This window comes from Molossus molossus, unplaced genomic scaffold, assembly GCF_014108415.1.
Source record: "Molossus molossus isolate mMolMol1 unplaced genomic scaffold, mMolMol1.p scaffold_m16_p_6, whole genome shotgun sequence".
NCBI lineage: Eukaryota > Metazoa > Chordata > Mammalia > Chiroptera > Molossidae > Molossus > Molossus molossus.
The window spans coordinates 5,437,588-5,702,551 of record NW_023425399.1 but is presented as its reverse complement, the minus strand read 5'-3'; the positions used below and the strand labels follow the sequence as shown (position 1 = coordinate 5,702,551).

The 264,964-nt window shown below is 49.8% G+C and overlaps 1 protein-coding gene across 1 annotated transcript; it reads left to right on the top strand.

The window, feature by feature from the left end:
• The first annotated feature begins 65,920 nt into the window (after positions 1-65,920).
• On the top strand, positions 65,921-192,836 carry DOK5 (docking protein 5). The gene is made up of 8 exons (XM_036245092.1): positions 65,921-66,322; positions 127,705-127,812; positions 148,446-148,560; positions 148,644-148,763; positions 152,043-152,232; positions 164,229-164,364; positions 184,597-184,717; positions 192,646-192,836. Exons 1-8 carry the CDS (start codon positions 66,257-66,259, stop codon positions 192,708-192,710), a joined length of 921 nt encoding a protein of 306 aa, XP_036100985.1. The 5' UTR covers positions 65,921-66,256; the 3' UTR covers positions 192,711-192,836.
• Positions 192,837-264,964: the final 72,128 nt, after the last annotated feature.

Sequence of the window (264,964 nt, the reverse complement as noted above, 5' to 3'; positions counted from 1 at the left end):
ACCATTTCCCTTCCTGGACCCCACACCCGGCTGGGCTGCAGGACCGAACTGAGGAAAACGCCTCGGGCCAGGGTCCCGCTTTGGAACATTCTTAATGAGTCGTTTTCAAAAACTCAAATGGTGGGCTAGTGACTGATCCTAATGAACTGACATTCCCCTAAAAATAGGAAGCACTCATTGAATGTATGCAGAATTTTTTCATTAGATGGTAAGACAGCCTTGCAAGGTAGGCAGAGAAAATTAGTTCTGAGTAATGATAACTGTTGTTTACTAAGCATGGTGCTGGGTCAAGGGCTGCAATAGCGCAAAGGAAAGCAGAAGTCAGGGTCTCTTTTTATAGGAACAAAAATGGTGTTTACCATGAATACCTTAAAGTGAATTTACATCTGTTAAGGTCTTTGCGACGTTGGTCTTTATCCGTTTAAAAACTTCTATTTTCAATTCAGGTCATGCAACATACATATATAATATATTAGAGTGTCATGTGGTACATAATGAATGGTTATACATCTACTGAAACATGTGTTCAAAATGTTTAACTGAGAGAAATGTATGGATTTAAAAAAAATGGGTTTGGGCTAGGTGACCAGTGACTTTGTAATTAAATTTGCAGAAGAGTCAAGGTAAAAAATAAGAATTCCTGTAGGGCAGAGAAGGTAGGATTAAGTATTTCTCAAATGCCTTCTGGTCCCTCATACAGCATCTGCCCTTGAAGGATGCCCATCCCTTGACGACTTCCCATTTCCACAGCCTGGGCCAGCAGAGGGCGCCAGAGGGCCTGGCCCCGCCCGTCTGCGCTCTGCCATCAGTGCCTTTGCTCAGACAGGTCGCACCACCTGGACCGTGGACCTCACTCCTGTCCGCCTTACCACGGTCCTCAAGACCCCGCTCCAGTCTCACCTACGAAGGCCCCCTTGACCATTTCTGATGGAGGTGAGATTCTGCCTCCTCTGAAGTTCCACAGCAGTGGTTCACGGACTGGGGCAGGTCTGGAGGTCTCACGGTAACCTGGTCCCTCTTCCAAAATGTGGGTTCCAGAAACATTCTCATAGACACAGAGAACATTGTGTTGGTTGCCAGATGGGAGAGCGGTTGGGGGAATGGGTGAAAAGGGTGAAGGGATTAAGAAGTACAAATTCATTGCTAGACTGACAAACCTCAAAGGGAAAGGGGTTGGGGGTGGGAAGAAATAAACCAAAGAACTTATATGCATAACCGATGAACACAGACAATAGTGTGGGAAAAGGCGGGAGGGGGGCGGGAGTGGGGAGGAGGGGTCAATGGGGGAAAAATGAGGGACATCTGTGTAATACATCCTACATTCAACAATAAAGATTTTTTTTAAAAAATGTGGGTTCCCGGCTTGGAACTCCGTCCCTGGGAGCTCTCTATCTGGTTCCAGTGATAAGTCATGCCCAGAAATCAAAACCGGAGAGCTCTTTTGTTTTTTTGTTTCACATAATCTGATTTTTATTTTTATTTATTGTTGACAGTATTACAGATGTCCCCCAATTTTCTCCTCCTTCACCCCCTCCTCCCAGCCCCTGCCGCACCCCAGGCCTTCACCACACTGTTGTCTGTGTCCACTGGTTATGTATATCATAGCCTGATTTTTTTTTTTTTTTTTTTACTTTTGCGGAGAGCTCTTGTTGACTGGAGGTTTAGCCCACGCCCCGGTGTGGTACCCTTCCTTTTCAGAATGATCTCCCTGTTCTAGCTCGTAAATGACTCAGAGTGGGGGTTGTTACTGTTTTACCACAGCAGGTAATCAAGAAGTCATTTTTCACTCTAAGGATGGAAAGATGCATGGATCTGAATGTACTGACCTCTTTGGAACTGGTGTTGCGGGGACAGGTCCCTAGTGGGGATACGTGCCCCAAGCCAAGAGGGTTCTTGGCTTCACGCAGGAAAGAATTCAAGATGGGAGCCGGCCAGAGGTTCGGGTAGAAAAGCAGATTTTATGGGGCAGAAAGGACGAGAAGGGAAAGCCACTCCATGGCCAGAGCGGCAGACCCTCCTGGAGAGCAGGGAGAGAGACCCCACGCGGAGGCACAGGGCGAGCTTCTGTGTCCGTTGCTGGTGTGGGGAAGCAGAGGGGAAACGCTGGGATGACCTGTGACCTTTCCCAGGTGTGTTCTGTGGCCTTGGACGTCCCCTGCCTGGTAACGGTCACCGACAGGCGTGGTGAGAATCTACGCATCGACCTTTGCAGGGACTTCATTTGTCCGGAGGCTTCTCCCAGTCAGCTTGTCTCCCAGCAGCCGAGTGCTACTTCAGCGACTTGCCTTTGCGACTTTAGTCCGTCTACAGAGTCCTGGTGTGCCTCCTCTATCAGAATGACTCTAGGAGCCCAGGTAAAATCCTGATGGAATTAACGGAGTCCTAGGGAAAAAGTAGGTAACAGCCATAATGGAACTCATTTGCATGTCAATAAGTAGGTTTTCATTTTCACTCTTGAATTTTCATTTTAAAAAGGAAGGTTCTGAAATGCTTCTGCGTGCGTTTCTTCTAATCAAAGTAAATGATCTTTTAAAAACCTCGAACTATTTCTACGGATTTTCTCTGAAGTTATCTCTAGCCAAGTAGCGTTCAAAGGATTTTATTTTTAATGAGCTGGAGCTGTGAATTGAAAAACAAATATGCGGAAGCCTATTAATGGGCCAGTAAATGAGAATAAAAGGAAAGACATGTTCTCGTCCTAAAAGAGGGCTCTAATCTACATGTAAATGTGTGGAAGGAAAAAAATGTATGCGGGAATTCATTTTTAATGGCCAGCAGATCTGGAGAAGAGACAAGGGGACAAATAGGTGGCCTTTCGAACCCAGTGCTGGTTGGACCTGCAGAGAAATGGCCGGTGTGCGTAGGCCGAACTAGCTTCATAGTAATCTTGCCCCATGAGAAAATTATTAGTTCATCCAATTAACAGTCGTGTATGTAAATTGTTCATTAGTGCCACCATCAGCATGAAAGGAGATTTCTAGGAAATTGTCCATGGTTCTGTCTTCCACAGTGTGAGAGATGCTGTATTTTGGAGGGCTAGCAACTACTTCGGTGAAATATAATTACAGATGGCATAGAAAAATGTGGGCGTTGAATGATTTCTCGCAGCGAACAGTTATGTTTAGTTACTTTGACGTTAGGAGAAGGCGAGGCCTCTTGACTATTTGTAATTTTACTTATTTATTTTTTCCTTTATTAATTTTTTAGAGAGAGGAAGGGAGAAGGAGAGAGAGAGAGAAACATCGATGAGAGAGAACATCGATTGGCCGCCTCCTGCATGCCCCCCACTGGGGATCAGGCCCACACCCTGGCCATGTGTCCTGACCAGGAATCGAACCTGCGACCTCTTGGTGCCTGGGTCGATGCTCAACCACTGAGCCACACCGGCCCTGCACATTGATTTAATTCTCAGCAGGGCACATCATTGTCTGGTATTTTTCCTCATCCATTTAAGTGTTTGTCTATTTTGTTTGCCATGCACTGGAATGAGGCTCCGTGAGACGAGGAACCCTGTTTCTTTTGTTCACGAGGACAACCCCAGAGCCCACAGTGATGCCCACCACACAGTGGACGCTCATAAAGACACTGACTCATTCATTCCGCAAACCATCGTTCTGCATAGCCGTTCTGTGCCAGGTGCGAGGTGAGGAGCCAGGGGGCCCCCTGTCACCTGACAGCACAGAAGGTTCTGGTTAAAGAATGCTTTTCCAGCCCTGGCCGCTGTGGCTCAGCGGACCAGAGAGTCGCGTGTTCGATTCCGGTCCAGGGCACGTCCAGCCTCGGTTTCAGTTCAGTCCCGGCCCTGGTCGGGGTCGTACGGGAGGCAGCCGATCAATGTGTCTCTCTTGCATCGATGTTTCTCTCTCTCTCTCTCTCGCTCCCTCCTGCTCTATCTGAAGATAAATGAAAAAATATCCTTGGGTGAGGATTTTAAAAAAAGTATGTTTTTCCAGCATTTGGATGGAAAAACAGGTGAAATTTTGTTCTCGTTTGCATTTAGGAAGCCAAGCAGAAACAGGCTCTTGAGTGTTTCATGTTAGCAATGGATCTTTCCAAATTAATTTTTGAAAACTCTGATTGAAGGCAAGTAGAAAAAAATTTGGAGTCTTCACATGTGACCTTGAAAAACAGAGCTTTATAGACATAATAAAATTAGAATATCTAGTTGGTCAAGTTTCAAGAGAGAAATATAAATACTGAGTTAAGTCCATCTTGCCCTTTTTCTTAAAGATTAGTTGAAACTTGGCTACCTGTCTTAATTGGGTAGGACACATCGCCTTACAGTAGAGATTATCTACCTACTTTCAGCCTGTGAATGAGCATTTTATTTGCTGTTCAGAAAGGAAGACAGATCATTCTATAAGCAAGCCAAAAGAAGTCTGATTCTCCAGCTCCCAAATTAAGTCTCTGTTTATCAGTAATTCTCATAAAAATAAACAAGTTTTAATGTTTTCAGTGCACCGGAGGTAAATAAAACCAAAGCAGGTTACAAAATAAATCGAAGGAAGGATGCTTTTGTATTTCACGGTGATTAGCTACATGATTGGTTATTGCTTTGCCTTGTCCACGTTGGAAAATCAAATTTGAAAATCAGGTTGGGAATAATACAAAGCATTCGGTACACTGATTACCAATTACCTTCTTTGAACGCTGGAGTTATGCATAAAACAGTTTGAATTTCAACGTCGTGAGCAAAATTCCTGACGTGGAAAGTTTCGCTGAAAATTCCAACCTGAGAAAGAAATTCCTTAGTTGACGATTATCTTAAGACTTTGGGCTGTCGTGATGAGAAAGTGGCGTTACGAATTATTTGTTGAGCGATTGCTTCTCAAGGCCTTTGGTGTTTACAGAGCGTAAAAGGTGCATATGTTTGTGAAAGATGGTTCGTTGGAGATCAATTTGGGTACTCATGTATTCATAGCCTCTGTGTTTTGGAAATTCTAATTGCCAACACCAAATTAAAGTCATTGCTGTTCTAAAAAAATGTTCCTGCATTTTATTACTGCCGTGTTCTGCACGTTGGGTTATAAATATTTATAGACCGAAGTGGAATTATGTATCTTAGTGGCTCCAGAAGGTAGATGTATAGAAAAGAAGACTGTCTTCAGCAAAACAAACAAACAAGCAAACCAAAAACATTACCAAGAATTAGTTGTTGTTAAAAAAAAAATTTTTTTTTAAATTGATTTTAGAGAGAGAGAGGAAGGGAGAGGGAGAGGGAGATAGAAACACCGATGAGAGAGAACATCTACTGGCTGCCTCCTGCATGCCCCCCCACTGGGATTTGGCCCACAACCTGGGCATGTGCCCTGACTGGGAATTGAACCAGTGACCCCTTGGTGCAGGGGTCAACGCTCAACCATTGAGTCATACTGGCTGGGCCCCAGAATCAGTTTTTGCTCTCTGTCTGGCTTTGTAGCATTTTTCTATCACAGCTCCGTGAAAAGTGGGCAAAACAAAACTTTTCTTTTCAATCCTCATCCGAGGATTTTTCCCCCAGGTGTTTTTAGATAGAGTGGGGGTGGGAGGTGGAGGGTGGAGAGAAACATTGATGTGAGAGGGACACATCAATTGATTTCCTCCCACACAACCCCAACCAAGGCTGGGGACTGAACTGTAACCGAGGTACGTGCCCTTGACTGGAATGGAACCTGCGATTCTTGGGTCTGCGGGCTGATGCTCTAACCGCTGAGCCACACCGGCCAGAGCGACAAAACCCATTTTAAGAAGCAGTGACGTGAGAGTCTTGCTCGGTAACAAATTGTGCCGAGTGTTTTGGAGATCTGATGCCAAACCAGCTTTCAGGAACATCAAAAGGACTGTTATGCTTTCTCTGTAATTCCTCAGCCTAAGATTTCCACTCCTCTAATGATTACTCCTTTGGAAAGTTGCATGTTAATTAGATGACTTGTTTCCCTCCTTAAATTCAGTACCTCGGAAAACTGCCCAATGTCCACCATAGCTGGGGCCGAATCGCTCCACTGGGGGCCGACACGTCCGGGTGGTGTGTTTCTTGGGGCGAGGGGATGGCGCTTACCGCTCCACGGGCCCTTCCTCAGCTGTGGTCCTTGGGGAACATGTTTTGACATTTTCTGATACTACCCGGATAGAGCTACCTTTTTATTGGAAATTCTCTGAAAAGTTATGTTTCAGTCCCCGGAAATTGCTGCCTGACCCTAAATTGATGGGGTCAAAGGAAACAGCGTGTTGTGGCTCTGTCGGCCCACGTCATGGAGAAAGTCCTTTTGTGTCCAGAGCTTCAGGAGAGCACAGAGAGGTTGGCACCGAGTGCCTGCTCTGCTCCATGCTTGTTCACGGCTGGTGGCCAGCACTCCAGGGTCTCACCCCAGCCCTCTTCAGAGGTGAGACTGCGCAGTACCTACATTCGCAGCCTCGACTGCAGCTGACCGTGACCCTTGGAGGCTGCCCGGCCTGTCCAGCCTCGCTGGAAGTCACGCCGGGCGGGTTCCAGAACAGCTCTTCCTTTACCGATAAAACTAATGGCTCAGGCTGGCTGTTCCCCGCTTCTTGCTGGGAATATAGGTGCAATTGCTGGCGCCACAGCAGCTGTGTTTTGACACTGAGGGAAAAGCCTGGAGACCTTCTCATGTGGGGCCACTGAAATAACACTGGCGACTGTCTCCTTCCAGACTTGTCACCCGAGAACAATAAACTTCAAATTAGACTTTCTGTTGCTCCCAGCGGAATGTAACCCCATCTGACGTTTCCATGTGTTCCCTCCCTGAAATCTCACGCAAAGCAAGAATAGACCCATTCTGGAGGCCAGAAAGAGAAAACCCAGTTCGGTCAGTTAGCTGTCTTCTTAGCAAGCATCACATTCCATAGGGTGTACCTCACCATAGTTTTTTGTACTCCATCACCTTTTTTGGGTGATGTATCTGGAATATGCTCCTAAAATGTGTTAGTTGAATGAATAAAAGTAACACAATTAAGGAAGGAACCCAGTTCACTGTGATTCTATGCTTGTTACCTCATTTTGCCGACATGGATACCCACCTCCCTACCAGAGGCCCACTCCTGATTCCTTTTTTGCAAGAATAAGGGTTATCCCTTTGGGGGGGAAAAATACCTCGTAGGAAAAAATCTATGCTACAAAGGCTCTCTCAGAATTACAGAAGGCATCACCAAACACAAAGCTATTGTAATTAGCAAATTCCTCCTGGCATTGTGTAAACACCCAAAGGAAGACCAGCCAGAGATGTTTGGAAAATTTTCCTAGGGGAAGAGGTTGGGAGGAAGAGGGATCTCAGTCTGCTAATTAAAAGAATGAACTTGAGCTAAAGAGCCGTGTGGGACTGTTGTCGTAGTAACGCCGTCCAAGGAAGAAAGCATTTCCGGAGTTGCTGTTCAGAAAAACCTCTTGGTCGAGAAAATGTGGCTTGTGAGACAAGATGCCAAGTTTTCAAGCCTAAACTTGGAAGGTTCTGAAGCTTTTATGTCATGTCAGTCACGCTAATCTCCAGACACAAGGAAGATTGCTTATTATGTTATGCAAATAGCCAGCAGGGAGAAAAACAGAAGATAATTTCCAGGCATCGTGTGTTAATGTTATTAAATGTCACCGAAAAGAAAATAATTGGAAAGATTCACTCTCACTGTCACATCTTCTCTCATTTCTTTTGAGTAGCTAAGGAAACTTTAGATTTAACTAGATATGTCATTAACCATTACGTTAGAATGCATTAAATGTTACCGTTGTATTGCACATCTATGTATCAGTTAGCTACTGCTACGTAACAACTCCAGGCCCCCAAACACAGTGCCTCAATGGCATTTGTTATTGGTTATGAGTCTGTGGGTCAGCTGAGTGATTCAGGCAGGATTTGGCTGATTGTTCCCGAACTAATTGCTGTGTCAACTCCAGACCAAGTGGGTGTTTTTGCTAATTACATGGGCTCTGTCAGGCGTACAGGAGTTTGTTGGCCATACGTTGGTCTCGAATGGCCTTGGCCAGAACAAATGGACTTTCTTCTGTGTGATCTGTCATCTATGGCAGTTCTATCAGGACTCCCAGGGGGCACAGAGGTACACAGGGGTCTCGAGCCCTGTCTCAGAACTCACGTACCAAAGATGGCCAAGCTTAGCTCGGATTCCCGCGGTGAAGGAGAAGCTATCTCCTGTAAGGTGATGGCAAATGGTATGGGAACGAGGAGGGTTGAAGAATCGGGGACTTAAAAAAAAAATCACCCTACCTCATAAGATGCTATATTTCTTTCTCAGTTTGAAAATGATACATTGCTTTTCATCACAAACAATAATAAGCTGTTCCTGCACCGGAAACGGTGGTACCACATCAGAGGAAAAATATATCCTTGTTATAAAAAAATACCTTCCAGTTGGGGCAAGGTTTAAATGCATTCGCGTCAGTATGCAGCTGCAGAGTAGTACCTATGCCCACAGGGCTGCGTGGAACGCGAGCTGCGGCTCCACGTCCCTGGACCACCTGATACTCTTTGGGGGGAGGGGCTGATAGATACAACATCACACATATATATGAAAATACATCAGGCAAACCTAATGTATTGAAAACAGATATGCTAAAATAGGGCTATGTCAAGTGAGGTATATTTTAAATATTTACTGTCTGCAAATTAACTTACGTCACACAAATACAGTGCAATGTATTGTGCTCACTGCAGATATTTGTAGGCGAAAACTGAAAAGAGCAATTCATGGTGCAGTATGATCTGGTTGTAATTCAAGTTCCCTGATGTTTTAATCTTTTATTTTGTTTCTTTATTGATTTCAGAGAGAGAGGAAGGGAGAGGGAGAGAGAGAGAAACATCGATGAGACAGAACATTGGCTGGCCGCCTCCTGCATGCTCCCACCTGGGGATCAGGCCCACAACCTGGGCACGTGCCCTGACCAGGAATTGAACCAGCATCCTCTTAGTGTCATGAGTCAGTGCTCAACCACTGAGCCACACAGGCCTGGCCGAGTTCTCTGATTTTTTTCCTCCTGTTATATCTCGTTTTCCTCTTAATCTCACCCAGTAATTTATTCATTTCAGAAGTTCCATTTTGGCTTTCTTCTTATATCTCATTTGTTTCCACGTTATATTCATATTAAAAAAAATACTTGAGTATATTTATAATAGCATTTTTAATATCATGTCAGCAGATTCTATCTTTTCTGTCATTTCCGGTTCTGTCCACATGGATCCATTTTTCTCCTGATTATGCATCACCTGTGCCTGCGTCTTCGCCAGGTAATATTTGGTTGAAATCCAGATGCTGTGACTTTCTCATCGCTGAATATCTGGATTTGGTTGTCTTCTTTCATGGAGTGATAAGCTTGGGAATGGCAGGCAATTAAGGAAACTGAAGGTCAGCTTGGTATATTCAAGTCTTTTCTGAACCTTCAGTATTGTGGATAGAGGACAGGCTGAGTCACACCACGAAGCCCTGGTCCTTCTGGGGACTCTCCTCTATGTTCCAAGTAGTGAACCAAGACTGTCTACTCTGGTCAGTGGGGACTTGGATGGGCCCCAGTCTTACTTAGCTTTTAGCATTGTTCATCTTCCAGGTTTTCTTTGCTCAGCCTTGGAGGGGTTGGGTCTATACTTGCACGGCTTATTATTCAGAAGAGAGCCCCTTGCAGATAGGGACCTGGAGTTCTTTTGCTGCACAGTATTTTTGGCTCATAACTCCTAAAAGAAACACACACACACACACACACGCACACGCACACGCACAGCACTGTCTTTTCCGGAAGTCTTCCCTGTGGCTTCCAGCAGGCTCAGCCTCCGTGAATGCCAGTATCTATTTCCTCAGCTCCTGAGATCACCCTGCCCTTCTTTGCCTTCTCTGTTCTTGAACTCAGACTAGCGTGTGACTGTAGGCACAGCCTTGAGACATCAGTGGAATGTACTTTCCTTGTATTCTTTAGGAAAGAATACACAGCCTTCCCTGGCTATTGTCAGTGTCTGAAACAGTTTTCCCCGTATTATATCCAGTCGTATAGTTCACAGGTGGAGGGTAATTCCCGTGACAGCTCTCCCCTATGACCAGAGAGTGACATGCTGTTCTGAGCCCAAAGTCCCCATGAACTACCTGCACTGAGGATCTTCTGGGATGTTCCAGCCAGACTGCTCCTTAGCATCCCTTCCAGGCGCCTAGCCATCCAGTAGTAGGCAAAGGATGCTCCTTTGAATAGTGTATTAAACATAGTGAACAGCTAAAACATTATTACGAAGAAACCTGACTGAAATCCAGTGTCTATACAAACCATGAGATTCGATTGTCCTTTGGATCACGATGTTCCCTCTGTTCTTCTTGGCAGAGGACTGAGATGTGGTTCTTTTCCGTGAAATCCTGCATTAGAATCCCACAGTCCCTGTTTCTGCATTGCCGAGAAGCTGTGCAAACCACAGCGTTTTAGAAAGTCAGAGTTCACAGGGGTGGAAACAAACGTATAACAATTTTTTGTTTTGTTTTTATTGTCATTGTTTTTAATCATATTCAATAAGGAAACTGGTTTACCGTAACATTTTTTTTTTCCCTTATGGATTTTCTTGCATTTGGATCAGAAATGTAGTTAAGTTTGACCTTTCTTATTGTGTGTACACATCCCTACCAATTGCTTCTTTGCTTCTTTGTTGTCATGCCTGCTATGGGGGTTATGGCTCTGAGACATTTAATAATGGTGTGGCGATGATAGTTTTTTGGCTCATAACTCCTAAAAGAAACACACACACACACACACACACACACACACACACACACGGAAGGATGAGAAAACAGCACCTGCTTTTCTCAATTTTACATTTGGGTTAAGTCTTTCATATAAATCCTTATTAATAAAGTTCTTAAAGGAAGTAGTGTATTTCGATAACGTGTTTGATTTTTTTCTTTCTCAACTTACAGTGCATTTGAAAATAATGTTCATGACCCCAGCTCAGTTTTTATGAGCATTTTTAAATTCTTGGTCCATTGGAACAGAAGTACAAATCACTTACCACGTCAGTGCACTGATGAAATATTGCATCACCAAATTGCCCAGCAACAAAAAGATGTACCAGCAACAGCCCCATGCCCATTCATGGAACATCACACACACACACACACACACACACACACACAACACACACTCTCACAGCCTCTACACAGAAACAGAATCTGGTCCTGTTTCCCCATCCTGAAGAAGACATCTTGGTTGCTATGGACAAACAAAGCAAGTGACAGTTGTTGTGGGGGTGGCAATTTCAGATTAATGGCCTACTCGAGTGTGAAGACTAAAAGAAATGATAGCCAATTCGAAGTATTCATCATTTCTTGACAGCCTGCCCTAATGGCACCATTTTTATAGCTCCGTGGTAAATTCTGTTTTCCGACAGAAATCATTCAGTTATACATCATCTGTGTTTGTAACAGCTTTCCCTAGTTTCCAATGCAGAATCCGGAACCTAGCTCTGGAGATGGGAGGCGGAGGAGGGTGCATTTTCAAAAAATTGGAGCTTTGTGTCAGCTTTGATTTTGAGCTAAATGCAAACACACTGATGTTAATAACATGACCACGAGCATTGCGTTTAAGCCAGAGATAAAAAGCACGTGCAAAAGAAGTGATAAGCTCCCTTTCTTGATGATAAGTCATCCTCAGTGCCATGAAATAGAAATATAAATGGGATTGTTGCCCTGTAGCTTGTTTGATCTAGTGATATTTTTCTTGATAGCACACGTCTATTTTAAACACTGTAATAATGAGTTGAAATCATGAGGGCTCATTGTCCATTAGTGGAAATAGGTATTTGGAATTACACATGGTAACTCCAACCACACCAACCTTAATTAAAAATATAGTAGCCCTGGCTTGGCGGCTTAGTCGGTTGCAGCATCGTTGTGGGTTCGATTCTTGGTCCGGGCACATACCTAGGTTGCAGGTGCAGTCCCAGTCAGGGCATGTACAGGAGGCAACCAATCGATGTTCTTCTCTCACATCAATGTTTCTCTCACATCAATGTTTCTCTCTCTCCCTCCAAAAAATCAATGAAATCCTCAGGTGAGGATTAAAAAATGTTTTACAAAAATATGTGGTCAATATTTTTGGTGCCAAGCCTCTTTAGCAAGTCTCTGCGCTTCAGTCCCCTCTTTCAGCCTTGTCACCTTGTCCCCTACTCTCAGCACAAAGGGCAGTCTTGGTCAGATCCCTGCTTGGTCAGATTCTGCTGCAGTCTTGGTCAGATCCCGCAGCCCCTGCTCAGTGCCTTCCTGTTCCTCCCCGAGAGAGTGAGCGCCTGTGAGGGGGTTGGCTACTGCGACCCAGAGCCCAGTCTAGCTGGTTGCCTATTTATTTTTACAGTCAGTGACCTAAAAAAAAAAAAGTGCTTTTTTTTTTTTTTTTTTAATTTGTAAATGGCTGGGGAAAAAAAAATCAAAAAGAAGAATACTGTGTGCCATGTGAAAATCATATAAAATTCACATGCTCATGTTCATAAATGAAGATTTCCTTGATCATAGGCAGGCCCGTTGGTTGACACAGTTTCTGTGGCAACTTGTGTGGTACAGGAGCTGAGCTGAGTAGTTATGCAGGGGACGGAAGGGCCCACGGATGCAAACATGTACCGTCCAGTCCCCGGCAGACGAACGGGTGCAGCCGTGCCACTCGGCCGTCACCTGCCACTCTCCACGACAGCCACGCCGCTTCAGCACGTCCTCGCTGCTGTCCTTGGAACACGTGGCCTTTGCGTTATTCCTCCGTTGGCGTAAAATGTTTTCTGTATTTTTTCCTGCGGATGTCTTCATAGCCTTCCTTTCATTCACTTCGGGGCCTGGTTCAGATACTGCCTTCTGGCGAGAGCCTTCGGAACTGTGTGCTGTATGTATTCGGAGGTCTTTTCCTTACAGCTGACATTCAATGTCATTTTGTACTAGTTTCAGGCGTGCAGCATAGCGGTTAGACAGCCATACACTTTACAAAGTGACGTCCCCAGAGTCTCCAGTCCGCACCTGGCACCACACATAGTAATTGCACTAGTATTGCCGAATGCTGGACTTTGCATCCCTGTGACTGTTCTGTAACCACCAATCGGTACTTCTCGGTCCCTTCACCTTTATAACTCAGCTCCCCAACCCCCCTCCTCTCTGGCAACCACCCGCCTGCTCTCTGTATCGATGAGTCTGTTTCTGTTTGTTTGTTTTTTTATCCTCACCTGAGGACATTTTTGCATTTATCTTCAGACAGAGCGGGAGGGAGGGAGAGAGAGAAACATCGATGTGAGAGAGACACATCGAGTGGTTGCCACCCACATGACCCCAGCCAGGGCCGGGGACAAACTGCAACTGAGGTACGTGCCCCTAGTGGGAACCGAACCTGGGACTCTCTGGTCCGCAGGCTCTAACTGCTGAGCCAAACTGGCCAGGGCGAGTCTGTTTCTGTTTTGTTTGCTCATTTATATTGTTCTTTAGATTCCACATATAAGTGAGATCATATGGCGTTTGCCTTTCTCTGACTTATTTCACTTAGCGTAATACCCTCTAGGTCCACCAATGCTGTTGCAGTGGTGAGAATTCATTCTTTTTTATGGCTGAGTGGTATTCCATTGTATATATGTACCACAGCTTTTTTTTTTTTTTTTTTTTTTTTTTTTTTTATCCTCACCCGAGGATATTTTTCCATTTTTTGTACAGATACAGTGGGAGGGAGAGAGAGGAAGAGAGAGAGAGAGAAACATCGATGTGAAGGGACACATCGAGTGGCTGCCACCCTCACGACTCAACCAGGGCCGGGGACAAACTGCAACCGAATTACGTGCCCTTAGCGGGAACCGAACCCGGGTCTCTCCGGACCGCAGGCCGACACTCTAACCGCTAAGCCAAACTGGCCAGGGCTGTACCACAGCTTTTTTATCCACTCGTCTATTAATGGGCACTTGGGTTGCTTCCATATCTTGGCTATTGTAAATAATGCTGTCATGAACATAAGGGTACATATATTCTTTCCAATTTGTGTTTTGGGTTTTTTCAGATGTATACCCAGAAGTAGAATCACAAATTTAAAAAAATTACAAATGGAACTATCCGATTTAAAAACACAATGCTGCTGCCCGGCTGGTGTGGCTCAGTGGTTGAGCATTGACCCTGCACCAAGAGGTCTCGGGTTCGATCCCCGGTCAGGGCACATGCCCAGGTTGTGGGCCCGATCCCCAGTCGGGGGCCATGCAGGAAGCAGCCAATCGATGTTCTCTCTCATCGATGTTTCTATCTCTCCCTCCCTCCCCTTCCCCTCTCTCTCAAGTCAATAAAGAAAAACAAAATTAAAAAACAAAGCACAGTGCTCCTGCCCCACCCCTGTGCCTGGGCCTGAGGGGGGGGGGGGGCTGGAAGCCAGGCTCTGGGCTTGGAGTGGTTGATGGTGAAGCAGTGAGGCCAGCCCTCCCCTCCCTGTGCCCCTGGGGCCCTTACATGGTTTCCTGTGGCTCTGAGGACAGCGGTCAGTGTCTTAACAGGCCTCCGAGCCGTGCCTGCCCCCAGGCCCCCACTCTCCAGCTGCGCCTCCGGCTTACTGGGTCCTTCCTGTTAGCTCTTCGAGGGCTGCGCTCCCTCCTGCCCTGGGCCACGGCACACACACCGTCCCTGCCTGTACACTCCTCCCCTGCCCGACCGTCAGTTCCCACGGCACACACGTCCCTGCCTGTACACTCCTCCCCTGCCCGCGTCAGTTCCCACGGCACACACGTCCCTGCCTGTACACTCCTCCCCTGCCCGACCGTCAGTTCCCACGGCACACACAGTCCCTGCCTGTACACTTCCTCCCCTGCCCGCGTCAGTTCCGTTCCCCCGGCAACACAGTCCCTGCCTGTACACTCCTCCCCTGCCCGACCGTCAGTTCCCACGGCACACACGTCCCTGCCTGTACACTCCTCCCGCCCCCGCCAGTTCCCCCGGCACCCACGTCCCTGCCTGTACACTCCTCCCCTGCCCGCGTCAGTTCCCACGGCACACACGTCCCTGCCTGTACACTCCTCCCCTGCCCGACCGTCAGTTCCCACGGCACACACGTCCCTGCCTGTACACTCCTCCCCTGCCCCCGTCAGTTCCCACGGCACACACGTCCCTGCCTGTACACTCCTCCCCTGCCCCCGTCAGTTCCCACGGCACACACGTCCCTGCCTGTACACTCCTCCCCTGCCCGACCGTCAGTTCCCACGGCACACACGTCCCTGCCTGTAACTCCTCCCCTGCCCGACCGTCAGTTCCCACGGAGCATCACATCCGCCAGGCTCTTCCCTGAGGCCTCTGGGCTTCACTCCCGTCTGCGTCAGGTTCTACCTTCACACGGGGTCCTTCCCACAGGACAGTTTTCTCGCTTGGGTGCCAAACTGCCACCCAGCTGGTTATGGGATGATTGAGCCTGTTCTTCCTAAACAGCAAGCCGTTGCTGTCATCCCTGTCATTGATCATTATTTCCACTTTTCAGTCCTGGCCGAGGCCCAGCCTCATCCCCATGTCTCTGTCCCTGGTCTCTCGACCGTCAGCATGTCTACACACAGAGCTTTTTATGTTTTATTTTTAGTGCATTCTAGGCCACCCCAGGGATGTTCCTAGGGGAAGTTTCTGCTTTGTTTTTGGGGGAGACGTCTCCTCCCTCCGCAGAGGTGCGCGAATGTGTCCGATCACGGCCCCCACCGCACCCGTCCGTGATTAAGTGAGGAGCCTCCCAGACTTGCATCTTCAAATGATCTTTTTATTTCCTGGAGGGAAAAGGCATTTAATGAAACAGTCAAATAAAAGTCACTTGTCCTTCAAAGCTGAATTGTAAAGGGACTTGGACGGTGCGTCTCCAAGTTCAAGGAGATGAATCATGTATTTGGGGAGGGGTGGTGATTGGATTCACCTCCCAGATCGTACATAATACATTTAGCTGCTTACAGAACAAAATGTAGGTTGAATAGTAACTAACTCAGCCTTCACAGTGGGACGTGACACACTGTTGCAAGGTGAGCAGGTTTTCATCAAGGCTTTCTAAGGCTTGAGTAAGATAAGAGCTGTATGAGTCAGGATGAGCTGTGTTCTGCTACAGTAACAAGTACTTCCCACCCCCAAATCTCAGTCACTTAACACAGTATGGGTGTATGTGTCACTCATGTCACAAATGCCAGACAGGCAGCCTTCCTCCATCTGATCTTGTGGTCGCCAAGGTTTCTGAGACAGAGCGAGGGGACACCCCGGCTCTGAACCGCGCTGGCCGGGAAGCTGCTGCTTTGTCCCAGGCTCATGTCTGAGGTTTTAGCAGAATCTTGCATACTGTTGGGGTGGGGGGTGGGGAGGGGTGACGCAGGACAGAAGCAGGGAGACGAGCTAGGAAGCTAGAGCTACCACTAAGGCAGATTTCATGGTGATAGAAGCTTGATCTGCAACCAGTACCCCACATGTCTCCTTGGTTGGTTCACCTCATTTACCAGGGACATTGTTCTTGCTCCTGCCTGAGATAATACTCATCGCCCTTCTGTCTCGGCCTCATTTCCTGCCTCTTCCCCCAGCCCAGCTCCCAACGTGCAACTTGGACTGTGAATGTTTTCCTGAGAGCTTCCATGTACCCTTCCCAGAGCGGACCTTATTTATACCTGCAGAAAGGCCGAGGCGTAGCTGTCCTGTATTTAAGTCTAATGCCACAGGACACTCTCTGTGGTGAATTCACGTCGCACGTGTGCACAAGGAGAGGCATCCCATTGAACATGGAAGCTGTCGTGTCCAGAGCCCTGTGTTAACGTGTCATGAAGCCAGAGCTCGTATCATCTTTACGACAGCTCTAAATGACCCGGCTTTGACTCGGTCCTCCCATATGCCTCTGGGAATAAAGCTTGCAGTCCTACAACATTTCTGTGTCAGCCACGGGTGTCCTGCAGTGGCCTGCGGGGCACCGAGAAGGAGAGATGCTTCTCGTTCCTCTGTGTACGTTCTGCCCCCGAGCAGAGAGCACAACCTTGGAGGGAGGGCACGCCTCGCCTGGTGTCCCGCTTTGGTTTGTGGCGGGAGCTCACTAGCGGTTCAACCAGTGATCAAAGACCGCGTGGAGACACCAACCGCCGGTCAGTTCGCTCACGAGGGAGCCCTAGGCAGCTGAGAATAATATAAAGATGGCATTCGTCTACAAACACATTGGGGGGTCAACCAGGGCTTCTGAGTGCACCCTAAAATAAAAGGATGGGATAACCTTTGGTGAACGATCACGCAGCCACGGAAATTGGTGTTTTCAAAGAATAAGGACGTGATTCATCATGCAGGAAAGAACTCCCAAAACAGTACACTCCCCACTGGTTTTCCTTTCTTTAATTTTTTTTTAGAGAGAGAGGAAGGGAAAGGAAGAGAGAGATAGAAACATCGATGGGAGAGAAAATCGAGTGGCTGCCTCCTGCATACCCCGCACCGGGGATTTGGCCCACAACCTGGGCATGTGCCCTGACTGGGAATCAAACTGGCGACCCCTTGGTGCATGGGGTTGATGCTCAATCACTGAGCCAGACCGGCTGGGAAAAAAAAATGTTTTTTTAAAGAAAATATATGTGGATATGAAGAAAGAGATGAAAATTTTAACTGATTATTTCTGAATGACTAAATGGATGATTGGATGATTCTTGTTTTATGCATACTATGTTTTTTTCTGTATTTTTCAGAATTTCTAAAATTGTCAAAGATTCCTTTCATTATTTCCCATGCCTCTCCCATTTGGTCAAATGTCCGAAGCTTAATTTCAACCACACAAACGCCTCCTCAGCTTTTATAGGAGATACTTGTAAAATCCCCTTAAATTCATAAATAATATAACCTAAATTTATAGATAAGATAGATATAATGATGTAACTACAATAGAAGGGAAATAAAAACCAAGTAAATGATGACAGAAGACTGTGCATTTAAAAATGTAAATGTTTGAGCCTCACTACGTTAGCTGCAACAACCACTTCTCTTAATTTTATTTCTTTATCCTCACCCGAGGACATTTTTGCATTTATCTTCAAATACAGCAGGAGGGAGAGGGGGAGGAAGAGAGAGAGAGAGAGAGAGAGAGAGAGAGAGAGAGAGAGAGAGAGAGACATCGACGTGAGAGAGACACATTGAATGGTTGCCACCTACACGACCCCAACTGGGTTGTGGGCCAATGCTCTAACCACTGAGCAACCAGCCAGGGCAACAACGACGTCTCTTGACCTCCTACCATAGAGGGCAGCATTGTGAACTTCACAGCTTCCAGTACAGGCTGATGCAGAGGTGTGGACAGAAGCTCAAATACCGCGATCCACCTGGTTGGCGGGGACAGGACTTTGCAAAACCGGAAAAGCTGGTCAAGTTCCAGCGAAACAAAGCACAGGCTTCTCATGATGTACGCAAGGGTTTCCCATTTGTGCAAGTCGCGGAATAGTAAGAGTCCAGCATTGCGTTCCCAGTCAGTGCAGTTGAGGTTCCCGTTGCTGTTCACTGTGAACAGGTGTTTCACTCATGACGGGCATTGAAAGCTAGGCTGAAGCTGAGACGGTTCTTCCTTGGGCAGGACCATCGGATACCTTGCAAGACACCTGCGTCTTAAGCCGCCTCCCATCTTCACAAAATGCTTATAGGACCCCACACTAGGACACCCCAGAAATTCCCCGGGCCTGCCCACTGTTTCCTCCAGGGAAGCAGTTGTGCATGTCAGGACACCCTGTTGTAACCCAGTCCTGCATTTGTGGCTCCCTGTCCCCCGAGTCCAGCATGCCAGCCTATGCCCTGTACTTTTGAACATACTGACTCTTCTACCTGGCGTGTCCTGCCTTCTTAGCTTCCTGCAGAAATGTCATCACACTTCATCAAATCTGAGATGCCTTGACAGCTATTATTAATGGGCCACCAGGGAAGAAGAAGGGCTGCCCAGAAATCTACGGCATGCCAATGAATGTAAGATGCACCCCAATTTCTGAGACAGAACATGCAACAAAAATGTGTACTTAGAATCAGTGGAATCTGGTCTTTGCCCTTCAAAGTCAGGCCACCTTGGGGAGGCGGGTGACCTAAGTAAATCCGGATCCAGCCTCTCTCCGAGCCAGGGACCTCGCTCAATTACTGGCTTCACCACCTAGGGTGGAGGTGCCTCCGATTTCTTAACTCTTCAAATGAGGGTCAGGGTTAGGTTCCTGGAGACTTCAACAAAGTGGTTCATGTAAAGCAAAGAGCTGGCTGACTGGCACTATGGTAAGCCCTCGTGATTGTCGCTATTCGTCATTAATAACGGGCAGTTGTAATGTCACCTCCACTGTCCATTTGTCCCTGATTCTGTCAATCAGAAGTGTCCCTTCCTTTGTGTGACTGTCTCTTGAGAGTTTCACACCCACCATGCACCGGTCCCCGAGGCTCACTAGTCATTAAGAGGTTCAACAGGGGTCCCAGGAAGTCTTCTTCTTTGGAAAATAATATTGACGTTTGTGTGCACGTGTGTGCACGTGTGTGCATGTGTGTGCACCCACCACAGAACCCTGAGAGGAGAAACAACTGGCTAAATTTCTGGAAACCGTGGCCAGCATTCGCTCACTGTTGATGCTCAGCCAGGCTCTACGCAAGCGCGTCCCAGCCACGACCTCCCCTGACCTGTGCGGTTCCTACGAGGTAGGCGTGGCGTGTTCTCCGCCCACAGAGGAAGAAACTACAGCTCAGCAGACACAGTTGATGGGACATCTCTGGGCTGTCACCCCAGGGTCTCTGATCCCAGAGCCTCAAATCTGAACCGAAGACACAGTTTTGGTTCGTTAACGCCGTGTCAGAACCAAGTCTATGCCCTGGCCGGTTTGGCTTAGCGGTTGGAACGTCGGCCTGCGGTCCGGAGAGACCCGGGTTCGGTTCCCGCTAAGGGCACGTACCTCGGTTGCAGTTTGTCCCCGGCCCTGGTTGGTCGTGCGGGTGGCAGCCACTCGATGTGTCCCTTCACGTCGATGTTTCTCTCTCTCCCTCCCACTCTACCTGAACAAAAAATGGAAAAATGTCCTCGGGTGAGGATAAAAAAAAAAAAAAAAAGAACCAAGTCTATGACCAGCCATCTTGTCCTTCGAGCCCACGTGTCCTTTCTGTCCTTTCTGCCCTTTCCCTGGTTTATTTAATGACCTTTCACATTTCGGGATTGGATGCAGGGATACTTGATCACAGCTTCTTAGCAAGGGCAAAGCTGTGTTAGAAAGAAAGGAGTTTTAAATCTGTCATTTCAATCCCGAAGAGGGAGCCAGGTGAGGGGGGGGAGGGGTGCTGCGCGAAGCCTGGCTCTGCTGGGCTGGGTTTCTGGGAAGGAGGGGCTGGCGCTCTGACAGGGTAGGGCCCAGGGCTCCCGTGTCTCCTCCCGGTAAACACGCTCCCGGGGTCTGGTTCCTGTCCGGACGCGACAACAGCGCCGCTTTCTGTTTGATCCACGGCTTGAGGTCGGGACACCAAGCACGAGGTCTGAGGCGGTTCTTCGTGCGTTCTGTCCCCTCCTCCTTTGCTCTCCCAGTGACTCGTGGTCCTGAACGCAGAGCGAAGACGATGAACGTTTTAACCAACCGCTTAGTGAATCCACAGGCCGCTCTCCCTTCTCGTTTTCTTTGAAGAGGGCATTGTGCCTTTCCACGTCTTTCTCCCTCTGGCCCAAGGCAGCCAGGGCAGAATGTCTGGTAAGAATCCCCAGCATCTGGAATTCAAACTTGCAAATACGAGGAGTAAGAAATCTGTTCTCCTGCTCGTAGATGAAGTAAGGCTCCCTAGGGCTCCGAGTGACGTCCAGGGATTCGACCGGCCATTCCAGCGCTGCCGACTGTGGAACTTGCGGAAGCCTTGCCCCGCGTTCCTGAGATCTCACCGAGGGCACCGTCTGTGGTCTGAGACGGGCGGGGGGTGCTTTCCACTGTGTATTATTGCTCAGCTAAAGGTGCTTTTAAGCACATGGCCATGTGCTATGCAATAAATATTTGCTTGCCCAGAACTCAGCCAAACCAAAATTTGTAGTTGGTCCAACCACTGATGGTCATGACGATGACCCTATTGTCTTATAATAATCTCTTTCAGCCATCAAAGCAAGATTAAATTCTGTTGAGTGGATTTTTAGCAGTTTGTACTTCTACTGGAATTAGTTCATTAGTGTTAACTACTTCAGGCCAGGATAGCAAATGCTACCTTCGGGCTTACCCATCAGCCCTGCCCCTGCCCGGTGCCATGGCAACCACCCTGGAGTGACGAGGGAGCTCTTTCTCCCGGGCCACCTGGCCTTGCCCTCCAAGCCACGGCCGGAAGCTGGGCCACACTGATGCGAAAATATAGATTTGAGCAAGAAACTGTACCATAATCAGCAGCAGTAACTACCAAAGTATTTGTTATACTTATGGAACTTTATGTGTTATTTTTAATTTTTGTTTTTAAAAAATCCTCACCTGAGTAAAATTTTCCATTTATCTTCAGATAGCATGTGAGGGAAGGAAGGAAGGGAGAGAGATAGAGAGACACACACACACACATCAACTGGTTGCTTTCTGCATGACCCTGACCAGGGCCAGGGACCGAAACACAACCGAGATATGTGCCCTTGACCAGAATGGAACCCGAGACTCTTTGGTCCGTGGGCTGATGATCTAACTGCTGAGCCAAACTGGCCAGGGCTCGTGTTATTTTTTTAAGTGAACTATACATATTATAAAATGCACCAACCTTTTGTGTAAATGTCAATACATACATCCATGTAACCCACAGACCTCTCAAATTCTCCAGATATGAATGATTCCCACCCAAAAAAGTCCCCCTGTGTCCCTTACCCTGTCAGTTAGTGCTCTCCCACCCCTGTGCCAGGAGCATCGTGTCTGACTTCTATTGCAGAGATGAGTTCCGCCTGTTCTAGAACTTTATGTCAATGGAATCGCCCAATATGTACTTTGTGTATCTGGCTTTTTCTACTCAGCAAGAAAAAATTACTTTTCAATAAATACTTATGATTACATAGTTTATTTCTTTTTCATTGGTGATTAGTATTCTATTATGTGAATGGGTTTACCTGTTTTCCTACCAACATACATTTAGATTGTTTTCAGTTTAGAATTATAACTAAAATTGCAATGTGAACATTGATACAGGCCTTGATGTGAATATATGTTTCCATTTTTTCTTAGGTAAGTACAGAGCAGTAGAATTACTAGGTTATGTGGTAGATGTATTTAGCAATTATGTTTTGCTTACCCAATAATCCTGTGAAATAAGATCAGAAATGTTCATTTCTTGAAAAGTCGAAGACACAGAAAAATGACTTCGGCAAAACAACTTTGTGGATCAGAATTTATTAATTTATTTCCGTATGGCTTAACTTTTTAAAAAAACAACGTAGATCACTCCCAAAGTCCATAAACTTAGGCTTCAAATTAAAAAAAAAACAAACATTTTAAGGACACCCACATTTACAATGGACAAGGAAAAGAAGTAGAGTTTATAAGTATTAAAATGTGGAAGACACAATTGTAATTATGTCCTGATTCATTCTTCCTGAAATCCCAAGTGAAAAAGAAAATGAAACATACAGTAAATTCTAACGAGGGCCAGTGGAATAAATTCGCAAAGAAATCAGCAACTATTCCGTGTGCTCACAGTTGGCAGTTAAAAATACGATGCAACTTAAGATCCTAGTCACGGGAATAACTAAAAAAAGAAAAACAAAACACTCATAGCTGGAAGTAAATTTCTAAACAATGCAGGGCCAGATTGAGGGAAAAGCAGAACGTTTCAGAGGGACACACACGAAGCAGGAGAAAGGGAGGGGCTCGGCTAGTGAAGTCCTGCCAATCAAACTGGGGAAGACTCCTCGGGAAGGAGGCAACCTATCAACTCCTCCTCATTCAAACCTGAGCTCCCATTGGCTCCGCCTGTCGTGGCCCTTCAGTCAGCCACGTCCTAGGTCACGAGACCTCGCCCTGCCAGCCTGTGAGCAGGAAGGACGCGAGACGCATCTGAAGTGGGAGTATCAGAAGGGATGCACCCCTGAGACAGGTGGACGACTTTCTTAGCGGAGTCAGACTCTAGGGGTCAAGCGATTTTTCCGCGGACACACAGGAAGAAAGTCTGTTGGGTCGTTTCTAAGGTATGTTTTTCTGTTCACCAGGAGCGAGTACCAGCCCAGCACCCAGCACCTTCACTGGTGGTGGTTGCTGTGGCCGCAGGGTGTCACCCCCATGACTGTATCAGGTCATTGCGTGTTCCTCCTAATTACGCTGTTGGGTGAAGCTTCGCTAAGCAGGAGCGTCCGTCGTATTCCATCCGACACGTGTACCTCTTCTTCCTTCACCCAGTCCCCGTCTCCGCCAGCAGAAAAGATGAAATCCTGCCATTTGCGACCACGTGGATGCATCTTGAGAACATCGTGCTGAACAAAATAAGTCAGGCGGAGAAAGTCAAGAATCCATATGATTTCTTTCCCACGGAATCTAAAACCGAAAGCGGCAAGTGAACGGACGAGACAGAATCTCGTAGACACAACAGCATGGTGGTTATCGGAGGGAAGGGGTCGAATACACGGTGGCGGAAGGAGATGTGACTTTGGGTGGAGAGCACACAATGCACTATGCAGACGAGGTCCTGAGGACGATACACTTGTAGCCTACATGATTCAATAATCCATGTCACCCCAATAAATGGAGTACAGTTAACAGTAAGAGCAGCAGCGGGGACGCATCACGTACCACCGCAGTTGTCTGAGCGGCCTCGCTGGGCTGCAGCCTCGCTGTCCATCTTGCCTTGGAGCAGCAGCTTGTGATATTTTTAAACCTAAAACGAAATGTGAACCTGAGCTACGATGCAAACAAGAGACACCTGTGTCCCTCACAGATTTTTGCAGTCCGAGCGAGACAAGAGGCTTTCTTTGATTTAATCGCTCCTGATGTTATTTTTCACCAAGTTCTGTCTGCTGTAAACATCCGCTGACTCTCTGAGGACGAAGTGTACCCCACGGGCAGATGCGGGCAGGGGTCGGCACTTCCCTGGAAAGAGCCAGAGAGTCGATATTTTAGGCTCTGCCGGCCTCCTGGTCTTTATCTTCACCCTCAAATCTGCCATGGTATCAGAAAAGCAGCCTCCCACGGTGAGTAAGCAAATGAGCGTGGCCGTGTGCCAATAAAACTTTATTCATAGTCACTGAGATTTCAATTGCATGTCATTTACATGTGTCATGTTCTCTTTGAGCCCCCTCCCCACCATTCACAATGTAAAGCCAGGCTCAGCTCCTGAGCCCTGCTAGGTGGTAACCCAGATTCGGGCACAGGCCCATCGTTGGCCAATCCCAGGATTACGACCTCCGTTGACTGTTACTGCCCTTTTGCAAAATCTCTTTGGGGGCTGGGCACTGCATAGCATCGTGGTCAGGGGCCCGGCGCTGGTGTCAGACCAGCGTCACTGCTTTGCTGTGCTTCTTACTAGTTGTGTGACCATAGGTTAGTTATTTAAGCCACCTACCCTCAGTCTCCTCACCTGTGAAATGGGCGTGTGACCAGCAGTACCTGGTGGGACTGCTGGAAAGCGTCAGTAAGTGGCTGAGAAATGGACGCACTGGCCGTACGCTGCCCCTGAGCTTGGGCAGGCAGGAGGCACACTGGGGCTCTTAGGGACCTGGGCCCTGCTGTCCACCCAGGCACATGGTCCCTGGACTGAATCAGCTCCTCGTGCGTAGACTGTGGTTGTTGGAGCTCCGTCTGCGTCCTGTGTCCATTGCTGCAGTGGGTAGTAGAGGCCCGTGGCTTGAGGGGGTTGGGAGACAGAGGGTCCCCACTTATGTGCGTTCTGCCGTCTTGGGCTGAGGACTCGGGTCTCCGTAAAGGGTTGCAGGCTGCCCCGTCTGTGTAGCCACCTCTTGGTACTGCGGCCTCTTAGCTCGTGACTCGCATCCGGGAAGCCTGGCCTCTGGTCTTCGAGCTGTGACCCCGGTGCCCAGTGGCTCGCATGCCCTCCAGCAAACCGTCGTGTGCCGTGCAGGCCTCCAACTGCCACTGGGAGCCGAAGAGTCCCGAGTGGGGGGCCTTGAAGGAGCTGTCTCCAGGGTGGCTCGCCGAGGGATGTCCTCAGGGAGCAGGTGTGCAACCGGATTTCAAGCAGAGCAAACAAACTTCAGAAACTCAAGCCTCCCCTACAGAGTCGCTGGAATTCTCACCCCGGTCGCTCGCTTCGGGCCCCAGGGGCCCACTGGGCTCTGTCTGCCACCAGTGCCCACGAAGAGCCCGGCTGTGCTGTGGAGACAGCTCTCAGCTTGTTCCATGAGCCACGGAAGTGGGTGGCCGCTGGCGTCACACAGAAGGACGTTAGCAGCCGTTTAGTCTTCCCCCCCAGTTTCACGTCTTACCAGAGGTGTGCCACAGCGTCTCCCCACAGTGCATGGGGCTCGCGCTGTCCGTCGTGGGCACTGCCCACCCTGGTGTGCCTGCTTCATAATGGTACTGCAGTCCAACCCTCATAGACACCGGGGGGCAAGCTCCTCAGCTTGCCTTCCATGTGCTCCCCACGGCCACACCCACAGACACACCGACAGGCCCGCAGGACTCTGCCTGGGGACACGCTGCCCCACTCTGAACACGTCCGCACGTCCACAGGGCAGGCAGGAACGGGGGCGCCTCCCACTCCAGGCTCTGGGTCCAAATCATTGCCACCAAGGCTGCTGCAATGAACTTGTGACTTTCTCTTCTAGTTCGGAGCAGGCTGCTCATTCAGGGAATTGCCTGTTTGGTGAATTAATTTTTAGTGCGTTGACCTACAGCTGTCTCCTGTTCTCACCTGCGGCACAGGACACGTCCTTTGTCATTCCAGGCTCAGCTCCTCCTGGTGAAACGTTTCCCCCTGCTGCCAGCCTCAGAGTCTCTTTGCCACCCCCCAGAGTCACCCTGTGGAAGTGGGTTGGAGTCCCCTTTCCAGCTGCCACGCCCTTGTGCCAAGCACCTGCGTCCACTCCTTCTGGGCGTGCTCTGGGCTTGCAACGGAAGCGGCCGCAGTTCCAGGGAACACCCCGGCCCCAGGTGAATTTAAGGCTGGCTTCTCCTGCCTTGCTCAGTCCTTCCGAGACTTGTATGCGTGGTGTGACTGTAATGACGCTGACCAACATGTCCTCCTGGACAAGCACCCCGAGCCCAAAGGCACGCTCTACTTACTTCTGTTTGCAGATCTACTTACTCTCCTCCAGCCAGCAGGAAGCAGGAACCCGAGACGAAAGAAGTCCCCTCATGTGTGTAGATGCAGGTCGGATGGCGGACGAGCCTGCAGAGGCTACTGGCTGTGTGCGTGTCGCACGAGAGGCGGAGGGCAGACCCGGGGACAAGGCAACCGCTCGAAATCAGGGCTTGACACAGTTCCCAGAGATGAAAATTTTGTAGCTACTGAGATGTCATTAACTCAAGAGATTAGCAAACTTTCCAGGAAAGGACCGACGGGAAACAGTTTAACGTTCGCAGTCCGCGGGGTTTCTGTCCCGATTACTCAACCTTGCGACCGAACCGGACGAGGCCTGTCTGGGAAGAAGCCGGGCGCTGTTCCAATGAAACTGTATTTACAAAAACAGGTGCCAGATCAGAGTGATTCCCAGGCCCCACGGGGCTCCTGCCTGAGCTATTTGATTTCATAGAAAGCACAAGATGTGTATTGTAGCCTGAACCTGAAAAAAAAAAAAATCTATACCTTCTCTCTCCACCTGGTCTTAAATTTGATCAGTAGCTGGTGCCATCTTTGTGTCCTTACATATCATTTTTAAGAGCACCTCAGTGGGTTGTACTATTTTGAAATGGCCAAGTGGGCTTTGATGTTCCTGGGTGTGCAGTCCGTCTGGGGAACTGCCAACACGCCTACGATGAATGATTTAATTGGGACATCAATCATAACAGTCACTAATTCTCACTTGGAAAAGTGCTTCAGCGCATGAAGGAGACTTAGCTGAGGCGTCACACGCTAGAAAGACGCAAACCTTTGTGGCAGCAGTGATCACGGTGTTATCCATTTAGCACTGACGCAATCGGCTCCACTGAACCTTTGTGCCCTAGAAGAGATGGATGTTCTGATCCCCACTATAAACTTGAGGGAACTTCGTCCCCAAGGCTTTAAGTGATGTGCAGAGTGTCCAGGTAGATCTGAGTCCAACGTGAGTTGGTTATGGGGGTGGCTTTGGGCATCTGCACCAAGCAAATCAGCACCTCCTCACCTCACTTTCTCAGAGGGTGAATAAAGAGTTGGTTTCACTGAGCTTTAGCATCCCTTCAAATATCCCTTCTTATTTGAAATAATGTGCAGCCAAAAAGAAAAAGAAAAAAATGCCTGAGTGTGTGTCCGATGCTGCTAAATTCTGGTGACGCCGCTATGTTCCCATGGAGTTTGCTTTCTAGACATAAGAACTGTACTTCTTAGACAGCACAGGACATTTTTGCAACTCTGAAGAAAAGAGTGATTGGTTTAAAGACAGCGTTGTTCTGCCCGGCTGGTGTGGCTCAGTGGTTGAGCATCAATGCATGCACCAGGAGGTTGCCGGTTCGATTCCCAGTCAGGGCACATGCCCGGGTTGTAGGTCAAGTCCCAGTGGGGGGCATGCAGGAGGCAGCCAATCGATGTTCTCTCTCATTGATGTTTCTATCTCTCTCTCCCTCTCCCTTCCTCTCTCTCTCTCTAATCAATCAATAAAATAAACCTTTTAAAAAAAAGGACAAAGTTGTTCTTATTAAAACATAGTATGGGCTGCAAGTCTTGCCTCTGACATTTAAGGTTTATGCGTAGTAGTGTAACTAATGAAGCAAATACATCCCCTAAAATTTGAGTGGGGGCTTTTCTTGAAAAGGAAAAATGCATGAAAGAACTGAAAATATTCTATTTCAATGTGAGAGTTGGAAATGCAGTTCCAGCCAATGGCCACACATGGATTTGAGAAGAGTTAGTGGCAGGAAACCATAATAAAGAGTTGTTGGGGCTAGAGCCGATCTGGGCAGGAGTTTGGGGTTTGCAAGCGACGGAACCCAAACATGGCAACGAAGACCAAAGAGAATCGGGCAGAGCAGCATGCGGCCGTGGCGGCGGCAGACTCACAGAATGGAAGGGAAACTGGTACCCCAGGTTTGGAGATAACCCCCAGCAGAGGATTCACGAAGGTGAGCCTCCTTGTCTGTCTGGAACAACCTGGTTCGAGATGCCCAAAATACTTTCTTCTCTTCTTTTATCAGTTGTTAAAACTAAAATCCTGGGGAGGGGCACCTGATGGTGTGGGTTTATTCACGGCCAAGTCCCTGTCCTGTGCCAAGAGAAGAAAGTGTTTTTCCCACACCAGCCCTCCTAGAAAGGGGCAACCCTCAGGGTAACCCTACTACCAACGCTACGCACACACGGGGAGAGACGATCCCTAACAGGAGACCAGGCCGGAATGGGCAGGCATTCTATTATCACCTAAAAACAAGTGATAAACGAGCTCACACCCAAATCTTTGATGTATTCAGATAAATACCAGAGTACATTATCAAATGATCACCGGCTTACTCCATTTGGCCAAATCTGATCTTAGATAATTAGCTTTCATGTTTCCAAATTGTTCCTAAAATGCAAATGGGATTCCTAATTTCCTCATCCCAAACAGTAGTGCGATATAATTATGTACTATTAAACACCTGCTAAATTAAAACGAGGCGGGTTGGGGAACAAGGATTACGGAGTAATTGAATATTGCCGTTGTGGGACGTGAAATGGCTTTTCCCTGGAGGACAACACCAACCTCTTTCAGGAACCTAGGGTGTGATACAGTGTCAGGTACTTCTGTCCCCTTCCCTGCATGAGCCTCTCTCCCCGAGCTCAGGGAGTTCGGTGCCTGCAGGTGAGGTACCGTTTGAGGGTGACCTCTCCGTCCCCCTGGGCCGCAGTCTCCTGGTCTTTCACTGCGCCCTGAGTCCCGACTGGGTCCCAGGAAGCCAGGCTGAGCTCGGAGTGTTAGAGTAATGGAACACGTCTTGGCTTCCGTACTAGAGAAGAGTTCAGCCTCGCTGGGGCAGCCGACCAAGATGCTACCGTGGTGATGGAAACCAAGCGAAATGGACACTCGTCGCTTGTTGCTTCCATTCATGGTCCCTGGCCAACCCGAGGCCCTGCCACAGAGCCCCTGGGCCGTGAGGCGTGCTTCTCGCTTACTGAACGCACCGCACGGTGGCTTCCTAAGTATCGACCCCTGCCTGGCGACAGAGGCCTCACCTGGGAACTTGTAATACGTGCGCCCTCTCCGACACCCTGAAGCAGAGCCTCTCTGCTCCGAGAAGCCCTCCGGGGGGAACTCAGACGTGCCTGGAGCTCAGGAGCCACTGACACATCCAAGTGGCCCTGAGTACAGGCTTTGCTGTCAGGTCCACAGTTCCTGGTTCCAGCTGCGTGTCAGAGCCACCTGGGGAACTTTTAAAAGCCTTGATGCTCAGACGCAATCATCTCAATAAAGCGTCCGGGCCAGGGCCAGGGCCCCCTCCCCACGGGTACACACATCAACACGTGTTCGAAGTTGTTTTCCAGGGGACTTGAATGCTAGACCGAAGTTGGCTAAGCGTCAATTATCGCTTTCCAGAGGCCAAAGCAAGAGGCCCAGAGCAGACGTGAGCAAGGACAGGAAAGAAAGAGGAGAAAAAACATCTTTTTTTTTTTTTTAAATGTTGCAAGCCAGACACCGAACAAAGAGCTAGAGATACAAAGGAAGAATAAAAAGAAAGAAAGGGAAGGGGAAGAGGGTTCAGGGTGAGAGAAAAAAGAGCTAGGGAACCATTAGTCGCTCTACAAACATCACCTCGTTCGGTTCTCATGACAACACTTCCAAGAGGTTGATGTCAGACCCATTTTACAGGTGAGCAAACTGAGACCCGGGAATAATACTTTCTCAAGGCTAGGAGGCCAGTAAGTAGCAGAGTCAATAGTTGAACCCGGGTTGCCTGCCTCGGGATCCTAGGCCCTCTCTTTTGCTTATTGAAAGGTGGTGTCACACAGTGATGGGCGCAGGGGCTCAAACCAGGCTCCGTGGTGCTGGACCCTGGCTCTTTCCCTTCTGAGCTCTGCAACCGTCAGCAAATTACTTAGCTGGTGCCTCAGTTTCCTTCTCTGCAAACTGGGGACATTAATGGCACACAGGTTGGTGTAAGGTAAGGTGAGCTGATGGAAATACAGCCTTTAGAATAGCATCTGGGCCACAGTGAAGTGCGGATACACTTGCTATTATCTGAAACGTCATTTTAAAAAGCCACAGGACCATTACAACAGGCCCCTGTTACCATAAACATCGTTCGATGAGAGGAGCTATAAATGCAAACAAAGTTGACCACGAGGTGACCATTTTAACAAAAGTCCCAAAGACTTCAGATGAAGTTGCAGCTGTGTACACTGGCGCTATGGAAATGGAAAGTATGCTCTGTCCTGGAAATCCACTTCTGCGAGTCTTCTCCATGGACGCGAGAGCACGTCAGCAGAAACGCAGTCTGAACGCATTTCTTGCACTTTGCTCCGGGAGGGGGAGGGGGTTCAAAAAAAAAAAAGAATTAGAAAAGTAGGAGGAGGAGAAGGTGGAGGAAAAGAGAAAAGAGAAGAAAAATCACTGGAGGAAAAAAAGAACCCAAATGTCTGCCAATAATAAAGTATGGTATATTTGTAAACAGAATATTATACGGTTGTTTAAGAAGTTGTGTTTTGCTTAAAGGGGTGTCTGTGATATTACGAAACAAACAAACACAGTGGAGGCTGGTTCCTTTCAGGAAATGAACGAAAGCCCACAGAGGTTTGTGCAAGTTTACACGAGCGTAGGAAACGGTGGGGAAGGTTTCACACCAGTTTATTCACATTATTGCCTCAGGGCTTAGAATTAGAGGAGTCGATGGGGGTTGCTAGCTTCTAATTCATTTTTGTTTTTATTTATTAAAAAAAATTTTTTATTAATCATAGAGAGGAAGGGAGAGGGAGAGAGAGATAGAAACATCGATGAGAGAGAACATCGATTGGCCGCCTCCTGCAGGCCCCCCACTGGGGATCGGGCCCTTAACCTGGCCATGTGCCCTGACTGGGAATCGAACCGGTGACCACTTCGTGCGTGGGTCGACGCTCAACCCCTGAGTCACACCGGCTGTGCTCATTTTTGTTTTTGTGTTTGTCTATTCCATAAATGAAGAAGAAACAGTGTTGGAGGTAGCACCAAAACTTGGACATGTTTAACTCTCTGCCTCTGCCACCAAGTGAAGAGGTTCTGACGGCAGGGGTCCCTGTTTGGTCATCTTTCAACCTCCAGGCGTGGCACAGATGAGGGCACGTGGATACTGAGAAATCCCATGTGTTGTGTTGAGCGGCACTGTTGAGAAATCTCTGAGCAAAGTGTTGATATGGGCACGAAGGGCGAGGGGTTGCTTGGGAATGACCCCCACAACCAATAGCTGTAGCTTCATTATCTACTGCAGAGTCTTTGAGACCCAGCGGTGAAGGATCAGTTACGTTTGATGTGTGAGTACCCAGGGGCAAACGAATCCAACTTTATATGCTGTGAGGTCTTCCTTTGAAAAGCATCACGGTGTGGGTCAGGTTTGCCCGTTAAACGTGTCTGTTCTCTGCTCTGGAAAGTGATGGAGATGAATGAGGTTTGGAGCTTGAACATTCTTGGCTTCCTTAGAAATAAGCACATGCAAATGGTAAACGTTGCAAATAATGTGCTGTGATTGAATACATCAAATGTTGCTATTCGGCTGAAATCCGAGTCCAGGAGCGTCCAACTGTGCATTTCCTGGAACCGTCCTGCTCCGGAAACATGTTGCGGTGCATATGCTTGGGGGGGAATGTGCTTCCCGTCTCAATCGTGGTCACATGATGACTTGATCGGTAATCAACCAGAGTGAGGATGAGGTGAGTAACTTATTACAGGGCGATGAAGCATGCTTAGAATTTATGGCCTGTGTCCTAGCAAATGTGAAATATAGGCGAGCTCCTTCTGTGACACCTTGCAATTCTTTCAGAGGTAATAGATTAATTAGTCAGCTTCACTTACAAGCAAGCAGTGTTGATCACCTGTCATTTATAGATGGGTTTTTTTTTTTTTCTTCCCTTTCTCTGTCCCAAGAATGTGGGTGATTTAAGGAGAGACGAACTTCTGGATTTATTTTCACTCTCCCAGACTCTGTACCTTGTCCACAACTGGGACCCAGATGACTTTGTGCAAAGCAATCAGGTTTTGTTTGCCACAGATGGTGCTTTGGTCATGCTGGCAAAATGTGGGCTGTCCTCTCTGTGAGCGAAATTGCTACTCCAATCTGGGCTTCTGGCAAACTTGACTTGAACCTGCAGTAGAAATTCAGAAAAAGAAAAAAAAAGCAAAGAAAATAAATGGAATTGAACAAGAACTAGATCCATTGAAAACTACTACTTCTAGACTTATATTTCTCTTTTGAATGTCTATCAAGAAGACACACAGAAGGAAAATGGACAACGTCTTTTTGGATCTTTTATATAAAACCAGAGCTTTCTAAAAAGACTAAGTTCTTAATAGGTCTTCCTGAAGACTCCCTGGGCTGTGGATGCTCACCATGAAAATCTTTGTTTAGATTAAGCACCTCATGTGAGAATTGCCTGGCCTATTTCTGGATTCTCAAATTTGGGCCAGTGATAATCAGACAACCACGTTTATATTTTTGTCAATATGCTGGCAGTTCCAAAAGTCAAAAATATGACTCAGACTGTCTCCAGTAATAATTTATTGGCTGATGTAACAGAAAAGTTTAGAGTAATCTTCAGGTGTGGCTGAATCCAGGTGCTCAGACTTGGTCACTAGGGAGTCTCTTTGTATCCTCTTTGCTTTCTTCTCTTTTGGCTTTAGGCAGGCTCTTGATTCATTGTAACAAACTGGCCTCCAGCAGTTCTAAATATGCACCCTGTTAGAATAGCAACACCAGTAAAAAGATAACTTATTTTTATAATGATCTCGTCAAAATCTTAAGGTTGTGTCTTACTGGTCTGGCTTGTGTGCATTCCTGAACCGAGTGGTGAAAGAAATGTTCTGCTTGGTCATGGTTTTGTTATATGAGAACTACCGGGGCAAAGTCAGGAGAGTCAATCCAAGGAAACTGTAAGGAGAGTTTCTTTCCAAGAGACAAAAGAAGGCGACTTCTAAAGAACAGAGAGTGGGTAGTAAAAATAAACCAAACGACAAACAAAATTGCGTCTATTGGGGATGAAGATGGGAAGACCATTGACAACAAAAGCGCTTCATATCCCAGCGTTTGCTTCAGTGGGGTCTCCAGCAGAACCACGAGACCATGGCCCTGGTCATACTTGGGAAAGAGCATCACTGAGCACTTGACTTGCTCTTGCCACATCCTATTGAATGCTTTCATTCAGACAGAGGTTCATGCAACTCGGCGGAGGGTGTACTTTGCACTGAAAGTCATTACAAAGTCTTTGCGTTTTTATTCTCGACAACACAATTTAAATGCAGCCGTGACCTCAGTATTCTAGAGGAAAAACAGAAGTTCCAAGGTTCACTCACATGAAGTACGTTGAGAAAGGGAAGGTGTGCTTAAAGAGAGCTTGACTGTAAGAATGCCTACATTTTTATTTTTTAAATGCTTTTCTTTTATATGTTTTTATTGATTTTTTTAGAGAGAGAGGAAGAGACAGATAGAAACATTGATGTGAGAGAAAAACATCAATCAGCTGCCTCCTGCACGCCCCCTACTGGGGACCGAGCCCGAAACCCGGGCATGTGCCCTGACTGGAATCGAACTGGGACCTCTCAGTCCCTGGGACGATGCTCAATCCGCTGAGCCACTGGCCGGGCCGAATGCTTACATTTTTAAACAGCAGATTGAAAAGAGCTGAGATGCCTGGATGACATTTCACTGTTAGGGAAATGGGCTCTGTCAGGTGTCAGGCTGTCGAGCCAGTGAAGCAGTGTGAGTGCGGTCAGATCTGCGGTCCTCCCGGAATGCCACAGGGACCACTCTGCCTGGTCATATCTGCATGACAGAGGGGGACAGCTGACGTCCCAGGAGGGAAACTGCAGGTAGATGTCATACCTCCCCCACCCCGTACGAACTCTATATTATACTGTGAACCTCGGGAACCCAAGAGTTTATTCTAAAGCTAGAGATCTATGCCCATGCCATGGAACTGGGACGTTCATTCTCTCTCCTGGAAGAGGAGTACAGGCAGGAGAGGTTTGGAAAAGACGAAAAAACCGACTGAGTATCAAAGAAGAAGGTGACCCTAAACTTTCATACTGTGGCTCATCTAGTTAAATAAGGAAACAGATGTATGTCTAGTGTCAGAACATTTCAAAGAGAGATGCTTCTCCTTCAAAGCAGGTAGATTTAAACATATATTGTCTCTATAAATCTATGTTTTGCAGTTTCTTTCATGGTTTCAAGGGAGACCAAATGAAAATGAACCCCTCAGAGTTCTCATGGCACTTGGTCTATGCCCTTATCATAGAAATTCATTCATTCATCCATCCATCCATCCATCCATCCATCCATCCATCCATCCATCCATCCATCCATTTATTCATCCATCCATTCATTCTCTCACTTACCTGTTTAAGAGATATTTATTGGGTATCAGCTATGTTTCAGGCACTGTAGACTCATCAAGGAACAAAACAAAGTCAGTGGTTTCCTGGGGCTGATAGTCCAAGACTCAAATAAAAATCAACGAACAAGCAAAGACTCCAAATAATTACTCAGCAACCAATCCAGTCTCTTCAATGTTGTTTTAAAAAGGAGGAGGAGGGGTCCTTTCTAGAGTTAAAGGGACATATTCAAATGCAAATTGTGGACCTTGATTTGATTCAGGTTTCAGCATATCAGTTGAAAAAGATGACTTGAAGCAATTGGGGGAATTTGTGCAGAAAAGTGGCCAGGGGTAACACATGAACAAGTAAGTGTGGCTGTGTCCCAGTAAAACTTGATATGGGTAGGCTTTGAAATTATGCAGAGGAAGGACTTCTTTTTTTTTTTTTTTTTATCCTCACCCGAGGACATTTTTCCATTTTTTGTACAGATAGAGTGGGAGGGAGAGAGAGAGAGAGAGAAACATCGACATGAAGGGACACATCGAGTGGCTGCCACCCGCACAACCGACCAGGGCCGGGGACAAACTGCAACCGAAGTACGTGCCCTTAGCGGGAACCGAACCCGGGTCTCTCCGGACCGCAGGCCGACGCTCTAACCACTGAACCAAACCGGCCAGGGCGGAGGAAGGACTTCTTAACCTCCCCCTTGAGCATTCAATATTTAAAAAGGAAGGAGTCTATGAGGAAGTGCCCAGTTATACTGAGGTTGTATCTTCCTCCTTCTCCAGCCTTTTATTGGAAATGTTACTGGGGTGGTCTGTTCTGAAGTCCCTGTCTGAGGACTATGGTCAGGGCAGTAGGTGGAGGTCGTTCTGGTATGTCCAATTATGTTTTCTTTTAGAAAAAAACACAGGAGTGTAATATAATTGTTAAGAGCATAGTTTTGAGGGTCATCGCAGCCTAGGTTCCAATCCCTTCGCTTCTGCTTACTCTCTGAAACTCAGTTTTATCAACTGTAAAATGGGTTAGTAATTGTAACTAACTCAGAGTCGTTGAGAGAATTAAATAAAACAAGAAACTGTGATAAGACAGTAAGCATTCAGTGAACATTGGTGTGTTGCTTCTCTTAATAGCATTCTTGGCAGGGTTCACAATACTGCATTTAATTTTATCAGTAATTTCTGAATGCATCACTATTTTCATGGGTTTGACCAAAGGCTGGGTGCTCTCCAATGTTCTGCAGGAAACAGAAGACTGAAAGAGGCTCTGTCTTCAAGGGCCTGGGGGAGTGACAAGGAGTTCACATGGATGGGGATTGGGTGCCAAGTTTGAAAAAGGAAACAGGCTGAGATAGTCAGGGTGGGCTGCCTGTAGGAGGTGAGCCTTGGTGTGCACCCTTTGATGTAGAGTTGGAAGTTTGGTGTGTATTAAGTTTAGGGGAAAGAGAATCTCAAAGAAATGGATTAACGTATGTATTGTACTTTTCTTAACAGCAGCTCTGGTTTTGAATACAAACAGAACACGTGGCAGGTGCTCAGCATAGTTTGTAGAATACATGACAACATGAACAAAGGTAGTATTCTTCGACCACTGTCTTTTCTTTGTCAGAGCTCCGTCCTTTATTCAGCAAAAACACTTTCCTAAATAAATGATTAAATCCAGGTATACTCACAAGCTAACATTAAGTGCCAATGTAATTGAATAATCAAGTTGGTATTTTCAAGATGGATTACAATGAGTCTCAAACCAAAATATGCTTATCACACCTACACAAAGGTTCTTATTTCATAAAAAAGCTTTGTATATTGGCTGCACTCATTTAATGCTAAATCGTTTTTGAAACAAAACGGGGCATGCGTAATTAAAATAGTTCATGCAGAAAAGCTTTCTCGGGCAACTATGTGTCAAATACTCTGTTAAGATCTGGTGACTTAGAAGAAGATAAAATATAATCCCCATCAAGTTTTTTAAAAATTATTTTTAACACATTTAACATTTCCATAGTGGTTAAGAACTGTCACTTATTAGCTATGTGACTTTGGACAAGTTGGTGAGCAACTTGGTGCCTTTCTGTGTGTGTGTGTGTGTGTGTGTGTGTGTGTACATACTAATTATGAAAATTTCCCAACACACATAAACGTACAGACAACAATATAATGAACTTTTATGTTTCTATCAGCCAGATTCAGCCATTTTCAACTTATGACCGAATGTGTTCTTCATCTAAACATCCCCACCCCCACCTATTGGATTATTTTGTCAACCCAACAGGTGAATGATAGTGACTTCTTCACTGCAAAATGTCACATTGTCAGAGCCAGCTCAGGCAAAATTGTAGATCTTACCTAACACCAGAATTTACTAGTAATTAAAAAAATACAGCGAGGAGAAGCAGACACCGCAGGCTTCCTTGGAGACACCCCTTAGAAACATCCACCAAAACCATTCCTCTACCCTGCTGGGCTGTTTCAGCATCAGAGAGACTCACACGACTCTGTGTGGCACCAGTCAGCCCAGAGGAAACTGTCAACGTTTGGGGTCCTTAGTGTTTAGACTCTGTTTGTTGTGCAGAGTCTGTGTGACTCTACTTCCGCTGGCCAACTCTCCATTCTCCATCCTTTAGTAAATTCCAGAGGTTTGTTTATGGGAAGCAATCTACTAACCAGGTTACCCTGGTAGATGTGTTACAGCGTTTACAAGGAACACAGAGGTAAATCCAAGAACAGAGTGAGGGGTCACAGGTCTGCTGTTTCCTTCTCATTATCTTGGTGATTTCATCTGGCGTTCATCTTGTGGGTCAAAGTTGAGCACCTTTGCTTATGTTTAAGGTGTATTTGAATTTTCTTCTTTGGACCATCTGTTCATATTCATTGCTTATTTTTCTAGAAGGAGAGTTGGACTGTTTTTTTTTAAGAAGCTCTTTATGTTTTAGGATTATTAACCTTTCAGTGCGAGTGCAAATGTTCTTTTCCCCATTTCGTAATTTATCTTTTTACATTGTTTATGGTACTTACTTTTACGTGGTCAGACTCGCCAGCCTTTGCCTGTATGGCATCTGGATTTTGAATTATAATTAGGAAAGTTCTCTGCATATTTGAGTTACAGAGGGATTCAGCAATGTTTTCTCTAATATTTGTGTTATTTCCTTTCTTTTTTTCCCTTTGCGTCTGAAAATCTTTGGCTATTTGAAAATCACTGTGTACAGTATGAGGACGATATCTGATTTCCTCTTTTTCCATATAGCCATCCAGTTTTTCAAACGTCACTTACTGAAACGCCCATCTTTACCCAATTGAGTTGCAATTCTGAATTTAGTGATACTAAACATCTGCATACGATTGGGCTTATCTGTAGATTTCCTTTCTGATCCATTGCTCTCTATGTCCATCCATAAACCAACAGCACCATTTCAACCTGAGAGGCTTTAAATGTGTGTTAATATCAGGTGAGGTGAGCTTTTTCCCACTCCATCATTATTCTTCCTTTTTAGGGTTTTCCTGACTTTTTTGTCCTTTTGTTCTGCCAAATAAACTTTGTAATAAACTTGTCTAGCTAAACAAAAACGCTTTTGTATTCTTCCTGGGATAATGTTGAATTTATACATTAAATTACAGAGAATTGACGTTTTTGTGATGATCACATCTTGTACGGCTGCATCTCTCCTTTCGTTCTTGCTAAGTTGGGGTCCCGCAGGAGTATTTTATAGTTTTCTTTATAGTTCTTGAACATTTCTTATGTCTACACCTCGGTATTTTATTCATTCCTTCATTTTTATTTTCCCTGTCTTCTATGAATCTTACACATATGTAGGGGCTATTGGTTTCAGTGTTGACCGGATACCTGCTACTTTATTAGCTTATCTTGTTTGCAGTAATTGCCCACTAATTTGTTGGCATTTTCTAGTGATAGGAAAATAGGGATAGGTTTAATTCTTCTTTCCAATTCTTATATCTCAAATTACTTTTTCTTATTGTGCCATAGTTCCTTATGCTGTAAGATGAAACAGTAATTTTATCTATCTCATAATTTAGTGTGTGTATTCAATAATATAAAATATGTAAAATGCTTAGTGCCATACCTAAAAAGTAAAAAAACACAATCAACATTATTGTTATTACACAATTAGTTCTTTGATTATGTGTATGTAGGCATACATTCATGTGTTTGGTAAGACATTCTAGAGTTAAATAATTCTTTTTAATCAAGATTTGTGCATCTGCACTGGGAAATTATGGGAGTTAATTCACTTTCTAAAGAAATTAGTGTTTGCAAAACTTGGGTCATGTGTCTCCACCACATTTTTAGCCCTTTGTGTATCATACTCTTTCTATTTTGATTTATTATGTTTATTTGAATGAAAAAATCTATTTTTCTTTAAATATGTATGTGAACATATATATACCAATAAATCCTAACATATAATGTCTTTGCTTTTTTTGTTAATCCTCACCCGAGGATTATTTTTGCCATTGCAACCCAGGTACATGCCCTTGTCCAGAGATTGAACCTGTGACCCTTAGGTGTGCTGGCCAAAGCTCTAACCTCTGAGAAACATTAGCCAGAGCATCTATATGTCTTTTTATATGTCTCTATGCATATGGTGTGTACTACATAAATATATAACATGTCAGTGGCTTAAATGGAGAAACAGTATATTTCTGATACATTAACCAAAGAACTGACATGCACGTGTGCATAGCCCAGGGACATGGTGTGGTGAGGGCCTGGGGTGGGGCTGGGCTGGGAGGAGGGGGCAAAGCGGGGGGAATGTGGGACATCTGCAATACCATCAACAGTCAAAATAAATTTAAAAAAATTAAATTAAAGGCATGACTATGAACAAACAGTTTAACACCTGAGTTCATTTCATACCCAACATTTTGGGAAACATTGAGTGTCTACTTTAGACAGAAGCGGTCTTTTCCACCGTTTCTGGTCCTCGCCAAGCTTATTTCTATGGAGCTCCGAGTAGATTTCATGATCGCTCTTAATTACAGCTGGAATACGACCCCGTGACGGTGGGATCTCTGATCTGGTCACTGCTCCGTAATATGCGCGGACCTAATGCAGGAATCCAGTGGTCTGTTCTGTTCTTCCCGCCACACTCCGGGGCGCGGTGGGACCCGTCGCCCACCCCGGGGCGCGGTGGGACCCGTCGCCCACCCCGGGGCGCGGGGGGGACCCGTCGCCCACCCCGGGGCGCGGGGGGACCCGTCGCCCACCCCGGGGCGCGGGGGGACCCGTCGCCCACCCCGGGGTGCGGTGGGACCCGTCGCCCACTCCGGGGCGCGGTGGGACCCGTCGCCCACCCCGGGGCGCGGGGGGACCCGTCGCCCACCCCGGGGTGCGGTGGGACCCGTCGCCCACCCCGGGGCGCGGGGGGACCCGTCGCCCACCCCGGGGTGCGGTGGGACCCGTCGCCCACCCCGGGGCGCGGTGGGACCCGTCGCCATCTGGGTCCCCACCGCGGTCTATGGTTGGCGCGCATCCCGCGGGAGAAGCGGCAGAGTCGGGGACTCTCCCTCCAGAAAACGCCTCATAAAGGCAAGAACCGCGGCGTGGTGATGGCGTGTTCTCAGGACATTTGGTTTTGCCACTAGGCCATGTCCTCATTCACGTTTCCCCCTGGCTCCTGGAAGTTCCCCTGTGGATTATTTTTGAGTCATGAGGTTTTTTTTTTTTTTTATTAATTACTTTTTGTTACAGATATTTCTCCTCCCCCCACTGATTCCCCCTCCCCCCCCTCCTGAGTCATGAGGTTTTAAACTTTGGCCCAGATCGTAGTACGATCGGAAATTGGGAAACGCGGGCTAATCTCCAGCCGGCCCGCACTCGGTGCTGGGAGAGCCTGCAATTTACAGAAGCAGCCAGAACGCGTCCCAACGCTAAACGCTGCCTGTAATCCGAAAGGCCCACTTTTATCACTGATGGCTGAGCCCTGGCCGGTTTGGCTCAGGGGTTAGAGCATCGGCCTGCGGTCTGGAGAGACCCGGGTTCGGTTCCCACTAAGGGCATGTGCCTCGGTTGCAGTTTGTCCCCGGCCCTGGTTGGTGATGCAGGTGGCAGCCACTTGATCTGTCCCTTTCGCGTCGATGTTTCTCTCTCTCTCTTCCTCTCTCACCCTCCCGCTCTATCTGAACAAAAAATGTAAAAATGTCCTCAGGTAAGGATAAAAAAAAAATTTGATGGCTGAAATTATTGTAACCTGCACTCACTGGGCTCCCTTTAGGTATTCTTACCATCAAGAATGTGCAGACATATACAGAGTACTCATACAACTCAACAAAAGGAAGACAAGGAACCCAATTAAAAAATGGGCAGAGGAACTAAATAGACACCTCTCCAAACAGGACATACAAATGGCCAAGAGACATATGAAGAAATGCTCAACATCACTAATCATCAGAGAGATGCAAATTCAAACAACAATGAGGTATCACCTTACACCTGTCAGAATAGCTGTCATCAACAAATAATCAAACAACAAGTGTTGGGGAGGGTGTGGAGAAAAGGGGACTCTAGTACACTGCTGGTGGGAATGCAGACTGGTGCAGCCACTATGAAAAACACAATGGTCTTACCTCAAAAAATTAAAACCCAGTGATCCCGCTTCTAGGAATATACCCTAAGAAGCCTGAAACACCAATCAGAAAGAATATATGTACCCCCATGTTCATAGCAGCACTATTTACAATAGCTAAGATCTGGAAACAGCCCAAGTGTCCATCAGTAGACGAATGTAGACAAATGGATAAAAAAGCTGTGGTACATATACACAATGGAGTACTATGCAGCTGTAAGAAAGAAAGATCTCTTATCCTTTGACATGACATGGAGGGACCTGGAAAGTATCATCCTAAGTGAAATAAGCCAAGCAGAGAAAGAAAAATACCACATAATCTCACTTGTTTGTGGAATATAATGATCAAAACAGTCTGATGAATAGAGTAGACCCAGAGACGTGGAAGTAGGGTACAGACTGACAGCCCTCAGAAGAGGGGGTGGTGCGGGGAGGGAAGAGATAAACCACAGAACTTATATGCATGTATGCATAACCGATGGACATGGACAACAAAGCCGGGGACGGGGTGAGGGAGATGGGGAGGAGGATGTCAATGGGGTAAAAAAAGGAGAAACATCTGTAACAAAAATAAAATAAATATTAAAAAAAAGAGAATGCGTAGACAGCCTGTGGTCCACTGTCCCGGAATCACAGACATGAAGGAGTAGGGACAGGGACGGGGAGCAGGTGGATGGGATACCGATGGCACTGTGGTGTGGTGACGAGGGTTCAGTTTGGGGAGTCCGCCTCTGTTATAAGGAGCCGTACACAGCCTGCTCCTCTTTGCGGGAGGGGTTCCTTCATCCCTCAAAGTTGCTGGCTGCAAACAGAGCCCTGAAAAGTGCCCTGAGGGACAGCAGTCAGGGCATTGCATTCTTGGCACCCCAGCAAAAATAGGCAGGAATGTCAGGGCCCATTGCAACCGCCAGTCACCCCTACCCCGAGCGTGTGCACACACACACACACACACACATACACACACACACACACAGACCCCAGGCTCACAGCCGCCCAGTGGAAACAGAAGTGGTCCCGGACGCCCTTCTCACCGGCTTAGAGAAAGTCCCAGGGCTGCAGGAGGAGTCAGGGTGCGAGTGCAGGCTTCTCCCATGCTTTGGGCTGCAAGTAAGGGGCCGTTCACGTTTCCAGATCTTAACGGAGTGTCTCGTCTTCATACAAAGTAAAGTTCTGGCAGAAGGTGATTTGCTCCGTGATGGGCTGGGGTTCGCATCCCTGCAGTTAGTTCTCTGCACCCTCCACTCACAGGTCCGGGACGGGCCTGACCCTTCTGATGGGGATGTTCTCACTGGAAATTTCCAAAGCAAGGGTACGTGGTACTGACGTTTCTTCTCCAATGCCACCCTGTTGCAGGGGCGTGGTACTGACATTTCTTCTCCAATGCCCCCCTGTTGCAGGGGTGGGGGGTGGGGGGTGGAGCTGACAACTTACTTTCTCAGGGGCCTCCAGGGGATATTTTTTTTTATGTCTTATTGGCCAAAGCCGTGTCACATGACCACTTGGGTCACATGACTGCTCCTAGGTTGGCATCTGCTTCTCTGTCTCCCGAAGGCCCTCTGCCGGATAGTAAAATAAAGCCCAGGTCTGGGACTGAGGAAGAGAGCTGTTGGCCCCTGGCACCCTGCTGCCGCGATCACTCGCTGGCATTCAGACCAGGGCCCCCCATCCCATCCTCGCGGGGGCACGCAGGGTGCAGAGCCTGCCAATTCATTTGGCAAAGCACGCCACTCGGGCGAACTTGAAGTAAAGTGCTCCAAAGAGGGCCAAACGGAATGATTTTGCAATGACTCGAGCCTCGCGTGTTCCCAGTCACTGGATGACAGAGCGAGGAGAAGGTCTTCGTGTCATATGCTGCCGGCCAGCGGCAGCCAAAGGGAGGGCAGTGACACCGCTCCGCACCGGGAGCCGGTGACAGATGCCAGGTGAGCAAATGAACAGCCCATTTCTGGGCGGGCAGCCGCCCGGGGCCCCGCCCGCTGTCCGCTCGCAGGCCCGGCAGCCCTCACCTCCTCCTCTTCGTACCGTGCACCACATCGCCCGTGATCGGCAGGACTTCAGGTTCTGCTGTGTTCCCACAGGAACAATCCTCTTCCTTTTTCTGCTTCCCTGAAGCCATGCTCAAAAAACACCTGATTAAGCACGGATCAGAAAACATCTTCGGGAACTTCTCCCAGCTTTTGCTCCAGCGTCACACCGACTGGAGTGACAAAGGCATGAGGACATTCGCTGTTATGAATTGGAGTCCTTGTCATAGAATATTTTCCACGGAGAATTCTTTTCTACTCTTTGGTCTGTGATATATATTTTTTACTTGACAAACAGCACATTTATCACACACCAGTTCTGTGATTGTGATTGGCTAGCAGTCTCCTTGGTACCTCGAACCATGAACACGCTTTCCTACGGATGGCTCTGTGCGTGTTTGTATATAGAGAATCCTAAAGGGCCATCGGGGATGGGCCCTAAAGGCAACTGGTTCAAACAGTGACCCCGGTAATAATGTGTTTTCAACCAGATGCTTATCATTGCGGAGCTGCTGGAATCTGTTGGTTCCACGTGTGGCCCTGAAGTCATCCTGGGGGTTCCCATTCCACTCTGTCATCTGCCCTGGGGAAAAGCGACTATTTCTCTGAGCCTCAGCTTCCCCATAACAAATACGAAAGTAATTTCAATAGCAGAGCGAGGGTCAGGGCGGAGATGACGCGACGGCTAACCGTGAGCGAGAAGCACGGCGCTGAGCACTTGTCACGTAATCACTCACTGTTAGCACCGTGAATAGCGCCAGGGGAAGGGTGCGTGTCCCTAACCCAGGACTTCGTGTGTTGTAAATATTTTAAAACATGCAGTCGCCAGGATCACATTAACTGGATGAATGAACTGGGAAAGTAAGGCAGTCAGAAATGCAACAGACCAATTTCGTGTCTAGCCCCCGCCGAGGAGCCCCGGGCAGTGTGAGCTATCGATTCTCAGAGGCATCGCCAAGGGTCCGGCCTCAGGATGTCCAAAGCATACGCTGCTCCGCCAGGATTCACAAGACTCAGGAACAACAAAGGATCCGTTGTCTCCTCCGCTCGAGGCTGAAAGATTTCCACGTGTTCACATATAGATCTGGGTATTTCCAGCTAGAACCTCACGAGTTTACTAAATATTTGCACAACAGACTTATTTTCCAGAAGGTTTGCGGAGGACGGTTATGCCACCTGCTGCAACCTCAGATCGGCTCATCTCCTAGTCGGCATTTTTCCTTTTCCGGGTTTGGCACACGGCGCCATGGAGACAGGACACCCGGCACCCGCCACGTGAAAGGTTCCGACGGGCTTTCTGCATCTCCTGGTTTCAGGAGGGTCGTGAAGCCCTCCCCTGCCGACTTCTTACCGAGGAGCACAGAAAGCCGGCTACCACTGTTCATTCATTCACTCTGTCCCTCCCCAGGAGCGCCCAGGGAGATCCTGGAAGAAAGTGAACTAGATCACAAACACTCTTAAATGCTCTAAATCTTCAGCAGTTTCTCGCGCATTCTGGAGACAGCTTGTTGTCCCCTGTCATCCACGGGACCTGGCAGTATCCGCACCTTGCCTGGCTCTGTCTTCGTTTCGCGTCATAACTCAGTCTGTCCACTCCAGCCACACTTGTCTTACTGCCTGTCATTGAACGAGCCAAACTCACCCAGCTTTACTCTGCCCAGCACGCTTTTCTCTCCACCTGCCCCGTGGCTGCCTCAGCCCAAGTGCATCCACCCCACGGAGCGCCCGGGACAGCGCCCGGGACAGCGCCCGGGACAGCGCCATCCGCATCCTTGGTGCTAGTGGTGGACTGATTTCAACCACGTGAATAATGCATCTCCTCGGGCAAGCTGTTCTCTTTGAAAGCAAATAGTTCGAGGTGTGATTAAACCCCGGGAGGCCTCGTGAGATTTTGGTGATCGGTTAGAGGAAAAGGTGTAAGAGTCTGTAGAATGGCGCATCCCAGTTTCCATGGCTCCGTGAGCCGGGCAGGTAAACAGTGTTTGAGGTCAGCCGCATTTTAAAGCAAGGACCACGGGTGAGATCCGAGGGCCAACTGGAGAGTCACGCCCCACCCACAAGGATGCAAATTCCACTTAAAAAGTCAAAGCCCCGCTGTCTCCTTTGCCACTGGTTCACGGGGCTGGGTTCTCATCCTTCCTCTGCCCGATACTTTCCTGCACTTCCCTTTAACATTGACGGCAGCCCCGTGAAGGGGTTACTGTTGCTGCCATCATCTGTGTGTGTGGTGCTGGTGTTCGTAGCGCAGGGCAGACTTTTTTTTTCCTTTCTGTAGAGGACCAGATAGTACATATCGGAGTCTTGGCTGGCTGATTCGGTCCCTGTTGCTGCCACAGTACTCGGCTGACCTGTGGCTCAAAGGCAGCCCCAGCCGGGACACACGCACACGGGTGTGGCCGTGTTCCAGGAACACTATGTTTACCAACACGAGCGGCCGGCGGCACTGAGCTGGCTACAACTTTGCCAGCCTCTCTCACCGAGCACGGGGGACTTGCCTGCGTTGAACTCACTGTTGAGTGGCAGCTAGGGTTTGAGCTCAGGCCGTCGTGATTCCTGTATGCTTCGTTTTAATACTGCGTCTCCGTGCTGCCTCGCCCTCCCCGCTGGCCCATCCAATAGGTTGGGGCCACCATGTTCATTAATAACCATAATGAACGTTCATTGACGGCTTCGCACACCGGGCAACGTGGAGGGATCTAGCTTACTGACAGGGAGGCAAAAGTAGCTTTACAGTTGTTCGTGTGGAAAATGATACAACAATGAACCAATAATGATACAAGAATCAACTCGGGTCCAGCCGGCATGGCTCAGGGGTTGAGCACTGACCCATGCACCAAGAGGTTGCTGGTTTGAGTCCCGGTCAGGGCACAGGCCCAGGTTGTGGGTCAGATCCCCGGAGGTGAGCATGCAGAAGTTCTCTTATCGATGTTTCTCTCTCTCTTTCTCTCTTTCTAATATTAATAAAGAAAAAAAGAAAAGAAAAGAATAAACTCTGTGTTTCACATACTCACAACTGTAGACCCAATTTTTCCCACTCTGAATGCAACAATTTCATCCTCACGGCGTTGAAGGAAGAAGCCACCACTCACTATCTGAAATAAAAGGCTGAATTTCTCATTCGCTAAGAAGGGAGAGCTGTTTTGGTGAAGTCTCCCTCTGAACAGGCAGAGAGCCGACTGTTTCTTGGTTTCGGATAATGCGGAGTTCAAGGGTTGGTGGCTCCCAGAAGCTGGGAGCTGAGGGACCGCGTGCCTGTAGCTCTGGGGGTCTGGAGAGTTGCCCTAGGCTGCTGTGGACACCCCGTTAGAAGGGCGGTGCGTTGTCATGGGTAGGTTGGGATGGATTTAAACCAGTTCTAGTGCTTACTTGTTCTGGGCATAGACTTGGGTCAAAGTACCATCAGCATTTTTGTCTCTTGAATTTGGATATTAAGAACTTTCTCCTAGAAGGGACAAACTTTCATGACCTCCCACTTGACGTTTGAGAACACAGACACGTGGAGAGGTTACGGGACTCGCCCTGGCCAGTAAGTGGCAGAGGCAGAATGAAGTCCTGTTTGAATGCACACGTTTTATTCGTCTGAACCCAGCATCTGTTCTCATCTTCGTGCTCTCTTTTACGTAACAAATAGCCACTTAAAAAGAACACCCAGAAGGCCCCGTGCCTTGCTGTGACATGTGGTGCCAATTAAGGTCATTGCTCTTCATATTTAGCTTTGAACCTAAAAGTCAGGCTTGCTTTTGCTGAAAGGTTAATAAGCAGAAATCTTGACTTCACAATACATCAGGACAGATAAATGACTACGTGAAAGATAATGCAAAATTATAACCTAGTTCAATCCTACGGGGTTTGTTCTTGACTCTTAGACCAACCTTGCAAAAGGTTAAATGGAAAATTAAGGGAAAGACAAGTTTATTCCTCTGCAAATTCATGTTTCACCTTCTACAACTTACAGGACTCAACAGTCATGGGCAACATTGATGCAGAACTAGAAGAATTCTAACTAAAGAGATACAGTTGTCTTCGACTTGACTACAGACAGAATCAGGGGGCAGAAGACCTGGACTCAGTTTTATCTGCAGCAGTAACTTAGATGCAAAATCCTGGGGAATGGGTTGAATGTATCCATATGTATTAGTATCCTAGGGCTGCTGTAATAACGTAGCACAAACTGGGTGTCTTAACAGTAACGTTTGTCTCATAGTTCTGGAGACCAGAGGTCTGAAATCAGGTGTTGGAAGGACCATATTCTCTCTGAAGGTGCTGGGGGAGAACGTCTCCTTGCCTCCCCTAGCTTCCGGTGTTGGCAATCTTTAGCATTCCTGGGCTTAGAGCTGCGTCATGCGTCACCCCCGTCTCTGCTTCTGGTGTCACATACTTTACCCCTGTGTGTCTGCTTCCAAGTCTCTCCTTATTAAGCCACCAGTCATATTGGATTAAGAGCCTATTCTTCTTACTTTGCCTCATCTCACTAACTCCATCTGCAATCAATGACCTTACTTCCAAATAAATTCACATTCAAAGGTACCAGGGATTAGGATATATATATATATATATATATATTTTTTTTTTTTTTTTCCATGGGGGAACACATTCAACCATAACACTGGGATTTCATGTTCTCATCTGTTTTATGATGACCCGATTGCCTTCTTCTCAGGGATGCCGAGGGAAGATACTGTGATTCAAGTCCTCCGAGGGAAAAGATCTCTGTAATTATTAAACATATCACTGCCAGGCTCAGCCGGATGATGAGGACACATTCATGGACAGCCTTTCTGAAGACAAGAATTCTTTTACTATGGACACAGCTGATTTCCTCTGACAGGAGCTGAGCTCCCCAACACGTATTTTCTCCCCAAAGAACAAGTGACTTCCGAACGAGCGAGATGCGCACAGAAGGATGATCACTTCTGCCCTCGATGCACCTGGGCAATGAGTTTCAGAAATTACTTCCTTTATATACGGACTAGATGCTCCCGAAGAGAAACCTGGTTTCTCCCCAGAGATACGAAGGAGTGTTTCTTCTGTTTGTTCTGGAAGAAAAGGAGGTGTTCATCATCACAGACCGTCCACATTTCGCTTTGTCCCTGAACTTGCGGAAAAGAATGTCAATTCAGGTAGTGATTTGGTGGAGGTGCAGGAGGACCCTCAGGCAGCCCAAGAAGCAGAGCTTGCGTGAAATGGAAAACACATCCGCACGCGCGCGCACACACACGATCCTATAATCTCGTTCTGGGTGTTGTTGCTCGTTCACTCATTGGTTCAGCAAAGACAGAGCCCAGAGACATCAGGCAGAGACACCAGAGGTGTAAAGATGTACAACCCATGACCCCTACCCTCGGAGATCTCCCAGGTGAGTGGAGAAAGCACGCAAAGAAGTAGCCGTAGAATGGTAAGTGCCACTGAAGAAAAGTTTGCAAAATTTTCTGGATACAACTGGTGCTGTTGAAAGAAATCAGGGAAGGTTTCCTGGGGCTGGAGCAACGGAGGCAGAGAATGTCAGGCTCCAAGGCCGAGGGGGATCGAGTCCTGATGGTGGTTGTCCGTGAGGCTGGAGCGTGGACTGCAGAGCAAGTGTGGGAAGTGGGACAATGAGAGGTGGGCGGGGCCGTGTCAGGAATATTTTTTTTGAGTCTCACTGAAGAATTTGAATTCTATCCTCCTGGAATAATGCTTGTGTTTGTGTTTCTTGTTTTTTTCATTGCCTTATAACTATTTTTTTCTTAACTTAAATGCCCCCCAGCTTGTTATATAAAACTTAAAGTGTAGAAAAGTATAAACATGAAAATGAAAATCACCTTTAATCGCAACATCCAGAGATAGCCTTTTGTGTTTTATGTACATCTGTCTGTCTTTTTTAAATAATTAAATAAATTTGGTATTATTCTTTTATTTTTAGTTTATTATAATGTTAAGGTGTATATTTCTCTCTCTCTCTTTCTCTCTCTCTCTCTCTCTCTCTCTCTCTCTCTGTTTTTTACTTAATGTTCCCCTGTGGACTTTGTCCTGAAGGACCCTTTCCTGGGTAGTACTGTAATATGCCTACATTTTTCAAAGATGGTTCACTCTGACAGCAAGGACAGGGTCTAGCAAGGGTGGAGAACCTTCTTTCTGCCAAGGGCCATTTACATATTCATAACATCATTCTTGGGCCATATAAAATTATCAACTTAAAAATTATCAACTTAGCCCAGCAGGTGTGGCTCAGTGGATTGAGCATTGTCCCATGGGCTGAGAGGTCCTGTTTTGATTCGTGGTCAGGGCATATGCCAGGGTTGCAGGCTCGATCCCCAGCAGGGGGCGTGCAGGAGGCAGCCGATCGATGTTTCTCTCTCACACAGATGTTTCTCTCTCTCTCTCCAAAAAAAAAAAAAAAAAAAAAAAAAAATCAATAAAAACATATTTTAAAAACTTAGCCTGTTATATTTGGTCAGGCTAACTTGATGAGGCATTGTGTGTGGTGTTAGCTGGTACTGATTTCGAGGGCCTTCTATGGCCTGCAGGCCGGACGTTCCCCAGCCCTGGTAGGATAACATCAAGGCCTCTAACCAAGAACTCATGCCAAGAATCCCTACCATTCCTCGTGGTAGAAGCCATTCGCGCTTGACACATTTCCACTCATCCTGTGAGTCACAGAAATAAAATAAATGGCTTCATTTTTTTTATGAAGGGAAATGTAAAGTGATAAATGAAAAAAAAGTTGATGAGGAAAAATGGCAGGTTGTAAGCAGCACATTTATTTTGTAAACTGAAGTGTTTCTCTTTATTTAAACATACATCTTGAGCATGCTGAACCTGTGATACTTTAATGCTAAGATTTCCATAAACTGCGCCATTACAAAGACATATAAACTTGGTTATCAATATCACAGCCACCTCATATAATCTGTCTGGAGAACAAATCTTAGGTCAAAATAATACCAGAGTCCACACCGGAGTTTTAAAAATGTATTCTTGAAATTTAAGATAATAAGAATATCATTAGAATGGATCAATGGGCCTGAAATAAAGGAACTCACAGGAATGTGGGCTGGTACAGTGTCTCCCAGGGTTGGTCTACCTTTAAGGTGATGAAATGTTTTGATGTAAAAAAGTCAGGAGTTTGTTGCAATTTCAACAATATTTAATAACATCCACAAATTCCACTAAACCAGAGTTCACGAACAGTTAAGATAAATACAATGGCTTTTATTTTGCCTTGTCTTAAATTAGAGGTTGTTGACCATATTTTTTAATTCCCCATTCATCTATGATGACAGTTTATGTCTTCAAGGATAAAGAAAAACAACTTTATCTGGAGAAAACAATCAAGTTACCTTGAAGGAAACAATATTCAGGCTAACTTTAACCTTCCCTTCTGGGAGAGAGGACCACTGTGGAAAGATAATTTTCAGAGGGGGTAAAATCATGACTTACATACAAATATCAAAGTGACCATGACGATTTTATTTTACTCATGTGAGAGGTCCGGGCTGATGTTCTAACTGGTTCAAAGGAAAAGTCAAAAAGTACACATTTATCTGGAATAAAGAAATGTTGAGACAAATTACAAGCAAAGACAAAAACTGTTTTTTTGTGGAGGGTGGGAGTAAGGACAATTGGAACCTCTACCAGGTAAGACACACTTTGTGTATCTGTCAGTTGCCTGTGATTTACAGAGTTGCAACATACCTCAAAGTCAAGGAACAGAGTTCGATTCTGACAGCTCTGAGGGTGAGCTACTGATGTGTACAGCCTTCTGAGGAAGTCACTTATTTATGCCATGGTGACAATTCACCCCTCTCTGCTCTGTTGTCTTTTCTCTTTCCCATCATGCCAGTTTTCTGCAATTCGAAAACTCAGAATTCAGTGAAATGATGTCTATAGTATTAGCAGGAAAAGAAAGACTTCAAAAGCAAAAATCTAGGCCCAAGCAATCACGGTCACTCTTCAAGGGCAATGGACAGACATGTTTCCAGTGCAATGTGAATTCCATTAACCAAGGAACTTCGCTGTTCGGTCCACTACTCATGATAGATCCTGGTGTTTGAGGCCTGAAATGTTTACAATTATTAGAACCCTCTTAAAAAAAGAAAATGTATATAGAGTTGTGAATACAGAATTGGGCACAGAGCAAATATTTACTTTGAATGAGAAAATAAATCACAAATGACATTAAAGCTAATAAAAACTGCCTATGTCCATCAGTAGAGGAGTGGATTAAAAAGCTGTGGTACATGTACACAGTGGAATACTATGCAGCTGTAAGAAAGAAAGATCTCTTATCCTTTGAGATGACATGGAAGGACCTGGAGAGTATTATGTTAAGCGAAACAAGCCAAGCAGGGAAAAACAAATATCACATGATCTCACTTATTTGTGGAATATAATGAACTAAACACACTGATGAACAAAGTTATCCCAGAGACATAGAGGTGGGGTACAGACTGACAAGCCTCAGAGGAGGGGTGTTGGGGGTGGAAGAGATAAACCACAGAACTTGCATATATGCATGACCAATAAACATAGACAACAAAACTGAGGATGGGGTGGAGGGGAAGGGGAGGAGGGTGTTAATGGGGGAAAAATGAGAAACATCTGTAACAAAAACAAATTACTAATAAAAAAAAAAACTGTCTATGTCACCAAGTCCAGAAAAATAAGTAGCACAGTATTTATTTTTTTGTTAACTAATTCACACCTCTATGGTACATTTTCCCCTATATATTATAAAAAATTTTTTTCTTTATTGATTTTAGAGAGAAAGGAAGGAAGAGGGAGAGAGAGAGAGAAACATCGATGAGAGAGAACATCAATTGATTGCCTCCTGTATGCCCCCCACTGGGGATTTGGCCCACAACCTGGGCATGTGCCCTGCCTGGGAATTGAACTGGCGACCTCTTGGTGCATGGGTCGACACTCAACCACTGAGCCACACTGGCCGGGCTCCCTACACATTTTTTGTGGACATACAGTTTGATTATTTTTTCATGTGACAGTGATTTCATAATATTATTTTCTAGAGGGAGAATTGAAAGATAAGTCAGTCTTCTGCTGTGGTTGATTATTTATTTCTGTTCTGAGAGCCATTGTGTGCTGTTCTGTCTCGATCCACAAGACTTCATCAGGACAAGGTGAGTCAGAGGAGCTGATACATGATTTAATCATGCTGCCACTCAATTCTTGTGCCTTGTACATGATGAATTCAAGATTTCTGAAACTCCGTTTTTCATAATTTCCATCCAAAGGGGAACAAACATGGGTGGTGCATTTATTGTTACTTATGCTATACGACCAAATAGATTCTCAGAGGATGAGATATTTGCAGTTGGAATTTTCCATAGACTGCCTGCCATCTGACTCCGAATGTTTCAAACATTGTTTCTCCTCCCTGGGGCCACATACTTGTGATGGCACCTCTGTCCTGCACCTGGTGTTGTGTGGCCAGGAGAGTCAACCCTGTGGGCACTGAGAATCCCTCAGGAAGCGAGTCCTACACCAGGACAGTCAGCAAAAATTTAGTAAGGAAGCACATCAATGACTATGGATTGCATGTGCCTATCACACGAAGACCAAAGTCAGCGTACCCTAAATGCCTCTTTCTCCTAGCCAGATTGAAAAAGTGGCCACAGCCAGGTGAACACCACCTGACAAGAGGGAAGTGTAGCAAGCAGGAAGTTAAGGGGAAGGAAGTAGCATTTTAGCTCAATGGTGTTTGAACAACTCACTCTTAGAAGATTTACAAAAATAGCCCTGACTGGTTTGGGTCAGTGGTTAGACCGTTGGCCTGTAGACCGGGAAGACCCGGGTACGGTTCCCACTAAGGGCATGTACCTCGGTTGCAGTTCATCCCCAGCCTGGTTGGGGTCATGTGGGTGGCAGCCACTCAATGTGTCTCTCTCACATTGATGTTTTTCTCTCTCTCTCTCCCTCCCCCTCTCCCCCCCACTCTATCTGAAAATAAATGCAAAAATGTCCTTGGGTGAGGATAAAAAAAAAGAAAATTTACAAAAATATGAAAATGCGTGTCTGTGTGAACATATTGTTAGTAATCCTTTATTTCTCAATATATCCCCAGTGTCTTCCACATTACATGGATTACAATAGACACTTAATAAATCTCTGTCTAAGGATTAAATAAATGCTTGATGAAGCAACATGAAAGGATTTATTTATGTGAGGGTTTTTTGGGGGAGAGGGTGCCTCATGGGATGGTTAGAGAAAATACTATTCAGAAGGTTTTCAAAAAATTAGTATTCAATTTATTAAATTATAATTATAAAACTATACTAGCTTTTTTCTAGGCTTTCAGTGTAGTTCACAAATTTATTATTCTATTTTTAAATTCAGCAAATATTAGCAATCACTTTTAAGGGATCTTTGCAAAAAAAAAGAGCTTCCTTTATAAGCTTAAATGCTTTAAACATATTTTATAAATTTAATATTTAATGTAGTTACTTTAAGTGCTCCAAGAGACTGAATTAATAAATCAGTTTTTCTTAATTTACCAAGTCTTTTTTATTTACTAATGTTTAAACTTATAAAAATGTGAAGTTTTCATTTTCTTAAATTTTTTCAAATGCGTAAAGTGTATACAATTCATTTTCAGAAAAAATATTAATACTATGGTTTTGTTACTCCCAAAATTGTATATTTAATTTTAAAGTTTAATAAGATTAACATCCTTTACTATGATACTTATAGATTAAACGTGAGGAATGGGCCCTGGACTGTTTGGCTCGGTGGTTAGGGCTCGCACCTCAGTTGTGGTTAGGTCCCCAGCCCTGGTCCCGGTCATGCGAGAGGCAGCTAATCAATGTGTCTCTCTCACATCGATATTTCCTTCTCTTTCTTTCTCTTCCCTCTTCTCCCTCTTTCTCTCCCTCCCTCCCACTCTGTCTGAAAATAAATGGAAAAATATCCTTCGGCAAGGATTCAAAAAGAGAAGTAAAGAATGGGTGGTGATGTTACAGACCACCACATAAACATTAATAAGGAATGCTAGAAATTAGAATTCAAAGCAAAAATTATTCATATTGTAAAGGAAATTCATTATTTTAGCTTTCTACTATTTGTTCAACATTTTAGGACACATGTAATATCAAATAATTGCCTGTGGGCACTGTCTGTGTGGCTTTAATTTCATTCATTCACTTATTCATTCACTCATTCATTCACTCCTTCATTCATTCACTCCCTCACTCATTCATTCACTTGTTCACTCATTCAGCAATGTTGAGTGTTGAACTGGACACCGAGGCTGTGGTGGAAAAGTCAGGACAGTCCCTACTGGAGCTCAGTTTAAAGGGGCAGGATGGGGGGAGCCCGGCCGGTGTGTCTCTGTGGTTGAGCGCTGACCCCGTGCACCATGAGGTCGCCGGTTTGATTCCCGGTCAGGACACATGCCCAGGTTGTGGGCCCGATCCCCAGTGGGGCACGTAGGAGGCGGCCAGTTGATGTTCTCTCTCATCGATGTCTCTGTCTCTGTCTCTCTCTCCTTTTCTCTCTCTCTAAAAAAATCAATAAAGGAAAAAAAATGTTAAAGTGGTGGTGGGGGGAGACAAGAAACATGTTAACACGTGATTAAACCACATAATTTCATTTTGTGATAAATATTTTGAAGAAAATAAAACAGTTTTATGAAGGCAAGTAGCTTGGTTGGAAGGAGGCTACTCTTTGGCTTCAGAGGTCAAGGAAGGCTTCTCAGAGGACATGACCTGGGCTGGGACCCAAATGACAAGTAGAAGTCAGTCATGTGAAAATCAGAAGGAAGTGTGTGAAGGAGGAGGGAGCAGATGCTAAAACACAGAGGAGGGAGCGAGTGTGGTGTATTTCAGGACCAGAAAGAAGGGGGGGGGGGAGCTGCAGAGGAAGTAGCGGCCCTGAAGGAGGGTCAGGATCCCGGGTCATGTTTGCTCTTGAGGCCAAAGAAGGGGCGTGGATTGTATTCTCTGTGCCAATAAAACATGATCTTGTCCGAGTCACTTCCAAAGACCGAATGTTATGTTTCTCCGAGCTAAAATACTAATGCAATATCCTACGTGTTCTCACTTCTATCATTCATTGTTACGTGTTTGCAGTTATTTAAATAGGCTGATGTGAGAGTTAAATTTGGAAGCTTACCAGGGAAATCAAAGACACACTTAAAATATATTAGTTCAGTTTTTATTCTCCCTGCAGAGTTACGACAAAAAAGACATTTTTTATTGTGCTGGCTCCTTAGAAATTCTCTCGAGTCGTTTGATTTCATTTTGAAAAGCCCATGAGCACTGGCGTGCTTTGAGAATCCTGATATTGTCAATGACTGACGGTGATCTTAGCTATTTTGAAGAAAGATCTTATTACCGGGATGCTCTTATATCATATTTTAGGCATAACAATGTAATGTCTGTTGCTCGTAATGGGATAAAATGGAAATGATTTTAATTTCCATCAGTGGGGAAAGGAGAAATAAAATGTGTTATTGTCACATGATGGAATATGATTCAGCCGTTTGATGGACAAGATCTAGACGGATCAGCCCACACAGGTCTCCACAGGGGGGAGGAAACGGGAAACATACAACTCTTCCCTGGGACATTTATTGAGATATAATTGACACATAACATTGTGGCAGTTTCAGGTCTACAAGAGTTGATTTGATACCTTGGTATATTGCAAAATGGTTGCCACTATACCCAGCTGGCCTGGATTACGGAGGCATGAGAAGGCTTTGAGGGGTGATGAGGGGTCATGATAAAATGATCATGATCTGGATTATGGTGCTGATTTCACAGGTGTATCTATATGTCAGAACGTAGGAGCTCTTACGTGTCATTATGTGCGTTTGCTGGACGTCAGTTACACCTCAGTAGAGCCATTTGCATGATGGTGGTGGGCAGTGACGTCAGACGTGAAGTTGGCTGTAATGTGTCTTCCTTAGTAACGTGTACAATGGTAGTGCCCCGTGAAATGGATGGCATCTTAGATGCCAACAACCAGAGCGATGAATGCCTTTGATCTGAGAGTCTGGTGGCTGAGCTTTGTGCTATTTTCAGCATAAAACATGCTCGCTGACATCGTTGGAAAGACCAGAGGGGCCGATGTGGGGAAGTCTATGAGTTTGACTAGGAGTGTTTGTCAGGGGCTGCGAGCTGGTCCCGGGTTGCTTTCTAACTGGTCGCTGTGCCCTCCAGGGTTCTCTCCGGGGCGCCCCAGCCATTCCATAGACTCCCACCTTAGCCAGGCTCCGGCTGCTGCCCGCCCCACCTCCCAGCTCCTGCGACTCAGCTCTGGCCAGTGAGCCGAAAGGGACGTTGATGTGCGCAGCCAATTACAGTCTTAGGAAGGTGACCCTAACATTGCAAGTGGATCGGACGGTCACCTTCTCTTGTCAATATGTCTGTTTCTGCCCGGCCTTAGAAGTCATTGACACAGAAAGGATGTTTTTTACAGAAAAACAGTCCAGGTGCCATTTAAGAGTGTGTGGGGCGAAGTGATCGTGGCTCCTCTGTGGCCATCCATGCTGCCCCCCGCTGCCCCCCTTCCCAAGCAGGCTCCCTCTGCGTCTCCGGACAAGCCACGGAGTCTTTCTGCTTCTGTCCCGCCATGAAATGTGGATCCTGGGGGCTTGGGGAGGCCGTGAGGATTAATTAACATCGGCACAGCACTTTGAACGAAACACTTGCCCACTTCACGCGTTTTACCCGGATACTTCAACAGCCTGTCCCGGTAGGCCTGGTCCCACTTATCTCTGTTCCAGACCAAGTCACGAGGCAGGAGGCGTGAACGTCTTGCCCAAAGTCACTCGGCAAACCCGGGGACCAGCCCTGAGGAGAGCGACTCCGACCCTGCTGCGGCAACCACTGCACACATGCTCGGTGTGGAAAAAGGTCTCCAGAGATGCTGGAGGCCCGTGTCATCTGCTCCGTTCTCCCTGGTCCTTCCTTGGGTGTCAGCCAAGATTTTCCTGGGTTGCTTGGCACTGACCTCCAGAGAGGAGGGCTGTTCTCATCAGAAAAGAAACTCCAACCTCTGGGAGACCCTAATGAGCCCAGGACTCTAAAATTGGAATTCTAGTCAGGTTCACTGGAGGTTTATGTTGGCGTTTGTGTCTTTGGTTATAAAACCTGAGACATGAGGCCTGCCATGCAGAAAGAAATAGTCGTTCCAGTTTTTAAAATTGCATTTGGAGGTGCTTTTTTCTTAAGCACACAGGACAAAATTAACATTTCCCATACTCCTGCCAACAACGAACAACCACCGCTAATACTTTAGCTTTAGATATAGTCAACCTGAGTTTTTTAAAATAAGGATAAAAAGCCTAATTTTTATAGTAAAACTGGACCATACCGCATAGATCATTTATAACTTACTGATCGATGCAGGAGAAGCCCTTGTGTTCTCTCTGACTCATCACCCGATGCCCTCTCCCTTTTCTCTAAGTTCCAGTCGCCCTGACCTGCTTTTCCGCGCTAATGTAACCCGCTCTTCTGCCTGGGACATCTCCGTGGTCGCTCTTCCTTCACCTGTCTCTCCCCTCCCCTACGTGAAAGCATCTTCTCCCGAATCTCTTCATCTGCCGCCACCCTTCCAGAGGGATCAGGTCCTCTCCCCTTGCCTAACATTGAGTGACTTTCTTTTGTGCATGATGTTACACTTGTCTGAGTATTTTATTCATGCCTTGTGCCTCCGAAAAGGGCAACACGAGAGCGGAGTCTGGTCTCTTTCTATCTGCTCCACTGGCCCATCTCTGCCTAGCAAGCCTGGCTCAGAGGAGAGCGGTTGAATGAACAAATGAAAAGTGACATCTGGTCCTGGCTGCTTTGGCTCAGTGGTTAGAGCGTCGACCAGCACCCTGAAGGGTCATGGGTTCAATTCTCTGTCAAGGGCACGTACCTGGGTTGCAGGTTTGATCCCCAGCCCTGCTGGGGTCATGCGGAAGGCAACCAATCGACGTATCTCTCTCACATGAATGACCCACCTGCCCCCAAATCAATGGAAAAATATCCTCGGGTGAGGATGAATAGCAGCAACAAAGAAATGGAACTGACATCTCTTACATCTGTTTGAATGGCTTTGGTACGACTTTGTGACAGAATGGTGGGGGTGAGTCTTCCCGTTGACTCAATTTCAGCAGAAGCCTCAAAAGCCCAGGGCGGGAAAACATTGAGAAAACGTCGCAAAGCAAGGTGCTGGGCCATCTGTGCGGAACTGCAAAAGGAGTCATTCAGAGCCATTTGTCTGCTTCCTGGAGCACGCAGCTCCTGCCCAAAGGAGAGGCTGGGATTCCAGAGGTTAAGGAGGTTCTTTGGCGGAGAATTGTTCTCCCCACGAGGCAGTGCGGGGGAGCTACCCTTTACCCTGCAGCAGGGGACGAGTACTTAACAGAATCCCCAGCGGTGGGACACGGGGGCCGGTGCTTCACCCGCACCTTTGTCGTCTCCAGAAGGAGGCCCGGGGTGGCCTGTTGCTTTGACTGGTGACGTACAGACAGAAGCAGCTGCCCTGGACCGGCTGACCTTTCACTGATGAGAGAGTTGTCCTCTGGCCAGTTGGACACTCAGAGGGCACAGACTGGGGTCATCTTCGTGTAGAGCCACCAAGAGAACCTGGAAGGGGAAGGGGACCCAGTAGAGCCCAGAGCCCTGGGATCCCGGGGCATTGGGGGTGAAGAGGAACCAGGCAGAGAAAAGGAGGGGGAGCTATGGGCGGGGACTTCTCTCAGGAACCACAAAAGCTCCTTGAGAGAAAGTGAGCGTTTATCCACCTCCTGCCCAGAGGGCATCTGATTCCAGGCAAAACTCGGAGCAGCGAATCTTCCCTCTGACCTCCAGCTCGCCCAGCGCCTGGCGCTGTCCCGCAGAAGAGGAGGCGGAGCAGAAAGTGGCGTGAAGCCACCCCCCCCACTGTGTCCCCAGGCCAGAACGGGGCCCCCGGACACTGTGAGTGGGCGATACTGCATGTCCTATGGCTACTGAGTTGGAATGGACTCTTTATTACCTACGAGTTGCCAAAAAGGCCACGGACTTCATTTCATTCAGGTTTAAAGAAATGCCTTTTCAATAAGCAAAGCTTAATGGGGAATGACTACACCCCACTGACCCCAGCTCCTTTGGATATTTGGTTACATGTGTGTACACACTTCCATGTGGAGAAATATGTTTAGATGTATGTATATTATATTAAGATACATATGTCATATTAAGGTATATGTATTCCATTAAGATAAATGTGCCTATCACACTAAACAACACTGCCGGGAATATTCTTGTAACTAAATACCTGTGCCTTTGGGTACATTTCCAGAGGGGGGCTTGTTGAGGACCAACGATGAGCCAGTATCAAAGTTTTGAATATTTAAATAGGTTTCATCCCTTATGCTTCAAAGCAGTTATAATAAATGATGTAAATTTACATCCTCACCAGAAGTTTCATTCCTCTTCAAGGTTTCTGGGTAAAGGTCTTTAGAAGCGATTTTCACGTGGTCTCATCATTTCCAGTCCAGTTCCTTGTCATCTAGTTTTTAATTCATCAGACAGAATAATATTTGGAAAATGTAAATCAGATGTCCTGGCACTATTTTCTGCTTTTGGATGGAACGCAGTCCCCTTGCTGTGGCCTGCACGAGCATAGGTTGCGGACGTGGTCACACTGTCCCATCCTATCGCTGGGACCGTTCTGCACACTGCGCCCCTCCCTGGGCTTTAGACACTCTGCCCTTCCCGCGGCCCCTTGAGCGCGCCCGGCTCTTTCCTGCATGCTGGAGTGCCCTTGCCTCAGCTGGGGTGCGCGCCCTGAGGTTCACACGGCCTCCCAGCCTGCCCCTCTGGCTGCAATGTCACACCCCAGAGGCGTCTTCCCTTCCTCCGCTGCTTGCGACTTCCCACAGGGCACACCACTCATTTCCTTCCCACGGCCATCTGTAGCTGGTGACATCGTTTCAGAGCTTGTTTACTTTTCCTGGCTCCTACTGGGATGTAAACTCCGCGGGGACAGGTTATGGGGACAATCTCCGCCCATAGCAGGTGCTCAATTAATATTTGCTGAGTGTGAAAAGGAAGCCAGGGAGCAATGAGTCACCAGACCTGTGCCCGCGTCCTCTCCCACCTGGCGTCAGGGCCGAACCCCAAGTCATCTTCCTGTAGCTGGCGAGGACGGGCGGAGGGAGACCGGGCCGCAGAGCAGACAGCCTGGCTCCCTGGGGGTGGCCCCGGAGTTGCATCAGCACCGGCTCACTGCCGGAGGAGAGGCTGCTTGGTTTCTGTGACTCTCCCACCGAGAGCAGCGGCCGCGGGGCGAAGCCTGAGTTATTTTTGGTGAAGATATTGGCCAAGTGCCATTGCAACCTCAGCCTGGGTGCTTTGTGCTACTTGGTGGGAATACAGCCTCCTTGGGGGGAGCTTGGGAGCCCAGCACCTGCTGCAGGAAAGTGCAGAGTCTTCTGGGTTTCTGCACATAGTTTTCCGTCCTGAAGGGCTAAATGATAATGAAAACAGTAGCAGCAGCAGTAGTAATAACTGTCAGCTGAATGAAATGCACAAGGACAGGCATGAGTCTTTCCCACTTCAAGCCGGAGTGGATTCTTGCTGGAACACATCAGCGCAGGCAAGCTTGGAGCTCGTTTCCGGTTACAAAGTTCTGTTTCCATGCTCTGCAGTTTTGTTTCATACCAACAAGACGCCAGACATGACTCTGACTATACGTATTCCATTTGAACTCGAACTGATTTCACCTTAATTAGCATGTTTATTTTATCTTGTATTAGCTTTGTTGTTGAAAGTATTACACATGTCCCTCCTTATCCCCCACTGACCCCCTCCTACCCGCTCCTACCCCCTCCTGCCTCCCCCACACTAGCATGTTTTTAGTAAGGGCAGCATTAGGGACCGAATGCTTGTTGTCTCCGACATAAATATGTTGAAGCTCTGACCACTGAGGTGATGACAGTTGGAGGTGGAGCCGTTGGAAGGTGTGACATTATGAGAGGAGGTCGTGGGGGGCTCCTCGTGATGCGATTAGTGCTCTTCTAAGAAGAGGAAGAGGGATCAGAGCCCTGCCCCCTCCCTGTGTGTGCACAAGCAGGTGGCTGTCTGCAAACGAGGAGGAGGAAGCTGCTGGCGACTTGACCTTGGACTTCTCAGCGTCCGGAACTGTGAGGCAGAAACCTCTGTGGCGTTTTGTTACAGCGGTCCCGGGTGACTGAGACCGGTGGTGGCAGGGTCGGGACTGGGCGAGGTTTGTAGGGTGCACAGTGTGAGAAGCACTCATGTGGCCGGAGCGGCTTGGTTGGGTGCCTCTGTCCTGTGCGTCGACATGTTGCCAGTTCGATTCCCCGTCAGGGCACATGCTTGGGTTGTGGGTTCGATCCTTGATTGGTGCATGTACAAAAGGCAACTAATGTTTCTCTCTCACGTCAATGTTTCTCTCTCTCTCACCCCCCCACCCGCCTTCCTCTCTAGGCATGTCAGCCTGTCCTGGGGTGAGGATTAAAATAAAAAGCAGCATCAGGTCAGGGTCCTGAGGATGGAGGCTGGGCACTCACGCAGCCCCGAGTGGGCGCCGCCTTCTGCTGTGCACCCACGCGCCTCCCTCGTCTCGCCCTCGTCCACCTGGGGAGTGCGCTCTACAACCCCAGTGAAACGGGCTCCAATAAACAAGACAACGAAGACAAATCGGTGTGTCACTGAGAAGCGCAAGAGGTAGTTCTGGCTGCAGGGATGGTGGTATTTCTAGCTCCAGCTCCAGCTCCACGTTCTCCTTTCTTGGCTCAGTTCTCAGCGGGGCCCTCGTCCCGGGAACAAGGTGGCCACAGGCTGCGTATTCAGGGTTTTCATCGGCTCAGCCCTGGGGAGGATCTGATTGGCTCTCCTACGTCACGTGTCCATCCCAGCGCCATGGGGTGGCGTGTGCTGATTGGCCAGACTTGCTCAGGTGTGCAGCCCTGTAGTGGGCCAGGTGGTGGCCCATCCCCACCCAGTTAGAAGAGCAGTAAATCCCACATGACGGGACTGGACCAGTGGCTGAGGTCACTTTCTCCTCTGTCGCCTATAGTTTTATGGGAAAAGGCCACAGACATTTTGAAATTTTCTCAGGTAATCTGGGCGTATAGGTGTACCTGTGTGAGTGTAGCCAAGATGCCTGAGGCTTCAGACCACAGATCAATGGTGACTTCGACAGGACTCTTGGTCGCAATGAAAGGAATACCTCAGTCTGAGCTGGTTTAAGCAAAAAAGGGTTGTTTTGTTTTGTTTTGTTTTGTTTTAGTGTGTGTAGTTAAATCGTCTAAGAATGGTGCTGGGAGGTAGAAGTGCTAACTGACCTTCCCTGTACCAGTTTTGTTCCGTCAGACAGCAGCCACGCCAGAGTGGTGACGCCCTCCCCCGCTCTCCCTGGGACACAGGTGTGGCCACGCAACAGTGTATTAGTGGCATTCGGGACGAATAGGGTTCGAAAGGTCGGGGGGCTGTTTTTACTTGGATGCTGTGTTCCCTGTGTGCTCTCTTCCCCCTTCTTGAGAAGGGGCTGTGACCAGGCCCACCAGCTGGAGACAGCTCCTGTCTCCTGTCTCCTGCGGACGGCTTCACGAGACATAAAGAAACTCATATCCAACATAAGCCATTGCATTTTGGGGTCCAACTGTTATACCAGCCTCACCTGTGCTTAAATAATGTAATAGGTTCGTGGGGTGCAGGGTAAGGGGGTTCGAACAGGGTCGTCGGGATTTGGTTTGCTTGTCTTGATCTCGTTTCTGCTGGGCTGTGGCCTCCACTCTCGCAGCTCCTGGGGTCCCTCTAGACCACATCTCAGCTGTACCCAGTGTGAGCGCCCCAGGGCTCGGTGAAAGTACTGCCAATTACTCTGTCCACCAGCTTGGGTCACGTGTCCTGTCTGGACCCAGCGGTATGTCTGGAGAAAGGCCATGTACATGGCTGCGCACCTGTCCTGGTGCAGAGGGTAACAAAGCAAAGTGGTGACCGCTGTTGACAGAGGGGAGTCTGGATGTTGATGCAAACAGAAATGGATACCAAAATAAGTTCTAAGTCTTATAAGTTGAGTGAAGAATGGGGATTGAGCCCTGGCTGGTTTGCTCAGTGGTTAGAGTGTCTGCTCGAAAACCAAAAGAGTCGCGGTTTCGATTCCGGCCAAGGGCACGTCCCTGGGTTGCGGTTCATCCCCGGCCCTGGTCAGGGTCGTGCGGGAGGCAGCCAATCGATGCATCTCTCTCACATCGATGTTTCTCTCTCTCTCCCTCTGTCTCCCCCTCCCACTCTGTCTGAAGATAAATGGGAAAATATCCTCGGGTGAGGATTAAAAAGAAAAAGAGTGGGGATTGAAATTATGATGTTTTAAATCAGGATGTTTTGTATGTCTCATTTATCTCCAGAGAAACAGAACGGCTGCCTGTCTGGTTGGCGGTGTGAGCTGTGGTCGGGCAGGTCCATGAGCCCTACTTTCCCGGTGCGTCTCTGTGAACGGTCCCCTCCCCTCCTGCCGTGGCATGGCCTGCACATTTTGGAAAGTGTCGCTGGCTGTCCATCCCAGGAGTGGTCAAGCACTGTCGGTGTGTCTTGCATGCAGATCAGTTTGACTTCACCAGAAACAAACAAATTAAAACCATCTACTGAATTCAATTTTGCAATTAAAAAAAAAAAAAAATCCCTGTCTCTTCACATCTAGTTTGATATCTTCTAGTCTGATTCCAATGTCCTCACTTCTACCTTAATTATTTATGGATGTTGATTATACTCAGCATTAACTACCGAGGGCCAGATTTGTCTGTCTCGGTTTTTGTCAGCAGTGATTTGTTCTCTCGAGCCGTGGTTGCAAGCTCTTCCTGCCGAAACGCCCTCGCTCCGTCTACGATTCCGGGTTCAGACTACAGATCGCGAGTTAGGCAAATGCCTTCCACAAACAGGTCTGTTACGAGGCCGCCAGGGACAGGATTTTTTTTTTAAGTTCTACAAAAAGGATTCTGTCCATGACGTTTATCATTTCCTCCTCTTTTGGTGAGAGGGTTAAACTTAGACCATCATTTGCCCCGAACAGCACCGTGGTGAAGAAGCTGCTGGTTTGCTCTAGGGCCAGAATATTGTGGTGGCTGGTCCCAACTTAGTCTCAGTTCTCTTGTGACACATTTTTGGGTTTTTCTCTTCTTTAACTGACACCCATCAAACCAAGGCACCTGAATGCTAGTGTACTCAGCGAGAGAAGAAAGACTCATATCATCTTCGAGTTGAAAGGCCTTCAGACGTCAGGAGGTCAAAGTCCACTACACAAATGAATTTTCTTCTCAAGAACTCTGGCTGAAGGTCACCCAGCCTTGGTTTGGTTACTTCCAGGGAATGAGAATTGTCAGATTTCTTTTTAATTTTTTTCTTTCTATATTGATTTTATTTATTTATTTATTTTTTCCTTTATTGATTTTAAAGAGAGAGGAAGTGAAAGGGAGAGAGAGATGGAAACATTGATGAGAGAGAACATTGACTGGCCACCTCCTACATGCCCCCCACTGGGAATCTGGCCCACAACCCGGGCATGTGCCCTGACCGGTAATTGAACCAGCGACCTTTTGCTGCATGGGTCGATGCTCAACCACTGAGCCACATGGGCTGGACATTTGAGAGAGAGAAGTGAGAGGGAGAGAGAGATGGAAACATTGATGAGAAAGAACACCAATTGGCCGCCTCCTGCATGCCCCCCACCGGGGATCAGGCCCACCACCTGGGCATGTGCCCTGACTGGGAATCGATCAGGTGATCTCTTGGTGCAGGGGTCGACGCTCCCACACTGGCTGGGAGTCAGATTCCCGATGCTGTATTTGCCTTTGTGGATGGTCTAAATGAGGAGAAAGATGTTCCCTGGACACCAACTAGTACTGTCCTTCCCCCATGATGTCTGCTCTTTCGAAGGGGTATGGGACAGTGTTGACTAGCTGGACTTTCGACCCTAGCCCTCTGGGACCTGGAGCAAGTCTTTTCATTCTTCTGAGCTTCAAGTTTCCATACAACGTGGCTACTAGATCTACCTCATCATTTTATCAGGATTAGCACCCTGTCCAGCACCCTGGTGTCCCGTAAATGTCAGCAGTTATCAACTCCAGCTGCTTCAGGAAGTGAGTAGTCAGGTGATGCCAAATCGGGCTCCCCTTTACGTTTCTTCTAGGGGGTAACTCATCCAGGTGATGAGAGGAGGCTGTTGCCAGGCTCTCCAGGGGGTAAATATGGGGGGGGGTACCTCCAAAGGTGCAGGGAGTGTAAAGGGCTTAGAACGGTGTGCTAAGGATTTATTGAGCACCTGCTCTGGACCAGCCCTTGGGGCTACCGGTCAAACCGAGTCTTAGCCCCTGGGAAACTTATAATCGGGTGGGAAAGACAGGCTCAAACAATAAAAATGTGGCAAATGTTACCACCAAGGGCTGGGGCCAGGATGCGAGGAGAGCAGGAGAGCAAAGCCCCAGCAATATCCCTGCCCTGGTACCCAAGGTCAAGGCAAACCATGGCAACACCCCCTCCCCAGATACACACACCGGCGGTAACAATAGGCCCTTCTCAGGCAAGAGATGGAGCTGAAGGGAGAGGCGGGTAGGCAGGGGCTGGGAAAAGTGAAATTTCCTCTCTTCCTAAAATAAGCCACGGAGCGAAGAGAGCCGGCTTAGTCTCCGCGGGCGGGGGCGGGCGGGGGTCTTCCGGGAGGAGGGGAGCGGTCGCTGGAGGGACTCGGGCCTGGCCAGGTGGGCGGGGCCGGGAGGGCGCTTTCAAGTGTGTCGGCCTGCGGGTGGCCAGTGCCGAGCGCAGGGACCCGCGCGGCTCCTCCTCTTCGACCCCCACCGTCTTCCTCCTCCTCTACCTCCTCCACCGCCTCCTCCTCCTGGCCGCCAGGAGGCTGGGCTGGATCCCCGAGCAGCCGCCGCTCCTCCTCCTGGCGGGCTGGCCGATGAGTCAGCTGACGCGGGCGCTCCACCTCGCCCCGCCGCCCCGCTCCGCGCTCCCCCAAAGTGGCTGCAAGCCGGCCGCCCACTTTCAGCGTTGGGGGGACAAGTGATGTGCGCCTTCTAGAGCCACGCGGAGCCGCAGCCGGGCAGCCTCCCCTCTCCAACTTTGCCCCCGCCCCCACGCCTCCGCCGACCCTGCCCTCCGCCCTCCCCGAAGCCACCGGGGTGCGCGCGCGCGGGTGCGGGGTCACCGGCTGTCCGGGATGGCTTCCAATTTTAATGACATAGTGAAGCAGGGGTACGTGAGGATCCGGAGCAGACGCCTCGGGGTGAGTAGCAGTCCCTTTCCCCCGGTTCATCTGTCTTTCTCCGGAGCCAGCATCCCCGGAGGCAGGAAGGAGGTGCCCGGCCCGCGCCCGGCGAACGCGCGGCTCTCGCCCCCCGAGTCCACACCTCGCGCTGCCGCTGTCAGGCGGTCTCGTGTGTCACGGACCTATCTTTATCTCTCGATGACTTGGCTGTCTGCTGGTGGCCGCGTGCTCGGCTTCAGTAGCCACTGGAGCCCGTCGACTCGAAATAAATATTTCTCCGTAGCTATGGGAGTCGGAGCTGAGGACCCGGCGGGCGCCCAGCCTGCCGGATGCCCGCGGTGCCCCTCTCCCTGCTCGCTGCCAACTTAACTTTCCAGGGGGTGGGTCACGGGCAGAGAAACAGGGCAGACGCCCTCGGTGTGAGCAAGGTCAGCGACCCTCTGACCCCAGGGAGACCCCTGCCGAGGGAAAGGTCTCTTTGGACTCCGGGTCCTGGACAGTGACCCACCTCTGTCCCAGGTGTTGGCAAAGGCGGCGTGGGTGGCCGCTGGCCAGGCCGGCTTGGGGTAGATGTCCCAGTGTGAATTTCCCCCCATCCTTAGCCTGGGTGGTGGGTGTCTGCTGGTGGACCTACTCCCTGGCACAGAGCAGGGTTCCCTACATTGGTGGGAAAGGAAAGAATGAATGAATCCGAGGGTACAGATGGCGGCCCAGTGATGGCTCCTCTCTCAAAACTCCTTCTCCTCCCCCTTTTCTCTTCGTTGATGGGATGTCAGAGAGAACTCGGTCTGCTTCTCAGACAGTAACGGAATTCTTGAGGGAGGGGGAGCACCCTGGAAGGGTTTTTCTTCGCATTTCACACGGCCTCATGTCTCTGTGCCCGGGGTCAGGTGGTGGTGCTGCCCATGTTTATTGCCTTCGGGAGAGGCGGGGGAGGAAAGTTTACTTTAGTAACGTCTGAAATCATAATTAATGTCCCCCGTGATGTGGAACGGCCCCCCTGGGAAGAGAGTTGTAGTGATGCCTTTCTCTATAAATATATGTCGTGGGCACCTTCCTCTTATTTGGTCTTTGGACATTCTTTCTGTGCCAGATAATTTTACTGAAAATTGAAAGGAAATTTTACCGTGGTAAACAGCTTGGAAGGAAAACCTGGGGATGGGAAACATCTGTGATTATGAAAAACTCTTGCCTGGTTTGTTTGGGTCCCTCCCTCCTTCTCTCTCTCCCTCTCTCTCTCCACCTCCTCTGCCTACCTCCTCCTTCCTTTCTCTCTCGATTTCTCTGCTTGTCACCCTGTTTTAGCAATTATGTCCTGCGTTATTGTGACTAGATAATTAGGGAGAAATGTTGCAGAACTAATCAATTCCTATCAGCCCTGCCCAAGTTTCCTTGATTTCTGTGTTTGCTATGCAAATATTCTCCTCTGCAGGAGCAACTGTTGTTAGGGTACCTGACCAAGTGACTGTCATGCAAAGAGCAAGAAATACTAGGAAATCTGCATTCTTGATGACCTTCTGGGCGAGCCAGAGTGTTACAATAGAAAAGGCAGCATTGAAAAAAAACCGCCATTCTAATTTTATACTTACTCCATCATGTCAATTGAGGAAATTGTTAGGAGACTTCCATTTCATATTAGGGAGCATTCCAATAGAAAGAGGACATGCATTATTAATGTGCAAAATGTGAATTATTCATAGGGATCGGAATGTATGCCAAATTGTGACACACGGTGATTTATTTGCAAGACTAGTTACCGTAACTTTCTAGCTTATGGTAATTGAGATTATTTTTCTATATTAGTACGACTGACACAGTATAGTCCTATGCGTGCGCCAATGTTTATGGACAGATATTTGGAGCAGTAGGAAAGGAACTATAGTTTGCATTCACTGTATATTTTACAGTATTTTGGCTGCCAGTGAGCAGTATACTTTCTCAGGATTTATCCATTCCGTCGTGTTAACACATCGATTTTAGAGCATCTGTTGAAGGATGGTTATGGCTCATAGAGAGAAAAGGTCAAAACTGTAATCAAAGAAATCTGGTTTTCTTTGTTAACATTGGTGTTTTTTTTTTCCAGTTAATTTTTAAAAAGTGTTCTCATGATGTAATTTATTTACATAAACCAAGGAGGCTGAGTACACAGTTGTCAGAAAACAGTGCAAACTAGAGTTTTGAATGGAGGCTGCAAGCGTCGGTGAGCAACGCTCCAGGGACACAGCACAGAGAAGCTCTGTCCAGAGCGAGACGGGTGATGGTTTTCCTCTGGGCTGCAGGCAGCCTGCAACAGGTACACGTGCCGAGAGGGCACCCCCTCAGCGCCCGTGGAACTGGGCATTGCCTTCCAGAGCGAGTGGGTGACCGCAGTTCATCAGCCTCTTTAGGAACTAGTCTGACACCGTGGTTTTATTAATGGCATCCAGACAAGTGTCTGTGGATTGGAACCATGTTTTGGTGGGGGGAGGGGTGTTTATAATTAAACAAGAAAACAACATTTCATGGTAAGCAGCTGCCGTGCCAAGAAACGTTCCCTCAGACTGGGAGAAAGAGAAGAGAGCGGATTCTGCTTCTGCGACTCATTAGCTCCATGAGCCCTGGCCTTTCGTGGCCGCAGTTTTCAGATCTATGCAGTGAGCATCATGTTGGGGGCGTTAAATCAGATACACCTGTGCAAGCGCAGTGGCCGTGTACTGCATTGATTCTGAGCGTATTATTTCTTTAGTATAATCAAAGGGAGTTAGAGCCAGTGGACGGAGAGAGGGACTATTGATCTCGTTATGTTCATATTTTCAGGCGTCCAAAGGCATTAACATTTATGCAGCTGGAGACATTCTCATTAGATGCAGCTTTTTGTATAGGTTTAAGTCCTTTTTTTAAAAAAAAATGGGACAGGAAACATTCTAAGACCATCCCCATTCAAATGGGAGGAGGATAAGTGCTCATCTTTAATTGAGATCCTAGATAGTTGAAGTGATCAAATAATCCAATAGGTATTGACTTTTTTTCTTGAAACGTAGACAAGCTTAATGAAATTCAACTCCTCGAGCTCAAAAGTCTCACCATCTTCACATCTTCATTCTCCAGCGTATTCTCCGTTGGCTCATGGAGGTCTCGGGCGGTGCCCTGGTACAGTATTTGCTCAGGAATGTCCCTGTTACTATTTGGGGGGCTGTGGGGTGGGAAGGGGAGCAGCTGTCTACAATTATTTGGCTAATCCATGAAAGGCCCTAAAAATACATCCTTGGATGAGTGGTGGATCAGACAATTTGCACATCGTTTTATTTATTGATTTTGTTTATCTTCCCCCGAGGATATTTTTCCATTTAGCTTCAGATAGAGAGGGAGGGAGGGAGGGAGGAAGAAACACCAACGGGAGAGAGGCACATGGACTGGTTGCCTCCCGCAGGATCTGACCAGGGCCTGGGACAAACCACAACCAAGGTACGTGCCCTTGACCAGAATTGAACTGGTGACTCACTGGTCCGTGGGCCGACGCTCTAACCGCTGACTCAAACTGGCCAGGGCGAAATATTTGTTTTTAAACAGTTTTTGGTAGCTTTTGTCGGGGAATCATTATCTTTGGTATTTTAAGAATTTAGTTTACATTTGGGACCTATTTGCTTTCATTTTATCATTCATCAACTACTTATTGAGTGCCTACTAGCGTTAAGCCCAGGATAAGCTGCCTCACACAAAACGGGCACAGCCAACATCCTCAAGGAGTTAGCAGCCTGGTTGGGACTTGTATTGTTCGCTATAGTTTGGGGTGGATTCGTCTCAGTTACAGGGCGAAGAGTCAAGTGAAGGGTATCCGCAGACGTCTCCCTGGCCCGTGTTCGTGGAAGGAGGAAAGGCACATTTCATTTTCTTACTCTAGGAATTTGATTCCAGTTGGGTGGAAACAAAGCTTTGGAGATTCTAAGCCGGGATGAGATGCTGATGCCTCCCTCCTGCCAGCCCCTGTTTTGGAGAATTTCAATACGAAATTGTGAGTTTAGAAATGCCACAGAAATATGTGGGCGTCGGAGTCAAAATAGCTCCTTTCTAGAATGCAGATGGCTACATTTTGGATGAGGATCAGGGAGCTGAATTTTGCAGAGCAGGCGGGGACTGTCTTTATTTCACTAGTGTTCTAAGCCTCTGTCCATGCCCGGATCCCAGGGAATACAACTGTGTGTGGGTCGTGTTCCTCAATGGAGTCCTCGGGCTCCAGGGAGGGGACGCAGGGAAGTTTTCTCAGGTGATGCTTCATAGTTTCTATTAGATTCTTCCAGAAATCTGGACCTCCCTGGCCTGGTCTTTTTAACTGCCCACCCTCTCGACCTTCCAAAAGGCTAAGAATCACTGTCTCATTTCTTAAAGTGTTTATTTTATTTTTAGAAAATGGTAGGTTCCCATGCAGTTGTAGGAGACAACACAGAGAGAGAGCCCATGCCCTTGACCCAGTTTCCCGCAATGGTAACATTGTTCAAATCTGTAGCACAGTGTCACAACCAGGATGCTAATGTTGCTACAGTCGGATACAGAACATTCCGTTGCCACAGGGTCCTTTCTCTTTCCACAGCCCTACGTCCTTGGCAACCACTAATCTGTTTTCCGTTTCCACAATTTTATCATTTCAAGAATATTTATAAATGGAACCATATAGTATGTAACCTTTGAGGCTTGGTGTTCTTTCCCCCCCTCTGGAGTTATGGCACCAATGGTCGATTCCGTTTTCATTGCTAAGTAGTATTCCACTGTATGGATATACCATATTTGTCTAGCCTTTCATCTGTTGAAAGACATTTGGGGTGGTTTCCAGTTTGGGGCTGTGATGGGTAAAGCTATTATAAATATCATGTGTGGGTTTCTGAGTGAACGTAAGTGTTCATATCTCTGCAGGAGGTCACCTGCAAGAAAGCGACAGGGGCCCGGGTCCGAGCACAGAGCCAAATAGGTGCATATTGTCCCCACCTCTTCCACTGAATCACAGGGCTAAGAATGCTTTCGACCTTAGAAATGATACAATCAGGTTAAGGGAAAGTCCCTAAAATTGTGCTTTTGTGGCAGTTCTTAAGACTGTCCTTTTGGTGACCTTTGCTCATTATAATAGTTAAAAACACACTCCTGGATGGAGATTTAAAAGGCTAATGAGACATGCAGAGTATGTTGGAGCATGCAGCCCTGCGACGCTTGTGCCTGCTGGTGACAGCTGGCCTAGAGAGGGACCCCGAAGATGAAGCAGGAACCAGGACGTACCCACACTGTATAAAGGCAGCCTTGGCAAAAGCTCGGGAGCCATGCCCACGTTCCCTGTGTGCTCCCTCGACGCACCAAGGTTCGGTCTCTTCCCGCTAAAGCATAATAAACCTCCTTTGTTCTAACTATAGTCTGCCTGTGATTTCTCTCCGGGAAAAGATGAGAACCTACCCTTTGGTCGGTAACACCTCCAGGAAAATGCCCAGGAGAGCAGTTGGTCGGTTATATTGGTAGTTTGCTTCGTTTGTTTTTTTAAGAAACTGCCAAACTGTTTTCCACAGTGGAAACTGTTTTCCCAGTCACACCAGCAATGTGAATCCGGTTTCTCTGCGTCCTTGCAGGAATTTGATGTCGTCGCCAGTTTTTGGTGTGGTCACTATTCTTTATTTTAGACATTCTGATGTGTGTGCACGGATATCTCATAGCGGTTTTAATTGGCATTTCCCTCAGGGGTAGTGATGTTGAGCATGTCTTCCTGGGCTGATTTGCTGCCTGTATTTACATTTTTGTAAAATGCCTGTTCATGTTTTGTGCCCATTTCCTATTGCGTTGTTTGTTTTTTAATTGTTGATTTTCAAGAGGTGTTTAAAAAAATATATGTTCTGGCTCAGTGGTTGAGTGTTGACCCATGCACCGAGAGGTCGCCAGTTCAATTCCCGGTCAGGGCACATGCCCAGGTTGTAGGCCCGATTCCCAGTGGGGGGCATGCAGGAGGCGGCCAATCGATGTTCTCTCTCATTGATGTTTCTATCTCTCTCTCCTTCTCCCTTCCTCTCTCTCTAAAATCAATAAAGGAATATATATATATAATATTAATCTTTTTCAGACATATGGGTCTTCAGAAAAAATATCCCATGTATTCAATACCATCCTCTAAGGTTAACTTCAATCTGATACCATGATAGGTGTTAGTCATTTCTCACTCCCCAAAACCACAAACTTCTCTGACATCTGCCAAAACCTTCATCTTCTCTTCCCTTCATTCATCTAGTATTCCCTTCATGAATACTTTAGTGGTTAATAGAAAGAGAAATTAGCCTGTCTTATGAATGGACTAATTTAAATTAAAATACTGCTTTTGCTTAAGGTAAGTTTCACTGTTTAGGAAAGCAATTAAATTCTTAAAATGCATTTTATTATCTTAATGCCCCACATTCACTCAATAAAAGAAATTTATTTGGAAAACCTTTAAGAAATCATCCCTCTGCGAATCCCCTACCAAAACTGACTCTTCTTAGGAACAGTTTCTTCAGGTTTCTAGGTTTCTTTCTGCCAACATGCAGATATTTTGGCTCCTTTGAAGAGAACCACTTTTGAGGCTGGATTGTAATTCACCTACAGTGGCCCCAAACCTAGATGTTATGAAACGAGTCTGGTCTCCAACATCTATTAATTCAGATGCAAAATGGGGCGTGAAGTGAGGTTGGAAAAGAACATCTCTCTGGAGGGTTGGCCGCTGAAGAGGTCTCAGTCCTTTGAATCCGTCTTCTCTCTGATTCTCTGCTGGCTGGAGGCTTCCTGTTGGTCCAGATTTGAGCCTTTTACTTCCTGCCTCACAATGACCTTCCCTGACCCCCTTACCTCCCTCTGGAACACTGTTCTGATATAATATGCATAGGACTTTGTAAGATTGCTTTTCTTATTTTTGTACCAGATATGGTTCTTCTTAATTTCTTTTTTTGGGGGGGTTATGTTTCCTCCCACCAGGATTGGAAACTCTATGAGACCAGGGACCTTGGCCATGCACCCCCTGTTTTCAACCCACAGACATGCTCAATAGTTGCCGATTGAATGGATGGATGATTTTACTGCAGGGCAGGATTGTAGCATGGGAGACTCCAATGTCAGAAGACAAACAGAAAACTTGTGCTTAGGTTCCAGCTGATTCTGTTGTAGATTCTATTCTTGATTGGCAGAATGTTCTAGAATTTCTCGTTGCTATATGATTCCTGTTGGTATGTGATCTGCAAAGTCAGTATCAGGAGTTACAGCCATTCATACTGCAGGGTTGGACTGACCTCCTTACAATTACATTTGATGTTTGTGGGAACAGGTAATACATGCCCTGGGTACCAAATCGGAAGGCTCAAGGTGTACGCATTGGATGGTAAGATTTCCTTTATCTTTGTCCATTGGTATCACCCAGCGTCCTTCCCCAGAAGCAACCGCTGTGAACAGTTTCTTCCAGAATAGTCTGTGTACCAGAAGTTTTGTGTGTGGGTGCCTGTGTGGATGGATGTGCATAAAATTTATCACATACTCTTCTGTCCTGTGATTTTCTTATTTACCAACCTATCACGCTTTTCATTGAGAAGATAGGATTCCAGAGTGTGGTTATGTCTGATATCAAATAGTTATTTGCTTACTTATTCATTCTTCTTTCCTTTTTTTAAAATCACTAAACATGTGCATGCAGTATTTTTATACCCATTTTACAGATCCTGAAGGGGGTTACTGAGTTTCTGTCTGAGTCATGCAGCTGGCACGTAGCAGGACCTGAATTTGAAAATTCAAGCTGCACCTCTTTTGTGGAATTTGTATAAATCTTTTTCCCCCTTTCTGTTGCAAATGGTTCCACAGACCACTCCTCATCTTACCCAGTGGGTGAGCACGCTGGTGAATGAATTCCCAGAGGTGGGACTCGGGCCCAAAGCTGTTCACGGGTAGGGGTGTTCCCTGGCCCCTCTGGACAATCCCACTTCCATTCGTCTTGCAACTGTGCTCAGAGAGCTTTTTATTTATTTATTTATCTATTCATTCATTCATTCATTCATTCATTCATTCATTCCTTCCTTCCTTACCCGAGGTTTCTATTTTTTGTTCAGATAGAGTGGGAGGGAGAGAGAGAAACATCGACACATCAAGTGGCTGCCACCTGCACCACCAACCAGGGCCGGGGACAAACTGCAACCGAGGTACGTGCCCTTAGCGGGAACCGAACCCGGGTCTCTCTGGACCGCAGGCCGACACTCTAACCGCTGAGCCAAACCGGCCAGGGCTCAGAGAGCTTTTTAAAAGTCTTGTAATCTCATCAAGCAGAAATGGACCCCTTGTGTATAGATTTTTCTCAAGCGTGACACTGAGTTCTTGGCAATTTTATAATTAGAATCTTTTCAGTTTGCAGTCTTTTTTTCTTTTGAGAGTGATATTTACTCAACTTAGAAAGTAGTTATTAAGTAAGGATTTAGAAACACCCAAAAGGTTATTTACTTAAAAAAAAAAAAAACACCTTTCTGGGAAATGTTCTATAGAAATCTTTGGCCTAGAAGATATGATAAATCATGTTAACTGTGACTGCTTGTTATTTTATTCTTTTTTTCTTTTTTAAAAATTCCCACCTGAGGAAATTTTTCCATTTATCTTCAGATAGAGTGGGAGGGAAGGAGGGAGGTAGGGGGGGAGAGAGAGAGAGAGAGAGAGAGAGAGAGAGAGAGAGAGACATCGAGTGAGAGAGACACATCGACTGCCTGTCTCCCGCACAACCTTGACCAGGGCTGGGGACCAAACTGCAACCGAGGTATGTGCCCTTGACCAGAATCTAATCCACGACTCTTTGGACCACAGGCAGATGCTCTAACTGCTGAGCCAAACTGGCCAGGACTGTTATTTTTATTCTAAAAATAAAATTATAATATTGAAAATTTTATCAACATATATTAGGTAAAATACATATATATATTGATCAAATAAATACATATTGACTAATGTAGCTCAGCCAATATTTTTATCAGCTAGGCCAGCCTGTGAGATGCTTCAGGTAAGGCACAGCTTTAGGCACAGGGGGGATACAATCTTTCCACTGCTAGATGCAATTCTGAATATTCCTCTAATGTTGTTCCAAGATGTTAAGAACCGCAAGACTTTGCTTAATGACGAGTCTCGAGCCTTGCTTTTCCTTCCTCTCTAAGCATCAGCAGCTCCAGCTCCTTCCTGGTCTTTTGCGGTCCAGTCCTTTGTGCTGGACTCTCTCATCGGTGCCGCCCCCGGGGGCTGGCTCTTATCTCAGCTAGCTGTGGTCACCCACCCAGGCGGGGGTCGGACCCTCCTGTTACAGGTGGCCTCCCTCACCACCCTTTTTGTTATTCAGAGTCATCCCTCGCAACTGTAAGGTTGTTTTAATTCTTCATTTCTAATTTTTTTCTACCCGCCTCTGAGCATCCAGAGGGTCATGTCTTTTTCTGTTTCTGTATTTTGTTATTGTTGTTCCCAGCTGAATTCTCCGTGGCTAAATAGCACCTCGGCCCATAGTAGGTGCTCAATACGCATTTAAGTAAATGAATGAAACCCGAGATAACATTCTGCATATTAGAGGTGCGGCCAGGCACTAACTCTCGCATATCATGTGTGTGCATATGCAGGAACCCCGAGGTATTTCAAGAGTTTTGTGGCATTCCTCTGTGTGATGTCTACTGGTAGCCCTTCTATTTGATCCCAACTGCTGTCCTCGGACTGGGCCAGAAATGTGGACAAGAGAAACCTGGCAGGGATGAGGAGGGCTAGACGGGCCCCGGGCCCTGCTGCTGGCCATGTGACCAGAAATGTCCCCACACTGCGCACACCTGAGCTGCCAGGGGGCAGATGCAGATAGAGCTGTCTGCCTCCCTCCTCCCCCTGGCCACGGCGAGCTGTGATGGGGGTGTCCGGAGCATGCCGGGCGCGCAGAGCAGCCCCTCTGGGCCCAGGCTGTCTCCTCTGCGCCCTCCGCTGGCCTCCTGAGTGGGGAGCGGCAGGGAAGCTTTGGATTCCGCTCGGGTGCTGTGACTTGTGTCAGGCCCCAAACCAGACGGGTAGCTTTTTCCATCTGTTACTGTGGATTTCAGAAGGCAGAATTGAATTTCCGGGGGAAAAAAGAAACAGAAAAGGAAAAAGGTCCACTCTACCTAATAAAACGTGGCCACACAGACAAGTCACACACGTTCTTTTTTTATTTGATTTGATTATTTTTTTCTTTATTGATTTTTAGAGAGAGAGGAAGGGCGAGGGAGAGAGAGATGGAAACATTGCTGAAAGAGAACATCGATTGGCTGCCTCCTGCAGGCCCCCCACTGGGGATCTGGCCCACAACCTGGGCATGTGTCCTGACCGGGAATCGAACCAGTGACCTCCTGGTGCAGGGTCGATGATCAACCACTGAGCCACACCGGCCGGGCTACACACCAATTCTTTCTAACAAGCTTTTTGCATTACATGTGCCTGCAAAAAACAAAACAAAACAAAGAAACAGAAAAGGAAGCAACGAAGAGGAAATTTTCTTCCCACCTCAGACTTGACTTTCTTCCCAGGCTTAGCCATTCCAGCGCATTCTTGTGTGGAGATGTTTGTGCAGAAGTATACATAAAAGTGCCTGTGTTGTGTGAGTATACTTTGTTTTGCACGCAGGGGCTCATGTTATTTGATATTGTTGCATACACTGTCCCTTTTTTTTGAACTAATGTTGGAGCACTTTCCAAACATTTCTAGGGGTCAATGCTCGGCGTTCACCCATTTGTTGTTCCCCAATGTCTTTCATGAGTGTGGCCGGAAATGGACATTTTTCAGGGAACTTCTCATTTTCGCTAAGTGACCAGTGACTTAGGAGCACCCCTGGGACACAGTTATGCGTACGTGACGCCGTTTCTGAGAGAAGCCCTGAGAAGGAGGCTCACGCAGGGTCGTGGACGTTTGCGGGGCTGATGTCTTCTCAGTGCTTCCGAGGGGTTCCCAGGGGTGCCCACCCCAGACAGGGCTCGGGAGACCTGTTCCTGCCACGCTTAACCTGGGCATGTGTAACTCTGTGTGTGTGTGCATACATGTGCCTGTGTGTGCATACATGTGCCTGTGTGTGCATACATGTGCCCGTGTGTGAGACCTTTCGGGATGGTCTTCTACCTCTGACCCTTGGCTCAGTCCCCTTCTTCCAAACCGATGCTCTTTATGGCTAATTGATCCCCTAAGACACTCAATCCGAATCCTATCCTCCCTCTCATTTAGAACTCTCTAATGCCTCCCCTTCCACAGAATATTCTGCAATGTCCTCAGGGTTCTCTGTGATCCAGACCCTACCACGTCTCATAGCACCCGCTCCCTGGTTCGAACCGATGACCCCCAGAGCAGGCCCGGTCACTGTACCCATAACCGCTGCTCAGGCCTCCAGTGAGCCGGCTCTTTCCCTCGTCGCTGCCTTTCCACGTCCTTCCTCTTCCCCTGCTTCCTCTGCTCCAGCAAATCCCAGCTGGGCTGCCCTGGTCTTGGAGATGCTTTCCCGACCCCTGCCACCCCCGCACACCGTGGGAGAAACCACTTGCCACATCGCACCTTTACATCGAAATTAATGAAAATGAAAACAATGCCATTCCCCCATCACACTGGCCCTATGTCATTAGTAGCCACCATCTGGGGCGGCGGCAGTGTAACTGTTTCCATCATTGGAAAGAGCTGGACAGGCTGCCCTGTATTTCTTCCGAACACTCATGGCTGTTCCCGCTGATATGATTTTCGAGGCTCAGCTTTGGATGATTGTGCCCTCGCCGGTCTGTGAACCCCACAAGGGCTCTGGTTGCTTGTATCTTGCTGCCTGTGTCTCCTGCATAGTGGGAGTTCAAGTAGCTCTTAGCTTTCCTTCGGTGCCTCATTGATCAAGTAGACCTGGGAGAGGAGGGGAACACAGTCCAGGCTTCACCCAGTTCCCTTCAACATTACAGTTGGTACCTTAGCAGGACCCTAACTCTGTCACCGTGATCATCGGGTTATCTAACCTTTCCCATTGGGCTGGACCTTTCAGCATCCATTGCCTCGCTGTGGGGAGGCGGACTGGGATTGGACAGACCTGGGGGGTGGGCATGGCGGCCTCCAGAGCTCTGTCTGCTCTTCCAGCTGCAGCACCCACCCCAGCTGCAGCATCCCTCCCCAGCTGCAGCACCCATCCCCAGCTGCAGCATCCACCCCCAGCTGCAGCACCCATCCCCAGCTGCAGCACCCATCCCCAGCTGCAGCATCCCTCCCCAGCTGCAGCATCCCTCCCCAGCTGCAGCACCCACCCCAGCTGCAGCACCCATCCCCAGCTGCAGCATCCCTCCCCAGCTGCAGCACTCATCCCCAGCTGCAGCACCCATCCCCAGCTGCAGCACCCATCCCCAGCTGCAGCACCCATCCCCAGCTGCAGCATCCCTTCCCAGCTGCAGCACCCATCCCCAGATGCAGCACCCATCCCCAGCTGCAGCATCCCTCCCCAGCTGCAGCACCCATCCCCAGCTGGAGCACTCACCCCCAGCTGCAGCACCCACCCCCAGCTGCAGCACTCACCCCCAGCTGCAGCACCCACCCCCAGCTGCAGCACCCATCCCCAGCTGCAGCATCCCTCCCCAGCTGCAGCACCCATCCCCAGCTGGAGCACTCACCCCCAGCTGCAGCACCCACCCCAGCTGCAGCACTCACCCCCAGCTGCAGCACCCACCCCCAGCTGCAGCACCCATCCCCAGCTGCAGCATCCCTCCCCAGCTGCAGCACCCATCCCCAGCTGCAGCACCCATCCCCAGCTGCAGCACCCACCCCAAGCTGCAGCATCCCTCCCCAGCTGCAGCACCCACCCCAGCTGCAGCACCCACCCCCAGCTGCAGCATCCCTCCCCAGCTGCAGCACCCACCCCCAGCTGCAGCATCCCTCCCCAGCTGCTGCACCCACCCCCAGCTGCAGCACCCACCCCCAGCTGCTGCACCCACCCCCAGCTGCAGCACCCACCCCCAGCTGCTGCACCCACCCCCAGCTGCAGCACCCACCCCCAGCTGCTGCATCCACCTCCAGCTGCAGCACCCACCCCCAGCTGCTGCACCCACCCCCAGCTGCAGCACCCACCCCCAGCTGCTGCACTCACCCCCAGCTGCAGCACCCACCCCCAGCTGCTGCACCCACCCCCAGCTGCTGCATCCACCTCCAGCTGCAGCACCCACCCCCAGCTGCTGCACCCACCCCCAGCTGCAGCACCCACCCCCAGCTGCTGCATCCACCCCCAGCTGCAGCACCCATCCCCAGCTGCTGCACCCACCCCCAGCTGCTGCACCCATCCCCAGCTGCTGCACCCACCCCCAACTGCTGCACCCACCCCCAGCTGCAGCACCCACCCCCAGCTGGAGTGCAGGGAGTGGGTGGACTGACCTCTTGCAGCTGAGCCCCCTGCTGCTGCCGAAGGAAGCTTCCTGGCTGGAAGCCAAGCCCCACTCTGGGGCACAGCCTCTCTCAGTGACTCCCCCAGTTTGGCACAACTCTTCAGGCATCCAAGTTCCTGCCTAGAAGTGGGGGCCTTCGGAAGGCACTGCTGAGAGTGCACCCAGCTGACCTGTCCCCGGACACCATCCTAGGTATTGCCACCCCATCTCCCCACCAAACTCGCGAACGCAGACCTCCTCCTTGGAAACGACTTTCTGGGAAACTCAACTCGCAACAACCCGATTTGTAACTGCAAATCGGCAGCGTTAGCCTTTTGCAGGAGAGGTTTTTGGGTTTTTTTTTTGCTTGAGGTGTTTGTTGGCCCTGCATTTTACCCAGTGTTCTCAAAGCCGAAATGGTTCTGTCGTTTAATTTTCATAAAACGAAAGTGCGGTGGCTTATTTCATTTACCATCTGTCGTTCAAACACTCCAGTGTCCTCCATAGATCCACCTCCTGAATGAATTAGGAAAATACCTCAACTGCTTCATTCTGTTGAACTTGCACGTGGTAGTTATCAGTGACCACTGTGTTGTTCTCCAAGTAGACAGGAGGCATGATTTGCGTGATGCTCCCTTAGCTGTTTTTGGCTGGAGAGCCCTGATCACAGTTCTTTTCCGCGAGCACCTGGTCACACCCGCCATCGGAGGGTTCTGGTGTAGCTCGTTGTAGCCAGAGCGAAGGAAGGTGTTCTGTCTGTGGGGTTGCTTCCACCTGAATCCTGGACAGGGCATCGGGCCATCGGGCAGGCCACTCACGGAGAGGAACACTGTTTTCCCCCCAGAACTGTCCACCTCGGTGGGCAACCGCAGATTTCGGGGGAACTTTTGTAAAGTAAACGGAGTTACGGAAGGTGTACTGATTGGCAGATGTTTCAAGAATGATGAAAGACTTAGAAAGAAGTACATTTCCCTGGACTGCTGGACTCCCCTTTCATGTGATTGACAGTTTTACATATGGGACTGAAAAGTTCTTTGTCACACACATGGATTTCTCAGGTTAAATCCACTGGAGGGAGGTGGACACTGGGTCAAGTGGTTGCAGGGGAGATTGGACGTTTTACGGGTGTTTAACTTCGAAGCGTATTTTTCAGAGAGAGATGAAGTTGAATATGTCAAAGATGGGAAAAAATCCTTTTGTTAGACTAATTATTCTAATATTAATTCAAATAGGGGGTCAGCTTCCGCAAGTGAAGGTCGCTCATTCCAGCGAATTTGTAATTGTGATTTGAGATGGGCATTAGGCATATGGAGTTAGAAGTGAGCTATTTTTCATCTTATCTTCCAAAGATGCCGGCTGAGCAGAGAATTGGCATATACGTTGGAGAAACGACTAATGAGGAGACTATAAGGATTATTAAAAATATTTCTTACTGTCCTTCGACCTCGAGAGGCATGCCCGTGAAGATTAACTTAAATTTAAGGGCCAACATATAAAAAGAAAAACACCCTTTCAGATTTTGAAACCAGAATAAAGAAAGACTAAGAGTACTTAGAGAGTGACTATTAATCTGTCTGGTCCCTGTATGTTACTGATGGGGACACTGAGGCCAAGAGAGATTTCACGACTTCTCGAAGGCCCTAGCCCCTTAGAAAGTATGTTTTTCAGCTGGAAAATTTGCATCCTGGTGACGAAGAGCATACAGGTCTAGGAGACGTAGCAGACATCTCTACACCGTTGACCCGTGGCCGTGTCACCTTCCTCTCCTCCTGTGTTTTCTCGGTTACGTGGGTGTCCGTAATCATGGGTCCTGTCTCATTGGATGTTGTGAAGATGAAGTAAAGTACTTGACAGTGTCTTTCGAAGTCTCTAGGTGACGTCTGCAGTCGGGGCCCCTGGCTGCTTCTTGTTCACCTGGATTCTTCAGCCTAGAACTCCGCCAGGAGCACAGTGACCCTGGATTAATCAGTGAGCAGACATCATGAACCAAAGTGTCGGATGACCGAGGCTACAGGTGTTGCCAATTAAAGAATCAGTTTAGGCCCTGGCTGGGTAGCTCAGTTGGTTAGCGCATTGTCCAGAAACACCAAGGTTGCAGGTTCGATCCGCGGTCAGGGCACATACAAGAATCAACCAGTGAGTGCAGAAATAAGTGGGGCAACACATCGCTATCTCTCTCTCTCAGTCTCTGTCTCTAGAAATCAACTGAAAAAATGAAAAGGGAGGAGTGGAAGGAGGAAAGATGTTACAATCTGTGTGAGGTGAAAAACCGCCCCCGGTGGACGGGAAACCTTTCGGTGTGCCCCGGCCGTACCATCCCGAAATGGCCCCGATGGATTGTGAAGTGTGCCAAGCAAGTGACATCAAGAGAAACGGGTGCATGGGTGTGTTTCTGCACGGGCACGGGAAACAGAAACAAGGAGGGTTCAGGTAGTAACTGTTGTAAAGGAACGGCTTCCTTCCAGGAAGTGGGGTGGGTGACGGTAGGATGAGGGACGGGGTCATTGCTTTCTTGATGCTCTGGTATTTATCTGTCTGTTCATTTAGTTTACAATGAACATGTGTACATTTTGTGAAACAATATATGACCCTCATTGGCCAGAGACAAAGAACAGCATTTGGGAGATAAGACTTTCTCATGAGTTCATTTTATTTAAAACATATGGCCCTGGCCGGTTTGGCTCAGCAATTAGAGCATCAGCCTGCACACCAGAGAGTCCCGGATTTGGTTCTCGCTAAGGGCACGTACCTCGGTTGCAGTTTGTCCCCGCTCCGGTTGGGGTCATGTGGGTGGCAACCACTCCATGTGTCTCTCACACATTGATGTTTTTCTCTCTCTCTTCCCTCTTCTCTGCCTCCCGCTTTATCTGAAAAATCAATCAATCAATCAATCAATCAATCAAATAAAGTATATTGAGCCTGGCCAGTGTGGCTCAGTGGTTGAGTATTGGCCCATGCATCAAGAGGTTGCCAGTTTGATTCCTGGTCAGGGCACATGCCCAGGTTGTGGGCCCATCCCCAGTGGAGGGTATGCAGGAGGCGGCCAATCGATGTTCTCTTTCAGCAATGTTTCCATCTCTCTCTCCCTCTCCCTTCCTTTCTCTCTAAAATCAATAAAGAAAAAAAATTACCAAATATATATATATATATTTATAATCCATTTTCTGTATGATCAGGGCATATACTCATACATCGTGTTGTCCTGAAAAACATGGTCCAGTGACGTTGCCGATCTCTTCCCGTAGGTATCTGCTGGTGCCTAGGAGAGCCACAGGTCCCACTCTTCACGTGTAAACTCACTCGTTCGTATGTCCACGACAGTCCCCGGTGTGGGAGAGGTAGCCCGGCCGTGGCTCTGTGCACCTGGCCCAGTGCTCAGCTGTCTCAAACATGCTGTGGGGCCTCCTCACAATCAGGGTGGAGCAGTTTCCTACTGTGACCATTACTGACGCTGTTGGATGAAGAACACCGATAGCTCAGGGTGTCAGCTGTGTCCCCCACTGTCGTAAACTAGAGGATGAAACGGTCTCTTCACAAACCATGTTCACTTTCTCTGAGAAGCCGCAGCTCCGGCTCCAGTGTGTCGGGAGACAAAGATGGGGTTTGGGTTTATGGGCTCAAATATTGATTGATTTATTTTTATTTTATTTAAAAAAATATGTGTGGAATGGATGGGGCCGCAGGGAACCCAGCATCCCCGCGGGAAGACGTGCCGGAGGCTGGCTTGCACCTGCACCTGCTGCTTTGTTTTCTGAGAAAAGACTTGAAGATGTTTGATGAGCCGCTTATTTCTCTCTTCTCCGTAGGAACTTACTTTTCTAGTGATATTAACAAGGACGCTGGGACTGTCGGAGTTTACAAAGCGACTGGGAGAAGGCAGGTGCTGGCTGGTAGGGCCCCACCATTCCGCGCGGAGCCGCCGCCTGCGGTCTTCTGCTCTGGAGCTGTGGCTCGGGCGCCCTTCCCCCGTGTACCCTTCCCCCGCGTACCCTTCCCCCGCGTGTCTGAGAAATGCAGCTTCGGCTGTTTCAATGCAAGAGTGTTGACGGTTTCATTTTGTTCTAGAAAGGGGGAAAAAAACCACCTCCCAAATGAGGGGGTAGGGAAGCTTAATATTTCTTTGGTTATTCAAAATACATATCAAAGTTTAGATTTTTAAAAAATATATGTTTTTATTGATTTTTTAGAGAGTGATGAAGGGAGAGGGAGAGCGTGATAGAAACATCCATGTGAGAGAAACATCGATCGGGCGCCTCCTGCATGCCCCCTACTGGGGATGGAGCCCGACACCTGGGCATGTGCCCTGACAGGGAATCGAACTGGCGACCTCCTGGTCCGTGGGTCGCCACTCGACCACTGAGCCACACCAGCTGGGCTAGGCTCAAATATTTAAACACGGCAGTTTCAGCAACGAGAGACATGGGCAGACTGAGCAAATGGCAGAAGGAAGTCGGGCCAGATTTCTGAGCAATCAAGCGGATTTGGAATTGCAGTTGACCTTGATGACCTGCTCATTGCTGCTTTTCCCTGTCACTTTGCAAGTGCTGGTGTTGGCCCTGACGTAGCACAATCCTACTGAATACTTGTGTCCTAGTCCTGGTGAACTGGATACATTGTGCAACCGATGTATTTTATTTTGGGTAATTATATAAAGCAGGGAGAGAGAGGGTCCTGCCTCTTTAAGCTGGTTTTATAAAGATTTGTCTGCCAATACTAGTCTTTTACCAGTTCCAGCACTTCAGCCAAATAAGGGTCTTTCTGTGGAAGACTAAAGCCAGCTGGTGACCATGCCACTGTGGTTGGTTGTAATGCAGATGCGGTCATAGAGAAGCAGAGACAGAAATTATTCTGGGCTCTGTGAATCTGTAAACTGAGTCTGGACTAATAATAGTAGGGTATTTAATAGCTGTTACCATTAGGCAAAGCACTGCATACACACAGAGGGAAAGTAGTTCCCACCAGCGAGCCCGTATTACAGATGAAGAAAGTAAGGATTAGAGTAGTGATAGGACTTGTCCGAGGTCAAATGGTCAAGTGAGGTGCATCTGGAATCAAACGTGGGCATATTTCATTCATTCTTCATTTAACTCTTGGGATAGCATTTACTCATTAGTTACAGAGTAAGACTTATTATAGGCCATGTAAAGTTCCCAAGTTATATGTGATTAGCTTTTTCAGTTGTAAGGAGCCTCAACATTTCAGGCTAAGAAGTTAGAAGTTATCCAGAATCACAGAAATGGTAAAGGACTGAGGAGACTTGGAACTCCTTTGGGAGTCCATGGTCGTTCTTACCTATCTAAAATTTCATGTGATTGCAATGATTACATATTTACAATGTCATATCCCGTGTCTTAAACTGTACTGTGTTACATTGTGAACATTTCCACCAATGGTTACAGACTCTTTCAGACCATACTTTTGATGTCAGTGATACTCCACTGAGCAGGTAGATTTACTTGGTCAACACAATGAAACTGTTTCTAATCACAAATAACGTGGGCAGTGTTTTGGATCGCTCCCTTACAATGGATGTGATTATTATGCCAGAAGGTTTGAATACTTTTATGACCCTTGATATACTTCTTGAATGCATTTCCCCAAGGGCCACAAATTCCTCCACGGTCAGCAAGGTCTGTGTGACAGAGACCGGTGTTGCAGGTGAGACACCTGTCCGCACGTCACAGACGAAGCTGGGTCGTTTGCGTGGCCACTATCCATCCGTTCACCGCTTGTAGAGTTGGGTTTCAGATCCCAGACTAAGTAATAAAACAAAGCTCTACCTACAGTCCTCAGCGTGTATTTCAGCCCTTAGCACGGAGATATATGCAGTGTTTTGTGACTTCCGTGATTTGGACCCTCTGTAAACCCAGCAGTGCGTTGGGTTCCATGGCTTCTCCCCTTTGTTAACTGTACTCTGTGGGTGAAGCTGGCGCACCGACCGCGGAGCTGGGCGCATCACGCAGAGGGCGCGTGCTCTGTCCAGGCGGTTGGCCGGCGGGCTTAGTGGTGTCTGCGTAGCACTGTCAGAACCACATTAGCAGTAGCGACCTGGTTACCAATCATGATGCCTGTGACCTAATCATTCCTGTGGTTTCAAACATTTCATGCACTTACACTCATTTGTGTGTTGATGAATTCCACACATTGATTTGTCCGCCACCTTTTTACTGAGCTCCTGGATGCTGACAGACAGCTGATGAATCCAGATCAGCTGCAAAATGTATGAATGATAAATGCAGTCACTCAACCAGTAGTTTTATATTACTGTAATGATTTTGTGCTTTTTGATTAAAAAATTTTTGTAGGGATTTACCTGACTCAAAGTTCAAGAAATAAAAGTTAAAAAGGGTACACAGCAAAAATGCTCTCCTTCCTCTGCCCACAGCCATCTAATACGATCCAAACAGACAGTCAATGTTACAGTTATTTACGTAGTTTTCAGCTGTATCTCAGGCAAATGTCAACATTGCATATGTACATATACAGACATGTTTACATATACATTACGTGTGTGTGCCGCGTTTTTTCCCTCATATACTTCTCTTTGACATTTAAAATCTTTTTCAATTACAGTTTACTTGCAATATTTTGTATTTGTTTCACGTGTACAGCATAGGGATTAGACAATCATATACTTTACAGTGTTCCCCCCGATGTTTCCAGTACCCACTGGTATCATGCATAATTCTCGCACCGTGTATACTTTTACGCAGTAACCTGAAGGAAGGGTGTGCAGCCGCACGGACACCCGAGGAGGCGTATTCCAGGCAGGATGAACACAGTGCAGATGGACAAGGTCCAGGGATGAGTGTGCTGGGAGTCTGTGGGAAGGAGTTTGTTATATTTCCATATGTGATGGGAAACCCTTGACGACTTTGAAGCTAGAGAGGGTCTCCAGCATTTCGGGGAGCACTTCACCTCCAGTGCGGCATCTCACTTGTCTTCCACGTGTACTGAGCAAGAACAGATGACAGGGTTTAAAGCGAGGTGGTGGTGGGAACATTCATTGTTGGCCAGAAGGTTCTCCTCGCCTCCCTCTCCACTTTCTCCAGTGGGACTCTGCAAGTCGCAAACCCCTGCTGGTAAAGACACGGCTTTGATGACAGAGAGCAATTTCGCTCCAGGACAGACTGTGCACCAGCTCACCCTGACCCACCTCCACCGCTGCAGAAGGAACTCCAATCCAGTCCAAGCCGTCCAGTGAATCTGAGACAGAACTATCCCCGGGGCCTTCTGGGCACGGGGGTGGGCACTTCGTAAAGCTCACTTACATTTTCTTTTATTTGCATTTTTTTCTGTTCATTTGCACAAAATTTCCTGGAAACAATGCTGCTATAAGAAACCAAGCTCTTTCTTTTTCTTTGTTATAGGTTCTTTTCTCCCTTTCTTGGTGAAGTAGGCTGGCTGTGGAAAGGGCTGTTTCTCTACCCACAAATGCTCAATAGTTAACAGTCACATTTTATTAAAATTTTTTTTTCTTTATTGATTTTAGAGAGAGAGAGGAAGTGAGAAGGACAGAGAGATAGGAACAGCGATAAGAGAGAACACGGATTGGCCGCCTCCTGCATGCCCCCACTGGGGATTTGGCCCACAACCTGGGCATGTGCCCCGACTGGGAATTGAACCAGTGACCTCTTGGTGCATGGGTTGATGCTCAACCACTGAGCCACACTGGCTGGGCAACAGTCACATTTTACACTGAATCTTAAAATGTATGTACATGAACCAGCGTAACATTTTTTTTTTTTTTGTCATTTGCCTTTTCTTTTTTAAAAAAATCTTTATTGTTGAATGTAGAATGTATTACAGATGTTCCACATTTTTCCCCCAATGACCCCCTCCTCCCCACTCCCGCCCCCCTCTCGCCTTTTCCCACACTATTGTCTGTGTCCATTGGTTATGCATATAAGTTCTTTGGTTTATTTCTTCCCACCCCCCAACCCCTTTCCCTTTGAAGTTTGTCAGTCTAGCAATGAATTTGTACTTCTTAATCCCTTCACCTTTTTCACCCATTCCCCCAACCCCCTTCCCAACTGGCAACCAACAAAATGTTCTCTGTATCTATGAGAATGTTTCTGTTCTACCTGTTCATTTTGTTTGTAGATTCCATTGTCGATAGATATGTATTCATTGCCGTTTTGTTTGTTCATATAGTTTATCTTTTTCTTCAAAAAGACCCTTCATCATTTCATATAATAACAGTTTGGTGGTGATGAACTCCTTTAACTTTTTCTTGTCTGGGAAACTCTTTATATGGCCATCGATTCTAAATGACAGCTTTGCAGGATAGAGTAATCTTGGTTGTAGGTTCTTGCTTTTCATCACTCTGAATATTTCTTGCCACTCCCTTCTGGCCTGCAAAGTTTCTTTTGAGAAGTCAGCTGACAGCCTAATGGGAACTCCCTTGTAGGTAACTAGCTGCCTTTCTCTTGCTGCTTTTAAGATTCTCTCTTTGTCTTGAACCTTTTGCATTTTGATGATGATGTGTCTTGGTGTGGGCCTCTTGGGGTTCCTCTTGTTTGGGACTCTCTGTGCTTCCTGGACTTGTATGTCTGTTTCCTTCACCAAGTTAGGGAAATTTTTTGCCATTATTGTTTCAAACAGGTTTTCATTTTTTTGTTCTCTCTCTTCTCCTTCTGGCACCCCCAAGATGCGAATGTTGGCACGCTTGAGGTTGTCCCAGAGGCTCCTTACACTATCCTCATTTTTTTGGATTCTTTTTTCTTTTTGCTGTTCTGATTGGGCATTTTTTTGCTTCCTTATATTCCAAATTGATGGTTTGCTTCTTGGATTTACGTACTGTACTATTGAATCTGTGTAAATTATTCTTTATTTCAGTTAATGCCTCCTTCATTTCTGACTGTGTATCCATCATTTCTGACTGGCCCTTTTTTATGCTCTTGAGACCCTCCCTAAGTTCACTGAGGTTCTCACTAAGTTCATTGAGCATCCTGATAAGCAGTATTTTGAACTCAGCATCTGTTAGGTTGCTTATCTCCATTTCGCTTAGTTCTTTTCTTGGGGTTTTGTTCTGTTCTTTCATTGGGGACCTGTTTCTTTGTCTCCTCATTTTGGCTGCCTCCCTGTGTTTGTTTCTGTGTATTACTTAACGAGAGGTATGGGGCTAGCTGAGACCAGATGCTGCTTGTTTGAAAGAATTTAGGAAAAACCTGAAGCAGGATCCAAGACAGGCCAATCCTATGGTTAAGCAACTGGCAACAGCTTGGGTGGGCCTGAAAGTTGGGTGGGGCGGGGCCTCAGGGAGTCAGCAAGGCGGGGCTACCAGTGTGAGCCAGGTTGCTGGAGTCCCAGGTATGGAGACTGTCTGCTGCCCCAGGGAAGGGCTCAGCAAAGGAACAAAGGCCTCTGACAGCACGTTTGTCCCGGAGAAAGTCCCCTCTCCAGCCCTCGCTCCAGTGCCAAACAGCTCAGTTCTCCCCTGTAAGTCTCTGGCGCCCCTGGAGCTGCCTCCCCTCCAAGCTCAGAGGGAGCGAGTCCGATAAGTCCGTGCATGGGCCCTTTAAGGAGCTGCCTGGGGCTCCAGCCGCCTCAGCCTCCCTGAGCCTCAGTTCCCGCTGGTTTTTCCAGCCAGAAGTGATGGGGACTCTCTTCCTGGCACTGGAACCCTGAGCAGGGCACCTGGTGTGGGACGGGGACCCCTCAGTCCTCAGGGAGGACCTTCCCAGCAGAGGTGTCCTCCTGATTTTTATCCGCCACACATGGGTGTGGGATCAGCCTGTCCCCTCCGCCCCTCCTACCAGTCTGGATGTGGCTGCTGCTTTAATTCCGTAGTCGTAGGACTTCCATTCAGCTTGATTCCAGGTGATTCTGTATGATGGTTGTTCTGTAGTTTAGTTGTAACTTTGATGTGGTTGTGGGAGGACGGATACCGCGTTTACCTACCCGCTGTCTTGACCGGAAGTCCCCGAGCATAACATTTTTAAAACAGCCCATTTTAAACTTCGGACTTGTATAATTGATAGCTTCTTATTAGAATTAAAGAGAAAACAAGCCCTTTCAAGTTCAACTTCTGATCATGGTTAAGGAGAGGTTCTGCTGACCTCTCTAATCCACAGCCAGGGATGTGTACTGAGAAAATGACTTTATAATAGCGCCTGATTGGAAAAGCGGACAGTATTGTTGGAAGGCTGAGAGAAACAGCATCCGGGCTTTCAGAACGGATCTGGCCCAGGGTCCCGCGGGCCTCGTTTGAGACAGACCGTTCGTCCTGCCTCATCTGCCGGAGTGGCGAAGCCTGTCCTCGGCTTTGCTGGGCTCACAAACACTGGCCAGGGCTGCTGGCTGAAGGCTGCCTGGCTGTGTGCGCTCGCTGGTCCAAACAGCTCTCCCTGGCCGGCCATGGCGAGCGCACCGTCCAGACTCACCCCTGACTTCACTCCTGGGCTTCTGGGCTTGAAGGAGCAGCCGTCGGAATGGGGGTGAGCCCGCGGGCTCAGCCGGGCTGGCTCGGCCAGCACGGTCTGCCCACTGCGCTGCACTTGACCGCGCAGAAGGGCGTCTGTGTCTGAGGACAGTCAGAAGCCCCAGTGCCCCTCCTCCCTCAGGGACGGCCACAGCAGTCACAGGGAGAGCCACCATTTAGCAGGTGCTTTCTACGCGCTCCATCCTGAGCTCAGCTTCTTCTCGAAGCCTCGCCGTGACCTTGTGAGCTAGGTTGTGTCCCTTTGGAGGATGGAGGGCTTCTTCTGGTCACACGTTTTCTGGGTGTGAATGGTGTCCCCCCACCTCCTGGCTCTGTGGCCTGGGGTTACTGGCCTAATCCCGAAGGCTCACGCACCTCTTTGCAATGCTAACAGCTATCTCCAGCTGCTATGTTAGCAGAACCGTATAGTGCCTGGTACGCAGCAGGTACTCGGCAAAAGTCAGCGTTGACATCGCTTTGCTGATGAAGACATTGAGGTGCAGGGAGACAAAGTAACCTGTCCATGCGCACCACCAATATTCCCTCTGGCCTGGTCAGAGGATAAAGGCAAAGACAGCAGATTAGAAACAGTAGCAGGCGTCTGATAACTTAAAAAATAGTTTTTCCAATAGGTGAGTGGGCTAGCCATAGAGTTCCCCGGAGAATTCAACAGCTGTGGTCCTGGTCTTGATAACGGATGACAAGCCTAGGGAAAGAGTCATAGCCGGACGCTTTATCAGTTATGTGCAGATGGCAGGAAATCGAACTCAAAGAGAGGTATCGGCTCCTAAGATTCAAAGGCCCCGGGTGCATCTTGCCTGAGGGATGACTTGTCCCAGGAGGCCAGATGATATTGATGGGAACTGATTCTCTCGCAGACAGTCTCTCCTTGAGGTTGCGAGATGATTGCAGTAGCTTCAAACGTCTTCCCCGTTTAGATTCTTATCCAGTGGGGGCAGAAAAAGTGTCTTTCTTCCTCCTAACAGTGGAAGAAACATTCTGAGCCTGGCTCTCTGGCCAGAATTGGGCATCTGTCCAGTCCTGGAGCACCCATGTGGCCCAGAGTCTGGGTAGGCAAGTTGGCTTATGATAATCCAGCTGCTCCCTGACCCTGAGGCTGCTCACCTTACCACACAGGGGCGGACATGCTTTCACAAGGACGTCTGCGGTGCTGTTCACCAGACAGGGTGACTAGATGCCGCAGGCTATAGAAGTCCACTGACCGCTGAATAAATGATGAGCAGTCTCGTCTCAGCTGTGAACCATGAAAGGGTGTCCTCTGTATCTTTCTTCTCTGGTCCCTTACACTCTTTTATTTTTCTGCAAAACATACTTATTCAGAGAGTAAAGGCGAAAAAAACCCAAAAAAGACCAAAAAAAAAAAGACTCGTCACCCTCAAGGGGAAACAGCCAACTGTAATGCAGTATCTTACATTTTCTGCCCCTAAATACTGTGGTCCTCCGGTTATCCTCAGACCATCATGGTGTTTAATGGTGATCCCAAGAAACGCAAAAGGAACCGATGGACCTGGACAATCACGGTTTGTTAAAGATCTGAATTGTGAGTTGCCTAGCTTTTGGGGGTCAGTTTGGGAAGTCGATTCTGCCATTTATACAGTCTTCAACCAGAGTCATGGCCGCCAGTCCTGTGAAGGGTGGCTCACTGACTCTGGACCTTGGGCAAAGAGGGTGGTACACACTGGGTTTGGTGAGAAAGGGCACCGCTTTTTTTTTTTTTTTTTTATCCTCACCCGAGGATATTTTTCCATTTTTTGTACAGATAGAGTGGGAGGGAGAGAGAGAGAGAAACATTGACGTGAAAGGGACACATGGGTGGCTGCCACCCGCATGACCAACCAGGGCCGGGGACAAACTGCAACCGAAGTACGTGCCCTTAGCGGGAACCGAACCCGGGTCTCTCCGGACCGCAGGCCGACACTCTAACCACTGAGCCAAACTGGCCAGGGCAAGGGCATCGCTTTTAACAGTGTTCTTTCATATTGAGATCCCGCACTTCACTATTAAAAGAATACTCTAAAAAAAAGAAATGTTCTACAAAGGATAAACTTCCTTCCAGGGATGTGGACCAGCATCTGCTCCATGACAGAGTTTCTGCTGGTGGATATAAATTCGCTTTTTATAACGAGCCTCCGTTACACTGGTAGGTAAAGTGGAATGAAATAAGTTAAACGAACAAGCAGAAACTCTACCTCCTAGTTATGTTCACGACTCTCTGTGCTTTGAGGTGAAACAGAAACCACATATTTGATTGGACCATGTAAAGAGCAGAGACGTTAGTAAAACTCCTTTGTCCCGAATCTTCATTCTTTTTTTTAATCCTCACCCGAGCACATTTTTCCATATTTTATTCAGATAGAGTGGGGCGGGGGAAGAGAGAGAGAGAGAGAGAGAGAGAGAGAGAGAGAGAGAGAGAAACATCGACGTGAAAGGGACACATCGAGTGGCTGCCTCCCACACAACCCAACCTGGGCCGGGGACAAACTGCAACCGAGGGTTGTGCCCTTAGCGGGAACCAAACCCGGGTCTCTCTGGACCGCAGGCCGAAGCTCTAACCGCTGAGCAAAACGGGCCCCAGCTGTCCTGAATCTTAAAAGTGCTCAGCATGTGAGCTCAAGGCTGGTGCCCAGGGTCTGGGAGATCTAATCCCCGTTCTCACCACGACTCGACTAGCCGTGGGGTCATGGCCTAGCAGTGGGAGTGGATGAAACTCCTCCTTTCCACTGTCCATTGTGACCGCTCGGTCCCTGGCTGACCTTCTGAATCTGCCCTTTTACTTCGTGTCACTGGTCAACGCCGTGCTCAGAGAGAGGGCTCGGTGCGGGTAGAGGACAGGCGTGTGTGGTTTCACAGACACACCTTCATATCCCTCTCTGCGTCTTCACTTCTCACAGAGTCACCTCACCTGGGAACCTGTGTCCGGTAACGTGGGAACAACCATGATGCCCAGTCCAGAGGGTGGTTGTGAGAAGTATGGGCTTAACGGGCATTTGACAGATAGATGCTCAGTAAACATTGATTCCAGATGACTGACACAGAGTCGCTGCTCTCAAATGAGCTGTGATGGTCGAAGACGTTATTCGAAAGCGTCAAAAACTCAAATGCCCCCGGGACACGTTTCCAACCTACGCAAGTGCAGTGGGCTGGTTAAGGGTCGCGGCCAAGTCGCCTTTGCCCTGTGTCCTCTGCAGCCTGGGTTCCAGCTTCGTTAGTTTCTTCCATTCCTGAAGCAAAATTGGAAATCTGATTCTATGTGAAACTTGGTCATGAAATACGGGTTCATTTATTTTATTTAAAAAATGCTCCGTGGGCAACATTCCCTTTGTGTCCCTCCGCAGGCTGCCGTTGGCCCTCGCTGTTCACGTATTGGCCTCACTTCTTCACTCCCCGAGCTGTGGGGTGAAGGTGGTTCCGCAGCGAGTCACCAAAGGGGCCGGAGGTGACTTCCCCAAGAAGAGCAAGGACCCCGCGCTCATTAACGTTGGAGGAAGGTCGGCTGGGAATCGGCTCATTGACAGGCTTCAAACAGGAAGGGAATTCACACAGTTGATGTTGACTGATTCCTCTTTGTCTTGTAGAGAAGAGTGCAGAAAGCAAATGGATTCACATGCGAAGACATGTCAGGCACGGGTTCTGGGCACGGGCACTGATGGACTTTGCGACAGAAGGTGGGGGGCGGGGGGAGAGAAGCCTGTGGACCCTTATTCTGTAAAGGCTTTTCAGCATCGCACAAGTTTTCAGAGGGGTCTGCTTGCAGTGATCCCCGCCCCCTCTGGAACTCTGAGGCCATGATGACTTCCGCCGAAGGGGTTCAGTAGTGGCACCCAAGTATTCTGACTCACTGCTCACTGCAGGGTGCAAGTAAAGGGGTTTGAGAGTCTGATTACTTGGGAGAGTCCTTGACCCTCATGTGCCATAACTTCTCCGGTTAAGGGACATGCGCTTTAATACAGGCTCCTTTTGGAGGCAGAGCAAGGCAGTGTCCCCTGGAGAAGTCACATCTCCCGGCTGCCGGGTGCCAACTAGCATTTCCCCGTCTTTTATTATTCTGACTGATTCTGGGGAGCCCTGCTCATCCCAGGACTGCGCCGAGCTGAGGACCCGCCTCTCCCACTAGTCTGCGGGTGGCACAGTTTCTCGGAGTCCAGGTCCCACTTGGGTCCCAGACAGACGCGAATCCAGGGATTCCGGGAACGACCGTGGGCGGGTCTCTTCTGCTCGCGTGGGCTCAGGTGCGCTTGAAGGTCTCCGAGCTCAGCGGGGTCTTAAATACTGCCTTTCCTTTTGCTGAAAGACTCCACGTTATTTTAAAACAGAGGGAGGGTTGCCTAGTAACTGCAATTTCACTAGCTGTGTGAGGGAAGTTTGCTTTTTTGGTTTGTTGTGTGTGTGTGTGTGTGTGTGTGTTTGTCACAAGGGCAGTCTGGGAAGCGCAGTGGGAGAAATGAATGAAAAATAAGCTGTCTCTTTGGGGCTTGGGGTCACATAAAACTGGTGTTGGGGGGAACTGGGGTTGTGTCTGAGACAGTGAGTTCATGGAAAGCATCGTCCACTCTGTCTTTGCTTATGTGGATGGTTTGAATAAAGTGTGTTGAGTCGAATTCAACTTTGTAGGAGTTGAATTAGGAAAATGTTCTCTCTCGCCCGCCCTCCCTTCCCCCCTTCCTCTCTTCCCCCCTCCCTCCCTCCCTCCCTCCCTCCCTCCCTCCCTCCCTCCTTCCCTCCTTTTGTTTTCTTCTTTCCTTCCTTCCTTCTCAGGCTAGCAAAACAGAATACTGCAGACTGGCTTACACGACAGAAACCTCTTTTCTTACATTTCTGGAGGTTGGGAAGTCCAAGGTCTTATGACCTCGTTTAACCTTAACCACACCCTTAGGAGCCCTGTCTGCAAATAGTCACTTTGGGGGTCGGGGCTCCAATGTGTGACTTTGGGGCGGGCACAGTTCAGTGCGTAACAAACGGTGTAGATCATCTTAGTGTTCCATGGACCCGGCTGCAGGCTCAGAGATACGGTTCAGCCCTCGTTGAATTTATAACGGATTTTACACCTTTATTCTGCTTCTTTTAGCCTAGTGGGAAATGCTGGACCTCTGATCAGGAGGGAAATCTCGTTGGCACCATTCCCTGTGTGTCCTGAGGACGCCCAGCGTGGTGACGAACCCAGGAGAGCAGACGCTGAGCTTTGCGGGGCTGGATGGGGTGATGGGAGCCGTGTGGATACAGGAGGGCTTAGCGCACCTGCCCATGTCCAAGGACAGGTGTTTCCTCTCTTGCTCCTGCCTCCCTCCTTCCCTCTGCCTCTCTCTCTCTCTCTCTCTCTCTCTCTCTCTCCCCCTCCCTCCCTGATCTGTAAAGAAGAAAACTGAGGGACCATGAGATTTAACTTAATGGAACCATTAGTACTGTGTGACAAAGGAAAGCTAGCCTCGACGCGTTTAAAAAGTATTTATTAGTTGCGTCTCTGAGCCAGGTGCACGGACTCAGTGATACGATGAACTAGGTCACTGTAACGGCAGTGTGCCTCCCCTATTATTAAATGGCAGTCTTCTCGAAGTTGAAGGACACTGGACCTTGAAAGAGCGGTTTTGGGGGGAGGTAAGATGCAGGGTTTGCCGGCGGGCTGGCTCCCCACAGTGTCCGGTATGCAGTAGGCACAGTTTTTTTAGGGGGAGCCCGCTACCATTTGACCTTTCAGAGAGACGATGACCTCGTTCTTTCTACTAAATGTTCTTCGGGGTCCCTGCTGGGAGCACAGCCTCAGAGGGGGCGAATCACTGGTCCGGCCTTTTCTGACTTTCCATCCGACGTTTCTCTCGTGTGCTCCCTTGACGCCTCGCCGCGGTCACTGCTCTGTTGCGGGTGTCTGTCGCTGCTGCGATCTCTCCCCAGGTGATGCCCCCTTAGCCTGAGCTGGGAACTGTGCCGCTGTGATGTTTGATCAGCGTTCATTGTGTGAAGGACGCATGGCACTTTCTCATGCCAGGAAGTTAAACCACTGCCAAGAGATGGCCGGGCTCATCTCCCTGGGCAGCAGCCGCCTGCCTGTCCTTCCTTGCCAGGCTCAGCCATAGCTGTCAGCTGGCCCACGACAACCGCAGAGGGGTCCCGGCATCCGTCCGCGTGTCCCTGGAACCAGAGCCCTTCTATACGTGTGTGTTATGCAGTGATGTCCTATCCCGAGTGCTCTGCAAGAAATGGTCTTACTTTCCTAGAGAGAAGCCCGTGTCCATAAGCAGGGGTACAGCAGGGTGGCTGTTGCCTCATGGTTTCTGGTGGCATCAGTTAGACACAACATGTGTGTCCGTGAACAGAGGAGCGGTCCAGTAACGGTTCATGTGCACCCTGTGGAATTCTGCACCCTTGTAGAAAGAACGGAGGCGCTGTGGAGTGAAACACATGTGCATACCCCCACGGTGACGTGGCGGGATCTCCATGTCCCTGCATCATGCTCGCCTTTCCGTCAGACGATCTGACACAGGACTGGCGCCTGTGCCCCCTCAGTTAGATCGGGGGCGTCCGGAGAGTCGGGAGGGTGGGCGTTTTCATTTTTCCTTTGGTCTATGTGGGTCCAGGGTGGGCTTTCAAGAAGGCCATTGGACGAGTGAAGAAACGTCGTATGAATAAGCGAATGTGTTATTCTTGAACAAATACATGAGGAGCAAAGGCGTAACTACATTGTTAAGACATGGAATGATTTTTCAGTTACCAGCATTCTGGTTCAGTGTTCAAAATCAGCAGTTGGCCCGGCCGGTGTGGCTCAGTGGATTGAGCCCATAGACTTTGAGATCCCGGTTCGATTCCCGGTCAGGGCACATGCCCGAGTTGTGGGCTCAATTCCTAGTAGGGGGTGTGCAGGAGGCAGCCGACAGATGTTTCTCTCTCACATTGATGTTTCTTTTTTCTCTTCTCTCTTCTCTTCTCTTTTTTTATTTATCCTCACCTGAGGACATTTTTGCATTTATCTTGAGATAGAGCAGGAGGGAGAGAAGGAGGAAGAGAAAGAGAGAGACATCGATATGAGAGAGACACATTGAATGGTTGCCACCCACACGACCCCAACCGGGGCCGGGGACAAACTGCAACCGAGGTACGTGCCCCTAGTGGGAACTGAACCCGGGTCTCTCTGGTCCGCAGGCCAACACTCCAACCGCTGAACCGAACCAGCCGGGGCTTACATTGATGTTTCTATCTCTCTCTCCCTTCCTCTCTCTCTAAAAAAAATCAATAAAAACATATTAAAACAAAGCAAGAAAACCAAAATCATTCATGAGAATTCCAAAACTATTCATCTCAAAGCGTTCCTTTTAAAAGAAATGATGGCACATACATTACTTTCACACTACCGTTGAAGCAAATGATCACACGCGTGGTGGTCGAGAAGACCCCCGTTCTGTAATGCACGGTTTGGAGGTCGGAAGTCTGAGCCTTTGGGGCTAAAAATCAAGCTGTCAGCACAGTTTATTCCGGAGGGTTTAGGAAAAGCTGTCTTCTTGCCCTTTCCAGATTCTAGAGGCGGCCCGCACTCCTGACTCATGGCCTTTCCTCCATCCGAAATCCACCGCTCCAACCTGTCCCACCTCTGTCTCTGACGTAGCCCTTTTGCCTGTCTCCTGGAAGGACACAGGTGATCACATTGGGCCCGCCCAGGTAGTCCGGGGGACGCTCCCCATCCCAGACTCCTGAGCTGGACACACCTGCAGGGCATCTTTTGCCACAGAAGGCAACATCTTCACAGGTCCGGACATGGGCATTTTTTGAGGGGACGTTTTTCCCCCTCCTACCACAATGTATTTTGTTGCTACCGGTTACTAAATCTTTGACATCTTATCATGGGGGAACTTTCTACCCAGGCCACTTGAGACGCACATTTGTAGTTTGGAGCTCGTGTTCTCTGTTGCTTACCTCGTTCCACAGAGTGAATTTCTTTGCCAAGGACACAGATCATTTCTCAGGGGGGCTGCCAGCGACAGGACGCACGGCTGCAGCCAGGAGACACACCCACGATGGGTTTCGGCTCCGGAGGCGCTGGCTGCCCAGAGACGAGTGTTCGTCACACACGAAGCCAGGTTGCCGGCGATCGTCCCGTTTTGTCAGGTGGTGGCTTGAACGTCTGAGGACGCTTTCGTGCATTTCCCGACGCTGCCGAGATTGGGTGATGCATTACGGACAGCGCCCGGACACAATCCGTCTCCCTCTGCTTCTGTGGACTCCTCAAGTGGACCGGGAGGCCCAAAGCAAGGTGTGCGGACTAGTGAACCAATCCTTTGGGGCGTGTCGTGTACCTTTGAGCTAAGATCGGCAGCCTCTCGGAATGCAGCCCCCCGAGTTCTCGCCTCCCGTCTGGAATTCCTGAAGTGGGCAGAAGTGTATTTGGTTATGTAACCCGTGGCAGCGGGAAGAGGAGCTATATTTAAACTCGCCCGTGGAGAGCTCGTTGTCAGCTGCGCCATACATATTTAATTACTGTAAGAAAAAAGAACCCGCGCATTTGAATATGGTGTGGGGGTTGATCCTATTCAAATTAAGGTTCTAATTCAGTCTGAAAAGAGCCGAGCAGCGATGTTGAAATGATGGCCTCCTAGGAGCCAGCACGTGTCGGTATCTGTAGCCCTGCGATGTTGAGAGGGGCTTAATAGCGGGTGGAAAGACCTGGGGGAGAGAGGGGTCATTGACATTTGACCCTTTGGAGCTTCTAGCATTGGGGACATTTTATTGTCTTCGTGGGTCTGGTAGGGGATGCTGCGGTGGGTGAGTTGTGCTTCCTGGTGTAACATCCTATGCTAAGGGCTTTGTCTTCACAAAGCCCCGGTCCTCCAAGAGCTAGAGACGGGGCTCCTTCTGATATGACTTCACCCCAGATATGCTCTACGCAGACCCAACATCTAACCTGGCACTAAAGGATGGACAAAGGAACACTCCTTCATTCATTTGCTCTGTTACTAAATAGGCACTTACTACTACCTATGATCAGTGTCCACTCACAAAATGCCCTGACTCCCAGTGTGCGTAGGGTTTCCAACGCTTTGGACACCAGCTGGCATCCTGCAATTCAACTCAGGTGTAATACTGACAGCCTAGCCTTAGTGCAGACACTCACCCCCAAGTCTGACCCCCATCCCATGCCAATCTCAAGTAGGGGGTCCAGGGTTTCCCACTGGCCCAACTTGGCTACAGATCGGCAGTTCCCATGACCCCATTCTTCTCAATAATGGGCTAAAACAGCTCACAGAACTCAGGGAAATGCTTTGCTTCTGCTACTGGTTTATTAGGAAGGATTTTGTAAAGGGTACAAGGGAACAGGTGCATAGGGCGGGGTTTGGAAGGGTCCCGCGTCCAGGAGGTTTGTGGAGTTGGGGTGTGCACCCTCCTGGCACGTGGATACATTCACAAACCAAGAGGACCTCTGAACCCCATTGTCTAGGATTTCTGTGGTGGTCCCATTACATAGGCATGATTGATGAAATCATTGGTCATTGGTAATTACTGTAATCTCTAGTCCCTCCTCACCTCCCTGGAGGTCAGGAAGTGGGGCTGAAAGTTCCAACTCTCTGATCATTTGGTTGGTGCTCTGGAGACCAGCCCCCACCCTGAAGCCCTCTAGGGGCCCCCCAGGTGTCACCGCATTAGTCTGGACTCAGGTGTGGTTGAAGGGGGCTCATTATAAATAACACAAGATGCCCCTCTCTCCCCTGACACTCAGGAAATGACAGAGGTTTTAGGAGCTCTGGATACTAGGATATAAAAATGAAGACAAATGTGTATTTCCTATATCACAATCCTAAAGATAAAAGTTTCTGTTTGAGAAATATAGAACTTAGATTTGGTTCCTGCCCTCAAAGGATTTACAAGGTAGGGGGAAACCCACTTCCAAACCAGCAATTAAGTCTTTAACAGCTTTGCTGTTACTCTGTAACACTGAATTTAAAACGGGTTTTTCTTAGAAGCAGTTCTGGTTTTAAAAACTGTCTGCTAGGCCCCGATTCCTCCTGTTATCTTGTTCCTTCATGGCCATGCGTTCACTTTTAAGTACAACCATTCAGAATTCTTGTTTTTGTTCTGTAATAACCTTTCAATTTCTTTTATTTCTTTGAGAATTTAAAAATATATGTTGCTGTGTACAAAACCCCTAAAGAATTAGCAGGCTGATTTGATTTAACTATAACTTCTTACCCTGTGTGCAATGTTAAACCATTGAGTTTAGTAGATTTCAGTTCTAACCCCTTTTGTGTCTCTTGTCAACGTTTTATTAGCATTTGGTTAACACACTTGGGCTAACCTGGCCTCAGTTACTTCACCTGCATAATGGGTACAGGCGTGGATTCTTGCAAGGATTAAATGCTATTATGTAGGCATTCCATGAGACAAAGTAATGTTGTGATATATGTTAAATGTTTAACATTCATCCCATAGTAAATGCTATATAAATACTAGGCATTCAATTAACATTAGATCTATATTTGAACTTAGAAATGAAAATCTTTATGTATTTCATTTCTGCTATTCTCTTTAATGTTTAAAACCATCCTGAAATGATTACAGAATGCATTGTCCTCTACGGAGATATAACGGTTCTGTGTCCACACCTTGAAGGTGAAGGAATGACGAGATTTCTGTAACACCTACTGAAAGGCACAACCAAATGTTTCATTTAGGTCAACGTTTCAAGTTTGAATATGGCTTGATGTCTTTTTTTATCCCAAAGAACTAGCTTGTATTTTCAACAATTATCGTTAAGTCTGTGACACCATCCTCTTGTGATTCGGTTAAGAAAAAGAGTTGCTTCAACATGATGTGTACACCGGCTTGTTTGAAAGTGAATGATGCAGTCGGCAACTGTGTGTGTGCATTTGGCTCTGTGCCATGAAATAACCAATCTGTCTCATTTTGTCTTTGAATTAATACTTGTTTTGGCTTCAAGGAGAGGGGATGCATTAGAAGTTGCATATTATCTGTGGCAAATCTGATTTGTAGGCATTTAGTAACAGCTCATTTCAAATGATCAGGGGAGAGAACATGGTTATCTTAGCTTTTCGGTCCTGGGAAATCAAATGTGTTCTAACTTCTGTGGTGCACATACTTGTCAGCTGATGCTCCTTGACCTATAGCTTCGGCTGAACTTTGGACTCTTGTTGCAATGTCCACGTCATTGGGTCCCCCCCTTCCAGTTGCTTGGACCAGAGTATCTTGGTAGAACTCCTAATCCAGGTCCCCAAATATGCCCCTCATATAGTCCTTCCCATCTCGGTACATGGCTTCCCCATCATTTCAGTTGTTGGGTTATCACCCTTCAGTCATCCTTAACTTCTCTGACATTTCATCAGTAGTTCCTTAGAAAATTCTGCTAGCTCTATGTTCCAAATACATCTAGGATTTAGTTCTTTGTACCCCTTCTTTTATCAATGTAGGTCAAAACTCCATGTATTATCACTTGGACTGTTACAACAGCCTTCTAACTTTCTTCCTTGCTTCTACTCTTGCCCATCTTTGGTTGAGATGATTTTTTTTTTTTTTTAATCCTCACCTGAGGACATTTTTCCATCTTTTGTACAGATAGAGTGGGAGGGAGAGAGAGGAAGAGAGAAAGAGAGAGAAACATCGACGTGAAGGGACACATCGAGTGGCTGCCACCCGCATGACCAACCAGGGCCGGGGACAAACTGCAACCGAAGTACGTGCCCTTAGCGGGAACCGAACCCGGGTCTCTCCGGACCGCAGGCCGACGCTCTAACCGCTGAGCCAAACTGGCCAGGGCGGTTGAGATGATTTTTGATACAAGTTAGAACGTGCCACCACTCTGCTTAAAATGCTACAAGTCTCCAGTCTTACTAAGAATAGAATCCAGGGTTCATCCGTGGCCTTTGAAGTTTCACATGGTTGTGCCTCAGGCTCCTTCTCTGGCCTTCCCTCCTACTGAGGCAAGATAGTAAGAAGCTACGAAGACTCCTTGGCAAGTGGAATGGGGAAACTGAGACCGATGGCTGATTCGAACTGGCCCCACCCAGCCCCTGTCTCCCTGCCTCTGTCTCCCTTGTAAACCACCCCCGTAAACATTAAGTTCTCAGGACAGCGAGGTTCTGATCCACAGCAAATCATCTTAAGAATAAAGCCTCAGGTCTGTTGTCTACAGAGACAGAGATAACATGTAGGTCTCAGCTGTTTTTTTAGCTTCAGGCCCAGAAAGGCAGCAAAACCAGACAAAGTGAAGCTATGACTGACATCAGGACCGGATGCAGTGACTAATGACCCTGTACCCGAGCGTGGACCAGCAGTAGAGGCCACAACCCTGAAAGGACACACCTGGAAAGCTGATGAGTATTCTGTTGAGACCCTCCCCAGAGACCTCCCCTAAAATTCCTGCCTTTAGAAAACAGATAAAAACCCTTAAGGCAGAGGACCCAGCAAGCCTCCCTGGAGCGCACCTGCGCCTTCTCTTCTTTCCTCGGGCATGTATCTTTGCTTTTCTTTCTCCAAGGGCCCTTCTTTTGCTCCTGTAACTTGTTTCTTGCGTCTACACAGCCCAGCTGGCTCATTCCTGCCTCTGTGACTTCTTTCCAAAAGGCCAAGGCAGCTCTCTGGGTGGCCAGCTCGATTCCTCTCTCCGAGTGCACCCTCTCTGTTTGCTAAGTAAACTCCCCCTTGCTCTCCAGTGCTCAGCTCTGAATTCTTTCTTTGCTGAACTCAAGAACCTTAAGCCCACGTTGCCACTTACACGGTCACTTGTGCACGCACTCTGCGGGCTGCTCGGCTCCACCTGGGTGTCGGGCCGTTGCTGCCCACTCATTGCAATATCCTTCCCCTGGTCACAGCTCAGCGGCTTCCTCCCATCACCTGGCCCTCGCTCTGGTCGAAGGACCCCGTCAGAGGGACCTTCCGTGAGCAACCTCTGAACTAGTGTGTGTCTCTTCCCCTGAGCTTTCCCTTCATCTTCTGGCTTTGTGTCCCTCACTGCCAGTGGCGATGTCTGTGGTGACACAGATTCTGATACGAAATGTGGATCATTTCCCACAGCAGGTCTCCAGCGCCAGCCGGCTGTCCCACGGCTCAGCTCAGTTCTGATCCCTGGAGTTAACGCGGACTCTGCCGGTGGGGGGCTCAGGCCCACCAGGCCGCCCTGCTTTCTGATCCCATCCACAGGCGAGGTGCTCAGACCACCCCCACTTCTGCCTGGCTGCCTGCAAACTTGGAGTTTCCCACGATACCCTCCTCAGGTTCCATGGTTTGCTAGAGCATCTCCCAGGGCTCAGGAAGATCGCTTTCCTTGCATTTACCACACGGTTTAAAAGACACAGTTCAGGGACAGCCCAATGGCTGAGCTGCACAGGACCAGGCACAGAGAGGAGGGACTTCGAGAACTTTGATGTCCTCCCCACGTCTGCCACCCTCCCAGCGCCTTGATGTGCCCCCTAATCCTGAAGCTCCTGAACCCTGTCGTCCGGGGGTTTCTGCGGAGACTTTATTACTTGGCAAGGGGTTTCATTACGTAGGCACAGTTGATTAAATCACTGGCCGTCGGTGGCTGAACCTAATCCCCAGCCCCTGTCCTTTCCCAGGAGTTGGGGTGTGAGGGTGGAGCTGTGAGTTTCAACTTCAGGTCCCATGGTTGGCTCCTCTGGCCCATCGAGGTCACTGCATCAGCATAAACTCAGGGTTGAAAGGAGCTCGTTCCGAATAAGAAAACGCGCTCCTAAAACTTCCGTCCTTCCTATCACTCAGGACGTTGCAAGGGTTTCGAGAGCCGTGGCCCAGAAACCAGGGACAAGACGGAAACATTCTTCATCACATCACAGCCGCCAGCCTGTGCGTGTGCTTCGGTGCCGATGGGCTCTGGGCACCTGCTAGAATCCAGCTCCACAAGCAGCAGTTACTTCTGCCAGTTTCGTTCCTGCTCCCGCCCCGCCCCCGGAGCAGGGCCTGATGCGCCGGAGACACTCCGTCAGTATTTTTCGAATGAGTTCCTTCATTGCATTAGATCGGACATTCACTGATCCGCCGTCCCTGGGGGAAGACCACAGGCAGCGCAGAGAGGGGTGAACACGTGCTCTGGAGAGTCAGCACCCAAGAAAGAGGGGAGAGAACCATGTGGTTTTCCGAAGAGCTTTCTGGTTTGGATTTGAGTCCTTCGTGACATTGTTTGCAAGTGGGAAAGTCCCTGAACTTCTCCTGAAAATAAATCCCCCTTTTCTTAAGCGAGGGTGAATGGGCTTTCCATTTGTTGCAAGCTGAGGTACCCCAGTTCATGCAACCCTTAGAAGCCGGATGAGTAAAACAATGTGCCTGGTGGTATATAACAGGTGCTCAGTAAATAGTTCCTATATTTCGGTAACTGTTGCCTCTCTCAAGGCATTTAATGTCAAAACCCCGATAAAAATGTCGTGACTGTTAATTAAGTAACTGGGTTTAAGGTCAGCACAGGGACCGTGTTTGCTCTGGCCGCAGAATGGAAGCATCTAAATGCTTTCGTGTGAATCTCCTGCGTACGGGGTTGGGAAATTGTGTGGCCAAAGGCCTGGGAAATGGGTCAGCGATGGCTCGCTCCACAGCCCTGCACATCAGTCTAACCCGGCTTCAGCGTCTCCCATTCTGGGCTGGTGGAGAGTCGAGGGGAGGGAGGTAGTGTGGTGGCCGAGGGGACCAAAGAGCGTGAAGGGACGTCTAGGACCAGAGAAGGGGAGTGGCATTTATGCCAAAGTGGGAAGAAATGAAGGGCAGCTCCCTGCAGCTGAGAGGCGACATGGGTGTTTGTCCCTCTGCCCCGTGGTTCTCATCTATCAGTCTGGTCCGCGCGCCAACATCAGCAAGCGCGTGCCCACTAGTGTTTTCATTCGGGTGCAGTGAAATGTCACAGGACTTGCCCTCTGAAAGTCCTGCAGCTCCCAGAAACCCCAGCTCTGCGTTTCTGACCGTACCCTCTCCTTGAGGGATCTGATTTTAGGGGCGTCTGTGACCCACACAGAAACAGACGACGGTGACCTGTGGCCCTGCCATCACGATGTGGCGTTGCAGGGAGGGGCCGCCTGTGTTCTCTTCATTGTTCAGTGGGAAACAGAGACCCAGCGGTCAGGGAGTCCGCGTGCCCAGCATCACACAGCGGAAGGAGGGGGCGGGAGCGTCCGGATTCAGGGATCGGTGCTTCCGAGAAAACCTCCCGGGACAAGCCCCGAGAGCAGGTGGAGTCCCGCTCAGCGAGGGAATGCGGTGGGAGCAGAGAGGTGGGGACGCAGCCCGTGTTTTTGTTAGTTGCACTGTTTTATTTCTCCCGGGCTTATGCGGGGCAACTTAGTAAGAGGGGAGAGGGAGCACGGGGAAATCTAGACACTGATCGGGTTTCCAGATGTCAAACCCTGTCCTTGAACCTTTTGAGAGGTTCTTCATCTGGGAGGGAGGGAGGGAGGGGGAGAGCGAAACATTGAAGTGAGAGAGACACATGGACCGGCTGCCTCCTGCACAACCCCACCAGGGCAGGGGATGAATTGCAACCGAGGTACGTGCCCTTGATCGGAATCGAACCCAAGACTCACTGGTCCGCGGGCTGACGCTCTGCCCCTGAGCCGAACCGGCCAGGGCATTTCCGTAGAAGGCCAGCGTGGAGTCTCTCATTAGGTAGTGACCGCGAGTACCCAGATACCGGTAGACCACTTAACAGTCGTGCTGCCCGTTGTAACAACTTAAACGTTCTTATAATGATGCAGGCAAGAATGCAAATAGAACAATTCCGGCAACCCTTTCATCTTCACTGCAATTCCGGAAGTTACAGTCAGGTCTTCGAAGGCATTCCACTTGGTGACTCGATTTGTTTTGAAGATCTGCCTGCAGATTTGGGGCCAAACACCAGGAACACGTCACTTTTCATGTTAGATGTGTGCCCCTGAGTGGGTGAGCTTCAGGGCAGTTCCCAGCTACCAGCTGCGTGGCCACCTTCCTGCCCTGACCACGTTCCCTCGCTGAGCTCTCGTTACATTTGGCCCTTCCCGGCTCAAGTCCCGTCTCCTCTGCTCTCCAGCCCAGAAACCAACGATTTAAAAAAATATTTTCCGCATTCCTCTCTTTTGGGGTTGATGAGGTCAGATTTCCCAATGGCCAACCTGAGCGCTTACTCCGCCTTCTGTTGATCGTGCTGGGAAAAGACAGGCTGTGCTGAGGACACTTTTGGTCCGAGGGGCTGTCCCTTGTCCGCATTGTGGAGGATGAGGCCCCCAAGCTGGGACAGCGACGGCTGGCTCCCGGTCCACGGCCTCCTAACTGGTGGACATTCAGGAAAAGAATGTATCTGTTACCTTTGATCCACCCCGGCTGCCAGGGAGGCTGGCTGGAAAGTGGAGGAGAATAGAGAGGCTGACAGGTCAGGTGTGAGGACATTCGAAGCGATGACCGTCTCCCCAGAACTTGAGGCTTTCTTGCCGCTGACCTGTGGTTTGCTCAGAAACCAAGTATGCCTGGTTCAGAAACAACGCCAGCAGCAAACATGGGGAGACACAAAACAGGTGTCCCCCTCCCGGGTGCCTCCTAGAGCCATGAAATGAAATGAAACCGGGCTCCCCAGGTATACCTGGGCCATCGCTGTCTTCCCAGACCAGACCGCCCTCTGTACACGCAGCTGTGTCTGGACCCGCAGAGAAACGGGAGGACTTTGTCACCGCCGGACAACCTTTTCCCGTTTCTCCTTTTCGTGCGAAAGGCGAGGGCGATGCCTTACTCAGAAGCGGGGATGTTTGGAGGTGAATTGCTTGCCACAGAAAACGAATGGCTATGAAATAATGGGATTTTATTATCACGGGCAAGGTTTATTAAGGCACCGTTTGCCGGGTGTTTTATTTCACTGAGAAGTGGTTCAGATTGCTGGGGTTGCTGTCCAGGTCTGATAAGGACGCTGACGTCATTGCACCTGCAGCGGGAGGGCGCTGGAGAGATTTCTCCCCGCGGCTTTCTCTCCGCGATGGCCAGCCGAGCGGCCTGCAGGCGGGCTGGGGCTTTGCAGGCAGGGGCGCCTCACCTGTCCCCGTGCGCTGGGGCCGGGGCGCCCTCGGGGCCCTGGGGCAGTCCGCCTTCTCTCTGGGAGCGGCGCTGTCGGGCTTTTTATTTTATTCTATTTTAACCCCCAACAAGTATTTGCTATCTTGTGGTTTGATGAAGGTCGACACGTTTTAAGTGTATATTCCTGTGCTTAGAATTTCATGAAGCTTTTTTATTCTTTTAACTCCTCACCCAAGGATATGTGATTTTTTTTTTTTTTACTGATTTTAGAGAGGGGAAGGGAGAGAGAGAGAGAGAGAGAGAAATGCACGAGAGAAACATCGATTGGCTGCCTCCCATATGTGCCCCTACTGGGGACTGAACCTGCAACCTAGGTATGTGCCCTGACCGGGAATCGAACCGGTGACCTTTCAGTTTACGAGATGACGCCCAATCAACTGAGCCGCACCAGCCAGGGCTCATTAAGCCTCTTGACACCTGCAGTTCCCTGGTTATTATTCCCAAGAAAGCAGCCCTGCTCTGGCCTCTTCCACAGAACCACCTGTTGTCACGGCATCCACAGCCAAACTCAAACGCGAGAGCACACTTGGGGCGGTGACCTGGTGTGTGCTCCCGTGCTTGCCAAGGGGACACTAACCCCAAAGGGCATTGCGTGCATTTCCCGGAATGGAAACAGGGAACGAGGTTGCTTCCCTAGGAACACAGTCAACCTCAATGCCTTGGGAAGGGCACTGAGTGGAAATAGAAGTTTTCCCCCCAGAATGAATGGAACCAGGCAGCAAAGCGATACAGGAGGACGAGTCGGGTCTTTGAGATAAATGACCATGTTAAGGTAGGCATCTCTTCGTTCCACTTGAAAGCATTCTTGTGTTCTGCTTACCATGGTCCAGTGACTGTAATCAGAGCGGTACATACAGTGGACACTGACCCTTACAGGATGTACGGTCTAAGGGAGACAGTTACACAGTTATCATAAAGTACAGTTTATAGATCCCTGTGGAAAGTCAAGGTGTTCTAGGCGTCCAAAGAGGGGCCTCTGACAATGACTATTTTGTCAATTATTTTTTTTCCCCAAGGGGAAAAGGTTTTATTAATTAATTTTTGTTACAGATGTTTCTCCATTTTCCCCCACTGATTCTCCCCCTCCCCCTCCCTCCCTGCCCTGTCCCCAGTTTGTTGTCCATGTCCACTGTTCATGCATACATGCATATAAGTTCTGTGGTTTATCTTTCCCCCACCACCCCCTCTTCTGGGGATTGTCAGTCTGTACCCCACTTCCACGTCTCTGGGACTACTCCATTCTTCAGACTGTTATGTTCATTATATTCCACAAATAAGTGAGATCATATGATACTTGTCTTTCTCTGTTTGGCTTGTTTCACTTAGGATGATACTTTCCAGGTCCCTCCATGTTGTCTCAAAGGATAAGAGATCTTTCTTTCTTACAGCTGCGTAGTACTCCACTGTGTATATGTACCACAGCTTTTTGATCCATTCGTCTACTGATGGACACTTGGGCTGTTTCCAGATCTTAGCTATTGTAAATAGTGCTGCTACAAACATGGGGGTACATATATTCTTTCTGATTGGTGTTTCAGGCTTCTTAGGGTATATTCCTAGAAGTGGGATCACTGGGTCAAATGGAAGTTCAATTTTTAATTTTTTGAGGTAACACCATATTGTTTTCCATAGTGGCTGCACCAGTCTGCATTCCCACCAGCATGTACTAGATTCCTCTTTTGTCCACACTCTCATATTTTGGCAATTATTTATTGACTTCTTCATTTGATCCCCGGACAGCCCAATGGGGCAGGTAGTCTTACACTTATCCCGTGACTTTCAGAGAGGTCAATACCTTGCCCAGGGCCACACAGCGGGTACATTTAGGAATCAGCAGTTGAGCCTAGGCAGGCTGGCCCTCGCGGCTGTGTTCCTGACTTCTGCTCGCAGGCTTCTGTGTGCTCTGTGTGTGTGTCGGCCTAGGGGTCACAGGAAGGAGGCTTTCTAGAAGGAATGCCGGGTAGGAGGGTATGAAGTAGGGGGAGTGTGCCACGTAGAGGTATCACGTCCCGGTGCAAGGTGAGGGGCATGGTTTTAGCAAAGGAAGAGGCCTGGTGTGTGGAGGGCTGTAGGTGGGGGGCACCCAGCTTGGCACAAAACTTCTAAGTTGCAGGCAGACCTGAGACTTTGTGTACAGCAACGGCCGCGGTCACCACCTTCCTCGTGTCCCCTTCCCTCGGTTCCAAGGTCTTGGTTGGCACTAGCTCTGCTACCCAGGCTCAGTTCTGGGCAAGGTTCCAGGAGGCTCTGAGACCTGCGGTCTGAGTGGCATTTCCTCGGGCTTTGTCGAGACCTCCTGGCCCAGAACTAATTGCCGTCACCTGACTTGGAAAATTCTCTGAAGCTTTGAACATCTTGTCCCGGGACTCCAGGCCTGTCTGGGCCCGTCGGGATCCGCGTGGACCTGCCCCCGACGCGTCGCATCGCATTCACTGACAGACGTGTTCGGTCCTCCGGACAGTTCCCTCCGACCTGACAAGTGGTGGGTCTCGCTGCGTGGAAACGCCTTGCGTGACCGCTGCCCAGCAGACCTGACTTTGAGGCCTGAGCCCTTTAAATCTGGGATAAAGCTGTGCTTTTGAGAAGACTTTTCTTTATCTGACGTCTGCTTTTTCTCAACGGTGACACCGCTGACGTTTGGGGCCAGATGTTTCTTCGTAGTGGGGGCCTGTCCTGAGCATTTTAGAACGTTCAGCAGCATCCCTGGCCTCTGCCCACCAGATGCGGACAGCATCTCCCTGGTTGTGACCGGTAAATATTGTTTCCAGACGTTGTCAGGGGTCTGTCCTCTGTGGGCGGAGTCTCCAGGTGTCTGTCCCTGGGGGCGGAGTCTCCAGGTGTCTGTCCTCTGGGGGCGGAGTCTCCAGGTGTCTGTCCTCTCCTCGGCAGGTGGAGTCTCCAGGGGTCTCTCCTCTGGGGACGGAGTCTCCAGGTGTCTGTCCCTGGGGGCGGAGTCTCCAGGTGTCTGTCCTCTGGGGGCGGAGTCTCCAGGGGTCTGTCCTCTGGGGGCGGAGCCTCCAGGGGTCTGTCCTCTGGGGGCGGAGCCTCCAGGTGTCTGTCCCTGGGGGCGGAGTCTCCAGGGGTCTGTCCTCTGGGGGCGGAGTCTCCAGGGGTCTGTCCTCTGGGGGCGGAGTCTCCAGGTGTCTGTCCTCTGGGGGCGGAGTCTCCAGGTGTCTGTCCCTGGGGGCGGAGTCTCCAGGGGTCTGTCCTCTGGGGGCAGAGTCTCCAGGGGTCTGTCCTCTGTGGGCGGAGCCTCCAGGTGTCTGTCCTCTGGGGGCGGAGCCTCCAGGTGTCTGTCCTCTGGGGGCGGAGCCTCCAGGGGTGTCTGTCCTCTGGGGGCGGAGCCTCCAGGGGTCTGTCCTCTGGGGGCGGAGTCTCCAGGTGTGTGTCCTCTGGGGGAGGAATCTCCAGGTGTGTCCTCTGGGGGTGGAGTCTCAGCACACAGTAGAGCTCACCACCTGAAGTCTGTTACTCCGAGGCAGGTTGTATGACCTGGATGATTTATAGCAGAAGGCCATTTCATTACTTAGGGTTCAGACATGCTACTTCTGACCTGTTTTAATGAAATTAATGTGACTAGTGACAGTGAACCAGGAGTTAGGACAGGCCTGTAGGAAGGGTAAATAGTGACTAGCCTTTACTGAGCACTTGCTGACTGTAGGGTCCCTTCCACGCCAGCCTGTGTGGTAAGTACGATGATCACCTTTTCACAGGCGAGGACCCTGAAGCTCTAAGCAGGAGGTTATTTGCTCAAAGTCGGACTGATGGTATTTTGTGGTTGTTCATCCTCACCTGAGGATATTGTTCCATTGATTTTCAGACAGACGGGAAGGAAGGAAGGGAGACAAAGAAACATGGATGTGAGAGAGACACATCAATTGGTTGCCTCCCTCACAACCCCGACCAGGGCTGGGGATTGAATCTGCAGCCCAGGTCCATGTCCTTGACCGGGAATCGAACCTGGGACTCTTTGGTCCAAGGCCGGATGCTCTAACCACTGAACCACACCGGCCAGGGCCAGACTGAAGGTATTTTTATTAACCTTGATTTTATCCCAGGCTTCCCATTTTTAGGGTTCGGGTTGTATTTCTCTTGATATTAACATTTGTGATATGACAAATACTAGTTTCATTTCTTTTCGATCATTGCTTTTTATTTGATTCCTTGCATAAGATAAACAACCATTTTTCTTCTCAAGAAATGTCAAAACTAAAAGATGGGAATTATGTTTTTGGACTGATTTTGTAATTCTAGAGAAAGTATGTCCCCTAAATGCTGTTTTCAAGTAGCAATGTCTATGGACAGCCGCTGTCTTATAACCTCTTTTTTGATAATTGTCTCGTTTTTTTTTTACTCTTCTGCTGATGACTTTGTAAAGTCATTTTACGGTCAGGGGTAAATTCAGTTCCTGCAGAATGAATTCAGGAGGAACCTGTAGGACTGATGGGGGCGGAGCCTCCAGGTGTGTGTCCTCTGTGGGCAGAGTCTCCAGGGGTCTGTCCTCAGTGGGTGGAGTCTCCAGGCGTCTGTCCCTGGTCCAGCCCTATAGTAGGGCTGGACCACCCTTACAGAACAAAATGCAGTCCTGAAGGTGTGCTTCTGCTTGAATGTGGGGGACTTGAGCTCAGGGGGGATCTGGGGTGCACAGCGACGGGCTTGATGCCAGGTGTTGACTCCACAGCTTATCTACTAATATATAATGTGACACATAACGTCTCAGTGTGGCTGTCGTCCTGCGGCTGCTGTCTCTGAGCCCTCGTTTCTTCATCTGGATGAAGGAGACATCGCCAGGTCCCAGGTCACCAGCTGAAGGGATACTTTAAATGAGAAAATGCTTGTGCAGTACTTGGTCTATGTCCGCGGTGTATCAGCACCCAGCAGAGGTTGGTGAGTGTGCTGACGATGCCGCCGCCGCTGCTGCTGTGTTATCAGTAGTGAATGTGTTGTCAGTGTTGCCTTCTGCTCATCCTTCCATGAAGTCGAACACAACCCAAACTCCCCCGAAACCAAAACCAAGCGGCCACCCAACCTTGCAGGGGCCGTCGGTCTCACCTCTTTGCGCAGCAAGAATGGTGTTTGTAAACGTGTTTCTTTGTCGTCAATTGCCCGTGAAAATCTGCCGCGGTCTCCTCTGTGGCCACCCGGGTTTTCTTCTCTCGCGTTCTTGGCTTAGCATGTTTTACATTGTTGACTATTACTCTTCACCCTTCAGCCTTTTCCTGGCAACACCTGTTCCATGTGTGTGTGTGAAGAGTGCTTCCTCACCATGGAATATTTCTCTCCCTTTCTTGGGGAGAACATTCTACACTTCTAGACTGGACCCCTCGCGGAGTGACTCTGTGCTGCTCCGTCATAGGGAGGTGCGTGGGGCCCCCGCGCTGTGTCTGCCCCTGAGCTCATTCCCGGGGCTCAACTTCAGAAAAGGCATTTGTAATGGAAGCCCTCCACTCTGGGATTTGCTTTCTTTCCTTTCTTTGCCACGGCACACTGATGTCTGTCCAGTGTGGCTGCAGCCTGCTGGTGTGATAGGGCTACCTTATGTTAGTCTCCAGGGAAATGCGGTCTTCTTGCGGTTCTGTGGTTTGGAACAAAACCCCGCCGATGTCTGGAAACATGGATGTGACAGCTAGTTGCTGGGGCTCCCTCTGTGGTCAGGAAACAGCATTCTGTCGACCGCACTGTTTCAGGAGAAAGGTGGTTATCTGACTGTTTCTTCTCAAAGGAGGACTCTTGCCCTGGCTGGTTTGGCTCAGCAGTTAGAGTGTCAGCCCATGGACCAAAGAGTCACGGGTTCGATTCCGTTCAAGGGCATGTACCTCGGTTGAAGTTCGGTCCCGGCCCTGGTCAGGGTTGTGCGGGAGGCAGCCAGTCGACGTGTCCCTCACACCGATGTTTCTCTCTCTTTCTCTCCCCCACTCTATCTAAAGATAGATGGAAAAGTGTCCTCGGGTGAAGATTAAAAAAGAATAAGAAAAAGAAAGTTAAAAGAATGGCTGTCAATATAATTCGAATGGTTGTACTCTATATCTTGGACTTTAGGAGATAAAATCTTGTATAAAGATATGAAGGCTCGTTGGGAAATGTGAGGCACTTTGATATCCAAGGGCCAAAATGAATGACATTTTGGAAATCTCATGAGTTCTGAGTATGACTTCTCCCCATTTATTTAATCGCTCATTCATTTGTTTATTATTATTTTTTATTTTTTTATCCTCACCTGAGGATATTTTTACATTTATCGTCAGATAGAGCAAGAGGAAAAGAGGGAGGAAGAGAGAGAAACATCGACGTGAGACGGACATATCGAGTGGTTGCCACCCACACAACCCCAACCAGGGCCCGGGGCACTCTGCAACCGACTCATTCATCTGTTCACTCAGTCGTTCAAAAATAAAGATGTGAGAATCGAATGCTCTCCTAGACCCTAAGGGTTCAAGACGATTAAGATAAAATATGATTTTTGGTTTTGTTTCTTTTACATTCTGGGGAGGAAAGAAAAACAAATATGCTGACCAGTCAATGAGCAAGATGATTTCAGGTATTGCTTTTAGTGAGCGTGTGGGAGTTGAGGTGCATTGGATTTGGGGTGACACCGTGGCAGACTGGGTGTGCATCGCTGGCCCGGTTACCCCATGAGCTACCCTGAAGTGTGATTGTCCGCCTGCCTCTGAGCCTGGGCTTGACCGTGACCAGAGACTCGATTCTGGGACTAGTGAGTGGATGGACATACCTTCCCCTGTTCCTCCTGTATGACCAGAGACCCTAGACGGCATATATAGGTATTATAGGAGCAGGCATATATATATATATCATATGAATCAAGTCTCAGAAGACTCTGAAAGGTGGAGAGGAGCCAGGCTGATGGGACCTCAGGATTGGAGGAACAAGACAGTGGTGATTTTTCTGAGTTTCCTGTTGGCCTCATATATCCGAGACTTGGAGCAAAAGAAGCCAGAAATCCAGAAATGCCAATGGGTACAAAAAAAGTCCCACCAACAAAACCCCTTTTTCAGACCAGCAGGCCAGGAAATGAAGGAGCCTAGCAGTACAGAAACAGACTGCTCTCCACCCGCTCAACACCACAGCGTGGACTGTGGCCTCGCCCCTCCCCCCCCACGCCCGTGCAGGCTGAGTCAGGAGCCTAGACTTCCGCCCTTGACACGCTGCAGTAAGTAAAATACTTCCCTCTACCCTCTTAGGTGCTGTACCGTGGCACTGTGCATTAAACTGACAAAAGCCAGATTGACAGGAGAAAAGGTAGACACATGTCACTGATAATTTTACATGCATGGAGACCTCACAGAAAACATGTGAAAATCCAAACGTTGGGTAGGGTTGGGCTTGTAGACACCATTTTAACAAAGGGTGAGAAGTTGTGGAGAAGGAACTGGACAAAGAAAGGGGGTTTGAGCTCCCGGGGCGGAAAGTGATGATCGGTGACGGGAATGTATAGGAGGTCAGGGTTGTGTCGTGCAGTTTGTTAGACACGTTTGGTGCCGTCTCGGGTCTCCCTGGTGGGAGAGAAGGAAGCTCCTTTATGAATAGTCTGTATCACACCGTGACAGGGACCTGGGTGCCCTGCTGTCAGGCAGGAAGAGGAGGAGGAGAGCCCTTCCTGTGTCTGCTGTGCCTCAGTTTCCTTCAGCTCAAAGGAACCCTCGCGCCGAAGTAGCCTATTTTGGGGCGGCACATTCTGCTCCCTGTCAGATGGACCCAGGCGCTCACTCCCCCCGCCAAGGTGGTGCCTTGAAGTTCGGAGCTGGGGCTTCATCTCTGACGTTGGGTGATTAGCCCCCCCAACAAGGTGTCAGAGGAGACCGTGTGGGGAGGCTGGACTCCACCCTCACCCAGCCGCAATGAGGTCCCTGTCCTTTTCCCAGCGGGGTGGCGTCAGAGGAGGCCGAAGGGAGAGTCAGGATGTTCACTGGTGCCAGAGGAGATGGATGATGTAAGGAGACGGACCGCCGCCCCCACCAGCGGTGATGAAGGGCCCTCACAGGTCTCAGCGACTTTTCTGCTCCGTGAGAATCCGCCCCAGCTAACCTGCCGGGGACCCGGAGATCACGCGGGGCAGAGCTGAGTCACCCCGGGAAACTCAAGGCGATCTGGTTGGCCACTCGTGCATGGACGAGCCCAGCCGTGATGAACGGAGCCAGGTCGGACCCGCAGATGCCTCGTTAGCTGTGAGTCCCGAGAAGTGATTCGTGGCTGCTGTTGAAAGCTGCTGAGCTCCAGAGTGATTTGTTATGTGACGATAGCTAATTGATAGAGCAGCCTCACCCCAGACCTGAAGGACGAAAGGAGGCAGCCCGTGAACAGCAAGGGGGAAAGAGTCGTGGCAGATTCTTTCATCTTTCGCCAGAGAAGAAGATAATGTTTTGGAGGCTGGTGTGTCATGAGCAAGTGAACAGTGACAGGAGACAGGACCTGACCCGTAGGCAGGGGTCCGATAACACAGGGCCAGGCTTTGCCATTGGAACTTAGTCTCAGTGATTTTGGTTTGACGATCACTCAGGGACCACTTCAAGAGTCCTTATGGAAGCCACAATAAGATTATTTCTTTAAAAAAATTTTTTTTTCTTTATTGATTTTTTTTAGAGAGAGAGAAAGGGAGAGGGAGAGAGAGAGTTAGAAACATCGATGAGAGAGAACATCGACTGGCCGCCTCCTGCATGCCCTCCACTGGGGATTTGGCCCACAACCGGGGCGTGTGCCCTGGCCGGGAATGGAACCGGCAACCTCTTGGTGCACGGGCTGATACTCAACCACTGCGCCACTGGGCGAGAGATCATTTCTTTTTTAACAGCACTGAAGGCTTACTGAGTGCATACGACCAAAGGACAGTATTCTGCAGATGTAGCCCATGGTCGTGATCTCGTGTGTGATCTCGTGTGTCAAGCGCTGTGCCGGGGGCTGGGAGAGGACCTGTCTGTCCCCACACACTGGAACATGAGTTGGGGACATGGCACACCACCACTCCTTCAGTGCCGGGAGCAGGACCTAGCACGTAGCACCTGCCCAGGAAACATCTGCACAGAGTGAGTGCCTGAAGGGATCGAGGCGTGTGTTGTTCTCCTTGGCACACAGATCGCCAGCTAGATGGCTGGTGTGCACCGCCCACCGCCGTGAGCACTTCCCACGTATATCTGTCCTTTAAATGCACGGATTCATCCAGATCCTTACAACAGCCCTGTAGGCAGGATGCTTATTACTTCATTTAAAACATACAACAAAATCGTGTGCAGTTGATCCTTGGATGGCTCAGATTTAAACCGCGTGGGTCCACTTCTAAGCAGATGTTTTTCAATAAATACTGCCCATGTAGTTTCCTTACGATCTTTTAAAATAATATTTTGTTTGTTTTAGCTTACTGGATGGTAAGAATACAGTGTGCAGTGCCTGTAATATATGAAGTCCGTGCTAATGAGCTCTCTATGTGATCGGTAAGGCTTTGGGTCAACCGTAGGCTGTGAGCAGTGAAGTTTTGGGGGACTGAAAAGTTATACACAGATTTTTGACTGTGTGGGGGCTTGGTGTCCCTGACCCGTGCATTGTTCAAGGTCAGCTGTATGTATAGGCTCATCGATACACAACTGCATCATCATTATGTTTACTATGATGTCTGTATCCACTTAGGTGTTTAACAGGCATGGCAAACTCATATCCATCCTCAAATGGCACATCCCTTTTGCAGATCCTGGTCCTTCTCCAGGTTTGCCCGGCTAACGGAGACACCACCCTGTCCCTTCCTTGAGCTAAAAGTCTCGGAATCATGCTGGACTCTCTCCTTGCTGGTGTCTCCACATCCAGTCCCATCCATGAAGCTATTGGTCCTACCTTCAAAATTCGGATTCTGCCCACATCCTCCCCTTCCGCCCCCGCGGGAGTGATGGCGGCAGCCCCCGGCCAGCCTGCTCTGCCGGCAGCTAGCTCCCCACGGGCCACCTAATAGAGGCGGATTCTACAGGGGGCGGCAACGTAGGCTTACAGTTTCTCGTATGGAAAATAATCCAGCAATTAATGCCTAATAACACAACAATACACTGTTTCAGGTATTCGCAGCTGGAAGCCGACTTGTGTCCCATCACGTCCACTCAAAACTCATCATCTCACATCACTAGAGGAAAAGCCAAGGCATTTACAGGAAGACTCAGAAGGCCCGGTCCAGTGCACTGTGCCCCCCGCCACCCCTGCGTCCTCCTCTTCATTCTCCTGCTTGCCAGGCGTGTTCCTGTCCTGAGGACGTTTGTGGTCTCTTCTGCTCCAGCCCTCGCCCCCGGACACCCCCCGCATTCACCTCCTCCCCTTTTTGTCTCTTCAGGGCTTTGCTCAAACACCACCTTCCCTCTGAGAAGTTCCCCGATCACCCCACTTAACAGCAAAATACCCACTGCTGCCATTTCTGTCCACTTCCCTTGGTTTATTTTCATTCATGTACTTCACAGCGTAAGACTATTATCTGTGCACTGTAAGACACACGCGCGCGCGCGCGTTAAAGATGCCACTTCACCCATTGGTTAAATGAGAGAACAAAGCAGAATACTATCACCAGTTCAAAGGGTCATCTGAGGCCCCCACACATTTATAGATTCCGCGCAGCGAAAGAAACATCCCAAAGGAGGCGGTGCTAGCTTCATCGACAAGGCACAGACTTTGCACCTTTAGGAACTAGAAACATTTGGCATTTTGGGGAGTTATCCACAATCTAGAGTTGAGAATAGCTGCTACGGGTCAGAGATAGATCGTGTTGGAAGTGTGGGTGCTAGTGAATGCATTGTTTCCCATCAAAGCACAGATTTTCCCCTGTGAGTGTGTGTGTGTGTGTGTGTGTGTGTGTGTGTGTGTGAATGAGGGCAGGTGCAGAAGAGTTGAATGTAGCTCACCATCCACTGAATGAGCATCTACAATGGAGTGGAAACAGACTAAAAAGCAGGGAGAGTCTGCTTTTTTATATTTAACAATTTACTGGTAGCATTTTTCTATGGTATCACTATTATTTTACAACATCATTTTTTAATGACGGCAATTTCCAGTTTACAGGTATGCCAGAATTAATTAAACCAGTCCCCTGGAACATTGAGAGCATTTCTAGTTTTTATGCTGAAAAACCCTGTTCCCATATGTTTGCATATTTCCTTAATTATTTCCTCAGGGGGCAAGCTCCTAGGATTAATATTTCCAGGTCAAAAGGTAGACATAATTCTGCCTCTCGAAAGGTTTCACTGATTTACTGCACCGTTAGCAAAAGACTGACCCAGCCACTTTATTAACTGTGGGGGCTTGTACGTATTTTTAATCCTCTTTATGAAAATTTTATTTTGTGATTAATTATCCCCTTCTTTCTGGTATTTTTTTTTTTTCCTGCAGTGAGTTAAAAAATGTATTGCTACCTATTGTGAAGCCTTCTTCAAATTAGCATTTCTTTCCTTGCAAATGAAAGGTAGACTATGTAAATGATAGGCATAGAATCATGTTGTTTGCTCATTAAAATGATTTTTTTTTTTTTCCTTCATAAAATATAGATTCTGACCCAGCTCATTATTTGGGTAAGGAACTGGTAGCAGCCGGCAGGTTATAATTCAAAGACTCGTCCTTTTATTTTCTTCGTCTGTTGCCTTCCGGAATCTCAGACTGACAGTCCGTCTTAGGAACAGAAAGTTATAACCATCGCGGTCTCAGATCAACCAGGTCAGATTCTTAAACTGTGAAGGGGAGACATCTGCAGACAGTGCAGACAGAGGGGAATTGTCTCCTGGGCTCCTGTTGATCCAGTTTCTTGTTGGTTCAAGTCTCCCGCCCTGCTCATCTGTGCACGTTCAGAGAAGTGACTGGTCAGCCCCAGGCTGGGGACTGCTCATGCCAGCAGAGACAGGCCACCAGACCTCAGGTCACTGCAGTTACAACTCATGAGAACCAGAGGCTGAGGGTTCGAGAGGCAAAGGCAGGCCACGAAAAACTGAGAAGTTGCAGGAGATCCCTTCTGACCTAGTTAGAAATTCTTTGCATGCTTGGGTTTCTGGACGTGGGTGAAGTAGACTGAGTACATTGTCACTTACGGACAGAGTGTGGAATCCTTTTTATAAAAAAAAATATGGTTTCTTTTTTAATTGATTTTTTTTAGAGAGAGAGGAAGGTAGAAAGGATAGAAACATCAATGAGAGAGAAACGTCCATCGGCTGCCTCCTGCACGCCCCCTGCTGGGGATCGAGCCTGCAACCCAGACATGTGCCCTGACGGGGAATCGAACTGGGACCTCTCAGTCCGTGGGACGACGCTCCAACCACTGAGCCACACCACTGGGCAAGTGTGGAATCCCTTTAAAAGCAAACAGTTCTTGCAGGTTGCTAAGATTGCATGGGGTCCTGGACGAGGGTCTTCAGGCTCCACTTTCAGAAATCCTCCATCAGAAACGGGGTGTGTGGGCTGGTGCTTGGTGCCCACGCCCTGGAAACCACTCACGAAAACGTCCCCTTGAAGCAGCTCGGCTGTAAAGCTGTCTTCCAGACGAAGGAGCATATGGTTACAACTAAACGGCGCTTTTTAGGCCACGTTAAGTGTGAAAATAAAACTCTTACAGGCGGCTCCATCCTCAGCGTGCGGATGTGCATCCCTAGGGGTCCAATTTTCTGGGGGAACTCTGCGGTGATGGTTAAGAGCTCGCTCCCCAGAGTCCGACAGTCCGAGGTGAGAATCCTGGCTTCTGTCTCCGAGCTTCATGCCCTTGAGTCACACTTAGTGAATAAGCTCCCTCCCGTGGCTTTATTTCCCCACTGTAAACCGGGGTAACAATAGCGCCTGCCCCCTGGGGTTGTCGGGAGGGTTATCTGAACAGAGGCACCCAACAGGCTCCGCATCTCCTGAGCACAGCAGCCCACGCAGTGTCCTGGGGAGAAGAGTGTGGGTGTGTTTAGGACAGTGGGTGGAAGTAAGGTCAGGGCATGAGAAATGAGGCCACCAGTGTGCTGTGGCTGAGGACGTGTCCTCGGAGTTGGGGAGAAGGCTCCGGCTCTGACTGCAGGAAGAGGATGCTGGCCCATGGAGCGCGGTCCGCATCGGCCCCTTCTTCCAGGAGCACCTTGACGGCGAGGAACCAGATAACTATAGAAAGCGAATGGTATCCCGGGCACCGGCGGGATGCCGCGTCCCTGCCTGTGAAGGTGCCCCTGGGGTGGAGGGCGACTCCCAGCAGTGGATGGGGCTGGGGTGGGGGTACAACGGCATAGGTCAACACTTTGATATGATTTTGTTGAAGTAACATTTTGGCTTATGGGGAGATGTGGAATATCTAGGGATTTTCACTGGGGGCACATTTTTTCCTCTTTTCCCGCCTCTGGACGGACATGTCAAACAGATTTCGATGTTCATCAAAAGGTGTCCTGAGTTTCAACAGTTGAGAGAGAAGACCAGAGACCACAGATCGGCACATTGTGGCCTGTGGCCTACCTCTGGCCCACTGCTGGATTTTTAAATAAAGTTTTATTGGGCCCTGGCTGGTTTGGCTCAGCAGTTGGAATGTTGGCCTGCGGACCAGAGAGTCCCAGGTTCGGTTCCCACTAAGGGCATGTGCTTTGGTTGTGGCTTGTCCCCGGCCCCGGTTGGGGTCATGTGGATGGCAACCAGTCAATGTGTCTCTCTGACATCGATGTTTCTCTCTCTCTCTTCCTCCCTTTCCCCCTCCCATTCTCTCTGATGATAAATGCAAAAATGTCCTCGGGTGAGAATAAAAATCAATATCAATCAATCAATCAATCAATAAATAAATGGAGTTTTATGGGAAGATAGCCACACCGGTCATGCGCACGTGTTCTCTGGCTGCTTCATTGCAATAGACCCAAAGACCTACATGGTCACATCTTCCTCAGCTCTGCTCTTTGCCTGAGCTTGCACAGAGGAAGTACAAACTTTCCTTTTAAGGAATTTTGTGACAAAAATGTACTGTTCCCTTCATAACTGTCTCCACACCCTCCCGAGGTCTAATGTGTGACTCTGCTGTTCCGGACCCTGGGGCGGACTGCCGATAAAATCAGGGCTGCCCAACACATCCTCAGTGGTTCCCGCCACTTCTGGGACCTCCGTGAATTTACGGAATAGTCCTTGTAAGGGGAAGCAGCTAGTGAAAATGACAGGCATTTGAAAGCAGAGCTGAGCAGCTACGAAGAATACTAAGTCTTAAAGACAGTGACAAAATAGTCCGCTCATTTGAGGTTGGTGACAGTTAAGGCTGGACACAAGGGATAAGAAAACCACCCCCACCGGCAGCGAAACGCACCACGAGGAACATCTTCATGCGACCCCTGAGTCTGCTGTGTGTTCACCACGGGGTCCTTCCTGGGTGATGCGCTCACTGATTTCAGCTACTGCAATGGCTTGTGTGCGCTGGGTTATCCAACTCTGGGACTTTGAAGACCTTATTCTTGCCCGGCCGGTGGCTCAGTGGTTGAGTGTCGGCCCATGCACCAAGAGGTCACTGGTTCGACTCCCAATCAGGGCACATGCCCAGGTTGTGGGCCCGATCCCCCGAGGGGGGCCTGCAGGAGGTGGCCAATCGATGTTCTCGCTCATCGGTGTTTCTATCTCTCTCTCCCTCTCCCTTCCTCTCTCTCTAAGTGAATAAAGAAGAAAAAAATAAACTCATCCTAAGGTGGGGTATAAAACTAAACTCATAGACACAGACAGACAACAGTATCATGGTTACTGGACGGAGGGGGTTTGGGGGTTTGTAAAGGGTAAAAGAGGCCAAATATATGGTGACGGAAGATGATTTGACTTTGGGTGGTGGGCACACAATGCAATATACAGATCACAGAAATGTACACTCAAAACCTCTCTGACCCGATTAACCTACGCCACCCCATTAAATTTAATTTAAAAAAAAATCCAAAATATTTCAGTATTGTTTAGAGAAAATGGAACAGGAGGACCCGGGACTCAGTGACCATGGTAACACGTGGAGACCCGTTGGACTAACACTGACATTGTTTAAAAGTCGAAAGGATGACAGTTTGAGAATAATGCCATTCACTGAATAGTTTAGGACAGTACTTTTTCTTCAAATTCGTTCATTCAACCATCTCCTTCATATTTTCAGCAACGTATCCACGGCACACCATCTGTACTATTTTTAATGAACAATTTTCTTGCAATGACATTTTTCTTAACCTTTTTTAATTTCAGAGAGGACACTTCTGTCCTAGCTACCGTAGGGAAGAGCAGTTTCACTGGCCACAAAGAATAGGCAATGCTAGCGGGGAATACACTGCCAGAGAATTTGATGACGGAAAGATTTCCACGTGGAGAAGGCTCACCTTCTATGCGTCAAGGTTTCTCCGGTCTGGTACTACTGACATTTTAGGCCAGATAATGTTTTGTAGTTGGGGGCTGTTCCGTGCCTCTACCACCTGAATGTCAGGAACAAGTTCCCCCAACTTCAGCTGACAACCAAAATTGTCTCCAGACACTGCCAAATGGTCCCGGTGGGACAGTCAGAACAGCTGCTAAATGAATGCATGCTAACCCACAATGCACATTTTAAGAATATGAAGGGGTTTTAAAAGAAAATGTTTCCTTTATTGATTTGAGAGAGAGAGGAAGGGAGAGGGAGAGAGAGATGGAAACATTGATGAGAGAGGACATCGATTTGCCACGTCCAGCATGCCCCCCACTGGGGATCGGGCCCACAACCCAGGCATGTGCCCTGACCGGGAATCGAACTGGCAACCTCTTGGTGCATGGGTCAGCGCTCAACCACTGAGCCACACCGGCCGGGTTAGGATACGTGTTTAATCCTTCGGTACCACGTGGGTTTGCTCGTGTTCTTAGGCCAGAAGGTGCACAGCAGCTAAAAGGGGGCGTTTCTGTACCGAGCAGATTAATATGCACCCTCAGTGTGTCTCTCAAGCTCAAGGTGGCCTTTTACACTGCCACTTGTTGAGAAATACATGTCTCAGAAACCCTCATTCTGGAGCACTGGTTGGGGAGCGTTCGGGGAGCATCCATGGGCTGTCTCTGTGGGAGGCGCTGCATTGTCTGCAAGTCCTTATGCATATTTATGGATTGGCTTGCAAATTATACACGGAATACTTGGGGGGTGAGTTAAAGAGCAGACTTGTCTGGCTGCACCCCGAGAGGCTTTGGGGCGGTAGGCCTTGGCTCATCTGGGCATCTGCACATTTCACAGTTACCTTGAGCGACGCTGGGCCAACTCTGAGAGTCGCTGCCGTGTGCCGTGTGACAGAATACAGGAATGCCTTGGTTGCACAGGTCCCTCCTTGCACGGTTGATTAGGCACCGTGTCTGTGTGTTACCAACATTGTGAACTGCCTTTTCACTGGCCGCATCTTGGTTTTCTGTGTCTCCCAGGGAACCCACATGTTTCCATCTATTCCTGTTGACTTCCCAGCCAACAGTGGTGAGCAATGTTGCATGTGAATGTGTGTGATACTATGTTCGCCGTTACTTGATTATACCATTGCACTTTTGCCCCTACTGCTTAATAAAACCAAAGAAAAACAAGAGAAACAAAACCCACCTCGGCTTCGTACAGAGGGAGTCGATGGGCATCATTAGACATGCAGACGTTGAGGAGTCTCTAGCTTGCGTTCAGCGGCCTTTGGACACAAGCCAGGCAAATGCTGGTTCAACTGCAGGGAAAATGAACAGCTCAACAAAAGTTAGGACTGCGACAGTCGAGACTGGGTCTGAAACCTGCACAATTAGCAGATTTAAACTAGCTCGGTGACAATAATTCTTTTTCAGAAGTGGCGTATTTCTTGCATACGCTTAGCGCTCTCAATTTCTAACACATTTTTTGGGGTGTGTGCAAAACAAAGTGGTTGCCAGTAATAGAGTGACAGTGAGGAACCTATTTTCCACACCTTTCATTTGAAGAGTTGGAGTGACAGTCATTCCCACTGTAATTACAGTCCTTGAGTGGTTGTCAAATTCTAAGGGAGTCTCGTCTGTTATTCAGACATAAGCAAGATGTTGGTAAGACTTCTATTTGCCGACCACGTGTTCGTGTCGGTGGCTGAATCTCCATCCTGAAAAGATGCTTGAACTCTTTTTTTTTTTTTATCCTCACCCGAGGATATTTTTCCATTTTTTGTACGGATAGAGTGGGAGGGAGAGAGAGGAAGAGAGAGAGAGAGAGAAACATCGACGTGAAGGGACACATCGAGTGGCTGCCACCCGCATGACCAACCAGGGCTGGGGACAAACTGCAACCGAAGTACGTGCCCTTAGCGGGAACCGAACCCGGGTCTCTCCGGACAGCAGGCCGACGCTTTAACCGCTGAGCCAAACTGGCCAGGGCAAGATGCTTGAACTCTTAATGGTTCTTGCGACTTGCCTTTTTAAAATATTTTTTTTTAATATGTTTTTATTGATTTTTTTTTTTTTTTAGTTAGAGAGAGGTAGAAACATTGATGAGAGAGAGAAACATTGAAGGGCCACCTCCTGCACGCCCCCTACTGGGGATCAAGCCCACAACCCGGGCATGTGCCCTGACCGGGAATCGAACCAGGACCTCTTAGTCGATGGAATGATGCTCCATCCACTGAGCCACACCGACTGAGCAGCAACTTGACTTCTTCAAGTGACTTTGCCCAGTGAGTAATTAGACATCAGTCGGATAGCAGAACCACCAGGGCTGGTGAAGTATGTAGATGATGGTTATTAGTGTAGGCTGTCATTTTAAGATCTTGGTTAAATATCTCTACAGTTTTCCATTAAAATTTTTAAGTGTTTTATTTTGAGATATTTGTAGATTTACATTCAGTTTTAATAAATACAGTGATACCTCGGTTCTCGAACATAATTCGTTCCAGGAGGACGGTCGAGAACCAAATTGTTCGAGAACCGAAGCAATGAAACCCAATAGGAAATAATGGAAACTGGATTAATTCGTTCCAAGCCCCAGAAAATGCCTATTTACTGGCCTAATTTGTATATAATATGTAGAAAAACATAAGTCTCAACAAGAAATAAGAGTGTACAGTATGTCTAAGGGTTCAATTCAGTGTAAAGCGTGACTCTCTCCACAAAGCGTGACTCTCTCCACAAAGCGTGACTCTCTCTCTGCACTCACACTGATGCCGCAAGCAAGGCGCGCTGGGCCGAATGAACGCCATTCGGCTCAACTCGGCTCATCTCGGAAGTTCGAGTTCCAAATATTTGTTCGGATTCCAAGACAAAAGTTTCTCGAATCTCCTGGTCGAATACCGATTTGGTTGAAATCCGAGGCGTTCGAGAACCGAGGTATCACTGTATTCCACAATGATGCTATACGTTTACCCAGTTTCCCTGGTGGTAACACCTTCTAAATCACAGTTCAGTGTTATAACCAGGATGTTGGTATTGATACTGCCAAGATAGAGGAGGATCCCATCACCTCAAGGATTCCTCATGGTACCGTTTTTGTAAACACACCCTTCTGTCTCAGTTCCTAACCCCTGACAACCGCTAATGTATTTTCTGCAGTTTGGTCATTTCGAGAATTCTGTAAATGCAGTTATACAGTATGTAGCCTTCTTTTGGGTTTGTTTTCCCTCCTTCACCCAGCATAATTCTCTGAAGACTCATTCAAATTGTTGCACTGTTAATAGTTTGTTTTTATAGCTTTGCAATGTTGCATCATACACTTGTAAACCATTTACCCATTGAAGGGTATGTAGGTTGCTTCCAGTTTCGCATGGATGGAAATAAAGTTTCTAAGAACATTCTTGTTTAGATTTATTTTGGAAGAAGTTTGCATTTCTCTGGGGCTGATTCCTAAGAGCCTAACTGCTGGTTGTATGTTGCTTATTTAGTCTTTTTTTTTTTTTTAAAGAAACCGCCAAAGTGTGTTTCGAGTGGCTATGGCAGTTTTCCCGCCCACCCGCGGTACATGAGTGAGCTGGCACCTCTGCATCCCTGTCAGCATTGGGTGGTGGAATTTTTAGTATTATTAATCTATTTTAGCCCATTTGATTGATGTGGAATGGCATCTCATTGTGGTTTTAATGAACATCTCCCTGACGGCCAACAGCGTTGAACATCTTTTCATGAGCTACTCAATCATCAGCCTCCTCTCAGGCGGAATGTCTGTTCATGTCTTCTTGGTCCATTTGTAATCGGATCCTTTCTTTACTGTTGAGAGTTGAGGGCTCTTTCTCTATCCTGATACGAATCCTCTGGCAGACATGTGGTTTGCAGATATTTTCTCCCGGCCTGTCGCTTGTCTTCCGTCCTTTTGATGGGTTTTTCACTGAGCAAAGTTTCAGTTTCGATGCGGTGCAACTGGGCAGGTTTTCCTTCTGTGGACTGTGCTTTGGTGTGAAGTCTAAGAACATTGTCCTGACCGAAATCTCAAACATTTCCTCCTTTTATTTTTACCTAAACGTTTTATAGTTCTGTTTTCCATCTCAGTCCGTTTTGAGCTGATTTTTGCGTGAGAGAGGTGTTTTAGGTTGGCGTTTGTTTTTCCCTGGTGGATGTTCGGTTGTTACAACATCATTTGTTTAAAAGGCTCCTCTTTCTTGCCCTGGGCGGTTTGGCTCAGCGGTTAGAGCGTCCGCCTGCGGTCCAGAGAGACCCGGGTTCGGTTCCCGCTAAGAGCATGTACCTCGGTTGCAGTTTGTCCCCGGCCCTGGTTGGTCGTGCGGGTGGCAGCCACTCGATGTGTCCCTTTCGCATCGATGTTTCTCTCTCTCTCCCTTCCTCTCTCTCCCTCCCACTCTGTACAAAAAATGGAAAAATGTCCTCGGGTGAGGATAAAAAAAAAAAAAATAAAATAAAATAAAAGGCTCCTCTTTCTCCACGATTCCATTTTTGTCTCCACGTTACAGCCCTGGATAGACCAACGACTGCAAGACAAAAGCGGAGGGAACTGATTTAATTGCCATATCATTTCGCCGATACCTCTGGATATTTAAGGAATGAGACACAGAGGTGGCCTCTTTCTTTAGAAAGTATCGGACCCACGATTCCCAGGTTTAACTGCCTTTGAAATCAGAGCGTGTGCCGTGAATGTCTGTGTTATTTCAAATGACTGGAGATTTTCATCTCTGGAACATTTTGTCAAATATTCCTACTGATACTGTTATCAAAACACGAAGAAATTTGCCTTCAGATACTTACTTTCTTTTGATTCCAGTAATCGTCAGAATGGCGTAGCACACCCATTGTGGACACAGTTTCAGTTTTTTAAATTTCATTTTCCCAATGCATCATCACATGGATGGTTTCGGAATATTTCACAGATGAAAATATAAGAAAAGAAAACATTTTGGCCTGGCTGGTGTGGCTCAGTGGTTGAGCATTGACCCTGCACCAAGAGGTCACCGGTTCGATTCCCGGTCAGGACACACACCCAGGTTGTGGGCCCGATCCCCAGGGAGGGACATGCAGGAGGTGGCCGGTCAATGTTCTCTGTCATCAATGTTTCTATCTCTCTCCCTCTCCCTTTCTCTCTCTCTCCAATCAATAAAGAAAAAGAAAAAAAGAAAAGAAAACATTTCAACGCAAATGTCATTACACAGTATCTGAGTCCGTAGTGATGCTGAGCGTGGTCCTGTGTTTTCTTCTAGATTTATCAGCGATGCTGGTTAGTATTCAAGAAAGCGTCCAGCAAGGGCCCCAAGAGACTGGAGAAGTTTTCCGACGAGCGCGCTGCGTACTTTCGGTGTTACCACAAGGTAAGGCCCGGCCGCTGCGGCCTCCTGTCCTCTGCCCACGAGCAGGTCGCGCGAGTCCCTGGAGTCTGACGACGTGCCTCCATTATCCGACCAAGGTACAGATCGTTATTTTTCCAGGCCCAAGACATCTCTAAAATAAAACCTGCTTGCCAGTTGTTTAAAATAATCGCCTAGTGCCACGTCAGGTTCGTGGTCTCCTACCGTTCGGCGTGGTTTTCCAAGCTCCTCTGGAAGAACGTACCATGTTGCTTTGTAAATTTTCAGCTCGCGTAGCGGACCTCACTTCCAAGGTCAAGGCCGCATGCGGCTAAGGTCTGGATCCCACAGATAGATCAGGAGCTCAGGTGCAGGGCCTGAGGAGAATGCACCCTCATTTAAGCTTGGAAGGTGGGGAGAGGAGACGGGGGGGGGGGTGTGTGTGTGTGTGGCGGAAACAGGTGATTGGTGGAGGAGGAGGAAGTCCCACCCGTTAGTTTATTTCTTTAAGTTTGATGAGTACATTTAATTCAGACTTCCAGTTTTCTTAATAGTAGCAGCGAGACTTCCTCACTGAAGGTAGGGACTGTGTGTTAAAATGCATCGTGCAGGAGTAGGAAGTTAAGGTGAATACAAGGTGGACTTACTGACTGATTCACAGATTAGGCTTGTCTTCCCCTCCACATGGTGATATTTTTCCTGGTCCTCGTTGGGGGCAACCTGTGTCTCCTCTCTGTCCCTGATGACGCGGGAAAGCACATGGCTTCCCTTTGTTCTCCCCAAGGCTCTGGTTGTCCCCATGCTGGGAAGACGCTGTGGAGAAACCACGCTCATTTTCATCGTTTTGGTTTTCCATATCGAAGGTTTTTATCCTCACCGGGTGAAGATTTACCGGGGGGCTACTTGCCATGGAAAATGTCACGTGAAACCAGTCGGTCCACCAGCAGAGACATTTGGCTGGGCCAGGGAGTGACTAACCCTCCTTTCCGGTGAATTCTCCCAAAGTGGCGGCCTGGCATCTTAGTAAGGGTCTGGGCTGACCCCTTGGTTTACACAGTAAATGACCCTGGTCATTTGTCCCAGCAGCCGGAACAGACTAAGGTACCGTCAGACTCTTGTTCTGCCGGGTCCTCGTACGCGGGCCCTGACCTCGACAGTCCTGCCCCGTTTGGGGAGAGTCCCGCATCCATCCGGGAATAGCTGGTGCTTCGCACCCCCCGCCTGTGAAAAGTAAAGACACAGGCTGCTTACAGACCTATGCAGACCTACGAGAAGAGAGCGGACCGGCAAGGGATACTTCGTAGGAACTCCCCGAACCCGGCCCCGAACCCAGCAAGTGGTCAAGGGCACAGAGGCTCCGAACGTTCCTCACAACCTCTGCTGCTTCTGCGGTGGCCCACCCCCCGGGGCTGCCAGTTCTCGGCCCCCAGAGTCTGTTCCAGACGTGTGTCAGTCACATCATGATGCTCCAGCTCAGAACCCTGGGTCGAGTCCTTGCAGCGGACACAGCTCACACGGCCCGACTCCCTGTGGCCTGTTGAACCTCAGCTCGGTCTCCCTGAGTCCCACGGTCCTCGGCCCCAAGGACCCTGGGCTCCTTGGTCTCCCTGGAGTCGGCCAAGCACATTCCTGCTTTTGAACTGGCTTGTCCCTCCCCTTGGAGCACCGTCCCCGCAAATGCCCACACAGCGCGTTGCCTTACTTCGCTCTGGTCACTGCTTACATTTTCTAAAGCCATGTCTCCACCCTGGTATTTTATTTGGGGTCCTTGGACCCCCCCACCCCCCATCTCCTTTAATGTTTCTCTTTAACACTTATCACTACACACATATTTACCCAGCTGTGTCGTACTGTCCCATCACCATAAAATACGGTCCGTAAGGGCAGAGATTTCTGGGGTGGGGGTGGGGTGGGGTTAGGCATGGTGCTCCAATCGTTTTCAGGATTGGTTGGAAAGCAATGAATATTACCGATAGAAGACATGGAATACAATCCACGTCTTTGTGTCAGACTTGTTTTCCACTTACCAGACAAAGAAATCTGTACCTGAGACATCCGCAGCCAGGGAAGGGAATTTCGATCGGGAGTCAAGGGGTGAGGGAGGACGGGGGCAGAGAGCGGGGATGGGGAAGTTTTCTGAGGACAGACGCAAAGGCAGGACCCAGATGGATCGACAGTCCTGCCCCGAATGCCCAACAGGCAAGGGGAGATGGAGGACAGACCTGCTCTGTTTCAGACCGCTACCTGCTGGCTTTGGACCCGACTATGTGAGTCTCTGAGGAACGTGGTAAACCGGTGCTCTTTCATCTCTGATAATCATTCACCAGAGTTCAAAGCCTTAGAGCGGAAGCATTATCTACACGAGGCCCCCAAGCCCTTGATGAGCTCCTGTAGCTGAGTCATCCTTCGTCTTCTTTTAGATCTGATACATTTAGTATTAATCTCCTGCGGGCGCAGCGGAAGCTGAGTGGCTCTGTGATATGCATTTTTTATCTAAATGCTGTGTAATTTATGGATCTCGATTATAAAAGACTGGGGTTGGACGCAGCACACTGTGACTAAATTTCAGAGTGTATCTGGCTCTACATAGAGCAATTCCCGAAAGAGATGAGGGCCGTCGAGTTATGCAATCTGGTCGGTACAGGGTCCGTGTGACTGACGAGTCGGTGTGACTGACGAGTCGGTGTGACTGACGTCGACGTGTCTGTCCTGTAGGACATCTGCAGCATCGCTGAGAACGCAATGCTCCTGTCATTTCATTTTGAGAGATTTTATTAAGGGAAAAAAATGCCAGTTTTGCCTATCTGATCCTTTTTGGATGTTTTCAAACAAGAAATTGGCTGTAGAGTTTTAAAAATTGCCCTGGCCGGTGTGGCTCAGCAGTTAGAGCGTCGGCTCATGGACCAGAGAGACCTGGGTTTGGTTCCTGCTAAGGGCACGTACCTCGGTTACAGTTTGTCCCTGGCTCTGGTTGGGGTCATGTGGGTGGCAGCCACTCGATGTGTCTCTCTCATATCGATGTTTTTTTCTCTCCCTCTTCCTCCCTCTCTCCCTCCCACTCTATCTAAAGATAAATGCAACAATATCCTCAAGTAAGGATAAAAAATAAAAATAAAAAGTTGGTGCCTTCCTCATTGCAAATGTGGTAACGGTGCTCTCACGCAAAAACTGGAAAATAATATATGAGTAATGCAGACATGGAATGATCCGTTTTTCCTCCCTTGCCTCCTCCGTGAAGCATCCCTCAGACTCGCAGCTGACAGGGACGGCTGTGAACGTGATGAGGATTGGCAGCCACAGTAAGACTGCAGTGACTTTAAATATAGTTCCTTCTCGTTAAACCAAGTCCACTGTTTGCATTCAGGCAATCGGAGTTGTTCACACTCCCCGGGGAGGGTGGAGCCTTAGTTTTACTTCTTTACAGTGAGAAACAGTTGGGAAGGCATCTGAGTGGAAGGAAGACTGTCTCTTTGGGGACCCAGGCAGATGGCGTGGGGGAAGCAGGCTGGACCCGGGTTTGGGAGACCTGCTTCCTAATCCTGGCTTTGCTACCGTGTGTCCTGCAAGTGGCCTCCCTGCTGTGTGAAGGGGACCTCCAAGGCAAGTCACGCCGTAGCTTCTCCACGTCACTGCGAGTTCAGTTCACCTTGAACCCGAGGACGAATCCAACAATTCCCCAACCACGCCAGAGGGGGTCGCAGAGGAGCATTCTGGGAGGACCAGGGTTCTGTGGTCGAAGTTGGGGAACTGCCGCTTGTCCATCCCGTTCTTGAGGTTCCTAATCCGCGGCATTTAGAGAGGTTCCGGGCAGGCCTACCGCTGGGAGACCCGGGCTGCTCTGAGTCGGCATTTCCCAAACCAGTCGCGCATGGAGCTGTCGTTCTTGGTTCAGATGACACGTGGCGTGGACCCAGCACACTCAGTCCTGGGTGGCACAGCTTTTGATGGCTGCTTCTGTATGTCGCCTTGTTGATCACACGCCCCTGGGCCCACAGTTATCTCCGCAGTGAGCAAATAGGAATGACCTGTCCTGCATCACCGAAATCCCAGGGTCACCTGCACATCAAAGGTGTCAGTGTAAATGTCTTTGAGGGACGAAAGTCCCTCTTCCTGCGGGGAATATGGCCGTTCTCCCCTTGGCCATTCTGCCTAACCTTCTCCGGCTCGTTGGTTCCGCCAGTCTGTCCTTCGTAGTGACCCGGTCACCCTCACACCTCCGGAGCTCCGTCACTGACGGTGTTCTCGGTTGCTGCAAAAGTAAGGTTCCAGGTTCCCCACAGGGAGCCAACGTCCTACCCTCATTTCTGTGGCACGTCTGCCGGCGTATCTTGCGCGTGTCCTGTAAGTTTCTCCAACGACTCGTTCTCTGTGATGTAGTCCCCCCCCAGCCCCCCCAGAACGTGTCCACTTCTGACAGGCTGTCTGTACCTTTTCAGAATCTGGAACTCTAGCCGAGCCTCTTCTCTCAAGGGCTCTCAGGACTTGAACTTTTTATTATTACAAATAAAGCTGCTGTGAACATCTATGAACATATTGCTGCGTGAATGTAAGTTTTTATTTCTCTGGGGCGAAATCCCAAGAGGGAACATGCCGGGTCACATGGCAGTTCCATGTTTTCTTTGACAAGAGACTGTCAAACTCTGGCAGGTGCCGTTTTACATGCCCACCAACAGAGCTTGAATGGGCCTCTTCCCCGCATCTTCACCAGCACTGGGTGTTACCGCTTTCTTTATTTCGGTCATGCTGCTCGTGCCAGCTCATTGTGATTTAACCTGCATCCCCTGATGGCTTATGATATTGAACATATTTTCATATGCACTTGTTTGCCATCTTCATATCTTTTTCTATGAAATATGTATTTTACCTGTTTTTTAACTGGATTTTTTAAACGATTGTGTTTGGCAGGTTTTAAAATAAATGAAGTTTAGATATTAGTCTTTTGTCAGATATGCGGTTGCACATATTTTCTCCCATTCCATAGCTTATGTTTTCATCATTTTAACAGGGTCTTTTCACAGAAAAAAATGTTTAATTTTAATGTGGTCCAGTATTGAACTTGGATGTTTATGGAGTATGCTTTTAGTCAACTCTGAGCACTGTTTGCCTAATCTTGGATCCTGATTATTTTCTCCCAGTTTTATTATGAAAAAGCTTTGAAATGTTTTATAGTTTTAAGTTTTACATTGAAATTCATGATTCATTTTGAGTTTAATTTTTGTATAAGGTGTGTGATGTGGCTTGAGTTTCATTCTTTTTACCTATGGATGTCTGATTATTCCGGTACCATTGGTTGAAAAAAATATTATTCTTTCCCCATTGAATTGCTTTTGTACCTTTGTCAAAAGTCATTTGGATACATTAGCTAGAGTCTGTTCCTAGACAGTCTATTCTTTTTTATTGAGCTATGTATCTGTCTCTACAAATATCATGCTTTCTTGGTTACTGTAGATATAATCCTTCATATTGGGTAGAATGATTTCTTCCATTTTACTCTCTTTTTAAAGGTTGTTTTAGCTGTTTATTCTAGTGCCTTACCTTTCCATAAAGTTCTAAAATAAGCTTGTCTAAGTCTACAGAAAACCCATGTTAGGATTTTGAAAAGAATTACATTAAACCTGTAGATCAAGTTGTGGGAGAACTGACATTTAAAATTCATGAACGTGGCCCAGCCAATGTGGCTCAGTGGTTGAGTGTTGACCCATGCACTGAGAGGTCGCTGGTTCGATTCCCGGTCAGGGCACATGCCCAGGTTGTGGGCCAAGTCCTCAGTGGGGGACGTGCAGGAGGTGGCCAATCGATGTTCTCTCTCATCAATGTTTCTATCTCTCTCTCCCTCTACCTCCCTCTCTCTAAAATTAATTAAAAAAAAATAGTTCATGAACATGGTATGTCACTCCAATTATTTGAATCTTCTTTAATTTCTTTCATCAGCATTTGTGAAGTGCAGCCTCCATAGCCTGTACATGGTTTAAGTTCATATCTAATCATTTTATTTAGTTTGGGAAGAGCCTCAGTGTTTTTATGAAAATTTAATCTGTTTACTCTGTCACTGGTCTATAAGTTTCTTTGACTTAAACACGCACATATATGTAGCAGAATAATAATAAGAAAACATAAACAAACTTTGCCAACAAAGTTCATTGATTGCAAATTCCTTCTCCTGTATTTACCTTAATTTCTTACATGACTTTCTGAAGAGCATATATCTCCAGGACTTGCTCTATGTCATTTAAATTTGTGTGCATATAGAAACACTTGACTATAATCCAAGTCCACACAGAAGCTCTGTGTAAACGATGTCAAAAGAAAGAGGGTGGGTTCTCTCAAGTTAGTGAAAAATTAGCTGATGGTTTTTTGGGGTATGAGAGAAATCAGAATATTGTTGGCCAAGGGAGTTCCTGGTCAAGGGTTTGTGTTGGCAAAGAACAGAGGTCTACTAACCTCACTTTAAAATATTTTGCAACTTTCTTTCTCTTTATTATTCTTATTCTTTAAATTACAAACATCATGTGTGTTCCTTTTAACCAATTTAAGCAATTGTAAATTATATGGAGTAAAATGAAAGAAAATAATGACCCTAGTCCTATCCTCAGGAAAAAAGAATACTATTAGATCAATGCACACTTTTCAGACTCTTTTCTGTCAATACAAATAGAAACATAATCTTGCTCCTATGTAGATCTTATGTCTAGAGCAAGAAGGGAGTAATTCACTACATACTGTACGTACATGTTTAAGACCAAGATTACAGATTTCCCAGGATGCTTGTAGTGAGTCTACAGTTCTTCCATAACTTTTAGTGGCAACTCCTTTCACAGTGAGACTATTATAGTTTAGGAGGTAAATGAAATGGTCACATTAATTATACCAGTCCCTTTTCCCCCACAAAGTCAATAATTAGTGCCTTATTAACGACACCTCGTTAATTTAATAGGTCTAGGCTCCTCTTTAATATTGATACACCGTCATCTGTTTAAAAACTCCCAAATTGATGGGCAAAAAAGGTTTTTGATTTCTTGCTAACATAAATTTGATCACGGCGAAAACTCGTGCATCTGCCTTTATGGGCTCATGTTCGTCCTTGGGGAAGAAAAAGCCGTCGCAGTGAGATCTGCAGGTAGACCCCACACCTTGGAGCTTCCTGTGGCGACGCCAAACCCTGTCCAGATGGGCGTTGCCAGCCCCCACCGAGAGCTCAGGGAGGAGCCCTTCACCCCGATTCCCCTTCTGCATACATTTCAGATGCAGACTTCTCACTTTAAGGGCTTTGTTTGTTTGTTTGTTTGTTTTGGCACATGAGACTTTTTATTTTTAAGGAAGACACAATGCACAGATTATTTAAGTTATTGCACATGTACGAATAAAGATCCCCTCTTCTGGGAGACAGTTCAGGCTGATGACTCAGACAGGCACTCGTCCAGTTTATTTTAAGTGACCAGCGGCATGCAGCTATTTGGGGAAGAGTGGAACCGTCTCTGTGGGGGTTGGGATAGCACTGTCTAGACTGGTTCTTTCTTAAGAACTCTTTGATCAAGTGTTTACTTACGAGCTGCAGTGTTCAGGGTCCGGAGGGGAGACTTGTGGAGAGAAGTGTGTTGCGGTGACAACTTGTGATTGGAACTGAGCATATCTCTTTTTATTTGCCTATCCCTGCTTACTGTCACCATGTCTTAAAACCGTTGGTACTTTTCTTAAGAAAGACCATGTGGAAAAGTTTTTTTTTAAATTTAATTTTTTCAATTTTTTAATTTTTTGTTCAGATAAAGTGGAAAGGAAAGAGAGGAAGAGAGAGAGAAACATCAATGTGAAAGGGACACATTGAGTGGCTGCCACCCACACGACCCCAACCAGGGCCGGGGACAAACTGCAACCGAGGTACGTGCCCTTAGCGGGAACTGAACCCGGGTCTCTTGGGACCACAGGCCGACGCTCTAACCGCTGAGCCAAACTGGCCAGGGTTGGAAAAGTGTAAAGGTTTGGAACACAGTGTAGGAATCTTCCGGAAATTTTTAACAGAAATGTTTAGGAGCTTATTACAGAGCACTCTGAAATTTCAACACACAATAATAACACAAAAGGTGTTACAGCGAAAGCAATAATAATAAGAGTGTAACTGATTATTTTATGAATACTTGAGAAAACATTATGGACCCCAAAATGAATTGCTTTCATATTACTTTTATTTTCAGAGACAACCTATAAAAGTTAAAGGGGCGTGTGCCTCTTCATTTTCAGTAGGATAATGGCTTTAATTTTTTTTTTTAAAGAATAAAGCAATTTGAAGCCACCACAGAGCTTTGCAATTTGCATATACAAAGGGAATTGCTCACTTAATTCATTCAGTCCCATAAGGAGAAAAATAATTAGAGTACAGCCTACAGAAAGCAAGGTGGCAAATTGCCTTTTGGGTAGCAGCCTCGTTTTCACTCTGTAAATATAAATGAACCATCATCTGTACATTACTATCAGCAAAAGAAGGAAAAAAAATGGAAAGCAAATCCTTGTTTTCCTACAAGGAGTTTGACTTTGCAGCGTACCAGAAACATACTTAAAATTCCCCCACAATGCCTACTAATTGCATAATTCTGACGGGAATATACCCGTTCTTCAAGGGAATGTACTTTTTAAAATCCGATTGTCTTAATCTTGTGAAACACCAGGAGAAATTTCAACAGTCTCTCTATCTAGTTACAAAAGAATCCATTCGGAAAATTGAATTGTGTAATGTGTTTTCCCAGTTGTTAATGCAAAACTGTATCGGTAGCAAATTAAACTTTTAAAGTATGACCACTTCGTTAATTGCTGGCTGTTAAACATTCCTGTCAATCAATACTCTCACTGACGATGAATTAAGACATTGGCATACGGCTTTGAATAGCCAAAATCATTTGGCGGTCTTCATTTGGGAATTCCTAATTGGGTGGCAGTGAAAAATTTATCAGAAACGTGGACGAGTGTTGAGTATTTTTTTTTTCTTTGATGGCTTCGTAAGACTCTGTTTTTGATCATCGGAAAACTAGGAACCAGGAACTGGCGAGTAATTAGTAACTCTTAAATCGCTCTGTCTTTTCATTTCTCCTGTTCTAACATAAGCTGAAGTCCTAAATCACTTCCTGCCTGCTCATCCCTGGGCCCCCCAGGGCTTATCTCCACCCTCAGAACATGCTCCCATCCTTCCCAAGGTTAAGGCCACCGTGGATGGCCAAGCTGCTGCTCACCGCTCAGCTCCAGGGGGCGCCACTCTCATCAGTGCCTTGTGAAGGTCACCCTGTCGGTACGTGTTGCGTCCATTAGCCTTGTCGAGTCTCCACTTCCACTGTTCCAGGGTTTCTCAACCCCGGCACCATTCTCATTTTGGTTGGGGTGGGGGTGGGGGCTGTCCTGTGCCTTATAGGACATTTGGCAGCACCTCTGGCCTCTATCCAGTTGATTCCAGTAGCACCCCAGTGGTGACAACCTAACGTGCCTCTAGACACGGCTAAATGTTTCCCCATGGGGAGGAGAGGGGCGCAAAAGTCTTCCCCAGATTGTAAACCACTGCCCTACAAACAGTCTTTCTAATACACAGGTGTGGCCTTTCCTGATCTGCTTAAAACCTTTCATCCTGTGCTCTTGGGACTCGTGACTGACACCGAGCTCCTGATGGCAGCACACCGCTTTAGGGGCTGGCCCTGGCCCCCTTCCCCGTTCTTATCACGCAAGCTGCAGCTTCACGACTGCGTGTATACTTCCCTTTGCCTAGAAGTTTGTCTTTCTGTCCCATAGACCCTTGCACATCCTTCATGACACACTTAGGAATAACAAGGCCCGTCTCAAGAATGGTGGCCTCGCCGATCCTTTTCTGTATATTCACTGGGTGGTGTTCGGTGATGTCGCGAGGAGTAGTCAGGTGACCTGTGGTTGAGCCCAGTTCACCTGTTTGCCAGCTGTGTGGACCAGTGACCCTCTGAGGCCTCAGCATTCTCGTATGTGCCATGCGCCCAGAAGGGTGCCAGGGGTTGGACGTGTGCAAGATAAGATAGCGCGACCGATGTGATGCGCTCAGAGCCCAACCACAGGCGCATGATCATGCGTCGTCCTGCCTGGAGTCCAATCCCGCCTCTGCCACCGCTTGGGAATTGTCACCCCGGGCGTGTTAATGACAACGGTGTACCTCGGTCTCCTTGTCTTTGCAGTGGAGGCAACGGTGCTGCTCACCGCAGGGGGCGGGGCTTTCATTGCACCTGTGTTCACCGGGGGTCTGCAGCGGGAGGCCCCGGCCTTGGCCCTGGGGATGCGCGAGGGACAAAGCAGGTGCCCCCATCCCTGCTCTGTGGGGAGAGACAGCCATGGAGGAGGCATGGGAGTCGCGTAGCTGGTGTCTTGCTGTGACTGCTCAGTGCCAAGGGCGAAGTGAAGGCGGAGACAGAGAGAGGAAGTGTGGAACGAGAGGACGGCGGTTTTAAATGGGGTGATCGGAAGTGCTGTCACTGAGGGGTGGCATGTGCATAGCTGAGTTCGGGGAGGTCTAGAGGAAGCGTGTTACTAGGCAGAAGAAGAGGAGACACAGAGATGCTGCTGGATGGGCCTGAGGAGGTCACCCGAGGAGCACGACGTCTGAAGTGGGCACACGGGCCTCTGTTGTCTCTTCCGCGTGTGCCCGCCAGCGTCACGGGGGCTGTGCAGACAGGTGTGTAGGAGAGCTCCGGGGTTTCCGAAGAACTGTCCCCTCGAGGAGCGGGGCCCACGTGGAGACGGCCGTGGGCAGCTCTCTCCCAGCTGGGACAGGAACCCGTTTCTCTCAGAAGAACTCGGGGTGTGCGGGAGGAGAGCGCATGGCTGGAATGTTCTTGAGAAAAGGGAATCAAGTTTCTTCAGAATGATTTGTTTGGAAGCAACGTGCCAAAGCCAAAAAGCACACCCCTGCAGGGTGGCCTTCTGTCGTTCCCGCACTGGGCCGGGGGGGCGAGCTGGGCACCTTCACCATCTGCCTGGCACCTCTGTGGAAGGAAGGCTGCCTCCAGGCAAGAGGGGTTGGGAGGCCCCGGTCATGTGCTTTGCGTGTGCCACCCAGAATTTTCGGGAGCAAAGAATCGTCACCACCCTTCTGCACAGGCTCCAGAGTGGGCCCTAAATGGAGCCCCGATCCACCGAGGCAGGCTTTTCTGCAGACCCCAACTAGTACAGGTGGAACTTGGAGATGTGGTAACAGCTAGCTGGCTGTCCCTGCTGACACACCCGTCAAGAGACTGATGATCTTGTCAAGTCACAAGGACACGATTTCCTCCTTGAGTAAGCTACTCCACGTCTCCAGCAGCTCACTGACGGACAGATCTAAGTTAAAACCAAGGATGAGGACGCCCAAATGTATAAGAAGTATATGGTGGGCATTTCTATCAGCTAAACGTACAGCGTGACCTCTACAGTCAAACTTGGTCACCTGACTCAATGCAGTAGTTACGCATCTTTGAAGTAATAAATGCATAACACTGGTGATTCTAGTAATATTCATCATCTGCGTCTCCAGATTAGTTTCATTAAAAGCAGAATGGGCCTGGCCAGTGTGGCTCAGTGGTTGAGCATTGATCCATACACCAAGAAAGAGGTCGCTGGTTTGATTCCCGGTCAGGGCACATGCCCAGGGTGTGGGCCAGATCCCCAGTGGGGGGCATGCAGGAGGCGGCCAGTCGATGTTCTCTCTCATCAATGTTCTTTCTCATCGATGTTTCTATCTCTCTCCCTCTCCCTCTTTCTTCTCTCTCTCTAAAATCAATAATAATAATAAAAAAGCAGGCTATGGTGGGGCAGTAGAAGTTCCCTTAGTTAACATTTCTCTTGAATCCAGCAATCGTAGAGATAGGCTTAGGCCGACAACCCAGTTGAATGAAAAGAAGCGAACTGTGATGCAGAGACGAGTCTTCAGCGGACGCTAAGACAATCCCCTGAACGATGGCTGGGGAACAAGCTATCCACCTGATACCAGAGTGTAATAGACCAATCACTAGAAGATTTGCTATGCTATTCTAGAGCGGAATGGCAGCTACTTCCAAGTCACCAGTGCGGGGATGCTCTGATACAATGTATCTTCTGAGATGATGGAATGTGTCATCTCTGGCACAGCATGCTTCACCAAAGTGCTACCCGAATCTCATCAAGCCTTTCAATGTAACTTCCATTTCAGAAGACGTACAGTGGATAGAAAAATCAAGGCCCCCTGGAAAAGCAAACATCTCTAGAACACGACACACTTGACTCACATGATCTTTTCAAAATGTGGGGACTCCTCTAAATTACAAGTTCCTTGGATGTAAGAAGAGATCCAGTGTGTACATTGTCATTGGGTCCAGGATGGGGTGATGGCAGAGGGGCGTGGACACAGCTCTGAAGGACATTTGGGGCTTTTCAGGGGACTTTGAGTATGGGGTGAAGATGAGATGGTGCAAGGAATTCTTGCCTATTTCCTTCTCTGGGAAAATTGCATTGAGATGACGTGTAAGAACCTTGTTATTTGCCAGACATTTGCGAGAGTGGTTGGGGTGATGTGTGCCTGAGACTGCAGTTTTCTTCCAGGTAGTTCAGCCAGAACCAAGTGGGCACGCACGCGTGCCTGGGGACACGCAGACGCACGCGCGTCTGTGCACAGAGCGATCACGCATGTACAATGAAGGCGGCACAGTGTCAGTGACTGTCGGTTCTGGGTGCTCAGTGTTCATTGTTGCCTCTCAAGGGACTGGTCCTCGGACCCCCTGTGGATACCACAATCCACACAAGTCCCTTATGGAAAATGGTGTAGTGCAGTATTATTCTTTCAGCTTTTCTGTGTTTGAACATCTTCAAAACAAAATGTTGGAACAGAAAATGATGAACACAACATTCCTGCGGCAACAAGCAGAAGGGAGGAAAAAAAGAACACCCAAGTTTTTGTTGAAAAGAAACAGCGAAGCATAAAGGAATTAGAAAGACTAAAAGAAGACTGAAACAATCCCCCAAGTGTCCATATGATGATGCGTCTCTCTGTGCCTTCAGAGGTCCCGGAGGACAGAAGGGGGCGCTGTTGCTACGGTGCAGGCTTGAAGCTGAGGGAGAGAGGAACCGACTAATTATACTTGCCTTTAAGGCTTCTGCGTGGACGAGGTATATCAGCTCCCATCCCGTGGGTCAAAGCAAGTTGCGTGCCCAAGTTCAAATCCATCAGGAAACATTCACAAGGGCTGAGAGGGAATGGATGGCTGTGAACAGAGAATTCAGTCAAGGAAAGGAGAGGAAGGTCGCTGTGAGGTGCAGAATTTGCCTTTGGCCTGGCTTTTGAATAACTCCAAACTCCAGACAGAGAATCATTCTTGCCAAGACTTACCTTTTCCGAACCTTTCCCAACCTCCACGTTCAGAAACATACTTTATGCATCACAGAACCTCCTGTTTCGTGTCCATTATCTTTTTATCAGCAGATTTTTCAAGGAGACAGTATTTTCTCTGAATTTTCAGTTAGTCCAAGGACTGGCCCCAGGATGTACAAAATCAGATTACACCTGACGCTCACCCGGGTTTGAGAAAGTACACACCCAACTGCAAGAGGAAATCAAATCTTTCAAAGGTCCCAATATTGACATTTTCGGTAAGCCCTCTAGATGTTTCTGGTCTTGTTTGGTAGTGGAGCTGGATTCAGTAAGCTGGAATGTATCTTGGAAAAGAAAAAGGAAAACGAGACCCTGAGGGATCACAGATTTATTTGAAAATGTAACCAGCTACGAGCAGCCCAGAAAATAAACAGAAGCTATTTTGTTTCTGTCAGTCGGTCTGCTGTTGTTTTAACATGTACCATTTTAAAAAAAATCCTCACCCAAGGATAGTTTTCCATTGATTTTCACATAGAGTGGGAAGGAGGGAGAGAGAGAGAGGGAGAGAAACATTGATGTGAGAGAGACACATCGATTGGTTGCCTCCCGCACGACCAGGGCCAGGGATCCAATTGCGACCAAAGTACGTGCCCTTGACTGGAATCGAACCGGAGACTCTTTGGTCTGCTGGCCAATGCTCCAAGCGCTGAGCCAAACCAGCCAGGGCCATCTGTGTATCATTTTTAACAACCAAATGAGTTTTTGCTGTCTGCTAACTTCCAGAACCCTCCTGTTAGTAATGAAAATTTGTAACCACATCTCACTTAAGACCTTTCTTGGAAACATTCGGTCTTTCGCCTCTTAAATCATAATTCTCAGACATATTTGAGATTTTGGTCATGAGGCTTGAAATGTGTCCTTATCACCTTTCTTAGGGAATGCAATCATGAAATGGGCAAGAAAGGCAAAAGAAACCCACAAAAAACCCCCAAGAAACAGCAACCCCCAAACCCAAATGGTCCATGCAGAAGTGACCTTTGGGATCACCACGTGGGAACCAAATCTTTACCAAGTTTCCATTGAAATCCGTCCTCACGCTATAAGCAAGCGAGAGTTGTTCTGGGTGACGACATGGCCGTCAGGTCCATTGGTTGTCACCCGAATTGTTTTTCTGAGCATAGATTTACCGTTTTGATGGATGCAGGAACGCAGGGGAGATTCTTGAAGAAGGAAAGGGTTCCAGAACAGTGGTGTGTAAGCCGTTCCCTCCTCGGGGCTGTTACACCAGGAAGCAAGTTGTACAAAGTGCGTGTGAATCTACGTGAACGACATCCTGATACCCGTAGAGCTGACGGAGTGTCTGCGCTCTGGCACCGGGAAGGGAACCTAAAATCTGTAACCACAGAGGGAATGTTCCTGAAAGGTTTCACCATGGCAGGAAGTACCTTCTGTTGATCTCAGACATAAGGGACAGACAAGAGACCCCAGAGGACGGTGAATGGAAAGGGTTGCCACACATGTCCCTAGTCCCGAGTGCTCATCCTCCTGGAGGTAGGAGCGAGGGCCCAGGAGTCACTTTGGATGGTCAGGGACACGGATATAGCCCCCGTGAAAAGAATCCTCATATTCAGTGAGACTCTGAGACTGTATCAAAATCTGTGTTTGCTTTACAAGTAATCCCTTGGGCACAAATTATTTCTTTGTAAAAGGAATACAAAGAAATTTTGTAAAAATAATATACTCTGCCCTGGCTGGTTTGGCTCAGCGGTGAGAGCGTCAGCCCACGGACCAGTGAGTCACGGGTTCGATTCCGGTCAAGGACACGTACCTCAGTTGCAGTTTGTCCCCAGCCCTGGTCGGGTCGTGCAGGGGGCAACCAGTCAATGTGGCTCTATCACATCAATGTTTCTCTCTGTCTCTCTCTCTCCCCCTTCCTCTCACTCTGATGATAAATAGAAAAATATCCTTGGGTGAGGAATTAAAAAAAAAATGCCCTGCCTTGGTTTTCACATTTATGGAGTACCAGTGTCTTATAAAAGTTTTGTGTGACTTATAAGTATATCCGTACATGTTAGTTCTCGTAATTATCACCTTACCATGTATTTTGAGGAAGACTCGTGTGTGTGTGTGTGTGTGTGTGTGTGTGGTGGGGGGCTGCGGGTATGTGGACACATGTGCTCACTGAGTTGTAGCTCTGATTTGGGGACAGAAACGGTTGCATTAGAACCTGCTAGTCCTTCTGCACATAAAATGTAACCCTCCCAGCTCTGTCCCTGAGCAGAGGTGTAGAGCTGCTATTATCTAACCAATTTCCAAAATGGGTAATTGTGTTTTGACTCAGCCATTCTCTCTGCACTTCCTGACTCCTTCAGGTGACTTATTTCTTCCTCTTTGCCCTTAATGGATGTGGAAGGAAATGACGTATTTCAGAGTCATTGATGTGCTTCAGACTAGGGTCGACTACTCTTCGGTAACGACTCGGTGGAGGGTCAGAATAAAGCCTGGGGCACTGACCTCATACTTCTACCCCCCATCCTGGGGGAACAAAGAGGTGCTCAAGTACAAGATGATTCTGTGGGCTGAAATTCTCTGTGCAGAGAGATTTCTAGGGTTAGTCAGTAGCATTTCATTCAGGTGGCTGAAGAGCGTGGGATTCAGGCAGGGTTGCTTTGCTTCATTCAAAACTTGGTTCTGACATTTTTTTTTCTTATTAGCTGTGAACGTGGGCACGTGACTTTGACCTTCCTCAGCCTCAGTTTCTTCATCTTGCAAATACGGAGAAGAAGGTCTACCACGTCGGGGTTTTAGGAGACATGCTGTATGAGAACAGTCTAAGCACACCACGTGTCAGGCGGGGCGGGCTTGGTAGACGTTGACTGTCAAAGGGCCGTGTGCATGGACTGGGTCCATCAGCAAGTCATTGGCAGTGATTCGTGTCCGCGGGAGCTGCCGAGAGAAAAGGAGCCATCACAACGGCAGATCACACACTACAGCTGTGGGCATCGTCCACGGGAGCAGAGAGAAGGGAGCAGCAGTTCACCCTAAGGTCAGGGCAGGCCTCCCAGAGGGAGAGGAAAATTGACATGTCCCTGGAGAAGAGAGGCAGGCGAGAGGGGCATTCACTCCGCAGAGACACCGTGCGGGTACGTTTGTGGGTGGGCTTGTTCTTTTGTTCAGCGAGTCCGTGTGTGTTGATTGAGTTGGGTTCCCCCAAGTGGCAGGCTCTGTGTTGGATTCAGGGGACACAGTGGTGAGCAAAATGTATACTGTCCCTGCCTTACGGAGCTTCTACTCCACCAGCAAGACAGGCAGTGACATAACCCTGTCATCAGAGGGCTGTGAGGGCGAAGACGTCATCAGATGTAGAACCTGAGACTCCGACTAGATGGGAAGGGGGAGGGGGTTGTCCTTTAGGGCTCTGCAGGTAACTGAGACTTAAACTAAGACCCGGAGGGTGGGTGGGGAAGGAGAGAGTGGGCAAGACTCTGTGCTACGAGAATCCTGGTCCCTTCTGGGAACTAAGTAAAGGCCAGTGTGGCTGGGACTTAGAACACATGGCGAAGGGACCGGGGGGGAGGCTGCTGAGGAAGCTCTGGGGAAGGTCCCAGAGGGTCCTGATGGTCATTCTAAGGATATGGGCTTTTGTCCCAAGTGCCAGGGGAAGTCGCTGAAGTGTCTTATGCATAGAAATGCTCGAATCAGACTTGTGTTTGGGAAAGACCATGTAGATGCTGTGTTCGCAGTGGATCAGTGGTGTAGATGTTGTGTTCGCAGAGGATCAGTGGTGTAGGTGTTGTGTTTGCAGTGGATCAGTGGTGTAGATGTTGTGTTCGCAGAGGATCAGTGGTGTAGATGCTGTGTTCGCAGAGGATCAGTGGTGTAGCTGTTGTGTTCGCAGAGGATCAGTGGTGTAGGTGTTGTGTTCGCAGTGGATCAGTGGTGCAGATGTTGTGTTCGCAGAGGATCAGTGGTGTAGATGTTGTGTTCGCAGAGGATCAGTGGTGTAGATGCTGTGTTCGCAGAGGATCAGTGGTGTAGCTGTAGTGTTCGCAGAGGATCAGTGGTGCAGATGTTGTGTTCGCAGAGGATCAGTGGTGCAGATGTTGTGTTCGCAGAGGATCAGTGGTGTAGCTGTAGTGTTCGCAGAGGATCAGTGGTGCAGATGTTGTGTTCGCAGAGGATCAGTGGTGCAGATGTTGTGTTCGCAGAGGATCAGTGGTGCAGATGTTGTGTTCGCAGAGGATCAGTGGTGCAGATGTTGTGTTCGCAGAGGATCAGTGGTGCAGATGTTGTGTTCGCAGAGGATCAGTGGTGTAGATGTTGTGTTCGCAGAGGATCAGTGGTGTAGCTGTTGTGTTCGCAGAGGATCAGTGGTGTAGGTGTTGTGTTCGCAGTGGATCAGTGGTGTAGGTGTTGTGTTCGCAGAGGATCAGTGGTGTAGCTGTTGTGTTCGCAGAGGATCAGTGGTGTAGGTGTTGTGTTCGCAGAGGATCAGTGGTGCAGGTGTTGTGTTCGCAGAGGATCAGTGGTGCAGATGTTGTGTTCGCAGAGGATCAGTGGTGCAGATGTTGTGTTCGCAGAGGATCAGTGGTGCAGATGTTGTGTTCGCAGAGGTCAGTGTGCAGATGTTGTGTTCGCAGAGATCAGTGGTGCAGATGTTGTGTTCGCAGAGGATCAGTGGTTGCAGAGTGTTGTGTTCGCAGAGGATCAGTGGTGCAGATGTTGTGTTCGCAGAGGATCAGTGGTGCAGATGTTGTGTTCGCAGAGGATCAGTGGTGCAGATGTTGTGTTCGCAGTGGATCAGTGGTGTAGATGTTGTGTTCGCAGAGGATCAGTGGTGCAGGTGTTGTGTTCGCAGAGGATCAGTGGTGCAGATGTTGTGTTCGCAGAGGATCAGTGGTGCAGATGTTGTGTTCGCAGAGGATCAGTGGTGCAGCTGTTGTGTTCGCAGAGGATCAGTGGTGCAGCTGTTGTGTTCGCAGAGGATCAGTGGTGCAGATGTTGTGTTCGCAGTGGATCAGTGGTGCAGATGTTGTGTTCGCAGTGGATCAGTGGTGCAGATGTTGTGTTCGCAGAGGATCAGTGGTGCAGATGTTGTGTTCGCAGAGGATCAGTGGTGCAGATGTTGTGTTCGCAGTGGATCAGTGGTGCAGATGTTGTGTTCGCAGAGGATCAGTGGTGCAGATGTTGTGTTCGCAGAGGTTCAGTGGTGCAGATGTTGTGTTCGCAGAGGTTCAGTGGTGCAGATGTTGTGTTCGCAGAGGATCAGTGGTGCAGATGTTGTGTTCGCAGAGGATCAGTGGTGCAGATGTTGTGTTCGCAGAGGATCAGTGGTGCAGATGTTGTGTTCGCAGTGGATCAGTGGTGTAGATGTTGTGTTCGCAGAGGATCAGTGGTGTAGATGTTGTGTTCGCAGAGGATCAGTGGGGTTTAGGTGGGACTGGGGAGACGAATAAGTAGTCGTGAAGGGTGATGGTGGCCTGTGCTGGGGCAGCCGCACCAGAATAAATCAAATACAAGTGGTTTCGGGGGTGAACTCTAAGGGACGTGGGGTAGTTGAGGAATAGAACAGGTGGTGTTGAGCCACTAAAGAGGCTGGTTTGGTGAGCTTTGGGGGACACCGGTGTCTCAGTCTGTTGGGGCTGCTGTAACAGAATGCCGCACACTGGGGAGCTGAGCAACAGCAGAAGTTTACTTCTCCCAGGTCTGGAGCTGGCAAGTCCAAGGTCAGGGCACTGCCAGCTTCAGTATCAGGTGACAACTCACTTTCTGGTTCATAGATGGCATCTCGGTGCTGTGACCTCACATGGCAGAAGGGACAAGGGGGCTCTCTGGGGTCTTCTGGGTAAGGGCACTAACCCCATTCATGATGGCCCCACCCTCACACCGAGGGAGGTCCTTCTCAAAGGCCCCGCCTCTTAGCTCCATTGCCTTGGCCAGGAGGGGAGGGGAGGACCCGTGAGCCACTCACGGGGAGGCACAAACATTCAGTCGGTAGCAACAGTAGCAACTTTCCTGCTATTTCATGCTCAGAAATCTACATTCATACTGTCAAGAGGGCCCGTGGAGGTAAAGAAGCAGAGGAATGAAATAGTCGGGTGAGTGTGCTCACTGGGGGGTTTGTTTCTCTCCTCACCTACTCCTGAGCCAGGCGCTTACTGAATTCAGTCATCGATGGGAGACACGGTGCGCACGCCCCAGGCAGAGATGGACGGCAGGCACGTTCTGTTGTCTGACACAAAGGGAGGTTAATTGTTCATCTTGTAAATACTGCTCCCTGACGCTGCCTGCCTGCCCTGCTCTCTGCAGGACCCACGTCTCCAGCCCCTCCTGCAGCAGGGCGCAGGGCGTGACCGAAGGATGGACAGGAGGGACGGACGGTCATTTTGGGAACACAATAGCAATGTCTGGTGTGGGAGGGGAGGGGTGTATAGAAGTGTTCAAGGGACCCAGGCATCGGGGAGAGAGGAAGGGGAGCGAGTCTGCTGGGGAAGCCAGGGGATCCTCACCCAGCTGCCTGGGCGCCCAGCGGCCAGGAGGTCAGGGAGGGGAAAACATCTCACACACCAGCTCTGGGCTGGGACACAGGGCTTGCACCCGGAGTGGACGGCGTATTTGAGAGTCCCCACGCCCCGTGCCTGACTGGAGGGGAGCGAGACAATTTATGATGGACCGGACCAGCTCTCGCTCCCCTTCCTCTGGGTCCGGGCCGTCAAGGTGCTTCCCCTGGGAGACGGGGAGGCTGTCTCATGATGGACAGGGCATGAGGACTGCTGAGCCGGAGGAGTCTTTGGCGGTTAAAAAAAAAAGACTAAAATAAGCTTTCTATGCCTCTGGAGAAATGCCTCAGAAAGTTTAAAAAACAAAGGTGAGCCCTGGCCGGTGTGGCCAAGTGGTTAGAGCATTGGCTCGCTCACCAAAGGGCCACAGGTTCGATTCCCGGTCAAGGGCACGTATCTGCGTTGTAGATTCGGTTCCCAGCCGTGGTCGGGGTGCGTGGGAGAGGCAACCAATCACTGTGTCTCTCTCACATCCATGTTTCTCCCTCCCTCTCTCCCTCCCTTCCATTCTCTCTAAAAATCAATGGAAAAAATATCCTCGGGTGAGGCATAACAACAACCACAAAAAGAATAAATAAATAACAACAACAAAAGAAGAAGGTGATGCGTTCACCTGCCTTGCTGGGTATTGAGGGCAACACTGAAGTAAGCCGTCTGTGTGAACGGATAGACTCTGTCGATTCTGTGTTCGTCCTGCTCCCCAGGTCGGCCCTGGGTTTGAGGGTGTCGATGGGAAGCATCCCTCGGGCCTGGGATCAATCTTGTGATTGTCCGCCTTTCAGGTCACAGAACTCAACAATGTGAAGAACGTGTCCCGGTTGCCGAAGAGCACGAAGAAACACGCCATCGGGATTTACTTCAACGACGACACCTCGAAGACCTTCGCTTGTGAATCAGGTTCGTGGGAGGAGGGAGGCTCTGGCTTCCGGCTGCTCGGCAGGCGCTGGGCTTACAGGTTCTCCTCTGGGCCGTGTCCGCAGATCTCGAGGCTGACGAATGGTGCAAAGTGCTCCAGACGGAGTGCGTGGGGACTCGGATCAGCGACATCAGCCTCGGGGAGCCCGACTTACTGGCCACTGGGGTTGAGAGAGAACAGAGTGGTACGTACGCAAAATTCTCTCCTTTGATCTTTCGAAACACTCTTCTGTTTCCGTATAATAAAACATAAGGTTTCCTCATCATGTAAAATTTTTGAAGTTATGAAACAATGTATATAGAAGCAAAAGTAACCTTCGATTTCACCTAAAACTTGTGTTCATAGTTCAATGTATTTCTTTTCTTAGTATGTTCTTGATGCATAATATGAATGTATCAACATTAGTAACATCAGCTAGAGACTGGGAGGAGCCTGTTCTGTGCCGTTTCTGTGGAAGATGCATTCGCTTATTTGATTTCCCAGCAGCCCTATGACATAGGTAGTGTTAGTTTCCCATTTTACAGATGAGGAAACCGAGGCTTAGAAGAGTTTGCTCCAATTCCAGTAACTAGTGTTTGATTCCATACTATACTTTTGGGTCTGTATTCAGAATGTACAGATAAAACATGACATGGGTTTGTGTCTTGACTTTCTCAGTTAAAATTCTTATTGAAAGCCTTCCTGTGTTTTTTAATAGAATCCAAACTCGATGAATATTTCATCAAGTTTAAACCCACCTAAATATGTGATTTTGTTTTCCTTTGTTCTGAAACACTTGAGCCAACTCTTTGAGCTCAACATGCAACCTGGGAATAAATCATGTCAAGTAATAATGACCAAAATATTCATGAACACTTCAGCAAGGAATCAGTGTTGGTGTATAGTATGAGCCTAGAGGTGAGAATCATTTCTTTGTCTCCAAATAGACTTGTGACAGGACAAATTGGATTCCAGAGGTTTTTGTTTTGTTTTGTTTTGAATCCTCAGCAGGGACATGCTGAGAGAGAGAGAGAGAGAAACATTGATGTGAGAGAGAAATGTCGATCAGCTACTTGCCATATGTGCCCCAACGGGGGATCTGACTTGCAATCTGGGTATATGCCCTGGCCAGGAATTGAACCAGCAACCTTTCCGTGCACAGGATTATGCTCAACCAACTGAGCCACTCCAGCCGGGCTGGATCCCAGCGTTCTGCTGTGGCCTGTTGCATTGATCTATGAGGCCATAGGGCTGTATCACAACCAAGATGCTGTGTGTCTCCTGACTTAACTGGGACCGCGGCAGAGGCAGAATTGGACTGACCCTTCGCGTGGGGCGCACACTCCAGCTGGTGGTATAAAACGTCCTCTCTTCCCCTTGGAACTGTGTCTTCATGTCACAGTCGAGGACTATTTTGCGTGCACCGTGTCTGCCATAATCCACCTCCACGGAAGCGTTATGGACGGACCCCTGGAAGTGCTGGCTAATTCGAAGGAGCCTCCTGTAGACGAGGAAGTTGAGCTGCAGTGAGGTGGTCCGGTGCCAGGGTCAGGCAGCTAAGCGCCAGGCTCCTCTGGGTCACTCAGCCAGGATGCTCCCGGGCTGCGAGGACCCACCTGTCGTGCCTCACAAGCAGGTGCTCTTGAAGCCAAACAGAGAGAGGAAGTCATCACCCGATTTGCTTTCTTTAAATTTGGAGTGCTCTGATCAGCACTTATTTTTCACACATTTATATTGGTGAAGCTGCATCCTGATGGGCCTTTGCACTGAATCCAGGCACTGGCTGTGCCTAGGAGTGACCTCTCCTGGACCAGCTTTCTGTGCCTCAGTTTCCTCTTCTGTCAAGTAGGAATAAGAATAGCCCTGGTAGATAAGGACGAGGGATTATTCTGAAACTCAACTGTGTCTTTTAAGGCACCTTACAATATTAGTTTGCATGACTTCCAGGTAATAGAAATGGTCACTCTCACCACGATTGCTGTTGTCATTCTCAAGCAAGGTAGTTATAAAATCACTTTCTCTTCTTTTTTTAATCCTCCACCCGAGGATATGTTTTTATTGATTTTAGAGAGAGAGAGGAAGGGTGAGGGAGAGAGAGAGAAACATCAATATGAGAGACCAGCCCTGGCCAGTTTGGCTCAGCAGTTGGAGCGTCGGCCTGCGGACCAGAGTCCTGGGTTCGGTTCCCACTAGGGGCACGTACCAAAAAAAAAAAAAAAAATTATGAGAGAGCAACATCGATCAGTTGCCTTCTGTACACACCCCAACCAGGAATCAAACCTGCAACCTTTGGTGTATGGGATGATGCTCCAACCAACGGAGCCACCCAGCCAGGGTATAAAAGAACTTTTGAGCAAATGAGCTGGTAATGATCTCTCTCACTTTCTAATTAATGATGACAGTCTATCTTACTCGTTCCAGCCAATATTTGGCTAGAGGGACTGTGAAATACTTAGAAAAGTTGAGTGAGAAATACATGAATGCATTTCACAAACACAATCTTGACACTCCTACTTAGTGAATTCAACTGAAATCTGTGAAAATTCCAATGACATCTTTACTGTAAAATAATGACTCTAGGATGACATTAATATCATTAGCGGCACTCTATTTTGTCAGATGTACGCAGTCTGCTACAGTGACGGGTAGGAGAAAATGTGTTTGCTGTAGTCGTGATGGTTTTGTTCATATTTCACCTTAAAGTATTTTGACTCTGTAACGTCTTAAATATGAGTTTTCTAAAGATATAATACAAATGTCATGATTGTGTCCATAGGGAATAAAATGCAGTTGCAGCAGTAAGCCAAGAACTGTATTTGCAGTAATCTTGGTTAAATTTTAACAGTCATCTTAACAAGCAACTGAATATTTCTTTCCAGTATTTAGCTGAAGACAGCTCATTGTTAACACTAGTTCAAATATATCAGTTGGCATTTTTCCGAATTGCTGGTTTGTCAAGTGCATGGTATGAGCGCCGAGTTTTATTTAAACAATTTGGGTTACAGTTTTATTCAGCTAGTTATGAAAATTGTAAGTTGATCGATATAACTTGAGCATCATTACAACATGTGATAATTATTTCACACCTGCCTCTTTTGTGAATGCAAAAGTGTGGGTGTAATTAATATGTAGTTGGCAGGAAAAAAATGTTTTTAAGGGCTTCATTGCCTTAGTCTTTTATTGGCATACACATTTTTTTATTATGCAAATTAAAAAAATTCTAAAAGTGGTCTTTGCTCATTGAAATAGGGTTTAGTGTATGTTGTCAGCCCGACTGTACCATTATTACGTGGTTTAAAATGGTCTTGCTTTTAAAAACCGTTTTCTGGGGCTGTTAGCTTATGAGAAAGGTTTTGTCTTCCTGAGTATTGAGTCAAGAGCTAGACGATGCACTTGAATTACTTTGAAATGCCTCTTTGTTCCTACAGTGTCTTTGATGTCTTGTTCCTGGGGATTTTAGACTAACCTTCTGTTTTTCTCCCAGAGAGATTCAATGTGTATTTGACGCCGTCCCCTAACGTAGATGTACATGGCGAATGTGCCTTGCAGATTACGTATGAGCACATCTGTCTCTGGGACGTCCAGAATCCCAGAGTCAAACTCATCTCCTGGCCGCTAAGCGCCCTGCGGCGGTACGGACGCGATGCTGCCTGGTTCACGTTCGAGGCGGGGAGGTGAGTCCAGGGCGTGCTGCCCTGTGTCCCCAGGTGCCCGTCCTCGGAGGCCCGCCCTGCACCACACTTTGGGAAATGCGCCACGCGACCTGTGCCCATCCAGTGTTAGGGGCGTCTTGTAAAACACTCAAATGTTAAACATGCCTTTCTTTTTCATGGATGATTCTTTTTTTTTTTTTTTAAATGTCTCATCTGACGGTATATTTTTCTACTTGTTATCAGGTAGAGTGGGAGGGAGAGAGAGACAGAAAGAAACATCGATGTGATAGAGCCACATCCTCTGGTTGCCTCCCGCACGGCCCGACCAGGGCCGGGCAACTGAGGTACGTGCCCTTGACCGGAATCGAACCCGCGACTCATTGGTCTGTGAGCTGACGCTCTAACCACTGAGCCAAACCGGCCAGGGCTCCATGGACGGTTCTGATGTTTCACTAACAGGATGTGAATTTTCGTTGCGCGGTTGGATTTCAGACCACACGCTGAGGCTGAGCTGGGTAAGCGTGTCGTTGACTAGGTCACACTGCACAGAAGCTAGCTTCTTGGTCTTTGGAAAACTTCCCTGTTGTTATTCTATGTACGTTTCCCACCGGCGCTGGCTGGGGTCCGTTCCCCGTGTGAGGGGCACCGATACTTTCTGGAGTTGCCGCTGGTCGCGTTCTACCTGGTTTTCTCACGGCGCAGTGAAGGCCACTGATGCCCGAGGAGGTTGATTTGCTCCTTGCCGAAGCCGGCGGGCACTTTTCCGACCGTCGCTTTTTCCGTTCGGAAGTTCATCTGGGAGAGTGAAAGTGGTACCCTGGTGTTCACGTTGATCATCAGCTACAAAGAGATCAGTCCAATCAGCATTCCATTTCCTTCTCCCCCACCCTCCTTCCTCAAACTCAGGCTCTGTTTTTGAAACGCTGCATATCAGTTTTATATTTCAGAAATTTAAATGAATGCATTTTAAGAAGTACAAGTCCTTCTGGATATGGCCCGACATTGCATTCAAGTTGAAAACCATCACCCTGGCCGGTTTGGCTCTGCTGTTGGAGCATCGGCCTGCGGACCAGAGAGTCCCAGGTTCGGTTCCTGCTAGGGGCACATACCAAAAAAAACAAAAAACAAAAAACACCTATCATGTGTGGGCAGAATGGACAGGTGTGGTCCTTGAGATAAGGAGAGTAAACATAGATGTTCTATTTTTTTTTTTCTTTATTGATTTTAGAGAGAGAGGAAGGGAGAGGGAGAGAGAAATAGAAGCATGGATGAGAGAGAACATCGATTGGCCGCCTCCTGCATGCCCCCCACTGGGGATCGGGCCCACAACCTGGGCATGTGCCCTGACCGGGAATCGAACCGGCGACCTCTTGGTGCAGGGTCGATGCTCTACCACTGAGCCACACTGGCCGGCAACACAGAAGTTCTAAACACCCGAGAGGTGAACCCTGAGTAGAGGACAGGGGAACCCCACTTCCATGAGTCTGTTAATTCCATTCTGAACAGAGCCCAGTGATTGAAAACTTGCTTTTCAGAAAGATGATCAAGCTGATGGTCTTACAACCATTCTAGAAAGTTTTAAAATTCTTCTTTCCCGTACAGCTCTTCTCTGGCTCATTTATTTCCAAGTGCTGAAAGCGAATTTCACGTAGAGTATAATTTCACGTGCACTATTGAAATGCTACCACTGAACCCGTGACTGGTGGAGGCGGCAGAGGTCCGCATGTCAGATGAGAAAACTTGAATCTGCAGAGCAGTGTTTTTTTGTTTTGTTTTGTTTTTTGTCAGGATTGCTTATTTTTATTATCCTTATGGGGAAATCTCTATAAAGAAAATTAAGAATTTGTTTGGGAAGGTGAGCATATTTTCTTGTTTGGGTCTTAAATATTATTTATGTATTAATTGTAACCGGCAAAATGAAGGTATAAAAATGTTGTATAATAGACTTTGCTGTGGACCATAAAGCCATATCAGCCCACTGTGACTTCATACTGGTGCATAAGAGAACTCGGTGTTTCTCGGGATGCTTGGACCATCAGACGTGACTATTTCTCAGCGATTCTTTGATTCATGTATATACAAAATGGAATAGGAAAGGCATATGGCTTTTAAAAAAAAATTCTCACTCGAGGATATTTTTCCATTTATCTTCAGGTAGAATAGGAGGGAGGGAGGGAGGGAGGTAGAGAAAGAGAGGGAGAGAAACATCGATGTGAGAGGGACACATTGACTGGTTTCCTCCCGCAAGACCCCGACCAGGGCCGGGTACCAAACCACAACCGAGGTAAGTGACCTTGACTGGAATCGAACCTGTGACTCTTTGGTCCATGGGCCAATGTTCTAACCATTGAGCAAAACCAGCCAGAGCAGCATATGGCTTTTTAATTACAATTTCTGAAGGCTAAAACCTCAGGAAACTTTCATAGTATCTCATGACTATTGGAACCTGTTTTTTTGAAATTATCTTAATAGTCTATGTTTTGCTACCACTCATATCTTCCTCTAGATTCATGTGTTTGTATTGAAATCTGGTTGAACTTCTAAGGATCTAAGATGGTTTTAAAGACTTTTATATTTCTCCTAAGTCATGTAGGAAATCATAGGGGTTTTTAAGGGGTATAATTGTGTGTGTGTGTGTGTATGTGTGTGTGTGTGTGTGTGATCATGTTCCTCGTTTGTAAACAACAGTATACAGGACACGGATATAGAGGTGGAGAGATACGTGTGGGTGTTTGAAGAACATACATTTCAGAATTATCCATTGATCTTTAACCAAAAACTATGAAGTGCTGTCTTGGAAAATGAGAGTTTCACTCCGTGACCTCGGTCTCCTCATGGCCTGACCTTTTGAGTGTTTCATCCGAGAACGCCCGCACTTAGGTGACTCTACTACCCACAACCCGCCCCACACAGTCCCGTGTCTCCCGCACTGCAGGGGCTCGGAAGGTGGTTTGGGTGTGAACAGCGTTCTCGTTCCGCGTCATGCCTCGCGGGGTCGGGGCCAGCTCGGGACGGGCTGATCCGAAGGCCGAGCACTGGGGTTGTGTCCTTAGGCTCCTACGCATTTCCCAGCCAGCTGGGTGTCGTTTAGGGGTGCGGCTTCAGGTGCCCATCTCTGTTCTTCATTAGCTCTTGCCTTTGGACAGAGTGTTTAACTTCCCTTGTAAGTTCATCCGAGGGATAACTTCCTTGCAGGGTAAAACGGAGATGCATGCAGAGGACCTAGGCGGGTGCTGGGCTTCTCCTAAACAGTATCTTTGATATTTCACTATGATTCCTTTTGGAGCAGGACCTGGCTTTGCAGGATGCAGGCTGGGTTACGCACAAGGTGATATTACGAGTTTATATTTTGCCTGAAACTCCAATGAAGATGAATTTTTATAGTTACCATCAAGATGCTCAGGATAATAAGATCATTCATGCTCCCCCAAGCGTGAAGGTTTCATATCTGCCTTGCTTTATTAGTGGAGATAATTTTTGCCTTGGCTATTTTTGGCTGTGTTCACAACAAGGCAGTTTCCTGGTAAGTAATAGAATTTCCTCTCTCTCTCACACGGATAAATGAATAGGCGTTAAGTCTCCCTAGGGCTCAGTGGTTCTCCACCTTCCTGATGCCGCGACCCTTTAACACAGCTCCTCGTGTTGTGGTGACCCCCAACCATCAAGTTATTTTTGCTGCTACTTCATAACTGTAATTTTGCTACTGATACGAATAGCCATTGAAAATAGGTGTTTTCCGATGGTCTTAGGCGACTACTGTGAGAGGTTGAGAACCGCTGCTCTAGGTGGATTGTTCTCACGTAGTCAACATGCTTCTGTGGAGATTGGACAGGATTTCTGTTGGGAACACAGAGGTCCTGTCAGGGACCGTGGGCAATGTTCTGCTCACCTCCAGCCCCGTTGTGGACGGAACCGAGTGTCATTCCCGGGTGGTGGCCCCATTCCACCCCACCAAGACCCACCGTGGGCACGTGTGATGAACTAGGACTTGCATAAAACTGAATGAAGCTGTCGGTCAGCCACACGTGGGCTGTGGGGCCTCGGGTGACTCAGCGACTCCCCGAGCTTCCGCTGGCCACCTGTAACAGGTATCAATCCACACGCATCTCGCAAGGTCGCCGTTGGGGGAGCGACGGTACCTGCACGAGCATGTGGCTCGATGCTGGCGCGGGGTGGACGTTTGTATCGACCCGACTGACGTGCGCAGGGAAGAAGTTCATGGGCGTCCATGGCCCCAAGCCCGGGGAGGAGGGAGGGCCTCAGGCTTGGTTCGTTCAGGGTCGTCGTTGACCCTAGGTGTCCTCTCTTGGTCCTGTGTCTTCTAGGACGGCTGCGCTCCTGCTCCAGCTGGAGGCTCCTAGGAGCTTTGGGACGTCCTCACGCCATCAGCCAATTCCTGCTGCGTGCTGACCGCGGCATCTGCACCCCGTGCTGAGCACCTTCTGCAAAGCCCGCGGGTTAGGAATTGAATGCGGATGGTTCTTCCAAAGCAGGAAGGGGGTACTGATGCCATCAGAAGGGGAATGACTGTGAGGTTTAAAAAAAAACAAAATATGCCCAATACAGCGCTGAGGAATGGCTCAGCGCCAGTGGGGTGAAGTGACCGACTGATCAGCAGGATCACTCAGAGCGGTGCTGAGACACAGAGCATTGGTTCTCGAGCAGGGGCATGTGGCTGAGACATGTTTGCTTGTCACAGCTCTGTCAGGGGGCACGCCTGCCTCTCGTGGGTCGAGGGGCAAAGATGCTGCTAACCCTACTCTCACCAACAGCCCTTCACATCGAAGAATCATCAGGTCCAGTATTCGATTGAGGAACTTCACTCTTGCAGGCGTTCCCACCGTTGAAAACAATCACGCACATTTACTGAGTCCTTACTAGATGAAAGTCACTGTGTTTACGTGACTGTCTCATTGAAGCCACTCAGTGATCACATAAACTAGGGACTATTATTTTTTAAAAATTTTTATTGATTGATTTAGAGAGAGAGGATTTAGAAAGAGAAATATTTGTTCTACTTATTTGTGCATTCATGGGTTGATTCCTGTACGTGCCCTGATCGGGGATCAAACCCGCAACCTTGGTGTATCAGGACAACACTCCAACCAGCGGAGCTAGCCAGCCAGGGCTCTGTTCCCATCGTAAAAGGAAACTTGGGCATCTGCGTGTTGGGTTCAAAGCTTGAGACTCGAACACAGAGAGTTCAGGAGTCACACTCGAAACTTCTTACCTCCAAACCCTGTAGATTCCTGAAAAGGCTAAGTGTTCTCCTTCTCAGACAGTCAGTCCAGTTCTTATATTTTTAATTGAGTTTATTGGGGTGACATGGGTTAATAAAGTGACACAGGTGTACAGTTCTACAGCACATCATCCATATAACGTCATGTGTTCACCCCCCAGTCAAGAACGGAGGGACCCTGGTTCTTCTTTAACTTCTAGGGAGCCGGGGAAGAGAAGGCGTCCTTCCATCACCAGCACCCCGAAACCCAGGTGGGATGACCCTGTCAGAATGTCACCACTGCGATCTAAGCTGCTCACCAGCAGCCTTGCAGATTCTGGTCATTTGAATAGGCCTCCTGAGGTGTGCACTAGCGTATACATTTTCTTAGTTTACTTTCAGTCCGGAACCTTCTCTGTTTCCTTTCAGTTTAAAGTGCAGGTACGTATAGCTAGGAGTGTCCGCCTCTCCTGGGCAGAAGTATCATGATTACAGGTCAGTGGCGTTTTCTAGATGCTGTTTCTCCTCCTGTCCCCCAGCCCGCCCCACCCCCAAGCCAATCTGACCATATCTCATGTTTTCCCCCTTGAAGACTCTCAGAGATGAGACATAAGCTTTTTAGTAAAGTGCAGTTTCACAATGAGCGTCTCGTTCATGGCCCCTGGAGATAAGGAACCATTAGTGTGTGGGGGAGACTGGAGACACAGATTGCTCCTTTTGTTTGCGATTTTTTTCTTGCCTTTTATTCGTTTCTTTCCCCTCTGAAGCCCTGGAGCCTCCGGGAAGCCCATCAGACGGGCAGGGGTTCTGCCGTGCCCGGGAAGACCCGTGGACGCGAGGCTCTGACTGTGGCTCTGTCCCCCGTGGAGCGATTCTGCAGAATTCCTTGTTCAAAGCCAGGTGGCAGGTGCCGGTAGGACTCCCTGCTCCTTGGAGCTGGCTGCTGAGTTGGTGTGTCCCCTGTCAGCTCTGCCCACCTCCTGACTGCTGAGTCGCACTCTGGGTGTAGCCGCTGCAGGACCAGAGCAGCTCAGGCGACGCGTGGCACAAGGTGCTGGATAATTACCACGCGGGAGCACCGGCCGGGAGGCTCGTGCTGCCGACACTGCTGTAAGAGACACTTTGCGGTGTGCCGACAGTAGGTGAAGGCAACATTGCCTTTACAAACGCTTTTCCTTAAAGGGAGAGCACAGATTTGTGAAAAGGCTTTTTTTCCCCCCCTCTATTTTGGATGTAAAGGTATCTGAACAGCCTGGGAAAAGAAATCATTTGTTTTCTGTGTGTATCACTCTAAAAGCAAGTCTAATTGGTGAAATCAGTTCTCATTGGAGAAGAAAGTGGCTTCCTACTCTAATGGGTGGATTTTGCAGCGAACGGGACAATGATTCTGAGAGAAGTCTTCGAATGTTCTCTATTTGTCTTCTTGATTCTCAGCTCCTTAAGAATCTCTGGTTTCTGCATATTTTATAGAACATATACTCGTTCTTATCGAAGGATAGAAAGCAAATGAACAGATACGATGGACTCCGTTCTCCCCACGGCGTGGAGCAGGTCGATTTGAGTGGACGTGAGCTCACGCACAGGCTGGCTCAGAAGCGAAATCTCTTCGTTGGCGAAGGAAGCAGAAACCACGACTCTGCCGTTTACGCCATGGACGGCATGTGTACCCAGACAGTTTCAGTTTTGAAAGTGACACACATCCCTTATAAATACACAGGAGGAAGAGTTCCCTCTCCACTCCACAAACCAGCCTCTGTAGTAACCATCATTAACAGCCGTCTCACTGCGTGTGCCTGACGCCGGGCGGAGCGGGGGGTGTGAGGACGGCCAGACAAGGCCACCCTCGCAGGCTTGGCTAGTCCCTGGAGCGTCTGTGTCGCGGCACGAGATCCCTAACGGAAAGAATGCCCTTTGGGAAAAAATTAGACACGCATCCGTGCATCCTATCTGGTGGCCATCTTTGACAAACTTTAATGTGTATTATTTAATTATGTATTTTCCCTGCTTCATTGAGATAGAAGTGATACACGATATGAAGTGTAAGGTGTACAGTGTGACCTCATACAATGTATACATCGCAAAACGATCGCGGTAACACGGTGAGTCGATACCTTCACCGCCGCATGTAATTGCCTTTTTCCTGTGTGGTGACAACATTGAAGATGAGCGCTCTCAGCGGCTTTCAAGTATACGATACAGCGCTTCTAAAATTAGAATGACCATGTTTCCCATTATGTCCCCAGAACCGACTCCTCTTCCAACTGGAAGTTTGTACCTTCGACCAGTTATGTCTTCATTTTCCCCACCCCCCAGCGCCTGGTAACTACGGTTGTGCCCTCTGTTTCAACGAGTTCCGCTCCTTTGTGTCCCACAGCAGAGAGACCCCACAGTGTTTGCCTTTCTCCCTGTGCCCTCCTCCCGCCCCCTCCCCCCGTGTTGGAATCACCGGCCCCGTCCTACCCCCAGGCGTCCGGTGTGCAGTTATTTCTGTCGGGACTTCTTCTGGCTCATTCTTCCGACCATTTCCCTCCTGAGGGCATCCCCGTGAATCCTCGACTTGAAGACGACTTGCTCAAGGAGGTCTGCTAGGTCCCCAGGTATGTCGTTCTCCAGCTTGCTGCGCCCCAGTACCTTCTAGTTATGTACGGAGCACCCACTACAGGCCACGGCCCGTTCCCCGCGCTGGTGGAAAAGCCGAGAACAGGTGAAGACAAGGCTCTGTCGACATGGGGCTCCCATTTCAGCGGAGTGACGGACGCACACGTTAATTGGAGGTTTGCTTTGAGCACCTACACGTCCTATTTGATACTGTCAGTAGAGTGGGTGACAGTGACGATCTCCGTATTTACAGGCTCAGAGAGGTGAAACGATGTGGATCAGGTCATCGAGCAGGTGAGGGGCACGACAGGTCTCCCGTCTCATTCCGCGATGGCCTGCTACCTCTGGGCACGGGCCCGTGCATTTCTCACTGTTGTTCCGAGCTCTTGCTTCTCTTCCTGACCAGTGGTACCATCCACGGTTTGGAGGCACAGGCCTCTTACTCAGGCAAAGTAGTTCCTGGGAAATGCAGAACTCTCAAGTGCATTGACGTGGCAACACTGTCCTTTAGTCTGGATCCGTACCTTCAGAAAGGACGGAGGAGAAGGCAAATGTAAACACCTTGTTTTACCCGCGCTGGGTCTCCATCCCCGGTGTCTGATAGTAGCAGGCCATATGGAAAGAGGATTTGGGGCAATTTGGGACCACTTTCGATGCTGGAAAAGTATCCAAGGGAAAAGCCAGTGGGTGAAGAGAAAGAAAGGATTCCGGACCCTTAAAAGTCAGAATGCGTCTTTGCTGTTCTTCTCTGACTGAGTCCATTAGGGCATCTTTGTTCCGGGCTGTTTTCTCCGGCGACGAGACGCACATGTTACTGTACCGACGACGTAAGACCGTTAGCCTGTTTGATGCTTCCTTCCCTTCCCTCTTTTCTTTGTCCCTGTTTTCTTCATATTCGCCTTGGGGAGTGCATCCCTTGTATTATTCTGACAAAGGCGTGTAGTGACATTTTTAATGGGTTTAAAGCTGCTTGGGAAACAGCACAGAAGTGTATTGGAGGGGGGAGGGGAGGAAAAGAACTCGTGGGTGGAGGTTAGAAGGCGCTCAGGGGAGCGCATCTGAAGGACCGTTTCTGTTCATCATCACCTTCCTGGACTGTGCTGTCCACCCAGGACACGTGCCTCTGAACGTACGGACCAGAGTCCCGACACTGCGGACCGAAGGTCTAATTGCGGTTCTGTTCAGGGCTCTTCTGTGCCAAGTGGTGGCCCCTGGCCAGGTCAGGGTAACCGGGCATTTTCGCCCTCACAGCTTAAAAAAGAAAAGAAATAAGTGGCCAACATTAAAAATGCAGGTTATTTCACATAAAAATCAGGTTCTCTAGCTTTTTTTAATAAATATAATATTTTATTTTATTTTTTTCTTTATTTTTAGAGAGGGAGGAAGGGAGAGGGAGAGAGAGAGAAACATCAATGAGAGAGAACATTGATTGGCTGTCTCCTGCGTGCCCCCCACTGGGGGTTTTGGCCCACAACCTGGGCGTTTGCCCTGACTGGGAATCGAACCAGTGACCTCTTGGTGCAGGGTCAACGTCAACCACTGAGCCACACCGGCCAGGCTCTCTGGCTTTTCGTAAACAATCAGAAGCTGTGGCCACGTTGGGCTCCTCTGTGCCCATGTGAATAGCTGACCAAGGCCGGCTGGGGGCTGCTGCCCCATAGGCTGCTCCGGCCGCTCTACGTTGTACTGTGTTCCGGGCACTCTGTCCATTCCCCTTTGTCTGAGCCCTGCTGGGAGCTGAGATTGTGACCCCTGGTCCTCCCTGTAAGTGGCAGGTAGTGTGTGTATTGTGTGTGTGTGTAGGTCTGTGGGTGGAGGCAGGGGAAGGGATGTCTATAATTGCTGTACTTTAAAGAATACTCGATACTACAATGGTTTTGATTTCATTAGTTTGTTTGTTTTTATTTTGATCCCAATCATTATTTAGAGATTCCAGTGTCTTTGAAGGAAGGTCGTAGGTCTGTTATGTTTATCAAAAGCAGACACTGGGTCAAAGAACGGTTGTCTAAGAGCAGGTCCTGCCAGTTAGCGGGTCAGACCCTGGGTGGGGCGCCTCACTGCCAGGGTTAACCAGAGAACAGAAAGCATCGGCATGTGGAACCTGATGCGGAGACACAGCGAGACAGGCACGCTGGCTCTACGCCAGAGCGTGCGACCGCCGTGGGCTGCGTCGCCGGGGCTTGAGAGCCCCAGAATGTCAAGTTCGAGAGGCCCCGGTGCGGGGTTCGAAATTAAACAATCGTCCACCGCTGTTTCTGGGTGACAGTGTCTTCATCCTCTCTAGACCCCAGGTCGGCTTGTAAGTACGTAAAGGAATACCAGCCCTGGTCGTAGAGGAAACCAAAGGCCACTTCTTCCTCCTAGAGGATGGGTTGAGGGTACTTCCTCCTCTCCGAGAATTATGTTTCCCTAGCGGGTGGAAAAGGGATTTGTGGAAAACGCTGAGACCTTGCAGAATTACGTGTCAGGTGGGTGTGGTGGTGTCGCAGAGGAGGGGGAGCGGTGAGCACTGAATATTGGAGGCGTCCCCGGGAACGGAATGGCACTTGAGTGACAATGCATGAGTTCTTGGTTTTACAGTCTTTGTTGGGTTCGAACGGCTCGCTCATGAAAATCACAGTCAACCCCCTGTGGTGGTTTTTTCTAGTAACTTACTGACAGAGCCTCTGCTTCTTCTTTTCCTGCTTCTCACACAGCCCATGAAACCCAAGCCGGGCAGGTTTCAACCGGTTACGCGCACTGTGCCAAAGGTGCCGAACACTGCCATATGTCTGTGGATCCGGCCAACCGGAGGACGAGTCAGATGGCGAGGACGCTGTCCATTTTGATTGCCTTAATTGCAGAGACTGGGCTAGATAAAATAATGAACAGTGGTGTGGGTCGAACATTTGCCTGGTTTCCACGTTGTGTTGAGCAGTTCTTCGGCTGCGAGTGGTACTTGGGCACTCCAGCCGCGATTCCGATTTTCAGCAGGAGGTGCTGAGAGGGAAGGAGGGACATGTGTCTCAGAACAGTTAGGGTCTTCAAAATCTGCAAACAAATCAGCCTCTTCGTTTCCTGCCGACAGATACAGTGTACATCCCAATCAGAACTTTAAAAATATCCTGGGCGTATACTGTTGCCCATGTCCTTTAAAAATATGTAGAGGAATTAAATCTCTGTGGTGATTATAGATATCATGGATGTACACACACACACACACACACTACACTGTGCTTAGCCATGGAAACACATCGGTTTGCCTGTTGCCTGCGTGTGTGTAGCAGTCTCCCGTATTGATGGAATTCATTTCTGTTTCCTGTCTGAGGTGGAGCTGATCTTCCTCTTCATCTTCACCACCGATCAGCATCCCGCAGTCTCCCTCGCGGGCCGCTCTTCCGTGGCCCTCGTTGATTCAGCACAGTCGTGATCAGTATAAAACAGTCTTAGCTGTGCATGATTCTCCACAGGGAGGGGACGCGGGAGTGACATTTGACCGGTGACTTTGGAAGTGAGACATTCGCAAGGCATTGTGGGGAAGGGAGGTGAGGACAGTCTGGGTGCACTGGATGCTTTGTCCCCCTCTGAGCTGAGTGGCGGAGCCCCGCTGGTCTCTGACCCCTGAGCGTTTGGGGAAAGCAGTCACGTGGGGAACCTCTGTCACTGTAGCAAAGCAAAGGATGGGGGTTATGCTAAAAATCAAGAAATGGCTTTTTTGCTTTTTAATGATTAACCTTCTACTTTGCTGCTGCTTTTTTGAAAATAATTTTTCTTTATTGATTTTAGAGAGAGGATGGGAGAGGGAGAGAGAGATAGAAACCTCAATGAGAGAGAACATTGACTGGCCGCCTCCTGCACGCCCCCAGCTGGGAATCGGACCCACAACCTGGGCATGTGCCCTGACCGGGAATCGAACTGGTGACTTCCTGGTGCATGGGCCGACGCTCAACCGCTGAGCCACACCAGCCGGGCTCTACTTTGCTTCTTGACAAAAAAACCCCAAAAAACAATCAGCACCGTGGTAGCTAAGAGAGATGGATTGGTTCCCTGCCCATACTGGTGGCCATTCGCTGAAAGTGTGGGTTCTCGTGTGGATTCTCGTTCTCTTTGTTAGCAGATGGGCACGCGAGTCCTCCTCTCCCGCAGGGGAGGTGGCCCTGGTCTCCTGGCGCCTCGGCCCTCCTGGGGCCAGGCCTCAGGAGCTCCTCCTCTTGTTTTCCAGGATGTGTGAGACCGGAGAGGGGCTGTTCATCTTCCAGACGCGAGACGGGGAGGCCATCTACCAGAAGGTCCACTCCGCGGCCCTGGCCATCGCCGAGCAGCACGAGCACTTGCTCCAGAGCGTGAAGAACTCCATGGTACGTGGGGCCGTCCCCCTTCGCCCCGCTGGGCGCTGTGCCACCGCCGTCTGGCAGTCTCTGTGCATTTGGGCAGGTGGTTTCTTCTTGTCCTCAACCACGTCTTACTCAGACTAGATGTCATCCTGGGGCGTCTTACTCAGACTAGATGTCATCCTGGGACGGCCCCAAGTGGCCTGTGGCTAACACAGTGACCTCCTTGTCTCCTGTGCCTCTCAGTTACTTACTCCATGTGCCTTACTCGGCTTGGGCTCCTGGAACCAATGCCATGGACTAGGTAGCTTATACACAACAGCCATGTTTTTATTTATTTCTTACTAGCAGGCTGGGAAGTCCAAGACCAAGGCAGGCTCGGGGAGGACCCACGTCCTGGTTCACAGGTGACTGTCTGTTCTCTCTGTGTCACATGAGAGAAGGGGCGAGGGATCCCCTTTGGAGTCTCTTGATCGGGGCGCTCTGCCCTCAGCACCTAATCACGTCCCAGGGGCCGCACCTTCTCAGACCGTCCACTTCGAGGTTAAGATTTCACTGCATGAGTTTGGGGGGGGGGTGTAATAATTGAGTCCGTTGCAGCAAGGGCATACCGTGAGTGTGCATGATCACCTGGAGGAACAGCTATCGGGTCATCCACCTCTGGGTAGGTACTTCTAATTGTGTCAGAATGGTCATTTCCAGTGTCAACAGGGGTCAGAGGAAAAGGTGTGAGGGGGGAGGGGCTGAGAGGACACTGGAACGAAATCTCAAAGCCCAGCACCTGGTAACTGTTGACACGAGACTCTGGGCACCATGTGGGAGATGGCTTGACTGGTTTTTCTAGAGAAGCCAAGGATTTGAGTCCGGAGAGACTGTCTCCCCGTCTAAAACTGGTGAAAATTAATTCCACTTAAAACGGACAACAAAACCGTCATCATCTGTGGTCCAAAGAAAGGAAACCTGTCCGTAGACCCCATTTTACCCACAGGCAGGCACTGGCCGCGTCTGGTTGCTAAGCCTTCCTCGTCTGCCACGTGGAAACACATCCCAAACACGAATGCCCACGCGCATGCACACCCACGCTCTCGGGACACCGGTTTGTTGCATTGTCCTAGGAACCGGGAATCGTACAGAGAACTGGGAGTCTTGAGTTTCTTCTTTAAGAAGAATTCACTCACAAAATCCCCATCGAATGCAGAACAGTTAGACGATGCAGATCACGCACTGCGGCCACAGGCAGAGAGCAGCCCATCTGGAAGAAAATCTGCAGAACCCCAAGGAGCTGTGTCGGCGTGCTAAGATCAGGGTGGTTTGAAAATCGATGCTGGGAGCATGTGGGTGGTGGGATTTAAAGGGAGGAAGCGTACCAGTAACACGATCCGTCCCACGGCAGCCCTGGGTTACCCCCGAAAGACTTGCACACGCACCCCTCTGGGATTTCCGAGCGGGAATCAGCAAGACTTTGTGTGAAGGGCCAGGGCGTCACATTATAGGTTTTATAAACTAAGATGATCTCTATGGCAACTGCTCAGGTAAAGCCACCATAGGCAAAATGTCATCAAATGGGTGTGGCTCTGTTCCAAAAAAAAAACAAAACAAAAAATAAACACTTTAATTCAAATTTCGTGTAATTTTCACATGTCGTGAAATATTTCTCCCCCCAATCATTTAAAAATGTTCTTTTTGAACAAATGCAGACTTGGTGTCCATCTCCCCATATGCTGACCCAGTCTGGATATTGCAACAGAGATGGACACCTGGATGGATGAACAGATGACTGGCTGGCTGGACTGGATGGTGGATGGATGGATAGATAGTAGCTAGCTACTGTAAAGTTGAATTTAAGTCATTTTTAATTTACAGGGCAACATGTAATTGCATTAAAGTTGTACAGCTATCCATTAGCTGCCTTCAAACATCGGAGATTTTTCCAGGATTACCTTGTGCGTAAAGCCATCAATTAGCATAAATTGCTGTGTGCTTGGAAGGCGAGTTCTGCACACACGTGTTTTTCCGTTTGCAACCTTGTCATTATTTCTGCTAGAAATTAATCAGGACTGTGAGTCATTTGTTCAGATCATCCCCTTGCAAATTTAACCGGAAAATAACGCTGTTCACCCTTCATTTGCTGTGTGCCGAACGCGTTCTGTGAAAATGGATGTGGTTTTAAAGCCACAGTGTTCTGATTTAGATGGAAAAAGGAGTAAAGCTTCAAAATGGGTTCTGAATCTCAAGGGAGTGACGCTGGGGGTTGTGGAACGCTCGCAAGCAACGCACTGAATCCATTCCTGATCAGGGGAGAAAGAGATACTGAGGCAAAATGAAGCAAATGATGGCGACGGGACTGGCCACCCTCCCTGGGTTACGGTTTTGAGTTTTTGGTCATTGGACACGGTTCCACCCAGGGCTGGCTGTATTCTCAACTAGAAGTTGCCTTTTGGCCACTGTCAGCTTGCCTCCCTGGGACAGCCAAGGTCATCAATGGAGAGAGATGGCGAAGCTAACCTCTGGGCTTGGCCTCCTTATTAGGAAGCCCTCACCCCATGTTAGCTGACTTCATCCCTAGACAGAACCCTTCACTGTGGGACCCATGCCCGTTGGGCTTTGCAGCCTTGAGTGAATTGGTTTGGATCAAACATGTGGTCTTGTGCCCCCAAGGTCATAAAGAGGAGGCTTGTGGGTTGGAGAATAATAATAGCAAGTAGTGGTATTGGGGTTGGCTGAATAATGGCTCCCCAGTGACGTCCACATCCTAGTCCCTGGAGCCTGTGACTGTTACCTTACATGGCAAAAGGGACTTTGCCAGTGTGGTCCAGTTCAGGCTCTTGGGCTGAGAGGGCACCCTGGATTCTGCAGGGGGGCAGTGTAAATAGTGTGTGTGTATAGAGAAAAGCAGGAGGAGTCAGTCAGACGCGGTGATGGGACGTTGGAGCAGAGGGGCAGAGAGGGACCCTGGCAGATTCTATGCTGATGGTTTTGAGGGTGGAAGAAGGGGCTGTGACCCGAGGGAGATGGGTGGCCTCTGGAAATTGGAAAGGCAAGGGAACAGTCTCCCCCGGAACCTCGAGAAGGAACAGCCCTGCCGACACCTCGACTTCAACCCCGTGGAACCGAGTCTGAACTCCTGGCCCCTGGAGCTGGAAGAGAATGAGTCGGCGTTGTTTTAAGCCACCAGGTCGCGGTCATTTGTTACAACAGCCACGGGAAATGGATACGGTGGTAGCAGCAATAATAATGGGAATGTAGCAGACAGTATTTTAAGGACTCTCTGTGTGCTTTCTAGCCCTCATGACGGCCCTTGCATTGAAGGCCAAGGCCACCAGCTGGGAACCAGTGGGCTCGGATTCGGAGTGAGGTCACCCCCAAATCATGCTTTCTGTCTGAATCAAGCCCCTAACACGTGTCTTCTTCGCCCTGCAGTGGGACCCTTCTACTGCTCTTCCAGGAATTCCAAATCAGTGGCCAGCGTTCAAAAACTACGATTTCGCGTGAAACTCAGATTTCTGTATCATCTTGAGGCGTGAAAAGCCGGGTAAAGATGGTCCCACATCCCCACGCGGCAGCCAGCAGCTGTGCCCAGCGGTGTCCGCCCTGTAGGTGGAATGGGGTCTTCAGGCCTCCCAGTGTCTGCCTCACGTGGTGCTGGTCCTTCCCTGGGCCTTTATGCCCACGCTGTGGCCAACCGATGCCACAGGTTTTCGTTTTCTATTGCTGCGTAATAAAGCCCACAAACTGCGCGCCAGAAAGCACCTCCCTCCATCCAGTCTGTCCTGGTGCAGTGGGTCGGAGTTTGGGCTGAGCTGGGCTCCCAGCTGCAGTGTTTCACGGGGCGGCGAGGCAGGTGTGGGCAGGGCTCCCGTCCCATCCGAAGGTTAGACTGGGGAAGGATCCCCTTCCAAGCTATCATGGTCGCTGGCCGAATGCGATTCCTGGTGACTGTAGGATTGAGGGCCTCGGTTCCTTGTTGGCTGTGGAGTGGAGGCCATCCTTAGCGCTCAGCGGCCGTCCTCAGTTCCTTGTCACGTGTGCCACAGTCAGAGAAGGGGGCCACAAGGGGCATGGACACCTGAACGAGGAGATCAGGGGGCCACCTTACGGTCTGTCCCCACACTATGCCAACTTCTGGGACCATGTTTATTTAGTGCTTTGATTTTACCTTCTTGATACTTTTTCTGCTGTGTGGTGTTTTGCTAATACTATCATTCATTTATTGGACATCGGCTATGTGCCTGGCTTTTTAGTAATAATTGCCTCTATGAGGTATCAAGCCTCCTGTAAGATACCAGACGCTTGACTTGCTTTTTCTCTGATCTCCATACTATCTCTGCGAGGTAGATTCATTCATTCATTCATTCATTCATTCATTCATTCATTCTCACTCATTCGTTCATTCAAAAATGTCCGTTGAGGACATGAGATGTGCTGTTATGTGCTATGGGATACAGGGGTGATGGACAGGTGAGGCCCATGCTCCCCTAGGGCTTACAATTCAAGAGAATGTTATTCATGACTCCTGACCGGGAAGGTTCACTGTCCCTGTCATACAGATGGAAAAACGGATGCGCAGAGCGGCCGAGTCACCTACCTGCAGCCGTAGAGCTCATTCCTATTGGAGCCGGGACCACAGGGTCCTTGTCTCTGGTCCCCGAACCTCTCCCGGTGGCCACAGCGCCCCCTTGAGACTGCGAAAGCTCCTACATCCCTCTTATGTCCCGTCTCGGCATTTTCAAATTACCCTGAACACTTTTCAGAAACAGCAACTTAGAGGATATCTGAAAAAAAAAGAAAAAAATTACCGTTCCAGGAAATCTTTCTCTTTGTAGTTTTGGCACCAGAAAGGACTCTCACCATTTGCCCCAACTTCTTGCCTTTTAAACCCAGTGAGTATTGTCCCTCGCTCTGCAGGGGTGCTAGCTGAGGGCGGGGCCTGGGCCAGGGGCGGCCTCCTTGCTGGGGAGCTGCTGGGGACTGCAGCTCCGTGTGGGTGACAGTCTAATTCTGGAGCAAGGAGCGGCAGTGTGTGGGATGGTCCCGTTCCCCGCGGCCTGTCATTCAGAGTTTCCGCAGGGTGGGCGAGCTGCGGTGGGGAAGCCGGCAGCGGAACAGGCTCTCCGGCTGCCGGGGGGGGGGGGCACACTCCGGCCCCTCGGGAGTCTCCCTGTTCTCGGGAGCCCTGACTGCACACGGGGTTCACAGTGAAACCGGGGCAGTTTCTCGCTGGGTCACCTCTCTTCTGTGGGTTGGTTGAACTGACAGATTTTCTTCCACACTGGGTTTTGCAAATGAAATTTGCTAATGAATTTGTAGAATTCAAGTGGGAGTCTTCCACAGTGCTGGGGACCAAAGAATTGCTAGTCCACCTCGTTTCATAAGCCATACGCTACACATTTTAAAAAGTGTTTTTTATCCTTTATTGATTTGAGAGAGAGAGGAAGGGAGAGGGAGATAGAAACATCGATGAGAAAGAACAGCAACTGACCACCTCCTGCACGCCCCCCACTGGGGATCGGGCCCACAGCCTGGGCACGTGCCCTGACCGGGAATCGAACCGGCGACCTCTCGGTGCTGGGTCGACGCTCAACCACTGAGCCACACTGGCTGGGCTGCTACACATTTTTAAACAAAATTCGGAGAGGATCAAAGAAATCCCAGCATCAATTTTATTACTGTTCAGACACTGAAATATACCCTTGCTGGGGTTTATAAATATATAGCCACCCCCCCCCCAAAAAAAAAACCCCCACACAATTTTAAAATCTTTTCTTCTGTTTACGGGCTCTGGTTAATTGGGATTTTTTTTTTTTTTTTTAAGTGTTGCTTAAAGCAGTTATCAGCTTTTCCCTGAATTAAACTGGCTTATGCAGACCACTTTTGGGGGGGCGGTGTCTACAAGATGTTGGCACAGATGCTCTTTGTAAAATGAGATTAGTTCCCCGGGTTTGACATGGGAGGTTTCGCAGGGAATGTCGGCTTCTGTCTCCTGGAAAGCAGGAATGTCTGAGAAGGTCGGCGGCCGAGCCTGCGTGGAGGAACAGCTCCCGTTCTGAGCCGGAGCGTGGGCCCGGGTTTCGGGGTTCTCGGCATTTCCTGCTGTGCCGCCAGCCGCCCGCACGGCCCAGCTGGGCGTCCGAGTTCGAAGCCCGCTTGGGAAACAGCACCCTTCTCTCCCTTTGTCATTCTGCCGACACCTTGATTTCCCGCAGATCTCTTGCGATGGAAGGTTCCAGCCGTGTTCCCGGGAGCAGAGGCTGGCTGCCGCTGGGCGGGGTCCGCGTACCCCGGAATTTAGGATAGAAAATGCAAGCTGGGCGTCAGCGCGAGCGTATTGGTGACCGGACCCAGCAGGGTGGGTTGTCATGGAGAGTAAACCTGCCCTGGCCGGTTTGGCTCAGCGGTTAGAGCGTCGGCCCGTGGACCAGAGAGTCCCGGGTTCGGTTCCCGCTAAGGGCACGTACCTCGGTTGCAGTTTGTCCCCGGCCCCGGTTGGGGTCGCACCGATGTTTCTCTCTCTCTCTTCCTCCCTCTCTCCCTCCGGCTCTATCTGAAGATAAATGCAAACATGTCCTCGGTGGGGATTAAAAAAAAAAAAAGGGCGAGCCAGGATTTTCTAGTTTGCAGTCAATACGGAATGACGTGTGAGCTTGCAAAGGCTCTGACCCGTGTGCGCCGCAGGCTGACGGAGGGACCTTCCGCCGAGCGGGGCATTTTTAAGTGAAAGCTGACTCTCTCTGAGGAGCAGGGTTGGCTGTGCAAGGTGTAGGCTTGACGTGAAAGTGCACAGGCCCTTGTTCGAAAATTGGTAAGATGTCGGGGTGGGGACAGCAGACGTGGACAGCACGCGTGGGTCCTTTCTAGGCCCTGGGATGACCCAGGCTGTGTGTCCCCGAAGCCTGCCCAGGGGAAGAGTTCGGCCTGGATAAGAAAGGGAAACAGGGTACAACCGAGTAAACCAGAATGTATGGTCACCCCCAAACCAGTGGTTCTCCGTGGGAAGCAATTTTGTTTCCTGGGGGATGGCTGGCAATATGTGGAGTCATGTTTGGTTGTCAACACAGGGCGGGGTGCGGGGGAGATGCCAACAGCATGTAGCGAGCAAGGCCGAGGATGCTGCTCAGTCCCACGATGCGCCGGCCCCCCTCACGACGAACAGCGAGTAGCGTGGCTCCGTCTGCCAGTAGCGCGGAGGTTGACAGGCCCTGCTCTGAAGGTGGGCGGTTCTGCTGGAGAACTGGGCCAGAACGGGCTGGGCGAGCATGCCAGGACCACGTGTCACCTCTGATCACGGCAGCTGGGCCTCCCTTTGTCGTGTTTACATCCGTGTGGCGTGTGAGTGATGATGGTGTTTCTCGTGTGTTCACGTGAGCCCTCACGAAACAGCGAGGAGGGACCCAGTGAGATTCAGCACATTTGCCCAATCGCAGCAACTCCCCTGTTACTTACAGGACCGGCCTGGGGGGAGGGGCAGGGAAAGAGACTCACATTGAAGCAACGGGCACATAAACGGGGGGCACCAGGAATTCAGGTGACGGGTCTGAGCGCCCATGGTTGTCGTTTTCTTAAGACACTGACGGTGTCTGCAGAAGCCGGACGGCATGGGCCTGTGGCCGAGGCCTCTGCCTTCCATTCGGGGCTCCTGCAGGACCTCCATAAACTGGCACAGGGGGCCAGTCACACCCACTCGGCAGGGTGAGGGGGCCAAAGCGCAGCCATCTCCGTGGCCCAGGGCCCCGTGCCCACCAGCCCAGCACTGCACTCTGAGCTTGTGCCCGGCGTGAGCACCGGGCGGAAACACGGCCCGCCGCTGCCCACTCTCTGCTCTCGGGTCTGGCGTGCGCATGGCATCCTGTCCCCAAACATCTGCTTTTGTTGCGTGTGAGCCATTGAGCTGGAGGCTCCATCTGCCCACAGGAGAGCTTTGCCTTCGCATTCGCTGCCAAAGCTGACCTCTGTGGGGCTAAGCCTCGAGGGGGCACAAGGTCCCGCGTGTCCATAGGGCGTGAGCTCCAGGCCAGGCAGGGCTTTCTAAGGGTTTGCTGATGAGCAGACTAGGGATCGGTCAGGTAACTGTGGGCACAGAGAAAGAGAAATGAAGCCAGAGACCAATTGCCATCCCCTTCCGATGCCCACACAAGGCCCAGGGCCGGGGCAGGTCACCTTCGGAGGCCTTGGGAAACAGTCCCCAAGGGTGTCCATCTCAGGTGGGGAGGGACTTCCTCCGCGGGGGTGGGGGGTTTCCTCAGCAGGTGGGCATAAAACCTTACCAGAAGCAGAGGGAGCAAGGGTTTCGTTTTATGTGAGTGGCTGGGAATTCGGGGAGCTCTGGATAAAAGGCTGCAGATCCCTTTCATTCCCCATGAAAACAACCGTTTCTGTACGCCTGGCACTCAGCAAAGCGCTGCGCCTGGGGACGTGGCCCCAGACGGCTGATTTCACGAGCGGTGCGCTTCCTCAGAGCCACGGGCCACGGTGGTGGCATCGCCGCAGCCCGATTCTGCTCCCCTGCTGCCGTGGCTCCGTTTTCTCCTTAGGAGAAAAGCTGTCTTCCTCTCCCTCCTCCTCCTCCGCACCTCTCTCTCTCTAGTTCAAGTCTGCCTCTGCTCGCTCTGCTTCCTTGACGGGGCAGTCATGCTCTGCGACATCCCGGCAGCATTTGACGATAACAGCAGCCGTCACTCTTCCTTCAAGTGTCAGAACACGGGAGAGGAACCGGAAGAAGGACAGGCAGACCTTTGGGTGTTTCACGCCACGCGTGGGGCACAGCCAGAGTCAGGGTCGGGCAGCCTGTGAGGACGGTCAGGAGGGAGCCGAGAAAGACCACATGGGGCCGGGAGTCCACTTCCACTGGAGAGAAGGCCCCTGGGGCCGCGGGGTCCAGAAGCCTGTGGCCGAGTCCCTGGGCGATTCTGTTCCTCGGGGTGCGCGGGGGTTTCCGTCTCCTTGCCGACTGGACGCTTGGCCAGTTGCCATTTCTCTAAGCTTTGGAAACAGAATCCGGGTGTCTTTTATCACGACGAACAGGACACGAGCCCATCCTTTGCGACCTTCATAAGATCCCCAGTACTTTCTATGAGAAACACACAGGATGGCGATGTGAACTTGGAAAGTCTGGGGTAAGTGGCCAGGCCTTCTGTCCTGGCTGGGCATCTTTCCCAGTTCAGTGTCCTGGGGCAGATCCCTTCACCACCCTCGTATGTGTCCCCCTCTGTAAGGGGGGTGACATCAGTACGTGCTGTGTCGGGTGGGGTGAAGCAAGCCATGTCTTGCCGTAGTGCCTGGTACCCACTAACCACAAGTCACCTGAACCATAACTACCGTTGACTTGTAGTTACAGGGTTTCCTGGTCATTCCTGGATTCATGCCTTCGGTCGAGTCGATCCATCCGTCCATCAGGGATGGAGTCATTCGCCTGCTTTTCTGCAAAGCGCCTACTCCGTGCCAGGAATCATGCCGCTGCAGAGACAGATGGCAGCATGGCTGAAGCTGGTTTAGACCAGCCCTCTGGCCGCTCCCGGTGCCAGCCTGGAGCAAGGGCTGCCCTGCTGGACACTTGGCCAGTCATCTCTGCGTGTCCAGCCCCGAGCAGTGCGTGGCTTAGAGGTGCTGCCCAGAGGACGCACCGAAGGACCCCGAGGGCAGGACTCACCGGAGGGGACGGCGGAAGGCAGGGCTGTCAGGGAGCCCGAGAGCGGAAACGCATTAGGAGGCTTAGTCTAATTGAGGGATAATTAAGGTTGGAACAGCCAACAGCTCCATCTGGCCATGCTGAGCGTCTGCACGCTTCATTCCGTTTAATTTTCCCAGCTCTCCTTGCAGGGAGGGGTTGGGTTTTGAATCCGATGCAGTTTATTTTTACACAAGTACATGTGTGTAAAATTTAACCGGCTGCAAAAATTTGACCATCTCGGTGACAGTTAATATCTCAGTGACGATTAGTGTCTCGGTGCCGATTAATACTGCGTGTTTTCTTTTCATTATTTGCTTCATTTCTGAGTGTCTTCCCCTCCCCCTCTTCAGCAACGCCTAAATCTTATCAGCAAGTTTATACTTACCTTTCCATGTTTCCTTCTGTAGCCACACAACCCTGTGTAGAAATGTGTCTACATGCCATGCACATAGACACAGACACACACACACACACAGACACGTACACAAGATGGGTATTTGAGGGTCATTGTTGGTTTTGCAAAAGTCTGCTCATATGACACATGCTAAAAACTACCCCCTGGTTTTCTCATTCAGTAGTAAGTATCCAGCGGAAATAGTTACAAGTCATGAGTCTGTAGGTCTGATCTCAAGGCCTGTGCCTGTTTCTCTAAGTAACGTTTTTCTAGAACACACGCATGCACGTTCGTTGATATAATGCGGCTGTTTCCACACTGGAACAAAAGAATTGATTGGTTGGCCATGGGCAGTATGGCCTTTTTCTACCTTGACAGAAAAGTTTGCCAACCTTGGTCTTATTCATTCTTTTTTTTTTTTTTAAATCCTCACCTGAGGACATTTTTCCATTTTTGTTCAGATAGAGTGGAAGGAAAGGAGAGAGAGAGAGAGAGAGAGAGAGAGAGAGAGAGGGAAACATCGACGTGAAGGGACACATCGAGTGGCTGCCACCCACACGACCCAACCAGGGCCGGGGACAACTACAACCGAGGTACATGCTCTTAGTGGGAACCAAACCCGGGTCTCTCTGGACCGCAGGCCGATGCTCTCATCGCTGAGCCAAACTGGCCAGGGCGGTCTTATTCATTCTTTTTCATGGCCGTGTGATATTCCAGGGTCTCGATGGAATATGAATGTTGGATTTTTTTTTGGCCACTAATAACACTGTAATAAACATGCACGTACCTTTATATAACATCCATTTCACTGAGTTTCTGAACTGTATTTAGCTGTGTTTCTAAAAACTGGATTTTCTAAACTCAGGAGTAGGATTGCTGAATTAAAAGGTATACGTATTTTTTTTTTTTAATTTAAATTTGTGTTGCTGCATTGCCTTCCAGAACACTGGAATACTTTGCATTTTACTGACAATAGTATTAGGTCCATTTCACAGAGGGGGAAACTGAGACTCGGTGGCTCAGAACTGGTAAGTGAAGAGTCAGGGCAGGAACGCAAAGCTCAGGACTTGTGTCCGTGGGAACGGAGAGGAGGGAAGGCATCTGGGAGACCGGAGGGGGAGCACAGGGCACCCGGGGCCTGAGTGTGTGTGTTTGCGGGCCGGGCAGGGGGGGTAGGGTGAGGGAACGGGACAGAGACACTCAGGGACGGATCTCCGCCATCCGTGAGCATCAAAGTCTCAGGTCGCTGGACTCCATCTCCAGTGTTCCAGTAGGTTCTGGGGTGGGGCACTGGAGTTTGAATTTCTAGTAAGTTCTCGGGGGAATCGGAGGTCGCTGGTCCAGGGTCCATTCTCTGAGAACCAGGGCTCTGAGTGGTCGGAGACAGGCCCTTGGTGGCTGGGAGAAGTGGAACAGGAGCTAGAGAGGGCCCGGGAGGGGCTGCCTTGCTGCTCTCCACGCAGGTCGCAGTGAGACGCAGTCCGACCGCTCAGTGCACGTGTGCCCCGAACAGTGTCCGCGTTGCCCACTCCCCTACGCGACGGATCATATCGAACACGAACCAGGCTCGTCGTGTGTATCACAGGACATGTTTGCGGGGTTTCCTGTGTTTCGGGAGCAGGGACATATGAAGCTCTCACTGGAGGAGACTAGATCCTTTCAAGACATCCTTCCTCCTGGGCCTATCCTGTGCGGCTCAGTGGACTGAGTGTCCACCCGTGGACTGAGAGGTCCCGGTTCGATTCCCATTCCTGGTCAGGGCACATGCCCGAGTTGTGGGATCGACCCCCAGTAGGGGGCGTGCAGGAGGCAGCCAATTGATGTTTCTCTCTCACATCGATGTTTCTGTCTCTCTCTCCCTTCCTCTCTCTCTCTCTAAAACAAATCAATAAAAAAAAAATATTTAATAAGGCATCCTTTCTCCTCTCACATACAGGGGCGTGCACCTGTCCCGAAGGTGGGGGAGAGGCGGGCGCAGAGGCGCTGAGCAGACCTCTGTGCACCTTGGGACGGACTGACCTCATCCACAGTGTGGTCGCCCCACGGTGATTACAGAACCTGGTCCACGACATTTGCGTGGCTGTGCAGGGGAATTGGTTCTGCCACTTAGCGAAACAAGGAGCATGCTGAGCAGTTTGTGTTGATTGACTGAGCCTGCTTCATCAAGCAGAAAAACCCCAAGAAGGCTGCAAGCGTAGTTACCGCCATGAACTACTCCCAGCACCAAACCAGACGAAATATATTTGCCGGAATTGTACACGGGTGTCTGATAAACCTCCGAAGCGTGGCTTTGTCAGATCGTGTAAATAGATCACATGTTCCACGAACACATGCTTAACTTTTGTCTTTTTTTTTTCCTTTCTTCTTTTAAAAACATTTTTACTGATTTTTAGAGAGAGAGAGAGAGAGAGAGAGAGAGAGAGAGAAACATCGATGTGGGAGTGAAACATCGAAGGTTGTGTCCTGCATGCCCCCTACCGGGATCGAGCCAAACACCCGGACACGTGCCGGGCTGAGAATCAAACCAGCAGCCTTTTGGGGCACAGTACGATGCCCAACCAACGGAGCCACACTGGCCTCCATTCTAGAAGGGATGGTCTCTGATTACTGTTCTCTTGTAAGGGAGACATTTAGTCTGGATTTTGTGGAAATCTAATATTTTAAGATTCAGTTCAAAACATATTTACCACTCATGAGATATTTGGAGTCCGTCTCTCTGGTTAGAGATGTAAAATTACCTTTAAGCTTCACTGAACACGCGTTTGTAGTTTCCAGTAAGTGTCATCTGAAGAAGGCTCTGGGGTCGGGGCTGGGAGGGGGACCCGCAAAGCTACTGTGGATGAGAAGGGCGAGGTCTGACTTGGCTTTGAGAGGGTCGTGGGGCAGGCAGGAGGACAGGCGAGAAGACACACGGGGGGCTGTCTAGGCATGGGGGAGAGCGGGGGACATGGCCGCGGGCCGTGGGGGTTCTGGGGGGGGTGGCAGCAGACTCCAGATACAGTTTGAAGACTGGGAACCCGGGACTTGCTGATGGGTGAGCTCTTTTGAAGGGTAGAGAGGAAACAAGCTAGTCTCAGAGTTGTTGTTTTCTTCTTGTGTATTTTTATTTTATTATATTTATTTATTTATTTTTATCCTCACCTGAGGACATTTTTGCATTTATCTTCAGGTAGAGGGGAAGGGAGAGAGGAGAGAGGGAGAGAGAGAAACATCGACGTGAGAGAGACACATCAACTGGTCACCACCCACACGGCCCCAACTGGTGCCGGGGACAAACTGCAACCGAGGTAGGTGCCCTTAGCGGGAACAAACCCAGGACTCTCTGGTCCGCGGGCCGATGCTCTAACCGCTGAGCGAAACCGGCCAGGGCTGTTTTTTTTGTTGTTTAAACAGCAACAGGCAGATGGAAGAAGCATTTACCTGGAAGGAGGAGAGCTTGGGGACTGAGGCATTGGAGGCAGTGTTCAGGTTGGTACATGTGGAATGAGAGGGGCCCACAGGGTGAGGTGGGAGGTGCTGTTAACACAAGGCTGAGGTTTGGGGGGAGGTAGGAGTTAGAGACGCACTTGAGAATCAGCGGAGTGGGGGTAGGTGGGGCTTAAACCCACCCCGTGCGCACGTGTCAATAAGTAATGGTGAACCGTTGATTTTAGAATCGCCCTACATCACGTCACAAAGACCAGACTCTTTCTTTTTCACGTCCACACATTAATCTGTTGTATAGCCACACAATTCTGTGAAGGGAAGACTACTGTGTTGAAGAACAAAAATGAAATTACCGACTCTCCCCTTTTCCGATGCAACTATTTAAAAGTAATGTTGGAGTCAGTCTAAGATACAACTTGATACGTAAATTAGATAAAATTGAACAGTTCTGTAAAGAATTGATTATCGGGATGACTGTTGATAGAGTGGGTCCCAGAATAAAAATCGTGGTTAGCCAGAAAAAAAAAGGTGATAAAGGAGATTGGGTTCGAATTTAATTCCATGATCTCACCTGGTAAATGATACACAGTGAGAGAAATGAATGAATCAAGTCTGGCACAGCCAAAGGAGCCCTACGATGGGACAAGAAAATGACAGGGGTGCCCTGGCCGCTGTGGCTCAGTGGGTTGAGCATCATCCCATGGACTGAGAGGTCCCGGTTCGATTCCCGATCAGGGCACGTGCCCTGGTTGTGGGCTCCACCCCCAGTAGGGGGCGTGCAGGAGGCAGCTGATGGATGTTTCTCTCACATTGATGTTTCTGTCTCTTCCTTCCTCTCTCTCTAAGAAAATCAATGAAAATATATTAAAAATAAAAAAAGGACAGGGTAGAAGATGGCAGTATTTAGAAACATTAAGATATGTTTGTCATGTATTAAGTGCAAAAAAGAGTATGGTCTAGAGTGTGCGCACTATCGTGCGGTTTGTGTTAAGTACAGTGTATGAACATCATACAAAAAATCGGAGGGAAATATATTAACATGTTAAAGTTCTCTTTGCTTCTTTGTTTTTCCTAGATGATGGGTATAGGGCTCATTTCAGACTTACTTTATATCCTTTTCTGTATCCCGTGAACATAATAAAACTATATCAGTACTAAGAAAGAAGAGTATAATTTATTACATGTTTTTAAAAATGGATAATGAATGTCACAAAAATGTGCCCCCCGCCCCTTTTAGGTGCCAGGTAAACACTACCAGATCCAAGGAGAGCTGCCTCGGAGGGGGAAGGGGGCTTTGGTCCTAGGGGGAGCCTGAGTTGTTCGGATTTTCTTCTGTTTCTACAACTGTCCCCTCCCCAGAGGAAGGGCCTCATTCATACCTGTTCATTGAATTCATTGCGCACCACCCGGAACCAGGAGATTCCCTCTATTCTCCAAGCATTTTTATTTATTTGATGTGTATGTGCTTTTCGAGAGGGTCCCATCGACGTGGATGAGCTGTGGACGTCTCTCATATTGAGCGACATCCGGGCGCGGATGCAGTTCCCACACACAGCTGAACCCTAAACCCTGTCCTTGCTCAGCAGGTTGAGTGAATGGGAAATGAGGGGGCGATTTGCATATGCAAAGTTGCTGTGGCAGAGAGCTCACCTGAGTCACTCTAAGGAGCGACCCGGGGGCAGTTTGAGTCTGATGAGGACGGAATTCGTCTTGGGGTGACGGGCGCGCCGGGGCGATGGTGTACGCTCCTTGCTGAGCGGATCCGGACCCACGTCGCGAACACGGCATAGGGTGCTCATGATTGTGGACTGCAGCAGACAGGTCCATCCTGCCTGATGTTCAGTTTCCAGAAACAGCTCTGCCGCAGAAACGGTTGGAGTGCGGAGGAGGACGGCTGGTGTGGGCGGGCGGCAACCCTCCGCACTGCCCGTGGCCCTCGTCTGGGGCGCACAGGGTCAGCCAAGCCTGGCGCACAGCACAGCGACCATCACTGCGCTTGGGGTCGCGTGGAGGATGCTTGTTTTCCTTGTCTCACCGGGAAGCTGCGTCGTGCTCATTAGCATGTTTCTCTCCCAGAGGTGGGCGGACACGGTGCGCCCGTCATGCTGAGGGGAGGGTCTTGGCGGTGGTAATGATGGGGACCAGGCTTTGGTCAGTTGTCACTCAGCCGTAATGTCACTTCCCCTGAGACTGAGAGCCACCCGCTAACCCACAGTGCCATGCTTTTTAAAAATAGTCTGCAGAGCACATACTACTCTCTGATTTTATAGTTTTGGTGACAGCTTTGTTGAGATGTAATTCACCTACTTTTCCATGTGCCCTTTAAACTGTGAATTCAGTGTCTTCACAGAGTTGTGAAAACATCACCACATTCAATTCCAGAACAGTTTTTCTTTGTTTTAGATCCTTACCCGAGGATATTTTTCCATTTATCTTCAGATAGACTGGGAAGGAGGGAGGGAGGGAGAGAGAGAGAGAGAAACATTGACATGAAAGGGACACATCCACTGGCTGCCTCCAGCACGACCCGACCAGGGCCAGGGCCCAACCGCAACTGAAGTACGTGCCCTTGACCAGAATCGAACCCTCGACTCATTGGTCCACGGGCCAACACTCTAACCGCTGAGCCAAACCGGCCAGGGCCAATTGCAGACAATTTTTTTTTAATCCTCACCCAAGGACATTTTTCCATTTTTTGTTCAGATAGAGTGGGAGGGAGAGAGAGGAAGAGAGAGAGAGAAACATTGATGTGAGAGAGACACATCGAGTGGCTGCCACTCACATGACCCCAACCAGGGCCGGGGACAAACTGCAACCGCGGTACGTGCCCTTAGCGGGAACCGAACCTGGGTCTGTCTGGACTGCAGGCTGATGCTCTAACCGCCGAGCCCAACAGGCCAGGACAGCAGACCATTTTCATCACCCCAAGGATGTAGGCAATGAACGTGCGGTTCTTCCTTTCGCTACCACCCGCCTTGGCAGGCAGCACTGACTTAGCTTCTGCGTCTGATTTGCCTTTTGTGGACGTTTCCTGTGGATGGCGTCATGCGGGGTGTGGCCTTTCCAGCCTGGCTTCCTCCCCCGGGGCATGTTTCCAGGTCCACCCGCACCGTCCCTGGATCAGGATCCCATTCCTGTGTGTGGTAACTGGATGATTCTCATTCGTTTAGTTTAACTGTCTCATTGGAAGTGACATTCTTTGGGAAAGGAGACTTGGAGGCTCCAGGGCGGGGGTGGGGTGGGGGGGATGGGGGGGTGGGAGTGGTCCTATGTCACACAGCTCCCGGAGAAAAACCTGGACTGGAACACGGGTCTCTGACCCTAAGGTCACGTTCCCTCTCTGGTGCACGGGGACACTCTCTGTGCCTTCAAAGCCCAATCAGCTAGACCCGCTGGTTACTCAGGCCCCTGGGCAGTGTCAGAACTCTCCAGGCTGCGGTAGGAAGGCCCCCGAGAGCATCGCTGCTGGTCACCGCACAGCTTGAAGGGCGAAGTCAACCACCTTGAGCTCACACTGCCGCCTGAATGAGTGGGTCGGGCTGTGCGGCACCCCTGCTGAGGGACTGCCCCTCCCCCGCAGTGCCTGTGCACACGCGGACCTTCTCCCAGGCCTTGCTCCTGCTCATCCGCTCAGCGGCAGAGTAGAAGGAGGCAGAGCCTCATCACCATGTGCGCCACAGCCAGGGACAGCCACCTGCGTGTGACCTGCACCCAAAGCTTCAGCAGGAGTTCAGCCTCAGGCTCCTAGGGCTTCTGTGGGCTGGGTTGATTAGGATTTATTTCTGAAAGGTATTCCTTGCTGCCTGGGCAAAGGCTGGCTCCATTCGCTCGTTCATTCATTCATTTATCCATCCATCCACCCACCCACCCACCCATCCATCCATCCATCCATCCATCCATCCACTCATCCATCCATCCATCCATCCATCCATCCATCCATCCATCCACCCACCCACCCACCCATCCACCCATCCACCCATCCACCCATCCATCCATCCACCCATCCACCCATCCATCCATCCATCCATCCATCCATCCATCCACCCACCCACCCATCCATCCATCCATCCATCCATCCATCCATCCATCCATCCATCCATCCACTCATCCATCCTCCATTGGTGAAGCCTCGGGAGGTCCTAGGAAGGGGCTGGGGATACAGAGATGACAGGCCCGATCCCTGCCTTCCAGGAGGCCAGGGTCTGTCCTGGGAGGCCGGCTGGTGTAGCGGCCATCCGAACAGCCAGCGGTCAGAGTAAGCAGGACTGGGAGAGGTCTGGCAGGAACGCCTGGTGTCATTAGGGAGGAGAGATGTCAGGAGAGTGTCCAGCGGAGGCGATTCCTGGGCTGACCCCGGAAGAGAAGGTGAGTGCAACCAGGTGACCGTTCCGCAGCTCTGGACAGCTCCGCAGGTGAGGGTGGGCACTGCTGGCACCGCCTGGACCTGGGTGTGTGTTGGGCCATGAGACTGGCTGGTAGCAGGATCAGAGGACCGCATGCTGGGAAGTTTTGGCTGTTAGCCTGGGGGTGCTGGGGAGCCACCGGAGGATAGGAAGGGGGCCTGGGGAAGGAGACGGCTTGGGCTGGGGCCGCGGCAGAGGTTTGTAAGCAGTGGCTCACGCGTCTGTCTTTCTCTGGGTTGCGTGCCCCAAACTAGGGAGTCCTGAGGCTAGCTTCTCACTGGTGGTCAGCGGGTTCCAGTCGTCCCCCTTGCTGTCCTTGTCCGTAAAGTGGCAGAGTCGGGGCAGAGGAAGAATCATACGTTCATTGCCTTTAGGGCCAGGCGGGCTCACCTAGTGACGACAGTGTTAGGGTGTGAGACAGCAGAGCCCGTGGGGACAGTGACGACCAGAAGGGCACACGGAGACCACGACCAACGTAATGACCTCAGGAGCATAGATTATAGTGAGTTTGGTGTGTACACACACACACATATGTATCCATTAATTTATTCAACTGTAAGTGTCTATAACTAATATTTGATGGTGGCTGCATTTCACAAGCAGCTCGCGGAATTCCCGAAAGAGGTGGCAGTTGGCTTTTGCAAGCTGGTTGGAGACAGCTCTCCTACGTCATGGGTTAGAGTCTTTCTTTCACTCAGCACATATTTACTGAGCACCTACTGTCTACCAGGCACGGTCTGGGAGCTGAGAACGCCTCAGTGAACAAAACATGTAACGGAACCGTCTTCCGGTTCTAAAATCCTCTGATTCTGAGCCTCTCTTATGCCACCAGCCTGCCCCCACATGGTGACGTGGCCTTGTCTAGGTCCTGCACCACCGCCTTCCACGGGCCACACTCACGACTCCCGCTGCACGGGCATCGTCTCTGCAGCTGGTGCAGTGGACAGCTGGGTTGTCCGGCAGTTAGAAGGACAGGCGGTGTGACCTCAAACACCCTGCAGCCCTCCTGGGACCAGAGGTGGACTGGGGGTCCCCCGTTCGTGGCTATGCGTGCTCAGCACCCGCTGCTGGGGGGAGCCCCTCCCCTGTCTCACACCCGAACACTCGGCAAGCAGCATTTCCAGCCCAACGTTCGCCTGTTTTCCATCACCCCGTGAACTCCCGGCCTCCGGGCTGGTTCCCCAAGTGACGGTGACTCTGGTCATTAATGGGGGTATGTGTTCAATGGCCTTCCCATCACCTGATTCCCCAACCATTTTGCAGAACGGGACATTTTCCAGGAACGTGTGTATCATGTTACAGCAGAAATATCTCTACTTACACATTCTGGGGTTGGGATCGTTTTTATTTCTCCTTTTGAATGTGAAAGCACTATGTTTATTTAGAAGGAAAGACAAGCTGTATAAGTGTGTGGAGGTGAAAAGTGGGGGCAGGAAGGACACAGTCCTCCCCAGAGGCCCCTCGCCTTCAAGTCCGGTGTCATCAGCTGTGACATTTGGGTCTCCAGGGTGAGGAGCCTCGTTATTTTGGCTTTACTGAGTGAACATACAGCTATCGTGTCTGGTACTGAGTGAACGTACAGCTATCGTGTCTGGCACTGAGTGAACATACAGCTATTATGTCTGGTACTGAATGAACATACAGCTATCATGTCTGGTACTGAATGAACATACAGCTATCATGTCTGGTACTGCACTGCTGGTGACTGGGTAGAGTGGGGATTTTCTTTATTTTTTTTAAAAAAATCTTTAAATGGGCATTGCCATGGATAATAGTAATAATAGTAATAATAACAATTTCTACTAAGACCCTCCTTTTCTCCCTGTGCCTAGTCTGTGCCGGGCACAGGATCAGCAGGCACCACCTCACTGAGCACCCGCACCACCCACACGGTTTCGGGGATGAGCCTTTTCTCTAGGCCCAGGGGGCGCAATGGGCACAATATGGAGGTGTCTCCCTGTTAGTTGATTAAACCTGCCTTCCGCTGGTTTGAGATCGCCACATGTCCCAGGCCTGAACGCACGGTTACCGGGGCCCTGTGCATTTACCGGGGTGCTGTGCGGTTACCGGGGTGCTGCGCGGTTACCGGGGTGCTGCGCCATTACCGGGGTGCTGTGTGGTTCCGGGGTGCTGCGTGGTTACCGGGGTGCTGTGTGGTTACCGGGGTGCTGCGTGGTTACCGGGGTGCTGTGTGGTTACCGGGGTCCTGCGCATTTACCGGGGTGCTGTGTGGTTACCAAGGTGCTGCGTGGTCACGGGGTGCTGCGCGGTTACTGGGGCGCTGCATGGTTGCCGGGCGCTGCCCGAGCCCCGTGGTCAGGTCTCCTTCCACCGCGTAGCTGACGCACCGTGTCCTGTTCTCGCCCTGACAGCTGCAGATGAAGATGAGCGAGCGGGCCGCCTCGCTGAGCACCATGGTGCCCCTGCCCCGCAGCGCCTACTGGCAGCACATCACCAGGCAGCACAGCGCGGGCCAGCTCTGCCGCCTGCAAGGTGAGCGCGGAGGGAAGGTGGCCGGCGGGGAGGGTGCGGGCAGGCAGGGCTCCGCTCCGCTCACCGCGGCTGGATGCACGCTCCTGAGCCCCTCCCTCCGGGCCGGGGCCCCCATGTCTCACTCCCCAGGCGCCAACTGCACCTCTGTGTCCCCAGGGAAAACTGCTTCCAGTGCCCATTCTCGGCCCCCACCCCGCAGATTAAAAGCTGGAGGCTGTGGCTGCCCAGTGTGTGCTTCCAGGCGTGCCCACAGGTCTGGGTCGGAGGTCTGGCGCCCCTGCTTCAGGAGCAGTGCGGGGGTTGACCGCTCCCAGCACCTGCACTACTTGGGACGCAGGGAAAGTTCCGGCTGCCCCGCCCCTCCCAGGCCTACGGAACCTGGGACTCAGAGTGGGGACCAGCCACCCTGTATGAACACCCCTCCAGGTGATTCTAAGCTTAGGAACCGGGTCCAGGGGAAGGGAATGGAACAAGGCAGGGAGTCCTGGGTTCTGGTTCTGCTGCCACTCGAACCAGATCGCAAGAGGCCAGAAAGTGGTCTCTGAACCGGGCACGGCCCAGCAGGAAGGTTCGAAGTCCTAGGTAAACGTGTTCTCACACCTTCGAATGCAGCTTTTATGTTGGGTGGTCTACACGGACAGCCCGTGCGTTGTGACTTGTGGATAAATAGGCCGGTGGGGCGACCTTGCTGAAGAACTCGTCACGGACGGGGGACACGAGGCCAGGGCCTTGACGGGCATGCACTGGACCGCACCTCATTCCGATGCAGACGAATGTGAGCCCCTCAGTGTGACAGCGATGGGTGACCTCGGAAAATGGGCCTCAGTGCGAAACGCTCCCTGGGCCCTGGTCACCAGCCCTCCCCCCGCCCGTCCTGCGGCCGTCCCTCTCCCCCCCCCCCCCCAGAGGGGCTTCCTGTTTTCTCTGACGCGCCTCCCAGGCCTGGCGAGAACCAGGGCATCTCTGGCGGGGTGCGCTCACAGAGGTGGACGGGGGCAGCCTCCTTTTCAGCCTGGCCCAGTTTTCACGTTGCCTTGAGTCGGGAGGTCACTTGACGGGTGACCGGCTCCTTCGAGAAGCGCAGTGCCCAGGCGGGCGGGAGCGCTGGGTCCGTTTATCCTCATCCCTTTTCTCCCTCCTGCACGGAGTAGCCACAGGGCGATGTGGAGAGGGCACCGAGGTTCCCCGTGTTGGTCTGCAGAGGGCACCGAGGTTCCCCGTGTTGGTCTGCAGAGGGCACCGAGGTTCCCCGTGTTGGTCTGCAGAGGGCACCGAGGTTCCCCGTGTTGGTCTGCAGAGGGCACCGAGGTTCCCCGTGTTGGTCTGCAGAGGGCACCGAGGTTCCCCATGTTGGTCTGCAGAGGGCACCGAGGTTCCCCGTGTTGGTCTGCAGAGGGCACCGAGGTTCCCCGTGTTGGTCTGCGTGACAGGTCTCCGTGCGCTTGCAGAGAGCGCGGTCCGTGGTGGATGCTCAGCAAAGGCACCCAGCGCCGTGTGAAGGAACACGCGTGGCAGGTGAGCTCGCCTGCCGAGGTTTCTCTGCAGAGACAGAGTCCGGCGACGTCGGACCTCACACGTGTCATTTGCTCTGTATCATCGTCGGAGACTTTTGCAATATTTGAATTTTATCATCCCAGTTTTTATCGCAGACAGGCCACTTGCACTATTTACTCGATTTTGTTCAGTCTCATCTCCTTAAATACCTTCTTTTTTAAAAAGCTGTATTTCAGGACTTTTAAGCTGTTGTAACAACTATATATTTCTAATATATAATGAGATAAAGCATATGAACTTACACTCACATAAACCTATTGAATGGTTGTATAACTTGACTTTCTACACATACCGAGATCAGCTTTACAAAAAAGGCACGTCCGTTTAGCGTCCCCGTGTCTGGAATGCAGAAGAAAGCTGAGAACCGATGCGACGTGGGCGTCACAGAAAGGAAGTTGATAAATTGCCTTAATTCCTGAGAGACAGATGAGTCATGGTATTTCCCTGGAACACCGTGTTCGCAAGGGTGCCTGGGAGTGAGGCAGTCCCGAGCACTGAAGATAAGTTGCGGTTTCTGAATTTCTTAGTGAGTATCCCAGAGTATCGAAATCCTCAGGACAATCTCGACAGAAAATATACAAAGAATACTCGTTTTATCATTCTTAACTAATCCAACTAGCCTTTAAAAATTTTTTTTTTCTTTATTGATTTTAGAGAGGAAGGGAGAGGGAGAGAGAGTAGAAACATCAATGAGAGAGAACATCGATCGGCCACCTCTGCACGCCCCGCACTGGGGATTTGGCCCACAACCTGGGCATGTGCCCTGACCGGGAATCAAACCGGTGACCTCTTGGTGCATGGTCGACGCTCAACCACTTAGCCACATGGGCCAGGCAATCCAACTATCCTTATTCAAAATAAATATACATTCCTGAGAAATCATTTAAGGCAAAGGGTCTTATCAGGGCCCTGATTGCATAATAATATTTTTTAAAATCTCTTTTAAATTGAAAGAGGATGTTTTAGATGCTGTTAGCATGTGGTTTGTATAAGCCTAGGGCATCTACAACTGCCCCCAACAGTGTTCACATCTGGACACATCTGTTTTGCAGCATAAGACACAGTCGTGTGTGTGTGTGTGTGTGTGTGTGTGTGTTTCAGCAATGAAATTTGCAAGCTTGCCTTCATGCGCAAAGCCCCTGCTGTGACCACGAGGCCCGTACACAGCTGACGGGACTGGGTTAACCCTCAAGGACCCGTAATCCACGATCTCCAAAATGAGGAGATGTCACCCACGGAAGTGGAGCCCCGAGGGCCAGACCGTCGCCGCAAAGGAAGACATTCCCGTTTTTCCAGGAGTTCCTGTTGCTGTTTTTACCGAAGATAGCAAGCCACAAACCAAACGACGTCTCAAAATGAAATCTGGGCATCATCCCTTTACGTTAGGGTTATTATTCATTAGCCTTTTATCCATCACTCAAAAGTAAGGAGGTGTTACGGTAAAATCGGGTCCGAGTTCACTGGTCTAGATGTTTCAAACCAACACGGTGGTGGTACTTACCGAAGAATAGTTTGAAGAGGGCCAGCGCTTGTTTCTGAGGAGTCGGGCAGGGAGGACGAGAAAAAGTATCCTGTAGAGACGGTACCTTGCGATGGCTAATTACAGGGCTTTGAAGGTAATCATGTCCTGGGTTTTGAAGAAGATAATGAAAACTTCTATTGTTGGCTTTTTTTTTTTTTTTGCTGCATACTATGATCTTTACTGAGCATGCACATTTTGGGTAGAATTCGTACATTTTCCGTTTTGTCTGCACAGTAATACCCCACGAAAGAGCCTGGGGTCTGGGGATATTTCTGTGCCTGAGACAGGCATTGTGATCACTTCACAATTGTGTCTTTGCTTTGTGTTTTGTACCAAGTATTTCATCCAATGATTCATTTTTGCACACTTTTCTTATGCAGGAACTCATGTCAATATTTTGTCTTGCTATTTAATTTGTACCGGTGTTTACTGAGATAGTCCCTCACCCGAACATCCTCTGTAGATTTGACCCCATTTATTTTACCTTGTGGACTGTTTCTGGTCACCAGTGTTCCTTGGGACAGCGACAATATGTGGCTGTGTTGTATGGGACATGATTTTCCAGTAATTTGCGGCCTTACAAAAATATTGTTCACAGGCTATCTAAAATTATCTTGTTTATCAGGGGTGGGCATTTACATGACAGATAAATGGAGTAAGTTTATCTATTGTTCCACCTATGTTACCTGCCTTCCTTCTTCTCTTCCCCCATGCTCTGGGGAGAAAAAAAAACTGAAATTAAGAAAAATTAACATCACCGTGGCCTGTGTGTGCCCCATGGTGAAATTTTATGGTACGTGTAATTTCTTCTTGTTTTGCAGGTATTTATAAGTTGTAATTTCTCTGGCAGGTTCTCCTACTTTAATGTAATCTTGGAGATCACACACACCCTGATGGGGGAATTGATCTGATGCCAGAAATTTTCCAACCCCTCCCTAAATCTAGGCCTATGCCACCACCTGCTGGTTAATCCTGGAACTGAATTTTATTATTCCTGTTTTTGGTGGCGAGAGGAAGGTGCTAGATCTGATGCACACTAAGAGGTATTTAATCCGTTCACTCCTCCCGTCCCATTTCCAGGCTTTCATCTAGAAATCCTCTTCTGCAGTCAGACATATACAGCATCAACAGGTCGAGGAGGTTTAGCGTGAAAACTGAGGAAGACATTTATGAAAGAGAAGCATTCAACAGGTGTCTGTTGACACTGTCTTCACGAGATTCCTTTAGGAATTCGTTGCATAAAGTAACCACAGACTCATCTTTTCCCAGTGGTGCTCTATGTCATCTTAACGCTGTGCTGAAGTCCAATACATTTGGGGTAAATGCTTCTTGTTAATTCCCCTTTCTGGGGTTCAGCATGCAAATCCACATTTTCAAGGCCCGGTGGTGTCTCGCAGTCAAGAATCTATTTAACTTTGTTTAGACCAGAGATGTGCAAACCTGTTGAATGAAACCTCTTTCCTCTTTTGTATAAAAAGTAACATACCAGTAGTGAAGGGCCGGGGTTGTTCCTTACAAGGGAGACAAGACATACCTAGTGAGCGTCTCTATTAAAGCCACGGCGCCTTCTTGAGGACCGGCTGCGCTGTGGGTTTTGCAGGAGGTGCCTAAGACACGTGATCTCATTTGTTCTTAAAACAGCCACCGGAGAGTGTGTTCTTCTCATCGGCGGCGAAGAACCTGAAAGTTTGAAGGGTTACTAATGTGTCCGAGGTCACCCATCTAGTAAGTAGCCGAGGTTGCCATCTCTCCGTTCCTTCATCCGCTCACTCATGCGTTTAGTCGGTGTTGAATGAGCGTGGCCTTCGTGCCGAGCCCTGGGCTAGATGACGGAGCTACACCGGAGCCACCAGGCCGGCAGGTGTTTGCCCTCTCAGAAGGGTCACCGTCACTCATGAAATATGTTTAACTTCACACTTGACATGTCACTTTGAAGAGAAAGTGTTTGTTATAAAGAATAGTGAGGCGGAGCTGTTAGTTTGGGGTGGGGATGATGATAAGGGAACTTCTTTATTTTTTTTATTAAAATAATTTTTTTTTCTTTATTGGTTTTAGAGAGAAAGGAGGGGAGAGGGAGAGAGAGAGCGAAACATTGATGAGAGACAACATCGATTAGCTGCGTCCCGCATGCCCCTCACTGGGGATCAGGGCCACAACCTGGGCATGTGCCCTGACCGAGAGTTGAACCCATGACCTCTTGGTGCATGGGTCAGCGCTCAACCACCAAGCCACCCGGCTGGGCAAGGGAACTTCTTTAAATGGGGTGGTCACAGGAGGCTGTGGCATTTATCCCAAGACCTGAAGTCTGAGAAGAGGCAGCCATCCTGAGAGTGAGGGAAAAAATCAGTCTGTCTAGCAACATCAGCAAGTGCAAAGATCCTGAGACAGAAACCCGCTGGGAGGTTCACAGAGCAGAAAGCAGACAGTGTAGCTGGTGCATAAGGGGCTTTATTAGGAGAGAGCCGGGTGCTGTTTGGTTCTCCTGGCAACAGTCTGAGTTGGTAGGAGCGGGACTATGTTCTCTGTTTCAATGAAGGCAGAAACCCAGACACTTGGCGGTCAGTAGCTGCTCAGGACCACGCGGCGTGAGCGTGGCAGGTGGCACTGGGACACCAGTGTTCCCACGCCTAGCCCCGCTGCTGCTCGTATCCGATGGCCTTACCTGCGGGCAGAAATCCTGCCACCACGCGTGTCTCACAGGCACATGCCATGCTATGGGCATAGCTCCCCCACCGGACTGGTTCCAGCCCATGCGACTCACACGTGTTTTAAGGACGACAGATGCTCGGAGCATGTGACTACTTTGGAGAAGTTAACATGGGATTTTCAGCATCAATTCTAACAGTCACAACCATCGTACGTGCGGCAGTTAAGACAGAGCCATAGGTTAAGGTCTGAGCCAATGCGAGAAGATGCCAAAGCAGAGTTGCCTATCTGTAGGGGCCGGAGGGACATGCTGAAGGGGAAACAGGGCAGGTACGGGAGCAGTGGGTCCCTGGTGACCCACGGGCCTCATTTGCAAAGGGCAGTTTGCAGTCCCCTCTAGTCCGTGGTGCGGTGGCGGGACCCTGTCCAGTGTCACCGTCCAGTTTTACAAGAGGGCAGGGGAATGAACACCTTTGTGGGAAATCTAGCTTCTTAAATAGTCATGAGCAAGTCCAAGAGTTTCGTGACCTGTGGCGGCCAGAGAACAGGTCTGCGCCCAGATGGGCCACCGGCCGGTGCCGGCTTGTGACCTTTCTGTGACCTGCAAGAAACCTAAGAACATCTTTCCATCCTCGTCCTGGCTTTAGGCTACAAACAGCCTTCAAAGCAAGCTGGGGAGATTCAGTGAGCCGTCACGGCAGAAGCTGCAGGTGTTTTTATTTCGGCTTGACCCCACGTGAATGCCACCAGCCACTCTCCCTGCAAACTCGGGGAGTCTAAGGGGCTGCAGTCGCGGTTCAGAGAAAGACCTGCACTTGACCGGGGAGCTGGATGACCTGCACTTGACCGGGGAGCTGGGTTTCATGTCAACGCTGCTCGCCCGCTGCCCACCTCCTGCAGGAGATTTACCGGCCGTGACAAAGCTGTACCTGGTCTTCGCTCGTAGTAAAACTCACGAACACAATTTCTCTCCGCGATTGCGTGTGTGTACGTGTGTGTGTGAGGGAGAGAATAGAGTTCATGTTCCTTATGGCCGGGAGGTGGGAGGAAGGGATGGCTAGGGGCGCAGGATATTTTAATATTCAGGATTTCTCTGACAGGCTGTGTCGTGTTCTTCTGGCTCAGATTGGAGGCACGCGGGTACCCGAGTCCGTGATTTTTGTTTTCTTTATGTTTGGGTGTTGTGACTCCTCGGTGCAGCAGATCCTTGGTGTATCGGGAGGGGGGCTTGGGCTGAGGTCTGCCAGAGCTCGGGGCTACTTGATCATTTGATCGTGGGCTGGGAATGAACTTCAGGGCCCTAGGCCTCCATCGGCTTTCTGCTTGCATGTGACCGGGCGGGGCAGGCATGCCACTCAGCCAGGTGCTCTCTCTCCCTGGGGTTCTGCTAGCTTGGCCCCCACATCTGGTTCCCTGGAGCACTGAGCTCAGCTCCGCGTTCCACACACCCGGGGTCCATTTCTTGGCTCCCGGAAACCTTCACCAGCAGGTGGCAGTAAAGCCTGTGATCTTTATAAAATCAAGGGCTCTCTCTGCAGAGACTGGGAAGCTTAGGGCCTGCTGGGGGTTCCAGCCTCTCTCTGATTTGGGGAACACCGAGGCCCATGCGTTGGATCCCTGTGAACTGTGGCCGTCTTTGCGTCCCAGGCAGCCGAGGTGCAAGGGGACCGTGTGGTCTAAGACGTTTCACACTGGGGTCTGCACAGAGAAAGCTTGCCATCCCCCGTGGGTCACTGTGGGGCTGACGGTGTCCCCGGGTGTCACCTGCCTGGCTTCTCCACTTCCTCGGTTGGAACCTAACCCTGCAACAGTACAGGCCAAGTGGATTTCAAGAAGTCCTCTTGCAGCGAGATCTCCTGGGCGTACTGCGTGTGGCACCGCCTGATTCCTGGGCCGGTTTCAGCGTCCCGGCCGAGTTCCCCCAGTCCCACGAGCCCATCCCCTCGTTTCCCTGATGCCCTGGGAGTCAGTGAGAACGAAACACGGGCAAATGATCGGTGGTCGGATTAGAGCTCGTGCAAAGGCCGGCGGTGGGTTAACCGGTCTCCCCCGTGTCTGATTTGCATATCACTGTGAGTGGCCTCTGGAAACAGTTCCGGGTCACAGGCCGCTCATGTTGTTCCCGAGACACTTGTCCCCAGTATTCCGAGGGCGGGCTTTCTTGGCGCACGGGTAACCGCTGTCTTAACATTCTCTTTCGGAACAGATGTGTCCAGTCCTCTGAAGCTCCATCGAACAGAGACTTTCCCCGCCTACCGCCCCGAGCACTGACAGGGACCGGCGGCCGGCAGAGCGACACCTTGCGGTGCCACGTCCCGGGAGGTCACCGGACGATGGCCCAGGAGGACGGAGGAAAAGCTCCCAGTGCTGGCTGATGGCGTGGTCGCCGGGAGACAGCAATGCAATCTGTGTCTTTCTTTTCTCCTTTTTTCTTTTTGTAAAAAACAAACAAAAAAAAACAGAACAAAAACAAAAACCCTTAGTGTAACTTCATGCGCTCCGCCAGATAGAGACTTCGTGTCCCCTCACCGCGCGGACGAGAGGTGTCACTGCCGCACAGTGGGAGTTGTAGGCAGCGTGTCCCCCGTCCGCAGTCTGTCCCCCGTGGGCTCTCGTGACTCGCCCCGTGTTCTCGTTGCACCGCAGTGGCGCCGGCGACAGGGTGGCCCCCCTTTGTCTCCGTGCCCCCTGCCTCAGTGGCCCACCCGGGGCAGGGCAGCGGCCGGCAGTCCCACCTGATTGTGTCCCCATTAGTTCCGGTGCTTCGACTCACTGTCACTTATTCTGTTAAGAGAGAAACTTTTCCAAGGACCCTCCGGTCTTCCTGACAGGCTGACCGTCTCTCACGCAGTCGTCCCTGGTCCCTTTTCCGAAAGCCTCTCTTTTGTTCGAAGTACCTGCCTCACACGTTTTAAAATAAAAGATCCTTCTGTACCCAGATGCGGTCTGGCTCCTGGCGAGCGGGTTCACGTTTCGGTGTCGCGGGAGGGATGCGAGGGCCTTCCTCCCGGGGCGTGGGCGCACTGGTTCTGGCCCTCGGTCACCAAAGTGGTCTGCCACCTGCCGGTTCGGGCCGGTGCTGGATGGGCCCAGTGCCCACCTCCAAGGCCCTGACTACAGAGCAGCTCCACGAGGAAATACGGTTGCCATTCAGAGCGACGTCTGCTAAGTGGGCCCCCAGGGCCATGTGCTTGTGAAGAGGGGCTACCCACTGGGAACGGACGCTTGGGGGACCCTTAGGCTGGAGAGAGAGCAGGTGTCTGTCGAGGCATCGACTCTATAGTGGTGCTGCTAGCTAAACCCAGGACACCCAGTCATGTTGGAACTTCAGAGACGCAGTGAATAATGTTTCAGGGGAAGTGTGTTTCGCGGGACATAATTACACTTTTTAAGAAGGTTTGCTGTGGATCTTAAGTTCCACCTTGGCGGGATGGCTGTATTCTCCTTTGCTGGCGCGTCATTTCCAGGCCGAGAATCATGCTAGACTCGTGGCTCACGCTCGAAAAATACACCTCGAATGGACGGATACAGGAACAAACGTCCACCCTAGGAATCGAATTCTTTCCAAAGGAGGCAAATTAATACCGATTATATATTTTCTCAGCACCAGGCATGGGGCTGGGGCCTTCCAAAATTCTGATTTTTTTTTTTTCACCGGAAAATATTATTTTGGAAATAAAATTAATTTTGCTAATGTCCAAGAAAGGGCCATAAAAAGGTTTCTTTCTTCCTAACAAAGGGCCATAAAAAGGTTTCTTTCTTCCTAAAAAAAATTGATTGATTTTGAGAGAGAGAGAGAGAGAGAGAGAGAGAAACATTGATTTGCTGCTCCACTTGTTTCTGCAGTCATTGGTTAATTCTTGTATGTGCCCTGACTGGGGATTGAACCCACAACCTTGGCGTATCGGGATGACACTCTCCCTGAGCTACCTGGCCAGGGCAATAGGTTTATTTTTATCTGTGCTTTTTCCAAAAAGTATACAGTTTTCCACAATTCAGACGGACCCATGAATCCCCAAAGGTCCTGCTAAAATCCAGGTTTGCCCAGCTAGCACCCCCCGGGTCTGAGTTACCTGGGACGGTTTCCTGTGGGGGGAGGGGTTGCACCGAGCTAAGAATTCATTGGTGGATCAAGCAGATGTCAATGACTTGGTGCTAATGGCTTTGCTGGAATGCGTGTGTTTTAGCGACTGTTCGCACCATCTAGTGCCCCCTCCTCCCAGGTGCGTACCTGTTCCCAAACAGAAATTCGGTTGCCACACACGGTCGCTCATTTGCTCGCTGTTCCGTTTCCTGACACTGTCTGGCTCTTTTTATTTCCTTTCTCTTCTGAGGTCCTTCCCGAGTCCCTGGGCCTTGGCAGCCCACAGGCAGGTCTAAGTTGAAGACATAGATAAAAGAAATGGAATTACAGAAATAATTATGATTTTAATAAAGTCAGACCTGCCGAAGCAAGTCTAAATCTAATGACTGCGTAAAGAAATGTTGCTGAATGTAGTTAACCTTCTTTAGGACTTTAAGAACAAGAAACATTCACACACACACACACAAAGACTTCGTGTTCTATTAGATTATCCTCAGCGCGTGTGTACTGTCCAGCACTACGCCAGGTTTTACTTGTATCGTCTTACTGAATCCCCTCCACAGCTCTGGAAGGTATGCATAACTGCTGTTCCCATTTTACAGATGAGGAAACTGAGCCTGATGGGGTTTTAATAATCTAAACAATATGCTTAACATCTCTTAGCTCTGTTAAAAAACAAACAAACTGGGGCACATTAACAATTTTAAGAGTTTATTGGAAAGGCCCAGCTGGTGTGGCTCAATGGTTGAGCATCGACCCATGCACCAGGAGGTCACTGGTTCAATTCCCACTCAGGGCACATGCCCAGGTTGTGGGCCCAATCCCCGGTGGGGGGCGTGCTGGCCTTCACTAAGGGGAAGCATGATTGGAAGCGATTGTCTTTGTTTTCCTAATCGCTAACCGTAAGTGGTGCACACACTGGTGTGGGCAGGAGCGTCTCTCAGCGCGGTGGTGGGTGTGCACACACACTACACCCTAAAGCTCTTACGCCAACACCGCAGAGAAACTGCCACCTGGGGACTAAACTACGGAATTCTTCGTAGACCTAGTTGCTGTTTCTCCTCTAATTGCATGCTGAGACCAACGACCCCGTGGGCAGGTGGCGGGCGGGGGGTAGGGGAGTGCGTTCCACGTTCCCCTTTGCACCCCCAGACCGGTGCGGGGAGGACCTTTCGCCCGGTGAGGAAGGACCTGTGAGAAAGCCTTCCCCCGTGGGGCGGCTCGGGGCTCTGAAGTCACTCATGCGTCCCCAAGCGCTACCCGGTCTGTCTGGATGTGCCAGGCGGTCTGCTAGCTGTTCCCGGAGACAGCGTGAAGAAACGACCCGGGGCTGCCGTCCGGTGCCCCTCCAGGCTCCGCCCTTCAGCTACCGCTCAGGAACAGAGGGACGGAGAGGACGCACCCTTCTACAAGGAGACATGCTATGGTTTCTCTTTGGGACAATTGTGACTTTGGGAGGCAAATACTGTACCAACTGTTGTTGTTGGTTTTTTAAATATGTTTTTATTGAGTTTAGAGAGAGAGGAAGGGGGAGACGGAGAGAGAAACATCAATGTGAGAGAGAAACATTGATTGGCTGCCTCCTGCATGCACCCCGACTGGGGATCGAACCTGCAACCTGGGCAGGGCCCTGACCTGGAACCGAACCAGTGACCTTTTGGAGGTCAACCCAGACGATGGATGCTCAACCCACCGAGCCGCACACGCCAGGGCTGTCCCGACTCTTAACAAAATCTTCTACCCTGTGGTTCCAGAATAAAACATCCACTTTCAGATCGCAGCGAAGACATCTCAGTTCTTCCCGCTCACACCGAGGCTTGTTCTTTGGGTTCAGTGTCGGAGGCAAGGCTGCCCGTCTGATGGGCGTGGACAGCGGGTTGGCAGGCAGCGTCCTGGCTCAGTCCCTGGTGTCTCACGCAGCCCCGATGGGACCCGGTGACGGTGGTGTGCCTGCACCTGGGCCACGGGCGGCGCACCCACCTGCTCCTCCCCGACCTCCAGGTGTCTGATGTTGCCAAAGAGGCTGCCTCGGTAGGTCTGGGTGGAGCCCCTCCAGGCTCCCCACGCAGGTGGGTGTACCTCCCCGTTACAGCGGAGCCAGGGGGGTGCAAATGGAGAGATGCCGGCGGGTGAGGCTTGGCCCCTGGCGCGCTCAGTGAGGCCTTGTTAAGCAGCACGGCCCCGGGAGTCAGGGAGAGCGGGCATGCCAGGAGCCCTGGACCTCAGACAGGTAAGAATGCGATCCTGCGTGGTCACTCGGGAAGGGGACGCAGAACGGCAGCTCTGGACGTGGGCTCCCCCGTGCCTCTGCAGTCTCCTTTGTTGCTATAACAACTAAGAAGGAGGCTCGCTGCGCCCTCCCTGAGCTGTCTGACGAGTAGACACCAGCCGGGTGCTGTGTGCCCGCCGGGCGCGGGCTGCGGGTGTGCCAGGCAGGGAGGTGGCAGCGCCCAGTTAACAGCTCGGCGCTCCGACACTAACCACCCTGCCCCCCCCACACCCCGAGTTCTCCCATCCTCGCTGAAATCACCACTGGGTGTGGGAAGCAGAGCTGCTTGGGTGGATTCGGAGCCGCTGGAGATGAGGGGGGGTAGGGTCTCCGACCCCAGTCTCCCAGACCCTGGCGGCTCCTCTCGGGGTCTCTGACCCGAGTCTCCCGGACCCTGGCGGCTCCTCTCGGGGTCTCCGACCCGAGTCTCCCGGACCCTGGCGGCTCCTCTCGGGGTCTCCACGTTGTGTTTCGTGGTTCACGTGGGAAATGAAGGCCGAGGACTAGGTTTAACCACGTGCCCTGCCAGCAGGTGGTTACCTTCTCCAGGGCCAGCCAAGGAGGCACAGGTGGAAACCCTCTCGGGCGAGGGTCTGCAGACGGTGGCCAGCGGCGGCGCACCCGTTTTGTAAGGGAAGGGTGATTGGAGCACACTTGTCTGTACATCTGTGCCTGCTTTGGGGGCGCCGCCGCAGAGGTGAGTGGTTGTGGTGCGGCCTTGTGCCCCTACAGGGGAGGGTGGCCGGGCCCTGCTCGATGTGACCCCTGCCCCCAAGAACCAGTGGGCTCCTAGGCTCCACGTGACCCCTGCCCCCAAGAACCAGTGGGCTCCTAGGCTCCACGTGACCCCTGCCCCCAAGAACCAGTGGGCTCCTAGGCTCCGGCACTGCAGGTCCCTGGCGTCAGCATTGCAGGTGCGATGCACGGACCCGGAGGGCCCACCTGGCAGACCGGAGCGGGGCTGCTCCCTCTCACTGCTCGTGCTGTTCGCCTCGGAACATCGCCCCTCCCCCTGCTCTTGCAAAACTGGAACCTCCTTCAAACTCCAGCCTAGACACCGGGCTCTCTGCAGTCCTTCCCAGAGCCCTGCACCCCAGACCGAGGGAGCCGCCAGTCACAAGTGGTCAAGGTAGTCAGAGGGGCCCGGCCGGGGTGGCTCAGTGGTTGAGCATCGACCCTGTACCAAGAGGTCGCCGGTTCCATTCCCGGTCAGGGCACATGCCCAGGCTGTGGGCCTGATCCCCAATGGGGGGCGTGCAGGAGGCGGCCAATGGATGTTCTCTCTCATCCATGTTTCTCTCTCTAACTCTCCCTTCCTCTCTCTCTAAAATCAATCAAGAAAAAAAAGAATGTTTTTAAAGTAGTCAGAGGGTTCGTGCCCAGCACTCATTACTGTTGACGATGACATTTCCACGTGGCGTGGGTTGTCTGCTTTCTGTGTGCTTCTCAAGCTCTTGGGGGTGGGGTGGGGGTGGGGTGTGGTGAGGGTGGGAGGGTGATGGGGGTGGGGTGGGGGTGGGGGTGGGGGTGGGGGGTGGTATCTGCTCTGTTAAACTGCCCTCGCAGCGCCAAACGAAATGCCTGGCTCACTTAGTGGGTGCTCACTCGCAATCATTTCATGAGCAAAGAGATGGAAAGACAGACGGCCACGACCGCACCCTGGAGTCGCAGTGTCGGGGACTTGGGAAGCCCTAACTTTTCGGGTGTCCGCTGATTGGTCGGTGCAGGGCAGGGGGTCGTTCGTCCAGGCAGCCGGCCTGGCATCACCCGCCTGGTTTTGCTGCCCTTCTGGTTCTGGGGCTGAAACAAAGCCACCGTCTCGATGCCGTGTCCAGGGAGGAGGGCTCAGGGGGTCCAAACCACAAGACCAGCGATATGCTGGGGAGCAGAGGTCACCCCGGGGGCCGGTCCACGCTGCCCCAGTTTTATCCATTGCTAGGCCTCCGCCCTGGTGACCGTCTGTACCTGGCCCATCGTCCTTGTTCTGCTCCTGTCTGTCCAACTGCTCAGCGTATAACGACATTACTATGCTATAGGGACACACTGACCATCTGAGGCAGAGGGACAGGGAGGGGAGATAGGGAGCCGCTATAGACTTCAGCTCCTTCCCAGGCACCTCCTTGCTGCTTTCTGAACACGGAGCCGAGTTTGAATTTCACGCTGGGTGTCCCGCGTCCTGTGCGCCCTGTGCAGATGGTGCTGCTCCCAGAAGGCGAGCTGAGCGGCCTGGGGACCCTGCTTCCGCGTGGGCTCCCACCCAGGCCTGTGGCTCCTCTTTGCAACCTCCCAGCCCCGACATTTAGTCACGACCCCTGTGGAAGACAAGCCCCGTGCTTCCTTTGCGAAGCAAACGCCCCAAGACGGCCACAGCCACGGCCCAGAGCTAAACACTGTGGAATTATTTTCCTCATCACTGAACTCCTTTCAACGTCGGACCATCAGAACAAAGAAAGAAAATCATTTGGTTATCAAAGGGAGCCAGCCCCCAAATTTACTTTCCTTTGGCTGTCATGCAAATTTCCAGCCAGAGGCCTGGCTGGGTGGCTTTGAAGATAAAGATCACAGTGCATGGAGGAGGCTTCAATGGATTCTGATGATCCTGTGATTTACTTGGGGGAAGGAGGCAAAGAGCGAGAACAATGAGAACCGGGCTGGGAAGGCAGAAAGCCAGCGTCCGAATCTGGTCCACCTGCTGGCTGGAGGGGCCACACAGGGGTGCCCAGGGCTCCCAGGGAATTCTATGAGCTGCCCATGCAGATTTTGTCTGGTGAGGGGGGATCCGTTTTGTCTCTCAGTGAATTCTGAGGCAATGCCGAGTCAGTGAGCTGCTTGGCTTTGTAAACGTTTTGGATACTTCTTCATTCAGTAAACATCACGGAATGGCCCTGTGAGTCCAGGGGTGCAGAGTTTTGATTGCCACCCTACCAAAGCCAGCTTGGCCAGTGGTGGTGGTGGTGGTGGTGGTGGTGGTGGTTATGGAGTCGGTGGCTTCCAGTGATTACAGGCAAGTGAGGGCAGGTCTCCCCACCCACAAACAGGCTGTCAGAGGGTCATTTACCAGATTTCCAGGTACCTGTTAGCAGTGATTAGCCAGGAGGTACAAAAGCACTGACGGGGCCCAGCTGGTGTGGATCAGTGGTTGAGCGTTGACCCTGCACCAGGAGGTCGCGGGTTCGATTCCCGGTCAGGACACATGACCAGGTTGTGGGCCCGATCCGCAGTTGGGGGCATGTAGGAGGCGGCCAATCAATGTTCTCTCTCATCAATGTTCCTATCCTTCTCACTTCCCCTCTCTAAAATCAATAAAGATAAAAACATGTTTTCTAAACAAACAAACAATAAAAAAACCCAAGAACCCTGACGTCATGAGTGCCTGGCCCCGACCCTTTGCTGTCTGACTGTCCACAGGCAAGGTTGCCGTGAGGCGGACAGGACAAGATTCTAGCAGCAAAATGGGGCAGAGGTTCTAGTGGGCAGTGGGGGTCCCGCAGCCATCAGCTGAAAACACAAACGGTCGGGAAGCCCAAGCCCACAGGGCCCCGTGGTGCTGGGGGAGGCGCCCTGGTCTGCGGGAGTCTCCTCCTCAGTCGGCCGAGCTGCGGAGGGCCGAGTGGCTGGACAAACGCCCGCAGCTTGCCTGGGCGGAGTCGGATGTTCGAGGACTTGGTCATGCCTTAGGACTGGGGAGTCGTTTTGATTGAGAGAAATTATGGCTGTTGAAGCAGACAGCACCCATCACCTACACAATCTCCATTTTTCTAAGTTTTCTTTTTAATTTTTTTTCTTTGTTGATTTTAGAGAGAGAGGAAGGAGAGAGAGAGATAGAAACATCGATGAGAGAGAACATCGATTGGCCGCCTCCTGCACGCTCCCCACTGGGGACCAGGCCCATAGTCTGGCACGTGCCCGGACCGGGAATTGAACCGGCGACCTCCTGGTGCCTGGGCCGACGCTCAGCCACTGAGCCACACTAGACAGGCTCCATTTTTTTCTTTACTCAACTTTTCCCCTTACTGACAACCCTGAGTTTGTTTGGAGAAGCAATGATTCTACTCAGAACTACCGACCTTTCCAGAGCCTCGGAAGGCTTTGTCCTTCAGCCTTGGCTCTTCCCTTCATGCGCCTGGGGTGCAGGTGGGTGGCCGGACGCGGAGAAGTCCGCTGGCCTTCGGGAGGAGCAAAGACACCTGCTGAGGACGTCAGGGAGGACGCGGAAAGGAGCCAGGGCCTTTGAACGCCCCACGCGGAGCTGTTCCAGCCCCCCGCGTCTGGGCGATTTCACGTGAACATTTCTATTTGATAAGCCACTGGAGATGGGCGCCCAGGGAGAGCAGCCAAACGTAATCCTGATTCACCTGGTCGGTGTTTATTGCAGAGTGTCCGGCAAATGTGAGCACCGAGACCTCACGTTCGTGGGGACTCGGTATAACGTCGTTTTTCTGTGACCAATGTGTCCAGTCGATGGAGTTTTTACAGGACGCTCTGAGGGCCACCTCCTCCCCAAGGCGCAGAGAAGGCACAGTGCCTATGACCCAGGGTACTTTGAGAGGCTCATTAAAGATCTTTTACCTTCTTTTAAAATCAGAAAAAAAAAAATCCACCTTGGATTATATGGGTCTTTAAACAAACTCAGTCATGTAATATAATTCTCAGTACCGTTTTATGGAAGGGGTTGTGAAGGCAGATGTATGGCCTTGAAGGTCCTTAGGTGGTCGGAAGGTCCCCTCATCTGGGAAGGAATCACTCATTTCTTCTCTCTCCATTTCCACTCCAAAGGCTTCCTTGTGTGGGTGGAGGGACCCCCTTCAAAGGCTTCCTTGTGTGGATGGAGGGACCCCCTCATCCAGCGGAACTGGGTTGCAACCCCAGCGTGACGTGAAGAAAGTTTCTTAATCCCTCTCCGTCCCAGTTTTATAAAACTGATTGATTGATTTGTGTTGAGTCAACAATGATGTGAATGCCCACAAGACAGCAGGCACTGTCTATAGCGTAGGGATTGTTTGAAGAGGAGAGAAATCGATCCCCAAGGAGCAGAAGGCCTGGCCTCCCTGCCACTTTGAGCTCTCTTCCCCTTGGCCATGAGCGCCACGCCGTCCACGTCCAGTCCTCTGCGCTCTCGCTGGGCGGAAGGCTGGGATCAGAACGTGGCCTCTTCCCCGGAGGGGATGCTTCTGCCTCTCAGGAGAAGAGCAACGCTTTCCCCTTGAACGTGATAAGGTCCCGGGCTCCTTCCCACAGCCATTTCCCGCCACAGCCCAGCACTGCTCCTCTAACGGCTTTGTTCTCAGTGCTGGTAAAACTCATTGTCCGAGCTCGGCGGTCAGACAGTGGCGTGGCCTGGGGTCCTTCACAGACCCCCTCGGCCACCTGGGAAGAAGCTGTCAGAATTTCAGAACTGCCTTCTTTTTTTGTTGTACTGGGACATTTTCTTTTCTTCTTTTTCCCCCCTCACCTTCTTAGACGTCCCTTACAGACTCACCTGTGGCAAACGCAGCGGTTATCCGAAAAACGTGCGTTTCCCATTGTACCCACAGTGCCACACGCGCAGGGGTGCAAGACCGGGCGTATGCTGTAGAAGTGCCCGATATCACTGGCGTGCAAACATCTTCGGGATCACTTTGAGTGTGCAGTGTTCGACCGCACGCAGGGCGACACACCCAGTGGATTCGAGACAAACGCACGCTCGGCCCCGCTGTGATGAGAGAGCGTCCTGCAGGGAACAGGGTGTCTCTGTGTCAGCTCATTCAGAGTCCGCAGAAGCGATGGCAGGTACTTCTTTCCTCGGGGCACAGAGACTCGGGGTGCCATTTCCTCTGCTGGCAAACGTGCCGTGGCATCCCGTGAGCCCCCGCCTGGCTCAGGAGCCTGGAGGGTTCTGCCCTGGGGCCTGTCGCCTGGAGCCAGGTAACCCGATGCCTGCCAAGTCCTGCCCCCTCTGCTGCTGTGTGGACAGGCCTGGGCCCAGAGAGGTCCCCGAGGTGCCGCCCTGCCAAGTCCTGCCCCCTCTGCTGCTGTGTGGACAGGCCTGGGCCCGGAGAGGTCCCCGAGGTGCCGCCCTGCCAAGTCCTGCCCCCTCTGCTGCTATGTGGACAGGCCTGGGCCCGGAGAGGTCCCCGAGGTGCCGCCCTGCCAAGTCCTGCCCCCTCTGCTGCTGTGTGGACAGGCCTGGGCCCGGGGAGGTCCCCGAGGTGCCGCCCTGCCAAGTCCTGCCCCCTCTGCTGCTGTGTGGAGAGGCCTGGGCCCGGGGAGGTCCCCGAGGCGCCGCCCTGCCAAGTCCTGCCCCCTCTGCTGCTGTGTGGACAGGCCTGGGCCCGGGGAGGTCCCCGAGGTGCCGCCCTGGCAAGTCCTGCCCCCTCTGCTGCTGTGTGGACAGGCCTGGGCCCGGAGAGGTCCCCGAGGTGCCGCCCTGGCGACTGGTGCTCCTCGTCTGGCCGTGGGGGGCGGGGGGCCTGCTACGTGCCCAGCAGGACATGGGCACCGAGAAATCTTCTGGTTTGAAGTCCGACGTATCCCACACAGGATTTAACTATGTATACAAATAATCAGGGAAGTGCAGACCGCCTGAACCCCCGACATGGTCCCCGTCATGTCTTCCCTGTTGTCCTTTCTCTGCGCACTCTCCCTTCAAGGGGACCCGCCCAGGGGAGCAAGGAATGATCGTTTATCGAGCGAGCATGGAGTCACACACACGCTCACATTCGTTCCCCGACGCGCTCCCCAGACATGACGAGCAATCCTGATGTGTGCCAACCGTCATGGGAGGCTCCAGGGAATATGAGGGACTAGATGGGGTGGGGGGTAAGAGAGTTTGAGAGGACAGAGATGCCAGTTCAGTGTGGTGACGGGGCTGTGATGACAGGCCCGTCCTGAGTGTTTGGAAACCCAGAGGAGGGGGACCTAATCCTAGCTGGAATAATCGTGGAGGGCTTCCTGGAGGAGGTGACACCTGCAGAATGAGGAACAGTGGAGAAGCTTCCGCAGGCATGGCTCACCAGGCAGGCAGGTATAGTAGAGGGAAGCAGGACCATCTGTGGGAAGACGGGGGGCCCCCCTGGAGCATTTCGGAGCCTCAAAGGAGGCTCAGGCCATCAGAGAGAAGGGAAACGTGAGGGGTGGGAAGGAAAGGAAGGGGTGAAGACTATTAGGCAGACTCAGCGGTCCTGCTGTCAGGGTGGGAGAGGCCAGCACGGCAGACGACTGGTGTCCAGTCCTGATGGCCGCCTTTCTGGGGTGACGTGCTCAGAGCCTGCCTGCTTCTCCTTCTTGTATAGAAGCCCCCGCCCCCCATTTCCAGTGACGATTGAACAGGCCTCTGTGATTTTTCTTTTCTTTTCTTTGCTTGCTAGAGAGCTGATGCTGTGATGTGGCATGAGAGACACGTGTATAACACACGACTCCGAGAGCCATTCGCTCTCCATCCATTTGCCAAATGTTTACTGAGCACCTACTATGTGCTGTAGACATTGGAGACACAGCAGTCAATACAACGGGAAAAATCTCTGCCCTCGGTGTCGGTGCCCATACCCTGTCAGCGGAAGTCAAGAATAGGTGATACCGTGTCATGTTTGCGGTTGACAATGGTGTTGAAAACTAGGCAGGGACAGGTGTGGGGAGTTCTGGTGGGGGGTTGTAATGTTAAGTAGGGTGGTCAAGGCGGTCACAATGAGAAGGTGATTTGGAGGAAAAAGCCTGAAGTGGGTCAGCCTCCTAGCGTCTGGGGGAAAAGCCTCCTAAGAAGGGTCACAGTGAGGGCGAAAGCCACGAGGCAGGGACACTGAGCAACAAGTAGGGGCGCCATGTGGCTGGAGAGGAGTGAGTTTGTTGGGCGCAGCCATGGAGAGCAGGGCAAGGTACAAAGGACCCTCCAGGTTGGGGGACGGCACCAGCAGAGACTTGGGGGAGGAAGGGACAAGGCGTCTCGCTTGTCTTGCTTGCCCTCGACTCGGCCCCGAATCGTCCAGCAGGGGCGGCTGTGGACGACGTTGGTCTCCGGCCCTGAACGCTGACGGGTTCGGGATGGCTCCGAACACACCTGGCCGCTCAGCGCATCCCCAGCGCCGGCCCTGTGTCCAGAGGAACCCTCTCCGCCTCGTTCTCACACATTCTGGAGGTGCAAAGGTTGATGTGGAACCTCCCGATGTCAGGACACGGGGTTTGCTTCGTTCCCACGCTGCGGTGCAAAAGCAACCCTTTCTCCGGGCTGGGTTGTCCTGTGGCTTCCGGCTGGAGACCTTGGCATGGACCAGGGGCTCAGATGGTAGTGGAGGAGCCAACTGGAGCTGCTGGGGAGCAATGAGCAGTCTGGTTTCTCATCTGGTGTCCCCCGTCTCACACATGCCAGGGGAGGGGGAGTCCGAGCCGCGTGGAGTGGTCCAGGTGCACCCTCTGAGAAGGTGGGTCTTCACTCACGAATCAGTCAGTCAAATCGTGGCCGCATTGTGAGTACGCAGGAGCAAGGGCCGCGGGGAGGCCTGGAAAACCTATCGGGGCCGACAAGCTGGGAAACAGAGGACGTGCAAGAGGTTTGGTCTCCTGGGATCAAGTCATATCTAAGGGCTCTAGAAGGTCGGCCAGTAATTTGAAATCTGTGCTCCTTTATTATCTACTGCTCTTTCTGCCGGCCGCTGCTGACCTCTGGGGTCAGGCAGGGTTTGAATCCGCTCCCCAGGTCATTTCCGACACCACCGGTGGCGATTCAGAGAGTGTCCGCCAGGTGGCGGTGTTCTCATTCAGAGGAAAGGAAAGGGACCCCAAGAAAGAGCCTCCTTGTTGTTGTTCAGTGACGTCTGCGGGGTCCTGATCCCTGCCTCAGCCTCGGTTTGCAGCTAATAAAGTAAAACACCGGCGTGCATGACTTTCCTTCTTTATTTATGTGTGGCACTTTCCATGCCACGTAAACCCATAATATTTATTTCCGTGGCAATTGCTATGCAAACCGTAGACAGGGGGTCCCGTGGGTCATCCCAGCATCTTCTCCAGAAGCAGAGCCTCAGACGACGAAGCAGGTGAGAAGCACGTGTGGTCAGATGGTCAGGGGACTGTCTGGGGGGAGACGGCCCACAAGAATCGGCGGCTTTCGTTCCAGCTCTCCAGGAGACTGATTTGCATAGCAGAGCGCTGCGGAATACCTGTTTCAGACACGGAGTGTGGAACCGTTTCTAAAAACCTCCTTTTAGCCTGTCCACCTGCAGAAGCAAGGACACCCACCCAGAGGCAGGGGCTGATTGTGAAGGACAGTCCCAGGGACAAACGCCAGGGCTGAGAGGGACTGGGAAGGGGGAGGTCAGACAGGGACAACCAATGGGCAGGGTTAATAATGTTCATTTCTTTCTTTGACCCCACAGAGGGTGCCCCATGGAGATTTTCTGAACCCCCCAAAGCCAGTGTTGAATGAGGCTGGTGCCGGAGTTCATTGTCAGCCCGGGCTGCGGGGGACAGTTACAGGGGTCCCCCCTTCGCCGTGAGGAACCGTCTGTGAGGTGCTCAGTAATTCCTCCTTTGAGGTCACGATGACGTGTTCATGTGATTTCATCTACTTATTCTTCTCAGCATCACTTTGCTCCTCTTCTGCCCTGGACATGGGAGTTGAGGTCTTTCCCCTCATCCCGTCCCTCCTTCCCTTTCGTCCAGGCCCGCTGCCCCTGCTGAGCGTTCAGAATCTGCCTCATCTACCGGCGATGAACCCTCGCCCCTCGGCGGTGGGCTCCTTTCCCTCCCCGCTGGCCCCGTGCTGGCCGGCTCGCTCCACCCGCCCTCTCTCCCCACCACCTCCTGGAAAGGTGATGTGATGCCGGGAAACCTGCTAGAAAAGTGGGGAAAACCTGTTCCTGGGCCCTGGGTGAGCTAGAGAAATGGGGGAGAGAGCAAGAGGGACAGACGAGGGGCCTGCTCTGAGCACCAGCTCCGCAGAGGCCCACCTGCTTAGCCCTCCCAGACCCTGCTGGCCGTCAGGTGGGGCCCAGGCCGCGGGCAGTCCTCGCCACAGCAGCCTTGCTGCGGCCTCTGCACGGATCGCTGTGTCTGCAGGGCTCCAGCTGGTCTGCGGGTAGCTGGCTGACGTCGACTTTAGGTTCTCGGTGTCTTCTTTTAGTGGGTCTGGTTTCTGGAGGTTTCCGGACCTGCCCAGAGAGATGCCAAACCTGAGAGTCAGGAATGAGGTCCCCGTCACCGAGGCGCACGCAGTCGCTGCACCTGCCCCTCTCGCTCCTCCTCACGGTACAGCCCCGGGCCGGCTCCCAGAACCTCGCTGCCCTGCTGGGGGAAGGTGGCATTTGGAACCTTCCCCGCCGAAAGCGTTCTCTCCTGTGGCTGGTCTCCGAGCTGCCCACTCTGGACGCTGATGCTTCTCCTGGCTTGGATTTCAGGGCTCAGGTTCGCCTGTGCGGTGTGTGGGGCGTGGTCTTGCCCCCTTGTGGGTGGGGAGGGGAGTGAAGAGTCTCCGTGTCCCTCCCAGCTCTGAGCGTTGTCATTGGCAGCAGCCCAGTCCAATGGGATCAGACCTGCCTCATTCATTCAGCCACCGTGTCAGAGCCTGCCCACACTGCCCTGGGAATGAGGGCTCCAAGGCGAGGAAGACGGTTCCTGGGCGGTGGAGAAATCATTAGAATGAGATGGACACGGGTAATAAATGATACACAAATAATGTGTCAGGCGGTACAAGGTGAGGCAGGACAATTCGGAGAATGAGACGGGGCGGCCAGGAAAGCCTGTGTGATCGAGATATTGGCAGGGAGCTGAGGGCACGAGCCAGGCATTCCTCTGGGGAAAGGACATTCCAGAGAACAGCATGTGCAAAGGGCCTGAGGTAGGCGCGGGAGGAATGTGTTTGAGGAACAGGGATTGTGGCCTTAAGGAAGTGGGCCAGGGGAAGTGGTAGAAGAGGGGGTCGGTTTGATAAAGGTGGGGCTTAGCAGACTTTTATAGGACTCTGGACCCTGGGGAGGCTTTTGAATTTCATTCTGAATGAAATGCGAGGTTTCCTGAGGGTGTTGAGCAGAGAGCGCTTATCTAATATGACGTCACCATTTTAAAAGGCTCATTCATTTTCTGCATTTTTCCAAAGGGAAACATGGTGTGCCTATAAAGTTACGTGTATGTATATGCACATGTACAACCACAGATGTACATACGTAGATATTCAAAGTTGGTACACATGCTGTGCAGATAATTTGAAAATAATTGGAGTGTGTGTCTACAAACCCCCTTTCCCCTAAATGTCCCCTGTGCACAGATCCCTGTTCCTTCATGTATTTGCCTCTGAAGTAGGGACCTTATTTTGGAAGAGGAAGCAGAGGCCAGAAAACCCTTTGGAGTCTGCACACTCTGTACGCCCCCCGGGCACGTCTTAGACAGTGGTGACCCCCCCCCCTTTTCAGTCATACCTGGAAGTAGAGATGTTTGAGCAGATGGGGAAAGTTTGGAGCAGGAACATGAAACCCAACGGAGGGAAATGACTGGTGGGTGTCCTTAATGGCCCTACTGCTCTGTAAGTCTAGGCTGGGAGAAGCCGGTCTCATTACACGGGATGCTGTCTCCCCACAGATGTCAAGTGAGTCAAGAGAGAGCCTTCTGGTGTTAATGAAGTAGTGTGTGCATTTTTAGAGGAATAAAAAGTGATTCACAATAAGACCGAAGGCTATTTCAGGTAGAATGCGTGTGTGCGTGTGTGTGCAACGTGTTTAAATCGAGACTTCATCAGGAATAGCTCCTATCAAAAGCAGATTTTCAGATTCTCCTATAACTGATCTGGTTTTGCCTCTGAGTAAGAGTCTGTGGAGCATGTTTTGTCTAAGTTAAGGGTCTCCCCAGGTACCTTTGGCCAGAAGTTCAAAGTCTTGGCTGCAAACCTAGATCCTCCCTCATCTCTATCCTGTTAATGACCCTTCTACTAAAAGTTGACAGTAACTTACTGGTGACACTGAATTCCATCGTCTTTTTAAAAATTTTTTTTATTCTCACTGAGGACATTTTTGCATTTATCTGCAGATAGAGTGGGAAGGAGAGAGGGAGGAAGAGAGGGAGAGAAACATTGACGTGACAGAGACACATCGACTGGCTGCCACCCACACGACCCCAACCGGGGCCGGCGACAAACTGCAACTGAGATACGTGCCCTTAGCGGGAACCGAACCCGGGTCTCTCTGGCCCGTGGGCTGACATTCTAACCACTGAGCCAAACCGGCCAGGGCTCCATAGTCTCTTTTTTTTTTTTTTTTTATAGGTGTGGGAGAAATGTTTCTTTGAAATCTTTCAATTAGGGGAGCAACCCAAGGCTTCTTTGATCAAGTTCACCCAGATTCAAATGCTTTATACATCAGATTTGCTTAGCAGGATACTTTTCTGATTTCCCCTCATGTGACCGCCACCAGCCGTGGACAGGGCATCCGTCAGATAACGTTTCTTTGGGGACACTGTCTAAACCCACGCCTCTGGCGCACGGGGGCAGGAGACCAGTGGACAGTCGGCGTGGAGACAGCTTCGCCACTGGTCTCACAGTGACTCTTGCCCAGTTGCGGGCTCCAGACCCATTGGCCACACTGCAGTTCCCAAAGGCTTCCATGACGGGGCTCCTAAGAGGCCCTTTGCAGTTGTCAGCCCCTCCCATCTTCAGCATCCCCCCGAGTGTCTCTCCTTTGCCACAGAGTTTCAGCCATGGGGCACCCCCTTTCCTCCCATTTCCTCCCGCAGCCCACCTGCTATGCTCATCCTCGTCCCTAGGGGGCGTGTGGCCGTCCTGGGAAGTTCCGTCAATTAGGAAAAGATCCAGTGAAACATCCCCCGGCGTGGCACTTCTTGTCATTCCTGTTTTCCGTTTTCTTTTCTAAACTTAAAAACGCTACTTGGAAAACCACGTTTATCAGACATAGTGACATAAGACGAAGAGCTCCTGCAGATGCCCGCCACTCAGAATTCTGTGTGTCAGCCAGGACATGCAGAGGCGACGTGGCAGGAGAATGACGTTCTGTCTGTGTTCTGAGCTGTGTGTCTCTGACGCTGGCAGCCGGAGTCAGGGAGATAAGACGTGTAAATGATTGTGATGGTTGGCCCGGCACCTTCAGCATCATTACAAACAAGTAGGTCACACCTTCCTGACCAATGGCGTGTGTCTGGTGTCTGGGGTCTCAAATATCCAATGATGGGCTCTGAGCACAGAGCTACCACTAGGTATTATGATTGTGTACCCCGCAGTGCAAACTGTGCGGAGGAAGACATACATGGTATTCTCAAGACTGGTTCTGAAACACTTTTGTATCTGGTGATAGTGAGAAACCTTTCTTTCCATCAAAGGGTCTTGAATTTCCCAGCACACAATAACCATTGTTTCTCTATTTCCATTTTTTAAAAAAGCCTCAATTTCCCCTTTGGTTGTCATAATCCCTCAAAGTCCCAGAGGAGTGTTTCAGTGAGTCTGTGGATGCATCTTGCTTATTCATGACCTGGAATAAATGTTCCAGACAGAATCCGAGAGGCAAACCTAACGCAGTCTGGGTGCCCCTTTCTGTCTTCTGACAATTTGTGATTCACTGATTTGGGTTTTATATGGGCAGGAGGTGAAAATGGCCAAAGATGGGCTAAGAAATGTACGTATTCCTTTCTCATTATACGTGGATCTAGCTGGCTGGCTGGAGAGAGACGGAGAAGACAGGCGAATATAGAACATGAATCTCTGGCCTTTGGAAAGCTTGCTTCTTGACTGTTTCACAACCATGTTTATTAAGAGCATAACTGTGCACAGCGGCGGCAGGAGAGACGGCCTTAGTCTGGTGTGTAATTTAAAACATCGGCTGAAGATTCAGCCGCTGGTTCAGATGGATCCAGTTTGGATCCGGGATCCGCCGTGCGCAGTTCCCCCTTTGGCGAGTTCCTAGGCATTTTGGAGACACAAGAGTCGACAGATACTTAGTGAATGAAATAAGTCTGTGACTTCCAGGAACTTTGGTGTCACAGGCGGAGAGAAACAGCGATAGCAGGTACGCAGATTACGTGGTGCGTGTTCGTGGTGAGTGGGGATGGACACTATGCTGGGCTATTTGGAGCTAGACAGAGGGGGGCTCGTGGAGAGGGTGGAGCCTGCGGTGTCAGGTTGTGATGAGGATTAATTGCGTGCACAGAGCCTTCCGGACAGAACCTGACACATATGCTTGGACGGATCGCTCCTATTACTGTGTGTCCTTTTATAATTAATGCCACAAATCTGTTCATACAGCGTTTCCAAAAACACTTGCCTTTTGGAGCTGGGAGAAGCAGACTTGGGGACATTGAGATGTGGACATGTGAGCCAAAACAGGAGGCCAGGAATTGGAAGCTAGACTTCCAGAGCTGGGCAGCGCGATTGCAAGCAAACCACAGCCTCTTCCCATTCCCTCCGAGACCGAGACCATGGGGAAGGAGGTGCGCGCGCATGCACACGCGTTGGCGCAGGGGAAAGCTGCTGTAGTCCTAAATCTACCCTTTCAAAATCCTGCTTTCCTTCACCATCAGCTTCTTCACCTTGATTTGCTCACTTGGTCTTGAGCTGCCAGGCGCCATGCAGGTGTCCTTTAGGCCCGGTTGGGGCGGAGCAGGGCCCGTGGTCACCTCTGCCGGCTGGCTTCTCAGGGGGATGATTTCATTTACTTGTTTGCACAGTGAAGCAAAATCAATCCAAAGTCTTTCCCCCCCCAGGACATGTGCCTGTCCAGTCCCAGCGGAGTGTTTAAATTGTGTGATCCGTTGCTTCAAAGTGAGACAGAGCATTTAATTACAGCTTAATTATCTTGCAGACCGGGAGTTCGGCGGTGACAGCGGGCATTTGCAGCATCTGGGTGTCCGGCTGCCTGTTTTTTTTTTTTTTTTTGAGAGCAAACTAGTTTGAAACGCCATCGGATTCTCCGGTTACGGCTTCCCAGGTCCCATCGGCTGAGAAGTTCATGGCTTTGAAATCACTGGGCTTTTGTTAGCACTACAGCCGGGAACCTGACAGCCCAAATCAAAGCAGGCCGGAATGCCACCCGAGGAGGAGGCTTGAGTCATGGCTTTGGTCCCGCCCACGCGGCAGAGAATGCAACTTTCAGGAGATTATTTGCAACGTCAGTTCCTTACCCATGCCGCCCTGTGTTAACTTTTGATTTGCAACTCCCAGATGATATTATTATCCTGGCCTGATGTTGTTGTATCGTGGCCTCTTTGCATTTTTGTATTTTTGCAGCGGAGGTGTCTTCATCGTTAATATAGCTCCCCCCCGACCCCCTCCCCAAGAAAGGGAGTAGAAAGAAATCACTTTCGCAAAAAAAGGACGCCAAGGATATAACATTGTGCGAACGACTTCGTAGTCTGCCTGCATCTGGCTCATAGGATAACAGAAGCACTCATCAGAGAGAAGAACTGGAGAAGCAAACGTCATTTCAGGAACCTGGGCCCCTTTCTGTTTGTCACTGCGGCGTGCGGCGCACTAACGCACCATGAAGCCATCGGGAGACAAGCAACTTTGTGGCCAGAAAGTTTCTGCTGCTATTTGTCAGCTTTCATCGGGTGTGAGCTTGTAGCCGGGAGAGCTGAGCTTGTCACTAAACTTCGCTACCAGGGGGACCATAAATTGGAGGCAGGGACACAAAGCAATGCAATCTAAATGACTCCTTAAGATTCAGGATGGCTGTGTTAGGACCAGAGGGTCCGGGAAGATGCTGCAGCATGCTCTAATAGGATAACTGCTGGCAACAGGATTTCAGCGACCGGACTTGGCAATTGTGTTCCCGAGGAAGCTGTCCAACTGCTGAGTTATGTCCTGTGACTTTGTATCCAACTGCTGAGTTACGTCCTGTGACTTTGTATCGATATTTGCCCTCAGTTGCCAGTTTTCAAGTGGCATCAGCTACTCTTCTATGTAATAAACTGTTAATTTCCCATTATTGGATTTGCACAAACCCATTTCCAACTCATTCATATTGATACCCGATTTAGGGTTGCCCAAATGAAAAATAAATGGGCAGACTCCATTGAGACAGTTCCAATGCATGGGACAAAATTCAGAGGAGTCGTCTTCATTCTCATGCTCTGTACTTTCCCTAAAAGCCCAGCGAGAGAGAAGAAAGCAGTGTTGCCTGGAGTGTTGGGGACCTCTTTGTAACGAGTGCTGACTGTGACAGCCAGAGGAGGGAGTGAATTTTGTCTCATGCTTACCACCATATTTCATCTTCACGATTGTCCTTGAAGGAGGAATATGTCTCCCATTTTAATAGAGGACAACGCGAGGATGAGAGAGGCCCAGGCGCTTGCATAACTAACAGATCAGAGGCATGTGTGCTATTGCTGCCATAAACTCACCACAGAGTTAGTGGCCTCAAACAACACAGAGCTTATCTTAAATTCTGGACTTCAGGAGTCCTGAAAGCAACGTGTCAGCCGGGCTATGTTCCTTCTGGGGGCCCCAGGGGAGAATCTGCTTCCTTGTCTTTTCTAATTTCTGAGGCCACCTACATTCCTTGGCTGATAGCCACCTTCTCCATCTTCAAAACTGGCTGCTTCAAATCTTCAACTCTATCTCTGATGTCTACTTCTGTGGCATGTCTTTGCCTCTGATGCAGCATTGGACCCACCCGGGTAACCTAGGGTTGTCTCTCCATCTCAAGGTCATTAACTTAATCACATCTGCAAAGTCCCTTTTGCTATGAGAAGTAACACATTCAAAGGTACTGGGGATTGGAACGTGACCTGCCCTACTGGGACTACAGTGATCAGTGTTACATGAGGAAAGCCAACCCTATCCTCGTGGATCTCTCTGGACTGAAAAGTCTGTGGTCCACAAACTTTGCGGGAATCTCTAGAACTGTGCAGGATGATTCTAAAGCTAAGACCAAATCTCTGTCGTGAGGTTTATTTTTCTCTATTGCATAACCTATAAATTTCAGTGTCCAGTTTCAGAGCCTTTCAACTAAATCAGTTTTTAAACTCTGAGACATTAGAAACAGATATCTGAGGACACTGGCTATAGAGGCCGGCTCCCAGGAACCCTCTTGTGCGATGCAGCTTTTGCTCATGGGCTGCATCACTGGTCCACTTTCTCTTCCATCCTCACCTGCAGGAATAGATGCACTGCCTCTCCTGAGTTCTTTGCTCCCATTTTCTGGGATATCTGGAACAAGAGGCCATGATTCACATCATTTCTGCTGCCTCTTGCTATTCCAATGTTTACATCTTCAGGAAGCCCCCTGCTGAATCTGGGGAATGTTTCCCCCCGAAAAGAGCAGAGATGCTTAAAAGTGACAGTTCAGGGTTAGACTGCTGGGTCTTAATCCAGGCTTCATTTTCTTCCCCTTGAGTAACGATGGTGATGATAACCCCACAGCATTCTTGCTGGAAGGTTTTCAGGTCGGATGAGGTGGTTCCGCCACACACAGGAAGCTTAGTTATTCAAACTTAGTGCGTGAATATCCGGTCACGTGCTCTGTGGAGTGTCTATATGGGGACGGAGAGTACCAAGTCATCTTGGATATTGCAATGCCTATTTATGTAAGTTTTTATAATAAAAAAAAAAAAAAAAGGCAAATACAAAACTTGGGTCCAGAAGGCAAATGGGAAACATTAATTGAAGTATTTTGAACTTATTTTCTGAATTGTTCTACATTTTCACATTGTTTTTCTCCCCTGGCCTCGATTCCAAGCATCAGTGTGGCTCACATGCATTTTGCTGGAGGCTGGGGAATGAGTGGCCACCAGGCGTGCTGACACATTCATCATTTGTTCTGAGCCCCAGATGGGAATATGGTTCCGAAATGCCTTCTGCTGGCTACACAATGGCAGAATGACACATAAATACAGTCGATTATTTAATATTCTATTTACTGATGGCACATTAACACATTTCAGGAAAATTAAAACTCTTGCCAAGTTCTAAGTGGTTATCGGTTGTCTTGCCAGTGTGCAAGTGAGAAAATACATCTGGGAAATATTTGTCCATGCTAAAGGAAGTCATTGGTGTCCATACCATGCAAATTTTCTGATTCAGCTTTCCTGTTTTCAACCGAGTTACCTCTGTACAAAAATAGCTATATTATGCCACCTTTTTAAAAAAAATCCTCACCAGAGGATATTTTTCCATTTATCTTCAGAAAGAGTGGGAGGAAGGGAGGGAGGGAAGGAGGAAGGGAGGGGGAAGGGAGGGAGGGGGAGGGAGGGAGGGAGAGAGAGAGAGAGAGAGAGAGAGAAACATCAATGTGGGTGAGACACATCAACTGGCTGCCTCCCTCATGACCCCAACCAGGCTCAGGAACTGAACCACAACTGAGGTAGGTGCCCTTGACCGGAATCGAACCCATGACTCTTTGGTCTGAGGGCCGATGCTCTAACCGCTGAGCCATACTGACCAGGGCTATGCCACCTTTTTATAGAAACAAAACAAACTCAGCTTGGCCTCAGTCCAATGTTGCATAAAGCTTCTTTGAGAACTGATGCCGTCTTCTGGGTCCTCACCCCACCCTACCTACTTCTCTGGTCTCCTTTCTGTCTACTTTCTGGTTTTTCAAACTCTTCCCTGCTTCATGAACACAGGAAGGTTGTCTCAGGCCTCTGTCACTTTGCCCATACTCATTCCTCTGTGGGGAGCTTCTTCTCCCCATTACCCACATCCTTCTGCCTATTGGGTTTCCCAGACACACTTTAAGACACTTCCCTTACTTCCTCTATGTTCCCGAAACACAATGAATATAAACAGAAATATATATTTGTATTTAATTATTTTGTCCATGTTTAAAGCACCATTTCAAATGAGAACTCTTTGCCTGGCCAGTGTGGCTCAGTGGATTGAGCATCTTCCCATGGACTGAGGGGTCCTGGTTCAATTCTCGGTCAGGGCACATGCCCAGGTTGCGGGCTCGATCCCCAGCAGGGGGCGTGCAGGAGGCAGCCAATCGATGTATCTCTCTCATCAATGTTTCTGTATCTCTCTCATCAATGTCTCTATCTCTCTCCCCTTCTCCCTTCCTCTCTATCTAAAAAATCAATAACAAATGTATATATTAAAATAAGAACTCTCTGACAATTACATCATGTCTAATTCTTCTTTGTATATCCAGCAGCCGATTCTGGGTGTAGATTGTAGTAGATGGTAAATGGATGGGTGGATAGTGACCTAATGACCAAGTGGATCGCCACCAAGTGAAGGTCTGCTTGTCTACCATTGCCTGGACAGCTCTGACCTGAGTGCTCTTGCTTTGCAGTAGGCCTTGGGGTCCGGTGGGATAACTTCTCCAACTTTGTTCGTCTTAAAGACTTCTTTGGATATTCCAAGTTTTTGCATTTCCATATAGAATTTGGAGCCAGCTTCTCCATTTCAAAATGAAAACTTCATAAGATTAGGATTGTGGTGAAATTACTGACTTCTTCAGCCCAGTAGTGATACATGTACTCATGTATTTAGATCTTCTTTGAATTCTCTCTGTCACCTCTGTAGTTTCTAATGGAGAGGTCTTGGATGATATTACCCCCTTCATTTCCTGTCCTTCTGATGTTGTGATTCGGTTAGCTCGCTTCTTTCTCTCTTTGTATCTTTCTCTTTTTTCCCCTCTGGCTCCTCTCTGTCTTCCATCCAGCAGATGGATTTGAGTTGTGTAGTCCAGTACATACATGACATGAATTCATGTCAGGGGTTCTTCAGGGTCTCCTTGTGTATTCGAGGTGATACCCTCATCACAGGAGAGGAATGGTTTCGGTAGTTCATTCCATGTGCTCTCTCTCAGTGATTTCGGGGCTGCCGGGGATTTCCATGACAAATTTCACGCTCAGTCCCGAAGCTGCCTTGGGGTCCGTTGGCTCCTTCTGTGGGGACCGGGAAGAAAGACTGGTCCTTGTCATTAGAATACAATCTCTCCGGAAGGTGTATGACCACTTTCTTAAAGGGTATATTTCAAAGAACCTAAACGGGGGCCTCCCAATAAACTACAATCCTTATAATTTTTAAAGACTCTTATTTGGAATACTTGAACCGACAGAGCAGAGGGGCCTGCTTAATACCAATGAACAAAATACTAATGAACAAAGTGGGGTTTTTGAGAAATGTTGGTAGAAGCAGAGCTTCCAAGTTATTCCCTGGTTCAAAACTCTATTTCAATATTGCCATCACCGTGACTTCTCACCTAGGACCCATTTCCAATGATTTTAGCTTCGAGTGTGTTTCGAACTCGGTTCCTTCCAGCGTACATCTTTTGCTTTTTTAAAATTTTGATATAACTGACATACAAAACTTGGGCTATTCCGACATATTAGGGCTAAACATGAAATTCCAGTCTGTGACAGGTCAAAACTGGCAAATATCAGCAATTTCAGATGTTCCACTAACAGATAAGGTTTCGTTATATGGACCTTTTAGTGAATGCATTTCACCTCTACTTACAGCAGACACATTCACAGGAACAAAAAGCTTTGTCAGGCATTCTTTCCAGAATGTTCTGCAAGACGGATGGCCCGTTCCGCGGGTGGGCAGCTGGATGACTCCTGTTCTCAGGAAGGACTCAAAGCTGGATCAATATCCCCCTCAAACACCGTCTTCTTTCCTAGAAAAATATATATGCAGTCTGAAAGACATCTCTTATCGGAATTCATTTTCTCATGTTCTTACACTGAGAGATAAAGGTGGTGTTTCTAACAAATTACATTTTGATTTTAAAATTTCTACTGATTATATAGCAAATCCTGAACAGACATTATATATATATACACATATATATATATATGTATGTATATATGTCTGTGTATGTGTGTGTATATATATCTCCTGGGAATAGAGAATTTTGGTGAACTACATGTGTAATTGAGAAACTGCAACTTTCAGTAGATAATATCAGTTTCCTCACAGAAGGATAGGGCTGGGGTTCATTTACAAACGAGGGATTTGTGCTCCTTAGACTATGAAAGGGACTCAGGAGTGGTTCCAGACCCTGGTTGGCTGCTTCATCCCCTACAGAGGTCTGATGTCACGGTGGGGCTGGAGGCGGATCAAATGTCAGGTCACCTTTTAGCAATACCTGCGACCTATGGAGAATTACAGAGTGGATGTTGGGGGTCATGTAAGTTCACTTCCCACATCTGCTTTTACAAAATCAGCTTTAGAAAGAATACAGACAGTAACATCCCTTGAAAAGAGACTCTGAAACGTGCCGTCACTGAAGGAAGTTGATCAGTGGTTGAAACTTCACACGTGAATATCCGTCCGGTCACGTGGGAAAGCAGTGTCTGCAAAAGCCGAGGGGTCTGGGAGGTACATTTCGGATGTGGTCACAGACCTGAACGGAGGATGGGAGTAGAAGAACATAACCAAGGCCAAATGCAAAAGACAAAGTGGCACAGGCCTACAGGGCTATTTTCAGGAAGGCGGAAGGTCGCGATGCGTTCACGCGTGTGGAAATATTACCCGAAGGGAAGAGGCTTTCTAGTGCGACCTCAGAGAAGACAGACGGGGAAGGGCCATGTCTGCTGGCGACAGAGTGAGAATGAGATGCTGGCACAGTCACATGGTCCTCGTCTTCTCTTCGTTGTCTTGACCAGGAAATCTGACCTTCAACCCCAACATGTCCAGCCGGCACCGCGAACGGCAGAGTGAGAGACACGCCAACACCAGCAGGGCTGGGCACACTTTTCTGTAAAGGCCCCAAGCCTTGGACTATTTTTGGCTTCGGGAGCCTTCTGGTCTCCGTGGCAACTATTCCATCTGCCGCCAGAACACCAAATCACCCGCATAGAACATACACACGACGGGGTGTGGCTGTGTCCCAGCAGAACTTAACTCACGGGCACTGACATGTGAATTTCATGGGATTGTCTTAAGTCATGCCGTGTGATTCTACGTTCGACGTCTCTCCACCATTTAAAAAATACTTATAAAAATGTTAAGTTTTTGCGCTCTATCAAAGTATGTGTTGGGCCAGAGCTGGCTTGTGGCCATCGTTTGCCTACCTTGAAATAAGAGATCACTTAGTCCCTGTAATGGTGATGACACCCCTGCTCATAAATGAAATGCACCAACATCCTGAAAGACTTGGAGCTGTGACGAAGGAACCGCTGTCACCCCTCCGTAACCGATGGCACTGGCGCTGGCTGACTGAAGGATCAAATCTGGAGACAGACATGTGGACTGATTTTCTACGAGGTAGTAAATGATCACTTCTGGGAACCCTCGGCCAGAATGTTGGAGATCAATCACTGACACACATCGGACACATCATGAAACAGGCAGGTGCGCTCGGAATTGATTACTCCCTGGTGTGAGTTAATAAAAATAAATATCAAACTTAAAAAAAAAATGGCTAGAGCAACTACATTAGGGAACCAGATTAACGGCACACACAGAGGGTGCACCGAGGGAGCAGGATGGCCCTGGGCACATCTTTCAACCACAAGCCCAGAGGAAGAAATGAGCTCTACAAGAGCACGCTTTGATTTAGGTATTTATTTTTAAAGATGAGGGAATTTTATTTTGTTGTTATTCCTCACCCAAGGATATTTTCCCATTGTTTTTTTGTTTTTGTTTTTTACTTGAGAAAGAGTGGAAGGGAGGGAGAGAGAGAGAAGACATAGATTGCACAATGCCAATTGGGGCCAGGGCTCGAACCTGCAACCTAGGTATGTGCCCTTGACTGGGAATCGAACCGCGACCCTTCGGTTGGCAGACTGGTGCTCTAGCTGCGGAGCCAAACCAGCCAGGGCTCCGATAGCACCCTTTTGGAGAGCTGTGATTCTTCTCACAATCGCAACGCAGACTGAGCGATGAGTCCATCTTGGGTTTCCTGTGTAAGATGAAGCCTTTTATTTTATGTTGCTAAGTGCAAAATTGGATGCTTCTAGGCCAGCTCAGAATTCCGCATTGCCTTCCGTCTGAATGCCAGCTTGCTCACTATGGTGACGCCCCTCAAGTTTTCAGATGACCCATGATCACCAAGGGCTTCCAGTAGAGTCACACTGAAAAGTATGTCAGATATGAAACGATAGGTTCAGACCAGAAAGACATTGTGGAGCAGACGTAAGAGCAAACGTTCAATTAGGTTAAACCAAACCCCTCTATTCACAAGCGTCGACAGTCAAGTGCTTCGCGTAACTGCTGTAGTTGTCCCTTTGGGTGGGTGTGTGTGCTTTTTCTGAAAACGAGGAGGAACTTCGGTTAAGCCCAAACTCGCAATCAGCCAATGGTCTGAGGTTTCTGCATGGAAATGTGTCTCCTTTTCTCTTTCTAGTCCTTGTACTGCCTGCCACTCAGGAACTAACTACAAAGTGACGGCACATTTGGCCTCTCCTCTGTGGTTTGGGAATTTCCGTCGTCATCATCACTTGGGGACGTTCTTGGTAACCATTTTGTCTGGTGAGATCATGTTCTGTAGAGCTGGGTTGGGTCAAATTTTCATAACCTACCAGGTGGCTTATAACGGGCCATCTGCAGTCTGAAGTGTTCAGCTGACTTCATGTTTGTAGGGGGCAACAGGTCTTGGGGACACCGATGATAGTAAGAACCTCAAGGAACTTAGGATCTTGACATGGCGACTCTAGTAACCCTCGCTGCAGCATTTGCAATTTATTGATCATCTCTGAGGATAAGGGCTTCAGCCTCTTTATCTTGAACAGAAATGTGGCATTGGGGACGAAGTGGGGGTGTCACCTTTCTTATAGTCATGACTCCGTCTTTCCTCCTGAACCGCTCTGACCCCAGTCCCTGACGCAGGTCTCCTAACCTTTATAGTGGGAGAGACAGAGGTTCTTGGAGCATCTTTCGTTCTAGTATTTGGCTTTGACCACGGTTCTTCGCACAGAACTTCTATAAGCCTTGGAATGTCCTGAGTGATGCAGGATGATTCGAGTGACCTACACACAGAACTCCTCAATCTCTTGCAATTTCCCGGGTGATGGGGGCCTTTTGTTGTTGTTGTTGTTGTTGTTTGAATAAGGGGATTCCTGAAGAGCCTCAGGGTGAGGCTGGTCATCAAAAAGGCCAAACATGATGAGAACCTTGGAACTCTCCGCCCCACCTCTCCCCCGGGGAGGACACAGGGGCTGGAGTTGGAGTTTATAATTAATTATGACAACGTGATGATGCCTCCATAAAATTTTCTAAAATGCAGGGTTCAGGGAGCTTCCGGGTTGGCGAACACATCCACATGCCAGGGGAGTGACGCACCCCAACTCCATGGGGCCAGCATCTCCTGCTCATGGGACCCTTCTGGGCCTCTTCCCAAGTGCTTCTCCATCTAGTTACCCATCTCCAACCTTTAGGACACCCTTTGTCATGCTGCAAACTGGTAAAGGCAACTGAGGGTTCCCCCGAGTTTTGTGAGCTGTTGTAGCAAATTACTGAACCCAAGAAGGGGGCCATTGAGGTGGGGGGGGATCTCCTTATTTATGGATGATCCATCAGAGGAAATTGACAGCTGAAGTGAGGGTGGTCTTTTGGGGTTCAGCCTTTAAATTGTGGGGTCTGATGTTAATTTCAGGTAGCTAGAGGCAGAATTGCACAGGATGGTAGGACACCCAGCAGGTGTTGGAGAATGAGTCGTCATGGGGCAACCCCCCCATGTGGTGTCAGAAGTGGTGTGAGGAATCAAAGAACATCTGTTTTTCCTTTTCCCCTCACAAGCCTCCTCAACACAGATAATGACTCAGAATCAGAGAGACTAGAGAGAGTCTGAAGAATGTTTGTCTCGCCTGGTGAGAGGGTGGTAGAGTTTCTTCCCACAGGAGTCAGTAGATGAGTTTCAAATTTGGGGGTTTCAATGTTTAAAAATATTTTTTTTTCTTTATTGATTTTTAGAGAGAGAGGAAGGGAGAAGGAAAGAGAGATAAAAAAAAAAAATCGATGAGAGAGAACATTGATTGGCCGCCTCCTGCACGCCCCCCACTGGAGATTTCTCCCACAACCTGGGCATGTGCCCTGACCGGGAATCAAACCGGTGACCTCTTGGTGCAGGGTCGATGCTTAGCCACTGAGCCACCTCCGGCTGGGTGGAGGTTTCAATATTTTATTTGAAATCTCCCCAGTGATGTCACTCTTGATCAAAAATTATTCAATAAATCCTTATAGATTATCAATGTTTTCATATTAATATTGATCCAAAAATACTTCTGCGTTTGTTAGGGTAATCTTTCGGTGTTTTGCCACATTGAGACCCCCTGAGGCTCTTCTTGTAACAGCCATTCTAAAATCTGAAGACGGACACCTGGAAAGTTGATGTAATCAATGTTATATGAAAACCTATAATGCAGAATTCCTCCTCCCAAGAGATGCCAAGGTCAATCAATATATCCAGGGGGTGAGGGTAATTCTGTTATCTTAGGATGATGTATTGGAACATTAATTTTCCTCTCTAAATTCAGACTAACCTTCTGTCCAATACTCAGTATCTCTGCAATTTGACATGGCAGTCATTCATTAGTTTCCAGTCAACAGAGGTGGGTTTCTCATTCGGAGTCATACTGCACAACACTGCTACTTCCCACCCATAGCCTTTCTCAGCACCTCCTTTCCCCATGTTTCCTCCTCACCTGGTGCCCTTCTGTCCCTCCTCTTCCTGTCCCCTCTTCTCTGTGTCCCCTTCGCTCCCCAGTCCCCTTCGCTGCCGTGCGGCACAGATCACTGTGACACACTCACAAAAGTAAAGATGTATGCTGGGCCGTCTGCCCAGGTGTGTGCAGGGTTTGTGTGCATGATCCACGGGAGACATTGAGCAGTACTCTGCAATTACTCCGTAGCTTGGATGTTTGGTCCTTGGACTTAGTCCGAAGAGGGTTTCTGCCCTCATCTCGGATCCTGGAGACCTTCTCGCCTCATCTCTGTGTGTGCTGGGGGGGCGGGTCTGGTGTAATTCTCAATGTACATCTGTTTGAGGGTTTCCCCAAATAAAAGGGTCATTAACATCAGTTACAGATAATGGAAGAAGGCTCTCGGTCTGAGTGACCTAGGGAGCTGGGGTAACCTTCCACATCGTCCCGTTTGGGGAGAAGTCATCATTGTGCCCCGCTCTTAAAGAAAATGATGTGTTCCGTTAAGGACCTTCTGTGGATCAAGTTATTCTGAATTGTCTACCCATCTTCTTTGCCTGGTGTGGACTCCAGTGTCCCCCGGTCCACTCCCCAGGTATCATCTTGTTCTTCAGTCAGGTTTGCGTTTGGGGGAGTAGCTATGGCAAGCTCCCCTCTGCCAGTCCGACTGGACCCATGCATTCTGTTCACTGACTTCTTGGAATTTCTTCCGAGGAAAGAAGTTATTCACTAGAAGAAGGCTCTGTGATGCCAGAAGTCATTTTTTACCATTCAGACATGCGGCAGAAAGATTTACAATGTATTTTCCTTCCCACTGGCCTTCCAGCCACCTGGAGGACGGATCCATCTTCTGCTGCCTGTAATAGGGTTTGACCTGTGACATCACGCTCCGCACGCGGCACGTTCACGGGTGGGTTTCCTCTCTAACCACACACGCTGTCCAGGAGCCCTAGGCTTTCATTGCTGTTTCATCTTATCTTATGTTTCGAGTCTGTAGAAGCTGACTGCTTTGGGGTCTCTGTCTCCTAGAGTCTCTGGTAGTACCAGGGTCACACTCGGACCGGCGAAAACGCATCCTGTATAAACCTGCTCTTGGAACGTGTACTTAGGCTTGGCAAACACAAGAGTGGCTTGGCCAGCTGGTTGGGTGCCACATGGAGATGCCAATGACATTTATCTTTGTGAAGTTTCCAAAGCAACTGGCTTGAAAAGTGGGCACAGCACTACATACTCATTTTTAAGGGGGGGGGTGTCCTTGATTCTGAGGTTCCCAGAATGGTGGCGTCAGGGTAGGTACAGTGCCTTGCCTAAACTGTCACCTCGGCTGGGAGAATGACATGGTGCTGCGCTCTGTACAGAACTGTGGAATTCTCCAAGGAGAATGACAGAGACACTGGTCATGGGGTGGGTGGGGGCAAAAATGGCCTTTGGGATGTCTTAATATAATAGATCATGAACGGTTTAATGTCTGCCAAGGGGGATGCTTGCCACTTACTAGAAACATGGGGTGCTTGATCTCACCTGGTTCGGAAGGCGTCAAGGTGACCTTGGCAGTGAACTTCTAGCATCTTTTCTAACGCCTACGGTTGCTCTATGACATGGGTGTGTCGTCTTTCCCTCTTGTTCCCAAGGAAAGAGATGCCAGTGCAGTCACTGAGCAACGTTTAACGTCTTCATATTGGGGGGTATTTATGAGATCGCGTAGGACTTCTTCATCTCCAAGAGGAAAACCAGCCCAAATTTACATTAGGAAGCACACATCCCCGAAAAGCCTAAGGGTCATGCTGGTTTCAGGACGGGGCTCCACCTGGGATTCCCAGGCTCTCAACAGACCTTCCCTTCCCTCCACCTCTTGGGGCTAACTTCTGGAGGGTCAGTGTCGGGGGCGGGGGAGGGGGTCCACGTGGCGTTCCACGCCTCTGTCCACTCTTTCCCAGGGTCGCTCCCAGTGATGGCAAGTTGGCGGCAGCACAGCCTCATGGATTCAAGTCCAGCCAGAAGGAGAGTGTCCATTCCACTCAGCCCTGTAGAATGTCTGAGATCTGAGCGAATTAACTCCCACACCGGTTGTGTGGCCTGGGTCTGTGTGCTCAGTCCGAGTGACTGCTGGGAACAGAAAGAGACTCCAAACAAAAATCCGTTCTTTTGCTGAAGAGGGGGAGGCCAACCTATATGTTCAGTGCTTACGTTGTACCGATCTGTTAGGAGCTGAATTGTCCCCAAGCCCCACACTCCTAGGTTGAAGCCCCACCCCCCCAGTACGTCAGTGTGTGACTGTCTGAGATGTGGATGACGTTCAAATGAGGTCATTAGGGTAGGCCCTCGTCCAATCTGACTGGTGTCCTTATAAGAGGAGGAAAAGTGGACACACAAAGGGAGAAATAAACCAATAAATACACCACTGCTACTTCGAGCATCGCTTCGGGAACTTAAACAACACCCCAAACCATCTCTTTAAGCCTTTTGCCCTCCATATTAAGATTTTGTCACCCTCTTTAATCTCCCCATCAGAGATAATATTAGCTTGAGTTCTTCAAGGCCTGTGTACAATTAACACAGAGAGGGGCCGAGTCTCAAAGTCACAGAGCAAGTGGCTGAAGGTCCGTCTTTCCAGTTCTTCCCATTCGGCTTCTGTTGTCTTGAACTGAGACCACGCGGACGTCGGGAGGAGAGCAGCCTGTGGGTGAGCATTTGAAAGCGACACCCCGCGATCAGACTCCTCGGCTGCTTTCTCTTTGATTTGTGAAGGCTTGTTTCCAGCCTGCTGCTTGTTATTCTCAGCAGTAAGAAGAAACTGTTTTCAGCTGACAATAAAAACCACACCATTTAAAAAATAAATAATGCATAGCGTTTTCAATACTTCTTTCAAGACATAAAAATCTCCCCTTTCAATTATTTCAGCAGCTCTCTTAGCTGCTGAATACTTGCTCCCAGGACTTGTCTGTGCCCCCCCACCCCACCCCCAGAAATTTGTCTGGCATGTGAAATTCACTCGAGGGGTACAACACGGCTCTTGGGTTCTAGTAAATGTAGGACATCATGACAGCATGTGTCAGTCACGAGAAAAAGGAGTCCAAGCTCTGTGTGTGTGTGCTAGCTTAATAAATTCTAGACAACAAATGGAGTTCAGTTCCTCCTCCTGCCCCTTCTTCTAGCTCAGCAGAGAGGTTCAGGGGCTTCTATTCACCCTGGGGCCTTGAATCTTGGCATGAAGGTGCTGACTTTGCAGATCTTCCTCTGGCCCTTTCCTTTGACCCAGAGGACTGTGGGAAGCTACGTGTGTAATGAGACTGCCCTGCACAGATCCGGCCGTTTGGAAGCCCGGAGCCCTGAACCGTTGCCCAGCCACTCCGAGTACCAGTCAGCATTCTGCATGCAGAGATTGTCAAGTCACATCTTCTCCTCTGCTTTTGATATCGTCACATGCTCAGCCCGTGGAAGCCCGGGGTCAGGAGAAAGGTCACCTCGATCTTAGCTCTGCCTTAGGAAGAGCCAGAGCTGATCGATCAGAAAGACAAGAGAACACAGCCGTGGTTTGTAGTTTTCCGGCTCGACCAAGGGAGGCCAAGGCAACCTATGTTTGGTGTTAACAAAAAAGTTAAGGGATTAAAAAAAAAAATCCAAAATGTCCTAAATTATGCATTCAAGGGAGTAGATGCAGTCTTGTTCCTTCTCTGCAGAAAACGCTTGTTCTTTGAGGATTGGTGTTAGTGGTTGACGCTACGCACCGGTGTCACAAAGAGGAGTCTGTGAGGTGTGGAGTCTCTGCTTGTTATTTTGTGTCTCTCTGTCATGCGGAGCCTTCCGAGAACAAGAACCTGATGGGGCTGGTCACTAGTTCCCCAGCACAAACAGCCTGGGGACACACAGCCGTCAGCGGGGACCTAGCAGCCGCGTTCTGAGCCATGGGACAGTGGTGACGCGCCATCTCCATTAGAATGGCAGGTTGTCATCAATCTAAAAGTAAATATCTATAAGTGGGCACAGGGAGGACACCCAAATGGTTAAACTCGGGCGGCATGGGGCGGGAGGTCTGTCACCACTAGGAACTGGGACAAGCCTGGCTACTGGGGCACAGACAGGCACAGGATACCAGCGCACACCGCCTGGACACCCTTCTAAATGCCCACCCCATGTGTCATTTCACTTCATGAGACAGGCGCTAATAACACCTCTTTTACACACAGGGAAACTGAGGCACGGCGTGGTGAAATCCCCTCCAGGTCAGCAGAGGCCAGCAGCTCTAGGGAGGGCCCGGCTACAGGCGGGCTGGGTGGCTGCTTTGTGTTGGGGGTGGGGAGTAAAAGGTGGGGCACCGGCTAAGAGGCATGAACTCCGGAGAAGAGTTGCGTGTGGGCCAGGGACGGTCATGAGAAGATGCCCCGGGGCCCAGGAGGGCCACCTGTCTCAGAGGGGAGGGAGCTCTGTGGCCCCCAGGGCGAGGCAGGGAGGCTGAGGGGCAGTGGTCCCGTGTCCCTGAACCCTGCTGGCCCGGGATTGCACCTGCCCCAGATCCCCTCAGGCCTCTGCTCCACCTGCGGGAGCCGGGCCATGCTTGGCCACCTGGGGCATTTCCTGGTGAAGTCGGACCCTGGTCCCCTGCACACACGGGGCAGGGAGAGGCCCAGCAAGTCCAGTTCAGGGTGGGAGGCGGCAGTTTAAGAAGCAAGGAGCTTAGGGGCCCCGCTCGGATCTCTGCTCCCCCGCCGGGATCTGAAAGGTTCAGACGGAGGCCTCAGTGGGGTTGTCATGTGTCGAGTCCCCACGGTCCCAGCCCCTCAGGCCGTGTTCTTGGAAATGGTTCCGGCTGCGGAATGAACAGGGGCGGAACGGACACCCGAAGCCCCAGGGAGGGCGGGGAGGAGCCTCTAGGGGTCAGGAACCAGCTGGAGGTCATGACCTCTGGACGATGGCCTCCGACAGCTGAGCACGTGGCTTCTTCCTGAGACTGGGAAGCGGGTCCTGGGCACAGCGAGCCCCCAAAGGGCCCGGGTGCAGCGGAGGGGGAGGGGGAGCCGGGCTCGCGGGTGAGGGCAGAGCCGGGCTGGGGGGAGGGGGGCCGGCTGCATGAACATGCGCCTTCCGCCTGGGGCTCTGCCTGGCACCCGAAGGCCCAGTGCATCAGATCCTGCCTTCTGGACCGTGCAGCCGGGGTTCAAGCTGGAGGCGCCCCGCACCCCCGGGCCCATCCGCGTTTGTCTTGAGGCAGGTGTCCCGTGCTGATGGGCTGGCTTGCAGACAGGCCCGCGGTCTCGGGTGTGCGTGTCGCAGGCCCCAGGCTCCGGCGAGGAGGTGCGCTGTCCGGCCGTGGACCCGCGTTCTCCCAGGGCTGCCCGGGTCTCTGGGGACCGGCTCGCTGGGGACGGGCTCGCCTGCGTTCCTGCAGCGTGGGTGAGATCGTGAGAGCCCGGGAGAGCCACCCGATTCGCGTGGCTGTGTCAGGAGTGGGCTGAGTGGGCACAGCGCTTCGGGCCGCGTGGCACAAAGCCAGCCCCGGGCGCGCCCCTTCTCCTTCGCTGCGGCTGCAGCTGCTGCGCGGGGCCCAGGGCCAACCGTCTGCTGTCCCCGCCCCATCCCGGTGCGCGCGCAGGAGGCTGCACGCTCTGCCCGGGCACGCGCACGTGCTCGCCCACGTGCGGCTGGTTGCTCTGAAGGGCAGGCGATAACCAAGAAATGGATCATGCCATATCGGGGTGCACATACCATTCTGGGAGTGTTCCTGTGGGTCCTTAGCTGTGTAACATGTATGTACTACATTCTGTAACTCTCTCTGTTTTTGAATTACATATATATATATGTAATACCTGTTATGTATTTTATATGTGGAATATCTTTCATAACTGTACTTTATAAATACACATCTATGTATTTATAAATGAACACCTCTCACATATTAGAGTTTTATAATATATGCATTTATAAATATATTTAGACACATGTATTTTATGTGTATGTTATATAAAATGCCATTTTTATACCATGTTTATATCAAAATATCTCAAAATACAGAAAGGTACAGATGTATCAGCACCTATGTATCTATTACCTAGAGATAATAGATACCAGCTTTTAACATCTTACTTAACATCCTAAAGAAATGAAGCACTACAGATACAGTTACCCCTTTTCTGTTCCGTGTCCCCTTCCATCCACCACGTCTTATCCCCACCTCCAATTACTCTTATTTGGAAGCTGCTGAGTATCTTACATATCTGTTACTTTTAATATTTTAGCACACATGTATGTTTCACAGGTCAACATTTAAAATACAACATGGTATTTTTGTTGTTAAAAAAATCACTGTAAATACTATTTCTCTAAATGAATTTTTGCATCTCTCTGTATTCATTTGACTTCCTTTTTGAGATTTATGCCTGCTGATAAATGATCCCTATTTTATTAATTTAGTTGCTGCTCAGTAAGACTGTTATAAAAATATATCACAGCGAATTTCTCCATCTCTCCACTGATATATAGCAAAGCTGTCTACAGCCTTTCGTTCTCACAAGGAAGGGTGCAGTGTGTAGGGTTGTGCACGCCGTGTCCGTGTGCAAATTGTGAGACTTCTCCAGGGTATGCAAGAGAGAATGGAATGTTCCTCGTCTCACTTCGATATACATTTTATAAGTAATACTCAAGCATTCTTTAGGCATTCTTAATTTTCGGCTTTGAAACAAATACAACTACTACCTCACTCTCCTGCTTTTGAGTGAGTCCGTTGAAGACTGAAGTTTGCAAGGAAGATTGAAAAACCCTAAGCATTTGGCTCTGCTTATCTGTATGACCCAGAGTTTGCTTGCCGCCTTAGGGCGTGTCATGCAAAAAACCAAAAAAAACAGGAACAAACTGGGTGATGAGGATCACAGGAGACTGGAGCCACCATTTCTAATCAGTGCGAATATGGTGCGCTCTTCAAAGCCATTGCATTGCACCTAAAACTTAAACCCTTTTCTTTACATGTATTTGGTTTTTATTTTGATAACACAGAATTATATTTGAAAAGTGCAGAAGAGAAGAAAAGAAAGAGTTCATCTCCTCCACTCAATTTTAATTTACACTAACTACTATGTATGACTGGTGTATGTAATCTTTCAGATTATTTCCTAAGTATTTATACGTGTGTGTGTGTGTGTACTTTCTAACAAATTTTAGTGTATCTTCAATTCTGCAGTTTAATAATTTGAATCTGTTTCACTTTGAGTTTATATGTAAAATAATAATGTAATTAATTTACAGCAATTATATTTATACTATTAAATACTACATCATTGTGCACATCGCGGCGTTGACCAAATTGTTAAGTGAGTGCGGAAACAAAGCTCTTACTCAGTATCAAGTTTTCCTAATTAATTCAAGGAGAGAAATGATCCCCAGGCGCAGGCAAAGTAGGGAGAAGCCGAGGAAGACCTGCTGACGTAACACCCAGGTCCTGTCTGGCTGCAGTTGGGCCTGCTCCAAGGAACTTGAACGTGCAAGGGGTCTGGGAACTATGCAGGTGCCCTACGTATCCAGACCTCACCGTTGTCCACTCTGACAGTTGCAGAACGGATGCAGCTTTGTCCATGGAGCCCAGATGACGACCACTGACAGCCGCAGACGGGACAGGCACACCCCCCCGAAAACAACGCATAGATAAGTGTTCTCCTGCGAGTAAATGCCATTTGTGAGTTTGCCACTTTGCCTGTTGTTGGCATGTCTTCAAGAGATTTGACTGGACCACTTTATTCTCTTTTCTGATTCATCCACAACGAAGGGGAGAAAAGGTTGCAGGCATGCTGCGCTTTGAACACCTTCTGTCCTGTGCACTATTCCTGGAGATTAAAAATAACCGTGGCCTGGCTGGTGTGGCTCAGTGGATGGAGCGTCGTCTCATGGACTGAGAGGTCCCGGTTCGATTCCTGGTCAGGGCACATGCCCGGGTTGTGGGCTCGATCCCCAGTAGGGGCTGTGCAGGAGGCAGCCGATTAATGTATCTCTTTCACATCAATGTTTCTCTCTCTCTCTCTCTCTCTCTCTCTCTCTCCATTCCTCTCTCTAAAAATCAGTAATAAAAAAAAATATTAAAAAATAACCATGACGTATTCAGGGTCCATGGCCAAAGCCACTTTAAAAATCTTGTCCTATTAGGTCCAGTAGCAGCAACTATAGACTAGTGAGTGTCTTTCATTTTCTTCGTGTCTGAGATTAAATTTCTGTTCCCCTTTACATTTCCAGGCACGATTTCGTTCTACTTTCCAGCTCCCCTTCTTCACAGACCTTGTCACCAGCCCTAAATCCTGACCTTCGGTGAATCTCCTGAGTGGCACCTTGGACTCACTCTGTCAAATCAGATGAGACACCAAACCTGCTCATACTTTTTAAAGAGGTACCTTCGCAAGGGTCACGGCGCCATTGTTCCTGGATGTCACTCAGCTGCTCAGTGGTTTCTATGCATAAACAGAGACTGCTCACGAATACCATCGAACTTCGCTCATTTCTATTTAGGTCCAAATAGAACTGGAAGTGAGGAATGAGATACATTAAGAAAATTGAGTCATTTGTTTTTCGGAAATGGAATTATTCCTCTGGAGCTATGCCTCGTTGTGTTGGTCCATTTCTTCCTCTGTCTAATTCCCCACCTTTCAGAAGGCACCTGCGATTAAACAATTGCAGGCAGATGAATGCTGAGTGGCGGGAACGACTCGGAGATGCTATTAATATTCATGTAGCATATAAACAGGGTGGCTCGCACACCAAGAGAGCGTGGTGTACTGTGCCAAGCCCAAGAAATGAATTTTGTTTTGAAAAAGCAAACAGTTAATTCAAAAGAGATAAAGCGAGTGCGCTTTCGGAATGGATCTCTGAAATGATGATCACTAGTTTGGTTTGGACAATATCCTCTCACGTAGCAAACATGTCATGTTAATTAGGGAAGATGCTGGAAACGACAGCCACCCAGTGTCACTGTAGGACTGCCCCTCGACCTCACACCTGCTTTGCAGAGGAACGGAAGGGAGCCAGCCTTCCCCAGGGGACTCCTCACACGGGGAGCTACTTTGTAACCAAGTTCGACCACATCGGGAGCTTTAGTCTCCGGAACGTGTGTTTTCTCTGTTCCGGGACTTCCTGTCCTAAGGTCCGTTTTGTGGTCAATGGCAACCTGAAGCGAGTGTCAACACTGGTCTTTCATGCAGCTCTGTGGTTTGGGGTCCCCTCTCAGGTCGCAGCCTGACACCCCCTCTATTCAGTTGGTTTACCTGATCAGACCACCTGTGCTTAGGAGGCGAGCTGTGGTCCACGGCTCTGTGCATGGCAAGAGGCCTCTGAGGAGACCGAGGACACCTGCCTGCTTCCGCCTCTGTCCTTGAGGGACATTCCCTCTTTCCAGACCAAGCTGCTAGGAATGTGAGGGGGTAGGAATAGGATCTTCACAACGAGCGAACTCAAAAAAGAAAGTCTTACAGGGTTAGATTGAGGAAGACATGAGTACAACTCCTACATAAATCGATTGCAGTATAGGTAAGTAGATGCAAATGGACTAGCAGCAGGAAGGGGATACTTTTAATTACCCGAATCTAACAAGCTGCAAGGACAGAGTCAGGGCCTCCTAACAGGCAGGTGGTGGTGATGACTCCCATGTAGGAGCCGTCCTCTGTCTGCCTGAGGCGTCTGCAGGAACGGTCACAGCGTCTCCTTGTGTCTTGACGACGACCCTGTGACGGGTGCTGCTGTGCTGACACTGGGGCCCTGGCACCGGGCTCAGGGCGTTCACCCGCTGCTGAGGTTCGCACGAGAGCAGCATGGCCACACCTCACCCACCCCAGACCCGTCCTGCTTACCGCGTGTTTCATCAACACGTCATTGGACGGGCAAGGATCCGAGTCATTTAATGACTGTGAAAACGACACGTGGCTGCTAAGAGAAGTTTATGTTTTTTAGGGAGAACATAGGTCTCTCCTGAGACCTCCCCTGGTGACCTTAGAAACCAGACACGTACACAGTCTCCTAGGATGCTGGGCCCTAGGACGGACTCTTGTGACCAACTTGGATCCTGAGTTCAGATTTTTGGCTTTTTGGGTCGTGGTCCCATGAGAGTTCTGACTTCTAGGTGGTCTGCTGACCCAAGTGTCGCCTCCTAGCCCCAGCTGGTGACTCTGAAGCCCACAGCCTCAGCCCCAGGGGACCAGGGCAAGCAAAACACCAGCATGTGCTTGGTTTATGAACGAGGGTCCACGAGATGTACGGCTGAGCCAGTCAGTGTAGGGGTCTGATGCTGCGTGTCCCCTTGCTGACTGAGTGGACAGTAGAGCAACGTTAGTGCTTTGTTCGAATGGCTGGTCCCAGCGCGTGGGCGGCTTTCTGGTAGTTCATTGTGATCCTTGTTTCCAGTAGCTTGGTGCCAAGTGACAGAAGCTCGGTGAGACAAGCTCTAGGAAACGCAGTGTGTGGCAACCACGTTGGGAAGGTTGGGGTGTCCGAAGAACTCGGGCAGGATGTGTACCGGGGTCTGAGCAACTGCAACTGGAAATGAGACATTTGAAAACTGAAGTTACTGTTCTTTTCTCTCCAGAGTCGAGTGGGACCTCCTTTGTGCCGGTCTCTGCAGAGGGATTTGTTCTCCTGTCGCTGTGGCCTCTTCTTCTCCCGCGTGCAGAACACGGCCACCCAGCCACCTGTGCGTCCCCCTCAAGGTCAGCGCCCACGTGAGTCTCCACCCAGCTCCCGAATCTCTGGCTGGGAACCGGATGGTCCTGACTTGGATGTTTGGTGACCCGGGACATGGGGCCAGATGGGCTCCGCTTCGTCATCAGGGCCTGTTGGGAGCCAGCCGTGCCGGGGGGTGGTCACCCACCCCGAGGGAGAGGGAAGGGGACAGTGACCGGTGCCGGACGCCATGGCAGACTAGTCACCACCTGGACGTTGCCTTGTATGGATCCTTCTTGTACATCATCTCGTGGACTCTCGAGGTTCCCTTCCACGTGATTCCTTCCCGTGGGCGAAGGACGCTGTCCAGGCTTCCCCTGTGCTAGAACTGGGGACCGTGACGGGGGATGTAAGTCCTGTCCTTGTGGTGTGGCTGCACCCGGACACAGGCGGCTGGAGCCCTGTGCTGCTTTGTCGGCTGCCTGGAGCGAGGAGGACCGGCGACTGCCGCTGGGCTCCGGGGGAAGGCCGGTCTGAGCACAGGGTGCTCGGGGAGCAGCCTCTGTCCTGGGGGGTCCTCGGGAGACTTGTTTGGCCAGGGGTTGTGGAAATCATGGGATTTCGCAATTATGAGATTAAATATGCTTAGGGATTTTTGCCTTTAATCGACTGAAATAAAAGTCAGGGAATTAAAGAGAACACGAGCGAGACACAGCCAGATGAGCCCGAGGAGACTGCAGAATGAGCGGTCTCGTGCCGACGGGGCGTCAGCTGCGTGGGGCCGAGGCCAGTGCAGCTCAGACTGCAGCCACGCCCGTCGCCCAGGTCGGGATGCCTTCCCCGCCCTTCCTGGCCACATGGTCACAGCGACCCCGCAGGCAAAGGCAGTCAGGGTGCCGTGGCGGTGCCGGTCTCCTGGCTGGCGCTCTGTCGGAGGGTCGGGAGAGGCTGGGAGAGGTTTAGTGGAGGACACAGGCTGAAATCGAGAGAGAATGGGTTTTGCCCAGCCGGTGTGGCTCAGTGGTTGAGGATTGACCTGTGCACCAAGAGGTCGCCGGTTCGATTCCCAGTCAGGGCCCAGGCCCAGGTTGTGGGCTTGATCCGCAGTGGGGGGGCGTGCAAGAGGCGGCCAATTGGTGTTCTTTCTCATCAATGTTTCTATCTGTCCTCTCCCTTCCTCTCTCTGTAAAAATCAATAAAGAAAAAAAAATATTTAAAAATAAATAAAATTGTTTTTTAAAAAAAAGGAAATTGGTTTCGTGGCACATGTAACCATTTGTTCAGGCTCATGGCTTCATCTGTTCCCACTGGGAGTTTGCCACGCGGGACATCCTGTTAGGGAAGATGGTGCGTCTCTATCTTAGCGGCTTTTCAAGTTGCCGGGAACCTTTCACTTGGGCTGATTCTACCTTAATTCACTACCTTCCCAGCTCTTGGCTGCACCCAGGGAGGGTCAGCCCTTGCTAAGGAATATTGAACATCCAATTATATGCATTATAAAAGCAGTGGATTATTTTAAATGAAAATATGTAGGCCAAACATGTCGAGCATTTAAATACAAAGAGGTGGCCAACATTTTTTGCCTGTCTCGGAGTTTTGTTGACACGAGGAGAGAGTATGTGCCGGGTCTGGTACGGGGCAGGTGCTTGGAAGCCGTAGGTCCCTCAGTGTCGCGCTCAAGCACGTGTGATCTCCAGGGCCAGGCAACGTGTTTGGAACGGAGCCTCTCTGCTCTGTGCCTGAGCAGCCCGCATCTCCCTGCTGTGCTTCTCTTACTTGTTCGGAGAATTACTGAGAGAGCTGATTTCTCACCCTCGCTGCAAGCAAACAACGCCTTCCACCGCATGTCTTGTTCCATCCTCAGTTTTATTCTTTTAACGTGGTGGGTTCGTCTCATGCTACTGGAGCCCCCAGTGCGGCCAAACGACGCCCCGAAAAATAACGGGGCTGAGTTTTGTTTGTAAATAAGCACTAAAAACAAGCTTTTTAAACAACTAGTAACAGAAATAAACCTTAGATTATTTCTAAATCAAATAATGGGCAAAATCGCCAACAGCTGTGCTCTCTCGGCGCCGGATTTAATTTAGGTTTCAAGCTTGCTTTCTTTTCAATCTGCTCAAAGCAAATGTGTGGGCACCTGGAAAGGTTTCTTGTTTTCACTGGGCTTTAACGATTCTGCGGAGATAAGATTCCATCACAGAAGGTGTTTAGTTTTGTGCGTGGTAAAGCTTTGCTTGAAGGGCAGCTAAACCATTGTTTCTTTTCTAACCAACCAGCATGATCACACTGTCGTGACAGGGCTAGAATGTCGTAGTGGTGTTCACTGAACGTCAGCCTCCGAAAGAGAAGGGACCGCGTCCTCACACACCCTCCCAGAAGCAAAGACGACAGCGTGCACGCGGCTCTTCCCGCAGGCAGACATGGGGGCACCTCGCGGGCACCCCGCACCCAGCACACTGCCACGCACTCGGCAGGTCCGTGGTGCTGCACTGAGCGAGGCTGGAACTCGGGTCTCCGGGACCTCGGGCCGGGAACACGGACACCTGGCATGATGGGAGCAGCCCTCCTGCAGTGACAGACGACTCCACTGAGCGGCTTGTTTGGTTCCGGCCTTGGAGACTCATGCGACAGGGCTGCGGACGAACAGCTGAGACACCCATCGGCTTCCCGACTGTTCTCGCGGGGCGTGATCGTGAGGAAGGGCAGTCCTGTGCGGGCAAGCGGAAGAGAAACGGTGTCACCTCCCGTGCCATGGGTCCGAAGTCCGACCGGACGTCTCCTGCCTTTGCTGCCGGAGCGAGGCCGACGTGGCTCGAGGGCTTGCTGCCTGCCGGACGCTCAGCTGTTCACCGCGAGGCCCTGGCTGGCCATCATCCCGCGGGCTCCTGCCTACTGCTCTGTCCGTGGCCGGCTCTCACCTCCACGCGTGTCCCGCGGACCTGTGGGTGTTCCCGCAGCTGTCTCGGTCCCCACCCCCGCTGCACACAGGCTTGCTGCCCCCGGCAGGCCGGGCTGCCGCAGCCCTGGCCAGTGACTCAGGATCGGTTCACGAATACCCAGCTCCCTCGCCCCTGGGCGGGCTGAGGCTGACACATTAGTCCTGCACTGCTGCTGGGGGTGCTCCCGAGTCCCACGGGAAGCTGCCCTCCTGCCACCTCCCTCCCTGCAGCACATTTCATGCCCCTGTTGGTGCTCCAGACCGGGTCCCTTTGAGCCGCGCTCGAAGCTGTGTCTCGGCTGCCTTTGGGAGGACAGAAAGGGAGGCGCTGTCGCTACGCCAGCTTTGCTCTCGAGGACGGTAAAGCTCAGAGACGGGCGTGAGGTTGCACGTGAGCACGTAGCTAGAGGGGTGGGCCAGGAAGCGAGTCCACAGCTGTCTGACCCCGGAGGCAGCGGTGAGCGTCGGTGGGACCTCAGTGAGAACTCTGCAGTGTTCGTGTGTCTCAGAAACATCCCCCGTGGACGCAGACCACTGGCCCTTCCAATCAGTATCATCAGTTCGCTACATTAAGCGTATCCGTTAGATAGTGACTTTTCTTTCGTTGTCTTTGGCAACCTGGACTAGTTGTAAAGGAGACAGATTCCGAACAGGTTTTCAAGCACAAGATTTTGTTCTTTTTTCATTTATAATTCATTTGAGTACCCAAACCTCACCTAAGAAAGACTTGTTTCTGAAGTTACCTGTCCATGTTTATTTTTTTGGTTAGGCCATGAACTCGTTTCTCTGTGGCAGCCTTTCATGAGGGCCTGAGGGAAAGTAGTCAGAGGTGGGGGTGTGTGTGCGCGCGCGCGCGAGAGAGAGGGAATACACGCGGACATACAGCGCATACACATACATAGACATATACACTTGTGCACATACATACTTTCTTTGCGACAACCACTAGCAAAGTGAGAACCTGTAAGCCTGTGGGTGGATTTGGGAAGTTGGGCCTCGAACTGCTGACCCTGCGGTGGTTCCATGACACGGGCAGTACTTCCAGACTGTCGGGACGCACGCTTTCCCAGGAAAGTTAATTGGCTGTGGGAAAAGGACATGCTAATGAAGAATTGGAAGCTAATGAGGGTTTATCACTGAAAGACTGATGTCGTTATTTTCCAGAGTCTTAATTACAGCCTGTAGTGAGAAACGCATTTCACAGTGACTCACTGTACCCATACGCGTGTGCAGGTGTGCACATACACGTGCATGTGTGTGTAAACATGCACACGCGCATTCCACATAAAGCCCTAGCGTGTGCCGTGACACCCACCTTGCTTCATGCTCTGCTCCGACACTACAGGCTGCTTCCTTCACCTTTCATTTCACAGCGCGACACCGTCACTACTTGCAGTTGAACATTAATACAAGTGGCCAAAAATGGAAAACAAATGAGAGCGAATGCAAACGTCCCCCATTTATTCAGAGATGCCCGTAGCTCATCACCAGCACGAAGAAGTACGAAAGCCGTATTGGAACCCATCGGTCAAAAACAGGGTGACGTCTGTGAAGTCGGCAGTCACCAGGGCGAGTCGTTTCCCTCCTCTGGACACCTGTCGCCGCACTGTCATCTGAGGAAATCCGTTGGGCACCTGCGATGTGTCACTACCATTGCTTTTATGGAACAGACACCCCCTGAACTCAGAGCTTCAAGGTTTGTGGGAAAACAAACATCTCAAGAGAGTTCACACATGCTCTATGCAATTAAACGCTGTAGGAAACGTTGTCAAGGACATAGAGCAGCGGTTCTCAACCTGTGGGTCGCGACCCCTTTGGGGGTCAAACGACCCTTTCACAGGGGTCGCCTAAGACCATCGGAAAACACATATTTCCCATGGCGATTCGTAACAGTAGCAAAATGACAGTTATGAAGTAGCCACAAAAATAACTTTGTGGCTGGGGGTCACCACAATACGAGGAACTGTATTAAAGGGTCGCGGCATCAGGAAGGTTGAGAACCACTGAATATAGACTGTTAAATTAACGTTTAGACGAGCAGTCTTAATTACTTTAGCAACGCCAAGGAAAATTTCTAAGTCAATTAAACGTAAGCAGAAATTTGAAGGCAGAGTTGGAATTACTCAGGCTAAACGCGATGAGAGAGACCTGAACAGACGAAACTAAGTAAACAGGCCTAAGTCTGGGTGAGAGGATGGGGAAACCCAGAGACTCAGGCATTAGACAGGTGGGCAGGGGAACAGGTGGACAGAGAACAGGTAGACAGGAAGACAACAGGTAGACGGGGGTCAGGACGCGTATGACAGGATAGACCTCTGAGCCTGGCCAGAGTGACTCAGTTGGTTGAGCATCTCACATTGATGTTTTTCTCCCCACCCCCCCTTCCTCTCTCTAAGCATGTCCTCAAATGAGAATTTACAAGAAAAGAAAAACCTCTAAGACTTTTCTGCAATACTTAGGATAAAATTTAAAAAAATCCTTAGCCTGGCCCTGGCCGGTTTGGCTCAGCGGTTAGAGCGTCGGCCTGCGGTCCAGAGAGACCCGGGTTTGGTTCCCACTAAGGGCACGTCCTTCGGTTGTGGTTTGTCCCCGGCCCCGGTTGGGTCGTGCAGGTGGCAGCCACTCGATGTGTCCCTTTCACACTGATGTTTCTCTCTCTCTCTCTCTCTCTCTCTCTCTCTCTCTCTCTCTCTCTCCCCTCTTCTCACTCTATCTGAACAAAAAGTGGAAAAGCGTCCTCGGGTGAGGATAAAAAAGAAATCCGTAGCCTGGCTGGGCTTGGAGGGTTTTCAGTAGGGAAATGTCATGGTTTTTATTTTATTAAGCCATTTCTGCTGCTGAATGAGAAATGGAACGTGGGGAGCAAACATAGAATGAAGCCATTGTGCTGCGAGGTCCCCGAAGCCCCTGCGGCCTAGACAGCCGAGGGCCCGCGGCCTCTGTGTGAGGAGACGTCTGCGTGGTCCCCAGACAGCTGCTGCTGCCTTTTGTCTTGCTGGTCACGTGACGAGAGGAACCCAGTTTCAGATCCTTGTCTAAGACCTCAGGTGATTGGCAGGTGCTGTGTCTTCTGCCAGTTTCTTTCCCACCCAACTGGAGAGGATGCTGGGCGCTCCAGCTCTGAGCTGGGCGGGGGTGTGGGAGGAGGTGGCTCTCGGGGGACAGCGAGGTTCGCTGGGAGCGGCTCTGCCTCACTAGAACAAGACCTAGTGCCACATTGCCCGTGTCCCTGCCAATTAGCAAAGCCATCTGTTGATTCCATGGCTGTTGCAGAGACACTCACACGCTCCCTTTGATTTTTATATGAAATGGAAAATGATTAGAAGTAAATGGATGTCAGCTATTTATTTCAAAATCCCTTCCTTCCAGAGTGGTGTCCGAGCCAAGATTAGCACAGCCGGTCTTCTCCTCCATCCCTAACACTGGGGTTGATTCCTGTGCCGGACCCCAAAGTCCTGGAAAGTATTTTTAACAGGATAAAAGCAAAAATCATTCTTTTATTTTTATCCTCACCCGAGGACATTTTTGCATTTCTCTTCAGAGCAGGACAGAGAGAGGGAGGGAGAGAGAGAAACATCGATGTGAGAGAGACACATTGACTGGTCACCACCCACATAACCCCCAACTGGGGCTGGGGCCAAACTGCCACCGAGGTTCATACCCTTAGCGGGAACCGAACCCGGGACTCTCTGGTCTGCAGGCTGATGCTCTAACCACTGACCGAAACCAGCCAGGACCAAAACTCATTTTTGGAATTATTCATCAGAACTTGTGTGCTTATAAGTGGACAGAATCCCTCCTGCAGAGAAAACAACAACAAAAGGAAATGCATTCTCTTGTAGCCTTGGCCCAGGGGTAGACCCAACTTCAGCTGAATCTATGGGCTCGAATAGCTTCACAGGACCTTCTGTCCTCTCTGCTGTGTGTTTGCGCGTGCGCATGTGTGCATGTATGCATGTGTGCATGTGTGCGTGTGTGTGCACATGTGCATGCACATGTGTGTGCGTGTAAGCGCGCACGTGTGTGTGTGTGTGTTGGCTTCTTCTTTCTCAGGCTGTCTCTGTCCATGGTGGTGAGGTGGCTACCGGCCACTCCAGGCCCACATTCTACCATCTTGTGGAGTAACTATTTTTCTCAAATCCAGAGAAGTCCTGCAACTGGGTCAAATTTGTCTCACTTGGGTCACCTGCCCATCTTGGAACCCGTCAGTGTGGCAATGGAGTGGACAGTGTTGATTGGCCAGGACTGGGTCTTGTGCTCATCCTTCTTGACTCACTTGGCAGCCAGAGTTGGGCCAAATCTGCACAGACCCTCTCCAGTGCAACGTCGGGGGGAAGGGGGAGCACGAGCCTCTCCAGTGCAACGTTGGGGGGGCACGAGCCTCTCCAGTGCAACCTCGGGGGGGCGTGAGCCTCTCCAGTGCAACCTCGGGGGGGCGTGAGCCTCTCCAGTGCAACCTCGGAGGGGGGCCTGAGCCTCTCCAGTGCAACCTCGGGGGGGCGGTGAGCCTCTCCAGTGCAACGTGGGGGGGCACGAGCCTCTCCAGTGCAACCTCGGGGGGGGACACGAGCCTCTCCAGTGCAACGTCGGGGGGCACGAGCCTCTCCAGTGCAACCTCGGGGGGGCACGAGCCTCTCCAGTGCAACGTCGGGGGGGCACGAGCCTCTCCAGTGCAATGTCGGGGGGCCCGAGCCTCTACAGTGCAACCTCGGGGGGGTTGTGAGCTTCTCCAGTGCAACCTCGGAGGGGGGCCTGAGCCTCTCCAGTGCAACCTCAGGGGGGCATGAGCTTCTCCAGTGCACCCTCAGGGGGTCATGAGCTTCTCCAGTGCAACCTCGGGGGGGCATGAGCCTCTCTCTGGCTTCGAGTTAAGTAGCACCTGGCAAACATGCTTTGGCAGTTTTTAAAAATGAATTTAATATGTGAGATTCCTCTTACATAAAATAAGATTTTTTTTTTTTTGCTTTCCCAGTGCGTTTTATTGAATTGAAACCCGATTATCGCAGACATTGGACAGGAAGTGGTGTTGAGCGTTTGAGTCCTTCAGCTCACGCGAGGGAATCTGTCCGGTGAACCACAGCATGAAACACACGGGGTGATAGTGAAAGGTCAGCGCGCCCTGGGCCAAATGCCGCCTCCACGCCGGCGTGTCCGAGCCCGGGACTCACTGCTGTTGACTTTCTCAGGCTTCAGGGAACCCGGTTGGAAGTTCTGATAAAAATCAGTGTCACCACCAAGAAGATGATGAGCTTGAAATGATCTTTTTTTCCCCAGTAAATAAATTAGAGAAGACAATAAATGTGAGCAGCAACTTTGAAACAGCCGACACAGAAATCTGCATGAAGGATTGTAGGACCTCAGGCCTCTGACCTTTATTTCATTGTGCTCCACCCCCTGATAATTTCCAGCGTCTGCTTCTCTGCCCCGAGAGGATTCTGAGCTCCAACCACATCCGAGGATGCCAGCTTCTGGATGGCACTTGTCACGGGTCTCGGTGAATGCTCCCGGAGCGTCGTCATATCCACGGATCTGGAAATGGGAAGGGGGTGGGGAGTAAAGTGTTGAAGAGCCAAGGACTCAGGTCAGGACTCTGACTTCCTTTCCATGTCTTTGGACGAGGGACTTCCCCCTCATCCTAGCTACAGTTCCAACCTTACAGTGCGGCAAGCGTTATGTAACACAACTTATTTCACCAGCACTTAGCAAAGTGTCTGGCACATAGTAAATACTCAGACAATACTCAGAAAATGAAAGTTGCTATAATTAGGGGACTCGGTGCTGTTCCAATTAAGGGCATCATCCACTTGCCTTCAATTAGAAGCACTGGATGGACCAGCCCCGCACTGACTAACCCGTGAGTCATAAACTCATAGCCTCCCAGCAGGGCGCATCCTCGTTGGCTTTATTTCCCCTGGGACAGAGGGGCTGGAGCGTGGAAGTGGGAACCGTGTGATTTCCCCAATTAGAAGGTAAAGGAAAACAAGAATAGCAGATTGGGTTTTTCGACACCATGGAAGGAGACATCTCTGGATGTACAAGCCCTTTCTGTCTCTCTTCCGTGCGTGCCTAGGATGGAAGGGCAGATGTGAGAGCTGAGTGCTTCATCTGTCTATTTCCATGTAGACACAAGTCTGGCATGAAGAGGAAATGTCGCCGCTTCTCCGTGCCAGTGGACGGCAGCCAGAGGCGCGCATCATCCCCGATAATTGATACTGGGTCTTGGGATGCATTATGCAGTTTGCATTGTGTTTTGTTTCAGCAGACACACCTAATTATGGTTTGCCGAGGCTTGTGCTGAAACAACTGTGAATCTCCTAAGTGTATCCCAATCAGCAGTGGGGAAAATTGGCCTAGAAAACTCTGCTGGGCAGAAGGATAATGGCAGACTGGGGTAAGGCACACGTCGGGAACAATTCGCACATGGATAATTGAGTCTGTCTTGACGGTAAGCAACAGTCATTTACGTGCTTGTGCAGGAATGCTCCAGTAGTCCGTCATTTTACCGAACAAAAAGATGAGTGAAATCTCTGGGAGCATAGCCTTCCACCCAGAAGGATACAATTACTGCTTGATGAGGTACGCAGATGGCAGCCGGTACTCGGCTAGTTCCCTTCACCTGGAAAACCGACAGCATGCCTCTACCTAGGATTTGGTTTGATCAGGCAACTATATGACCTGTTCCCAAATCTTCTCAAAGTAAAATAAATATACATGTTCGTGTACATATAGGCATGTATATTGATTAACACGTAAATGTGAATCCTTGTACATTTTGAGTTCAGTTGCTATTTTGTTTCCCACTTAGCGCTAGCCAAGATAATTGTATTGTTTTGCTTATGTTGCTGACACTGTTAGTGCTCTGATGTAAATTTCCTTCTCAGAGATTTTGTACTTTAGTGATGTCGCGTCCGAAGTTCCATGATTTGGTCGCAAACTTTTGCCTAACTTCATGTTTATGGTTGTAATACTCTTTTCATGCCTAGTATATACTAGTACCCCCGTAGATAGATAAACAGACAGCTGAACATTTAGACGTCTCTCTGTCTCTTATCTCTGTTTTTATCTATCTGTATATGCATATATTGACATAGATATTGATATCATAGAAATCTACACTTAGAAATCTGTGTCACTGTTTTTATATTTATCTGTGTCTATATAAATATATACTCGTATATATGATACAGATTTTATATATACATACTGTATGTGTATATACATGACTGGGACAGGGGGTGAGCGTAGTACAGGGCTGGGGGAGATTTTTCCAGAAAAGTTTAACGGGAAGAATTGTGAGCCCAGGCAGTGTGGCTCAGTGGATTGAGCATCGTCCCGTGGACCGAGAGGTCACCAGATCGATTCCCGTCAGGGCACATGCCCGGGTTGCGGGCTCGATCCCCAGTAGGGGGCGTGCAGGAGGCAGCCGATGGATGTTTCTCTCTCTCTCTCCCTTCCTCTTTCTCTAAAAAAATCAATAAAAATATATTGAAGGAAAAAGAATTGTGAGTTATTTGACACTAGAGCTTTGACCGAATCCAGGGGTTCCCTCCCCACAGGAGGGTCCCCCCAGGGTGTGCCGCCGGCATGGTGGTCCCGAGCTGCACGGCGTGGAGGGCGGACGGAGCGTTCCCCAGCGCTCGGAGACGGGACGTCTTTGCTCCTCCTGCGGCGTCAGGGAGAAGCTGGGCTGGGCTCCTGGAGGTTTGACCACCCTCAGCCACCTGCGTTTTCACGGCAGCTGCAGACCTCAGGCAACCAGCCAGGCCTGGGGAGACCCGACCGCGCCGCTCTATTCTCATCGCGGGTTCAGGTCTACTTTCTGCTTACGTCAAGTGATGCTATTTGTCTTTGCGTGTTTGCAATGCTTTTCAGAAAAATGTAAAGAGTTGTTAAAAATGATTCTATTTAACGAGAAATCAGTGAGTATGCAAACTTCACAGCAGTGACATGGGTATGGCGAGAACACGGGCATGACAGCGGCAAGGCGCAGTTCATCCTGACCTCCTTTTTTGGGAGAGGGAGGAAGGACATCAAGGCGAGGGCAAAGCATCCCTCATCGATGCCTCCCGGACATGCCCCGACTGGGAACCGAACCCACAACCTCTCGGTGTAAGGGACAAGCTCCAGCCACCGAAGCCACCCGGCCAGGCTCACTTTCTGACTCGGTAAATGCTGCTTGTCAGACGTATGCTCACCGATGGGGACCATCCACTTTGCAGCGACAAGGCCGTAGCTTACTGTGCTTTCCCCTCTCGCTCCTACGTCATTGTGACTACATTCTAAACAGTCGTAAAGGTCACGTTCACAACTGCGTCCGTAAAGTCATCCTTTATCACATAGCTGAGAATGTCTCGACCTTCGGCATTTCCTTGTAAGTACGGGTTTGTTCCCCCTTGTGTTCCGTTTGTCACATCCTGGGGACAGGTCTGTGTCTGTGCACTGGTCTCTGCGGCTCAGGAATAGTGCTTGGAGGGTGGGAAGAGCGAGGTAGGCATTTGCGGAGTCAGTGAGTCACAGGTGAATGAACACCTGCTGGGTTCATCGGACGCGTCACCGCGTTGCCCCGGTTCCGTTCTACCTCGAATATCCGCGTCCCAGTTACTCCCCAGTGTGATGGACGTGATCTGGGACCCAACACGTGGCTAGAAACACACAAAAACTTCAGGCCGTCTGTAAAAACAAGTCATTTGGTCGAATGATACATCATTTATGAGAAGAGGAGAGACACCAACCCAGCCTACTTGCATGTTCTGCTGCCAACTTTTCTCTCATTCACTGGAGCCTTTTCTTAAAACGGCCGTCGGTGGAGCCTGGGCTCTCCCCGTGCTCGGGGAAGGGGCCCCTGCTGAGCGGGCACGGAGGGGGTGAGCCCGGCTCTGCGGAGGGGCCCTGACTCGCGGGCCCTTAGTGTGCAGGTGCTGAGGCTGTCCAGCGGGGGAGGGCGCCCTGCTCGTAGGAAGGCCCTGGGCGCGGCTGCCGCTGGGCTGGGTGTTCACCAGACAGCGGCTGCCACGGGCCCCTCGGTCCTGACCTCCCGAGGCTGGCGTTTCTCCTCTGCCACTTCATCCCCGCCTCCCCGCCCGTGAGCTGATCCCCCCAGTACCAGGGGCGCAGGCACACTCGGGATGCTCATTATCTCCGCTGCCCTCGCTGCGGGTATTTATATCCTGCAGCCCGCGGTTCACAAACAAAACAATAAACTGCTGCTGGTTCCAACAGGCGAGCGATCTAAACTGTTTTTCTCCTCCGAAGGCGGTCCAGAGGCCTTAGCATCCGCACCCCCCCCCCCCAGGGGTTCTGTCCTCCTCAGAAGGGAATGACGGGCCAGCAGCTCTTCTCACGTGGCCTCTCTCCCCGAGGAATCTTCTGACCGTTTTTCCCCGGTCATCGCTGCAAGACCACTCACAAGTGAAGATTCCGTTTCTGGAAATGGCCGGTTTACAGCCGCAGATGCCTGAAAAGCAATGAGTGGGTTTTCAGAAAGCCGAGACGCTACTCGAGTGGGCTGTGTTTTGAAAGCCTCGCACTCCTTCTCGTGAAGAATGGACTGAAGTAGCAGTTCAGGGTCCTTTGAGTTCAGATCAGTAATCTGAGACGTGGTTTGCACAATTGCGTTTTATTCCTCGGGTACTTCAGCGTCCTGTCCTCTCCCACCTCCATTGCAATTTCGAGGGTCACCGTTGTTCTACATAACTGATCAGAAGCAAAGGTGCCTGGATTCCAAATGCAGCTTTGAGTTCTCCTTCGATAAAATGTGATGGGTAGGGGGCGAGCCAGAAGGAAGAGCAGCTTCTGTGTACTGTTTTTTAAATTTTATTTCTGCATGTTATTGCTTAAAATATGGACCTCATGCTTTATTCAGTAAAATTGTGTCAATGATAACAGTTACTATGAAGACTTAATAGTTATAGTGAGGTGCTTCCCGAGAATGAGGCAATAAGGCCTATACTTTCCTTTTCAAAGTTGGTCTGTTACTTAGGATTGTTTTCAGATGCATGAGACATAAACCACTTCAGCGGGTAAACCCAGTGAACATCACGTTTCTCACACAGTAGGGGGCTGAAGAAGGAACCCACGAGTGGAATCTCCATGGCGCTGGTGAGGATCCAGGCTGCACCTGTCGCTCTGCTTTGCTTTCTGGCCATGTGGTTCCACCCATGGTCTCAGCGTGGCTGCTGAAGCTCTTGCCATCACATGTGCATTCCGTGGAGGGGGGAGAAGGGCAAAATGTACAAGGCAAGTGCCAGGCAGGCCTATTACTGATTACAGAACAATGAGTGACAGTTTTCCGTGCTGTAGATTCTCACGTTTTGTGGATGAGAGCTCGGTCACAGGTCCCCCCTGGCTGCCAGGAAGTCTGGGGGAAGTGAAGCTTTTACCTGAGCTTCACTTTGCTACTGAGAACAAATTCAGAGCAAAGGTACCGTACACAGCTGACGGTGCCTTCCTAACATATCAAATCAACATGTTCGTCAGGGCAGAAAAAGCACCAACTCATTTCAGGTTAGGTATCTGCTGCATTTTGTTTAATAAAGAAAATGTCAACAAGCAGAGGAAGTGGAGAAAAGCATGTTTCTGAGAAATGTTGGCAGTTCTCATCTCAAGTAGCAGCCAAGGAGAGAAACTGAGTTAAAGGGCTTTGTGCATTTATATGAAATGATGCCGGGTGTGTGTGTTTGAGTGAGTGTGTGTGTGTGTGTCGGGAGGGAACCAAGCGAATATGCTGTTCTAGTCTCAGAGCGGTGTGGACAGTGTTTCCTGCTCTGCTGGCTGTGTAACACCACGCTCGTTACTTAACTACACTGTGCCTTGCTTTCCCCGTCTGTAAAATGGGGATTGTAATGATACCCCCTGACAGAGGTGATCTCCTTGACCTGACCTCAGTCAGTCTTCTCTGAGCCCTCTGCCCAGTGAGCCCCAACCTTGGGCTACAGTGTCCGCACTAGCAGAATCCAGTTTTGGTAACAGTCCTGCCAAGTCCAGTTTAGCCGGGACCTCCCTGCCCTGAAATATGGTCTCCCTGAATATCTGACCAAATTCTCATCCCCAGGGAATATCTTTATAGCTTGTCACCCGGGCCTGCCCTTGCCAGATAGGTTACTTAGCATGAAAACCTCCCAGTAGTTTTCCTTCCACCAACCCCCTCCCCCTCTCTGGTTCCTGGCTATCAATCCCCATTTTGTTATATTCGAAACTGAGCCTAACTTCTCTCCCCTCCTGCAAAACGTCCTTGAGTCGCCCCCCATGCCATAGTCTAGAATCGAGTCTGCCTTGCCATTCTAACGAGAGTGACTTTTTCTTTAACACCGTCTCCTGAGATGGCGCGGTGGAGCGAGTTCATATTTGCAAAGCGTGTAGGACAGCGTCTTTTTACATAAGTGCAGTTGAATAAGTCAAATAGTTCGCGTGTGGAAGGAGTTCATCGAGTCACGTCTTTGTCGGACACCAGGTGACATCAAGATCACACTGAGTGTGCCTTGTTTCCTGTTGTAGCCCTCGTGTCCGGCGTGGTGTTGGAGTTCAGCCAGTGCTCAGGGAATCGACGAATGAATCTTAGCTGATGCGAAGGCATTTCTGGTTCAGTAAGCTCTGCTTGTTTGTTGCATGTTGATCAACAATATTATGCTTTCTGTGTAATCTGTTAAAGGACTCAGCGATGGCCTCTGAGTAATTACAGTTTGCACAAGAACGGTTTTTCACCAAATGTCTTCTGATTATGACCTGAATTTGCATGACGACAAGGGGGACATATTCTTATCCTGCCAACCCAAGTAGTCACTCTTCATTTGACAGTTGGGGTTTTTTCCTGAAATGAACAAATTGGCATTCTGCTATTAACTTTGCTTTGTTTTGGGGGGAGGGGATTTTACCAGTGTTCAGCCTGTCTCCTTGGCGATGAGGAAAGCGGATCCCTGGGGCACCTGGAGCGGGCATGCCTGGACAGCCCTCTTAAATGATCACAGCAAACAGTCTGATTTACTGTTTCCAACTCTTCTCAGCTGATGAACAAATTAAGTAAATAATTTTCTTATAATTATTCTGTTTAGAATCCAATTCCAGCTCCACAGTTTATTTGCTATAGAATGTGGGCAAGTTATTTAAACACCGTGGATCTTGGCTTCCTCGACCATAAAATGGGGTTCATAAGAGCGTCTGTTGTATAATAGAGTTACATTGTAAATTAAATGAAACAATCCCCTGTAATATTAGAATAGTCCCTAGCATATAATAATTGCTAAGGGGGGAAAAAAGAAACAATATCCGCATTTTCCAGTTAATTCATCATTTGAAACAATTGTTTCTGGTGTGCAGTATACCACAAGTGGTCAGCCCAGTGAGGAAAATGATCCATCACTCTCAGTATTTTTTTTGTTCGAGATGAGAGATGGAGCTTCGGCTGGATTTTTCCGCCGGGTGTTGTGAAGCTGTAAATGAAGAGACTGCATTTGAGGTTAGGCCAAAGGGACTGTTCCGGAGGAGATGTGTCCCAGGTGGTGTTTCAGATGCACGCGTGTGCCGCAGTAGCTGGATGTGGTATAGCCCGTGCTGTGTACTCTGCAGCTGAGCTACTGATACTGTATGCTGCGTATGTTGTACAGTGACTACACTCCGCTTTCTCGGTATTGACCACTTACTGGGCATGAGGTTGATCATAGATAACTGGGCTTCAGGTCAGTTTGGAATCTCTTCTTGGAGAACTGCCATGCCTCAAGCCCATGGTGAAAGATATCTCTGCGCGATTTTTAAAAAGGGGATTTGTAAAGGAAATTAGCGATGAAACTAAGTTGAACAACGAGAACGGAAGCATGACAAACTCCCCAATGTTACGGGTTTATAGTCCTTGCATGTGCTAAGACTTTGACAAGGTTCGTTTAAAATGCTTAGCTTTCTTTCCCGTCACCTTAGCAGGATTAGTGGAGCCCACTGAAAGTGGTAACCTTGTAAAAATCTAAGTGTTAAGAGACATAAATTTGAATTCGTTCCTGTTTATCTTTACATTCCTCCTAATTTAAGTAACATGGTGAGAGTTTAGTGTATCCATTTTTAAATGCTATTTGGCCCTGGCTGGTTTGGCTGAGTGGTTCGAGCATCAGCCCGCGGTCCGGAGAGACCCGGGTTCGGTTCCCGCTAAGGGCATGTACCTCGGTTGCAGTTTGTCCCCGGCCCTGGTTGGTCGTGCGGGTGGCAGCCACTCGATGCGTCCCTTTCACGTCGATATTTCTCTCTCCCTCCCTCCCACTCTACCTGAACAAAAAATGGAAAAATGCCCTCGGGTGAGGATAAATAAATAAATAAATGCTGTTTGTATTTTTTCTCTATATTAACACATTTCTTCGGGGTTTCCCACGAGGCTGTAGACACTCAGGAAGCAGGAACTTCTGTATCCCAGGCACCTGGTGTTCATTCACCGATTCACTGAGCGACAGGTAACACGGACTCCGTGGGCACGCACGTCTGTTGAGTAAATGCGTGAACATGTGTGTAGAAACCTGAGTAAAAATGTCTGTGGAAGGCGAATGAGACGCCCGAACACGCTGCTGACAACGTCCTGTGCTTTCTGGCTCCTTTGTTCTCACTGTGAGTAGACTTGAGGCTTAGACGGGCTTAATTATTCATGTACGAAAGTGTAAGCAGCGTTCTTGACTTCTAAGCAGAGTTTCTAAAACCGTTTTGAAGCCTTTACTTTAAAAGCATTATTTTCTATTTATTTACTTTTTTATCCTCACCCGAGGACATTTACCCATTTTTTGTTCAGATAGAGTGGGAGGGAGGGAGAGAGAGAGAAACATCGACGTGAAAGGGTCACATCGAGTGGCTGCCACCCGCACAACCCGACCAGGGCCGGGGACAAACTGCAACCAAGGTACGTGCCCTTAGCGGGAACCGAACCCGGGTCTCCTGCTCCGCAGGCTGACGCTCTAACCGCTGAGCCAAACCGGCCAGGGCTAAAAGCATTATTTAATAATGATATTTGTTTACTAAATCCACGTCCAGTCCCAGGGCGATGGACCAGGGCTGGCTCCAGGGGCACAGAAACTCCGAAGCTGAGTTCCGCCAGCGGCCACCCCTCGAGAGGGCCCTGCTGCGGGACAGACAGCTCAGCCCCGGGCAGGGGGCAGGGGGTGCCTTCCGCTCCCGAGCGAGTGCGGGCAGCGGGGAGGCGCCAGCTCCGGACTCAGACAGCGCGGCCCCTGACCTGCAGCTCTCAAGTCCCAGACGGCCCGAACAGCAGCCTTTATGTGTTTGTTACATCGCAGCCAAGTTGCTGATGGGGAGGCAGCCTGCACTGAGTCAGGGGAAGCAGTGACCTCATCATGCGTCCCAAGGGACTTGTAAGACGACGGATGGCCGGGGTGCCCCTATCGCCGCTCTAGAAGCGAAACGTTCTCTGTGCAGAATCAAATTCTGCGCCTCCGGTTCAGATGAAAGGTTGCAGGCTTGTACCTGCTTGGGAGCACTTACATTTTTAATCAGGACACAGCGCGGCATAGTCGTTAAGAGCTGGCTGTAAAGACAAAAAGCCGATGTGCCTTTTACTGTCTGACTCCCTGCGAAAGCTGTCGGCTCTCCTGGTGCTTTGGGTCCCTCTGTTCCACGACGTGGGTGACGGCGCCCGATGCTGTTCATGCAGGTGCGCGCACACTCTGCTCAGCACCTGCACTGGGAGGTCCTCAGCACGCCCCAGGACAGGCACGCTTCCAGGCACACAGCCTTACCAATTTGCTGGATTCATGCATTAGAAGGGGGCCATTCGGACTAATGCTTAGTGTAGAATTTGCCACTCAGGAATCAATACTGTCTGACAGGGGAAAGCCCTCGTCTCAAAATACAGACCTTTATGAGGCTTGCCCAAGGACAATACCACTTTGCCTCTCTGCACAAATATTGAATCTCCAGGTCAGCAAATATCCAGGGATTATCCCAGAATAATTGCTCTGATAATTGGGACTCTATAAACTGATGTTCAGTTTAACCGAGTGAAATAATCTATTAATTACTATTTGAAGTGGAAAAAGCAAGGCGATGCAGAATAACATTTTATAACTTATCCAAATACGCTCACTCTTTATTAAACATGCAACACTGAGTGTTCTTTGTTAAAATAGAACATTTCATTCATCATCTTAGTGTATACATTATCAATGGAATCATTTTAATACTTCCCTGGTGGATTTCTAGTCTGGTTTTCATTTTTAGGACACAGTATCCTTCTTCTGGATAAAACCATCTGCAGGTGGTCAAGTTCTCCTCTAACCATTGGCTTTGTATGCCTCTTACATAGAACTAACATTGGCTTAGTTCTGCATTTCCCCAGTAGCCAGGGACCATGGGCTGCAATATTGTTCCTTTGTTAATGGTTTAAGATTCTTCTCAGGAAAAACAATTTTAAAGGCTAATTTTCTAAATGTGCTTTTTAAACACCCACTTTCTGTTATTTTCGATGTTCGTCTTCTTAAATATATATTCTATTCTGGAAATAAGTGAAGTATTTGAAACATCAGTTTCAAAAAGTAAATAGCATTGTCTCTGTGGAGACTTTCATGAATTGGACTTGAAATATACTCTTTTTTATTGGTCAGGCATTGATTTGTGATATGTGCATTTCCATGTCAAGATAAACTTTCAAATAACCTAGAATAGCAATAGTTAAAAGCCTTGGTTAAATTAATTTAATATCTTGATGGGAGAAATGTGTGTGTGTGTGCGTGTGTGTGTGTGTTTTGATTTCATACAAAACTTTTTCAAAAGATGACCTAAGGAATACTAAAAAGATTCCTTGTATAATAAAGTTCAGTTTTAATAAGACAGTCTCAGTGGATTTCAGTGATAGCAGAATATCTGTCTTCACTGCATCAGCTTAGTCATATTCCGAATAGCCATCAGTAATGCCACTCCTTATGATTACCTGAAGAAAACTGACATTTTCGCTGGGTCAGACCTCATGTTAACTGGCAGGAGACAGAGAGCGCATCAGACGTGTGGATCTGTGTAAATAGCGCCACCACATGTTATAGTGAGGCACAGAGTGGACACTTTGATAGGGGTCCCGTTGACGCCTGCTTCCTTTGAACTGTGTTCTGTTATTTCCTTCATATCTGTGAGCCCAAGCTGTGACAAATATGTGTTTTTATTTGGTTTTATCTTTTCCAAGTAGTTATTTTTCTCAATTATATATACTTTTTCTATTCAACTACGTAAATTTTATAAAAATTTAAATTGTTTGCCCTCCAAAAAATAAAAATCAAGACCATGAAATAAAAGAACCTATAGACTAGATGAAAATCTTTACAAATCAGATATCTAAGGGACTGGTCTCCAGAAGCTACAAAAAGCTCCCGTAATTCAGAAATGAGAACACAGGAAACCCGCTTAAAAATGAGCAAGGCTCTGGAGAGCTTTCTTCAGGGGAGGTCCCTGAATGAGCGGTGCCCCATGAAGGTGTGCTCAACGTCACTGGAGGTCCCTGAATGAGCGGTGCCCCATGAAGGCGCTCAACGTCACTGGAGGTCCCTGAATGAGCGGTGCCCCATGAAGGTGCTCAACGTCACTGGAGGTCCCTGAATGAGCGGTGCCCCATGAAGGTGTGCTCAACGTCACTGGAGGTCCCTGAATGAGCGGTGCCCCATGAAGGTGCTCAACGTCACTGGAGGTCCCTGAATGAGCGGTGCCCCATGAAGGTGCTCAACGTCACTGGAGGTCCCTGAATGAGCGGTGCCCCATGAAGGTGCTCAACGTCACTGGAGGTCCCCGAATGAGCGGTGCCCCATGAAGGTGCTCAACGTCACTGGAGGTCCCTGAATGAGCGGTGCCCCATGAAGGTGCTCAACGTCACTGGAGGTCCCGAATGAGCGGTGCCCCATGAAGGTGTGCTCAACGTCACTGGAGGTCCCGAAGAGCGGTGCCCCATGAGGTGCTCAACGTCACTGGAGGTCCCTGAATGAGCGGTGCCCCATGAAGGTGCTCAACGTCACTGGAGGTCCCTGAATGAGCGGTGCCCCCATGAAGGTGCTCAACGTCACTGGAGGTCCCTGAATGAGCGGTGCCCCCATGAAGGTGCTCAACGTCACTGGAGGTCCCTGAATGAGCGGTGCCCCCATGAAGGTGCTCAACGTCACTGGAGGTCCCCTGAATGAGTGGTGCCCATGAAGGTGCTCAACGTCACTGGAGGTCCCTGAATGAGCGGTGCCCCATGAAGGTGCTCAACGTCACTGGAGGTCCCTGAATGAGCGGTGCCCCATGAAGGTGTGCTCAACGTCACTGGAGGTCCCTGAATGAGCGGTGCCCCCTGAAGGTGCTCAACGTCACTGGAGGTCCTGAATGAGCGGTGCCCCATGAAGGTGCTCAACGTCACTGGAGGTCCCTGAATGAGCGGTGCCCCATGAAGGTGCTCAACGTCACTGGAGGTCCCTGAATGAGCGGTGCCCCATGAAGGTGCTCAACGTCACTGGAGGTCCCTGAATGAGCGGTGCCCCATGAAGGTGTGCTCAACGTCACTGGAGGTCCCGATGAGCGGTGCCCCCATGAAGGTGCTCAACGTCACTGGAGGTCCCTGAAGGAGCCGGTGCCCCATGAAGGTGCTCAACGTCACTGGAGGTTCCCTGAATGAACGGTGCCCCATGAAGGTGCTCAACGTCACTGGAGGTCCCTGAATGAGCCGTTGCCCCATGAAGGTGCTCAACGTCACTGGAGGTCCCTGAATGAGCGGTGCCCCATGAAGGTGCTCAACGTCACTGGAGGTCCCTGAATGAGCGGTGGCCCCATGAAGGTGCTCAACGTCACTGGAGGTCCCTGAATGAGCGGTGCCCCATGAAGGTGCCTCAACGTCACTGGAGGTCCCTGAATGAGCGGTGCCCCATGAAGGTGTGCTCAACGTCACTGGAGGTCCCCTGAATGAGCGGTGCCCCCATGAAGGTGCTCAACGTCACTGGAGGTCCCTGAATGAGCGGTGCCCCATGAAGGTGTGCTCAACGTCACTGGAGGTCCCTGAATGAGTGGTGCCCCCATGAAGTGTGCTCAACGTCACTGGAGGTCCCTGAATGAGCGGTGCCCCATGAAGGTGCTCAACGTCACTGGAGGTCCCTGAATGAGCGGTGCCCCATGAAGGTGTGCTCAACGTCACTGGAGGTCCCTCAATGAGCGGTGCCCATGAAGGTGTGCTCAACGTCACTGGAGGTCCCTGAATGAGCGGTGCCCCCATGAAGGTGCTCAACGTCACTGGAGGTCCCTGAATGAGCCGTGCCCCATGAAGGTGCTCAACGTCACTGGAGGTCCTTGAATGAGCGGTGCCCCATGAAGGTGCTAAACGTCACTGGAGGTCCCTGAATGAGCGGTGCCCCCATGAAGGTGCTCAACGTCACTGGAGGTCCCTGAATGAGCGGTGCCCTATGAAGTTGCTCAACGTCATTGGAGGTCCCTGAATGAGCGGTGCCCCATGAAGGTGTGCTCAACGTCACTGGAGGTCCCTCAATGAGCGGTGCCCCATGAAGGTGTGCTCAACGTCACTGGAGGTCCCCGAATGAGCGGTGCCCCCATGAAGGTGCTCAACGTCACTGGAGGTCCCTGAATGAGCCGTGCCCCATGAAGGTGCTCAACGTCACTGGAGGTCCCTGAATGAACGGTGCCCCATGAAGGTGCTCAACGTCACTGGAGGTCCCTGAATGAGCCGTGCCCCATGAAGGTGCTCAACGTCACTGGAGGTCCCTGAATGAGCCGTGCCCCTTGAAGGTGCTCAACGTCACTGGAGGTCCCTGAATGAGCGGTGCCCCATGAAGGTGCTCAACGTCACTGGAGGTCCCTGAATGAGCGGTGCCCCATGAAGGTGTGCTCAACGTCACTGGAGGTCCCCGAATGAGCGGTGCCCCCATGAAGGTGCTCAATGTCACTGGAGGTCCCTGAATGAGCGGTGCCCCATGAAGGTGTGCTCAACGTCACTGGAGGTCCCTGAATGAGTGGTGCCCCCATGAAGGTGTGCTCAACGTCACTGGAGGTCCCTGAATGAGCGGTGCCCCCATGAAGGTGCTCAACGTCACTGGAGGTCCCTGAATGAGCGGTGCCCCATGAAGGTGTGCTCAATGTCACTGGAGGTCCCTCAATGAGCGGTGCCCCATGAAGGTGTGCTCAACGTCACTGGAGGTCCCTGAATGAGCGGTGCCCCCATGAAGGTGCTCAACGTCACTGGAGGTCCCTGAATGAGCCGTGCCCCATGAAGGTGCTCAACGTCACTGGAGGTCCCTGAATGAGCGGTGCCCCATGAAGGTGCTCAACGTCACTGGAGGTCCCTGAATGAGCGGTGCCCCCATGAAGGTGCTCAACGTCACTGGAGGTCCCTGAATGAGCGGTGCCCTATGAAGGTGCTCAACGTCATTGGAGGTCCCTGAATGAGCGGTGCCCCATGAAGGTGTGCTCAACGTCACTGGAGGTCCCTGAATGAGCGGTGCCCCATGAAGGTGTGCTCAACGTCACTGGAGGTCCCTCAATGAGCGGTGCCCCATGAAGGGGCGCTCAATGTCACTGGAGGTCCCTGAATGAGCGGTGCCCCATGAAGGTGTGCTCAACGTCACTGGAGGTCCCTCAATGAGCGGTGCCCCATGAAGGTGTGCTCAACGTCACTGGAGGTCCCTCAATGAGCGGTGCCCCATGAAGGTGCGCTCAACGTCACTGGAGGTCCCTGAATGAGCCGTGCCCCATGAAGGTGCTCAACGTCACTGGAGGTCCCTCAATGAGCGGTGCCCCCATGAAGGTGCTCAACGTCACTGGAGGTCCCTGAATGAGCGGTGCCCCATGAAGGTGCTCAACGTCACTGGAGGTCCCTGAATAAGCGGTGCCCTATGAAGGTGCTCAACGTCACTGGAGGTCCCTGAATGAGCGGTGCCCCATGAAGGTGCTCAACGTCACTGGAGGTCCCTGAATGAGCGGTGCCCCATGAAGGTGCTCAACGTCACTGGAGGTCCCTGAATGAGCCGTGCCCCATGAAGGTGCTCAACGTCACTGGAGGTCCCTGAATGAGCGGTGCCCCATGAAGGTGTGCTCAACGTCACTGGTCGCGGGGACAATGCAAGTGAGGCCGCAGTGAGGAGTCCGGCCCCGGCACATTGCAAGCCAAGCAGTGAGGAGCCCGTGAGGACCCCGACAGGTGGGTGCTCAGGCACTGCAGTGTGAAGGTAATTGTCACTCTGGAAACACTTTGGTAGTTTCTCAAAAAGTTAAAAAAAAAACAAAACAAGTCACCATAGGATCGAGCAGTTCTATTCCCAGATGTATACCCAAGATAATGCTCACGCAAGACTTCCGCATGGATGTTTATTATTTTATTTTTTTCTTTATTGATTGTAGAGAGAGGAAGGGAGAGGGAGAGAGAGCTAGAAACATCGATGAGAGAGAACATCGATTGGCCGCCTCCTGCAGGCCCCCCACTGGGGATCGGGCCCACAACCTGGGCATGTGCCCTGACCGGGAATTGAACCGGCAACCTCATGGTGCATGGGGTTGACGCTCAACCACTGAGCCACACCGCCTGGGCCCACGTGAATTTTAGTAGGGTTGTTAAAATTGCCAAAAAGGGGGCAATCAGCTATGTGGATGGCAAAAAGCATAAAAAAAAGATGTTCCCAGTGAAAACCACAAGTTAAAACCACAAAGAGCCCTGGCTGGGTTGGCTCAGTGGTTGGAGTGTCGGCCTGCGGACCAGAGAGTCCCGGGTTCGGTTCCTGCTAGGGGCAGGTACAAAACAAAAAAACTACAAAAAAAAAAAAAAAACACAAAAAGAGATACTACCTGCTCTGTTGGGTTAGGGTATATTCTTCATTTTATAAGTATATTAAATCCAGTCGTGTCAATGCGATACTAATAATGAGCTATTTTCACATGCGTGTGGGTCACTGTACAGGGGGATCATGGACAGCCACACGGCAGGGTGTACCTTGCAGGGAAAAGGTGCTCTTAGAAAGGAAAGTAAATTCTTATAAATGTAAGGAAAGGTACCCATGGTTAATATATATTCATGGCAATTTATAGAGCACATTTATTATAACTGGGGCAGCCCCCGGGTGAGTGAGATTTGAAGACTGGCATTTTCTCCATTTCCATTAAGAGCAGACACTGTTCTGTGGCTTCCACGGAGTATCCCGTGACGGCCTCCTCCTCCCCCCGGGAGGAAGGGGCTGTAGGTGGGGTGCTGACTGAGCAAGGGGGCTGGGCTTGCAGTTTCATACAGCGGGGGGGTCATGAAGCAGATTCGAATCCAGCCAGTCTGGCTGCAAAGAGAGCTCTTAGCTCGTGCTCCATGGGCCACGCGTATCACGTGGTCAGAACTTAGGTTGGGGAACCTCCCACAGAAAGTGCTCCTAGCCACGCCTATCAGATGCGAGAGGGGCCTGCTTTTTGCTTGTTTGTTTTGCTCAAAACGAACAACATAATTATCCACGTCCATCTCACGCCTGTCTTTCAGGTCTCCTCTGGGGGCAGGATCAAAACATTCCAACGTACCCTAAGCAGGAGGAAATAAATGGACTGGTTTGCACCGGTGAGCAGGGCAGGGCGACATGCAGCTTCGGGCCGGGCGGGACACAGAGGTCCCACGGTCTCAGGTGACTTGCTTCTGTCCCCCATCACTCCTCGCTGTCCTCTGCCTGTGACCCCACTCCCAGAGAAGTGTTCCTTTCGGTTTTGCAACATGGTCACGAGGACAGTCTGTGGCTAACTTCTTTTAAGGTTAAATCAAGTGAGGCACATTCCTCCAATACTTCTAGCAAAAGTGTCGCTGTCCCCTCTAATCTCTTAGCCTAAGGCACATCCCCGTCCCTGAGCATGCTCAGGGCAGTTGGTTCAGTCCTAGGGTTGATCAGATGGGCGGGGGATGGAAAATTGGAAGGTGTCCTTAACACCTTAGAGGACTAGAAGAAAAAGTAATGAGTGCTGAGGAGGCAATCTGTAACTGGTCATTCCAAGTCTGAGCTAATTTCCGTGGGAAGTCACCCAGCTCCCTTAAACGGCCCCGTCCTGTGTGATCAGTGGGGTTCAATGCCCCAGCGTCCTCCCTCCATGAGCACCGTCTAGGTTTGAAAATAGGCAAACCCCTGGCTTGGTCGCAGGGCTGGCCAGAGAGATCATTTAGTGAAGTTCTTCGATGTGACACCCGTAGCTTGTTTTTCTCATCCTCCCGCCGAGGAAAACGCGTTATAAACTGAGGTTGTGATTACGTGTCCAACCAGAGACAGGCGGCCCTACATCAATTAAGATCTCCCGTGGATTATGGACGACAGATACAATGCGCCTCGGCGGAGCAGGCTAATCAATTTTCCACCTCGGTGGGCCGAGCAGGAGAAGGGAATTGTTCTGATGAATGTGGAACTCATGACTAATGTATATCATGGGGACCAGACCCGAGTCCCGCTCCCATTCATAGGCAGGTGCTTTGGTCTCCCTGCCTCTGGGGCTGGCTTTGTTCCTTCTCCAGACCTTGCTCAGGAGCAGCCTGCTGAGGCAGGTGCAGAGGTCGGGGGCGGGGGGGGGGGGTCACAGCAGGGGGTGCTGGTGGTGGGGCAGGAGGGGTGTCTCCTTCAGGGATCGCATCTGTTTGTCATACAGAAGGGGACAGTCTTTGAACTGGGGTGCCCAATGACTCGAGTGACTTTTGTTTTGCTATTTTGTACCTTTTGTTTTGAAGAGGCGATCAGGTGGGGTGAATAGGGACTAGAATTGAGAAGAAAACCCATCTCCTTTTAAAAAGAAAAGAGAAAAGCTCAAAGTGTACTCTCAAAAGACAACCTGAGATGCATCTTTCTTGTGTTATAACCCGATAATACTGGCTACCTAATGTTAGCAGATAGGTTGGTTCCTTAAAAAAAAAAAATTCCAGGGAAATCAAAATTTTGCCAGAGAGCAGCAGGGAGCAGGGGGCAGGGAGCAGAGGAGGGCGTGGGGGAGGGGGCCGTAGTCTCCGATGCTTCCTGTGGAATCAGTCACTTCGAGGTAGGAACCCTGCAAGCGACCTCTCTGGGCCTGGTGAGCGACCTCTCTCTGGGGCCTGGTGTTCCCTTCTGCAAAGTGCACGTGCTAGAACTACACGCTTGTGACGGAAGTTCAATTTCTAACACCGAGCTGACGTTTACTAGATGTTTCCTACCACTGTTCTGTGCCAAGGACTGTGCTGGGAACTTGACAGGCATGGTTTCTTTTAAGACCCCGGATTAGTAGGTTCGTCTCTGCGCTTTCCAGGTGAGTCGCCCGAGGCCAGGAGAAAGTACCTTTCTTAGGCCCTGAACCTTGTGGATTATAGAGCAGCGACCCCGAGGCCCAAGGCTCTCGGACGTGCAGGTCTTCTGACATGTTTGCATGGGCGGGGTGGGGGTGGGGGCGGGGGCGGGGTGGGGGTGGGGGTGGGGAGGGAAGGAACGGAATCCCGACGGGCGTGGCTTGCGCCCCATCCCTGTGGATTCTCTCCCTGAGCCCCGGCTTGTACCACGCGCCGGCCCGGTGCCCACGGTGGCATCGCTTCTCCATGTCGCGTTTTCGCAGAGCTTTTCGGCAGGAGGAGTCCCCCCCCGCCCCCCCGCAGCCCACGCGGCCGTTTTTCACGTTCACGTGCGCTGTTCCCCTTGACAGTCTCATCTCCCACCGAGGGCCGCGGGCGGCCACTCTGCGGCTCCTCCACCCTCCTCTCCATCTCCCTCTCTCCCGCTCCCTGGCGCTGCAAAGACCATAAAGCATTTGACCGCGGCGGCTGGTGCAAGTCCTTGAAGAAGAAGTAGTGCCTGCGGTTTAATGACAGGCGCTGGGAAGCTCGGGTCTGGGTGACATTCGTCCCGGATAATGGAGAGGTTCCCTGTGAATGACAACTGAGCTTTAAAAGCAAAACAAGAGGGACTTCGAAAAGCAAAATGCGCCATCAGCCAGAAAGGGGGCCTTCAGCAGAGACGAAAACAGCGTTCTGTTCGTGGACCAACCCTGTCACAAGTCAGCCCGGGGCAAGGCAGTCGGGTGGCTGCGGCCCAGGAGCACCCAGCGGGGGGCGGATGGCAGCCTGCAGGGAGGAGCCAGGCCGTGGAGTCGGAATGAGTGGAGTGTGAACGCCCAGAGCCCGGCGGGGCCCAGGAAAGGCACTGGCTGCTGTCTGGCCAGTTAGACCAAGCGGCCTCTGTCCCCCTGGCCTTCTCACACTGGTCTCATTCTCACAGGCTGTCCTGGAGGGGGTGACCGTCCAGGCCTCGGGGGATGCTCTCAGCAGCCCGCTGTGGGGGGAGGAGAGCCTTTGTCTTCCTTCTGCAGTTCAGGCTGCTGCAAAGGGAAACCCTAGACGAGGGCTTGAACAGCAGACGCGTGTTTCTCACAGGTCAGGAGGCTGGGAGTCCACTTTCGGGGTCCCCGCACCGGGGTGTCTGGGGAGGACCCGCTTTCTGATCCGCAGGCAGCCACCTCCTCGGTCTGTGCTCCCGAGGCTGAGAGAGCGGGGGCTCTGGACCAGTCCCCTTCAGTCGGCACTCATCCCATGGCGGGGTGCACCCTCACGACCTCAGCTGAACGTCACCATCTCCAAATACCGTCGTCACGCTGCGGGTTCGGGCTCAGAGTGTGACCTGGGAGGAGCACAGACATGCTGCCATGTCACCTCTGACTCCAGCAGTTGCACAGAAACCAGAGACTGCGTCTCGGGTGCTGGGTCCGGTGAGAGGAGAGAAGGGGGTGATCCCGTCGGTGCTCAGCCGGCTCCCCTGAGTCTGGGCCTGCGGAAGACAGAGCTGGAAGGCGGGGCCAGGCTGTTTCCGGTGGCGTCCGGTTGCTTCTGGGCGTAGGCAGCAGCACTCAGGAAAGTTCAAGGCTGACGTTCCCAGTGGTTGTTTTTTAATCCTCACTCGAGGATATTTCTCCATTTACCTTCAGATAGAGTGGAAGGGAGGAGGGAGGTAGAGAGAGAGAGAAACGTTGATGTGAGAGAGAGAAATTGATCGGTTGCCTCCTGCACAACCACAGCCAGGGCTGGGGACTGAACCACAACCGAGGTACGTGCCCTTGGCTGGAATAGAACCCAAGACGCTTTGGTCCCCCCTGAGCCAAACCGGCCAGGGCAGAAGTTCCAGTTTTAAACCAACCTGCCTTCACTGGTTAGACCAGTCACGTAGCATCAGTGAAGACACTGGCCCCTGGAGCTGTGACGGGATAGCACATCACAAACCCCGCCACCCTTGCTTTGGCCGAGAGTCACACCCAGACGTCTGCGTACAAGAGGAGAAGCGCAGAGCTGTCCCGGGCCCGCTGGAAATCAGTCCCTCACAGCTGTTTCCTGTGGGGAAATGTGGGCAGCAGCAGTATCGATCTCACGGGCTTGCACACCTGTCAGGCGCCCAGGTGGGCGTTAGCGCATGGGAACGGCCTTGGTGCTGCAGTTCAGAAATGATGTATGATCGCACCTATGTCCACATGCTGGTGGGGCTCGGGGAGATTCATGGTGTTTGGAAACGCAGCCTGATGTTCTCTCTCAAGCCAATTTCTGGGAGCCACGGGCTTATAATCCTGCTGGTTGGCGGCAGAACGTGGAGGAGAAAGGGGTCAAATTCCCCACAGACGGAGTGTAAGTGACACCCAGAACGAAGAGTTTTGGAGAAGGACAAGACTTGCCCCATCCAAAGCACAGGTTTATCCTGGAGCCCGCGAGCTCGTCTGTGGTGGCCGCGAGCTCTCGGGTGGGCTCTGGACGTGCCATCCGACCACTGCAAGCGTTTGTGTCTGAGGAACGTGTTCCCTCCTGCTGTGTCCAGACCCTCACTCTCAGCAGAGCGCCCCCTACCGGCCACCCCCACGCCCTCTCCATCTCCCTTGTGTCGCTAACCAGCCACTTCATCCTTCGCTGTTGGTACATCTGATTCTGGGTGGGAAATTTTGCCAAGAGCTGGGTGAAAGGGACGATTGGAAGCTCAGTTACATTGTCACCAAGAAAATGTTTGGGTTTTAACTACTGATTTTAAACGTCGCTTTCATCAGTTCACGGCCCTTCAGCCAGGCAGTGACCCAATGACTCGATTCAAGAAGTGTGTGTGGGGGGTGAAGACATGAGGATATTAAAAAAAAACCCACAGAAGATGGACACTGGTGTTTGTGGGCATCTCTCCAGGTGTGGACAGTGTTCTGACACGCGCATGACAGCAATGTACAGGCCGAAGGGCTCCGCCCTCTCTTCTATGGCAGGTCTTGGAAAGGAGACGATTAATTATCGCCGGCCTTCTCTAAGGGCCTCTGGAGAAGCTGCCTGCAGAATGTCCTGAGATAGTCTCCGTTTTCAGCAACAGTGCTCTGGGCCACCTGCTGACGCAGCCGACGGACTGAGCTGATCCCGAGGGGTCTCTGTCCCTCAGTTCAGTCTGACTTGATTTTTCTGTTTCCTAATTAATCTTTCTCCCCTCAGTGAATTTTCCTTCTACTTTTAAGACATGTTACATGTAGGCATCTGAGCTGGGGTTTTGAAATGGTTAATATTGTCATGTCAAGATGCCCAGGCTGGGTGTCAGAATCAGAGCTGATAAGACAGAAGTGTGTGTGGCCTGAAACATCGTGGGCTTTTGTTTTTTGGCTTTTTTTTTTGGATGTTTTGAGAGGATCAATGGACAACTTGATTTGAAAAACCGGAAACGCAGGGGAAGACTAACTTACAGTAAAACCATTTAATCAACTCTAAGGTGTCACTTATTAAAACACAATCTTATTTTATGTGCCACGAACAAAGACAAAAGTGATGTCCAGTGAATTTTATCTTGTTGGAAACTTCATATTTTTGTACTTCTATATGGTATATCCTTGAGCTTGGTTCTGGGATTAAGTTAAATTACTTGGAAATAGTTTGACCCATTTGAGCCTTGTGGTAAGATTTGTAAAAATGTTTGGACCAGAGTAACTTTTGCCTAGGGCTAATCATAACTCCTGAATGAAGAAAGACCCTTCTGAGTACTCTGTCAGAAACCCCATGGATCGGGGCGTTTCCAGTCTGGCTCATGAGAGCAGGCAGTTTCTGACCCCATGTGGACAGATGGTTCTTCCTGAGTCCTTCAGCATCTCCTCACAAGTGTGCCCAGGACTCCGATGGACACTCAGGACAGCCCTCTGCCGATCTCTGGGTTTCTCTCAGCGTGCCTGTGCCTCCCTCTACCCTAGCCATTCCGTCTTGTGAACTCTGGCCTCCTTCGTCTTCTTGACTCTCATTCTGGTCCTCCACTCAGTGTGCCCACCCGCATCCTGTTCCAAGTCTGGATGACTCTCTCGGCTCAGTAAACTGGGGATGTCACAGGGCTCACCTCACTGGTTTCTGTGCTCAGGGAACCGCTGTCCTTCTTTGCCTAAGTTCAGTGTCCTGCACACTGTTGTTTCACACGTTAGATAATTAACTATTTTTGTGGTGGTGGTTGTGGTTTTAGTGGGATAGTCTGGCCTCTGCTACTCCTTCCTTGTGTTTTGACTTTGGATAAGCTAATTCATCTTTTGGGGTAAACACCAGGGATGGTTTTTTTGTTTTGTTTTGTGTTTTTCGCGATGCATTTGTGTCTGTCTCCTAAGTGCCCGTTACTTACCCCATGGAACTGACAGTCGCGTCTGTGTTTCCTGTGACAGGGATCACGTGACCTGGGCTGGCTGGTCAATGTAGCTCATGTCCACTTGGTTGGTGTGAAGATGGTTATAGATTATAAGCTCCATAAATCCTAGTCATTCCAGGGAAATTTACCAACATTTTGTTAAGAAAACCACCAATCTTATCTCCACAAGAACAATGTGATCACGGGGTTACTGGGATTAGATTTTCCCACCTTATGGACGAGTTATGATGGGAGACAATATTCGGTTTTTCAATTGCGTAAACCAATACCTATTTCGCTCTGATTTCCTGTTGTTTTCCCCTTTTTGTTTTGATGAAGATGCCAGCTCTTGAAACCAAAGGAATCCTGCTAATGAATCTCTCTAAGCTTTATTTTCCATATATACAGGATAGATCTCTTTGCAAATATAACATGTTTACAATGTATCTGCTTCTATATTTCCTAGTGTTGTGAGGATCAAATGAAACACATGCTCTAGAAATTATTCTCCCTTCTGATCCATCTCTTCTCCCACTTCCTGCCATTCGGTTGACTGGGAGCCCCCAACCCCTGTCTCACTTGCTCGCATCGCAAGTTGGTCATGTGACCCAAGCCCATGCGCATATTCCAGCTCCTGGCCAAACTGACTGGTTCAGGGATGAACACCGGATTCAGGATGTCCGATGAGACCCGATGCGCAGGAACTTCGCTGTCATCGTTGGGAATTATCCTGCAAGTGCTGCTTCTGCACCGGGAGGCAGGAGGAGAGAAAGCAGAGCATCACATCACTCATCAGAGCTCCTCACCCTGCTTGTGCATTTTAAAATAAGTCAATGAATAATTTCTTTTTCCTTAAGACAATTTGCACCGGGTTTTATCGCTCTTAACTTCTGTGGCACGGGGCTGCTGCTGCTGCGTCACAGCAGGTGTTATAACCGTGGCTAGGTGCTTCCCGGGAACGCCGGCAGCACATTTTGGGAATGAGCGTCCCTCCCGCACCCAGCTCCCCTGACCCCTGCGCAAGGAGCAGGCGGCTCTGAATGTCAGATGCCTCCAGATGGCACAGCTCTGCATGTCCAGTCAGCAAGAGAAACTGTGTGGTGCCATTCCAACAGGGCCTCTTTACTTGGCATGAATCCACCTCTTGCAGACACCTCCCCACAATCCTGGGGTTTAACTAATGGCTGCCCCAGTCCGCGGCAAAGCTTCTCCTCGGTTGAGGGGCTGGAGTCCCAGGGCCCTCCAGAAGAATCGTTAATGAAACCTTGGAATGAATAAAATATTGCGTCCTCCATCACATCTTTATAAGGATGTCGGGGATTACTTGTACTCTGAAAGTGGTCATCATTCTTTCATGACAACGTGTTAACATTTAGATGATCATTTTGTGTTCTAGCAAGTAACCCTGCTGGCAAGCCACGGAGGGGGCATTGGCATCGAAGGCCTGGCCCAGCCCTCCCGCGGGGAGCAAATGACCTGTTTCCCTTGGGTTTCTATAAAATACGCACCAGAGGAAAAGATCCACCCCCCGCCCCAGGAGTCCAGTGTGCTGTCCTACAAAGT

Bases quoted from the DNA above. Each gene is read 5' to 3' on its own strand.
- DOK5 (XM_036245092.1), top strand. From the start codon at position 66,257: ATGGCTTCCAATTTTAATGACATAGTGAAGCAGGGGTACGTGAGGATC. The intron at 66,323-127,704 runs GTGAGTAGCAGT...GTTTTCTTCTAG, and splicing joins TCCGGAGCAGACGCCTCGGG to ATTTATCAGCGATGCTGGTT. The intron at 148,764-152,042 runs GTACGTACGCAA...TTTTTCTCCCAG, and splicing joins GGTTGAGAGAGAACAGAGTG to AGAGATTCAATGTGTATTTG.